Source organism: Strigops habroptila, chromosome 15, assembly GCF_004027225.2.
Source record: "Strigops habroptila isolate Jane chromosome 15, bStrHab1.2.pri, whole genome shotgun sequence".
Lineage (NCBI taxonomy): Eukaryota > Metazoa > Chordata > Aves > Psittaciformes > Psittacidae > Strigops > Strigops habroptila.
Genome location: NC_044291.2, coordinates 6,009,009 through 6,245,407, shown reverse-complemented (window position 1 = coordinate 6,245,407; position 236,399 = coordinate 6,009,009). Strand labels below are relative to the sequence as shown.

Here is a 236,399-nt window from a genome sequence, read left to right as displayed (position 1 = left end):
TGGCACACCAGTATGGTCCAAGTTGATGCACCAATGTGGCCCAGCCTGGATGTGCATGCCCGGTTACCATCCATGAGCCTGCAAACCTCGGTCACTGTCCCTTCAGGGTTCAGTCCCTACATCTACACAGCGCAGTCAACACACAGGTATGATTGGATGGGCCTTGGAGCAACCTGTCTCCAACCTTCCCTTGGAGACACGGAAAGGTGTCCCTGCCCGTGGCAGGGGGTTGGAACTGGATGAGCTTTAAGGTCCTTTCCAACACAAACCGGTCTGGGAGTCTATGATTTGGTCAACATACCCGTATGATTTGGTTACAACACCCGCACAGTTTGGTCTTTGCACCCGTGTTTGCTTGGTGCAGTTTACTCTCAGAACCTGTGAAGTTCATTAACCCACCCACACGGGAAGGCTTTGTGTCAGGAGAGCACTCCCAGAATTGCCAGAATACAAAAAATATGTTGATATGATCAAACTGGATGTTTGTAAGAAGTCAATTGTGCTTCTGCTGCTTCATCCCCATTCAAAAGTGGATGAAAAATGAATCAATTTCTGTTTATAGCTATAAAACAGTAGATGTTGCTGTGTTTTGCAGAAAAGCAAACAAATGCTTCCTTTTATGTACTTTGGTTTGTGTTTAAAAATCAGTTGTCTACAATAAAAAGGAAACTGTTTGATTTTGTGTTTTTAAAAGGGCTGGGGTTTTAATAAGAATGTAATGTGAGGCCATATTTGATTTGAAAGTACAGCTTTGAAAACAAGTGCTCAGAAAAGCAGCCGATGGCTAGCGGTGACTCAGGAGGATGGGGAACACTGCATTTCAAACACCCCTCAGTTCGTGCTACCCAGTGCTCTTGTTCACAGCTCAGAGAGAGCTGGGGGTGGTGGGGGAAAGGAATAACAAAAAACTGCAACAGATTTGGAGCTGTATGTTTTGTTTTAAACAGCAACTTTTAGTTATGACGATTCCGAGGAAGATTTCACAGACATCCATCAAATGTAATCCATGCAAAAACACCCACCTGGGCGTACAGAGAAAGTGGAACTACCACACTGAGGGGTGAATTTGTCTCACTGCGTCAGTGAAGATGCCCAAGATGTTCTGAAAACATCATCAGTGTGCAGGTAAGAACACTAAGGAAGGGAAGGGAGCGGCTCCATCTGTAGGGGTAACACCATTGCAGGGCATACGTGGGCTGTTGATGCTATTTTTTTCTCTCAGCAAATTGCCCAATAAGTCTCAAGATACAGGCTTAAGAAACTCAATATAGACTGTGTCTTTAAGCATATGTGCAGCCATTCTGATAAGTTACGTTGAAGGAATCTGGAGAAAAAACATTGGCTTTTTCCTTCAGAAATTGATAGCTGCTTCTCATTGAAGGTCAACACAAAAAGAACAGTGAAGAGTATCAAAGACTTACAGAATAATGTTACCTTCCTTTGTGGATCAGAGCTCATGGTCAGGGAACTTCAGGCTACAAGGATCTTTGAAGCTTTATTTGAGGAACCATAAGGAAATTGTCCTTTTCCTAGATGTTGCTGAAACCTGAAGTTTATCCACACAGCCCTGATTTCAACACAGAGAAAAATTGACCAGTTATGTCACTGCACTCATCTCACATAATTTAAGAGCTGTACTAATTAGCCTTAATGGCCATGACCAGCCTCAGCTGGGACTTCTCCCCACATCTGTGGGCCCAGAAGCTCTATTTAAGCTCAGCCCAGGGCAATTATTTCTTGATGAATTGTGGAAAATTGCTTGTTTCTGCCTCAGTTGCAGCCCTACATGCCTATGGAATCTTCGAGTCTGGCTTCAGGTTGTGGGCTGACTCCCTAACTCTGTCCTATTGTTACAGATATGCCTGGAGATCACTAGAGCTAATCCTGGCCTGCAGGTTTGTACCTCTGCTTAACCTTGGACCTGCCTCATTGCCATGCTGTTGCCTTAAGATCTGGACTTTTTGTTGAATCTAGCTATTATCTTTGGTCTGTCCTGCTTGTTTCCCTTGGATGCTCTGTGGTTGGGCACTGGTTGGAAATACCCCTTGGTCCTGTTCCCCTGGGGAGCAGCCCTGCTCTTGCTCCTCCTGGACAATAGTATTAACTGCTTAGCTAGTACATGAAGAGAGTTGACTTTTTTCCCCTTCTTGCCCCCATACTTCACCCTATGAATTCACCCCTGCCTTTAATACTTCCCCAAAAGCTACTATATTTGACTGTGGTATCAACATTTTCCTAACAATAGAAACATTTACCCTGCAAGTATTGTATTCTACTCTCTGCTTAGTGCTCTAAGCAGGTGTTTTGTTCTGGATGAGCTCATTCCAGTCCAGAAATCATCTTTCAGGTTTAAACCGCTTTCTGGAAAAACTAAAATTAAACTAATACGTTTGTTTTGAGAAAGGTTTGTGAAAGAACAGTAAAAACATGGTATGTTAACAGTTAATATTAAGGCTATAGAGGGAAAGAAAGAAAGTTCATGTTGCCAGTTAAGGAGCTGGTGCAGCAGAAAGGCTCATGCCTTCTCCTCTTTACAGGTATTCTTTCATTATGTTCTTTGGGTTTATTTTGCTGTGGAAATTGTACTTAGTTCTTGTGAAATGTGGTTCTTGGGGTGGGTTTTAGGAGGTCCTTGGTCTGACTATGGTTTCAGGGCAAAAGTGCACTGGAGGGATGGGGAGCTAACAGGGTGCTCTCCAGGCAGACAAGAAAGGAAGAAAAGGAGTGCTGGAATTGGTGAAAATCTGCAGAAATACTTACAAACTTTATGTAGATTTATCATCAGATTGATACTAGTGTAAAACTGAGATGCACAAATTGTGCTCCTGCTTCTCCTGCCTTGCAGAGATGCTCATAAGCAAATGAGACCGCAGTGTAATGCCTGCAGCATTATCCCTACAAAAACTCATTAATATTATGGAGCCTAACTGCTTCTGCAGCAATTGTAATCACTGAGCCCAGAGACTCAAACTCCAGATCTGAGGCAGACGCTTGCTTTTCAAGAAGCTTTATAAACCTACACCTCCCACTGATGAAAATGAGAACTGCAGGTGCTCAGAATCGTTCCTAAAGCCTTCCATTTTCTCTCCTGCAAGAAACTGAGTTGCAAGGATGTTAGCAGCAAACAGGCCTTTTGATTTTGTAATACCTCCCACTGTCACTTATGGAGCAGCATGTAGCAGTTATAGAAGGAAAACCAACTGTGTGATCATCCATGGGAAATACTGAAAAACTGCAGTGTCTCTGAAATAAAAAGGGATTTTATAAACTGGTGTGGACAGGAAAAATCTATTTCTTTCTACTTCGGTAGAAAAACTTAAGATGTGAGCAAAGAAAACTAATAGGGGTGAGAGATTCCCCCTCCCAAGATGCTATAAATATTTCTGGATGTGCTTTAATGTGAATCCCTAAAAATGAATGTGGGCATAACTGCGTGTGTTTCTATGTATGGCTATCAACATAAGGACAGTTTTGTACACTGATTTTGTCACCTCATGCAAATAGAACTCCCAGTTTAGTTGGCATAATTAGAAATAGACACTTGAGTGCTGGATTCTGGCCCTCATTCCTTGCCCTTGCCAAAAGAACATATCGAGTCCTCAGAGAAAAAAGAGGCAAAAACGTGGAATACCATCAGCTTACAATTCTCCTGGTTACCTGCAGACTGTTTCTGCTAACTCCAGGTAGAGCTGTGACTGTTCGGAATGTGTCACAGTGGGTCATGAAGTGGATGTTCCTAAAAAATGTCTATAAAGACAGGTAAGAATTTAAATTGCATGTTTGCAAGCAGAGTTCCACAAAGAATCTGGGCTAGGATTGTCACTGTCTGTACCAATAGAGAATACATTATACAGCTGGCAAACAGTGAAACAAATTAATTGAAACTAGCCTCTTATATTTACATGACTATGTAAAGCTGCCTATAGAGATAAAAAGAATTCAAGTATCTATTTTATGGGTACTTAAATGCTGCTATCTATACTACAGTATACAGGTAGTAACATCATTGATCTCTTGTGATACCAGTTGCTCACAAATGGAAAGTTAATCTCTAATGTTCCTATCGGTTGGAAAAACTATCTGAAAGAGAAGCAGCCTTTAACTTCTGAGTTTTAAATCTAGAGCTTTTCTTTGTAGAATAGCAGTGAAATATTTCCTCATCTTCAGTTCTGAAAGAGGAAATTTGCTGAACTGGTCTGCAAATCCCTCAAAAAGAGGTAAAAGATGGTAAATTTAGCGTCTGAGACACTGGGCCAGGTTTATCTTTAGAGTGGCTCCACAGAAGCCAAAATATACATAAGAGGAAAAAAGAAACTGAATGATACAGTCCATCAGGAAAGGGAATTGCACATGATGTGAGTTTAAATTAACACTTTTAAGAGCAACAAAGCTGAATTCTCTGTACTTTCTACATCCAGTGAGATGATACAAAATAGCTCCTGGAATATATTTTACCTTCTGAGGCTGAAAATCACTGATAGAAGCCGATTGGCAAAATGGGTGTAAAACCAGTATCTCAGTTTATATCCTGTGACCCTGTCTTACCAATTAGGAAATATTTGGAATAGCTTTCTAAAGCAATAGAACAAAGAGTGAGTGCAAATGTCCTTGAATGCACAGATCATTTTGCTTTGCAATGTTGTGTGTTGCTGCTTTCACATGTGTGAATGCAGCCTTCCTCCAGATAAAAGTGACAGGGAAAACAGTGGAATTGCAGTAATCAATATCAGCTGCTGAGAGCAGGTCTGGCGAAACCTCACCAGTTCTTTCAACAGATAAAGCCCCAAAAGCAGGAGGAAAAAGTTCTATAAAGCTCCATATGCATTTTTCTCCAAAGAGTTTGGGAGGTTTAAAGACATTATGGTGAGAACCAGTTATATCCTAGTGAAATGGATGAGTAATACCACCATCCTCACGGATTGCAGAGGAAATTGTGGGCACCGCAGTATCCTGGTGCTGTCACTGAGAAACGCTTGGATTTTTAGAAGCTATGTGGCTTCAAGGGCTGCATACCAAGTCTTTTCCAAAGCCAAAATTAAAACATACAACTGCACAGTCCAGTCATGTGCTGAGAACTAGAGATCTTTGGTTATCTGCCCACCTGATCTGGTCCCTGGAACAGATTCATATAGCCCAGTAAAACCTTGGCTATATAATGCAATCCAGCTCCTGAAAAGCATTCATATGGTATGTCCTCTTGTCTGCAAGAAATTTTATAACCTTGATGTAATCACATAAAGGTGTAATGCAGGTTGCCTTACAGTGATGATCCAACAACTCTGCTGATGACTCTGTTGCAGGCTAATTTCTAGGTCATTTCCTTACCTTGAACTTTTACTCTTTCATTCACTCCTGTTGCCAGTGAGACACAAGTTTTGCCTAGCGATTAGGTTATTAGTGATGATGTCTGTACTGTAGTACTGTTTTGAAGATTCCATGTGTACTTATGACATGTATTTACTACTGTTTACTGAAGAGCAAGTTGCTTAATAATTGAAAAGGAAATGTTCCTTGCAGGAAAAAACAGCTGTCAGAAGATGGGAGGTCAAGGTCTGTGGACCAATGCTCCATGGGCGCCAATGGTAAGTAAGTACTATCAGACACACAGTTCTATGACCAGTAATGAAAGAAAGGATCCTGGACCAGTTTTCTGCACTGTTACCTTCCATCTCTGCATGACTTTCAAACTGAACAGTGTGATTAACTGAATCTGGAACCTTCTGGATTCAGTCAAACCATCTTTGGTAGGTGGGATGTTTGTCTGGCACATAGAGGCATGTCTGAAGATCAGCCTTTGGATTGTAGGTTGATAAAGCAGCATGTGTCTTCACCTCCTACAGCCCTGCTCCTGACTTGTGTTGTGCATGCATGGGCCTAAATCCACGTCCAGATTTGTGTTCAGTGCAGCAGTGCATCTACATCTTGTACTGTAGGCTTTTTGTTCATCAATTCAGGCTGTTTATTGAATAATGTGTATATAGGACCTCACAGAGGGAAGACCAATCTTTGAGGGGAGCCTCTAGACTATGTCAGAATATAATATCTAACAGTAAAAACCTGCAGACTTCGTTATCACATCTCATTGACATGGTGCTTTGAAAATTTACAAATGTTACATACAGAATCCCAGACTGGTTTGGGTTGAATGGACCTTAAAGCTTCTCCAGTTCTCAACCCCCTGCCAGGGGCAGGGACACCTTCCACTAGAGCAGGTTGCTCCAAGCCCCTGTGTCCAACCTGGCCTTGAACACTGCCAGGGATGGGGCAGCCACAGCTTCTCTGGGCACCCTGTGCCAGCGCCTCAGCACCCTCACAGGGAAGAACTTCTTAGTATCTAATCTCAGTCTCCCCTCTGTCAGTTTAAAGCCATCACTCCTTGTCCTGTCCCTACAGGCCCTTGTTCAAAGCCCCTCTCCAGGTTTCCTGTAGCCCCTTTAGGCACTGGAGCTGCTCTAAGGTCTCCCCTTAAGGAGCCTTCTCTTCTCCAGGCTGAACAAGCCCAGCTCTCTCAGCCTATCTCTATAGGAGAGATGCTCCAACCCTTGGATCATCTTCCTGGCCTCCTCTGTATGTATGTGTGTATGCTCTGGGATGTTACTTAAGCTTTCAAGCTTAAGAGGAGAGCATTTCCTGTGTGCAGACAGCTGTGACTGGGTAAAGGACTGTGGGCATTAACACTTCCAGTCACTGATTAATACGGATGGTCATCTCCAGATTGATTATTGTAAAATCAGGATGGTATAAAAAGGCCCAAAGGAAAAATCAACATATGCTGCTGCGCTGAAAATGATTAATGCTGTGTATCACCAGGAACTGTGTTCAGCTTACAATACCTTAGCTAACAATCAATTCCGATGCCTTTAATCAAGTAGTCTTTATTACTGTGAATAATAAGACTATAAAGTAAATCATTTCAGGATGGATTCTCTGGAGTGGCCAAGAGCAGAAACGCATCATTACCCTTTCTGGGTTTAGTATAAGAAGAAATGACAGTCACAGCGTATGCCTGTACAGAGGCTGTGTGTACTGAATACCCTAAAATGAATTCACTTACAGAAACCAGGTGCTGCAGGAAAGGTTTTGCTGCAAACTCCCTCCCCTTTCCCCCCAAAGGATGGACCTGCTAGAAAAGTCATCTCAGCTTACAACACAGGGCCATGTTGTAAATGTCCCTGTTTGTTTTCTCCCAGGTTCTCATGGTAAGATGTGGACGCAGCAAATGCCCGGGGGCTCTGTTGGGTTTTTTCCCCCCCAATCTCCTCAGCGAGATGGTTACCAAAGATGCCCCTGGACTATTTAAAAAACAAAACAAAGAGCAGAAAACCTCACGCTGTTGGATGCCATCTGCTCCCCCCTCTTCAGCCGTTTATTACATTCCCCCTGCCCAGCCTCGGACAGATGGTGTCCATCCCCTCCCAGCCCTCTCGAGGGACCAGGGACCTCACTCCTGCTGCTGCTGGAGGGATGAGAAATGGAGATGTCGCAGGCTGGGGAGCCCTGAGAGGCGGCTCCGGGGGTGACCCCGAGCCTTGCGGGGCAGCCGGGTCCCCCAGCCTCGCCGGAGGAGCTGCCTGGGGCCGGGCAGGTGGTCATTGTCCCCGGCGGGAAGATGGAGGCGGCTGGCGGGGAGCGGTGATCGCCGCGGGCTGCGCCGTGAGTGCCGGCGGGGAGGGGAAGCGAAGGGAAGGAGCGGCGGGCCCCGGTCCGGCAGCGCCGCGGGGAGCGGGGCGGGCTGCGGGCTCCGCTGGCAGGGGAGGGTGGGAGCGGATTTGGGAGGTGGGGTTTGGAAACCTCCTCCACAGGCTGCTGCTTGCGATGACCCCGGGGGGAAGGAGGAGGAGGAGGCACGGGGGGATCGGCTCAGTGAATGAATGGGCGGCAGCGGCGGCGGCTCCCCTGCTCAATGGCTGCTGGGCTGATACGCGCCAGCCCCGCAGCCGGTGCCTCCCTCACCCTCCCGTGTTTTGTCTCAGGCTCGCCCCGCTCGGGGCTCCACAGACATGTTCAACCAGCAGCAGTTCCAGCAGCAGCTGCTGCAGCTCCAGCACCTCCTCCAGCAGCAGCAGCACCACCACCCTCCGGCGCAGCAGGGAGGCCGGTAAGCGCCGCTACGCGAGGCCGGGGATCTCGGGCCTGTCCCGGGGGAACCGCTTTCCTCCGCCTCCCTCCCCTCCGGTCCTCCTCGGCCCGCGGAAGCCGCGGCGGGGCTGCCCTCCCCTGCCCGGGGAAGGCGACAAAGGGAGGCGGGGGCCGGCGGACGGGGGCGTAGGCCTCGATCGGGGCAGAGCCGGGGGGCTGGAGGCCTGGAGCGGGTGCCCGGAGGGGAGGCGGTGTGGGGGGGTAGTGCCTGAAGGAGAGCGGAGGGGTGGGATATGGGTCCGCACACCCCGCCGAGGGTTCGGCCGCGGCCGCTCGGCGCTTCCTCCCGTGCCCCGGCGGTGCCGCTCCCGCCGCGGGGTCCCCCGAGGGCGCGTACAGTGACCCCGGGCAGAGCATGTTGTGTGTGGGGATGCTCTGGGGCCGGGTGTCTCCCCCACAGGGGGCCGGTGCCCCGGTGAAAACGTCTTATCCTACAGAAACACTTGTCTGCACCGAATGGAGCCACCCTGCATAGACGCACACACTTCGTTATTTTATTACTGAACTGAAGCTACTTATTTATTGTCTCTCTCTGGCTGGGTATCCTGGCCTGGGTGACATTAGTGAAGTTATTTCTGCGGTGGCACAGGTGCTGAGGATGTGACAGAGCGCTGAGGGGCAGGGAGGGGATGGAGAAAACCATGGTTGGTTTGTTAAAAGACAAATGATATCTGCCAGAAATAAAAAGGCAAGTAAGCAGGGTTTTCCCAAAAAATATAGGAGCTGCTGCCCCTGATGAGCTGAGATTTGTAGAAGGAACACAAATTCAGAAATGATGCATATATTTGCAGTTATTGTTATCTTTAAAGCCACATTCAAATCAGTGGGATGTGAATTTGAGGGGAAAAAAATAATTTGGTATTTAATCCGTTGTCATAATTATTATTATAAGGCATATATCTCAGGTAAATGTGGGAATCTTTCTGTTCTGCTGGAAATACAACCTCTAAATCATTTAACCATTAACATATGTCGTATACTGTAAACAAAGTTGCCCTTAAAATGCCAGTATGGGGCTGGCTGCTGATAGCATGGCTGCATCTTACACCTTTAAAAAGTATGATTTTTCTGGTATAAATAGCTCAGAGACTAGAACAATCTAAAACAGCAAACGTGAAGATGAGCTGCTGTAAATTCTGTTAAGAGGGTTGGGGTTTTTTAACCAGCGTGTCTATTTTGATCCATGTTTGTACCTCTTTACAGCCCTGACAGATTCAGCTGTGTCAGCAGTTGTGCTTAGAGGTGGGCCTGACCTTGCTATCGCCTGAAGAAGTGCCTGCCAGTTTCTTGAGACTTTTCGTGTCTGCTCCACCCTCCTTAGAAGTGGAGAGTCCTCCGCTCGCTTCTTCCTCCCTGTGTTTTAAATATCAAGGCCGTGCTTTATTTTCCCATGCGGTTCTTGCAGTTAGGGGGCACCATTTACAGTTATGACCTGTCTGGCTCTGCGTGGGAGGCATTGATTTTTGGAAGAATGTGCTTTAAGCTACTGAAAAAAACTCCCTGGTCTTCAGAACTTCTTTTCTGTTGTTGTGTTAAATGTAGCTGCTGATCTAGATCACTCGTTTCTCCTGACAAGTGCTGCATAATTCTGTAGAACTGCAGTCAGCTCCTGGGCTTTTTTTTGTGCTGCTTGAGAGGCTTTATGTGGGCTTGGTGCTAAAGGAGTTCTGTCTGACCTCAAATTCCTTGATAGACAATCTGTCAGCTTTGGAAATTCCAGGAGAGCGTGGAGGAAAGAGGATACAGGGCTGGTGTGTGGTATCTTTTCCTGCGTGTACATCAGCATTTCGGATGTTCTTTGCTCCTCCGTTTTACACTTGTTAGGTGCCTGGAATTGAAGGGTACAGTTTTTCCTGGGTTCTTATGATTAATGCTTCTTTTCCAGGGGTTTGCCACCACCGCAACAGCAACAGATGCTGAGCTTACGGGCAACAAACCAACCATCACTGCTCAATGCCAATCCTATGCTTCAGCGGGCCTTACTCATGCAGCAGATGCAAGGTACTGTCGTTATGGGAGACGCTTCCTTACTGGAGCTATTTAATCATCCTTCATGGACTGAAACCAGAGTGTGGCTATTTCTTGCTGAACCATTGCAGTCCCTGTATTTGGCAGTTCCATTTGTCATCTTTTGGGGTTTTTTGTCCATAGTCCACATCACAGAGGTTCTTCAGTTGTTGAAAATCCCGTGTGCCTGGCTGTTCACAACTGGGAATAGCACTAGAAGGTATCAGGTTAGATACTAACTATGTGCCTTCCCTCTTAGACTCACTCGAGCCAGTATTTTTTCATCAATGTATTTATATAAAATATTATTTGCTTCTCTTTCTTGGTAGGAAGGTTAAAACCATTTATTTTGTTGTCTGTTACATACACACTAACCTGGTTTGCAGTAGATGATTTTCTTTGTCCAAACTTTGTGCAGTACAAACAAATAAAGTATGTTATTGTGGAAAGTGGTTCAGGTTTCAGTTGTCCTGTGAAATTTGGATTCCCTGAAATGACTGTCATTGATGTGGTGGATAATATCACTGTTTTTCCATCACCGTGTTTCTGCAAGTGGATTTCTTTTTGCCAGATGTGATGTTTTCAAAATAGATGCATGAAGCTGCTTTTAATTGCTGTTAAAGATACCAGGAATGTGGCTGTTTTTACTTTCGCTCATGTCTTAGCCTGGCAGCCCTTTTCAACGCAGAAAATCAGTACCTGGGATAGTTTTAAAGTGCATAGTTGAGATTAATGCCTGCAGTTTTTATCTTGCCTGTGAATCATGCCCAGATGTGAAGACAATAGATTTATTCTGCATGTCGGTAACTCCCCTTTTGTTCTCTCTTGCCCATTTAAACGAGAGGGCTCTCTAGTGACTCCAGTGGCTCTCAACAGATCTCCCTCAGGTTGCAGGGAAACTGGTGGTGACAAAGGACACGGCATGCTCCGGAGGTTGAGAGATATATATATATTTGTGACACGAAAAAAGTCTGACTGCTGTCAGCCACACTCCTGTCAGATATGTTTGATGTTAGCACGGGTGCACCTTTTCCCTAAAGCAACATCTCTTACTGAGCCAAGGACCTGAGGCTAATTAGATACAAAAGCAGGATAAGGTCTGCTAATGAGCGCTCTGCCTGCACTTGTTCCCCTTTTCACCTCTGAGCTGTGACTTCTCATTCTACACCAGGTAGCCACAGGTAACATGTAATATTATGGTTGCAGTGTCCAGTGTGGCCCTTCTTAGGGTTCTGAATTTTTTTGGTCTCTCAGGTTTGGGTTACATGTAGAATATCTGATGCTGGAGTATTTCTGTACCTGGAAAACATCAGCATCAATAATTAATTGACTGTGTGGCTTCAGCGATGGGAATAGGAAAAGATAAATACTTCAAGTTGAAATGGATGTGTGGTTTTTTAAAGGTACTAAACAGAGAGCAGAATGATTTCTTGCCTTACAGATATTGTTTTTAAATACAGCTATGTCTTTTACAGTAAGATATTATTTATGGTAAGTAATAAAAGATTAGATTGCTTTTGAAGACAAACATAAGGGAGTACTTCCAATTGTGTTGCAGGCTTTAAGCAGTGTTGTTTCAGATTTTGGGTGCCTATCTCCAAACTTTACTGCCCTGTTTTGGCAGCGGCTAAAAAGGCAGAGGATGTATTAATTCAAGTGAGGGGATGGGGGTGAAATTGCAGTATAAATCCAGATTCCCAGAATAGTGGACAGCTTCTGGGGGTCTAACTGAGGTATCTGGGCAGTTCCATTCCCTCACCCCTGAAATGGGTAAGGCAAGGACTGCCTTCATAAGGAATTGTTGAGACTTAGTCTATGGATGCTGACAGAACCAACAGGAAGTAGAGCATTAGAATTGGAAATGACAGAATCTCGAGTGTCGGGGTTGAGGTTGACATGTTGAGCCTGCATGACAACGAGGTGGCAGAGAGGGCTGGGGAATCTTTCCTTTGAGGAGTCCAGTGTTGTTTTAAACGAAATGCTGTCACTGGCATATGTTAAACAGCATCCGTGTTATGGTGTGAGCTGCCAGCTGCACAAATGTGGGATGAATTTTCCTTTTCTACAGAGAATGCTAGTAAAACGAGACCTTGTTTGTGGCAAACACAAGCGCCAGTGTGCTCAGATCAAATAATTGCTCTAATGATCTTAGCCTGCAGTGACAATTATAACTCAATAGCCTGATACGTAGTAATGGTTGCTATCACATCAAATTGGTCTGCTGAAGAGCATAGAGCACCCATACAGTGCTCAGTGAAGTAAAGGGTCTTGGGTGGAGGAGCCCTTCTGCTCTCTACCTCCTGCTTGTGCAGGTGAAGGATTTTCTCCCCCTTTGCACCCTGCAGCAGGTGACATGCTGTGTGTTTGCATTTCTAGGAAACCTGCGTGGATTTAACATGACAGCGCCAGCACTGCAGCAGTTCTTCCCTCAGGCTACAAGACATTCCCTCCTGGGGCCACCACCTGTTGGGGTCTCCTTAAAGCCTCGCTTGGGCTTCCCCAACCTCCCCTTCCAGCGGCAGAACCGGACCTTTCGCAAGGTGGGCTTCCAGTTCCTAGCTGTTGAGGAGCTTTGTGCTCCTTTTGCACTTCCAGCGGTTGACTGTGTTGTAGGTGGAGAACAAAAGAGCAGGGAGAGAGCCTTACAATGAAAACAGCACTTTGCACCATGCTGCTGACGAAGAAATGCACAAATAAGTCCATCTTTAAGGTTCTTGTGGTCCGTATTTACATTTATGATGAGAAGGTTTCTTGTCACTTCTTGCCCAAGAGAGACAATTCCTCATAGCAGAACAGTTTACACCTAAGATGTAAAAGGATCCTTTAGAAGTGCCAGCTTCAAAGTAATTGCAGTAGAAGAAATCCTGGCTGAGTGCTTTGCTTTTCCCAGAGGCTACAGTTCTGCCCCATTAGCCTTCCAAAGCAGTTCATTGTTCCCAAATGACTTGCTCCTACCATGGGCATGTCACTACCCGTTTGGGCTGTTTTCCCTTTTTTTTTAAGGTCAGGATCATATTTGTTCTTGTGGATTTTGTAAAATCTAGGAGGTTTTTTTTGTAAAAGCCTTTCTCACTTTCCACCATTAAGACCTCTTTTGTGTCCTGGAAATGGTTCTTGGGTTAATTGACCAGTACTTCCCTCCTCTTAGATTAGCTTTTGCATAGTTGGTTCCATTCTGTCAAAAAGATGTGGTGGGTAAGGTAAACTTCCACTCTTGGACTGTCCTTTCTCAGGAGTCGAAAGGAAGGGGGATTATTTTGGACTTTTCTTTTTCCCTGCCCGTGCACCTCTTGCCAGAGCCCCTCTAAAGTGACCCAACTCTCTGCAAGCAGCTGGGTCTCCTACAGTTGCTACTTTTAAAGCATTGGAGAAATGTCATTGTAAACCATCTATTCCTTTCCACTCCTGTGTGCTGGAATTCCTGTTACTGCCCCCCAGTAAAACTCTGGTGCTTTGGGTGGCATTTTGGGTTTGAGGAAGGACTAAGAACTGGCAGTAACTCTCTGCCTGTTGCAGGACTTCCACAGGGTGCCTGACAGGAAGCGGGAGTTAGACCCTGGTTCTTCATCTCAATCACAAGGTGATGAGAAAATGGATATCCCAGAGGGGGTGCAGGCAGGGTCAGAGCGGAACAACTCCTCACCATCCACAGGTAAGGGGGAGCCTGTAGTGAAACAAATGCTTGTAGACATTATAAACTGCTCTGAGCTATTCCTGCAGCAAAGGCTGGAGATTACATTAGTCTTAATCATCTACATTTCTCTCTAACTGTAAATACTTAAACTGCCTGTGAGCCCCCTGCTCTCAGGATATATGTGCTTCATATATCCTTTTTACTTGGATATTTTGGGTGTTTATAACCTTGTTCCATATCTCTTGCATGGAAGCCTCTGAGAAGTCACTTTGACAGTGAGCCCCATTTAAGATGGGGTCGGGGGAAAACTTGCTTTGAAATTGAAGCTTCCACATTGCCTTACCCATGCTGAAATCCCCATCTCCTAGAGTCAAACACATGAAGCAAAACCAGTTGCAATCAACATGCTAAGGAAAAGATGAGTTGAAAGAGTACTTGTACTCCAGAACAGAATCTCTGGCACTGAATGTCTTAGTGTCGGATACAATACAGATGTGGGGATGTTATTTCTGGCTGAAGAGTGTCTAATCTAAAAATGCAGGTGTATGACGAGGTTGTGAGCAGTGTATGCAGTGGTGAAAATTACCTGATTAAATGAGTGCTGTCAGATAGATCTGCCACCTTGGCTTATATTAATGTTCCTATGACTGGGGCTCTTGTCACCTTAAGTATAGGACTAAACCCCACTTAGTAGACATAAATACAGATTTCTTTCTGGATGACACCTCATCCAGTGACATCTGCAATTAAACTCAAGTCTCTCAGGTCATTATCTAACCTTGTCACTACTATTCTCAAATTCAGAATAAGCAAGTGTATAGTATTTGCTCTAACAGGGCTTTGTTGGCATTGGCCATTCAGTTAGGGAACATGCTCAGGGTGGCATGTTCTGCTTTGCTAAGGAGATCTCCTTCTGTCTTCTTGCAGAGCCAAGAACTCCAATAGAATCTGTGTTGAACGCTGAGCCTGCAGCAAAGAGACTGAAGAGGTATTTATTGAATGGGGTATTGAAATAGTTACTGGGCTTAGAATTGTCTGATTTTATTTCCTAATGATTAGGGCTGTACTGTGCTGGCCTGATGTCTGGCATGTAGGAGGTATTTCAGATGCTCATGGACAATTCAATCTCAATATGCTTCTGAGATCCAGCATGTTGCAGGGTCTCTGCTGAGGGTGATCCAGCTTTGGGAATGAAAAATAAGAGCTGCAGCTCATGTAAATGTGCAACAAAGTGGAGTTTGCTCATGTGTTCTCCTGCCAGGATTCTTGTAAGAAGCAGAAAGGTTCTTTTCTATCCTGGTATATTTCTCTAAATTTTCTTCTCTAAATGTCAAAAGGCAAATGAGCAGCTGTGTATCAGCAGAGAGGAAAAGCCTTGGAATATATTCTGTTACAGTAGGTGTAGGAGAAGGTAGTTTATTTTGAGGAATGAGAAAGGGAAGGGAGTCAGTACTCCCTAGTATTGAAGCCTGTATCCATGAGCGTTGAATTCTGCATCCTTTCTGCAAAGATTCTTGCCAGTACCCCTGTCTGCTGGGTAAAAATAGACAAAGGCAATCCTATTGCCCGCCAGGGCTGCGCAGCGGGCAGCAGGCTGCCCGTCAGGCCCGGCCTGGCTCTCCTGCCTCCGCGGCGGGTGCAGGCAGGGACAGCCGGGGCTGCATTGCCATCTAGTGGGACGGCAGCTCCCGGTGCCATCTGCACAGCGCCGCACCTCTCCCGGAGCTGTCGCCGTTAGCTGGTGCGGAGGGAGAAGAGGAGGGAGTGAACACAGATTTCTGGAGGCATTGATTTGAGAATTCCTCAACATATGTTAATGACTATGAGTCAGGACTCCTGGGGCCTCTTATCTTCCCTGTTAACAATTCACTGTGTGCTTTTGGACAAGTTTCTTCACCTCTCTGTTTCCCATCTGCAGATTAGAAATTAATGGCTAGCTTTAGGGAGACTATTCCAGGATTACTTTGATGTTCAGATGTTACCTTGATCATGTAAAACATTAGAGAGTGATAAATATTATGTGAGCAGGGACTGTTGTCAATTATGGACTCTGATTAGCAAGAAAGTGAATCAATTCAATTAAAGCAAAGTTGAATGCATTTGCGCGTGTGCTTTGTTAATCTGTTTGCCAAAGCTAATTTAATTTTAATTACATTAATATTTAGTAGGGTATTAATCAAAGTCCTGTTCCATACACTGAAAAAGGACTCAAGCCTGAGGAATGACAGCTCTCTCTGCAGCAAGCCTGCTATTAGGAAAAGCCTTTCCTAAGCAGTAGTTAGGGACTGCCAGATTTGATGCATATATTGTGGCTGGTATTTACTTAGAATAGATCATTCCTTAGCTTTCTTTTAAGTGTTTTTGTTTATTTCCAATGAACAGTGATGGATCTCTGCAAAAAAAATAGCTTACTGTTCTCTATTGCCCTTCACAGATGAGAAGGGCATTCCCCCATCCATGTCACACCTTTTTGTTTCATGCTTCATTGTTCCGTTTCCCCTTGCCCAGGAATACCAGCCTCCTTCTTCATTTCAGGTTTTTCCCACTTCTGCCTTTTCTCCTATGTACCATCTGTATACCTGGACCAACATCCTCATTCCAGTGCAGAAAGCACTCATCATCTTCAAATCCTCCTTGAACGCCCGCTTCTAGCATGGCCTGACAAGTATCCATAGAATACCATTTCCTCCTTAGATCATGCTTGTGATGCCTTTTGCTCCCTTAGATTGCTCCTTAGATTTGCAGTTTAGACTGCAAACCCCTGCCCTGGAGTGCTGTCACCATCTGTGTGTGGTGTAGTGTTGAGCCTGCTGGCAGCACTTGACAAGTAATGTTAATGCCAGCCACTCTTGTTTTCTTCGTGGTTGCACTGCCCAAACCCTGCTGCATATTTATAGCTGTGTAACCCGGTTACATTGTCACTTATCAGTCCCATAAATTTGGGGGGGGGAGGGTGTTTGGATTGCTGGATGCAGTTTTACCTGCACAGTCTGCACTCTTGCTTGTGCAGAACATGCTGCTCTGTGTTGGCACCAGCGGCTGGAATATCAAGGCAGCCTCAGAGAGAAGACATTCAAGCCATGGTGAAAGGTGCTGATGGAAAAACAGGGGATGGAGAAAGATACTATAAAGTACACTTTGTGCCCTATGGAAGCCAACTGTTCGCTCTCAGCAGTCCCCTTAAGATCTTCTTTTCTCCTTAGCAGATCACCAGTACCAAATAAAACAAAGTCCTTTTGATTTGCATCTCGTACAGTTCCACTTCCCTCACAAGCAGAACTGTAGGGACTCTGGAATGAAACGTGACTGATACAAACAGAGCAGGCAGTGATGATGGAAACCCTGTAAGACATCACTGTGAACCCATTCAGTTTTGACAGGTCTCTGTTTCCCCTTGCACAGAGCAGCCTGGAATACTGTCTGGGTATTGCAGTTTCCCTGCATGTCAGACAGGAGTGAGCTCTTGAAGCTCTTGTGAAGAATATTTCCTCTGTGAACTTATTTCCCTGCAGGCCTCTGGCAGGAGAGGGCAATGATCAAAAAAATCCAAAGTTCCAAAGTGATCCAAAAAGTGGCAACTTTCTTGTCCAGATTGTTTGGCTGCTCCTTCTGAAGCTGTTCTAGAATGCCTCCCCTTCATTGTTTTATTTTGCCAAATCCTTGCCTGAAATACTACTCCCAGTAGCATCCTTATTTGGGGATTTAGTCTAGAGTGTGTGGTAGCTTAGACCCTAGCCTGTGCCTTGGGGTGTCTTCTGGATCTCTCTGTAACATGGTGAATAAGGTTATTTTCTTGATATCATTCAAGTGTGACTGAGGAGTCTGCATTAGAGGATACCACGGACAGCAGGGCAGCAGGAGAGTCCAGCTCCCGTGTCCAAGCTGATGGTAAGTTGCTGAGCACCATGACTTATACTTTTAGGGCACACCTTGATGGAACTGCATCTGTAGATTAGGTGGGTCTTGTTGGAAGTGTCCTTCCTCCAGTGGTGCAGGACGGGGAAAGGAGAAAACCTAGGAACCACATCCAAACATAGTCCTCTAAACCTGTTGCCTACCAAATGGAAATGATGGGAAGTTTCCCTCTTTAATAAGGAATTTTTTGTTTGAAAGGTTTGTGAACTGGGCTTATGGCCAGCAGTGCTGTGAGGAAAGCTCCCTGGCTTCATTCACCTGCTGCTTTGTTTCTTCTGTCATTGCTATTTTGATCTAAGGCAGCTAAAAAGACTCTCTCTTCCTAGGTACAGACAATGCAAAGGAGTACACAGGTGAAGATCTCTCTAAAGAGAGGAAATTCTCTGAGGAACCAAAGGCTCCTGAGGTGAGTAGACACCACTCTGTGCAGGGGTGGTGCAGAACATAAAACCTCCTTCTCCATCCCAGAGGAGCCCGTTGCCACTGGGAACCAGATGGCACCCACGTCTGGAGCTCTGGCTCCTGCTGTAAGCTGTTGTCCCTGGCAATAAGGCATAATATGTCTGTAATTAGTGCACAGTCTGCTCTGACTTGCTGCTTTTGTACCTCTGCTGGGCTGTACCTTACCCACTGCTGGCTGTTTGTGGTGCTGGGGTTTGTTAAGATTTCAGTATTCATCTGGAAAGATGGAAAGTTGAATTGAAAGAACCACTGAAAAATATATGTATTGAGAGCCATGGCTGAATACATCTTTTATGCTGCAGGAGAGCAGGTGTAAAAAGAAATGGGGTGAAAAGATGGGAGCTGCTGTGGGACTTGTCATTGCAGCAGGTGTGAGCAGATAGTGGGAGTCTGTGCTTTTCAAAGGCAGAGACAGAGGTGAAGCCAGCAAACCTGAGAATCTTTTGCATGAAATACATTGCCCACGTGTTAGATGTTAAACCAGGTCCTTATGCTGTGTAAATCTGTAAGCAAAAGTTGAACCTGTAGCGTAAATCAGACTTGATAGTCTTCCATAACTGGAGATACTTGTTGATGCGATCATATCTATCATCCTGCCCTTGTTTGAGTTTCTTACTCCATCAGGTATGGTGCTGAGTTGCCTTTAGTTCTGCAGTGGAGAAACATAAGCTGATTGTGCCCCTTACCAACACGTTGTTGTTGCTCTAATCTCCAGAGGCTGGGTCATACGGTATCTACAGAGGCTGTAGGAACAACCATCTGTACTAATAGGCCTGGTGCTATGACACAGGATTGCTGGTTTAGCAGTGTTGAGGAGGAGTGTGTACAAGACTCTCTCTGATCAGCCTCCTGTGGTTTCAAGCTTAAATACATTTTTGTTAGAGGTAGAAAGCTTGGGTCACATAAAAAAGCTGGTGTGATTTTTAGTGTCTTCCTCTGAGAGACTGGACTTCATCTTGACTCCTTCTTTTGGCAGGTGTTGAGCTCTGGAGGTTCGCTGAAAGTGACCATCCAGCAGAGCAGTGAGAGCAGAGCTATCAGTACAACAGCTCTGAAGCCAGGCCACTGGACCTGCGAGGTGGGCACAGCTGATCCCAACCCTGAATCCGTCCTTAAATTCTACTGTTACATCTGCAAGACCAACTGCTGCAGTCAGCAGGTACAAACCCACAGGTCTGACTGGGATATGGGTGGTCAAGAGAAGGGAATTACATGGCCTGCTGCTGTGGGGAGGTGCAGCAGGAGGCTTGTTAACAAGAGCTTATGCTTCAGGAATAAAGAACATAAAAAGTAAAGACAAGCATGCAGATAAAATAAACCTCTTCTGAAGAGCTGGCAAGCAACCTGCTCGAGAGCAAATGTGGGTGGATCCGCAGGCAGCCATGCTCTTAAGCTTTTGTACCACTTCATTGTTAAACAGCAGTCAAAAGAATGGAAAGCATAGCTCATGCCTATTATTTTCTGTATTTTGGATCCATATAAATGGATTTTTTTCTCCTAACCTCTCTCTCAGAATTTCCAATCCCACATGGCTGGAATTCAGCACCAGCAGCGACTTGGGGAGATCCAGCACATGAGCAATGTTTGTTTTGTTTCACTACTGCCCATGGTGAAGGAGCAGAAGGCACTAGCAGAAAAAGATGGGTAAGTGTTGGTTTGCACTAGAAAAGTCAGTCTGAATATGGACCTAAAATTCCTCACTGTGCCAGGGTGCCCTCCTGTTCTAGGTAAGGTACAAAATCCCTCTGGTTTCAGGAGCCTTCATCTCCTTCAGGCAACTTTCTTCCTGCTGAAGGATACCAGGGTTGACTTTGACCTGCTGTGTAGTTTTTAATACAGTAGATCCAGTTGGAGCCTTGTTTTAACTGGTGCCTTTCTGTCAGCATGAGATAAAGTAACCTATATAAGTGGGTGGGAAGGGGAGAAGATAAATCCGAGCCTGTAAAGATAGGAATGCTGAGGAAAACAATGCCAGGAACAGATTGCAAATTGCAGTATTCCATGGAGGTGTGACTTACAGATATATCTGTTCTCACTTTCAGAGAGGCCCAGCAGCGATGGTGTAACACTTGTCAGATACACTTCACAGGGGATCTAATCAAACATCGCAGGACCCAAGAACACAAGGTAACAACCATAGCATGGATTTAATCTGTGCACAGACCTTTCTTGGGGATTGAGTGGAAGTGTCTAGCATCTCCTGCTCCTCAGGCAGCAAAGGAAGAGCAATTGGAGTGGAGAGATGCATGTAAAGTTCTGCCAGTAACATCCTCGGTGCTGAAGGGCACTGCCATGCTACCTCCTGCCTCTGAACGCTGGCACTGTTGGAGCTTCCAGTCCTGGAGCTTCTTGCTGTGTCAGTATGGCCTGAAGCACCTCTAGTTTATATTTCTTGACTTTTCTCAATAAATATGGCCTCTCTCACCTAATCAATTGAATGGAGGAATTGGTGGGCAGTCTGTAATCTTGTGACTTACTGAATTGCCCTTCTTCCCTTAGCTGGCCAAACGCTCGCTTCGTCCCTTCTGCACTGTCTGCAGCCGCCACTTCAAGACCCCTCGCAAGTTTGTGGAGCATATGAAGTCCCCTGAGCACAAACAGAAAGCCAAAGAGGTAATACTGCCTGAACAGATACCTGTGGAGGACTGGAGGCAGCTACACTGTGAAGCAGGTTAACTTTCTGCTTCCCTCATACAGAAGGGATGAAAGGAAGACATGCAGTTCTTCCAACCCTCTTTTAGTTTTCATCTTTTGCTGGACTTCAAGTGTTAGAGCTTAAGGAAATTGAGTGGAAAAGGGACAAGGAGTTAGACGTGTCTAGAAGTGAGATAGATTTGTGCCTCTCTTGCAGTCCCTTCTACTCATCACATGCAGTCTGTTCAGAATCTGGGTTTTCCTTGGTTAAATGGAGAGTGCAGAGTTGATCTGATCTTTCTTTTCTGTATGTGGCAGGTGAGGCTAGGAGAGAAGGAGTTGGGCAGCCCAGAAGATTCAGAGGAGTTGATCACAGTGGATGCTGTTGGCTGTTTTGAAGATGATGATGATGAAGAGGAGGAGGAGGAGGGGGCAGCTGGTGAGGAGGAAGACCTTGATGTAGTGCTGATAGAGAATGAGGATTCTGCTGCAAAGCAGGTATGCCATTTGAAAGGAGAAGGAATGACCTGTCAGAATCTGCTGTGGGATCCTGTGACTTAGTTGGTGTTACCTGGTTGAGCTCCAGGTTTCAAGAGTCCAGTCAAGTTTGCACCCTGCAGCAGGAGGGTGAGGGCTCTGGGGTTCTTCCAGAGCACAGGAGGATGCAAAGGAGAATCGGGCACTACCTGTGGGATACAGGAGGGTGTTTCTGCTGTGCTCTACAGCTCCTACTGCCGTCTTCAAACATGACCTTGTCATTGAGGACCATAAGCAATGGTTTCTTAAGGGAAAGAATTTCTGACAAAGACACTGACATAGTCTCTTTGAATGGCCACACAGTACCTTGGTCTCGTAGCATTAACATATGTGTGGAGGTTTATCTTGATAAATATTTTCTCAGTAGATAGCAGTTACCAAGAAGGAGGTACATGGCTAAGCTACTTCAGGCTTGGAGTGCAAGGGGTGGTTTTAACCCTTGTAACAGAGTGGCCTGCTGACACTGGGGTTTGTATGTGGCCCTAACCAGATGCTGTGCAACTCTGCCTCTGGTATGTGAATCCTCTGTTTTGCTCCCAAGCTCATCAGCAAAGCCCAGGAAGGGAACTGGCAGAGATACAGTAGGCACTAATGTTCTTTTGGTTTCCAGACTGGGCTGAAGGAAGTGTCTTTGGAGGATTACGAAGGAAGCGAGAAGTATTGTCCAGACACAGCCTATGGTAAGCAAGCAGAGTTAAGTGCAAAGGCCCAAGAGCCTTCTCTGGCCACACACTGTATCTGTAAGAGAGGGTGATCTCTACCTACTGCTGTAACAACTTCTTGGGCCATGGTGCTTCAGCATATGGATTGGACTGGTGCAGGTCACTGCTGCCTGGAGAAAGAGCCAAACGTTGCTTTATTACTGTGTGATAAACCATAAGGATGTGATTGATGTTTGTCAGCAGCCTTTTGCTTTGAAGAAGAAAGGATGAGAGCCAGATTCCTTACTAAGGTAGGAAACGGACAAGTAAGGCAGGGGAAGAAAGTAGGTAGCAAATGAGAGATGCTCTGGAAAGATGGAGCCTGGAAGCGTATTGATTGGAATGCTTTCCAACAGAAATGCAGCTTGTATAGAGATACTGAGCAGTACTGACAGTATCGAGCTCTCTGCTAGAGCCCAAACTGTGCATGTTTCCTCTGCTTCAGAACCCCCACGCTCCACCTAGCACTTACTCAGACATGTTGCTGGACTGGTGGGCAGTGTTGCCTCCAGATGGCTGTCCCTGGTCCCCACCCTGCGAGCGATTCTGACTTCAAACCTCTAACGGCCACTGGTGTTGTGAGGAGGGCAGCTCTGCAGAGGCTGTTTTGTGCCCAAGGAGAGCTCTGTTTACACCAATCTTCCATATCGCTGTAACCTTCCACTATCGTGTGGCAGATGGAATAATGATTCATGCTGTGAATGTTCTCTGCGTGTTCCTCTTGCGCGCCTGCTGTCTTCTGCTTGGTTTGATCCCATTACATTAGATCACATGTTCTCTGTAGTTTTCCATTGTATTCTTTTTTTCCTTCCCCCTCCTCCTTTAATGCTCTGTGTAGTTTCTTTGCTCTGGCAGCCAGATTTCTCTCTGAATATCAACCACACAGCCATTCCATGGTAAGATGAGATATTCAGCAAGTCATCTTGCAACTCCCTGATTAACAGAAGCAAAGCTTTCCACTTTTCTTCCCCCTTCAACCCTTTCCCTTTTAACATGCTTTCATTATTTGAGTTCCATTCAATGTGATCTGTGATTTCCCTTCCCCTCCCGTTTCACAGGCCTGGATTTTCTGGTCCCCGTCGCAGGTTACCTCTGCAGGCTGTGTCACAAATTCTACCATAGCGACTCTGCTGCCCGGCTCGCACACTGCAAGTCCCTGATGCATTTTGAGAACTTTCAGGTTAGACCCTTTGGCGATTGCATGGCCTGGCATTTGTTACCCCCCGTGCGTGTCTCTTCAGCCAATTCACCACGTTAGCTGTCTTGTCTTCAGTTCATTTCCATCATCCTTGGTGTCCATCGTACCATAGCTTTCTCCTGGTGTGCTCTGTGTTTGTCTCCCATCACCCCTGTAGATCTGAAAGCAGTCCAGTCCCGCTTCCCAGCTACTGCTGCTGTCATCTTGTTGCCCATTTCTGGCTGGAAATCTTCCTCAGAGTGTCTGCTCTGTTTGCTGAACCTGTGGAGTCTATCGTTCAGTCGAGGCCTCTTTGTTAGACAGATTACAGGTGGGTTGAGATGGGGAAAGAACAAGAGAGAGAGGCTGTTCCTTGTAAAGCAAGCTGGTACATAATACATCTTTGCCTGTGATACTGCAGGAACAGCTCCGCTAGCCAAAATTGTGGGTGTGATTCATCCATGAAGGAGCCTGGTAAAATCAGATACTCACCTTAAGTGTCTGGAAATTTAACATTACAGACTCTTTGTGTGATGGAAGCTACCAGCAGTTGAGAGTCCATTTGGTCCCCAGGGTCAGCCTGCAAGAGGAATTGAGTCTGTCTGTCTGTCTGCTACCCTTTCCTAGAAACTCCTCAGCACAAAGCTCTGCCAACTGATGCTGTTCCTTTGCTTTACTGGCTCCACCTAAAGAAGCCATATTGCCCCTGGCTGCTTTTGTATCTAGAAGCTTTTCTTACTGAGCTGGCCTGGAATCTGCCTCCATCGTTCTGTCCTTGTTGACTTGCCAGGGGGTGAGGGGCCTTGTGGTGGGTTCACAGGGCTTGCACTGTCTCTGCCCTCTCCCATGACCACCGCCTGGGCCCTGGCTGTGCAGGAGAGCGGTGTTCCCTGACCCTGGCAAGGAGGGAGGCTCTCACACTGACTTTGTCCTCTGCCTGCACCCAAAACCTGCTCCAACAAAAGCCAATGTGCTTCCCTACCAGCTTTTGATAGTGTTTGAGAAACAGACAGACACCCCCCAAGCCCCTCAAACTTCATGTTTTTCTTCTAGTCTTCAGGCAGGTTAACTATTCTTAGCCAACAATCCCTGCCTCCAGCAAGGGGTGGGTGCTGCAGAAGCCAGCACTTAGAGCAGTAGATTTGGAATGGCAAATACCCGGAGAAGACCACAGCTGTTCTTTCATGGTTGCTCATCCTCTCCCACTCCTGCAGTAAGACATTTCAGGGAAGAAGGAATCGGCCTTGCAGTTTTCCTGGCTTATTTTAGATCAGCTTAGAGTGAAACTGCAGCAGCAGTGTGCTATGCCTCCCTTTTGGCCCACTTAGAGCTGAAATCAGATGCTCTTCAAATGGATGCCAGAGTGACCTGGAGGAATTATTTATGACAAAAGAGTCCAACCTTAAATACCTGCAGGCAGATAACTATTATTCTGGGTGCCTTGGGGCTGTCACAGTCTGAGTTAGATCATTGCTAGTTTCTGGGGTACCCTCATCTGAGAAGCAGAGGGTTTCAAAGCAGAGAATTGTCTGCTGGTGAAGCAGTTCCCAGCATCACTCTGGAAACAAGTTGGTGTGCTTGTACCTGGTTTAGTTTGGCTACAGCACGATGACTTGACTGATCTAATTCCAATACGTGATGATATCGTGCCTAACCCACTATTTGAGGACAGAGAAAGAATAAGCCTGATAAACTGAATTACAAAGTAAAGCTGCCTGTCTGATGTGTAATTCCACACTGCAGACGATGGTAGCACTGCTAAATTGTCAGGGCTGATGCTAGCACCAGTTCAAGGGACCCGTTAGCAGAAAGCTGAAAGTGAATTGATTGTGGAGGGAAGTGCTGAGGAAAAGATTATTGGTTTATTCTTCAGCTCATGCTCTGGGTCTTGAAGACCAGATTCCTGCTGCACGTGGGTAGCTATACAGAATTGCTGTCTTTCTGAAATCCAGTCTTGCAAATGGCTGTGGGCCATTTTAATCTCCTTACAGACCTCTACTGGTTCATCGTGACAGTGAGTGCAAATGAGCCATTTGATCGATGAAATGCTTCCCTTTCTTCTGTAGAGAACCTCGGTGCCCTGTAACAAGCAGATATGCTTGGTATCTTAATGTTCCTGTCACCAGTTTCACTGACTGCACAGATTGTATCAGAGAGTGAAAAAACCTTAAGCTTTCAACTTTAGTCTTGCTTTGGCTGATGAACATTAAATCACTTCACTGTAGCAGAGGGCAGTGCCTCATGTATCCAGGGTGCACATCCAGAGTTACATCCTGGCAGGAGCTGAAGCAAGAGCTGTCACTTCCACTGTTACATCTATAAAATCCTGAGTCTGACTAAGATTAACAGTTGCCAAAACATGATTTTTTTTTTTGTCTGGGGAGCCAGGGGTCTGCCATGCACTCGCTCAGCACTCAGTAATGTGAGAGGGATTGCACTTCTTAATATTGCCACTTTTCCTCACAGGAGCTGACCATTCTCTGCTCGAAAGCCTCAGCAGCCAGGCCAGGAGAGCTGCTGGGACAAGTCGTGCCCCTGCAGATTGTAGCTGCTGCTCACCACTGTTTTTGTACAGGTTTTCCTGGACCAGCTGCCACTTGCTGCAGTGACTGAGCTGGGTTTGTCTCTCATGTTGGTTTGTTTGTATTTGCAGAGATACAAGGCAGCGAGGCATCGTGCCACAGCTGCCTACCCCGAGGCTCCTTTGCATTCCCAGGGCTCCAGCTCCCAATTGCTGGATGATCCGAAACAGCCTCCTGCTCCAGCAGCAGATACCAGCAAGAAAATGAATGATGATCGTGGGATAGACAAAGGGGGCACAGAGCCATCAGCCCTGCAAGAACAAGCTCCAAGGTCTCTGGAGGGTAAGGGTGAGCTGGCCACCTCTGTAGCAGAGGGCAAAGGCCTGGCCAGTGTGACTGATGATGTGTGTGGAATCATGGTTGTAGACGAAGAGAACCTACAGGAAGAGAGCAAGTCCACTACCACTAGTGCCGACTGGCCGCTCCCTGAGGAGAACCGCGCCGCAGGGGAGTTGTTGGGATCCACCGGGTGTGAGGAGGAGGAAGCCAATGCAGCCAGGCAAAGGGAAGGCCCAGACGACTGCCAGGATCCGGGGAGCGGATGGGGTTTAGCACAGAATGAGGCAGAGGCAGAGCCTTCCTCCCTAGCCAAAGGTGAGACAGCCGGTCTTACCTCTGCTGGGTGCAGACGCTCTTCTAGGCGCAAACCCAGATAGAGTGGCCTTAAAGGGAGAGCCCTTCACATATGATATTTGCTGGAAATGTTTATTTTCTGAGTCTTTTAATAGAGCAAAAACCTTCAACTTTACTGCTGTTTTTATTTTAAGAATAAAAGAAGCCTGGCTTTAGCGTGTCTAATACAGGATGGTGTTGGTTATTTCTTGTACAGTTGGGACACAGCAATTGTGTGGAAGAACTGAGGCTTGGATTGTTGAACCTGGAAATGGGATTGTTACAGAGGACAAAGTTCATGAAGTAGATGGATGCAGACTTAGTAGTAAGAATTCTTTGTAGTTCCTCTCATTTCCCTTCCAGGCAGAGGAAACATTTATCTCTTGGGAGACTCTGTGCCCAATTCTGCTTCTCAGAACAGTTTCCTTTCAGAGATGCACACTCTCAGGCAAGCACTGTGTCCTGAGCTAGGCAAGAATGTGCATCTTGGTCCTCTGTTAATACTACAAGGCCTAATACAGTCTGTTCTCATAGTGGAGGCTCTCAGGAACAAATCTTATTTCAAACTGATTTTAATAAAACAGATTTCTTATAAATAACTTCTGTAACTTTCAAAACAAACTCCTTTAATTCTACAGAACAGTAAGAATTGTTTTGCAGCGCTGGCCCCAGGCCATCCTGACAAGGTTGCAGTTTCAGACCAGGATGCTCGTGCATGCTCTTGTCAAAATGTACAGGGAGCAGCCCAGGGGCAGATCTTGTCTCTGCTCTGCGCAGCTCATGCTGTGGTGGGGACTAACTGGGCTGCTCTGCTTCCATCACCCGAGCCCTTAATGGCAGCTTAAGGAGTTAGGCAGCTTCCAACTCTACCAGTCAAAACATCGTCCTGGTAGCTTGACTTATCTGTTGGGAAGGGGATAGAAGCATCTGGTGATGTGGGAACATCAGCCAATACTTTGGACATCCCAGTTAATGTGAATAATGGAGAAGCTGTAGTTTTAAGGCAGGAGCTGGCTTAGGGCTTCCCTCTCCAAGTCTGTCACCTGAGTTACACATAGGGGCAAGCCTGGAGTCAGGACAGCTCCTGCCTTCTGTGCTTTCTGAGGGAAGAGGCTAGGGCTGTAACACTCCGTGCCTGGATTTAATGGTCTAAAAGAGCAGAGATCATTTTTGCTCTTTGGGAAGAGGGGCCTGCTCACAACCAACCTGCATGGCATCAGGTTTCCTTACAACCAACTTTAACCAAGTGTCAGTGCCAGGCTTATGTTGGGGAGCAGAAAGAACCAGCTCTCCTCCATCCACCTGTGTGCTTCTGCACCTATCACACAGCTAAAGGAAAACAGAACATGGAGGTGAATGGCAGGACACAAGCACAGGAAGGAACAAGTTACAGGCACAAGGTACCTCTTCAAGTTCTAAGATTAAATCAGTGAGCAGTCCCCTCAGCAATACCATCTGAGTTTGTGGCCAGACACTAGTTGGGAGGCTGTGATCCCTGCACATCAGCTTCCATGTTCTGCTGCTCGCTCTGCTGCTGGAACTCCAGACGCGTCTGGCGGTTGGACTCCAGCAGCTCTTTCAAGCAGGCATGTAGATAATCGTTCTTCTCCTCCAGGTGATCCAAGCAGGAGTTGATCTGGTCCAGCATGGAGTTTATTGCTGCATATTCTAAAAAGGAAGGGAAATGAGAGACTGAACAATGTAAGTATATTGTCACCGCGGCCAGTGACGGCAGCAAGAGCTCTGCAAAACGCACCCACAGCATTCTGGCTCTGCCTAATCTGCCACCGGGTGGGTGAAGTAAAATGCAACTGCATCCTGTGTGTGTTGTGTTACCTTATCAAATAGGCAGCTGGAGGACTGGTACCACGGTCTGAGGCAACATACCTGGGCAGCCCAAACCCACTGCTGGTGTATGCAGCAGCCTCTGATCTCGCACATAAATAGCTGAGTGCTAGCGTGCAGCGATCCACACTGCAACAGCACCAAATAAATCCCAAGTGAGGCTTTTTAGCTGCCTTAGGGATCATCTTTCCTGATGGTGGAGACGTTCTGGCACTGTGGTGAAGCACTAACATCCTGTGAATTACCTGCGAGAGGCTCCCAGGCCTGGGATGCGCTTTGCAAGTGCCTGGCTGGGCTCAGACTGCCAACACAGCACAGCCATTGCTGTGGCAGGAGCAGGGATGAGCCCAAAGGTGCTGCCAGAGGCACTGCTGCTTCTGAAGTGTGGGGCACAGGGTTCAACTGCAGGATTTTCATGTACCATTAAGGCTTTGGGTACTTCAGATTAAAATCGAACTCAGCCAGTATGACCCTGACACTTGGTTCTCTGGGTACAGTTTCTTATTCACAGCACTTGTTTCAACTGCAGAAGTGTCAGCCTGGGTACAACGGCATTTCAGTGCTGTGTATTAGCACTGTTAATCAGATGAAGAGAGCTGTGCTGCTGTGTTGAAACACTTTTGGATTGCTCTGAGCAATATTCACACAATCCTAAAGAATAACAAAAAAGACTGAAAAAACAAGATAAACCTGTGCTGACAAGTTACTCGGGAGCCAGTCTCCTGTTCGTTTCTGAAGCCACACGGGCTGAACACATGCAGGGAGACGGGCATCGAGCTGTGACCCACAGGCTGACGTTTGTGAGGCTGGTGGGCTGCAGGGCAGGGAGGTGTGGGCTGGACAAACCCACACCTCACCGGCTGGGGCTGGCTCCTCTCCGCCTTGTCATCAGAGCCAAGGTGGCACACGCAGTGCCTGGCTGGAGCACTGCTTGGAGCCAAGGGAGAAAGCGAGGAGGAGGAGGAGGATGTGCTCGGGGCACCCTTGTTCTGTGGTGAGGGTCGAGCCGTGCTGGATTTCAGCCTCCCCAACCCAACCAAGTCACCCATCCTGCGGTTTCAAAACCGAAACACCCTCCTTCTCCTCAGCCACACGCACCCGCTAAAGCACGGGATAAACCGATCACAAGGAAAGCAAACGCACGCCCCAGGGCAGCGGGAGCTCACTGCCCCACCGCCGGGCGGGGGCCGGCCCAGCGCTGCTCCCAGCTGAGGCAGCAACACGTTACCGGAGCCCCTAGGGGGCCCTGGCCCCACGCCACCGCGGGCCGCCGCCACGCACCTTCCTCCCCGAAGCTGTCCCCGTCCCCGTCGTCGCCCACCGGGACCTGCGGCTCCGCGTTGGGCCCCGACATCCCGCCACCGGAACCGCCCGCACGGCGCGTCCGTGCGCCCGCAAGGGCCGCTAGCCAATGGGAAAGCTCGGCGCCGCTCGCGTCACGCAGGTCCGGCCGGCCGGCGCGGGGGTAAAGCCTGTGGTTAGCGCGCAGGGTGCGGCGCGGAAAGGGCGCGGGCGGGAGCGGCGGGCAGCGCTCGGCAGCGGGGCGGGCTCCGCGCTCCGCAGTCGTTGGTGTTTGCAGCCAAACTCCAAGCTGTCCCTTTGCCCCGTGGTGTCCGCAGTGGCATCCCCATCCCAGGGCTGCCCTAGACATAGCACGCACCAGCATTTCACGCATTTAGTGATAGGACAAGAGGAAACGGCCTCAAGCTGCACCAGGGGAGGTTTAGATGGAGATGAGGAACAATTCCTTCCCCAAAGGGTGCTCAGGCATTGGACCAGGCTGCCCAGGGCAGTGCTGGAGTCACCGTCCCTGCAAGTGTTCACACCCCGTGTAGACGAGGCCCTCAGTGCCATGGGTTAGTGGTGGCCTTGGCAGTGCTGGGCAACGGTTGGACTTGATGAGCTTAAAGGTCTTTCCCAACCCAGTTGATTCTATGACTATGATTTGGGCATGAAGCAAAGCTGCCCTCTGGGGCCATCATCAGCGCTTCGTTCCCAAGACAACTCCTGATCCATATGAACAAGGCTGTATCTCTGCCATGAGGGCTGTCCTGTGAGTGCTGAGGCCACAGCAGCAAGTGCTTTGCTGCTGAACTCCACAACCCAGCCGTGCCACCAGCTCTGCCTCATCCCCTCAGCAGCTTGAACCATGCTCAGGTCACCTCCACACCTCCTCTGCCCTGAAGGAGCAAGTGCAACGCGCTTTGTCCTTCCTTGTCTTTGGCCCAGTATCGCTCGTACCTCACTTGCCCTGAGGAGATCTAATTGCTGTGTGGGTTTTTTTCATCCCGATGTCACTGGGATGAAAATAACTTGCAATTAGAGCGCTAATTCAAGCAGCACTCAGGAGATAAACCCGGTTTGAGGACTCCGTTACTAAATGGGTATTTGGGACACAGAAGAAAAAGTTATGTCCTCATTTAACATCGCAGCCAGCTCTTCTCCTTTCTGTGGGGTAACCCTGCTGCACGCTGCAGTACTGGGCCCAAAATAGGGGAATTGGAAATTAATTAATAGACATAACCACGCTTTAATGAAAAGGATGATGACTTTCAGCGTGAAGGTTTGCGCTCGCACTGTGGTAACGCGCTGGTCAAAGGGAGAACATGCTCTCAGAGAACAGATTATATCCCATTCCCGCTTTAGGTGCCTTCTCGGCGAACCCGAGTTTTATAATCACAGCGCGGGAACGGCCATCCCTGCCCACCCCGTGGTGCGCTCAACACCGCGGTGGGCAGTCACCTCAGCGCGGCGCCGCCATGTCGGGGCGGAGCGGTCCCTTTAAGCCCTTCCCAGCGCCCGCCCGCGCCGTGCCGGGAAGATGGCGGCTGCCGGCAGGGCCTGGAAGGCCGCTGTGCTGCTGCCGCCCTGGTGGCTGCGGGCGCCGGGCCGGGCCTACGGAGCTGCGGCCGGAGCCGGCGGCGGCGGCGGCGGCGGGGGCCGCATGCTGCTGGGCGCTGCCTTCGCGCTGGGCGGCGGCGCCGGTCTCTACCTGGCGGCGCGGCAGCGCCTGCGGGAGCACTCGGCCGCTGAGGTAACGCGCCGCCGGGCCCCGCTCGCCGCTTGAGGCGGCTCCCCCCCACCCGCGGGCCGCGCTCTCCTTCCCTCCCCGCGGGGTTCCCCGGGCGCCTGCCCTGCTCTCGCCGCCGAGGCAGTGAGCCCCTGGAGGCAGGGCATCGGTGGGGCGCGGGGGGGTTTCTTCCCGCTCCGCGGACCAAGCAGCTCTTTTTGTTCCGTATAAAACCGTGTGAAGGAGGCCCCGGCAGCGTTCTCCTTGAGGGGCTGCGCGGAATTCCTGTCAGGAAGTGGAAGCTTGGTGGGGATATGAAGCAGCGTTGTCTGTCGGTGCTTTTTCGCAGCTCCCACAGAGGGTTGTGTGACCCAATAAATTGCAAATGAGAAGCACAGTGAGATGAAAGAGGGGAGACTAAGATGGGATATGGGGCAGAAGTTCTTCCCTGTGAGGGTGCTGAGGCGCTGGCACAGGGTGCCCAGAGAAGCTGTGGCTGCCCCATCCCTGGCAGTGTTCAAGGCCAGTTTGGGCACAGGGGCTTGGAGCAACCTGCTCTAGTGGAAGGTGTCCCTGCCCATGGCAGGGGGTTGGAACTGGATGAGCTTTAAGGTCCCTTCAACCCAAACCAGCCTGTTATTCTATGACTGCAGTTGTTTTATAATGTGTGAGTAGTGGTTGGTATGGCCTGTCAGTTGGCTGAAGTATAGTGCTGTTGGGAAACATCCTTCACTTGATGCCCCGCAGCATGTGCTGCCCTGGGTTCTCCCGCCTTGTCTCAGCTGTGCACAGGTTGGTTAATCCCAGGAACCTGAACTTGGGCAGTTCCATGCCTAGAATCAACAGCAAACTCTCCTTGTGCTCTTCCCACCCTGTGGCCTCAACAGAGGGATTTTTTTGGGGTAAAAATATGGATTAAAAATGCCTTTTTGGTTGTGATTTACATATGATTAAAATATTGTTGTGTTTTTCTTTAGTTTCACAGTTGTGTATAGAAGGGTAAACTGGATTTAACTTGGTGTATGGCTGTTTTTTTTCCCTGGCTGTGAGTAGGAGTTTCCAGCACATGTAGTTATTTAGAATAAACCCCAGGTATTTGATCCCATGGAAGGTGAATATTTATGATGCTATTTGAAGAAAGCATTTGTTGGTGAAGATATTTTCATGCTCAGATGTTGAAACTGAATGTCGGTGACTATGACTTAATGACAAAAATAAGATTTGAAAGAAGGTAATATTTATGGTTTTAGTAGCAAGTAGAAGCTTCTGGTCTCTTCTTTCCCCAGTTGCCTGCAGGGAGCCTGCAGCTCACTCTCTACCAGTATAAAACGTGTCCTTTCTGCAGCAAAGTCCGAGCTTTTCTTGATTATCATGGACTGCCCTATGAAATTGTGGAAGTGAACCCTATAATGAGGAAAGAGATCAAATTCTCTTCCTACAGAAAGGTGCCTATCCTGCTCGCCAATGCTGGAAGCCCTCTGGTAAGTCTTACTAAGTTGAAAGCTTGATTTCCCCACAAGAAGTGGTTTGGAGACTGACTGTGTCATGTCTCTCAGGTTAATCACGTGCAGTGTAATCTTTAGATCATCTTTTGTTCTCTTCAGAGCCTAAGACTTGCTTTTTGCTTCATGGCTTCCTATGCCATGGCCTTATTAAGTTTTTTGTTGCTCTTTCTTATGAGGGATGTTTGGCAGTGATTATCTAGCTTCTATCAACTCTTATGCAGGACACGTAATCTGTTCCAGTTGTAATAGGAATTGCTTGTATCTTGTGGGAAAAGAATGACATCTCAAGAATACGGAAGATTCAGATTGTCTCTTCGTTAATGTTGGTGTTGCTTTTCCTCCTTCGCTGCCAAGAGCCTAATCCAAACCCCACTAGGATTGCATGTACCCAGGCCTTGGGTCTTCTGTTGTCAGAATGAAAGACAAATTTGAAGTGATGCTGTGAAACAGTCACAGAAGAGATTTGCACATCGTGTGTCTTTAGGTGTGCAGGGACTTCTATGGACATGCATGGGGGGGGAAGGGGCTACAGTATTAACTTGGAGCCTCAGCATGCAGAGGGCAAGGTTTTGAAGACTTTCCTTTTCAATTTTGACAATTTCTTTTAAAAGTTTGGTTTAATTCTGTTTTTCAGCAATTGAATGACTCTTCAGTGATCATTAGTGCAATAAAGACCTATCTCATTTCCAAGTAAGAAGAAGGGGAGATGGGAGAAGAGCTGAATGCGAATGGCCCTTGAGAACTAGAGACTTAGAAGTTGGTCATAAGTGTCTTGCTGACCATGAGCTCTGGAGTTCTGTGTGTTTGACCCAGCTGAGCTGTGATAGTGTGGATGGTACCTGTTATGTTGTGATGTGTGTGCAGTAAACCAAAGCTTTTACCTGCCAGAACTACTTTTTCACCTTTACTTTTTTACCTTTTGTGCGAAAGCTATTTAAACGTGGACTAACATTAGTCCTGGAACTAAGCTCACAATTAGCCAGTTCTAATATCTAGAATGAAATGAAATTGCTGTGTCTGTGGCCTTTAGGTCGCTTGTGAATGACAGGAAGTTCTGTGCCTGCAAAGATTTCTATTCTGACCCAAAAGTATGCATGCTAATAATAGTTATTAGCAAGTAGCTGTTCCAGTCTCTTTTCAAAACTTATTTTATATAGAATTTGGAACCTTGTGGTCTTATTTTTAGAATAATGTATTTTAAAGTGTGTATTTTTCAAACTGTCCTTTGCTCTTGCTCAGTTTTGCAGCAGCCAAATCAGCACTAACTGTGTTTCTGTCCACAGGAGGAATAGCTTAGAGGAGATCGTGTCTTTTTACCCTCCTATGAAGACTGTGTCTGAGCAAGGCAAGGAGGTATTTGAGTATGGGAATAAATACTGGCTCATGCTGGATGAGAAGGAGACAAAGCGAATCTATCCTGTCAAAGAAGTGAGAGTGTAAGTGCCCTTAAGTTCCAGGAGGGGTCACAGCCTCCTCCATATGTGCTTCAGGGATGATGTGGAGGTAAAATCCCACTGGTAGTGACAAACCCTGTCACATGCAGTCAGTGTTTAAAACCTCAGTAGTTAGAGTGGTTCGCTGTGTTTCTTGTGTAACTTGAAGCAGTGCTGTTAGATGGCCTGGTTACCACCATCGTGGTCATGCTACCGTTCAGCTGCTTCCAGCTCCCTTCTTGGCCTTTCTTTTGCATCACAGGGGAATGCTATGGAGTGCTGGTTTCCCTTTCTGCTTTAGTTCTCATATTGGGAGGGGAAGCTCTTTATTTTAGTTGAGATTGGAGGATTCTTGCCAAACGTAACGATCCTGAGTGTGTTTCAGAGAGGTCACCAGAGCACAGGGCTGGGCAGGAGTTTTTCACACATGTGTCCTTGGCACAACCTCTGTCCAGTGCCTCTGTCATTCTGCCTCCTGTAGCCCTGAAATGTGTATCTCATTCACTGAAAAGCTTCTTTCTTTTGAATGCTTGCAGGGAGGAAATGAAGTGGAGAAAATGGGCAGATGATTGGCTTGTTCACCTCATCTCCCCCAACGTTTACCGTACCCCCAGAGAAGCCTTGGCATCTTTTGATTACATTGTCCGTGAGGGGAAGTTTGGCACCATGGAGGGTTTGTTTGCCAAGTACGTGGGGGCTGTTGCCATGTTCTTCGTTAGCAAGAGGCTGAAGAAGAGGTTGGTACCACTGAGCACCGAGTACGTAAGAGGAATAGCTTCTTAACCTCTGTAGCTGTGAACCCCAGATGTCCAAGAACAGAACCTCAGAGTTCTAAACCAATTTAATCCAGTGCGAGTAACAGTGTATTGCTTTAACTGGAGGTACTGAACCCCTCCACTCATCTAATCATGTAATCACCAGCTGCCCATTTCAGTCTTGCATACCTTCCTAATTGCCAGGCAAGGACCAGCCCCATGAGATGAGAGATGCTAAAAGGTTAAAGAAACAAACTAGTGTCTTCAAACTAGTTCTTGTTTTATCCAGACATCACCTTCGAGATGATGTCCGAGAAGACTTGTATGAAGCGGTTAATGAGTGGGTTAAAGCTGTTGGCAAACATCGACTGTTCATGGGTGGAAACCAGCCGAACCTTGCTGACTTGGTAAGGGGTTAATTCCTCCATTTGTTATTTGGTGTATTACACAGTTGCTCATCTATGTGAAAGAGTTAATACAAACACAGGCAGAGAAGGTGGGTTGGGTGAGATGCTCCTTGTCCTTTGTGCTGTAATACGATTCTCACATGAAGGGGACTTAGATTATGTAGGACCTTATTTGTTGTTTTCCTCCAGAGAAATGTTTCTTAAGGTGGAACTTGCGGTTCCCACTGCAGGCGGATGTTGCCGCTAACGTGGAAGCATATAAAAGCAGGTTACAAGCCAGGACACTGTTCTGGCTTGTGTATGCTGGTGAATAAAGCCTCACACCCGCACAGGTTTTACCAGACTCAGTGCTGCTGGGGTGCCCTTTGCGGGCAGCATTGTGAGCTGGAGCAGGATTTATCCCCTGCATCAGCTGTTCTCCTTAGAATCATTTCACACCAGGGCTTGATGCAGAGATGGGATGAACTTTTGCCCCATAACTGCATGTAGATCCTGACCTTTCCTTACTGTTCCTTCTGTTTCTACTGTTCCTTATGGAAAAACATGCATATTCCTAAATACCTTTCTGCCATTCTGTCTTCCCTGCTAATTGGAGTGGTGGAGTAGCTGGCAGGATGGGGAAAGAACGTTACTGGCCAGGCTATTGAGCCATTCTCCACCCCTGACTCTTCTGGTGGTGGTCTAATCTTTCTGCTCTGGCGCAGGCAGTGTACGGGGTCCTCCGAGTCATGGAAGGGCTGGAAGCCTTTGACGACATGATGGTTCACACCAAGATTCAGCCTTGGTACCAGCGCATGGAAGAAGTCATTCAAAATGCTGCAGTTGCAGTCTGATGCCAGCTGCAGCTGCCTTCCTGAAGTACTTGCATGGTTAAAAAAAATACTTCAGAAGGAACAGCGTTTATTTTTAAGGAGTTGAAAGGACTGGTCACACCTAAGGACTGACACGGAGGCACAGAGACCATCCCGCTTAGAATATCAAGTCACAGTGAGCAGGAGGGATCCAGCTGTGTATGCTTGAACGTGGTGTTTAGAAGGAGGGGAACAGACAAAGTGGATGCTGCTGGAAAGGAGAAGCTCTGAAGAATGCAGCAAATAAACTTCCTTTAGGTGAGAGCCATTCTTGGAGCTACTGTAAAAGCAAGGCTCTGCTAGGGAGTTACAGCCACAGTGGATGCGATGGGTCTGAGCAGCTTTTGCTTCAGGCTCTCTTATGCTACTCACCCTGAAGTATTTTCCTGACTGAGACACTGGATACTCATATTTAAGTGACAATTTTTCCTGCAATAGAATCTTGTAAGCCCAGTGCTGAGGAAACTGGAGGAATCCAGGGTACTGGGAGAGGCATTCTTCCCGTGACAGAATCACTGCTGCATTCACTCTTCCATGTAAACGGTTCTTTCGGTACTTGATGCTGTACAGTCTGCAAGGATAAAGGCTGGCTTTGATCTGTGCCTCTGGGATCTGCGAGTTCTTACTGTACCTGGAAAGCACACCCTACACAGCAATCACTGGTGCAGAGCTGGTACTCAAAAGATTAGAATTGCATGAAATTTGGGAAAATCAGTTTGTTCTTTTTCCGGAAAAAGAAAGATTAGGAGCAATCTGCCTTTGTAGGTGTTTCTGCTGTGCAAGAGTAGCAAAGGATTTGCTGTTGTACCAGTGGGGTTGGGAGCTGTCTCAGCAGGTAACGTGTAAGATGAAGTCTCCTGAGCTGTGCTGGGATGTTTGTCCTAGTGGGAGATTATTAGGGCAAGTGCTCCTTTACAGAGCCCAAGCCTTGAGTTTTGCCTTGGTACAGTCCTGTTTTCCCAGGAGAAAAGGGCAGGTTTGGGGAAGCTGGTTTGTTCTTTTGAGTGCAACTGCAGTTGGTCTGTAACACAGCTGGGGAGGGAGAGGCACCTTTATTGAGTGTAATAGCAAAGGTTGTGATCGGGGATGGGTTTGGGGCTTTCGTTGGGTTGTTTGTTGTATTTTTGTTAATTTTATTTGAATGTGAGACTAGTTACAAACCCAGCCACGGTCTGGCATAGGCAAAGATGCTGTTTACAGTAAAACCAGCTGGGTTGCTGCTCTGTGACTTGCTGTATCCTTGTTAAAGCTGTCCTCTACTGAAACCCGCATCCCACGGTTTTAACGCAACAGCGGGTGAACATGTTTTAACACAATTGCCTGAACCTGCTCCGCGCCCCTCTGTGGTGACTTGTCCACCCTCGGCGGCGGAGAGTGCCGGGGCCGAGGGGCCGAATCGCCGGGGGGCTGGTCCCGGGGGCTGGCCCCGGCGGAGCGCGGCGCTCGGCCCGTCCCCTCAGGCCGCTTCCCGTCGCTATGGCGACGGGGCCCGTTGTGGGGCGGGCCATTGTGACGCGTGCGGCGGCGGGCCTGGTCACGAGGAAGGTTTGAATCCCCCAATGGGGGAGCCGGGAGCGGCGGTGCGGCGGCGGACCCGGAAGTGCTGCTGTGGCGGCGGCGGCGGCGGCTGCACCTGCTGCGGGCTCGCTCCGCCCGGCCCGGCCCGCCCGCGGGGTTTCTATGGCAGCAGCAGCAGCGCCTCCCGCCGCCTCCCCGCCGCCGGCGACGACCTCCTGAGGCGGCAGCGGACCCCGCGCGGCGCTTCATGGTGAGGGGGCCGGTGGGGCGGGGCACGGCCGGGCACCCGGGGAGAGTCGCGTTGCCCGCTCTGTCGGTAGCGAGGAGTACCCCCCGCCTTAGGGGACCATCGGGCGACTGTGAATATATAACGGAAAACGTGCTTTGTACCGAGGCGGGCGTTGGGACGGGCTGCTAGGGAGTGGTGCCGCTCCTGTAGGCTTCCCAGCCGCTTTTTGGGGAGAGCCCTGCTCTGAGCTGGGAGCTGATCCTGCTTGGAGCGGGAGAGTGACCCCGGGATAGGGCCCGGCCAGCTCGAGGCAGCCAGAGATTGCGTGAAGAGTCTCTGGAGATGGCAGGAAAAGTTGCTTAAACTTCTGAAATAAACCCAGTTGCTGGGGAAAGCTGGTGACTGCATTTCTGTTTCATTTGTGGTTGTTAGATCTCAGGCAGAAGTTCTTCCCTGTGAGGGTGCTGAGGCGCTGGCACAGGGTGCCCAGAGAAGCTGTGGCTGCCCCATCCCTGGCAGTGTTCAAGGCCAGGTTGGACACAGGGGCTTGGAGCAACCTGCTCTAGTGGAAGGTGTCCCTGCCCATGGCAGGGGGTTGGAACTGGATGAGCTTTAAGGTCCCTTCCAACCCAAACCAGTCTGTGATTCAAAAGCTCTGCATGTTCTCAGTGCTGTAGCCCATGCACACATGTGGGCCTGGGGAGAGTTTAACTCTTCTCTTGAAAAAAAGAGGATTAAAATGCCCAGCAGTGCTTGGAGTTGTTCATGGCTAGAAGGTGGGGAATCTACCTCTCTTCCCCTCTGTAATCTTCATAACTCTGACGTGATATACAGGCATATTTTGTCTTAAACATCCTGCTTAAAATGAGATGCAGTAGTAATAGGTTTAGTCAGAGTAGTTTATTACGTGGATCTTAGCAAGCTGGTAAATTAATCAATGAGCTATAAAGAATGATCTAAATTATAGTCTGGCAGAAGTGTTGTACAAAATCCTGCTCTACCACATTAAGAAGTGTGAGTTGACTTGTAACGTTACGGAGGAGTGTTACCGTAAGGTTAGCTAACTAAGCCTGATATACCACCCCTCCAATAGCTGTACTCCATCACTCCCCAACAGGCATCAGTCCTTTGGAGATCCCTTCTCCTGCACTCCCATTTCTTCAAGCCCCCCCAGGCCATAAGATGCTCGTGCTGTAGCTGACTGCCAGTTCCATACACATGTATCTGCTGGGCATGAGTCTGTGTGGTGCTGGGTTTCCTTCAGCATGAGTGCTAATTTGGATGCATGTCTTCAGCCTGCACAACAGTATAAACCTAAACATCAACGTTTCTGTCCAGTGTTACAGAATTTGTTGGTGATGGCAGAACTTAGGGAGGGTGTGGGTTTGGGAGGGGATGTACATGTGCCCTAGAACTGTTCAAACCTATTTCCTTATTAAACTGGTTTAAAAGTGTAGTTAGAATTTGCGGGTTTGTAACTGTTTGAGCAAGACCATCAAGTAATTGTACAAAACATTTCCACTGTTTAAGCCAAGTTTCGTCATCACTATGTAAGGAATTGCAATCTCTGACCTTCCCTCATCCCATGCTTGTCAGAGGAAGCCAGGACACACCAACTGCTGTTGTTTGGGTCCATATACTCAGTGTATTTGAGCTTTAAATTGAAAAGAGGAGGATGTTCACAGTTTGACACCTTTTCTTATTAGTGGTCATTTTATTATTTCTATATCAGGTGTCCCTCATCCATCAACGATGAAATGACTTCAGTCTCTGCACAGAACGCACTGTCCAGAAGAGCCAAAAGCGTGAGAATAAGTGTAAGTAATTTACCTTATAAAAACCCTTTCTGCCAGAATCAGGGTAGTGCTGCTGCTGGATTTTTGTGGGATTTGCAATTGCATCATACCATTACCTCAACCGAAGCATCGAGCTCAAGGATGGTGGCTTTAATCTTGCATCTCTAGGCTTTTCCGTCTTGTGTTAGGTATTGCTTAAGGTTATGCTCTTTTTCTGAAGGTTAAAGAAATACTGTGATCCAAAAGCTTTTAAGCATTTGTTTAACTTCAAAAAGACACTTAAAACTCATATGAAAGAGTTTACAGGGTCAGGGTTCTAGGATGGAAGGATCTGATGGTTTCTTGTTGATTTTTGTGAAGTAAACTGTTAAATGATTGCTCCTCTTCTTCTCCCTTCGAATTTCTCTGCGTAATCAGATGGTGTTGGTTACTGGAACCTTGATTTGCTTGCTTGCTTGCTCAAAGACTTTGAACTCCAATGACTCTTACAGACACCTGCTGTCAATCCACCTGTATTTGGTCTTTAATAGCAATGTTCAAAGCAGAAAATACCAGAAGCAGATAAACTATTTGTGTTAATCCCAGCTTTTCAGCAAAATAGTGTGCAATTCAAAATGGCAGATGCTACTGAAAGAAAGCTCAAACCTTAACCAAGGCTGGCCATTGTTGCTTTCTGGCACAGAGGGAAGTGGTGTTATTTCCAGTTTCCTTATCCACAGGTTTCCTTCCATTGTCTTGCCCTTTCCCGTTTGTGGGAGAAGAGCCATGAAGAACCGTTCCTCATCTCCCCCTTTGCACGTCCATGTGGATGAAAACACCCCTGTCCATGTCCATATTAAAAAGGGTCAGAAAACCACACCTGCAAAATGCCAGGTAGGAGTGTTTAGCTGCCTGTTTGTAAGGGCTACAAAGAGGAAGGTGAACGGTCCTAGAAGCACCACACGATCTTCAAGGTCTGTTTTACTGTTGTGTTTGAAATGTAAGACTTGAATTTGTGTTCAGTGGTGGATTTTCAGTGACACATTTTGTATGTTTAAGGTGATTTAAGTATGATATGGAATACATACTTTTCATGTTCAAGCGTGTGATTGTGAGGGCTGTTGCTTCCAATGTGATGTAGTTTGGGGGATTTTTTTTCTTTTCCCTTTTATTTCTTGGATTTGAGTCTTGATAATGATTTTTCTTTGGCTTCATCCTTATTTTTGTAGGAAAGGTCTGGGGAAAGGTAATATCTAGGTGTTCCAAATATCATCTTGATTGTATTAAAATGAATGTGATTAGGGAAAAAAGAGTCTGGATTCAAATCATCTTCTGGCATTAAGCACCTTCATCGTCCGCTGCACTATGCAGCAAAGAACATCTCTTCATAGCCTCATCCACAGCAGGCTGAAGGCAGGACTGAAGTTGAGTTTCTAGTTATCCCCTCTCCTCTTTTGCAGTTGGATGTAAAGGTGATGCTCATTCTTCCTTAGGTGCAGCCATCCTGTTCTAAGTCCTCTATTAATTCTGTGTTTGTTGCTAATGGTGCATATCTTAATGAGGTAGGGCCTGACAGTGAAATCAATGACTCCTATTAATTAATTGCCTGTAGGGAATATTTAGAACATCAGATTTTTCTCTGAAGGTCAGAATTGTGCAAAACCACTTGAACTTCCCTTCAGTCAGAGCACTTCAAGTACAATACAAATGAATGTCCATCTATTAGTTGACTACAAAGCAGGAAAAACACTTCAGAGGCTTTTCAGAACCAATCACCGTGCACTGGTAGTGCTGTTATCACATGATATATCTGCTCTTCCGTGAGACAGGTTTGGAGTGGAAAAGGGATCTCTGAGGTTGTTCCTTCTTCACGTGAATGGGTTGTATTGTGATATTTTCTTGTGTATCTCCATACAGAGAAGACTTCCTCCCCCCTTGCCTCAGTCTCCCACCCTGGCCTGCTGGGTAAGGCTCTCATCACATCACAAGTGCAGGTATCCCAGGGATATCACAGGGCTGCTTCGTGATAGACAAGAACATACCCTCAGCTGGATGTGCGATAACCTTTCTTTCAGGCTGGTGTTAGCCTCCTCTGATGGCTGCTGGCTGGTCTTATGAGATGTATAATGCATAACACTGTGGTATTTTTGTATGAATCATCTTTCATTTGGCTTTGCAGCACTAAAAATTGTAAATGGTTCTTTAAAAGTCTGTGATTTATTTTATTTTCTCTTTTTTTTTCCAGCAAAAGCACAAGCAGAAAGTGAAGGGGGATACTGTGAATGTGTGTCGAAGTGTCCGGGTGAGAACAAAAGCCCCCTGGGTACCCCCAGGCAAAACATCTGTCCGGGAGTCCACCTGCAAATGGGAGGTATGTCTGAGTTTGCTCTTTAAAACAAACTTCCAGGTCTATCTGAGGTTGAAGAGAATTGATGTGTAGTGGGGGAGCTGGGCTGATCTGAAAGAAGGCTACTGTCTCCTACCACCCATTGAGTCTTCAATAAATCTTTTTCACTTTTTTAATGTTGAAAAATAGAAAATTAATTATTAGCCTGTGCCCATATCATGCCTTTCTGCCTCGAGAAGCCAGACAAATTTCTTGGTTTAATGTAGCTTTGCTAGTCCCCTTCAAGATCTCATCTGGGGGCACAACGAGGCACTACTGTTCTTAGTCTCTTCCAAAGCATGGAGTATTTGTGCAGTGTGTTTTCTTTCTTGTGGGTTGGCAGTTTTTCCTTTTGCATTCATGGCTTTTCCTAGACGAGAACTTGAACTTTCATTATTTTTTCTTCTTTTTCTGTTCTAGTCTTTCTGCATTCTTGACCTTTCCCTGATGGAAACGAAAGAGCTGTTTACAAGTTCTTTTTCTCTACCAGCCTTGTTGCAGTGGTACACCCTGCTCTCTGTGTTTGGCAGAGTTAGGGTTCGAATGCTGTTTATCACTTTCTGGTGTTTTCTCCCAGGGACCAGCTCACCGCCTAGAAGTTGCACCTCCAGATTCAGACAAAATGCCTTCGGTGATGCACCTGAGCGACCTCTCTGCAGATGAGGAGGATGTTGTTTGCTGCAGAATGAATGAATATGAAAAGAAGATAGATAGCCTCATAAATGCAGTGGGAATGATGAAGGAGGTGAGGAGGTGGAGGAGGCTGGAGTCAAGTCTTGGTGCAATAGAAGACTACCCAGGCCATTGGTAGCTTGTTTGAAGTTGTTTAGAAGAGCTGAACTATCCTACTGAGAAATTCACTAAGCCCTACTGTGAAACATTGTAAAACATTAGCCATGTATGAAGGTGTTGCTGTGCTTCAGTTTCCAAATGATCTCTTTTCTGCCGTAGCCCAAAGTCTGAAAACTGGTTATTCCAGAAGGTGAAGAATACAGTATGTTGCTGTCTTAGTGTCAAATAATCCACTTAACAAGATTGTTTCTTCTCATTCTGTTTAAAAATGTGCAACCCACTGATGTTGTGTTTTCCAGATAAGTAGCATCTTGTGTACTTGACACCACTTGAAAAACGGGTAGAAAATGTTCCCAGATGCATTATGATATGGGCAAACTGCATTTTTAACTTAGAGTTAACACTGAGGGTAACAAATCTTAAGTATTATTATTTTACTCAAAACTATGATGTTCAAATTAGCGAACAAGAACAGGATTTGAGTCACACAGATTCTTACATTAAGCATTCTCCATTTTATTTATGCTACAGAATTTAATGGAATTACTTGCATGACTGTAAAATAAAAATCCACTTTGATACTTTTAATAAGTTAACCAAGGAAAACCCAAGTGTGGTGCACTGGTTCAACCCCCCTCCGTGCTCTTTCACATCTTACAACTGTTCATAGCACTCTTAACTGCCAAATGGGGTACACGTGTCATTCACGGGGAGCAGTAGCCAACTTCTGAGCCCCATTCAAGTAGTACGTACACAACTCCAGTCACACTACCAGCAGTGACACTTTACTGCTACAGAACAAGTAGATGGAAACAAAATGCCAGGGACTCCTTAGGTTGATTTCACCCAGTTCCATGGATCTCCCAGAGCAACAATGGAACAATGGGAGCTATCTCCAGTGTGTTAACTGCCACCAGAGCTCCTTTTCTGCCACGTTTGAGGCCTTTCTCATGTCTCACGGCTGATGACAATTTTGTTGGCATGTGACTTAAAGCCAGGACACTTGCATCTCCCCAGTGTTTGTGGGATGGGAGCTACTTCAAGGCAATGACTCAATTATGCCCTTTGTGCACAGGAACAGCCTGGAAATATCTAGGGGGAGGGAAGGAAAAAACCCCAAGAAAAAGCCTGATCCTCTGTTGTTTGCAGCTCAGTAGCTGATTCACGGGTTTGAGACATGGATTCTGTGTATTGCTTTAAAAGCACCTCATTTGTCTTAAGTTCTATTTAAATATCTCCATCAGGCCAAGCTGCAGGAAAAGGAGGAACACAAGCAGTTGACAGAGCGTCTCTTGGAGGAGCAGAAAGAGCAACTAAATGAAGTCACACAAGAGCTGGTAGAAACAGAACATGAGAATACGCTGCTCAGGCGCAATATGGAGCGCATAAGGGAAGAGAAAGACCTGACTATGTAAGACAGCTCCGTTCTCCATTGTTACTCCAAGTAGTGGTATTTACAGGGCAATACCTCCTTTACTGCTAATGTTATTTGAGGTTGTAGTTTGTATGTTGGGTTGCAGTGCTACTCAAGAACTGATGTTCTCGGGAGTTTTTTGTCACCTTTTAGAAGGGGAACTTCAATGGCAATAGCTGCAGAGAAGGGCTATAGGATGATTATTGGAGTGGAAAAAACTACTCTTGAGAGGAACCTTTGTGGCCTACAGGAGGGTCATCCTAACTCTGCAATGAATATTTTTAAGGTTAAGAGATGCTGTTTGAATTGTGATGATATTGGTAGAACAACAAATGAATAAACACAAAACTGAAAACTAGAGGCTATAGCCCCTGAGAGGACTGAATTATGGGGTTTTTCTTAATCCAATCAACTGTATATCAATAGTGGCTGGTACAGCTGTCAAAGCTTCTTGTTTCTCTGATGGCTGAATTCTCATTACAGGCTAGAGAAAAAGTACCTGCAGCATGAGAAGGAGTGTTTGATGTCCAAGCTGAGCGAGGCAGAAAGGGATGCAGCAGCAGCAGCCAGGCAGATCCGTGCCCTGGAAAATACAATTGGGAGACTCAACATTGTAAGTGTTGTCTGTTTTTGTCCTTGCCTTTACTATGTTGTCCTGTTATATGGCTGTCTTAAAAATGTAATCTAACAATTGTTTCTCCTGATAAGTGGAGGGATTTAACATGCTTAAGGTGTTTGTTTTGTTTGGAAGTGGGGTATTTATTTGCAGCATCCAGTCACGTTCTGTGCACAGGGTGCTCGCTATTGCACTGCTCATACTTGTATCAGCTTCACACATTCCATGTGAACGATTTTCCTTTTTTTTATCTTCTGTAGGAGAAGCACATGAGCAGCTCAGACATTAATGCACTGACAAGGCAAAAAGAACTTCTGCTCCAGAAATTGACCACCTTTGAAGAAACCAACCAGACGCTACGACAGCTTCTCAAAGAGCAGCACAACAAGGAGGTGAGCAGTGCTGTGTGCTTGAGCTTGGCTGATTACAGGAGGCTATGTCATCTTGTGGGCTGAAATGGAATTTGAGAGCTTTGAATGCTTTTTCCCAGCCCTGCTGTTGTCTCTGTGTCATAAAGGATGGATAGGTCTTTTTGTATTTTTCTTGGGTTTTTATCCCTATAAGGCTGACTTTTCTGCTGTGAGGATGTTAGAGCATCTAAGTCTTTGACTGTACTAAAAGGTATAGGCACTACTGTGTTGCCAATTCTTTCTCTTCTGGATACAGCTGATTGTGCCAGTGTGAAATGTTACTGCTGCAGTTGCATTGGCTGACATCTGAGGACTAGATGTGACCTTAGCTAATGGGAGCTTAAGGATATTCAGAACCTTATTTTGTAGGTTCTAAGAGCAATAACAAAGAGATTGTAAACAATTCTGTCCTCCTTGTACAGAACAATTCTATATTGCTTGTAAGAGCTATACAGAAGTGAAATTGCTATTCTTTCTTTAGTTTATATTTTATATATTTTTTTATATTGGTGCTTCTGGATATCTGCTGAGAATTGCTGCTGCAACTGGGGACAAATGGTTGACTTGCCCAGTTCCATTTAAAGTAACTGTCTATAACTGACTTTTTAGTTAATAATCTTGTTAATAATACATAATTCTTATGTATTTCTTTTGTAGAAGGATGCTCAGAAGTTAATGGCGCGGCAAAAAATATTGCTGAAAAGGCTGGCTGACTCAGATGCAGAGAATGTGGTAAGCAAACAAGCTTTTTGGTTTTGAGGTCTTTGTTTTGTTTTTTTCATAGCCCTTGAAATATAGGGGCTTAAAATAGGGATAGCATAGGTGAAATCTTCATGAAGAGCACCATTAGGATTTACAGTATTCAGCTATATAGAAGTGGTAAATGCTCCATCCCTGGCTGTGTTCAGGGTCAGGTTGGACAGAGCCTTGGGTGACATAGTCTAGTGTGAGGTGTCCCTGCCCATGGCAGGGAGTTGGAACTGGGTGATCTTAAGGTCCTTTCCAACACAAACTGTTCTAGGATTCTGCTTACCTTTTCTTATAGTACTGAATGTACAAAGCAATAATTGTACTACATGTTTCTTTAAAAAGAAAACCCTGAGGGTGGGAGTTAAAAAAATACCTACTGCAAAAATAAATGCCCTTGGTGCTCAGGATAGAATTCTTCAGTTTCTGTATGTTTATCGTGTTATCTTCAGGGGTACCCAACAGATCAATACCTGGCTCTGAGCCTGGTGTCACCAGCAGAATTTTGGGGGTTTGGATCATGGGTTGGTTCACATGGCAACAGGCCTGTCTCAAAGGGGAAAAAGGATCTTTGCAACTTTGGGAGTTAGCTGGGTTCATTGAAAGAGCTTTAAGCTAGATTCGAAGGGGAATGGGATAAAACCAATGTTTGAGGAACAGCGTGCTAGTGAGGTGCTTTGCTCTGCCATCTCAGAAGAGGCAGGGCATGGAGATCCGTGTGGCACCAAAGACACAAGAGTTTGTGTTAGAAACCACAGAAGAGCCTGAAAATGGTCATGTAGGAATTAGGGTTTCTCCCCGCAAACAGGCAGCAGGATCAATAGTCCAACTGAAGCGCATCTACACCAATGCATGGGCAACACACAGGAGGAGCTGGAAGTCATTGTGCAGCAGGAAAACTATGACACAGTTGTCATCATGGAAACATGGACAACTGGAGTGCTGCAATGGATGGCTGTAACTCTTTAGAAGGGATAGGCAAGGAAGGAGAGGTGGTGGGGTGGATCTCTGTGTTTTGGTTTGGTTGTTTAGAGCTTAATGATGGTGATGATAGGGTTGAGTGAGAAAGAACAGCCAAAGCCCAGCTAGAACTTAATCTGGATACTGTCATGAAAAGCAATAAAAAGTGTTTCTATAAATACATTAGCAACAAAAGGAAGGCTAAGGAGAATCTCCATCCTTTATTGGATGCAGGGGGAAACCTAGTGACAAAGGATGCGGAAAAGGCTGAGGAACTTAGTGCCTTCTTTGCCTCAGTCTTTAATAGTAAGACCAGTTGTTCTCAGGGTACCCAGCCCCCTGAGCTGGAAGACAGGGATGAGGAGCAGAATGAAGCCCCATAATCTAAGGGGAAATGGTCATCTTTTGTCTGTACTCATCCCTGGTGAGGCTGCACCTTGAATTCTGTGTTCAGTTATGGGCCCCTCACTACAAGAGAGATACTGAGGTGCTGCAACATGTCCAAAGAAGAGCAATGAAGCTGGTGAAGGGCCTGGAGCACAAGTTTTATGAGGGGCAGCTGAGGGAACTGGAGTTGTTCAGCCTGGAGAAAAGAAGGCTCAGGGGAGACCTTATCACTCTCTACAACTACCTGAAAGGAGGTTGTAGTGAGGTGGGGGTCAGTCTCTTTCCCAAGAAACAAGCAATAGAACAAGAAGGAATGGCCTCAAGCTGCATCAGGGGAGGTTTAGACTGGATATTAGGAAAAGTTTCTTCACCAAAAGGGTCGTCAAGCATTAGAACAGGCTGCCCAGGGCAGTGGTGGTGTCACATCCTGGAGGTATTTGAAAGCTGTGTAGATATGGCCCTTAGAGTCATGGTTTAGCAGCTGACTTGGCAGTGCTGGGTTAATGGTTGGACTGGATCTTAAAGGTCTTCTCCAACCTAGACGATTCTATGGTTTTGTGAAAAGCACAAAGAGGGAAGCTTTCTGTATTTGCCTCTGTCACTGAATGAGTGACCTGGTGCCAGTTTTTGTTCATTTCCTTACCTGTAAACTGAGAGAAGAGTTCTTACATTGCCAGAAGCTATAAAATTTGCTGTGAGACAGGCAATGCCCTTTTTTATCTGTGGGATATATGATCCTGTCAGGTCCTGGACTGAGTGTTTTATGCCCTGTTACACAAGTGTTTGTACCCTTTCTGCTTGAGGAGAATGCAGCCTGTTTTTCTGTTGCTGTGGATACCAGAGAGTGCCATGAATCAGAGAGTCGAGGGAGGGAGACAGTTACACCTCTTTCCTCCACCTGCCAAACTAAATGTGTTTGTTACTTAACATCTAAGTGGTGGTTGTTTTCCCAGCAACTTCAGATGAAGCTTCAGGAGAAAGAAAAAGAAGTGGAGAGTCTTGCCAATCAGATACAGGCAGGAAAGGTAGTTTCCTTTTTCCATTTTCCTCTCCCTATTCCACCTTTGAGTTCTGTAGAACCACAGATAGTCCAAACTATGGATTTAGATTTGCAGAAAATTACTTTTTAAGGGATCAGATGACTGGCTTGCTTATAAAACTAGACAAACAGCTACCAATTTCTACACAGTTGTGGATTCCTTACTGTGCTGATAAGCCATCTATCACAAGGATGACTAGGTAGTATTCTCTTTGCTTGGGTTTATCACTGAGTTGCCTTTCTGTTTAAGGTCCTGTTGGTTCCTGATGTCACATTCCAGCCTGTTCCTCTGTTTCATAATTTAAAGGCGAACATAGCGGAAGAGATGCCACATGAAGGATGTTTTGCCCTAGAATAGATCTTCCAGGCCAGTCATTCACATCTGATTTAAAATAAATGGCTACTCATTTGTTCCCCATTTTGTTGGAGTAGAAGAGCTGTGAGGATCCATCTGAGGAAAGCGGAGGTGGCTGGAGACCCTTCAGTGAAGAAATCTGAGACTGTTAGGTTTTATAAAGTGTTCCTTCTATTAGCTTGGTGAGGAAAAGTCTGTGTCTTGTTGCTTCTTATTCAGGATCAGGCAAAGGCAGTAGAGGAACTCTCCAAATCTATGGAGGCTATGAAAGCCCATTTACAAGCGCAGTTGCGAGGCAAAGAAGCGGAGAACAACCGCCTGACTGTGCAGCTACGGGTATGTTTGCAATGGTCCCTGGGGATCATCTCTTCATTTACTCATAAACTGAATCGACTGTCAAGGGAAGTATTATCTTGTTCAAAGTCTTATTTAACGTATCTGTTGATGTTGTGATGATGTTATGATGAACATGTGTGTTAATGGTTTAGAGGAGCTTTAATTCTGTTAAGGTATAGAGCTGCATAAAGCAACATTATCATGTGGGAGCAATGCAATTAATAAAGACAGTGTTGTTGGGCAGATCAAAAGAATGGTAAACCAGTATTTATCTTGGTCAGGAAAGAAAAGAAGTATTCTAGAGAGTGGGTTATGAAAGAGGAAAGGAAGATTCTTGGAAGGAAAGCCAGACATGTCATGCTGACATGTCTTTCAATATCAGGACAGGATCGTGTAGGTGAAACCTGATTGCAAGAACCTCCAGGCTGAAAGTTGGGGGTTTATAACAAGCTCTCTCCACCAGTTCTAGGAAATTAGTTGCTGCTTTGGGTATGCAGGTGTAAGGGCATTATTCCATATGGTGTGTTTTCTTCCCTCTCTGCAGAATCTGGAGCGTGGTGAAGCTCAGCACAAGGCAGAGGTGGAACGTATCATGGAACAGCTGAAAGAAGTAAAGCAGAAGGCAGATCGTGACAAAGAGGCCCTGAAGAAAGCCCTCCGTGCACAGAAAGAGAGGGCAGAGCGGAGTGAAGAGTACGCAGAGCAACTGACTGCCCAGCTAACAGAAAAGGTACCTGATAATACAGGAGAAGAGACCTCATTTCAAATCATGCATCTAAATCTTTGACTTCTGGTAGCAGCCCTGGGGAGAGCCTTTGCTTTCAACTAATGAGATTTATTTCTGTCTTGATGCCTTGGCCCATTTATGCTAAGTTTAGAACAAAACCAGTTTTCTCAGCTGTCACTGTATTTGCTGCATGTCCTTAACTTAGGACTTGCCATAACTTAGATAATACTAAGCTAGCAGATCTGATTTTTCACCTGGTTCTTTAGAACCATCTGAAGGTTGACAAAAGCCAATAAAACAAAGCCCTGCTATTTTGGCTGAAAACTCTGGAGTTAGAGCAGAAAGGTAAAAAGACTTAGAGGCATAGTGGAATTTCCTGTTGAAAAACAACTGAAGGATATCAAAGAGAAGTAGAAAAGTTAGGACTGAGACAAATCAGAAGGGAACATGGATTTTACACTACTTGATTATGTTTTTCCTATCCCTTGTTTTTTGAATTCCAGGGACAAGAGCCACTAGTAGCATCTTAGCCATGCCTTATATTATCTGCATATCCCATATCCAATGACATATTTGTCACCCTTGTTCTGTTCTTCCTTTACTTCTTTTGGTTGATAGGACGGGTATGTTGCTGAGGCGCTGTCTACTCTGGAGACCTGGAGGAACCGCCACGACAAAGCAGTAAAGGACAGGAGTGACCTTGAACTGGAGATTGTTACACTGACCAGGTTAAAATAAAACTAGTGTAGAGTAACAAGCATGAATGGGGATGTGTTCTAAGTTCAAGGATGATTTAACTTTATTGACTAATACCATTAAATCGAATAATTTCATTGGATTGCCTGTAAATAGCCAAGCAAAACCAGCACTGCCTAAAGGCTAAAGCAGAGTTTGAGAAGAGAGAGAGCAAGAGAGTGATGTGGCTTCTGCTGCTGACTTGCCACAGCACAGGCAGACTTTTTAAGGGTTTGCTGACCCTTAAAACCCTGTTCCTTTGCAATTTTATAATGCTTTGAAAGAATTAAGGTTATTTTTCTTTTGAGATCTATTTGAGAAACTTGAAGGGATTAGAAGAGATAGGCAGTGTAGCTCATATCAATTTTGTTGTGAAGGTCAATAAATGTAGTGTTATTGCTGCACTACAGTTGCTGCTGCAGAAAAAACCAGGTAGTTATGAGACAAGAGAAAGGTAGCTCTTCACCCTGTGTATCTTGAAAGCAATGCATTTGAGTTCCAAGAGGACAATTCAAGTTAATTTCCAGCAGACTAAGAAGATTGAGGTAGTAGAACAGTATAAAAGATAGGTGTGCATACATGGAGGACAGGAAAAAATAGGATGAAAGGATAGGAAAAAGCCATGTTTCTGAAGCTAATGTTTAAGGATTAGGAGTCTTATTCTTTCTTCTCACTTAAGGATTGATTTTCTTTCTGTATGGCAGCCGTCTTGCAGACTTGCTGGAGGAGCAGGCAACTCGGGAGGACAAGGTGCGGAATGACAGAGATGTGGTGCCAGATAAAGTGCATCGACAGAATTCAGAGACCTCTGCTTTAAAAATGGAGAATGAAAGACTAAAGGTCAGTGATTCTGGGGGTTTGAAGCTGAAACGATAGGGAGGGAAAAAAGGGACACATTACAAGAAGTTACTTGGCCTCTGACGACAGAGTTAAATTGCACTCATTGCTCCCGTTCACTTTCAAACCAGTTTCTCCATAGCCTGAGTGTGATAGGACAAGTGTCCTGGGAAGAGACATAAAGGAAATGTACATTCTCTGAGGACTGGGTTTCTTCCCTGTTTTGGTTAGGAGGATCTCCAATCCAAGTACTGTTTCTTCCAGCTGGATTCTTACATCTTGTCTTTACATCTTCATCCTGCTGGCCAGATACCAACCAACTGTAGCTCATGCAGGGACAGTGGTAATTTCCAGAATAAAAGAAAGTGGCTGCCGTATTTCTTCTGTCTTCTCTTACCACTGGTGATCTTGTAGGTAACCTACATCATTTTCTTCTTGGAAAGCTAAGCATTGATTCAAATAAGGAGTAGCCCTAATCCAAGTAGCACAGCTCATTCAGGCAAATGGAAAGACTGCACATCCATCCCAAACCTCTCTGCTGATGAAAATTTGGCAATCCACTGAAGCCTGGAAAGTTTTGCCATCTTACGCTGACAAAAGCCTTTTTTTCTTAGTCTTCTAGACATTAGACAGCTTAGCATGGCAGTTAGTTCCAAGTGTGTTCTTTTTTCAGGCTAGTGTGGCCCCAATGGAGGAAAAGCTGAAGCAAGCACAGGCTGAAGTGCAGCAGCTCAGAATCTCTGTCAAAAACTACGAAGGGATGATTGAAAACTACAAATCACAGGTAGGCATCATACCAAAACCTGCAGCCCTTGCAGTGACATGTTTCCTCCCTTTACTGTTGTGGCTTATTCTGTAACACCTTAACCCTTTGCTCTTGGAGGACGTTGCAGTTTGATATGGGTTTGGTCCATTTGTCTCTATTAGCCTGACTTTTTCTCAGCTGGCAGCATCCAGACTGCCATGTGCTCTATGCCAAAGTGTGGGAGATTTGCCTTCCTCACTGTGTGCTGATGACTTGGTCATTAGGAAGAGCTGACTCCCATGACAGAGGTCTTTATTAATGAAAAACAAAAGACTGGTTTTAATATTTCACTTTCCCCAGCTCCTTTTCAAAAGGTAAAGAAAAACAGTGAGATGCTTTTTTTTCTGCCTCTTAGTGTGGCAAGTAGTGTTCCTTGGCTGCTTTTTTGGAGGGATTTTGGATATTGTGATTGTAGGAAGATGAGGCAAAAGGGGAAAACATTTGGTGGAAAGCCCAGATTATCCAGGTAGCAGAAAGTGAACTTCCAGATATAGTTCCGGGTGGTGGCTGGTGTGGTAAGAAACTTGTTGCTGATCCTTGAGCAGCGTACATGGCAGATAAATCATGTGTTGTTTTTTTCACTGTCCAGATATTAAAGACCCAAATGGAAGCAGAAGATGCAGCAGCAAAACTGGAGAAGTTTGGAAAAGAGAACAAGGCACTAAAGGAGGAAAAGAATAATGAGATGGATCTGGTAACTATTCCTCTAAAGACTGATATGTTGTGTACATTCATGGATCTTAATGTTCTGAATGTAGTGAAAAATGGCTGTGAAGAGGAAATAAAAGGCTTGAGTTTGCCTTTTCCACTAGCTTTTCTCAGGACTTGTTCATTCTGCAAAATGTATTGCATGTTTAGCAGCCTCTTCTTGACTATATGGTGTTCTTCAGAGGTGTTTAAATTGCTTCGTGTGTCCTTTGCTGCAGAAATAGTGGTTTAGAACAGTGGGCTGGCTAGGTCACACATTGTCTGATGTGGAACAGCTCTCCTCAAAAAAAGAGCTTGTACTTCTAGTAAAATTGAAGCCCATGATCCAAAATACTCATTCTCACTTCATCCATAGGGAATGCCAAATCCTAAGAGAAAGCCTTTTGGAGTAGGAGAAGACCTTAGGCTTCAAACTCCAACACTGGCCAGATACCCACACAGTGTTGCCATGGTCGCATTCTAACAATGCTTCACTGAATTGAGAAATGTTTTTAGTCTTGACCTTATGAACATTTGAAGATTCCTCATGTTCTCTTCTTCTCTTCTTTGATTATAGTCACACAAGCAGTTGCAGAGCAGGCTTGCTGAACTGGAAAAGCTGCCCGAGATCCTAAAGATGAAAGAAGCACAGATAGCAGAATATAGAGAGCAACTTCAGAATTATGAGAGGAAGAACGTCGACCTGTCTGTCCTAATTTCAGATCTTCGTCAGCAGGTAAGGGATGGCAGAAATAACCTGCAGCTCTGCAATCCAGAAGTCTGAGACCAAGACGAGTTTCCAATCGCAGGAAGGTTCAGTCTTCGTCTCTGTTCTCGTCTCTTTCTGAAAAGATTAAACGTGCACTGCAAAATAAAGGTGTGTGCCATGTCTTTGTGCAAGAAGTTAGCGGCATAGCTAGTGGCATTCCTGACTATTTGAAAGCTTCCTCATCCCCTGGTCTGCGCTTACTGCGACTTGAATAGCAGCAGTTTCAACACTTGCTAATGCCAACACTTGCTTCTGTTGCTTCCATCACCTTGTCAGCTTTCCCTCTTGTGCTTTTCTGCTGGTAGTGCTGTCCCAACCTTGTTTTCTCACCCTGATTTCAGGTTGTTTTCCCCATCCCTGTTTTTTGTCCCCAGGAGGACTCTCTAGGTATTGCAGGACAATTACAACAGGCATGACTTCTACAACCATGCCTCAAGACACAGCAGATGATCTCACAGTGTGACTGCTTTAGTCTGATTGGCTTGGAATGATAAACCTTCCTGGTATTTCAGGCTCTAACGTCTTTGTGGGCTGCTGTCATGTATATGGCTGCTTTTAATGTGTGTGCTTTGCTGTGCTTACAGGCGGCTGCTCTGCATGCAAGTGTTTACAGACCTGGCTGTTCATTTGCAGTATGGAAGAACTTTCTCATACCTTTCCAAACATTAACTGGAAGCACCAGCAAAATGGATGTTTAGTGCTTTGCTTTTCTATCTGCTTTTCCTTTTCTGGCATTCTCCAGAAATTATGACTTGAGCATGTTTCCTTCTGGCAGGCTGCATATACTTTAGGTGGTTGGTCATGTGTGTGTAGTGACTACTCTGTGAAGTAATTACTCACTGTAATTTTTAGATTGAGCTCCAGGGGGACAAAATGGAGATGACAAGGGAGAGGTGTCAGTCTGCCCAGGAGGACAAAAAGCAGCTCACCTTGAAGGTGGAAGAGCTGGAAAGGTTAGAAACATTAGGCTTTCTCGCTCTTTTAAGGTTCCATTTCCATCCTCTTCCTATTGTTTTCTTGCAGGCGATTGAACAGCTTCAGTCTTGTTCCAGTCCCCCATGTGCCTCCAGGATTCTGTGTGTTTGTTTATCCCACAAGGATCTGGAATCAGTAGTTGTCCACTGGAGAGTTATATGTTTTTGCAGCACGTGTTATGAATGTTGTTAGAAAGGATGATGTCTTACACAGCACACAAACCAGCTCCTTGTCCATTCTAGCCTGACTATTTTGAGGTTACTACATGTTCCAGTGATTTTACCCGTGTTTATTAATTCCTTTTAGTGACAATGTCTGGGAGAATGCAGGTTTGTGGGTACTCTCTCTGTCCTTCAATCTTTGGAATCCTGTATTTGAGAAATGGCGAACTGTGTCTTGGGGTTTTCACCTTTCAAGGAGAAATAGAATCTATTCGCAGACTAGTCAGGACCTGACAAAAAGGCAGACTAGAACACACTCCATTTGAAATGAATAGGTTTCCTTCCCTTATTATCTTAACCTAGAAAACTAGAGTCAACGAGTGCCCAGAACATAGAATTCCTTCAGGTCATAGCAAAGCGGGAGGAGTCGATCCACCAGTGCCAGCTGCGGTTAGACGAGAAGACCCGGGAGTGTAGCTCCTTGGCGCGTCAGCTGGAGATGGCCATTGAGGATGCCAAAAGACAAGTAAGCAACTTCTTGTGTTTGTGAATTCTCCCAAAACTCCTCAGCCTGTAAAAGGAGAAGAGCGAGAATGCTGGAATTACTCCTTAACCTGTGACCAAATTCATTAAAATCATCATGTTCAGTGAAATACAGATAATGTGCTGGTGCTGTTTGTCACCACTTAAACCATTGAAAAACCTGAACTCTCTGCTCCAGTTTGCTACACAAGAGCTGAAAGCACAAGACTGAGCTGCTGCTTATGTATGAGGATGTGTCCAGTTAAACTTTTTTGGGCTTTTGTGGGCAATGGGGTAGGAAAAATGGTTCTTCCATAGACAATCCTTTAACAGAGTTGTTCTGTTGGTACGTGTAGGTGGAACAAACCCGAGAACGAGCAACCTCTAGAGAGAGGTCAGCCCAGTCCAAGATGTTGGATTTGGAGACCCAGCTGAGTAGGAATAAGACAGAACTGAACCAATTGCGTCGGAGCAAAGATGATGTGAGTGACTTGCAAGGGATACTCTTGCTGTGCTGGTGGTGTCCTGGGCAGCAACTGGAGTCTGTAAACCAAGGTCCTATGGATATGCTGCAAGTCACACAGAGCTGTGTCTGAATGTGACATGCTGTTGTATGTGTCCTAGGCAGATGTGTGGAATGACATGTCTGTTAGGTCACTGATTCAAGAGCAGGGACTCTCATTTGCTTAGTACTTATAGCAATGATCTGAGTGAACTTGCTCTAAACTTCTGTAAGAAAAGAATCAGACCTCTGTATTCAAATAAGATTTGCATCAGGTATCATGGACAGATTTCAACTTCATTTACTGTGCTTGGTTTTCTGAGAGAGAATGCAACTTCTCTTCTAGAAGAAAGAAGGGGAATCTTTCATAATGTCCTATTTACTCTGCTGCTTGAGTTTTACTTGGAGTTGGGTTGGCACATGGATCAGGTCAAGTTGCTTTTCAGAGCAGAGTGTGTTTAATTCCCCATAACTATAGCTAATCAGTTTTAAAAGCCCAACTGATTAGCCACATTGTCTCCTGGTTTGATCAGTGGCTGCTGAATGGAGTTGGAAATGAGCAGAACAAATTATAAATATCATAGCACCATCTCTGGTAATGTCATCTCCTGCTGTGCTAATTCCTGCTGTCCTCAGCACTTTTGGGGAACAGCTTCAGTTTTCCTGGGATGAATGTTGCTGTCTTTCAGCCTGTGTTTTGTGCTTCTTTATGTAGGCAGAGCGCCGCTATGAAAGCCGTCTGCAGGACTTAAAGGATCGATTGGAGCAGTCGGAGAGCACCAACCGCAGCATGCAAAACTACGTCCAGTTCCTTAAGTCTTCCTATGCCAATGTTTTTGGAGACAGTGCCTTGCTGGGCTCCCTCAGCCACTCTCGTTCTTCCCCATGAGGGCAATGGTCTCCTTGCACCTCTGCCTTTAAGCACAAAAGGAGCCCTGCTTCAAAGCCATATGTTAGAAAATAGGTTGGCATTTCAGGGTTGCTGTCAGGAGACATTTTCCTCTTTTCCTTGCAGCATGAGATGATAAAATGATGGTGACATATATCCTAAGTGTAGGATATCAGCAATATAGAAGGTTGGCATCACACCATAAACTGTGCCCCACACCCAGATATTTTTGCACATGATGGAAAAAAGGTCATTTTCATCCTGCAAAGTCCTGATGGTTTCAGCTCTTTAAAGCCTGTCAGTGGTTTGTTGAGCGTGTTCATGTTTATAAGAGCTCCTTTTCTTTTCATGCTTCCTTTTTCATGCTGTTTCTCTGTTGGGGACATCATGTGGGGTTTTATGTTTGTGGGGGTTTTTTATATATTTTTTTAAACTATTGAACATTGTATTGCTGCATCGGGTGACAGGATGGTGGGAGAGGGTCCACCCACCAGAAGTGTGAAGCTGAAAATAACTTAAGTGCCTGAGCTCTACACTTCCAAGAGATTATTTCCTGAACAACCACAGTGTTTGTGAACAGTTTTATACCAGAAATAATGATTTGGGTTTGTTTTTTTTTACTCCCTGAGCCTTACCTTTTTTTCTGAGTGTGATGCTAATGTTGCTTTATTCCTCTCGCCCTCATTTCCTGATCCTGAATATCCCCAAGACTGAGCCAAAGGAAAGATTGCAGTTTAACCTCAGTGGCACTTCAGTGATGTGAATACCAGGCGAGTTCAGGGTGTGCATGAAATACTGATTTGCTCTTAAGCCAATTAAAGAGCAGCTTTGGATACTCAACTACTTTATCAACCTAGTCTGCATCTTCTCCTGGAAAATCAGGTCTTCGATATGTGGAGTCGCTAAACCTCCTGTGCTCTCTGGTGTCCTGTTCTTTCCAGTAAATGGTTCTTACGGGGGCAAAATTAAAAACTATGTTTAACTCCTTTTTTAAATCCTATTTATGTGCGATGTGGTCATTAGGCAGTATTTGCCATCAAGGTGGTCTAAGTTAAATCATTTTTTTGAGAGTTCTGTAATTGTGTGTGTATTTAACACTTCAAAAAATCTAAAGGTGCTATGGTAAAACAAACAATAAACTACATTCGAATTGGTAACGTTGGGGATTTCCTTGTCAGTGTGTTCTATTTTGGGTCTTCTGGCCCTCGTTGTGGAAAAACAGACGCGTCGCAGGGCTGTTGGTACAGGCAACGATGATCTGGCCCCTTTCCATGTTTCATAGATGCTGGCCTCTCCCTGCCTCAGCAACCCAGGATGTGAATGCTGCAGCAGGGGCTTACCTTCAGCCCTTCGTCCCGGGGCTCCTCCGCGAGAAAACACAAACTAAGGGCAAAACCCCCTCGCTGCCCCACACACGTCCCCACCACAGACCCCCCACCCCCCTGGAAGCGCTCTCCCCCGGGACTCGAACTCAGGTTCTTCAGCAGAGCGAGGAGGGCAGAGCCCCGCCTCGCCGCCAGGGGGCAGGCGCGGCCGTTACGTGCCGCTCCGGGAAGCGGAAGGGCGGGGTGAGACTGTTGCCGGTGGCTGCAGGACGGGGCCGCCATGCAGCCGGTGGTCGCGGTGCACCCGCGGCAGCTCCGCTGGGACACGCTAGCGGCTCTGCGCGCCTCCAGCAAGGGCCAGCTGCGGTACTGCCGGCACTGGCTGCAGGATGAGGTGAGGGATCGGTCTTGGCGGGGGGCTCCTGGCCGCGGCGGCTCCCGCTTTGCTCACGGAGGGTCTGTGGGCGGCTGAGGGGGGATCCGTGGCTCGGCCCAGGGGTGATATATCGGCTCCCTGTCAGGGCTTGAAGTATTTAAGTCGCCCCTGCGGTGTCTCTGCTGCTCGTCGTGTCAGGGCTGGGCCCCTCTGCTCCCCTCCAGCAGGTCGGGTACTGGCTCCCTCGGACTGTTTAAACCCTTTGTGCGGTTCAGGGAGGAGGTTCCAGCATGGCGGCCCTGCAAAAGTAGGGGAGCCTGGAAAAAGCGTTGGTAAGACAGCCCGAGAAATGGGTAAAGGATGTACTGAAGTGTCATAAAGCACTGGTGACTTGTGCACATCTTTTCAGTGTTGATCTTTCATTGCTTTCTTGATGTGCTTCACAGAATTCTTTGTGTTGGAAGGGACACTCATCCAGTTCCAACCCCCTGCCACGGGCAGGGGCACCTTCCACTAGAGCAGGTTGCTCCAAGCCCCTGTGTCCAACCTGGCCTTGAACACTGCCAGGGATGGGGCAGCCACAGCTTCTCTGGGCACCCTGTGCCAGCGCCTCAGCACCCTCACAGTTTTGCATTCACAGAAGCTGTTTTCCCTCTAGGATATCTTGGAAGGATGCCTGTCTCCTCTTGAGCTGTCCCCTTATTCCGGCTGGGTCCTAGACAGAGTGATTGGGCAATCAGACCAAGGAGCGGCTCCCTCTGGAAGTTCAACACCTGGAGAATCCACTCCTGTCACAAAACGGTCATCTCTGGAGATCACCTCTGCTGGCAAACAGGGCTCTTCAGCGCTCTCATCTGCAGCGCCAAGTGAAACAAAGGTAGCTCTGATTATAATCCATATGTGAGCAAAGCGGCTGATATAAATTGTCTGGTAAAGGTTGGTTTGTGCTCTGTAAATTTGTGAGGGGAAAATGTGCTTAGTTTCACCTAAGGATAACAAGTGATGATAAAATTGGTATTAACAAGATTTTCATTGAATAATGTTTCATAGGAGGCCAAAAGCAAACTCCCTTTTTCACTGTAACTAAGGAAAATTTAGTTGGAGCTCTGTAATTATACAGATTAGCAGCATGGTATTCATCCATTTGGAGGGATAGGGTGCTCTGGAGTCTCTGAATGACTTAGAGGTGTTACGGCTCTCTTACAAGGCAAAAGGGTAAGAAGCTGGGCAATAAGCAGTCGAGTTGGAGGTAATGAAGTTGATAAAGCACCTGGAAAGAAAACAAATAAGAAAACAAGTATCCGTTGCTATGCATTAAATGATGACTTCACCACATAGCAATGACACTGAGCAGCAAAGTTTTGCATCATCTCGGCCCCATTTAGACTTAAGAAATATATTGTGAGGAAAACATTTTAATGAAGCTGCAAGATCTGATAAGAGTTGTAAGAGTCTGAAGACTCCTCCTGAAGAATGATTCAAAGTATGAACCTGTCGTGACTTCTGACATTAACACCTTCACTGAGTGTTAATAGAACATGGGGAGCCCGTCAAGCCTTGCGTGTTGACACTTGGCCTTCGTGAATGTCCTATAGGCTCTTGGTATCTTTACTCCCAATTTTAATGATTGGGAAAACTACTTATCCCAACCTTGTGTACATGATGGAGGTTACTCCAGGTGGTGCAGCTGCACTCCTGGGGTATATAACCACTCTAAATGTGCACTGGTTGACTCCTTTGTCTCTCTACAAATAATACGCAGTTTAGGAGACTTGATTTATCTGGTTTCCTCCATGAGTTGCTGACACTGATTTTGTCTTGTACTGACCACACAGGGAAATGATGACCGTAGTCTGCTGGAAACGGATCAGGAATTCTTCCGAGCAGTTCTGCCATCCAAAGTTACAGAAGTTGAAGGCTGCATTCAGATGTATGAGGAGATGCACAGGCTGAAAGGAAAGGTAAAAAAAGAAAAGGGTGTGTGTGAATCCCAGGAGAGCTTCCTAACCACGAGTAGCAATGCTCTGGTTAAAGTTATCCTAAATGCTGGCCGACTTTGGCCAATTTAATGTGTATTTTCTTCTGTCTAAATTCCTGTGATCACTCTACTGTGGTTCTTGTGGCACCTCTGCAATCTGCAGGAGGGGCTGAGGCAGCGGCAGGAGCAGCAAGAGCAGATGGTGAGGGCAGTGTATGACCTGGCCAGTGAACAACTGAAGCGCTTTGATGAACTGAAGGAGCTAAAGCAGCATCAGGAATTCCAAGATTTGCGAGAAGTAATGGAGAAGAGGTGAGATTAGCTCTGGTAGCCTTAAAATGCTACTGCATGTAATCAAAGTGAGGATTAATTCTTGTGCCTGACAGTTCTGTGCTGGTCACTTGTGCTTGAAAATCTCACCTGCTGCTTTTCTTACCTTAACTATCGTGGTAGTGTTTGTTTTCCAGAGCAGATCTCTGGCTACTGTTGAGGTTTCATTGGTTAGAAAAAGACTGTATTTGTGACAGTCAAAGTTCCTCTAGCTTGTCTTATTTTAAAAACAACTTGCTGTGTGTTTGTTTGTATTCTGTGCATGTCTTGACTAGAGTTTTGCTGTCTTTGTGTATTGTAGCTCAAAGGAGGCTCAAGGGCAACAAGAGAAGTTGAAGGAAGAACACCGACACAGAGCAAAGGTCTGAGACTTTTTAAGACTTGTCTTTCATAAAAGATTGTGACTACTTGGTGGGAACTGGAAAGACCAATTTGTTTATATTTACATGCACCCCTGGAGTGGGAATGTATTTTCTGGTGCTGTCCTAGACACCTGGTGCATTGTTGTGGAAACGTGGTTAAAGGCACACATGTTGTAGGAGCAGGAAGGACCTGTAAAACTGGAGTTCATCAGGAAGGACCTGTAAAACTGGAGTTATTTAAGTATTTTGTGTCTCTTGTCTTTTTCTCCCCAGGTATTAAACCTCAAACTGCGTGAGGCAGAGCAGCAGAGGCAGCGTCAGGAGGAGCTGGAGCGTCAGCGTAAGGAAGAGGGCCAGGAAAGATTGCGTCGCCTTTATTCCATCCAGGAGGAAGTGCTGCAGCTTAACCAGCAGATTGATCCCAATTACAGACACAAAGACTTGCCAAGAATTGATCTTTCTACCTACAGTAATCGTGGCAACCAGATCTGTGGGCTGGTGTCAGGACTCATCCGCACCACAAGTGAGGTAAAGGTTCTAGAGTTGTTTCTAACTTTGGTTGTCATTCCTTCATAAAGCTTCCTGCTGTTGTCTTCAAAGGCAGCTTGTTATGGGGCTGCTGAATAAGATGTCACAGAAATGCTTTTAGATACTTGTCCTATAAAGCATCTAATTTAAAAGGAGAATTCTTTTCTATGGCACTTCAGTTGTTCTCTTGGAAATGGCTTATAAAAATGCATGAGGATTTCTACAGGAGAAAGATTCAGTGTTCAAATACTGTAAATTCTTGATGCTGTGAAGTTCCTTTTTGAGACAATCATGGAGCGGGATGGTTCATAAGTTGTTAAATACATGATGATTCTCCTGTACTTGTCAGCCTTTGTGCTGTAACTAGGTTTCCTTGAAAACTTGTTTCTCTAAAGGTGGGATACAAACATGGAAAAATAAAACAGGAGAAGCTAGTTCCAGCTTGTCACAGCTGGCTTGCTGCAGAGAAAGCTGTCCAAGTTCTGCATTGGGCTTCCCTTCTACTTGTCAAAGTGTGTTGTTAATTTTTGTTGTCCGAGATCTAGTCATGCACTAACATGTACAGATGTTATGACCAGTGTTATGTGCAGATAATGGAGAAAAAGGTATTTTCACTAAAGAGGATGAAATTGTAGTTGTCTAATGCTTCAGAGGCTCCTTGCTCTTGCTCTTGGTCTACAAATAGCAGAGCAAAGTTTGATGCTGTATCTACCTCCTCTGTTTCCTGACAGAAAGGTTTCCCTACTCAAGCTGATGTGGCCAATACTGAACGTGCACTGCAGGAGATGCGAGGGTTGATATCCAGCATGCAGCAAGAAATTGCTGCAGCTGTGGCAGAGAAAAGGAGGAGAGATGAAGAGGAAGCAAAACAAAAGCAGAAAGAGTTACTGAAAAAAGAGCAGATGAAGGCTCAGACTCCTGCCCCTGCACAGCAGGCGGGGGGAAAGCAGCAGAAGGAAGGTTGGTTAGGCTTTTTGTTTCCTGCTTTCCCTCCTTATGCACTCCTTTATAGTTAGTTTAAATGCTACTTTGGAATCTTACTGTTGTGACAACATACCTTCTCGTAGCCTTTACTTTTAACCCAACTAGCAAAATGGGTATTGGATCACTGGCAGCAAACATGTGAAATGAAATGGATGCAGCATAAATTGACTGTATTAACTGCAGCAAAACCTGCTTTCCTAGACAGTGTGCCATATGTTGGAATATTAAAGAATAACATGGTGCTAGTGTAGATGGGTTGTGCTTGATATGATAAAACATACGAGGACATGTCACTGAAATGGCTTCCTTCTTGAGAGCAAGTTAAAACCTGATATCCTGTATATATAAGCTACTAAGGTGAAGGAGGACTCCTGTATAGCTTGTAAACTTGTAGTCCATTTATGTTAAACAGTGACACTTTCTAAACTAAATTCTGGGAAAAACCACTCCTGCAGCTCTTAGGTCCTTGCATTTTCTTTTTTTAAGTTTTCTTAAGGTTTTCTAGAGGTTTGGGTCTTTCTTAGTCTTCTGCTATTAATTTCTATTTAATTATTACCAGGACTTCAAGTTAAGGCAGAAGAAAGTACCATGCAGTGGTACCAGCAGCTTCAAGATGCTGCTGAGCAGTGTGTTGCTGCTTTCAGTGGAATCAGCAACTGCAAAGACAACAATGAGGTATGAACAGATGATTAATACTGCTGAAGAGTGATTATCTTCATTTCTAGGGGGAATAGGACAGCTTTAATTAACAAATAATAAGAATTCTAACTGTAAACAGTCCGTTCATCCAAACTACCATAGTACTTTACTTGTCTGAAAAGGTTTTTAAAGTTGTTTGTTTGTTCTGCAGGTTAAGAAGATAAAAGCAGACTTGCAGAAAGCAGCCACGATCCCTGTGAGCCAGATCTCTAGAATAGCAGGTCAGAAAAACACCAAGAACCCAATCCAAGTGAAATGCCTTTTGCTTTTAGTAGGACACAACATACCTAATGTTTCTATAATCATCTCTACAACAGAAAGCTGCTATGTATAGAGTCCAAGTCTTTGCAGCACAGTGTTTGCTTATGTTTTGAAGGTTTGTTGCTTCCCTCAGAGGCATCTTGCTTCATCATGATTAAGTTTCTTTAATCAGATGTAGCAAACATGCAGTGTGAGGTGCCTTGCCCTTCAGGATGAAGGTCTAGTTTTTGTGAAGTTGATGTGGTCTGGTTCAGACTTGTCTGCTCTTTCCTAATCTGTCTCCATACATTCCTTATATATTTGCAGGCTCTCATCTAAGAGAGATATTTGACAAGATCAATAACCTGCTCTCTGGGAAGACTGTTCAGAGTGGAGGGAGATCTGTATCAGTGACTCAGCATCCACAGGGTCTTGATTTTGTTTATTACAAACTTGCAGAGAAATTTGTGGTGAGGAAATGTTCTCTTTCTTTATTGGGGTGGCAAAGGCAGAGCTGGTGCTTTGAGAGGTTTTTTTGGGACACTGTCTTCTGTTTTCAACTATTAAGAGCAAGATTACTAGGTGTTTAGCTTGCATGTATTAATGTTCATACTGATTAGAGAAAGCACCTTTTGGATTAAAAACAAGTGAGAACTCAGTTTCTCTTTCCCTCCCATCTCCATTTTCTCTCTCTTAGGAGAACTATTTTAAATCCCAAGCTTAAATGTAACATACTCTGAATTAGTTAGATACAGTGTTAGTGGAGAACATGTTGATAGTTTATTTATGATCTATATATATGCTCAAAACCTATATCTTGGCAGAATTGGGAGGAACAACAAAAAGAAAGGAAACATGGAAGCATTGGGATCCTTTAGTAGAGGCTAATTACACAAAAAAGAGGAATTTTTTTGTCTGCGAAATAGCTTGAAGGGTTTGGGGACTGATTTTCCATTCCCCTCTCCAGAATCAAGGAGAAGAAGAAGTAGCTTCTCACCGTGATGCAGCTTTCCCAATTGCTGTGGTGGCCTCAGGAATCTGGGAAATGTACCCTCGAGTTGGAGACCTCTTTTTAGCTCATCTGCATAAAAAGTGCCCCTATGCTGTGCCGTTTTACCCTGCATTGAAAGAAGGGACTTCTATGGAAGAGTATCAGAGGTAAATTTATTACTGGACTTTTTCAGATGAACCCTGCAAGGGTGAAGACCGTGTTTTTATGAGTGAACTCCACTTTTCCCCAGCTTGGACTACATGGGCACTGTGATGTGCTAGCATAGACTCTGGAGATTCACTCACAAGTGTGTGGCTCCCCTGACCCTGTTTCCTGAAGGATGGTGTGTCCTTCAGCTTTGGAAGTTAGCTTTTGCTGCTGCTTCCTCATCCTTCTCAAAGAACAGTTGATAGCCATAGCTTGATTTGAGATACCCAGTACAGAACCTAAATATTCTATATGGTATAAAGCAGTGGAACATGTGATACCGAGGGTCACGATCAGCTTTTGCACTAATTCTTGGGTGGTTTTGGCATATCCCTACTCTCAATACAGTTGACTTAAAGTAAGCTGAGAACTGCAGGGACTCAAGTGAATGTGTTTTGCTGTACTAATACAACTAATGCAACGTTTTCTCATACTTAGGATGCTTGGATATCAAGTTAAGGATTCTAAGGTGGAAGAACAAGATCATTTTCTTAAACGGATGTCAGGAATGATTCGTCTTTATGCTGCTATCATTCAACTCCGGTGGCCTTATGGAAACAAACAAGGGGTATGTGTGTATGGCGTTGTGATTAGAACCTCATTACTATGCCAAGAGTCTAATAAATGTATTGTAAACTTGATTTGTAGTGAAGGTGTGCTGAACTTAAACCAGCTCATAATATATCTGGAGGGAGACGGTCATAACCATAATCAACAAACCAATGCAGAATCATTTGGAATGTAGACATTTACTTTTTTTTCTTTGTATTTTCATAATGATCAAGTTTTATGTTAGGCTATTGTAAAATAGAACGAAGAAAGTAAATCAGGAAGCTGCCTGGTTTGATAATAGTGTTTTGCAAACACTTATCAAAGTGGTGGGTAGCTTGTAGCTTTTTTGTTGCTTTATAGGCACATCCTCATGGGCTACCCTATGGATGGCGCTGGCTTGCTCAGATGTTGAACATGGAGCCTCTGGCAGATGTGACAGCCACACTTCTCTATGATTTTCTGGAGGTAAGAGATGTGGACTGCTGGTAGTTGAAAGAACCTAAACTGGTGCCATTTTAGTTTCTGAAGGGATTGCTGAGGTGAGGTTCATTGTGATTTTTAACAGCAGATGTTTTCAATTTGTCATTCCTTCAGAAGGGAATGTGAATATTTCCATGTTCTTGCAAATACAGCTTTGGAGTGGAATGATTTAAAACTGAAAGTTTTTACACATGCAGCTTCTGTTGTTTTATTTGGTTCTGTTTAATGATTCTGGTATTTTAAAAGTAGTTGCATGGTCCTATAAGAATAAGGTCTGCTGAGCACTTGGCATCAGTTTGTACAATGCAATGAGGTCCTGTGGCTTTTCCACCTGAATTAGTTCATAAAACAGGATGGGTTTTTCAGGCTGAAAAGGACAGAGCCTGATGCATATTTATCCTATATTCTAGGATATGGGCCTGTGCTAGATAAGAGCCAAAGTTAAAGGTTGAAGCTGGGGAGACGCTGTTGAATACAAACAGCTTGTGTGCTTATCAAATGCCTTCTAATGGATTTTGTGAAAGTAGAAATGACAAAGTGCAGTGGGGATTCTGTTAGTAGCAGTGAAGGCTGAGGAACATTTGTCCTATAAACTGAAGAAAGCTTATGGATCCATACTGCAGTAATAAAAATGAGGAAATAACCACAGTATATCCTAGCAAATGGTATTAGGGAAGGGTGTTATTTTTGGAGGGAGACTGGAGTGAGAGGAAGAATAACGTAAGATTGGTATCAGTGGCCACCACTCAGTCAACAAGAAAAGAAGGTGACTGTGGCAGCATTAATGGCATTTAGAGGATTTGCTTGTTTTATTGTAGGTGTAGGTACATTTCTTTAAATGTCTGGTTGAAATATGAAGTGGTTGATGTTGAACAGGCTCACTGAAGGTGTCCTGCTAGTCTGAAATGCAATTCTGAACCTGATCTTTGTGGATTTCTGTACCACAGGTTTGTGGCAATGCTCTCATGAAACAGTATCAGGCTCAGTTCTGGAAAATGATGTTGCTTATCCGAGACGACTATTGCCCAAGGTATGATATCTGTGCTTAGGAAAGTGAAATAATCTTTGTTTTATACTTTGTTTTTGCTCTTAAGTGACTCCTCCATCTTTTCCAACCTCTGCCATTCACCCCATACCCACTCATAAATCAAACCCAACTTTCTAAGGAGATTTTGAAACATGCTGTCATTTCTGCAGAATTGAAGCAATTACCAGCTCTGGACAGATGGGCTCTTTAATGCGTTTCAAGCAGTTCTTGGAGGTAAAGCAGTGTTTTCTTCTTTAGTTTTCAAGTGTTTTGGTCGTGGGGTTTTTCTCCCTTTGTTTTATATCTGCATCATTTTGGTAATGAGATGGGTGCTGCTTGCAGCATTCCAGACAGTCCAGACCTGTCACTATGATGTAACCCCTCTCTGGTAGTTACTGAATTACCTTAATGATAGTGATGATGTCAAACATTTTGCTGCTTTCTTACCTCACATCTTATTTTTCTCAGAGAAAATGTGTTTTATTTATAAGTGAAGTTGTGGGAGCTTGGCTGCAGCAGGAGCAGGGGCACAGGCTGAGGAGGATTCTGCTGAGTCATTTCTGTAACAGCCGTTTTTTATCACTGGTTTGCTTGGTTTTATCTCTTGCCCTGATCAGATACATGTGGAAGGAGACACTTTGATCTGCTCTCTGTAGTATTTGTTGAGCATTTCTTCATCTTTTCTTTAAGAAAGCTTGCAAAACTGTAAAATACTTGGTTATTGAAATTGTTCTGTGAATACTGACTTAGATTATGACTTTAAAATATGAGAGCTTCAGAGCTCATACTTTCATTTCAAAATGAATTTTGGTGCTTTTTATTAGCAGTGCTTTGAATGTGTGCAGTGAGATCTGTCAAAATTCCTGAGAAGAGATGGTAAATTAAGATCCACGTTTCTTTGTTCTTTGTCTTTCTCCACCAGAAATGTCTACAGCAGAAGGAAATTCCATTACCAAAGGGCACTCTGCAGCCTTCCTTTTGGAGATCATAAAGCAGTTTATATTTATTTCCCCCTGGATGTCAGTTCTTTCAGACCTGGTTTCCTGTTTACATGTAAAGGCAGAATAAATATAATCTGTATATAGAGGAGTGAGGAGAAAATATTCCATCGACCTGATGATGTTTAATTCATCAAGATTTATGTTGGGCAGAACGAACTTGTGTTTAATTTGTTGCAAAAAAATTGGAAGTTCTTTGCTTTGGATTTTGACAAGTTTTTGTATGGTAAATTATGGAAAATTGAAGAGTCTTCCTTCATATGTTTAAACATGTGGAAGACGTTTTAAATAGAGTATCCTGATGACCTCTGGGCTTCAGAGATAAAAGAGACTGATTGAAGATTTGCACAGTGCTGTTCTGTTGATGGAAGTGAAAATACCTCACAGCCTTATGAACTCCTAATGGAGTAATCAACCTCAGAAAGTACTGCTAGAACTTCATTTTTGTATTTATTACATCTATCTTTTATAATTCAGTTTTGATTATGCTGATGTACTTGCATCCTGTTTGTCTTGACAACATCCTAAAACTACAGTGAGATTGTGAAGGTATTTGGCCTAGCAGCACTGACACCTCTCTTGAATGTAACTTCACCCCAACAGGCAATACTGATGATTTAAGAGAGGCAGATTTATGACTTTAAAAGGTTTGAATGTACAATAGTAACTTCATGGGGGAAGAGCAGAGTTCCTGAAACAACAGTAATTCTGTGTCTGTTATTCATCATCAGGTGGATGGAAGCTAATGATCCGTTTCCTTATTTTAAAAAGTGGAAAAATGGTGCATTCACTCTAGCACTTATGCTGATGTTCTACCATCATTTGTGGGGGATATGGCATGCTTGGGTTCCCTAAGGTACATTTTGTAAGGGCTCTCTATGTAAATGGATTTCTTCCTTATTAATAATATAATGGTATTTTTTATACTGTAATACTTTTGTACCAGTAGTTTATTGTAGAAATCTGTTTAAATGAATATTAAAGTTTGATTTTTCTTTTTAATCTGGAGTTGATGGGTTTTCTTTCCTATAGGGGAGGGATGTTTTTTTTCTATTGGAGAAAGATAGTCAAGAAAATCTACAGCTTGGTGAATGCAGGAGACAGCACGGGAGAGCAGAGTGATTGGTGACTTGTCTGATTTATGGTGCACTGACCTTGAGCTATTTGGTGGCCTCTAAGACGCGAAGATTTGTTTCTGAGTTCTACAAAGTAGTGTGTTATTTTCTGCAGCATATACTGTTGCAAGTTAAAATCATTCTTTTTACCAGATCAGATTTGTTACTCTTGGAGACACCACAATTTGAAATCAGAATTGAGGCCATATGAGAATCTGAAGTTGATTTTTATATAGCTCTTGAGATTTCTGAGAAAAGGCTGTAACGTGTACTTTGGAATTCAGGCCTTTAAACCCTTTAGCTTTAAAATTGACTGTGAAATAACTTAAATTTGTGTTTGGTTTATGTATTTCATAAACTGACTCTGGAATTCTTTAGACTAATGTTACTGGTGGTTATTCTGGGGTACTGGAACTCTCCTTCCAGTATCCTTTTACCAGATAACACTGAAGCAATACAACTTTCATTAGTCTACTTGAAAATATTCAGGTTTTTTATATCAAGTGGAGATGTTTTAGCTACATCTTGCAGACCTACGATTATGTTGGAGACTCACTTTGCCAAGATAGTAATTGGTACTGTCTGTTAGAAACAATTGTCTGCCTGTGCCAAAACACAAGGAGTGATTTGATGATGTGTATCTCGGGTACAATGACTTTCTTCTTTTTTGCTGACAGGTACTAGGGTTTTCCAACATTTATGTGGGGAATATAAGTACATATTTTTATAAGTAACCAACATGGTATCCTTTTCTGCCTCGGTAAAGGGAATCCAGAGACCTCCTATTTCAAAAACCCTGATAAAATCTAATTGAACAAGTGCACTTCAAAAGAATTATAATAAATCAATATTTATTTTTAGATGCAGCTTAAGGTTGCATCTGCTGCTTGAACTGATGGTTGACTTGTATTATGCTATTCTGGTTTATTGTTGTTTTAGCACTTTTCAGTGTTAGCCATTCAGTGCTGTGAAGGTGCAGTGCAAATAAGGTCTTGTGCACATATTCCTGGTATTTTCCTGTGCTATTCGTATCAAACAGGACAAAGGAGAGCATCTCAGCTGTGAAAATGCTGTGCATTCAGGGCGAGATGCGTTGAAATTGCCGTGAGTCATACTCTTCCTTGGAGACAATAGTTCCAGGCAGTCCCATGGGTTGTGATGCAATGGCACTGCGAGTGTGCTTTTGCCATTTAAGTACTTCTATTAAAGAAAGTGTTATTAGCTCAAAAATCACTCAAACCCACTCACGGCTTTGATCCCATCACATTCTTGCTGCCTTACCAGGCCTCTCTAATTTCTTATTTTTAACGAGATCAGAGTAAAACTCCTTTGCCATATCTATTTCGAACATCCAGTTTGTACTAAAGTCTCATTTTCCTTTGAATTTATGCACCAGCTTTTCAAAAATAGATTCCTCTTGACAAGCGTTTGCAGCATCTTGATGCTCTGTCCTTGACAGGCTTCTTTGTGACACTGCACTGTGCTTTGAAAGCCTTATTCTTAATAACATAAAACTAATGAGGCTGCTTCTTTGACTCTGGTCTGTTGATTTGAATTGTAAAACCTTTTCCCCGCACAGCCCGAGCCCTTGAGAGCCCAAACGTCCCCCGGCTGAGGAGAACGGGGCAGACACCGCTGCTGCCGCCGTGCACGGACCCTTTTAACTGGTTCCCAATGTAACCATGCACTTTATTCGTGTCCAGGGCTGGTCGCTGTAGGGCGACCCCTAAGACCCCGCACCTCGGCACCGCTGCGGGGCTCAAACACCCTTTGCCCACCCGGCCCCACCCTTCGGCTCTTTCCGGAACCTCTCGGTGCTTTCCGGCTCTCCTCGGCTCGCTCCGGCTCTCCCCGCATGCGCCGCTCCCTCAGTTCGCCAGCTCCCGATTAATCCCGAAGTCTTTCGGCTCTTTCCGCTGGCCGGGTAGCACCGTTCTGCGGCGCTGACGTCACCTCCGGGCCGCCTTATAAAAAGGCGGGCGCAGGCAGCGCGCCGCGTCCGTAGCGGAGGGCGCGGAGCCGGAGGAGGGGACGCTGCGCACCGACCGGGTGAGGCGGCGGGCGGGGGCAGCGCCGCGCACCGACCCGCTGAGGCGGCGTGGCGGGGGGGGGGCGCCCCGCTCGCCTTCATCTGGGTACATAGAGGCCCCCCCCGCACCCGTTCCGCCTTCCGCTGCGGCGGAGACAGGTGTATGGGTGCGCGCTCCTCTCAGCCGCGGGGCAGCCCGAGGCCGGCCCTGCCTCCCTCGTCTCGTTCTCCTGCCGTGAGGGGGGGGTGTTACCGCAGGCGGGCGGGCGCGGAGCCGGGCCGCGGCGGCGCCCGGGGTCTCTCCGGGAAGGGAAGGGAGAAAAGGGCGGGGGAGCGGCCCTGGGCGCGGCGCGGATAAAGGGCAGGCGGTGAGGGAGCGGCGGGATCCGCCCTGGGCAGCCTCGACCCGCGGCTGGAATTTCATTCAGCGCCCTGGGGAGGGGATAAACAGGCGGGTGAATAACAGTGACAGCGAATGTGTGTCCCTATGGGCAGAGCGAGGGGCCCTCGCCCCTTCCCTTTGCCCTTGCCCCGTGGGGGCTGCGGTAAAGCCCAGCCGCCCCCCTGAGGAGGAATCCCGGGAGGAGATGGCGGACCCGGAGCTGTGCGATAACTCGGCGGAGGGGATTCATTGCACAGCAATGGCTTCCCTCGGCAATTACCAGCCCTGTCCAAGGTCAGGAGATGCAGTGAAGAGTCTGGGTGAGGGGAGAGGAGAAAAGAGGGGCTGGGGATACCAGTGGTGGCTGGAGAACCCTTTCCTCAAGGAGCTAGGATGCCTCTAAAACGAGGAACATGTAAATAGCTTGCACAACAGAGTTGTCTGCCCAAGCAGGAAGACATTTAAAAGAAATCCTCCCAATCTGTGTTCCTTTCATATATGTCATTTTGGTATACAGGCAAGCACTACGGTTTCTTTCATGGAAGAATCAGGATTTCTTCCTCCCTTATTAACTTTTTTTTCCTTTTAATTTAACATAAAGTAATGTCAGACAATTGTTTCTCAATTAGTTGCCTGTATACACCTTACCTGCTTGCAATGATATAAATCTACACTGCTACATCATAAATATGTACCAACAGTGTAATCATTTGCCCTGATATTTAAGGAAAAGCATAAGCATTTATCACTGTATGTTTTTTCAGCACACATTAACTGTTTAGGATTTTTAGTAGCTATTTTACCATAAACCAGCTAAATGTTTCAGTCTAAAATGTACGTGACTCTTGAGCAGTCTTTCATCCATATTTAAATAGGTTCTGAAGAGCAGTTGTCGAATGAACAAGGAGATGGCGAATGAACAGAACACGTTAGGGGGGGGGAAGAATAAAAACCCAGAAATCCTACTCAGCCTGAAATGGTTCTGTATCTTTCTGGAAAACAGATAATCCATTTCCTTTTGGCATTTTGTTCTCAGCAAAGTGCCAGAAGATTCTGATGACTGTATTCACTGAAAGGCCTCGGTCAGGGATTCACGTTTGTTCAAAACAAATAATCAGATCCCACTGTGTGATTTTTATGCATTTACATGCAACTAGCAATGAGTTCTTCCATGAAATCTTCATTTGTCCTTACTTAGAAATCGTACAGAGAAAAGAAGGAACAAAAGATTGAAAATGAGATGCTTTCTGCTGCATTGTGTGCAGGATCTGTAACTGTGGTAATGGAATTGTTAAGCTGTGGAAAATACTTCAACCAAGAGAGCAGGTTACATTGTTCCCAAGAAATAATTTATTTCCATTCCTGTTGGGGAAGCAAAATACGTCTGTACTGGTTGGGTTGAAATAGAAATTGTATTTTAAGATCAGATTTAGATGTTATGCTTCTGTGGGATCTGTAATGGATGAAGTGAACAAACATATTTGGGTTTATTTTTTAATAACAAAAAAAGGTAATGACAGTAACAAAATGTTGAAAACTGGTTTTTAAGCATTTTTAACACTTTTTCTCTCCTGTATGATAGAAAGGCGGGAGAAGCATTAAATCTCTTGTGACGGGGTGGTCCCTTGTGGTGTGACATTGCTAATTCTCAACTATTACGTTTATAATTAACTTTAGCAAATTGATGCAAATGACTTAGTACCTTTGCTGCCTTATTTTTTGTCTACTGAATGTATTTATGGGATCGTAATTGTTCTGTTCATAAATACATTGCTTTTTGGGGGCAACTCATTGCTTCCTCTGCACTGGAGGAAATAATATGAATTCCTCCCTTTTTTTTCTGCTGTGTGTTAGTCTAGTGTGGGAGTTTGTTTTTTCCATCTGCCCCTGGAGTGTAGGCAGCAGAAGAATGGGGTGGAGCAGGCTGCAGATGCCGCTGATGGAGGTTGCCAAGCGGAGTCCAGCATTGTGCTCCTGTAGCTGACCATGGATCAAGCGGAGCGGCGCGCTGCCTCCTCGCTCCTGCAACTGATACGTGTTAAGCTATGCAAATGCCACGCCAGATATGCATTGGCTTCAGCAGGCACAAAGAGACATAACTGCAGTTGGCCCTGAGCTGCTGCAGGGATCGCAGTGCTCTCGTGGGGAAAACGTAAGGTTAGGGGAAGCAAGGGAGTGTTCAGCTAGAAATGGAGTGGGTAGATGCACTGAATAGCTGCATCATCAGCCATCTCAAAAATACCCTCTGTCACAAACTGCTACTTTCCCATTTTTTCCTGTGGTAGTTGAAAATAAACATCTTTAATAGATATTTATGTTCAAAACCCCCTCATTGAGTTTGTGTCTTTAAATTAAGCCACCACACTTGATTATGCCGTAGCAAGAAGCACCGTTTGCCAATTCCAGATAACTTTCTTTACTTTCTGTTTTGACCTTCAGGTTATGATAGGTTTTGCTTTGTTGGTTTTTTTAAACTAATTGGAAAGGTTAGTACATACCAAATGAATTCAGTTTTCCAGTTGGTATTTATAACCTTTTGCATGGGAAGGTCTGTCGTTCACATAACGATAATGCCAAATTGTACGTGGCAAGGAACCAAAAGGGAAGTATGAAACGTGTACTTTGACAGACTGTGGATATCAGGGGAAAAAGAAAAAACAAATTAAGCTGTGTCTTCATGCTAGTCATTAGTTGAATGTTATCTTGATTTCCCCCTCCCTTTTAGACTCTACATTCCTTCATCATGTTGTCATCGTTTCGTAAAGTCAAAGTCCAGGTATTTTTACATCATGCATGAAGTGTCATCGCCTTACTTTGCCTGTCTGTATTGCAGTGACCTGTTTGTAACAAAACCCCGTTTGTTTGAGGTTGTTCTGTATAGCAGGTGCTTCATTTGCACTTCAGTGTTGAGTCTGATCTGCCTTTCCTTAATACTTTGAATTTTCTAATTTCCATCTGTGGTGCATGATGCGTGACCATTTCCTATAGCTCAGTCTGATCAGGTTTTGATGTGGATTAATTTTTGCTTTAAAAACTACTTGAATGGTGTCTTTTTACTTAAAGCCTCTACAAGTCAACCATGAAAAGATTTACATTGGAGAACATTCCACATTTGCAGTTGGATTTAGTTCCTGTTCCATCCACTTGCATGAATTTATAATCCTTTGTATTCTTGTGGTGTTACCATTTATATTCTCTGTTGTTTTCCGTTCACTTGGTGGTAAAATAAATAGGATGTAGGGACCAGCCTTCAGCTGGGTAACACAAGCAACTAGATTTTATTTGGAAAGGATAGTAACGTAAATGTTTATACTGCAATTAATATTACAATGGAAAGATAACAAAAGAGGATTGGAAAATGCTGGGGTTAATTATATAAGATCACATTACCTGTAAACTCTGCATTCCTGCAATGCAGTCAAGGGAGTTTCTCTGGAGTCTCAGCAGAGTGCAGTCCTTGCCAGCTCTGCATAGTTTTATCAAAGGTCTGTGGTGATATTAAATGCAGAGCAAAGCCAAAGAAACCCTTGTACATAAAGGCACCGAATTCAGATAGGAAATTCAGCTGCTCCTATTTGAATAATACAGTTAAAATTTCAAGACTAAATGCCTAAAAAGAAACAGGTCTTTAATAGTCTCCCCTATTTGCAAAGTGCCTGGCTAAGGCTGTGCACAAACCCTCTAATCAGCCTAAATCACTGGCTTTGCAGCCTGCTTTACCTCAGACAGACTTTACCTTTCTTTCTAGTTTTAATGCTTTTTTCTTGTGTCCCTGTAACACCTACTTGAATTCTGGGGCTCGTTTGAATTTTACCTGTGCTACAGTCAGTCCGTATGAGCCTATGGCATTAAGCAGCGACTTCAACACATCTTGGGTTTTTGTACTGCAGCACTTGCCTCATTTCTCTGGTTTGGAATTTGCAGAGCTTGGAGGCTGTAGTGACCTTCCTTAACAGTAACCAGGGGTATTTGGAGGCAGAGTTCTGCTGCACATAGTCCACCCTTAAAATGTCTTCATTTTATAGATTTAAATTCATAACAAGCCAAAGCACTGGGCATTAATTTTGTCTAGATAGTGTTTTAAGTCTCTAGTATAAGGTATACAATTTGACATCCTTCAGTTACTTCTTTGTAACACTGTGTGCTCATGCACTTCCCTTCGCAGGACCCAGCCCTGCACATGCTTTCCAGAAGGATTCTCTTTTATTTCCCTGCAGTACCAGGATATAACTAACATAACACTAAACTAGGCAGTTGTGGTGCTTTTGTGTTCAAAACGTAGGTAGTGTTTTGCTTCTTCCTGAGCATTTTGAGGAATCTGAATGGGAGAAATGAACATTGGGAAAAAACGTACGTTATTTTTTTCCCCCTTTCTGTCCCTTCCTTTTGAAGGTTATTTTTCACATCCAGCATTAGAATTCAGTTCTTTTTGCTTAAAGAAGAAAGCTCAGCAATTCATTCCCATTCCCCAGCAGGGAGCAGCCAATATCAGTTAAATGTTCTTTTGACTTATGATGTTTAATATTGATGAACACAAACAATTGCATCAAGCTGCTTGTGTGCATACGTGGGAAGGAGGGAGTGCTTGGTAGGGAAAGTACTCCTCTTGCAGCCTATGACTAGGGTCATATGTGCTGAATGTATGTAACCCATCAGGACTTTGCTTAAGGGGAAGTCATTATTTTACTACATCTTTATATACTGATCCCTGACTGCTTTTCAGGCAAAGGAGTTGAATTCTTGAAGCTTCATCTAATTGGTTTTAAAAATACGCTAAAATCTTGCATACAGCATCGAGTGTATTTTACATTCGAGGTTTTAAATCCCTGAAAACATGTTTTGGTGGGGGAAATGCTGACAGCTCCTGTGCGTGTCTGCCCTGGTGGCACTGCTGTAATTCCTGTTTAACCCACCTCTATACCGCTGTTCCCCAACTTGAATGGTGTTGCTGACATCATGGCTGTTGCACTGCGGTGGCTATAAATACCTGCACTTGTATATTCCCATGCATATTTGAGTGTAATTTGTAGCGTCTGGGGAAGGCTGATTATTTTAGATTGAAAGATAAGAGTAGTAAGTTTGTTCTATTTTGTTTTGGGTTTTTTTTTTTTTGTCTTAAATTTACTACTTTTTGTTGCTTTTTTTCTTCTTTTTTTCCAGAAGAAATACCACCACGATGGTACAGTCTTAAGGAGCATTTCTGCTTATTTTTTCAGTTAGACCTAAGCTGACAAGTGCCTTTCTAAAGTTAGTCTTCCAGCACAGAAGTACGGCGCTGAATGCCTTCGGGACAGTTCAGATGGGCTGCTTTGGGGACGTCTTTGCGATGACGCCTGCCTTGGCTGCCTGGAAGGCTGGTGCTATTCCTCCTGCCGGGAAGGTTCCCCCTTGCCTGACCTTATCAGCCGGCGCAGGCAGCGCTGGGAGGGGCCGGAGGCAGCAGCGATGTGGGGAATGTCTCTGCGCACAGTGCCGGTTATCTGGGGTCGGGGCTGGGCACTTGAGCACAGCCCAATGTAAGCTGTTATTTTTTGCGTTAAAAACAGAAAGTGCAACTTCTTGTTGGCAGCTCTCCTGCTAGGGGTGAAGAGGTGTTCCATAGGTGCCTTCAAATGATGCAGTTGAACCAAGAAGGTTTAGAAACATCTTAGAGAACTGCTTTATATTCAAGGGGGGGTGTGCTGCAGTTGGAGCGTGAAACCATCGGAGGTAGACTGCATCGTTCTGCAGCATCGGTGACTTTTGAGTTCAGAGCTCCCCAGTGAGTGCTGATCATGCTCTGGCAGAGCACAGACTTGCTGACGTCAGCTGATCTGCTGCAGGAAAGAACAGTCTATTATTGCTAGACCAAAGCACTTCTTTTACAATTGACTAGCTCGACTTACTGGAGCTACAAAAGGAGCCTTTCTTTTAACGAATTCCAGCAAAAAGATGAGCCAGATTGCATGACTCGTGTGGTGAGAGGCAAACCAGCCACCAGGCTGCATTACAGCAGGTCTCCTATTTGGATTTGAAAGATGGAGGAATAATTTAAATTGTAATTTAAATAGTGTAACTATTTACATAGTTTAATAATGTAAATAATGATTTAAAATCACTTGGGCTGTGGATATTATTTCTAATACTGAAATACAAGTTGACAACAAAAGACTGGACAGTGTTCCAAAGACTAACTAGGATTTCATTTTCTCCTGGTAATATAACCAGGATAAGCAGTGAGACAGGCCACAGTCCTGCAGTACATTTGGACTCACTGCCACTTTGTTATTCCTGAACACAATTCAGTTTAAAAGAAGCACTGCTGGAATTCAAACACAGTGTGACAGCGCAGGAAAGGAAGTTTTTTAGCAATAACTTGCTGTCGTGGAGGGAAAATGCTGTTTGAAAGAGCGCTTGAAACCACAGCTGCTTTCTCAGGGAAACAGATCTGTTACTGAGCTCAAGTTGTGTTCAGGGGTTTGATCTTTTAATACTCAGATAACACTAATCAGGTGGAGCCTCTCATACCATTGCCAGATGAAACCTGGACTTCATTTCTATCACACAGCCTACACAGACAGGGTTGTTTTTTTTTCCTTGCCCTCTGTTGACAATAATGAATGAAATGCCCAGGCCTGGAAGGGAAAGCAAAGCTGACTTTACTTTCCTTCTTTAAACTGCCGCAATGCAGTTGGGGCTCAGAGTTCATGGGCGCAGCGATTGCTGCTGAAATGGCTGCCCTCTTGCAGGGTGGGACTCTTGGAAGAGAGCTCAGGAATGTGTGAATTCGCCCCCATATGTTCCTTTCTATCAGCTGGTCCCTTTGCAAGCGCTTGGAAGCCAAACAGAAAACATGGTCATATAGATTGCTTTCCAACCTGTGGTGTTTCTCATACAATTATGCAAGATGCATGTCTAAGTAAAGCATGTGACTAACTAATGATTAAATAACATTTTAATATTTAACAATGTATTTTAAGAGGTTGCCCGTGTCTTTTAGTATGCAGTAGTAGTCTCTGTTTCTTCCCTATCTTTGATAGGATTGATGAGAAGTACATTTAGCTTGATGCTTATAGCATTTATAATAAAAGCAGTAAGTGAGCTATGCATGTAAACACTTGTACATCAAGACATTAATTACAGAATTGTCCAAGCACAGAGTGTTGCAGCAGCTTCTTGATATGCAGAGTGAGCTGTCAAATAAGTGGGTAAATACCCAATCTGATGAGAATTATGATACTATTTTTTTACTTTGTGTTACCTTTCTGGTCTAATGCACAGGTCTCTTATTGAAAAATTGCTTTTTGGAAGTTTAAGAACTGAAAATTTAAGGTTATCCCACTCTTAATAGAAAGGAAATAACGCAGAACAGTCAGTTCTTTGCTGTCTGTGGTAACAATAACAGGGTTTAGTATGTAAAGTGAGGTATAAGGATTTTTGGTTGAAGCGGTCGGAGCAGGATCACTTCTTAATGAAATGTTCCTTGGCTGACTTGTCTAAGGTCAGATTTATGAGGCATCATGAGCCTCTGTATTGGCTTTTGAAAAGTTAATTCAGGGAGTGGCAGGATGGGTTTGTAATGTTTTAATTGAGAGAACAGAGAGGAAAACCATCAGGCACATGGACGTGTGTGTATATGTATGATATGGATAGATATATGTGCACCACTTAGCTGCTGTTTAAAAACCCAGTAATATTCTTACTTTAGCTTATCTATATTGACTATTTTAAATGTTTCCAGATTGTACGTAAACATAAGACATAAACATAGACATAAACCTTTTATGTCTATACATCTACATATATATATGCACAGGAACACATTTGTATTACACTTGCATGCTACTGTTTGAGATGACATGGCCTTTATATGACTGCAGCCATATTTTTCCAGAAGAAGTAGATGTTAAATGTCTTTGTAAATATTCCTTTCCCATTATTTTCTGCTGGAAGTGTGCTTTTACTTACGTGTATAATATTTGTGTTGTATGCACATACCTGCACACACAGAGTAAGACTGTAAGTAAAGCACAAGCACGTTTAAAAAAGGCAGGCTTTCCTTTCCTGGATCTCCTCCTACCTTTCCATTGTTTTAAAATACAAACAAAATGTATTTTTTTTGGCTTTCAGAAAATGGATCCAAGTGGTGTAAAAGTGCTGGAAACAGCAGAAGATATCCAAGAAAGGCGTCAACAAGTTTTGGACCGTTACCACAGGTTCAAGGAACTATCTTCTCTAAGGCGCCAAAAACTTGAAGATTCCTATCGATTCCAGTTTTTCCAGCGTGATGCAGATGAGCTTGAAAAATGGATCCAAGAGAAACTGCAGATAGCATCTGATGAAAATTACAAAGACCCAAGCAATTTACAGGCAAGTCCTGCTGCCATCTTACGTTTCCTGTACTATAAACTTTAGGGTGTACCAGATCAGCTGGGATAGAACAAACACGTAAATGTAACTTGATCTGAGAGTGGTGAAGAGAGATGGATGCAAATACCCACGGCCTCACAAAGTGTTCTTCAAAAGCCTGGCTTCTTTGCTGATATAATTAGAGTATTTCTAGTAATGGTTAGATGCTGAATCAGCATAGGAAAACTTACTTAATCTAACATAGTATAAAACCAGCTTTGCTTAACCCTAGAATTTGTTGGACGCTTTGTGAATAAACGTGAATGAACTCTTACTGCTTCCACAAAGAAGATGTAAAAAATAAACTAATCAGGGTGGAACTAGCTGGGGTCTGACCACTGTGGTTTACAAGAGCAAACACAATGAAATAACTAAAATTGGGATGTTTGAATCCATCCGTGAAATACATGATACAGCGATGATTTCTGCTGTGCTATTTTGTTGGTTGGTTGGTGGTACTGAATATGTGTAAAATACACTAAAAATACTTGATGCTGGGAAATGTGGAGGAGGACCATGCACCAAATCTGTCCTGTTCTTTGATGTTTCACTTGTAGGGTAAGCTGCAGAAGCACCAAGCCTTTGAAGCTGAGGTGCAGGCCAATTCAGGGGCCATCGTTAAACTGGATGAGACTGGAAATCAGATGATAAATGAAGGCCATTTTGCATCTGAAACCATAAGGGTGAGTTTTTAAACTTTTTTCCTTTTTTTTGCCTCTTATAGCCTTTTCCTTAAACACTTTGTGTGCAGATTATACAGATAACTCTATATTCTAAAACACTACAGGTGTTTGGTTAGAGAAATCACAAGAGAATTTGTATTTGTAAAGCTGACAGATACTTTTCTCTTTCATGAGCACCCAGCTCATATCTTTTCTTGGATCCAGTTCTGAGATGAACTGTCTGCATCTGGAGCCCAGGAACTTGGACTGGAAAATCATCAGTAATTCAAAGATATGTTGAAAGTCACAAGGCAAATAATTAATTATTCTTGTGGTTCTTTCCAAGATGAAAGAAGATCAAGAAGCAGCAGATTCACAAGGCCTGGTGTCAAGGATGTTGACTACTCATTTTTTGCTTATATAGAGCATTTTCATCTTCTGCAATAGCAATTCCAAGTAACACAAGTAACTATACCAGTAAACTTCAGACATGTAATTTCTATGTGCTCTGGCTCACATCACATCTCAGTGATCTTTACTTTTTGGTTAAGTTGTCCTGCCCATACGTTTGAGTCTCTTTGAATTTGTGTTCCACGGCTTTTCCTGTGAGCTCCAAGTACAGTGCTCTGTCTGCTCTATTTATTTGGCAGCAAACATCTCTTTGGAGAGCAGCTTCCTTGATAACAAGCACTAAGCTTGCTTCAAATCCTTTGCTGAGATAGACTGTTGTGTTTTAATTTCTCTCTAAATCTCCCAAACTGTGTGATACAATGACAAATGTAGTTCTCAAATCTTTGCTGCTGCACTCAATAGGTTTGCATTTGACAGTATTCGAGTGATTATCAATGTTTTAAAAAGTCTGAGCAAACTGTAAGTTTTAGGTAATGACTTGATAGTCATCTTTTACTCCTTCTCCTATGTATTTTCATTTTCCTCTGGTTATATTAGTGTTTTCTCTGTTACTCCCCCATGACCTTGGGCGATGTGGTCTAGTGTGAGGCGGCTGTGCCCATGGCAGGGGGGGTTGTAACTGGATGATCTTAAGGTCCTTTCCAACCTAAACCATTCTATGTGTGCACACGCATACATGTGTATACCCCTGCCAGTAAACACTCCTTTTCGGCATACCAGCTGCTTCTTCTAGGACTCATTTCATTAAATCTGCTGTTTCTGGACCTCACTTGTTTCCATGTCAGTTTTGGCTGTGTTTTTCTTTAGTGGAAGGAAATTGTTTAAAGCTTTTTCCTTTACGAGATTTAGATGTGAGCTGTTACAGCTTTTCAAAAGGAGAGCTCTTGTGATGTGATTATCAAACTTACATGTTCATCATTTCATTATGACTGAGAAAAGATGGTAACCAAGAAAAACAGATGTTATTTTTAATACATTAATAAACCCCCCTAAGGTAATGCTTATTTTATATGATCACAATGAGATTTCTAATCTTTACTACAAGTAGGAAAAAAAAAATGCTTTGCAGTTGGATGATGCTAAATAATAGTGTGTTTAGCTGCAGTGAAAGTTGTTTGTGTTGTGTTTGGAGTGGTAATTTGCCTTTTAATGGTTCAGTCTTTCACGCCGTACCGGACTGCGCAGCGCCCAATAGTAACAGCTACTCAAGTTGGGTCCCACATCCGAGTAGGTGAAACTTCTGGCTGTGCAGTGCAACTTCTTTCTGCAGTGTCTCCTTTCTCCCTTGGTTGATGATTTGCACTATCCTCTCGGGCAGTGCTAGGAAACAGAGTAGTGTGAGCTCTTTCCTCTCTGGAAACCTACCTAACTGAGCGGATGAAACGGGTATCCGCCCATGCTCGATGTTCAGAAGCTTCTCTAGCATGACTTTCAAGTTTCAGATCTCGATGAGCAAAGCGTTATAGGTGATGGGTGGAGCAGATACTTTCCTGTTTTGCAAGTTGTGTGTCTGTGTGGGAGTGTGGGTTTTCTTTTAATTGTCTATAAAACTTACGGTTGCTCCCAACAGTTTTGAAAGGCAGAGGTGCAGCCAGAGATAGACTCAATATTAAAGCTGGTAATTGCTCCTAGTATTTCAATATTATGTTACTTAATAATGTTGGCTAAATATTAAGTGATTAGTGCTAAGAGAAAAAGTTAAAATACTCTAAAGTGGCACAAGTTTGACTGGAAACAAAATGTGTCATCTTAAATAAAAACAAATTTGAAAATGAAGACAAGATTCACTTCTTGGGAGTTGATTCCATGTAGAAGACTGAACGTTTGAAGGGGACAGCAGCAGATTTTTGGTCTGACTTCACACCAGCATAGAATTTAAATGAAATTTGATCTCAAAATGTTTACCTTGTAGTTATGTAAATGTAACTATTTGATAGCTTCATTAATTATTAACAAGTGTGTGAATATGCAGTAATTTCTAGTTTAGTGCTGTTATATCACTTTACATTATTAAAAAACTAATGACTGGAGATGAAATTGTTACGAGGTTTGTGCACCCTATGTCTAAAGTAAGGATTAGCATGTACTGCTCCAGGAAAAAATCCATCATCTGTTAAGGTCAGGAAGGAAATAAATCTGATCTTCTCTGATACAGGATTTTAATAACAACATCCTATTGTTCTAGACTCGGCTGCAGGAGCTGCATCGACTATGGGAACTGCTGTTGGAAAAGATGAGAGAGAAGGGAGTCAAATTGTTGCAAGCACAGAAGCTGGTGCAATACTTACGTGAATGTGAAGATGTCTTGGATTGGATCAATGACAAGGTATATTGTTACTTGCCTTTGCTGTGTTCCTGGTGGGAAATTTGGTGTGTTTGTGTGGAATTTGTCTATTGCTGTGTAGTTCCTGGAGTTGGGGTAGTCACAGAGAGCTTTTAAAAGCACCTATGCATTTGATTTAGCTTATTCATATTGCATAAGCAGCACAGTGCAAGCTGCTGTGCGTTCTTTTGCAGCCACAAAACAAGGTACTGGACTAAGAGGAAGCCTGCATGAAGGAGAGCATAGTTAAACACAAATTCTTTGCTTTGAGGAGACCTTAATATTTTTCATTGTAATCAAGTTCAGGTTTCCTGTAAGGGAAATCTACAACATGTAAAAGCAAATGTGTTTTATAAATGTTCTAAATGATCAGTTCTAAGAAGTAGCCAGCCCAACCAGCAAGCAGTGTGTATATAATTACTTAATGGCTGGAATATCTTTAGAGATACACATTGTAAGGCCATTAGCTGCAGGAGAACTGTTGGCTCTTGATTCTTTGAACTCTGAGGGAACAGACCACAAACCACACTATCAAGAAAAAAAAAAGCCACAAAATGATCATAGGGGTTTTCTTAATGATGGTTTGTTGTTTTGTGTCACTGTGGGTTCAAACTGTAACCGCTGCGTAACTGTTACTGAATATGAGGGTGCAGTTTTCATCTTGGAAGCAAATGCCAATAAACAGTCTAAAAATGTAACCAAGTTCTAGTCACTGTGTACTCCACAATAACATGGGCAATTACTTTGCATTTTAAAAAGTATGTTTTTTTCTGTGTGTATTTTCTTTCAGTAATTTAGGTTGTTTTAGTAGAGATGGTCATGCACAGAACAGAAAACTTAGGATAGAAGAATTGATTATATTCAATAACTTGAAAAATGAGGAAGAACAAGCAAGATATAAAAATAATACCTGCAGTGATCTTGCATGTTTGCTGCAGTAATGGACAGATGTTGGGGGGAGGAGTGGAGCTTAATAGAGGCAACTTTGTAGTTTTAAAAGCACCTTTAAATGCACTGATTTTAACTGTCTTTGACCTACTCAAAATTAGAACAGTTTCCTTCCTCATTTCAGTAGTGATTTCCCATAGGATATACTGACATTTGTTTTTTTTTTTCCTCGATGTTCTAGGAAGCAATAGTGACCTCAGAAGAACTTGGGCAGGATTTAGAGCATGTTGAGGTTTTGCAGAAGAAGTTTGAAGAGTTCCAGACAGACCTTGCAGCTCATGAGGAAAGAGTAAATGAAGTGAACCAGTTTGCTGGCAAACTTATCCAGGTAAACATTAACGTGTGTTGAAAATCTCTTTTGGCAAGTCTGGTGTAACACAATAAGCTTTGTCTGCAACTTCCTCTTTGTTCCCTCTGGTTTGGTAGCTGATCTTTAAGCTTTGCCCTACATGTGCCTAGATACTTGGCCATCTTAATGGTGGTCATTTGATTCACTTGTTCTTCTGCTGAACAGTTTTAACTGCCCCAGCTGAGAATGGTCCTGAAAAGTGGACAATAGTGATTAGTAAAAGAAATTGTATTTGGGGTTAAATGCGTTTTCCTTGGACAGCCAGGATTAATGTATCTTCTCTTCTGGTGTGTTACCTGGGCTTGATCAAGGATGGAGACAGTGCAGGAAGTACTGCATACCAGGAAAAAAAAGAGGTAGTGTTTACAGTTCTCTTCCTATTGACTAATTAGTACATAGGGAACTACTACAAGAGCATTGAATGTTTACACAGTGAGGGTTGAGGGAAGCTATTGAATTGAGTGATCATCTGTTATGAACAGTAATGATCAATTGATCTCTTGAAAACAGTGGTGTCTCAGGGTTTTGTCGATGATGTAAACCCACAGAACATGGGAAAAGAGCATTTTTCCTTTACTGACTAGGAACAACACCCTGAAGAGGAACTGATAAAGTCCAAACAGGATGAAGTAAATGCAAGCTGGCAGCGTCTCAAGGGGCTTGCCCTTCAGAGGCAAGGAAAACTCTTTGGGGCAGCTGAAGTTCAGCGCTTTAACAGGTATGGTTTTGGCTGCATCTGCTGAAGTGATGTAACATTTGTGTGGATGTTTAATGAGGCATTCAGCTCCGTCCAGTAGCATGAGAAGGGCTACTGTTGTCTGTTACGGTTTTGCTTTATTATTCCTTATGACTTGTTGAATGAGGACATTGTTGCTCTAGAATTGCCTTAGAATAGTCATTCTGATTTAGCTTTTCAACACTTGGCAGTTCTGCTTCCCTTTCCTCTGAGGGCTTTTCCCCCCAATTCTGTCCTAGATGAGCCTTAAAAGGGATGTTTTTTCTTGTCAGTTGGATGTCAGTCCAATTGCTCTTTGAGGTCTTTGAACAGTGTCTTGCTATCCTCATCCCTATCTGCAGCATTTTGAGATTTGCTGTAATTAAGTTGAAGGAGGGTCCAGAGTGGGAAATGGGCCTACTCGGTTATAGTGCTCAATAGTGCTCAGAATTCCTTGTTTGCATCTGGTGACACCATCTGAGGAATGGCTGCCAGTACACTTCAAGGGGGTTTGAGATTCTTAAAGTCCATATTTTCAACGGATGGTTGTGGTGTCTCATGGTTTCTATGCCAGTACTCCTGGCATATGTACAGGAAAACATCCTGCTTTCTTCCCTTTTCCGTACAAGATAGACTGTTTTCAATCTGTGCTTTGTTTTGAAGGGATGTGGATGAAACAATCAGCTGGATTAAGGAGAAAGGGCAGTTGATGGCCTCAGATGATTTTGGCAGAGACCTTGCCAGTGTGCAGGCGTTATTGCGTAAGCATGAAGGCCTGGAGAGAGATCTTGCAGCTCTTGAAGATAAGGTACCCATGCAAGATGCATTTTTACCTACAATTTATATGAAGTAACCTGCTTGTAAAAGGCTAGAAGCTTACTCACTGTCTGTGACCTGGTTTAGGTTAAGGCCCTTTGTGCAGAAGCTGACCGTCTGCAGCAGTCCCACCCAATAAATGCCTCTCAAATTCAAGTGAAGCGGGAGGAGCTGATTGCCAACTGGGAACAGATCCGAACTCTGGCAGCAGAGAGGCACGCTCGCCTTAATGACTCCTACAGGTAGGAACACTGTCATGCTGAAATGACCTTTCTTCCTCATTTAGATTTGACGGAGTGCTCTTGGGAAGAGAAGAAAGGGATGCCATTTCCAACATTTTGAGCTGATTCTGGTGTTTTCAGAAGCAGTTTTGTTCACCAAATTCCATTTTACAATAGTAAAAGAAATAGATGATAAATACTTAGAGTTTTTGGTCATTCTCTGGATGTAGATTAATTATGAAAACAGACACCTTGATGTTTTAGGATGTTTGATTCTTTTTTTATGCCCCCATCTGAGTTGGTGTCTGCCATTTGAAGTACGTTATCGGACTCTATTTTAGGTTTTGTGGCTTTGTTTTAATGCACGTTACAAATCTGTTCACTATGAAGTCGTGAAGATTAAAGTAGAGTATATTTTTTGATCTATTGTCCTAGGTGAAATCAAGTACCTGTTTCTGTGACAGTTGCTTTGTTGCTGTGGGATTTGTCTCCATCCAGTTTTGTTTCTATACAAGCCTGGCTGTCTGTGAAACGTAATCCTTTAGATCACTATTGAGAAGCCATACTAAAAACAAACTTAACCTAATACGGTGGTCACTTTCCATCCTGCTTGGTTTTGTTTTTCTGCTGTTTATTCCTTCCCATGATGCAAGATTTATGGTGGTGGAGACTCATATAATAATCATTTTTCCTTTGCCTTCCTTGTCATAATCTCTTCACGTCAATTAACAGCAAATGTAAAAGGGAAACAAACTGATCACTTTTGCTGATAAGCACGTGCCAAACAGCTTAAAGGCATGCTGAAAGGAATTTGAGAATACATTTGCTTGTTGTTTTAAGGCTGAGGCATGTGCAGTTGAAACTTTCTGTCAGCCTGCCCCCCACACTGTGTTATGGTTGTGACAGAAGCAGTCCGTGGGCTACCTTGAAACGCTCTGCTTGAGAACTACCTTTTGATTTCTGTTGTCTTCAACATACAGCCTTGTAGTCACGAATATTCCTTTTACTTTGATAAGTTATATGTAAAACATGTCTTTGAGAAATTGATTTTGAACCTACCTTTTTCCTGACTTTAAAAGGCTTCTTTTTTTGATTGAGAGCATATTTAGTTACTTAATATTCTGACTGTGTGTTGGTATTATCTTGTTTTGTTGCTACCTGAGGAACAGCTTTTTATGTTTGTAACCCCCTCCTGTGGGGTAAGGATGGAGAAACTCTGCAAACAAATTATTGCCAACCATTTTTCATTCTGCTTTCCTAAGGCTGCAGCGCTTTCTTGCGGACTTCCGAGACCTCACCAGCTGGGTGACTGAGATGAAGGCTCTGATAAATGCTGATGAACTTGCCAATGACGTAGCTGGAGCAGAAGCCCTTCTAGATAGACATCAGGAACACAAGGTACAATGATTATACAGCCAAATCCAGTCAGCAACCTTCAGCAGCTGATCTGTATGTCTGTCACAGTCTCTGAGTCAGAACTGCTGATGCTGTATCACCAGAATCCTTTGATCAGGCAACTAACACAGTATGAGATGGCTGTCCTGATTTAATGTTTTTACTTTGTTTCTCAATAGTAGATACACACTAATAAGTAAGTATCTAAGAATGCTTTTGATAATTATTTATAAAAAGTTAGACCTGATAGCAGTAATTTGGACTAATGACTGATTTAGTTCTCCATCACGAGGAATTGCTATAAGTAAGCAGAAAGAATGCAGCTTAAAACTAACCTTTAGTTTCATTTCAACACATGAATTTATTCTTATCTGCACTGTAAGGTAATACATTTCATTCTAGTTTTCATATTAAGTGTAATGTATTTAAAGATAGCTGAAGGTTTTTCATTCAGGTGTCCAGACAGTTGTCTCTGTGTTATTTTCAATAGCTGTTTCCGTATTCTGACACTATATTCCAAGATATATATTGGTAACAGCTTATTCATGTCCCCTTTCATAGGGAGAAATTGATGCCCATGAAGACAGCTTCAAATCTGCTGATGAGTCTGGCCAGGCTTTGCTTGCTGCTGGACACTATGCTTCTGATGAGGTTAAAGAAAAGGTAAGTTGAGAGTAAGAGCTCCTGGAGGAATTTTGTGTTTCTTCTACGTCCCTTAATTTAAAAGTGAATTTCTTGTTAAGATCGTAAGCTGCAAAGTATCATCCCTCTACATTATAGGGCTTTTTTCATGTATTTAAGTAATGTGCTTTTCATTCTCAAATTGACATCTTATGCCTATCTATTAGTTGGAAGTATTAAGACTATTAGTACTATCTGTTAGGAACTATTAATATATCTTTTCTCCAAAAGAAAAATGGGTTATCTGCTTATCTAGGTTTAGGAGTACTGTCAGAAGCTGCAGTAAATATTTAGTATTTCTAAATTTTGGGTTTCAAACTAATGGAGCCTCTCATGAAGTCTGCATATCGAGACACTGGTCAGTCAGTTGAAATGCTGTGAAAGCGGGCCAAAGAGATTTTGGAGGCTGAAAGAGTGGGATGGTTTGCTGAAGAGTTTGTCTTACAAATAGGTCTGGAGTCAAAATTAGTTGTCCATTAGATATCTTTCTGTAGATTTAATTTGGAAGAGGAGAGGTTTCTGACTGAAGTCAGAAGGCTGTAACCACTAATCAAGCTTGATAAACCTCACATCCTATGTGAGGATGATGATGTCAGTAACAGGAGGTCATTTTCAGTCGAGTGTTAAACCACTTTTTTAGAGTCACAACTTGATTTTACATTGTGATGGAAATGAACCAAACTGTTAAATAAAACTATTTTATATTCCTCTTCCCAATCCATTAGCTGACCATCCTCTCGGATGAAAGATCTGCCTTGTTAGAACTATGGGAGCTTCGCAGGCAACAGTACGAGCAGTGCATGGACCTGCAGCTTTTCTACAGAGATACTGAACAAGTTGACAACTGGATGAGCAAACAAGAAGTGAGTGCACATCTTTGAACTCTCCAGATGCAGTTGATTTTCATTTCAAGGCTGCGTCTGTAGACTTAAACAATTGGTATTTATGAGCGGCAGTGACTGCCACTAAACATGCACTAGGGAGCAGGGTGCTGTGCAGTTATTTATCTGACTGCCCAAGTTGCTACAATGACTCGTTTCCATCTAATGCTTAAATTATTAGTGGTGACAGTTTGGCTTGAGATTGCTTTTGATGTGTGTTAACTCTTGTAAAATGCTGGTTGAATAAGAAGCTAAAAATAATTATTCAGAACCTGTTAGAGGCATACAGAGAACACCATCCCAGTATATCATCCTTTACTTCTCAACATCACCATCCCTACCTGAGTTGACTTAGAGCAACTGAGCATGGAAACATAAAAATGTATTTGTTTCCTGACTTCAGGCATTTCTGCTGAATGAAGACCTTGGTGATTCTCTGGATAGTGTGGAAGCTCTTCTAAAGAAGCATGAAGACTTTGAGAAATCCCTAAGTGCCCAAGAGGAGAAAATCACAGTAAGACATTTACATTAGGTGATCACTAAATGGGCAAGAAATAAAACAAGTGAATTTGTTGACTGGGGAGGAGGCGCTGCTGGAGAATGACAGAGGATGGGGTTTGCTCTGCAGAATGATCCGCTGTTGTGTGGGATGTATTATCTCTAAGTTATGTGTAGTGTCTCTAAAATGGAAAATGGTGGAAAAGACAGGATAGGGCTTGACTGCTGCCTCGGAGAGCTGAGTAACCCAGTGCTTGCATATCATGCCAGCACACGTGTGGATGGAGATCTGTCAAAATCCGCACTCTTCCACATGTAAGGTGATGGTACACATACAGAAGGGTGTAACAATGCTATCTTAATGGGGTTTTGTTAGTTTTACTGTGATAAACCTTTGAGAATTAATCTACTAACTAATCTTGCACTAACAATTTCTATTACACCAAGTAAATGGAAACCCATTTTCTCTTTAGGCCTTAGACGAGTTTGCTACTAAATTGATTCAGAACAACCATTATGCCATGGATGATGTTGCTACACGCAGAGATGCTGTAAGTATCTAAACCAGATTTGGATGGTAGACTTCAGATCATGGTTTTCTTTATTATTCTAAATGGTATGACTGCAGTAGAGCAGAACTCTCTCCAAAGCACAATACAGTGGTGGTTCTTACAAGCTTGAAGGATTTAAAAACCTTTAAACCTTCTGTTTCAGCTGCTGAGCCGCCGAAATGCCCTTCATGAAAGAGCCATGTACCGCCGTGCTCAGCTGGCAGATTCCTTCCATCTGCAGCAGTTTTTCCGAGACTCTGATGAGCTGAAGAGTTGGGTTAATGAAAAAATGAAAACTGCAACAGATGAGGCATACAAGGTAAACACAGAGACGAATGTTAGAGTCATTTTAAGGCGATACCAGGCTTAATGTAATCAGCCTAATGATGTGAAGCACTGTCAGCCAAAATGCTGCTGATAGTAGGCAGTATTAATGGCAGCAAGAGGAGCTGTGATTTCTCCCTGACCCAAGGGAGATTTTCCCATCATGCTGTAATCATGCTTATTGAACAGTTTAAGTGTTCTGATTTAGGCATATTTTTGGCACCAAATCCTCTGGCAATTATCTTGGCATGTATATGAATGTACTCCTAATTTTAAAAATTCTTCAGAGACTTACAGATACTAATTTTGGGCTGAAAGGTTCTTTTTCTTTCTTCATCTGTAGGATCCATCAAACTTGCAAGGTAAAGTTCAGAAACATCAGGCTTTTGAAGCAGAGCTTTCTGCTAATCAGAGTCGTATCGATGCGCTGGAGAAGGCTGGTCAGAAGTTGATAGATGTCAATCACTACGCATCTGATGAAGTGGCAGCTCGCATGAATGAAGTCATCAGCTTGTGGAAGAAACTTCTGGAGGCCACTGAACTCAAAGGTACAGCTTGCTCAGAAGAATATGGCTAATTCTTTTCTAGGGAGTTTAGCTGGGAGAAGACAGGAAGGGAGTTAAATGAAGTGGAAACCTTAAGTCATTTTTTTCCTCTTGCCATTCTGTCTCGGTCAGGTATAAAGCTGCGTGAAGCCAATCAACAGCAGCAGTTTAATCGCAATGTGGAAGACATTGAGCTGTGGCTGTATGAAGTAGAGGGACACTTGGCTTCTGATGATTATGGAAAAGATCTTACTAATGTGCAGAATCTTCAGAAGAAACATGCTCTGCTAGAGGCAGATGTTGCTGCCCATCAGGTAGGGGAAACCATTCTTCTTCCTGCCCTTTCAGATCTGCTCACTCAGAAGTATTCACTCCAGAGACCTTAGCAGGTCTGTATAGTCATATTTTTTGTAGCTTTGGGGTTTACAGTTTGTTTATCAGAAATAATTTTGAACTGAAACATAAATCATATGTCTCCAAGGACAATATCTTCGTGACTTCGACAAAAATAAGCTTTTGAAAAAGGAAAATGATTCCATACTGTGAGCTGCTGACAGCATAGCGTTGTTTTGTGCTGTGAATACCAGCTTAAAATGATGTGCTGTGCTTTGCGTAGGAAATAATTCTCCCTTAGACTCTCCATTTGCAAACAGCATATTCTTGTTCAGTTTGTTTTCCTGTAGCTCTAAGAAATGGAAGGGGAGGGAGAACAGATCAGTTTTCAAATATAGCACTTTACAGCAAATGGTTCCTTCATTTGCAGGTGATCTTTAGGGGAATTAAATCCATAGCAAGAAAATCAACAAAATCTGGCTTTCCACAGCTGGAATTACTAACAATTGCTAACAATTGAAAAATGGTTTGTGTAGAGTAGCACATCTGTAAGGTTAATGTAACTTCAAGAATCTTTATTTTATGAAATTGGCAGATTAAAACCAATTGCATTTACATAAGATATTGAATATTATCCAGGGTATAATTATCACCAAAATGATTGCGCTAGCAGCGTACAGCTGAAGTTCTCTTCTTCTGTCGCAAGATAACTTACTAAGACTTGAAAATGTTTGCAGTTGCTGCAGCCATTTTAGAGAAATCCTGACATAATGCTATTGCTGGGTTAATTTTAGGATCGTATAGATGGCATTACCATCCAGGCACGCCAGTTCCAGGATGCTGGCCACTTTGATGCTGACAATATCAAGAAGAAACAAGAAGCTTTAGTAGCTCGTTATGAAGCTCTGAAGGATCCTATGGTAGCTCGAAAGCAGAAACTTGCAGATTCTCTTCGCCTGCAACAGCTCTTCCGTGACATTGAGGATGAAGAGACCTGGATTAGGGAAAAAGAACCTATTGCAGCTTCAACAAACCGAGGTTGGTCCATCCTGGTATCTCTAGAATTAATGTCAGAATTGCTCTGTTATAATCTTGTCTCTTTATGGAAGACTCCCTGGAAATTTCTGGAATGTTTAGTGTAATTACCATTGTCTGGAGTTCCATATTTGCCATCACCCATAGTTCTTTAACTGTTACGTTACTTCTACAATTCCAATAGGTAACAGTTTTCATTGTGCTCTGTCTTCATTGTGATAGTATTTACTCGGCAAGTTGTCTAACACTCGTTGCAGCTGCCTTGAAATTTTTGTTTAGTTTCATGATCCTGAATGAGCTGATGAACTATTTTCTGTGTTTCAGGCAAAGACTTAATTGGTGTCCAGAATCTGCTAAAGAAGCACCAGGCTTTGCAGGCAGAAATTGCAGGCCATGAGCCCCGCATTAAAGCAGTCACACAGAAAGGAAATGCTATGGTTGAAGAGGGTATGTCGCGATGGTTTTAACTCCTCCTCTTTCAGAAATCCAAAAGTCTTTATGCTGGACTTTGGTCCTGTACAGTTAAGGATCACTGCCTGTTTTTATCCAGATATTTGCTGGCAGGATGAACTTCTGGTCATTCTTCAACCTGAAAATAGATTCCTTGATGGGAACCTGTCATGATTTTCACAGATGTCCATCTTGTGACAGGCACATATGACCCCTGTGTTCAACACCTTTGTGCCTATGATACTTAGTCTCCATTTTAAATCTATTAAAGGCTTGTATCAGAGATACATAATCATGATGTGAGACAGAATCCTTCACAAAGACAGTAAGAGTTACTCCTGCTTTTAAATAAGCAGGCATCTTTATTTCTGAGTGTTCTTAACACCAGAATACTCAAAAAAAAAACAACAACCCTCCCTGATTCCAGGATTCAGAATGCAATTCTGAAATAAGATTTGTGTGCTGCCAAAACTCTGCCTCTGGAAAAAGGTGACCTTTTGTGTTGTATCGCTGAGAAGAACTATTGTAATGTGGCTTGTTTGGTTCAGAATGATTCAAATGTTCCTAGTACAGCTTGATTGACAGGTACAGTGTTTTCCAGTCTAAAGTGAAAGGACAAGCTGAGTTGTGCTTTCATTATTCTAGGCAGAATAGGCTATGTAGGTTTAAATGGGTCTAATATCTGTGACTTCCAAGAAGTACAGGTAGTCTTTTAGTGTGTACTATTTATGTCTCCATAATTCCTTCAGTTCCCTCTCCTTCTGTTACGTAGGGCATTTTGCAGCCGAGGATGTGAAAATCAAACTGAATGAACTAAACCAAAAGTGGGACTCTCTGAAAGCTAAAGCATCTCAGCGTCGACAAGACCTAGAGGATTCCCTGCAAGCTCAGCAGTACTTTGCTGATGCTAATGAGGCAGAATCCTGGATGAGGGAAAAGGAGCCCATTGTAGGCAGTACAGACTATGGAAAAGATGAAGACTCTGCTGAGGTATTTGAGATTATTGTTTGAATCTATTTTGCATAAACACAATGAGGATTTGTCCAATGGTAAAAATAAAATAGAGCTCTGCTGATTTCGGGATTCAAACCAAAAATGGCAGAAAACTCCTGCATCAAGCTGAATTTTGGCTCTGAATCAAAAGATGACAGTTTTCCCTGTGTTTTAGTTGTTATTGCACATGAAATTTTGCTGTTCAGTATATTAAATCAATTGTGAGGAAACTTTACATTCACTTTGCATCCACTCTTCTATAGGGTGCTTTTTTTTTTTGCTTGTTTTTGGTAAAATATAATGAGACTAATATCAGCAAATTCCTCATGTGATGTTGTGTTTCAGCATGAGTCTGGTTTTTAGTAGTTCATTGCTCTGGAAGTAATTTTTTGTCTAGAGCTATTTTACTAGTACCATTCTGCAGTCAAACACGACATCCCAGACACTGCTGGCTGACATTTCATCAAAACGAAGTGCAGTTTAAAGGCATACTTTCAAACTTCACACTATTTCCAGTGTGATATGTGGTATTCCTGGTCAGAACAAAAGAATGTTTCTGAGATAAGGTGTAGAGCAAAAGCACCACAAGCATTTGGAGCACTATCTAGCCTGTGAATAAATAGAAGTGGTTATTCTCATGAGAGTCACAAGACTGGCAGCTCTGAAAAACCCACATTCTCTGTGTATGGAGCCAAAGTATATATTTTAAGCAGAGTGGTATTTGTAAAATGGTGTACATGTTGTTTTTGTCGTTCACTTTCAGGCTCTTCTGAAGAAACATGAAGCTTTGATGTCTGATCTTTCTGCTTACGGCAGTAGCATACAGGCGTTAAGGGAACAGGCCCAGTCATGCAGGGTAAGGAAAGATGCTAATCATGTTGCTAAAATTCTTGGGTCAGCAAAAGGTAAAGACAAAGCCTAATAACAGTTGTTGGTTTTGAGAACCTATTGCAGACTGTACTTGATTTTCTCAAAAGAATTAGTGGTCTGTTTTTATAATTGTAACAGACAGCTGTGTTGCTTTGGAAGAAGACAGTGTAATGTGGTGATTTTCAAGGTTTGAGCCCAGACAGCACCTCAGCTAAGTCTATCTGCATTTGTTTCAACAAGAATAATTTTAAGGCATTACAGTAGCTTTAAGTAAGGCTGTTAGGACAACTACATTGATTGTAATAAACATGGAACAACTCATTTTTCTTGTGCTCCTTCTTTGTTAGCAACAAGTTGCTCCCACAGATGATGAAACTGGAAAAGAGCTTGTTCTGGCACTCTATGATTACCAAGAGAAGAGTCCCCGGGAGGTGACTATGAAAAAGGGAGATATCCTCACCTTACTCAACAGCACCAACAAGGTACACTTTTGCCTTCTGGTATTCAGTGAGCTGCTTGGCTCACTTGGGGTTGTGTGTTCTGTGGAGCGTGTTTTGGGGTTCTTTTGGGTTTGTCTTATTAAAAAGAACATTCAAAGAAGTTAAAGAATTTGCATGTTTAGTCTCTGCTCCCTTTCAGCACCTTAGCATACTTCTTCAGCTCATTCTCATGACTCCTCTATAGCTTCCAAGTCAGATAAACAACGTCTGCTCTAGGGCATGCATCTATCAGAAAACTTATTTTCCTACTGTTGAGGAATTTTTGACCAAACACAAGAGGAGACATGAAAGTAACACCTGCATGTCTTCAAGAAACTGTTTGTTTGAAATGATCTCCATAAAAAGAGCAAACTATTGGGAGCATCACTGGTTTAGTGGTCGTTTTGGGTTTTTTTAATTTCCAGGACTGGTGGAAGGTGGAAGTTAATGACCGTCAGGGATTTGTACCAGCTGCCTATGTGAAAAAGCTGGATCCTGCCCAGTCTGCATCCCGAGAGAATCTCCTGGAAGAGCAGGGCAGCATAGCATTGCGACAGGAGCAAATTGACAACCAGTAAGATCTAACTGATGAGATATGACACCTGTTCAGCATTTGCTGGCTTGGCCTTTGCCTCGCATATGCCAGAAGCTGAGGTTGCTGCCTCTTACACTAGGGAGTAATTAATTGGAGCAAAACAAGGGGCTCCTTTGCCAGGGCACCATATTCAGTCATTTTATTCTTATTCTAAATTTTCTTGTTGCTTTTCCCATTTTTTAACTGTAAAACTCATGACACTAGAGCTCAACTTGCTGTCTGACTTCAGTATTTTGTGTTCCTTTTGTTGTACTTAACAACTTAAACTTGTTTGTGAGTTATATCTGTCCTAAGCAGCTCTCGTATTTGTAAATGTCACTTCTTAATGTTTGATCTGTTTTGAAAAGCTTTCTTAAATTTGGTTTCATGAAGTACAGTACCCTCCCTATACAGGGCTGCCTCTGGAGGTGACCTCCTCAGGAGCTGTGACTTCTTTGGTGCTAGCTTGTTACTTGTGTTCCTGAAATGTTGTGCCATTACGGGCTAAAAAGTGTCCCCCTCCTTTTTGAGGAACATGCCATTGCAAATAGGGAAAACTGTGTGGCTGCTTGGTAATGCCCTCCTAAAGCGCATGGTAGTTAGAGATTAGTACAAGCAAGGGCTGTGGGTGATAGCTGTGAGCTACTGGCTCATCTTATCAAGCCACTTGGAAGCCAAAGCTGAAAGTTTTACACATACTCCCATCTGTTTGCACTGCTATGCTGTCATTCTACGTGAGAATTTCTTCCCACTTACTTGTTTTGAGTCACCAGTTATTACAGTGACATACAATAATAACTACCTTTAACTCTAGAATTAAAAAGAAAAAAGCTTGTACCAATGAGAAGAAAGGATGCTGGAAAACTGACACATTACTCAAGATTTTAATAATGTGTAGTTTTCTCTATGGATTTTCATTCTGCCTTTAAGAACTACAACAGGGTTTCCTTATTTTAGAGCCAAGGAGAGGGGGCCACTCTTTTAGTCTACAACCACATGGCACAATGGTCAGGAAATGAGGAGACCTTATAGAGAGAGTTGCACTGTACTGCTGAGGTTTCCTTATGTGAATTGTACTCCTGGTCTGATTTGCTTTGTTTGCTTCTGAATGACACCTAATTTTCTCCATTTAAATGTGAACTCTTAACCATCTCCTACCACAGACAACCCATGGATGGAGCTGCTGCTTTCATTATTTTTGTTAATCTGACTAATTTTTTGCATGCATTTGCTGTGCTCCCTCTGTCTGTGCAGGACTCTTATAACTAAGGAAGTCGGCAGTGTATCTCTGCGTATGAAACAGGTCGAAGAACTGTGAGTAGGATTAGCCCTTTCTAAACCATGCTGTCTCCATACTGTCACTGTTCATTTTCTCTCTGTTCATTTGTTTCTTTGGGAAAGCTGCTCCACAGAGACATGAAGGAAGCAATTTCTGTCATGTGAATTGTTTTTAGTGTAGATGAGTGTCATGGTACATGTTTCATGTGTTCTTTATAGCCAGCCACCCAGCCAGCTGCTTATCTTGTTGGTCACCTCTGTGCTGCTAAATGGGTTGATGTTGTTTTCCATTATGCTGATTTTGCTTACCAAATGAGGCTTTGGTGGTATCTGGACTGTTCTCTTTAAAAAAACCATCTCTTTTCTGAGGTGCAGACAGAAGTATTAGTTTGTTTATATATATAATATATATACATAAAGTGTTTCATCACGTATGAATATATTAGAGCTTGGAAAGGGCAGAGTTATCCTAGTTTATTGTATAAAGTAACATTCATGCTGAGTAATCCAAGAGCATTAGTTTGTTTATATAGGATGATTGGGTTTTATTATAACAGTAATTTAATTTTCAAACTTGTGCTCATGTTTCCTGGAAAAATACCAAGTTTGTGTTATGAGTCTTGGAAGTTGCTGGGAGATCCAAAGCAGTAGTGTTCATCGGCTGTGCCTGGCAGCCTTTTCATAGGGAATGTGTTTCTTGAGAATCAGAAGGGAAAGTATTATGTTAATCTCTGAAGTTGTTGCAAAGCAGCTTTGAGGTAAGGTGAGCTCCTAAAGGAATTTTGCCCCAGATCCTCTATGAGCTTCACAAGTATTTAATACCTAAAATTGTATGCTGAGGCAAACATCTGCAGTTGGGGCAGGCTTCAAAACAGGGTTTTCCTCAAGTCAGGAGGAACCTGACTTGAGGAATTAGGTTATTCAAACCTAATACGAAAGATTCTTAGTTCTTTTCTATCTGGTCTTAAACCAGGGTGGACAGGAGACCACAAAGCCTCTGTTTCCATGGAAAGACTTAGAGTTGATGAGTTTTATGTGTAGACCTTACAGCCCAGAGTATCAAGGATTTTCTTCAACAGACTTTGTCGTCTCTGAGTTTCTGGTTAGGAAAATGCTACATCATTGAACTCTTCAAGCTGGGAAGTGTAATTCCTCAATGTTTGCCTGTGTGCTCCAAGGTGGGAAATGAAAACATTGTAGGGCTGCCCTTTCCCCACTTGAGACTCCTGCAGGTATCTCAGCAGTGTCTTCCATTATTTGATGTAATAACATCAAAATGAATATCTTCATGCCTTAATGATGAGAATCAATTGCTGCTGTTGATCACTGTAGTAGACCAATGTGAAATCTGATGGAGGATATAAAAACCCATCCAGATGCAGCTAGAATATCTCGTCTTCCAGAAGACTTAAAATAGGGTAACAGTAAGAATAGGTGTTAAGGGTGTGGCTTTTCTGAATGCAGGTTCTTTAAAAACAAGCATTATGCATTGCTGAAGAGATCTGTAATTCAGTACCAATGACTAAAGCTTCTGTTGGCTTTTATTCAGCAACAGCTGGGGAAAGGCCTTGTAGGATCCTCTGTGTTTAGTTGGTTGCCAGGAATCAAATAGGAGTCGTTGGTTTTCTTGTGGTTTTAAAACATTGACTGGTCTTTTAAGGTTTATTTGCCTGTTCAAGCCAATTTAAACATTTTAGAGGTTTTACTTTGCAGTTATTATAATGTAAATGAGGAGTAATTTCACTGATGATGTTGGGAATTCCACAGGTATAAAAACAGTGTGTGTGAAATGAGTTTCATGGTTTTCCCAGTTTAATATAGTTGTGTTAAAAAAACAACCAACCACCTTTTCTAAAATATTCAGCAGCTTTTGCAATGAATAATTGCAGAGGCTAGGTGAAACATTTATGTCCAAAAGCTGGGAGGTTAGTGGATTTGATAGCAAATTTGATGTACTATAGGAAAATACCTCTTAGAAAGTAAGACCCTATGGAGCCATTCCTGCACTGCAGTGCTGCTGTAGCTTGAGAGCCTACCCTGACCTCAGCTGTGATTTGGATTTGCTTTCGCCCAGTGAAGTGTTGCATGTGGAAGATCTCATTTTGGTGTGCACATCCATGTAGAGGAGAGACATGTACAGTTTACATCCACCTAACTATGTACAAGTAGATCATTCTGTACAAGAACAGTGTGTAGACTGCAGGGATTTCCCACAGCTCTGGTGAGACCAGTACTTGGTAAATTACTGTGATTCTGCTCACTTTAATCTGCCCCCACTTTCCTTCTCTGCTTGTTCCAGGTATCACTCTCTTCTTGAGCTGGGAGAAAAACGGAAAGGCATGCTGGAAAAAAGCTGCAAAAAATTCATGCTTTTCCGTGAAGCCAATGAGCTTCAACAGTGGATCAATGAGAAGGAAGCTGCCCTCACAAATGAGGAAGTGGGTGCTGATCTGGAGCAGGTGGAGGTGCTACAGAAGAAGTTTGACGATTTCCAGAAGGTATGTTGTAATGCATAATGTATGTGTTGGTTTTGGCCTTTCCCTTCAGGTTTTCTGATCATATATCTGTGATAATTTTTCATAGTTGAGAAGGAAACATAACTTCGGTTGGATATAAAAAGGTATATATGCATTTTCTTATTTTATTTTGGGAGCATAAAGAGAATTCAACATTCAGAAGTCTTCAGTTTGGTTACAGTCTCCAAGTTGTTACATGCTTCCCACCTCCCAAAGGACTGAAAGTTCTCTTTCAGAACATTCAAATACAGAATCTTCCAAGCTTTGGAGGAATTTCATTTTGTGTAAAGCATAACCTTCAGTTAAGTCTTCCTTTTTGTTGAAAGGAAAGATGCATTTGGTTTCCATCTGTTCAAGTTTTTCCCAAGATAAGAAAAACATAATTCTCCACTTGAAAATGCTTGTAGGCTTTCAGCTTGCCTTTTTTTTCCTCCCAATGTTTGCAATGCCAGTTGGGGGTTTATTTATTGTTTTATTTATTTGTTTTATTTGCATGAGATCGGAAAGAATTGCTTGGGCAGATGTATTTATTCTCCCCTTTGATAAGATACTGAGCACTGAAATGCAAAGATGCCTGACCTTACACATTGGAAAAGACAGTGATGAGACAGTTACCATGTTTACAGCTTGAAAGTTAGCTAACTTTCTCGAGCTAACAACTCGAGCCAACCTAGTATTGTAGGCAGAAAGATGATAGCAGTTATGGATTTGGGTTCTTTTAAAATAAGCTAATGGTTGAAATTAAAATGTCTCACTTATTAAAATTTAAATGCAAGTTCTCTATTACTACTACTATATTTAACTAAGTTCCCTTTCTGCTTTATAGAAAGCTCTGTATCAGTCTGTTTGGCTGGAAGCGTTTAAGTGTCATAGTAAAATGACTTTTGAATTTGGCTTTTAGTTAATTCATGCAGTAATAGGGATGATAGCTTTTGATCTTCATGGTGGTGGTAATGTTATATACATGGCAGTTTAAAACTTATTCCAGTTCTGATTGATTCGTTAAGTTTGTGTATGGAAAACTCTGGCAGCGAGTTTCTTTAATGTGTTGATGCTCGGTGCTGGCAGACATGGTTTCGTGGTGCGGGTTTTCATGCATTATATATTCAGTGGTGACTGTCAAGGTCAAGCCTGCTGAATTCCTGCTGTTTATAAACCATGTACTTTTTAGCACCCCTGCTGTGCCAACTTGTTCCACATGTTTTGCTTGTGTGAATGTTAATGCTCTGATATTTTACTCTTCTGTGCAGGATTTAAAAGCTAACGAGTCACGTCTGAAGGACATCAACAAGGTTGCGAATGACCTGGAGTCAGAAGGGTTGATGGCTGATGAAGTGCAAGCAGTACAGCAACAGGTCCACTTTTTCTCTGCCTTAGTCTAATCCTCTTGAGAAGCACAAGACTTTCTTCCTTTTGTTGTTTTCTGCTTTGTGTGTCATTGCATGATTCTAGCTGTTCATTTTTGCTCTCTGGTCTGATAATACTGGTATTCTAACCAGAGATACTTAAAGCCTGCTGTGTAGTGTGGCTATCACAAGGGTACTCTTTAAACTGTTTGTTTTCAAATAGTGCTATAACAAATTGCACCACTTAGAGTTTTTTATTCTTCTTTTAGGAATGAAAAGTCTTTAAAATAATACTAAAAGTCATGGAGAATCCATGCATTAGCTTTGCTTCATGGAAATTGAAATTTCAGCCTTTATTTCTTAGCAGGAAAAGTGGTGCAATGGGCACAAAATAAAATAGAGCTCAACTTACAGTGGAGGGGTTTTGTTGGGTTTTCTGTTTTGGTTTGGTTTTGGGTTTTGGTTTTTTTTTAGTAACCTGTCTTTTTGCCACCTTTTCACATACTTGTGCGATTATAAATAATTACTGTTTATTTGCTGAGCTCTTAAGATGTTGTGCTGCAGTAGGTGGTTGAGTACTCAAACTCATTTCTGCTACACATTTAGTTGTGCAAGTGCTATTTGGCTTAATGACATGCTGGTAACCAATTTGTAGAAGGGTGGAAGCATGTCTCCTGCTGTCTTCCCTTTCTCAAAAACATTTCTTTCCATTAGAAATAACAAGTTGTTTCTGTTTGTCCTTTTTCCTTTGCAGGAGGTGTATGGTATGCCCAGGGTAAGTGTTAATTTCTGAGATGGTGTGGCAATTAGAACAAGTTTGGGATGTACAAGTAGAAGTTCAGCCATAATTGTAGCTCATTTCCATGAAGGAACTCAATAATGACTTTGAGAGGACATAAAAAGATTGTCTTATCTTTGATCCCTGTATTTCCTGAGTGTCTTACTCCACATCACAAATCAATGCAGGGCAGGATAACCCAAAATGATGCAAATACTCAATTGTAAAAATAGATTTACTTTGTTAAAACGTGGAGAACTTAAAAAATATCAGAATATACTAAAAATCTTTGAGATTTTGCTTCCTATTTAAAGCTATTTCTTCACATTTTCAAACAGGATGAAACTGATTCTAAGACAGCCTCTCCTTGGAAGGTAGGTGTCATTATTTAGTAGCACGCGAGAGGGAAGTAAAACAAAAAGTACAGCACATCATGTTTTTTAGACCATACCCCTTCTCATAGGCCCTTTTTTCCTCTTTTTTCTTTTTTTTTCTTAATTCCCTCCCCTGTTTTTTCTAAGGCTGTTGACAAAGTGATTTTATGGTGGCCTAGTATCTACAAGTGTTTGAATTGGGGTTGATTTAGGGTTAGTGACTTTGATTTCACTTTGCTTGCTTACTTCAACAAGCGTGTTAGAAAAATTTGAGTATTCAGCAGGAGTTCACCTTCATATACCTGCACACAGATTCTCTCACTATATAAAGATATCATATAGGTACTACTCTTTGTTTCAAAAATAAAAGCCATCTAGGAAAAGTCAAGTGACTGTCAGCTCTCCAGTTGCAGGTATGAGAATAACTGAAATAGGTTTCCAGCAGAATTGCTCTAACCATAGAAATTGCCCATAGTCCATTTTTTGCCTCTGCTGCAGAGCTCCATTTGGTTTTGAGCTTGTATTATAAGACTGATTTCAGTTTTTATACCAACATTTTTAGGTATTACATGGCCACTAGATGCGCAATAGTCCCTGCTTGCTTAGCGTGAGTTCTTTCTTTATGTAGTGAGCAGAAAGAAATGTTTTTATTCCTGAAAGTCAAAGCCATTTATATCAATATTCCTTTCGTAAGGAATATGTTGTACGTGTACAGCAGTATCTTTGTCTTCATTATTCATCTCTAGCTCATTTTCTATGATAGCTAGAAGCTTTTCTTCATTCATTAGTGGCCTGCAATAGAATAGCTGTCACCTGCTGATGCACAAAAATGTCTTCAGTATTTTTGACACTCTCCAACATTGTGCTTTTCTGTAGTATTTCATTCCCATGTTTCGTGTCTTACATCACCCTCTTAGACTTAAAGCTGCTTGTACATCTTTTAAGCTGTGTGAATGTGGGGAAAACCAGATAAGTGCAATATTTTGACAGCACTGTAGAAAATGCAGCCATGTCAGCAAGAATTGGTGATTTTCTTAATTATTTTTTTTTCTTGCACAGAGTGTATGTGTGTACATTGAATCCCAAGAATCTCATAGTAACTTAGCAAACTAAGTTTTTCTCTGTGTATATCTGCAAGGGGATGAATTTTGGAAGTAATCCATCACTGTCAGAAAAGTAGATTGTGTGTTGGAGGGAACTGGTTGTCATTTTTCTGATAAGCCTTCACCAGTTTTGATTATGTTCTAGAAATATCTGAATTAACTGTTAAGCTGATTTTTGTCAAAAACTCAGCCAAGAGTCAAACCATGTGGGTGGTGATTTTTTTTTTTTTTCCTTTCCCCATGACTAAGAGTTTGGGGTTTAATTCACTCACTGAATGTTGCCTTTAAATTTTCCTCTTCCTTGTCCATATTAAGACTATCAATTTACACTAACAACATAGTAATCAATTGTAAATTTCTAACTATTCATACTCTGATCTATATAATACATTTGGTATTGCAACCAATTATTCTTAGTTGCTTTTGTAACTTACTTTATTGATTTTCCTATGGTTTGCTTCTCTTTCGTCTTAAACAACATAAAGTATTCAACAGTTTTAACTGAAAGCTTTAAAATTTAGGGTGTTTGTTTCTTCCTCAATTTGTAGACTTATATTTTACAAAGTCTGTTTTGACCTAGGCCAAGTCATTACGGATTTTTAAGTTTTCTTTCAGTCTGATTTTGGCTCCAATTGGTTAGAGTTGACTTTAATGCTGCATTTTATGTTTGCCTTTCCATACAGTCTGCGCGTTTGATGGTACACACAGTGGCAACCTTTAACTCGATCAAGGTAATAATGGAGCTTTTTCTGAGCTGATTTAAAAGCTGAGAACGTTTTTTACCCTCCCTTTCCATAGTCTTTTATTACTCTTTATAAGCCCTTTTGAATCAACTTATTGAAAGAAGCATTGACATAGACAGCATTTGCTTCTCAGGTTACATCAGTATCTTACATACATAAAATCATTTGGTTTTACATCTCGGAGGAAACCCTTAAACATATTTTATTTAACTAGGCTACTTGAATTTGTGCATTCTTCTGGAATTGAGGAGAATATAGTAACATTGACCTATAGTGAAACGCCAGTCTTGGTATCTTCTTGATAGCAAGGTGAAAGGCCAATCTTGACTATCTTATTGCCTGCTTGATGAAGTTTATGTACTGTAGAAGAAGGAAGCATAGCTGTTTTAGGAAATCTTCCAGCATTGCTATCAGTATTCTCAGTAGACCCCTGAAATAAAGCCTCTAAGAGTGGAGATGAAGGAGGGGTCGTCGGCATGTTTGCACCTATCAGGAGAAGGAAGAAGGTGCAGATAAGCACAATGAACAAAATGTTCCTGGTTACTGAGGTTTTGTCTGAAATCATAAAGCTCCAGTGAGTCCAGCACAAGAGTTTGTGTGAACAAACCTCATGCTATAAACTAAAATGCTATAAACCCCTGGTGTGCATTGTCCGTGAGGTCGGTTTGTTTTGCAGGAACTGAATGAACGCTGGAGAGCTCTGCAGCAGTTGGCAGAGGAGCGGAGCCAGCTGCTGGGCAGTGCCCATGAGGTGCAGAGGTTCCACAGGTGAGCTGCTTGTGTCGTGTTTGGTCTTAACAGACAAAGCATTGCACAGAAATAAGAGGTTTAAAACATGGTGCCAACACTGGGCGCGTCAGGGATGTCTCTTGGCAGGAGGGAGAGAGGGGCGGCTGTGAGGGATGAGAGGAGATCATGAGGGGAGAGCAGGGGCAGCCATGAGAGGTGAGGGGAGATCGTGAGGGGACAGGACAGGAGAGGAGGCTGTGAGGCGTGAGGGGAAAGCAGGGGCAGCCATGAGGGAAGATCATGAGGGGAGAGGTGGGGTGGCCATGAGGCGTGAGGGGAGATTGTGAGGGGACATGAGAGGCGGCCATGAGGTGTGAGGGGAGAGCAGGGGCGGCCATGAGGGAAGATCATGAGGGGAGAGGTGGGGTGGCCATGAGGGGTGAGGGGAGAGCAGGAGTGGCCATGAGGGGAGAGGGGCAGGAGAGACAGCCATGAGGGATGAGGGGAGATCGTGAGGGGACAGGAGGGGCAGCCATGAGAGGTGAGGGGAGATCATGAGGGATGAGCAGGGGCGGCCATGAGGGAAGATCATGAGGGGAGTGGTGGGGCGGTTGTGAGGGGAGATCATGAGGTGAGAGCAGGGGCAGCCATGGGCCATGAGGGGTGGCCATGAGGGGAGATCTTGAGGGAAGATGAGGGGTGGCTATGAGGGATAGGGGCAGCAGCTATTTAGTGTGGGCCACTGTGAGGGAGCAGATGAGGGGTGGCTGTGGCTGGAGATCATGAGAGGCAGCCATGAGGGGAGATCAGTTTGCCCTTCGTGGCATGGTTTAGTGGTGGGCTTCACAGTCCTTGGGGTAATGATGATCTTAAAGGTCTTTTTCAACCTAGGTGATTCTGTGGTGGGACCTACACTAACCAAATCATACATAACCCCCAGCTTGTTCAGTGGAAGTTCGACCACCAGTGGTCCAACAAGAATTCTTTATATTCTTCCTAGAAAAAAGATAGACTTGTTAACCTGAAAGCATGGAAGTGCTGTGGGCTTGGGAGGTCTGGACTACTGCCCTGTTTCACCAAAGTTCACTTGTGTCATCTTGTGAAATAATTTAATAGAGCCATTAACTGCATGAGCTTCTCTGGTTCTCTGCATGGTATCAGATTCCTAGTATGACCTCCAGTTTAATTCGCTTTTTGCTTTCCCTTCACTCAAATCAGAGATGCTGATGAAACAAAAGAATGGATAGAGGAGAAGAATCAAGCATTAAATACAGATAACTATGGACATGACTTGGCCAGTGTGCAGGCTCTGCAGCGCAAGCATGAAGGCTTCGAGAGAGACTTGGCAGCTCTTGGAGACAAGGTGGGATTGTGAGGAGGACAAAGTCAAAAGCTTGCTTCTTGTCTAGAAGAAATGCTTGAACCATAGAAAATTTTCTTTTTGTCTTCATTGTGTTTATTTCCCTTTCTCTGCTTCTAGGTGAATTCTCTTGGCGAAACTGCCCAGCGTCTGATACAGTCACATCCAGAATCTGCTGAAGATCTCCAAGAAAAATGTACTGAGTTGAATCAGGCTTGGAATAGTCTGGGAAAACGTGCTGACCAGCGCAAAGAGAAGCTTGGAGATTCTCATGACCTGCAGCGATTCCTCAGTGACTTCAGGTAAAGATGCTATTCCCCTTCTCCCCTAGTTTGTCTGTCTGGTGTGTTATTAGCGAAGTATATATGGCTTATTGTTCTACAGGAGTATTTCGGATGGGGGGGGGGGTGTCCAGAAAGGACTGTTTTCCCTGTTCTGACTTATTTCCATGGATGGAAGGAAAAATTTTCTATTAATATGTGTTTGCAGGGACCTTATGTCTTGGATCAATGGAATCCGGGGCCTGGTCTCCTCAGACGAACTTGCGAAGGATGTGACTGGAGCTGAAGCTTTGCTGGAAAGGCACCAGGTACGTGCAAGATAAGTGTATATCAAACATCAACAAATGTTTCTTTTTCTGATGCTTTCCATTTAGAGTTCCAAGAATAGAATAGTTCCAACTCTGCCATCTGTGTATTTGGTAACGCATCTCCGTACCTTTCAGGAACACCGCACTGAAATCGATGCAAGGGCTGGCACTTTCCAGGCATTTGAACAGTTTGGACAACAGCTTCTGGCTCATGGGCACTATGCCAGCCCAGAGATCAAGGAGAAACTGGATACTCTAGATCAAGAACGGACAGACCTAGAGAAGGCCTGGGTCCAGCGCAGAATGATGCTAGACCAGTGCCTGGAACTACAGGTACTCTGCTGCACTTTGAAAAGAAAAATAATTCCTCCTTTCAGAAGAAAATGTATTCTTTCATAGTGGTGAGCAGTGCTGCTGGTCTGCCTTTCTCATGCTTTGGAGTTTTTTCTCCCTAGTTGTTCCATCGGGACTGTGAACAAGCTGAAAACTGGATGGCTGCAAGAGAGGCTTTCCTCAATACAGAAGATAAAGGAGACTCCTTAGACAGTGTGGAAGCACTCATCAAGAAACACGAAGATTTTGATAAGGCAATCAACGTCCAGGTGAGGAGTGTAGCTGAAAAAAGGGGAAAACAGTTGAGTTTTTCTTATGCAGTTTATTAGCAAAAGAAGTGCTACCGTTTGTGGCTTCTAAAATGCAGTTCTAAATATTCAGCCATTTCGGATCTGCTGCAGAAGTTTAGAAGCAGCTGATGCAGATGGAAATGTTTCACTGCCTACAGACAGTGTAGGAGTAGTGGCAGGTATTTGTGTAAATCTATCTTTAAAGAAGAAATTAAAGCCTTGTTCTGTTCCAGACCCTGCCCACCACTTGACTTTAAGGAACCACAGTTCTAATTTATGGCTTCTGTTTTTAATAGGAAGAGAAAATTGCTGTCTTACAATCTTTTGCCGACCAGTTGATCTCTGCTGATCATTATGCAAAAGGAGTCATTGCTAACAGACGCAATGAGGTTCTGGACAGGTCAGTATTGTCCTGTTAGATGGGATGCAGATAATCACTGAAAGGGAATGCTCTTCACCAACATTTTTGTAGCTGTATGTGCAGCCCTAGTTCCTCATTCAAGATACGTATGTAATTGCATACAGGTGGCTTCGTCTGAAAGCTCAAATGATTGAAAAGAGGTCAAAGCTAGGAGAATCTCAGACACTCCAGCAGTTCAGTCGTGATGTGGATGAAATAGAAGCTTGGATCAGTGAAAAGCTCCAGACTGCAAGTGATGAGTCATATAAGGATCCCACAAATATCCAGGTGAATATGATTCTCAGCTGAAAAATCAAAGTATTATTTTGAACTTTGCAAAGCAATACTCTGAAAAAATTTGCTCAGAAGTTCTTGTTCAGTGATAACAGAATAATAGACCATGTTGGACATGGTGTCTGTTTAACAGGGAGAAAATGGAAGTTACATTATGCATGAAAGCAGACCCAGAATAGAACTCACTTGGTAATTATTGATGCATGTAATTAATAAGATATGGGGTATCTGCAGCAGCAAGTTTCCTGAAGAAACCCTGGAGCTATTCTGTCTCTTTCCCAGCATCTAGATAATAAGGAAATGGAGTTTTGGGGTCTGTGAAGTCTCATTTATTTCTCAGTATGAAGGAATAATTAATTAAAAGTTACCTCTGATGTTCTAATACTGGTTTATGAAGTAGTATGAGTGCACTGAACTACTTCTCTCAATCTGTTTTATAGCTTTCCAAACTGCTGGTAAGTAGTTTGGACTAGCCCTGGTATGTGAATTTGTTTTCTTTGTATAGCTTATGTGTGAGCGCAAGGTCTGGTTGCAGTCTGTCGCTCCATCCATCAGTTCATGCAATCTCTTTGTTTTCTGTTAGCTCTTGACCTCCATCCAGGTACAGCTCTTGGTCTCCATGTCACGGGTGTGGCTTTTTCTTAATGCCTATTCAGCATCATTTATTTCTGTATTCATTTTGCAGGTGTTCTGCATGATCTGTTGAATTTGTGGTGCTTTAGTGGTGTCATTTGGGGCTTTTAGCAGTTAGCCCATAGAGAAAAAAGGGGTTTCTGTCCTCCTTTTTCAGAAATTTGCCTATTGGGCCCATCATCCTCCTGTCTGAATCTTCAGCAGTGATGATTTGACACATGGCATAATGCCAGCTCTGTTAGCTTGCCTTTGTAGAATCAAATGCTCAAGATGGGGGATTCAATAAAATGATAGACAGCAGTAGCATTAGAAGGGAATGGTATAGAAGGAACGCTCCAGAAAAAGATACGTACCAGCTGGAAAGCTGACAGGACTTGTAGGAATCCAAGAAGTGGAGTAAAATGAGGATACATGGAAGGAGAAAACAGAACAAAGAGCAGGGAAGCTAACGAGTAAGAAAGGAAAGAATCATCATTTGCCACTTTAGGCCGTAGTACATTATTACTTTTTCTTAGTTGAAAAAACTGATAATTTTATATTAAACCAAAAAGGCTTGTCTGGGATTTGTTTGTCATGGTAATTATGTGGAGATATGCAATTGGCAGCTTTTTAATTGAGTTTTACATGTTGGTAAATCTTGCTTTGAAGGGTGTCTTTATAAAATCTCAGCATTCAGGATTATCAGTTCCCAAACTAAAGCAGTTCATGCAGAATTTCTCACGCTGGCGCTATAGTATTTTCCATCTTTTATTTTTAAGCTAACATTTCCTTTCATTCCATTCTCTCAGGGCATTGTATCCCCGTGTCCAATGTTACTAGCATTTCCAGTTAATACTTGTAAATTCTGTCTTGGCATTTTTGTGCTATTGTTATCTTCCTGGTGGGTGGATAGATCATGTATATATGAGAGAGAACTGCATACTTCCTCCCACACCAAGGCTCCTGTTGTTCTCATGGTGTTCTCAACTCGGCAGAGAAAAAATGAACAAATAATTCAGTTATTTTTATAGAGGTTTTTGGTTATTAAGTCATTATTTTAATATATAATGTGGCCATGGCTGACTTGGATTAATATCAAAACTGTACAGAAAGCAGACAGGCTGCAGCAGTGATCTATCTTCATTACCTATAGATAACCCATGGCAGAGGGGTTGGAACTAGATGATCTTAAGGTCCTTTCCAACCCTAACTATTCTATGATAAGGAAGAGAAACAGAAATTTGTGGAATAACTATAGGAGTAGAAGGGATGATGGACTGTGCTTCTGCTTAGGGTATGTACAGTTGCTGCTTTTCAAGGGTGATGGCACTGAAAATGGGAAAAGTTCACTCCAGTAACACCTAAGTGTAATGCCAGGAACGTTGCCTGGGCATCTGTAAAATGCAGATGGATGTTGTCAGAGTTGTGTATCAGCTCACTGGCAGTTTTGCTAGGTCAAAGCTTGGTGGTTACTCATACCAACGAGAGTTACTATTTGAGTGAGCAGTTAGTATTCTTACTGAGAGAGAGAATTTCCTTAGATCAGGCTATGTACAAACCTCTTTATGTCAACATCTCTTGTGCTGCCCTCTCAACCCATGAGAACAATTTAGGAGCCCTTTGTCCAGTCTCCAACAGATCTGTTTTTGTCTAACTCAGAGCAAGCACCAGAAGCACCAAGCCTTTGAAGCTGAGCTCCACGCCAATGCAGATCGGATCCGTGGAGTCATTGATATGGGGAACTCGTTGATCGAAAGAGGAGCATGTGCTGGCAGTGAGGATGCTGTGAAGGTAGATACAAGTCTTAGAAAACTTGCTTAGTTTTTGCTTTGAGAAGTGTTTGAGTAATTGGGGATAATTGGCCCTCAAAACCAAATCTTGTTTTACAGAAGCTTTTCTATTTCAACTCTTCAGTAGAAATCAGGGTAATCATTCTACTTCGTTCTCAAGAGTGAGAAGTTTTCTGATCCAATGATGAGGATGTAAAAGTTGAACTGAATTATAGCCAGGCAGCACAAAACAGTGACTGTGTCATTTGCCTGACTGGAGTCAGCAGCCAAACTTGCACATTATTCTGGTTTTGCATTCATCAGAACTGATGTTTTCAGTTTGCAGCATTTACCTTTTCCATGTTCTTACAGGCACGTCTAGCTGCCCTGGCTGACCAGTGGCAGTTCCTGGTCCAGAAATCAGCAGAGAAGAGTCAGAAATTGAAAGAAGCCAATAAGCAACAGAATTTCAATACTGGAATCAAGGACTTTGATTTCTGGCTTTCAGAGGTAACTGGGATTGGGATTATTTACTTGCAAGTCTGGTTTTTCTAACTTTTCTAACTTTTGATTCCCTTTGATGTTAGATTTTGTGGAGCACAGTCCACCTTTGAGCAAGTCTAGATCTATTTTGAAAGAATTTTTATTGGGACTAAAAATCTTGTGGGTGTTCTTGTGTTGTTATTTATAAACAGTAAGGTGAGAAGAAGCATATTTAAGAAGCTTAGAATCTGTTAGAAATTAAACAGGTGATGAGGGAAAGGTTTATCCACACCGTAGAAAATTGAGAAGAGAATAAATTTACACAGTTTAAAAGACATTATAATTTCAAGGGTTTTGTGAAAACACAACTTGTTCTCCATCCCCTTTTTCCTTCCCCACCTGCAGGTGGAGGCTTTGTTGGCATCTGAAGATTACGGAAAGGACTTGGCATCAGTTAACAACCTTCTGAAGAAACACCAGTTACTGGAAGCTGATATATCTGCTCATGAGGTATTGCTTTCTCTTTTAGTTTTGGAAGATACATCACAGCAATCAGCAAATTCTACAGATACCACTTCAGTACAGGCTGTGGTCATACACTTCTTGAAACGTGTTTTCTTAATAAAAACTGTGCCTCTGCCCAGCAGTCACATTTATGACTTTTACACTGACAGAAGGAACACAGAAATGAGATCCAAGCAATTCACACACCTTTCCACCCCTGTTTTCAGGATCGGCTGAAGGACCTGAACAGCCAGGCTGACAGTTTGATGACCAGCAGTGCTTTTGATACATCCCAAGTCAAGGATAAGCGCGAGACCATTAATGGGCGCTTTCAGAGGATCAAGAGCATGGCAGCTGCCCGCCGAGCAAAGCTGAACGAGTCCCACCGCTTGCACCAGTTCTTCCGGGATATGGATGATGAGGAGTCCTGGATCAAGTATGTATTTCAGAAGTTCTAGGCTCTGGCATGGGGCACGTGCTTACTGCCACCTTGCTAACAACATTTGTAGTGTGGTTTTATATCTTGCCTGTTCCACAAGAATGTGTCTCTACAAGAAATCACCTTTGCCCCCCATTCAAGGAAAGCTGTATTCAGCATGGCTTCAGCACTGATTTGGGTGGGACTTCTTGTCTATGTTTTGCTTTGGTCAAACCCTGAGAAGGAAAGCCCTGTAATAGAAAAAGTAATGCTGTTTAGACCTGGTCCAGGTAATTGAAATATGATTCTAGTCTTTTTGGGAAAGCTCCTACCAAAAACTCAAGTCTTATTTTTTCAGCTTGAAGTATTTGTGTTAGCCAGATCTCTGTGCTGTGCAGAGCAACATCTCCTGATCTGCAGTCATTTTCTTTTCCTCTTGTAACATTTGACCTATAGAAGTAATTTCTAATTTTTATCTTTCTTCTTTCTCCTCTGAATTTAGAGAGAAGAAACTATTGGTGAGCTCAGAGGACTATGGCAGAGACCTGACCGGTGTGCAGAACCTGAGGAAGAAACACAAGCGCTTAGAAGCAGAATTAGCTGCCCATGAACCTGCTATCCAGGTAAATGCCTCTCTCCCTGACAGATTTACCTATAAGTGGCATCTTTCTTGCTTGTGACAAATATGAAAACCAGGAAGAGGTTTGCTGGAATCCAGATAGAATGCGTAAAAAGAGAGGAAGTGATGTTCCATTAACTGTGTGTTTCTCTGCTTTTGCAGGGTGTTCTAGACACTGGTAAGAAGCTTTCAGATGATAACACAATTGGAAAGGAGGAGATACAGCAGAGACTGGCTCAGTTTGTGGATCACTGGAAAGAGTTAAAGCAGTTGGCAGCTGCAAGGTGTGTGAGATGTTTTTGTGCTATTCAGTGTGAGTTAGAACAGTTACATGGACTTGTAATAACTGGATTTACTGGGTTTGGGATATGGATCATTAGTTACAATGTAATAGCACATATTACTGATGACAGACTCTAAAAGACTGTTGAAATGAGTTTTAGTGATAATGTTCTTCAGTAGAAACATGAGTCTTTTTCTCAGGTATGCTGTGTTCAGCCTTTTATTGCACCAGTTGGAAGACATAGAGTTGAAATTAATTGGCTTTCATGCACTACCAGGATGTTTTTCTGGACAGAAGCTCTTGGGGAGAAAGTGATGCATTTTAGTTCTTCAGTAGCTGCAGCTTTGTGGCCTAGTGAATATTTAGAGGCGTAGGCATTGCCGTCTGCTGCTGGAGAGGTGAAGTGTGAATGACTGTGTGTTTTAGGATTCAGTGTCTTTTTACCTTTCCCCATACAGGGGCCAGCGTCTGGAGGAGTCTCTGGAGTACCAGCAGTTTGTAGCAAATGTTGAGGAAGAAGAAGCCTGGATCAATGAGAAAATGACCCTGGTAGCCAGCGAGGATTATGGAGACACACTTGCTGCTATCCAGGTATGGAGAAAGTTATCAGCTCTTTGTTGTTCTTACTGCATTATTGTCAGTTAGAGCTTAATGCATCTTTTCTAAGTGTCTTTCCAATTCAGAGGTTATTGTTGGTTCCTTTTGAAGGTGTAAAAAATGCGAATTAACTTCATAAAAGTATCCCAAGTATGTTATTTCCTGTAGAAATGACTTGCAGTTTGGTGCAGCTTTGCATCTTGACTGCTGATGGGCAGTCCTGGTTAAATCAAACGGCTGAAGTTGTATGGGAAGTCAGTATCCTTTTGTGCACAGAAAACCAGCAAGTTGTGCTAACCAGCCAAGATGAATAGTTTCTGTCAGAAGAAGTTTATGCTAGCTGATATATAACAATAAATGAGCTTTCGTAAAAATGATTTTTTAATAAGTGTTGAGAAAGGATTGTAAGAAGTGTCTGTGCCTCTTGTTTGCAGGGCTTGCTCAAAAAGCACGAAGCGTTCGAGACGGATTTCACTGTCCACAAAGACAGGGTGAACGATGTTTGTGCTAATGGAGAGGATCTCATTAAAAAGGTGAGCATAAACTGGTAAAGAAAAACCTTCAAAGGCTACCAGGGACATTTTCATGTCAAAATTGTCCTACTCTTCTCTGAGGACTCATTTGTCATCTCTTCGAAAAGTACTCTTACTCATTTTTTGCAGCTGAATAAGCTGTAGGTGTAAACTGCTTTCAAAGCTATTTCTTGGACATAATCTTTCATCAAAGCTGAAGTCCTTGCTCTGTCACCCAGTTACTGGATGACTTGAATGACCTTAACATCATAGGGGATACATTTGTTTTTTCCTCCTGTCATGTAGAATAATCACCATGTGGAGAACATTACAGCCAAGATGAAGGGCCTCAGAGGCAAGGTGTCAGATCTGGAGAAAGCAGCAGCTCAGAGGAAAGCCAAATTGGATGAGAACTCTGCCTTCCTGCAGTTCAACTGGAAAGCAGATGTAGTGGAGTCATGGATAGGTATGTCCTATGTGGGAGCACAGTAGTCTGGCACAAAGAAACCAAAACACTCCTTCATTTCAAGAGACATCAAATAGTTTCTCACTTGCTGTTGTAACAAGCAGACCTAAACCCAAAGTAATCAGCAGTGCTGTATTGATTTATGCTTTGGAGGTAACCTGATTGGGAATAGAGGGAATGTTTGAGATAGAGACCTGACATTTTTACTAAATTTGATTAATTTTCCAGGTGAGAAGGAAAACAGTCTGAAGACAGATGATTATGGACGTGACCTCTCTTCTGTGCAGACACTACTCACCAAACAGGTTAGTGCTGATGCTGCTCCCACCCTGTAAGTGATGGGAGAGAACAGGAGAACTCTTCTACAATACACACAAATCTAGTACTTACATTTGAAATACATGCAGGATATTAGAATGGTTAAATAAAACGCAATCTGAAATATTATTCTTCTAATGCTTCAGGAAACTTTTGATGCTGGACTTCAGGCTTTCCAGCAGGAGGGAATTGCAAACATCACTGCTCTGAAAGACCAGCTACTAGCAGCCAAACACATCCAGTCAAAGGCCATTGAGGCTCGGCACGCTTCCCTGATGAAACGCTGGAACCAGTTACTTGCCAATTCTGCTGCCAGGAAAAAGAAACTCTTGGAGGCTCAGGAGCATTTCAGAAAGGTGAGTGGCCGACCATGAGGCTACAAACATCTAATTGTTCTCTTTGAAACAAATACACCACACTTGCAACTTGTGTAGCGTTTCCATTTGTAGCTAATGATTATACAATCCTGGGGACTTACCATAAGAATTTTTTAGGTGCTTGCAAGAAGTAAGGAGTAAAGACTGTCACTGTTGCATGTTAATTCCAGATCCACTCGTACAGAACATTCGCATTACTGTGTAACTGAACAGCTGGATTGTTTTCTCTCTCCAAGGTTGAGGATCTGTTCCTGACTTTTGCGAAGAAGGCATCTGCCTTCAACAGTTGGTTTGAGAATGCTGAAGAGGACCTGACAGATCCTGTGCGCTGCAACTCGCTGGAAGAAATCAAAGCACTGCGGGAAGCTCACGATGCTTTCCGCTCTTCACTTAGCTCTGCCCAGGCTGACTTCAACCAGCTGGCAGAGCTCGATCGCCAGATCAAGAGCTTCCGTGTAGCCTCCAACCCATACACTTGGTTTACTATGGAGGCTCTTGAAGAAACCTGGAGGAACCTGCAGAAAATTATCAAGGCAAGTCAGAGAAAGGACTCTTTTCATAGTTTACAACATTTCAGGTCTTCCCTGGAAGCTATCCTCCAGGTCAGCACAAGAGTTTGTCTCCACAGCTGGAAATACCTTGGAATTTGTGAACAAAGAAAGATTTCCATTAGCTGTAAACTTGTGCTGTTGTCAGTTGGTTTCACGATCTTCCATTTGTGGTCTTTCAAAGACGAAGCAGATGTGCCTCATTTCCTAGTTGTAAAATGAGTTTAACATCCATACTGTGCAGAAAAATGGTTCCAATTCTGAAGACTCAAGTAGGAACATTCCGTGTTGTAATCTCAGATGGTTCTCTTTAGATATCCAGGACACTCCTGGAGCACTCAGTCTTGTTTTGAGCTGCAGCTCTTAGCTTTTTCTTTTTATTACAGGACGAGGACAATCATGTTATTTCTCTCTTTGAAATCACTGTTGTTCATTTTTCAGGAGCGTGAATTGGAGCTGCAGAAGGAACAGAGAAGGCAGGAAGAAAACGACAAATTGCGCCAGGAATTTGCTCAGCATGCTAATGCTTTCCATCAGTGGATTCAGGAGACCAGGTATAGTTTGTCTTTCCAGGAGCTGCCCTTAGAGATTCCGCAGCTAATATTTGTATCCATCTTTTTGTTCTCAGTTGTAAATGTCTCTTGCTGAAAAACAGCTATTCAGGGATGTTTGTTTCCTGCAGTTGAGATTTGAGGGAGGTTGTGTTAGCCGCAGGGAAGAGGAAAGCCCTGAAACACCAATGTTTCTGCTTCTGAATTCATTTTCCTGCAGTAATTCCAGTTATCCAGGACATCACTCTTCTCCAGTTATTCCTGAAGTAGTCTGCAGCACAGTTGGATGGGTGGGGAATAAATAGCTCAAAGCAGCCTGTGTGAAGTGCCAGTGGTGGTTCTGTCAGTGCTGTTTTTGTGTTGAATAGTACATTAGAAACCTCATGCGAATTGCAGTAGAGAAAGAAGCTGTGAAAAAAGCTTAAGGCTGCTTTGTGATCACTTGCCCAGGGTGCTGTCTAGTAATACCCTTGCCTAGGGAGAGGAAGTAAAGATTTAACAACTGTGTTAGAAACAAAACAGTCTCAAGGGCGAGAATAGCAGTGAACTGAAGAGCACGTTTCTAGTAAACAGCAGTAACGGTGCTTAGACAGAGCCATGGGCCAGTTCTGACACACTCTGGTTGTGTTCAGAGGAGGTGAGTTCTGTTTCCATGTAATCCTGTGATCCTCTGTCTCTCTGTTTACAAACAGTTCTGTGTCTTCATGAAATAATGAAATACAAACATGATTTTTAACTTGTTGATGTTTGCTTCCCACCCAAACCTCTGTCCCTCTCTTACTGTCTTGTCTCTGTCCTGCTGCCTGATGTTTGGATCTTCACATTCTACAGGACTTACCTGCTAGATGGGTTAGTATTGAATTTTATATCTTTAAATGTTTGATGGTGTGTTCTGCTCCGTCTGTGTGCTTCCTTCTGTCATTACATTGCTTGTGAAAGCTGTGCTGAAACCCTTTTATTTGAAAAGAGCAATCTGTGGCTGAGGTGCACAGACACAGGAAACGAGATTTTAGGGTAGATTTAGTATAAAGCAGTAGAAATGTGATGATTTCCTACTCAAAAGCAAAAGAAATTACTAATGGGCAGCCACTGGCATACCGTAGAAGTCACAACTTTTGTTCTTTCGGTCTCTGAGGGCTTGTACAAGAAAAGCCTCTCAATCTAATGAGGTGTGTGAGGAGATGGGCTAGTCTACCTTCGGAGAAGAGCTGACGCTCCTAGTTTTCCAGCATTCAGAGGCTTTCTTAGTGAAATAAACTTTTCCATTACGACTGTTCTCAGAACAATTAAAACTCCAAAGTATTGACTGGTTTTGGTGAGGAGAAGGGAAGATTCCTATGAAGAAGCTTTACTGAAATTATGTATCCTAAAACTCTGTAGTATGCAAACAGGAACTGCCCATTTTTTAATCCCCCAAAGATTAAATAACGCCCCAAAGATTAAATCCTTGATAGGAGAAATCAAACCCAACGTGAACCCATGAACGTGCCTGGCTTTGATGGCAGTTTGATGCTGGCAGTTTTAAGTCCACTTTGTGTCCAGGGGAATAGTTCCTGAGGAGTCAAGTAGTGGAAAGGAAATAAGACCTTTAAATGTCTTTGGACTGCCAAACCCTCTGAGAGTGAGTCTGTCCATTTAAATTTCCTCAGTATTAAAAGCACAATGGCAGCTTTGTAGCAAGACATCATGTAAAATGCCAACAAATGGTGTCTGGGCCTGGAGCAGGGGCCTGTGTGTCAGCCCTGTGTAGGGTGAGAGAGCCTTTCACATGGAGAGAGATGGCTTTTCATAATAAAAGGGTGGAATCTTTGCAGATAACTGCTGCTTATGTGCTCTGAAATGATCCCAGTGTCTTGTGTTCTACCAGATAAAAATAATTTAGCCCATTTTTGTTGTACAGTTTAATGGAACCGAGCAGATTTTCCTGGAACGGATGCTGAATTCCCTGCTCCTTTGTGAAGAACTGTTGTAGATTAGTTCTGGTATCCAAGAAAGAGCCAACAGAAAGGAGCCATTTACTAAAAGACGTAGGGTCAGAGTTTGAGATCACCATGCCAGGCTCTTTTGTTGAACACATTACCAGAAGGCTGCTGATATGCTAGGCTGACTCTGTCCTTAATTCTGCCTCAATAGATTAAAACCACAGATTTAGCTCAAAGAGGCATTGGCTGTGCTTAGCCTTCCTTGGCAAGAGGGAAGGCAGAGCCTCAGAGGAGTTTCAAGATGAGTGTTGCTGTGTGTACATCTCCACTGCCCAGAGCAGAGGTCAGGAAGAGTAAATGCCTTTAAGAACCTGTAGAGGAGTTAACTGCAGGGCTTCAACTTGTCTCTTAGTGAGACTTACTCTTCTGTGACTTACACAAAAATAACAACGGATTATTTTTGTGTGTGTGTAACCAGCATTTGAGTAATTTCCTTTCCTAAAGCACTTGCTTGTGTTTGCTGCAAGGTGGTGCTGGCTTGGAGTGTGGCTCCGCTGCAGTGGCCGTGTTTCGGTGTGTTCTTTCCTTTGCTCTTTCTCCCTTCTTTTTAGGAATTTACCTGGTTTCTTTTCTTTGACTAGCATAGCATATCGTCGTGTCATTCGTGTCTATCAGTATGAAGTTGGGGATGATCTATCCGGAAGGTTTTTTCCTCTTATTTTCTTACCTCACTTTGGTTTTCAAACGCACTCTTTAATTCCAAGGCTCGCTTCCCTTCCAACTAACCTTCACGGCTTAGAGGTGCTTAGAGGTTTGTTTCCCTCTTGACTCTCTCCATGGGTGGTTCCCAGCTTCCTGCTCAGGGTTCTGGGCGTGTGCTTCATCTCTTTAGATGTGCATTGAACCTGAGCTTAACCCTGTGGTGAGAAACCCCCAGATATTTGGTACATTTTCATTGCTACAGAGTGATTCAGCACTTGAAATCCCCCTCTCAAGAAGCTCAAAGGTGTATGGAAGGATAAACCTCAGTGGGGATGAAAACCCTGGGGTTAATGGCTTAAATAGCAGCTACTTAAGTTTTAGGAACTTAAATACCAGAGTCAAAGGAGACAGTGCCCAGGCTTGCTGTCCATGCACAGGTCATTCAGTATGAACTCTCCCTGCACGTTGGAAGGACAGGGATTGTAAAACCGCTGCTGCTTCAAGGATGCTTAGGATCTTGGGGGGGTGGAAAGCAGCATCCAGAGATTTTCTGTAGCCATTCCATATGTAGCAGATCTTGCAGACCATCACCACAGTGTGATCTTCATCTGCTGGTGCCGGGGCTGCAGTGTGTCTAGAAGTTCAGTGTGGAAGTCAGCCATAGGAGAGTGCCCATGCCTCAATTTCTCTGGATGCACCACAGGAGGGGTGGGAAGGGCAACTGTCCCCCAGCCCCTGCCGGATAGGAGAGGTCTGTGGCTTCCTGCAGCGCTTCTGCCATACTAGGATTACTTTTAAACCAAACCAGTAGTTTTCAACATCTTTTTCCCCCATTTTATCCCCATGTAACACCCCTCTGTAGAACCCCTGTACCCCACTGGCAAGCACAGCCCATCTCCAGGGACTCACCTGTAGTTGGTGTGTGTGTGTGTGTGTGCTGGGCACGGGGGAGCGGGGTGGGACTGCACCAAGTTCCTAATTCCATTAGGTCCAGTAAAGCGGGTGCTTTGCATCTGGCATGAAGTGTGGCTGCTGATGGTGTTGCCTTTAAATGGGGCTAGAAATTAACTATGCAGAGATAAAACTCAAACACATGTCGGTCTGAAACAGGATGAGTCAGAACAAAACACAAAACCAGTGTTTAAATATCTATAGGAGAACACCACTGCTGTCAGGATCTTTATTTTCAAGGAAGGACTGTTAATTTCAAGCCCCACCTGCCATTTTTTCTGGGATAAGTGCGTTCTCTCACTGAGGTTCTGTGTTTAGGTCGTGCATGGTGGAGGAATCGGGAACACTGGAATCACAATTGGAAGCTACTAAAGTAAGTGATGCTCACTTACTGCTAAAACATGTGAAGCTGGGGTGGGACTGGAAATGAGTGGCATTCCATGGTAAAATCCTAAGTAACTGCTCACATTCCAAATACAGAAGGGACCTTTGGGATCATCTATTCGCGTACCTGATGTCTGGTCACAACCACAAAACAACATTGATATCATCTTCCTTTTTGTTCTTTTTTATTAACGAGCAGGGTAGGGGCTGGGAGGATCCAGCTTTTCCAGCACATTTCCCAGTCAGAGGGTTTTGGCTCAAGAAGTGGTTTGTAAACCCTGTTGCTTTCCAATAGTGTGCACAAAGAGGAACGTTGTTTTGAGTAGTATTTTACAAATCCCATATTTTACAATCCTTATATATGTATATGTAATCCCAGCAGAAAAAGAATAGAGCCCTCCCTTCCCTGCCAGCCTGTGTTCTAACCTTTGAAGGGATTTTTTTTGTGCTACTTGATCTTAATCCTCTTCCTTCCCAACAGCGCAAGCACCAGGAGATCCGAGCTATGAGAAGCCAACTGAAGAAGATTGAGGACCTTGGAGCAGCCATGGAAGAGGCACTGATCTTGGACAACAAATACACAGAACACAGCACCGTGGGGCTGGCCCAGCAATGGGACCAGCTTGACCAGCTGGGCATGAGAATGCAGCACAACCTGGAACAGCAGATCCAGGCTCGGTACTGCCTGGCTCATGCGTGTGTTGGGCTTGGGTGGGGATAGAAGATGTGAGACATCTGCTCATGCCTAAAAACAAACCTTGTATGGTCTATGCTATAGAGCTTGTAAATCCCCACCACCTCCTGGCTCTCCTTAGGGGGATGAAGTTAGGAGTTTTGGAAATAGTCCCTGTTGGCCATTAGCAACAACAGGATCTTAGAGGAATTGATTGATTCTGTTGGAGCGTGGTGCTGTAATGTACGGTTTGCTCCTTGTCCTCACCTTCTGATGCAGCCGCTGGCTTGGGGCAGGAGGACACCAGCAGAGTTCTGCAGTTCAGGAGCTCTTCACCAGTTTTGCTTCTTCCTTTTCAGAAACACGACCGGAGTCACAGAGGAGGCCCTGAAGGAGTTCAGCATGATGTTCAAGTGAGTACACGGGAGCGCTCACGAGAGGCTTCTGGCCCGTGGGTGGCTCCTGTTCACGGGGTTCTCTGACTGAGCTGTTTGCAGCTCCTTTGTTGTCTGCCCCGGTTTGTGCTGCGCTGCTCTGATGGCTGCCAGATGGTGAGAGCCTCCAGAGATACCAGCACGGAGCCTCTCCTGGGCACGGAGGCAGGAACCAGGAGTGCCAGTGAATTCCAGCTGGGAATACAGCCATTTTTGGATGCTCTTTAAGCAAAGCAAAGAATTTGTGCTTACTTTTCATGCATGTGAGATAGAACTATTGATAATCCAAGCTCATGTGTCCAGAACAGTGGATTAGTTGTAATCTGTTCTGGTTTTCAGCCCACTTTATAGCTTTTGGTACTCAACAACTGACACTTAAAAATGTGAACTTTGCTTTTATGTTTTTAGGCACTTTGACAAGGACAAATCTGGACGACTCAACCACCAGGAGTTTAAGTCTTGCTTGCGCTCTCTCGGCTACGACCTGCCTATGGTTGAGGAAGGAGAGCCAGACCCAGAGTTTGAGGCTATTCTTGACACTGTTGATCCCAACAGGTAAATGTGGGTTGGACCTTTTCATACTGCAAAACACTGTCTCAGGATCCTTTGGGAGGTTGGCTGGAAGCTCTCTCAGGCTGAGCACTGTGCTCGCTTCCCTTGTGGAGAGGCTACAGTTGCTTTCACAACAATTCATGTAGAAGAGACTTTATGAAGATAGGACTGATATTTGTGAAGAGACCTACTGTAGAAAATGATGTGGTGTTGATGCTCCCCTGTGTTAAGGCTCCTCCCAGAAAAGCCAAGGCTCCTCAGGCGGGTCCAGAAGTGCTGTGCTTGGGGCACTGATGGGCAGCAGGGCTCACGCTGTGTTTCCCTGGCAGGGATGGACACGTCTCACTGCAGGAGTACATGGCCTTCATGATCAGCAGGGAAACGGAGAACGTGAAATCCAGCGAGGAGATCGAGAGCGCTTTCCGCGCCCTCAGCTCGGAGGGGAAGCCCTATGTGACCAAGGAGGAGCTCTACCAAGTACGTGCTGGCTGTGGCCCAGCGGGGAGGGATGATGGAGGGGTTGTGTTTGTAAGTTGTTAAGAAAGATGGGCACCAATTGCTTGGAGGTTCGAGTCACTGGGGTTGTGTTAGCTCTGAACCTGCCCAGGTGCCCTCTGCAGCAAAAGCAGGGGTGATGGTGACGGCCTTTACCTGCTTTCCTGGCTCTGTAGAGGAACAGGAAAAGCTTTAACTGCCAAAGAACTACTGAGGTTGAGTAAAATGAGAGCTGCTGTAGGCCTGCGAGGGTGTTCACTGTCCTCACAGACTGCTACTTTCTTTTCATCACTGTGGAGACTAGAGGGAGATGTTTCTCCAGACAGTGATGCAAAGGAGAAACTTCAGGCTAAGCTTAGTCAATAGAAACGTCTCCTCCCTCTCACTGCCCTGCCAGGACAGCAGGTTTTTCCTGTCTGAACCCACCACCTGGCAGAGAAACAAAGAGGTTGCACTACTTCCTCGTATCGGTGACCTGCTCTGTCTTCTCTTTGGTGGGAAGTGCAGGTCAGACCTTCCAGCCCTCAGCCAACTGTGCCAACAGCCAGTGCTTTTCCATGCCGGGTGTAGTTCCACACCCCGAGCCCCATGCCCCTAGGAACAGGCAGGCTCCGTGACCACCCCGTCCACAGCCCCAGCGCCTATTTCCACCTCCACCATGTCTTTGTCTTTCAGAACCTGACCCGGGAACAAGCCGATTACTGCATCTCTCACATGAAGCCCTACATGGACGGCAAAGGCAGAGAACTTCCTTCTGCCTACGACTACATAGAATTTACACGTTCACTCTTTGTGAATTGATCTGAAACCCCCCCCCCACTAGTACCAAAAGATGCGAAGGACACGCTCACGTTTGCTGACTGTAGCTCTGCATGTGTCTCTCTCTCTCTCTTTGTGCTCTACAATAATCAATGTTACTTTATGATGTAACCTTAAACTGCTTAGCTTAAAACTCTTAGGGAAAACAAAACATGGTGCAGTGTGCTTCAATAAAAGTTACTGGTCGAACCACAGCAGCTTGTGTTTAATGATTAAAGAAGAGTTTTAACTGGTGTATGGATGAAACTCCCACTGTTGTAGTTCAGTGTTTTTCAGGCCAATGCTATGGAAGAGGTGAGTGGAAAACTTCTGGAGGCAGAGGAGGACCAGGCTTCTCGCAGGTGGCTGTGTTGCCACCTCAGTCCGTGCTCTCACTCGCCAGCTGCTCCAGATGTGTCACTTCCCTGGGTCGCTGCTCGGTGAAGTCTGAACTGAGCTGCCAGACTTTGACGGCTCCGGTGGCGTCCCCTGCGGCCAGGAGTTGAGTTTGCTTCGTGTTAAATTCCAAACAGTACACGGGGTGTTCACCTGCAGCCTGCTTCATGGATACAGCCGGCTTCTGCGAGCTCCTCTCGAAGTCGAAGAGGTGCACCTCTCCTGCAAAACACAGTTATTGCAGCTTCACAGCAGCGGCCTCTGTATTTAACAGCAGAGTATTTACTCAGGCTGGAGCTCAGAGTTGTTCTCTTTAACCCATTTCCCTTCCCTCTGATGGTGTCTGGTCTGTGACAGGCACCTGACATCACCGTGGGACAGTGCGGATTTGTTCTGCTGTCAGAGACCTGAAACCTAGGCGGCCAAGTGCTGCCATATCCCTGTTCCTTAACCCACAACTGTTGGGGCAATTTGCTAAGGAAAAAATTCCTGTTTAAATCCTTTGCTCTAGAAGCAAATATGAAAACAAAGGAAGACGGAAGTAAGTTGTATCCAGGGTGATCTTGCCACGTTACACCCCTGTGAGCAGCTGGGGCAGCAGAGATACCATCAAAAGTGAAAATTAACTGTGACCGATGTAGTCTTGGCTAGAGTTAGAACTTACCCACTGCACTGGTTACACAGCACAAACATGGTCACTGCTGTCTGCTCGTGGGAAGTGTCATCACTACAACTGACTTGTACTAATTAATACCCAGCATGATCCCTATTTCCTGTCTAAGAGCAGGCTCCTGCAGGTACTTGCCTTCACCCGATGCAGCTGCGAAGACGAGTGGTCGCACCGGAGACCAGCGTACACAGAACAGGTATTTCTTCGATAACTGAAGAGAAACAAGGGGTTGTGTCTGCAACATGGAGTGCAGGTGAACCTGTCCATCAGTCCCACAGCTCAGAAAGAGGTTCCTGGGGGAGGGAGGAACAAGAAACAACTTACTTTGCTTTATTGCTAAAGATATAGAACAACGATCAGTTGAGGAGCATGACTGCTATTGCTATTGGCTGCTATTGCTGCTTTGCCTAAAGCAGTGATTCCCAACCCCTACCCTGGGCTGTGGAGATGCAGCTTTGTCACTGCCCTCAATTAAGTAATGAGGGTTTGTGTGGCCCAGAGGCCTGAGAACTGCTGAGCCAGGGATGGGCTTTGCTGGAGTCACGTTTGTCTCCTGCAAATGAGATGCAAACCAGGGCTGTCAGCACATTTCATAGAAACATGGTGTGGGGCCTCTTCCATGGGTGGTGGGTAAACTGCAGGCAGAGATGGGAGAGTCCAATTCGCATTCAGACAGCTACTAGTAAGATTTGTGATGAGCAGATCACTTAGAAGAAAACTGGAGAGGGACTTTTGATGAGAGCATGTAGGGACAGGACAAGGGGTAATGGCTTTAAATTGGGAGGGGAGACTTGTATTAAGTATTTGGAAGAAATTCTTTGCTGCTGGGAACACACTCCCACCCCCTGGGGCTATTTGAAAAGTGGGTGTTTAGAGCCAGGCAGTAACTGTGCCCGAGTGCAGCCGAGGTGTCAGCGCCCAGCACTTGCCTGTGGAAGGGGGAGCAGCTCACGGAGTACACGGGGCCGCCGTGCGGGGAGAAGGCGAGTTCCGCCGGCGCCCGCAGCGGCACGGAACTGCCTGTCCGATGCAGAGCTGGTGTCACTGCGGCCGTGCAGCACTTCAGGGAGTAACCACCTTCCACACCCACCACGAACACCCGGGGATCGAAGTGGGAGAAAGACAGCGAGGTCACACCGACCGCTGCCTCTCCACAGGCGACCTGGGAGAAGAAAAGACAAAGCTGCTGAGAGCTGGGCCTCCAGTGAACATGGGTGCAGCTGGAGCAGCATGAACCAGCCAGCCAGGGACCCAGTGAGCAGCACAGCTGGCACCAGCCACCACATCTGTAGCACTGCTCAGCCTTTAACCTCTGCAGAACCCTCCTATGAAGGGATTCACGTCATTTAATGTAATTACAAGCATGTTCCCTTCTCCATCCCAGCAGCTTCTCTTTAGAGCATGGCAAAACCGCCTCTTGCCAGTCTTCCAAGGAGTGATTCCAGTATGGGAAAGGAGGTGGGGATCAAGGGTTAGTGCTTATGTTCAAGAGGGGCTTTTCCTGGCTCTTCTCACGTGGGAGATGAGCTCTGCCACATGGGCTCTAGCATTAGGAGTGGTTTTGCCAGATGAGCCCTCCTTGAACTGCTGAACTCACCTTCTTCAGCCACGAGCTGCGAGGGACCTGCTGTGCCACCACGGCGAAGCCTTCAGCCAGGACCAGCCGCCCGTCTCGCTCCTCCCTCCACACCAAGATCTTCCCGTCCGTCGACACGCTCAGCAGCCGGGAGTGGTTTCTGTGCTTGGCATCAGGCAACCAGTTCACCTGTTCCAAACACCAGGAGCTCAGGATGAGGGGGACCAGCACAACGGCCCAGCCCCTGCTCAGTGGTGCCCTGAACCCCCCCAGGATGACACAGGAGCAGAGCCCAGCAGCAGCCGGTGATCCTGGTACGAACCCAGCTGCTGCTGGGAGCTGGAACGCAGACATAGGTGCTAGGAGAGAAATGTGTTCAGGGCTGCACAAGGTATTGCAGCATCTGTGGTTCATCTGCCCTCGCTTTTGAGACCTGGTGTTTACAGCTCTCTCACCCAGCCATGAACAGCATTTTCCTGACTTTCAGATATGAAAATAACGCAGCTTGTCCAGTCACAGCACCCCAGGGGACAAAAAGCACCAGGAAGCCAAACTCTGCCACCCATAAAGCATGTAGCTTTAAGCTCCCAACTAAGCATCAGCAACACTTTGCTACTTACATTTTGAAACCATAAGTATTGTTGGCTGCATCTGCATCAATAAACAGCTGCAGCACAGCAACAGGCCAACTCCTTGTTAATCCTGAACAGGGAGAAGTTCTTTTTTACAGTGTCACGTTCAGCAAATGCCTGTTTCAGTAGCTGGGTTTGGGGGAAATAGCCAACCAAAAGAGAATGTAACCACTGAAACGTAGCAGCCTAGATGTGAACAGGAACTGAAGGGGTGAAATAGTCACGGCACTGCTCGTCTGCCCCAGCCGTGTCTGCTGAGGGTGTTCTCTGTTACCTGATAGACTGGATCAGTGTGTGTGTCATCTGTCATCCCCGTCCTCCAGATCACCGGGTCCTCTGTTCTGCTGGTGTCCCACACCACCAGCTCCCCGCTGAAGAGGCCGCCTGAAAGGACAAAGATGAAACACCTGAGAACAAAGGCACTAATGAAACTGAGAGAGAGGAAGGAAATGATTCAAGCTGAAGGCAATGAGGGTGCATTAGATAGAGTCTAAGGTCAGAGCAACCCACCGGCTATCAGCGAAGGCTGGGAGGGGTGGAAAGCCAGGCACATGACAGAACTGGGAACATCCACCACCAGGTCAGGGTGCTTTGGGTTCAACCCTCTTCTGTCCAGATTCCAGGTACAAACGTAGGATTTTTCCGTGCTCCAGTCCCCACCATCCAACCTGAAGAAGAGAAAGCTGTGTCTTGCCTTGTCTGCTCCACAGGGGATCCAGTCCAGCAGAGCTCTGGTGTCCCCTCTGGGCTGCTTTGTGGCTTGAAGGAAAACTGAGTTGAGGGGATCATGAGGTGATGGAACTTCTCTGCAGGCTTGTATATATACAGTACTTTTCAGTGTACTTACAGAACAAGGTGCCAGCAAGTAAATCTTGGATACGATTCACTATTCCAAGACCTACTGAACATCTAAATAATCTAAAGATCACTGCTGTGAGTATTTGGGAATTGAAATCTAAGGAGACTGAACTGCTGCTGATTTGCAAACTGGCTGAGTTGCAAACCACATCTCCTCTAAAGGAGCACTCAAAGATCCAGGGCCTGGGAATACACTGTGAGAGAGTACCTTACTTGGAGGGCTGACAGGGGCTGAGAAGACTTACTGAGCCTTGGCTGGCCTGAGAGAAGCAGCGTGATTTGAAGCCCAGGTGCCTCCAAAGAACATTGAGCCTGATTTCTACTGCCTTTACTCGATGCTTTTAATTCTTATATTGAAAGAGATACAAACAAATAAAAGGAGCAATTTTCATCCAATGGGTAGTTGAGCTGTGAAGCTCCGTATTAAAGGATGTTGTAGATACTACAAGTTTACACAGATTCACAGAGCCTGTAGGAGTTCAGGGAAGGGAATTCTACTGAGGGTAACCACAGACACAGAAACCACATTCTCATCTGAAAACAGCTGTAGCCTGGGAGAGCAGAAGGAGCAAGTAATATACAGGTTTGCCCTGTTTTACTCTTCCCTACGCATTCCCCCATGGATACCCTTTTTACTGGGGCTTTTAATCTAAGAAATGGTGGTGGAATGAAAACAGAATAAGGGCAGCAGCGAGGCACAGAAGGGAGAAGCTGCTGCAGATATTCACTGGATTAGATTCATGTTTTTCCAACCCTCATCTCAGAAATCCTGAAGTGTTTGTTAGCACATGTCTGTGGCACCCAGCGCACGCGTGAACGGGTGCCAGGCTCATCCGGGGTGCTCAGAGACCACGACAACAAGAGGATCTTCAGTGAAGATAAGCACGTACTTCCAAACTCACCTACACAGATTTGCAAGTGCATCTGCTCTTTACATTTTCTTTCCAACCAGAATCTATCTAGAAACAAACCAGTAAGAATATGTGTATCCATTCTGGGGGCACGGGGAAGGTAGAAGAAATAAAAGCTGTCATTTAAGATTTTGTTTCTTTGAATATGAATTATTTAACTTGCATAAGGTGTGTGTATATATATGTATATATACAGTTTATTACTGCAGAGAAAGTGAACACAGCTAACACTCAGGCCAGCCTGAGGTGCCAGATCAGCCTCAGCTGCACTCAACCCCATCAGGTACTCACCGGCCATATGAACATGCAACAACGGATCCGGTTGCATTCCACGAGACGCTGGTAACCTGCAGGTTTTGATCCTGAGCCTCTGGGTATGACAACGTATGCAAACACAACACCTGGAAGAGATCAAATTCAAGCACTGAAGCAGAGAAATGAGACCCGTGCACACCCCTGCATATGATCATGAGGTTACAGCATTGGCTTCCCCTCTGCGCAAGTAACACAGACACATGTGGAAAAGTTGCTGAATTCCTACTGGGGAAAAAAAGCCCCACACAACACCTGACCCTCCCAAACAAACTGTCACCTCATAACTACCTCTCACACATGTCCGGGGATTCAGGACAGCTCTGGAAGGCTGTGCCATAAGGCTTTACGACAGCCCCCCAGGTATGAGTCTAGCACTTGCTTCACAAGCGATGGTTTGAAAACGATGGTACCAGTACGTACTGACTGATACAAATTGCTTCCACTTGAGCACCGTACACTAAACAAATATAATCTAAGCAGGAAGAGCTGCCAAATCACTGGTTGCAACTGTTTCTAGATACCTGCTAGCCTGGCATGCTCTAAAGGGGCTGTTGGAAGCTGGGGATAAGCCTATACCAACTGCAGGCTTCGTTCTCACAAAGCTACTGCAACACGGTCACCAGCAGGAAGAACAGTTTTACCAGGTATAGGCCCAGCCACAAGCAAGGGAGAAAGGTGGGAAGAAAACCCACCAGTAATGTCTAATTATTAGAATCTGGCAAGAACAGTCACAGCTGTAAGAAATAGAGGTAACGAGTTAGAGCCAATGCAATCAGCTCTGCTTGGATAATGACAAGGATCTGAATTCTGTCAACTTACTGTTTCATTCTGATCTTTCCAGTTCACTTCAAAGCCATCAAAGGCACGGCTTTCCCAGTTTTTATTTAGCTCTTTGATAACAGTGTCCTCCACTTTCTGAAGGAATGACAGAAGGCCAGTGTAATCTACTTGGACTTCTTGCTGGAAGTCATGGAGAGCATCTTTACTCTGTTCCGTCTGCACACTGGCATCTCGGCTGGTGTGAGACTGTGCTGCAGATTCTACTGTTGAAATTTTCCTAGTCTGGCAGCTTTTCTGGTGAAAGAAGACAGAGAGTCTATAATACACAAAACATTCAAAGCAGCTTCCCCTTTTTGTCATTTCAGAGACCTCCAAGCACATCTGCACACCTCTGGTTCATGGCTAACAGGAGGGCGCCTGTGTAACTGTCTGGGTGTTGGTGATGCATTTGTGACCTTCACATGATCTGATCTGAGGCAGGGATACCTGAATGCCGGTCAAATTTGGGCCACGTGCTCTACAGCATAGAATGGGGAGGGTGAGAGAAAGCAAAAGGGATGCAAGCCTCCAGAAGAAATGGCAAACATGATGACGAGCACAGTGTTATCAGCTCTCAAGGTACCAATTTTGTGGCTGCTGCACCCGTATTTTTTTGCCAATTTATATAAAGGGCCTAAATTAGTACAATGCTGCAAAGGGGCAGGGATGTGAATGCCCTGAGGGGAAGGTTTCCCCCCGCGCCGAGCTGGAGCAGCAGAACCTGCGGGGAGGGGGGGGTTCACCGAGGGGATAAGTCGGGGCAAGGCCGCCCCTTCAGCAGTACCGGGGCGGGGGGAAGGAGCAGCTGCCCCCGGCCCGGCCGCTCCGGCCGGTATAAGAGCGGGGTCCGAGGCCGCTCGGGGGTCTCACCGCCTCGCAGCGGGCGCTCCGGGCGCTCCTCCACAGCGACTGCACCTCAGCGCCGGGCGCGGAACTGTCCGTGAACATGGCGGCGAGAGGGGGCCGCGACCCAGCGCGCTCCCACCGCCCGCCCTGCGGTTACCATGGAAACGGGTGAGGCGCGCCGGGGTGACGTCACTCCAAGCGACAGGGCGGCCGGCGGGAGGGCGGGTGCCATGTTGGGGACGGGCAGTGAGGGTTGTGCTGGGCGGGCAGGGCTCCATGTGGGGAACGGGGTGGCACCGGCGGGCGCCTCAGCCGCCACGTTGTTAATGCCGTAGGTCAGGCCGGGGGTTCTCCTTCTCTTTTCCTTTTCAGCCACCCCAGCCGTGCCTTCGCTGAGCCCCGGCTGGCACTGCCGAGGGCACAAGTGTCAGCGCAGGCGGGAGGGCGCGGGGCTTGCCAGCAGTTAAGATGGAGCCGGGGGGGGGGCGGGGAGAGGGGCGACAAAGCCGAGCGCGGGGAGCGGCCGCGGGGCGGAGGGGAGAGGAGATGAGGTAGCTGCGGTGTGAGCAGCAGCCTGGCGTTCAGCGGCGCAAAGGTCCTGCCGCGCCCAGCGGTGCGAGCTGTGGCCCCTGGGTGTGCTCTGGAGCCGTGGGTGTCGGTCGCGGGGTGGGGCTCGGAAGCAGGCCTGGGGCTCCACTGCGGAGCCGCCCGCCCTCCGGAGGAGGAATTGTTAGTAATGGTAGAAACAGAGGGTTCAGCGCGCCGCTTTGGTTAGCGTGTACAGCGGGTGCTTGCTGAGGAAACGGGCTGGGGGAGTCAAACTGTGTGTGTAAAGCCTGGTGTGTATTGAGTTCCTTTTTACGTTTGTTGGGTTGGAGGAGGGAATTATGGCGAGTTGTAGTGTTTAACCTCGCTGCGAGCTCGCTGCACGCCAGCAGGGTTGCCAGAGCTGGGCAGCTCTCCTCCCAGGAGCTGGGAGTTGTAGGTATCTGGGTACAACATCTGCCCGTGGGTGCGGGTACAGCCGGACTACGGGTGTGCTGCTTGTGTCTGCAGAAACGTTTACTGGTGTCACAGCCTCCTTAAGTAATTATTCCTAATGGGTATGACTGTGCTTAAGGGTTTTTTCTAATTGTAACTCCACTGGGACAACAACGATGAACACACGGGCTAAATTTAGCCCTCGCATAAGCAGGCACAGATGCGCTAAGTTCGGCAGCGTTACTGCTGCTGTTGCTGGGAAGGAGTTTGGCCTCTATGTAAAAACCGGGATTACAGGATACAGAGTAGGCGCTTGTGGGAACAGACATAGTGCTGCTTTAGCACATGTGAATCCAATGTCAGAGCTGAGCGCAGTGGTTTTAAGGAATCTGAAGTACTTCACGAATAACTGTGAAATAAGAGCCCCTAAAACTCATGATAAAGAGCTATTACAGCCATTTTACAGATAGTGAAACTGAAGCACAAAGGTTAAGTGGTACCTCCTTCAGAAGCAAAGAAAAAAGGTCCTGATGGAACTGAAGCCTCCAGATCTCGATCCTGTGATTCTGCCCCTGGTTTGCGTGGACCTTGACAATGTTCCGTAGCACGGCTAAGAACAGAAATGTCAGGATGCGAATTACAACACTCAAAGCATACTCTGCTGTCCTTTGTACCAATTTTAACCCAAGTGAAACATCTCAAAAGCCAGAGCTCTAGGACTCTAGATTTTCAATCAAGTGTCTGTAGCCCTGGGTTTGAGACAACTTTACCGTCTTTATTTCTTATTCAGTTTTCTCTTTCCACCTTCTTTTATACATCCATTTACAAAGCAGCTTTAAAAGAGTGTTGGAAACAATGCACTGGTTTTGTGACAGCAGGATTCCAGCCCCTTCTCTGGAGAAAATAGTTGATGTTCTGCCTCAGTGTATTCATTCAGGAACTCAACCGCTGTATCATAAACCAGTGCTCTGCTGCTATTGTTGGCGAAATCCTAGTACAGCACTTACTGGGAAATGCCTATTTTTTTATGATATCAGCTTGAAGACATAAAGCAGTGACGAGATAATCTATCCCTTAATGAGAGAAATAAATGTATTTTCCATTCAAATTCAACAGCCCTATTAAAAGTCCATAAAGCGACTGTTGTTGAATGAGTTTTTCTTCTGCAAATAAATGCAGGAGGTAAATTCTAATCTGAATTTACTTTGTGTTAACTAACTGATACTAAATACTTGAGCCCAATAGTAGAGTGGGTTTTTCGAGAGGATTTTAATGTTTAAGATTTATCATCTATAAATAGATGATCTTAAGTCATCACTAAATTATCTTTAATTGGTATGATTAGAACTGCCAGGGAATATTACTGTTTGCTAGGAGAGTAAATATTACAAGCGTGAATTTATATACAGTCTGCATCATAAAAATGCTAAGCACAAACAGCAATTGAAAAACTTTAAATAACTTGACAGAGGGAATTTAAGGAGAAATGTTGGTGGAGTTTCGAGATGGCAAAGAGATAAGAAAACTGGAATTGAATATGTGAAACAGACCAAAACTAAATCAACATTTTCTTTCAGCAGTAATATGCAAAGTTACTGCAAATGTAGTGCAAGTTCCCCATAATGTGGTGCATGTCTGGACTTCTTCCCTGAGGATGAGAAAGGAGCAAAGAGCTCTGAGAAATGAGCAAACTGCTCCAAAAAAAGACTGTTCTAAGTAACTGCATTTTAATCCTCCGTTATTCCAATCTCTCTGATTTTCTGGGCTTTCAATATATCAACAGTATTTCAATAAATCATATCTTGCATTTTCTTTTTGGCATGGCAGTATCAGGTAAGTAGATATCTTTGTTTTGTCATAGTAACACTACATTGGAAATAAGGTAAAATCAGGGCTAATCAGGGAAGGTTGTTACAAGCCTGAGGCTATTAAGTCCCTCTAAAGTGGCTGTTAGTGCAGTGCTGATCTGTGCCTTTTCTTCCTTGTGTTTCACGAGACAAAGTATTAATCAGTTTTCACTTTCACATAATGGAGCAAATCAGCATCAGAAAACAAACAAGAACACGAGAAGAAAGAGGTAAAGAGAAAGCAGTGTGGGAAGCAGCACTGGGGAGAAAGTACCAGAAACAGGCCAGATACAACCCTGCAAGCACAGGCTGGGACTTTGATTTCTAGGACCTGAAGCAAAACAAATATTCTAAGCTACAGCTCAGTGAAAATTCACCCACTAGTGGGTGCAGCAGCTGCCCTCTGTTTGTGATAAATGAAACAACCCAGTTCTGTTGAGGCTGCAGACAGGCAAAACAGCAGTCTCTATCCCAAAATAGAGAGACATAACTGAGCCTTCCCCTTTTACACCTTCCCTTCCATTCCTGCCACCCCAAACAAGATGCAAGTAAGGATGAAGAAAACAACATGCAGAGTTCAAACAAGAATGGAGTGTCCAGCCATAAGAAAAAGCTCTTGGGGGCTTAGATTTGCAGTGTGGGGCTTAAAATGGGATCAAAGGCATTGATGGTTGTCTTCAGAGGGACAGAACTTTTTACATATTCTCCTTATTAAAACCAGCCAAACAACAGAACTCTTCAGAAAATAAAACAAGTTTGTATCAAAGAATCATCACCCCAGAACCTACCTGTCTGCCTAACTGGTGTAAGACTAGTATAACCATCAAGATCCAATTCTGTTCCCCCAGTTCATGTCAAACCTGTGCACCACTGTATTGCCTAGAATGACAAATCGGGTTTGGCTGACGTCTGGGTAGTTAGCTGCACTGCCTTTGAATCAACCCAAGTATGCAATATAGAGTTTGAACTCCTTTATGCTGGCATTTTGTGCTTGTTATTTGGGACTAGTCAATATCTGATTGGTTACTCCCATACTCTTTAGTTTTGAACTAGGTCTTGACTGTCATTTGCTTGAGAGTGAGGGTTTTTGCTCTACCCATCTAGAAGTTGGTCTCACTGAGGCATGGAGGCTTGCATTAAATGGAAATATCCCTAAAGAAAAAGAATTGAGATATTACACAGAAGAAAAATTACTGGGAAGCCCCTTCCATCTGCAGCATTGTTTAAAAGGACATCTTTAGTTTCATCAGTAGTCTGGTGTAGCTCATTCTTGAAAGCTTTTAGCAACAGTTGCACCCCATTGCGCTACCATAGGTGGTTATTTTGGAGTTCAAATGCAAGAGCAAGAAGTAATGAGTTGACTGGAGCCTGCTTATCTGTAGCCTTACCTGTGATGCTCATCTCATATTTGGAATTACACCACGTGTTTATTTTACCCTTGCTAGTGCTCTGCAAGGTGGAGAAGGAAAAGCCCTTTCTAACAGGGAAAACTCCAGGTGGAAGGGTGAGATCACTTGCTGAATCATGCTGGGAATTTATGACAGAAGAAAGAACAGGACCCAAGTTCCTAAATTGCAGAGTGATGTTTCAGCTGTATCTGAGATATATTTTGTGGATGCACTGCTAATGTACACGTGCTGTTTCTTTTTGTCAGAGATTTGTGATTTTTAAACCATCAGGTATTTGCACATTCACTAAAATGAAAGGAAGAAAGGTCACTGCAGCTGTTCAAAGTTGAGAACACAGCTCTATGTAGCCTACTAGATGTTCAGTAGCTTAATGAATGTTCAGGTCCTTGTGTGGACTCAGTGTGAATCCTTCAGTGCCATTTGTAAAGGGCTTGTGCATTTGCTCTAATTTCTGATGAGCTCTTCCATGTCCCCCATCCCAAAAGTCCCTCCAAATGCTGTGCCCTATTCGCTTTGAAAACTACTTTCAATTTAGGCAGAAAACATGTTGTGTCTTTTCTGAACTTCTGTTACGCCTAGAGAAAGAATCCATATCCATTAAGGTCCTAGATCTGTTATGCTTTGTAGAATTAGAGTGGAGGTTCCTTATTTAAATATTATGGGTGTGATTTCTTGCACTGTACAGGCATTGCCTATCCCATATTCATTAGTAATAAGACAAAGATTTTAGTCAAGGGTAACCCAAATGGGAAGGAGCACAGGGAAAGCTTGCTTTGTGGCAGGTGGCAGCAGGCTACCACCACAGAGGTGCAAGGACACCATGCTGGTGGGCTTTTGAACAGCAAGCAAGAGCTGGCACAGCACCAAGTGCTGTGGCATATCAGAGGAGGCATCTATGAAAGGCTCTGGATCCCAATTCCTGGCTGTCGTGGCGCTCCGAACTCAGTGGCAGCTGGGAGCCTCTGCCTTGGACAGAGGCTTGATGCTGTCAATAAAGTGACTGGCAGTGTCTCTCTCTCTCCAGCAGCCTCTAGTTCCTGCTGAGATGATACCAGCATGCACACCAGCTAATCTCAGAAATAAAAGTACAATCTGGCATGCCACTCTTAAAAGGTAGCTGACCCTTTGCACTGCTGACAACATGGAAGAAAACAATGAGATCTCTTAAATTAATCCCATATTCAGTAACTATGTATGACTAAAAATTACTTATCTGTTCTGTACATCACTTCCTCAACTCATACCGTGCCCGCGGTACCTCAAACAGTTGTTGGAATTTTAATTGACATGTATAAAGCAGCTGGCTGTCTCAAAAAGCATTGGCCAGGTATTACTCATCTCAATAGAACTGGTTATCCTTTGCAGAAGTGTCCAAAATAGGACATTGAGAAATAAGTAGTTCCATTCCACTCAGTACCATCAGGCTTGTACTTACGTCAAACAAGCAGAATGTGCGTGATAGTTCTTGATGGCTTTTCAGAAATCTATATATTTCATTTCAAGCATGCTACTTTAATTTCTTCCACATTAGTTCTATGAATGATCAGTACATACATCATAGCTTTACTGGGGTCTGGATATGTAATTGAAGAGTGGAGAACAAAATAATGTTCCTACCATGTTAGCTAACACAGTAAGAAAGACAGATCTGCGAGGACTCCCTTTATTCCCCTCCATTTAGAGTTTGCATATTGCTGTTTAGCCAGACCAGCAAAAGCATCTTACACTTGGTATGAAAGCCACTTCTGAAATGGCAAATCAAACCATCCCATTTTGATTGCTCTCTTATCCCAAGTATAACAAGGAGCCCGAAGGATCCTGGAGCACATTATACAAACACACACAGAGATAACTTTACAAAATTATGCGCTGCAGAAAGATTATCATCTTCTCCCAAGCACATGAAGATTAAGGGAAGCAGAATCTCTTGTACAGACAAATTGGATATGTCAGTGTGAGTGTTTCAACTGCTCACTGGCAGAAAATGCCAAGTGATTTGTAATGATCACTTTTTATCGCCTCTGTAAGGTGGCACCTTTATCTTTCACAATGACAAGGTAGTAGTCTGGTGCTCAGAAATAACAGAATGAACCACCAATATAGCCAGCTTGCGTAACTTCTTCTAGTAGTGTGTATGTGGGGTTCCCAACACGAGTACGGTTGCCAGTCTGACTTAAACAAAAAAAGGAGGAGTGAAAACGTGACAAAACCAGGCTTAAGAAGGCATGAATGTGGCTCTCTGGGGAGAAGTGTAAAAGACAACTGCACCAATTACATGCTGGTTTTGGAACTCCATGTAGCCTAAGTCTATTGAAATATATATTTGTAAGCGGGAGTGGTGGGGAGGAGGGAGGATGCACTGGAATGAGGCCTGGAGCTGAAACGCTGTGGTAAAGGCAGGAGGAGGAGGGAGAGCTGCAAACTGGCTGCGATCCTCACATTGAAAAATAGGGTCCGGAAACATTTTAATGCCAAATGATGTGACACCTTTCTTTCCTGTTTTGCTTTTGTCCTTAGTTTTCCATGTAAATTGATAGAAGCTTTTTCCTATTTACGCTACCAATCGTGGAAGTTGGATTGAGTAAAGGCATTTTTATTCTGCTCTATTCTGGCCTGACAAACTCCTGCTTATGCAACAACTTATAACTTTAATAACACCAGTATAACTGCATTGGTACTGGGGGGGGGGGGAAAGCCCTAACGGATTTCTTAGCATCAATAAGGCCTGAGAGAACTCGCTGCAGTGCTGGGATGTGACAGGAGGCAATTTATAAGGAATTAACTCTGACAGTCACTTTATACAGCTGATTTTCAAAGATCCAGGCACTAAAGATGTGTTAATGAGGGTACTGAGGCTTCATAATTAATTATATTAGCATCTCTTTGTTACCCTCTACAACAGTAGTGCCTGGTTGACATTTCAATAGGAGTCTGGTACTATTCTTTGTTATTATTATCCAGGAGTACAGTTATACCTTAGCTCCCAGAGGGCAATGTTGCATGTAAATGCCTCTGTGAATTGCAAGGGCCTTTGGATCTCAGTAAAAGCCCTTGAAGCAGACCCTGCTGGAAACTGAATGGATGTCAGTAAAATTTCTCTACTCTGGAGTCTCTCTTCAGATATGGACTCTCCTCCCCTTTCATTTCTCCCTTCCCTTCCCTCCCCCCTTTCTTTCCACTGTGCTGGTCCTTCTCACAAGGCTTAAGAACAGCAATATCCAGCACTTACTGAATGTTCAGTTCCTCTAAAGGAAGGAAATAGTGACCTGAACGAAACAGTGAACAAAGTAACATGAAAATAGACAATATTTTCACATGCTTGAATTTTCAATAAAAGCAGTGTTGCCAGAAGGAGTCCCACAAGTGGTGAGTCAGATAATAGATGTACGACTGTGGTGGGAGGGAAATGGTCTCTACTTGGTTTTATACCATCCCCACCCCCCTTTGCAAAGGCAGATGAAATTATTTTCCAGTCATACCACTGTGAAAACAAACATGGAATTTAAAGGTTATTTCCTTTGTGTACTTCTGAGACATGTCATTTTTGAATCCTAAAGGGGAAGGCTGACTTTTTGGCAATGATCTCAAATCCTACTCTGAAAACTTTTACAGTGTCACCTGAGGTGGCAGAGCTGCTGTTTGTGTATTGATATATTCCATTTGCTTGTGTTAACTTAAAACTTACCAAGAAAACAACAAAATTGCTGTTTTTTTCCCACCAGTTACAACTGCAACCATGTCATGGTTAGGTCTGGGCACAGTCTGACAAACACCTTTTCTAAGTAAGCAAGGCTTAAATGTGTTCCTTACCCTTTCCTTGTTCATTCCTGCCTTCAAGGGACCCTCTTTCTTTGTGTCATTGTTGTGCATCTGCACCAGGGCAGCAGATCTGAGCACTAGTCTGAGTTAAAAATAAATAGGGTTTATGGGGACTACTTCTAATTGAAATCAGCTTCCTGATTCGATTTAACATGAGGTGAAAAAAACCCCAACCCTGCACTGGCACAACTCAGGGACAGTGTGAAGGGGAAGAGGGGAGGAATGTGTGGTGGGGAATGCGTAAGTAGGAACTTCTACTGAAACATAGTTTGTCAAACTATGTCCTGAAAGACTTTACGTTCTTCCAAACCAGAACCACCTTTGTGTTGAGACAGCACCTTGCACAAAGGGATCACACTCTCAGAACTCTCAGGATTCCCAGAGCTATTGTAATACCAAAAAATAATAAGTGTTCCTACAGACTGACACAATTAAACAAATTCCACTCACAGATCTTCATTGTTGGCAACTCGTGCAGCATTTTCTGTAGCTGAAGTTGGAGACTAAGTATTCCTGAGTTCTGTTTAGCCTCTAATGAGGAATAAGTCTGAGTAACTCTGGCATTCGGTTAACCTACCAATAAAAGAATTGCTTTCCTCACAGAGCTTTTAATATTTAACTGGATTTTTTTAATGAGCTTTGTCATTCTCAGATGAAAGGAATAATGTGTACAATGTATTATTATAGCAAAACCAGAATATAATAGATCCCTGCATATTTTCCTCTTTGTTTCACCTTTTCTGTCACTATACTCCTACTCAAGACACACTCTGCAAATGTTTGAGCAATGCCAACTTGAAGCTACAGAATTGTAAATAACATACTGGCTCTTCACTGTTTATTTTAATCTGATATTTTCTGGATAGAAACAGGTTGCTCTCCCTGAGTTCAAGTATCAATAGTGCTCTACATAACAAGGGAAGTTTTTAATGATTCCCACAGAAGTAGCTGCCACTTGGTAACAAGACAATGGATGGAATACACATAGTGTAAAACTGCACTCCACTGCTATTCCTGAGGGACCAAATCTTCAAGTGTTACTCAACTTTGTTTAGGATTCAGCAAGTTTTCCTGCTGGAGGACTGAATAACAGTTTTGGGAATTGGCCAGAGTTAAAATCCTGGAAAGCAAACGTTTATAAATCTCGTAGAAATGCTGCTCCCATGAGTGAAGAGGGAGAGGATCATCTGAAAGTTGCCTTGTAAGAGAACCCACAGAAGCACAAAGTAGAGTTTTCCCTAGTCCTCAGCAGTGCTCTACCCTCAATGTTTATCCTAAAACTTCAATTCAGCATTCATTTAAATTTATAATACTGTAACCTTCCTGAATTTCTATCCATATCTCTTGTGTCTCATTAGAAAGATTCTGTTTAGCACCAGAGCTTCTGCCCTAGCTGTGAGCAAATTACAGCCTTTCTTTAGACCGAGCACTACTGAATAGACAGTACCTACTTCCCCTGTGAATTAAGTCAGGGCCTTCTACATAAAAATTTCATTGGCAGGGCTATTCCAAAATAACTCCCAGTATAAATACTGTAGTATTCCAGTTTGAAAGTGTCTTTATTTGTGATCGATCATTCTAGCTAGGAATACTTCTTTTAATTAGTCAGTTTTCCCAAGAACTTCTGGTTAGAGCTTCCATTAGGCAGGTATGTAGTAAATACATCAGGTATGTAGTAAAATAAAGCCTCAAATGTAAACACTAACATACATCATTTAATGACCAGATGATTCCAAATACTTACCTTGTTTTTCAGGCGGTTTCCGTGAAGCTGTAGCTGTATTAAGCTTGGTTCAAGTCTTCCATTGCCTCAATGCAAGCTTTAATACTGACTTGCAAAACTAATAACTTTGTATCTGTGTGGATAGCTTTTGAACATCCACTCCTGTGAATGCACCATGGAAATCTAAATATCTGCTCTTGTAACACCCTGCAGGTGTTGCAGATAGTGGAGAGACACGTTTGCATGTGCCAATACATGTTTTCAAACAAAACTTCTGTACATTTCAGATCCTATCTTTGGATTGTGAACTCCTCAGGCAAGAGGAGACATTCACATCTGGAAGTGGTAGCAGCACACCTGGACAAGCTGATATTTAAACATTTTTGCTTTTAGAAACCACAGTTCAGTAGTTCTGGATTTGTAACAGCATCTATCCATGTGTGTGTTGGCACAGTGGATGAGTAGTTAACAGCCACAGGGCTCCATCTAAGCCAAGGAACAGGGCAACATCAGTGTCTGAGAAATAAAATCTGAATGAAAGTCAAAGAGGACAGGAAACTCCTCCAGTCCAATGTCTCTTTGGGCAGGGATTCTTAATTCCATAATGCAGAATGTAACTTAATTTTCCAATAAACAACTTCCCCTAATATTCTGAAGGCACAGATCAGTTTGGTTCCCTACAAAATTTACAATTCTACACCTTAGGTGAAAAATAGGAGAAAAACATTCTTAAGCACCCACCCATCTGAAAACCTCATGTCTCATATCCCAGTGTCTTGGGTTTCATTGAATTTAAGAGTTTTAAGAATCTTCTGACTGCACCTTTGTCTCTAGTATTTGGGAATGAGCACAAGTGTTATACAACCATCCGGTTCTTCGCAGATGACAAGCAAGTGCTCTGGTAAGCTAAAAATGTTGGTATAGGATAAAGTAAAAGTCAGGTTTAGCAACTGTGTCTAATGGGAACTTTATTAAAGGAAAAAAAAACCCCAAATCCTAATAGAATCACTGGATTTATTCAACTCCGTACTATTAGTCACTGCCTGTTGTTTGTTACTGAACCACCATCCTGCTTCAAAGGCAGTTATTAGCCCAGAAGTATTTTCATCCGAGGGTTTAAACTGCAACAACTGTAGAAGGACACGTGGAAGATTATTCCGTCATTATCTAACCACTCAGTTCCAATGTGAGTGCTCGACTGAGAAGTTCTGTGACCAGTGGAGATGGATAAACAGTTGGAGGGGAGGTATTTGACTGTTTAATATATGTGCCAAACTGTCTTTCGAGGGTCATGGAGACTCAGCAATTCCTGGGGGCTGTCAAACTGATTACACGCAGCAAAGCAGCCGCTGTGGCTCTGCCTGCTGCTTAGAGTAAGCCCCGACATGCCAGTCAGACTTTACTATCAAGTACAAGCTTATGTGTGCTCGAGATGTTGTGCAGCCTTCAGCTCACGGGTGTACTCAGACATTTAAAAGCTTTCACATAGGCTAAAAAATTCGGTCTTTCACGCCAAGGGGGAATCTTTGTTGCTAATACAGAGCCTAAGTCTGCAAGTTCTTTGTGGAAGAGCAGGCTCCCAGCTTAGATGTACAATTGTTAAGCAGTTGGTTGCATTTCAGCAGTGGTAAAATGATCCTTGGTTTATATTTCTCTACAATAATTTCTGTACAGGCTGTAAGATTCATTGGGATGGAAGGCTATAAAAATGGAAGTTGCCATTAATTATATTGACTTGCATGATTTGATGTGTGCCCGTTTCGCAGTGCAGAAATACTTAGAAGGAAATGTACTCTTCTTCCTTTTGCATGCATCATTGCATTGTATTTGAGAGGATTTAGCACATTTTCTGATTTCACTTGCCAAATTGGGGGGTTATGTTTAAAATATACAACCAGCTTGACGTTACAGAAACTAAGGATTATTGCCAATTATGTCTCTGTCTTGTAGTAACGTACCTAACAAAGGAAAGAAGTCTTGGGGAATCTGAACTTTTACATCAAGGAGTAAATATGAGATGATCTTTATAAAGCAGCTCTGTTTATTCAATTCTTGAGAAAAACATGCAGTAACTGCTACACTCTATGTAAATTGTAAGGCCATTAATCATAATCAGCTGCTGCCAAGTGCCCCACATATCCCAAGTATATATAAAGGAAAACTAACATACGTTTTCTTCACTTGTCTGACAAAGTCATTGCCTTTGTCAGCCATCAGAAGGCTGCAAGGATCTAACACTCTTATGTGTCAATGTCAGAGTGCTCACGCACCAAGCCTGAAAGATGCCACAGACAGTATGGTTTTGTAACTTGAACTGTGCAACCCGAAGTGCAAACCAAAGCACTACCTTCTGAAGCACAGAATACTAGCTCTAGTACAGAGGGAAAAGAGCTATTTGTGATACAAACAGCATAGCTACTTGGATAGTATTGTCTGGGAAAAAATGTTACTGTTCTATTATATCTGATGTAATCAGAGCTGAGAAAGGTCTTACAAGAAGACAAGGACATCATCTTCTCTAAATAGAGTCACACCCCCCCTGTATCATAGGATTATAACTGTACATTTTAACCATTATTCAAGAACTAAAACTGCCTTAGAGGTTAGCTACAGATAATGAAAAACCTAAGAAAGAAGTGGAGGGAGGTAACTGAATATTTATCAATTAAACCTCTAAGTCTGGGGTTTTCTTAATAGTATCAGGGATATTAAACACAGTTACATATTAGGTCTAAGCATCACATGGCATTTCTGAAAATCTTGTTTAACAGCAAGTAACTCATGTAACAACAAGGCTTTATACCAACCAGCTAACATTTTCCTTCCTTTGTAATGCAACCACATGGGGCTTGGGATGCCTACACAGAGTAACAGTTTGAGACCGAGTTGAGAGTTGCTTCTTCACAAACATTTGAGTTCTATTCCTCCTGAGTGTACATGTTAACAATACAGCAAGAACAAATAGTAAATCACTTCATCTCTCCTCCATCCTTCCTCGGGCTCAACAACTACTCTAACTCAATTGCTGGTTTACTTCATTTTTCTATAAAGCAAGGAGAGCACAGAGAGGTCATCATTCTATGAATTGTTGTCACATTCCTCGAGCCAAGCCCCAGCAGCATGGAAGCACCTGTTGTTTTGAGACCTTTTATGACATGTACCCAGAAGTTAGGCCGCAGTGTAACTGTGTAAGTGAGGCTCTCTTGACAAGAGGAAAGGACAGGCTGTTAAAGCAATAGTACCTGGTCAGCTGGAGTGAAAGGATGTACAATCAGAGAAGATGCACTGATGTTGACATAGCTTTTCTAAGAGGAAGAGTTAGGACAAAAGGCTTATTAGGAAGCTGGGACCAGCACATCACCAGCACTGAATGAAGAAAGCAAGCAAAAAGGAAAGTAACAGTGAAAGAACACTACTTCCTCCAAAAAAAATGAAGTCTTTGCCTTCTCTTTTCACATGGAAGCCTACGTTTGTATTTTGTGTCTCAAGTTTAAATCTCTCTTGAAAGCATTTATTTAAATATTCATATATACATAATTAATATCTACTCTTTTCTTGTTAATAGCTAGTTTTAGGGTACAATGAACAGATCATGGAAATGTTTTTAATAGAGCAATTAAAATTGATTATTTGACTTTCCTGAATCACCTTAATAATGTACTTCAGGAATACTCAGTCATTAATAGACTAAACAAGGGATTCTAGTAGGGAGCAGTCAGATGCTGCTTGGATCATCTTCCTGCTTGGAACTAACTTTCAAACTTATGGCCCATACTTTCAAATTATAGACTTTTAAAGGCTAATTTAGAGAAAGACAATATAATAGTAAATTACAGGTGAAAAAAAGAAGAAAAAAAGATCACAGAGATACGACTGCATTGTAGAGAGACTCAAGGGAAATAGAAGGAAGAAAACCAAGCCACACACTTGAACTTACCTTGTCTGAATTTGAAGATACCTGTATTAATTGATCTTTGAGATGCAGACAGAATATGTTGCCTCACTGTGATAGGCTTTTGGAAGGCCTTGAGACATCCTTCTTGGGAAGCATTTTATAATCTTGCATTTATAAAGTTATGATGCTTTGCTTACCTTTGTGCCCAGCAGTTAAAGAGAGCTCATTGCTGTATGTGAAAGCAGAGGACTAAGGGATGGCAACTCCTCTTTCCTGCTGTGTGCATGGGGAAGCTCAATACAAATTGTGGACATGCACCAGCCGTTGTAGGTGGCAGTGGAAGCAAGGACATAGCTGGCAGGAAGTGACAGCTGAGAATACAAAAGAAAAAGCCATTGGGATTTGGAAGCAACAGGTGGCAGCGGGAATCAGAAGACTATAGTTAAGATCTTTGAGGAAGCAGAAGCTAATCCTGGCCTTGTTGAGTAAGTCCATTGGAAGGGCAACTTGAAGAGACAAAAAAGGAAACAAGCAGGGAGAATATGGTAATACTGTGTGACTGGAAAGCAGACACAAAAGTCAAGTTCCTACTTCACCAAAGTTCTACTTGTTTCTTAGCCTGATCTGTATCATAATACTCATCAGTGAATGACACGCTGTGTATTTTTATAGAATAGAGTGGCTCAGCTGTTACTTTAAGAGCAAAGCACAGCTAGCTGTAGCTGTGAAGCTGCAATGAGCTCTCTTCCATGACAGGTGGACAGGAAAGGGACAAAAAGGGTTATTTAAAGTCTGCTTGCTCTTGGTGCAGTGGCAGGTGTGCTGGCAGGCAGTTGGGCTCTATGACCTTCTAGAGCTGTGCTCCCACAATAGCGGCATGTGACTGACAGGGCCTCTGTGCTCTTAAAACGTAACGTCTGAACTAACTGCTTTGGGTCGTCAGGGAGGACGGGGGATCGCCATGTCCCTGTGCAAACGCGACCTCACCTCACTCTGCCTCTCGAGGGGCTGGTGCTGAGGGGCCCCCTCAGGCAGCAGCGCAACCGCTGCCGTCAGCAGCCATTTCGGGATCCCCTATTTGGAGATCGCTTGTCCCAAACGCCCCCTTTTCTCCCTCCATCGATTGCCGTCCCTGTCCCCTTCTCCTCACAGGGCTGCTCTGAGGAGAGGCGCGCGAGCACCGAGCAGCGGCGCGCATGCGCCTCGCGCCATCCCCCCGTCCCGTCCCCGTGCGCCATGCACACCTGCGGGCGCCCCCGCCCTTCTCCCGCCTCTCGCGCCGTCCTCTGTGTCTCCGCGCCGAGCCCCGCCCCTCCCGCTCCCTCCGAGGCCGCCCGGCGCAGCCAATGCGCGCCCGGCATGGGGTGGTCGACGGGGGCGGAGCCAAAGAGCGGAGCCTCCGCGGCTGCGCGCCTGCCGCCCGCGGAGAGGAGGCGGTGCTCACGCCTGCGCGGAGCGGCGCGCTCAGCCTCACTCTCGGAGGGGAGCGCAGCGCGCCTGCGCATCTTGCCGCCCGCTGCCTAGCACCCCGTAGGGGGGCTTGGTGCGCCTGCGCGCTGCGGCCGCCGTACTCCCCCCCCCGCCTCTCCCCTCCCCTCCAGTGCCCCGGAGGGGGGGTTGCTGCGCATGCGCGCCGCGCTGCCCGCCCCTCGCCAGCAGCAGCAGGAGGAGGCGGCGGTGGTGGTGGTGCTGGCTGTGGAGAGCGTGAGGCAGAGCGAGCGCCGCTGCCGCCCCCTGCTCTCTGGGAGCCCCAGGTCCGGGCGGAGGAGGCCGGAGCGCCCCGGCGGCGGCGGAGGGAGCCAGAGCGGCGGTGGCAGCAGCAGCAGGAGGAGTCTGTGCCCGGCCCCCCTCCCCTCCCCCCCGCTCAGTCCCGTTACAGCCCCCCTCCCTCCGCGCTCCGCTCCGCAGCCACCAACATGTCGGCGCCGGCGGCCAAAGTCAGTAAGAAGGAGCTGAACTCCAACCACGATGGGGCCGACGAGACCTCAGGTGAGGCCGCGCCGGGGGCGGGAAGGGAATGGCGGCAGCCGCCGCGGCCTCCGCCTCGCACCGCGCCGCACCGACCGCCATTTTCCCCAGCCACACGGGCCGCGGCCGGGCCGGAGGCGGGAAGAGCGCGGGGTCGGCCGGGCGGATGTGCAGGCCCCAGCAGCGGCAGGAGGAGGCCATGTTAGCGCCCTTTTGTCTCTGCTCCCCGGCCCGGCCTCCTTCCCCACGGGCGCAGGCGGGGCCGGGCGGGGGGCGCTGCGGCCTTGGCGGAGCAGCGGGACCCCCCCCCGCTCCCCCTCCCGGAGCAGCATCCGCGGAGCCTCATTGTGCTCCGCCGCCGCCGCCATGATGCTTCGCCGCCTCCTGGTCTCGGCGCCGCCGCGGCCGCGTGGTGCTGCCCCGCCGCGCGGGGATGGAGCGGGGCCTGCCCGCCCGGGGAGCCACGCGGTGCTCGGGCGGCGATGGAGCCGCCCGCGCCGGCCCCCACGTGCGATCGCGGCAGCTCTGGGATTTTTAAAGGTCGCCGCGCCGTGGGTTTTCCTCCCGGCGGCCGCCGCCGCGGGAAGGGCGCAGCGCTCTCCTTCCTCCTTCCATCAAACCCGCCGTCGCTCCCTGCGGTGTGGCGCCCGCTGCCAGCGCCGGTCACACACGTGCTTTCCGTCCGCGGCCGCCTCTCCGCCGTGGGCAGGGGGGGAGCAGCGCGTCCACTGGAGCGAACTGTCCCCTAACGCGGGCTGAGCCGCGCGGGATACTTACCGGGGGAGGAGTGAGCGTGCTGCACCGCTCCCGCGACTTCCCGCGGCCGGTCATTCATCTCCCAGCGCGGTAGGTAAACAGTGCTCCTGAAAAGCGGGGCTCTACCAGGCTCTGTGGAGGGGACGTTCCGGTGAGAAAATCCCGGTAAACGGTGGCTTTGAAGGGTTTTTTGCTGGTAACCGTCCTTTCGAACGTTTCTTGTCAGCTTTTAGAAGGCGGTGTGTTCCCGTTCTATTGATTTTTCTGGCCTCTCTAAATTATTTAACGTTCTTTCAAATGGGTTTGTTTTAGCAGATATGGCTTAAGGCTTTTTAATGAAATTGTTATTTATGTGTCGTGATCGACTTCTCATTGAAGCTGAGTTGTAAAGCCATGTAGGGGAATGTGAACTGGGATTTCTAAGGGTGAACTCTCTCCGAGTGCTGTTTCATCCAACTTTTCTGTGCTTCAGCTGTAGCGCGCCCTGGAAGTAGCTGAAGCTTTAAGTGCTTGTATCACTTATGACATTTAGTAGAAATATCCGTGTAATTCAGAAGTAGATTATTAGAAAAGGCCTTAAGCAAAACCCCGGGTGATTTGTTAGACTCGAATGAAGGGATTTTGATGCATTTTCATTTGTTTTTTCAGAAAAAGAGCAACAGGAAGCAATCGAACACATTGATGAAGTACAGAATGAAATAGACAGGTAAAGATGAACAAAGTTTTACAGTGTTTTAGTAGAAATTGAAGTGTAACTTTCAAAAGTCAAAGTATTTAGTAAAGAAAGCTACTCGATGGTAGTTCTCACTGTGTTTAAATTCTGCCAAGATACGCTTGTGTGGTGACTTGATTAGATGTGAGAGGTGTTTGTGTGTGATAAAAGAACTGAACAAGAATCCTGAGGTCTTGTTTCATTGGGGATATTTTAAAAGGTAGATCTTGAGCTTAAAACTTAAAATTAATTGTGATGGTTTTGATACTAGAAATTTATTTTCTTTGGGTTTTCAAGTTCATGTGTATGCTCTTTTGCAAAAGTGTTTTTATGTTTGTAAGTGGAACCAAAAGTGTGTTTGAAAAGTTAGCTTTTATTATACTTTTAAAAACTTATGTATTCATTTGCTTAGAAAATGTCCCCAAAACATTAGTTCCATGTGCCAAAACTCTCTGTGGGTTCAGTGTTGGTATTTGCCTGGATCTTATCTCCATGCATGCTGTTCTACAAAGACTGCAGGTGATCACTGAGGCTTTGGCCACGTGAAGCTGTTGCATTATTGAGGCTCTTTTTTTGAGCCAAACCCAATTAAACATTGCACCTTCAGATGTTACTTGTGTGGGTGCAGAATTGCTTTGCTGGAGCTTGCTTGCTTGTCCAAAACTTATAAAGAGCAGGTGATAGTGTTGTGTGTTTGACCTATCTTTGTCTTTTGCAATCAAAATGTGTAAGAGGTAAAATACTACTTTGCTTTGCATGAATAAGGGTCTGTCCCTCATATCATGCTGCAGAACATAGGATGTATTAAGAATGTTTCATTAAGATCAGTGAGATTGCTTCTGGTAGTGTGTTTCTGAATAGTCCTTATGGGCTTAGGGCCTCTCTTTTTTTGTTTTAGATGCCTCATCTGTTGAATATGGCAGACTAGTCTAATCAAACCTAGTTGTTTTTTAGCTAACTATTGACAATGTGGCTTTAAATTTCAGTTCTGGCTCTTGTGGTTAATGTGGCTCTTTCTCTTACAGACTGAATGAACAAGCCAGTGAGGAAATTTTGAAAGTAGAACAGAAATACAACAAACTCCGCCAACCATTCTTCCAGAAGAGGTCAGAATTGATCGCCAAAATCCCAAACTTCTGGGTAACAACATTTGTCAACCACCCACAAGGTATCTTCTTAAAAACCCTCTTTTTCTGTAAATTCAGTGTGTTCTTGCTGGTGATGTGAGTGTCTTTCAGCTCTCGAGGCTCTTCTAGAATTCTTGCTGGGCATACTTTTCAACAGAAGCCTGTTTCGTATGAAAACACTTCCTCCTTGTCCTAGAGTACATTTTATAAGCTTTTTATTTCTTGCACTTGTTGATCAAAGGAGCATCTTGGTCACTAAAATCCTGTTGTGGTTTTCTTTTTGCGTTTCAAATGACAAGTTTCCTGGGTTTTGGGTTTTTGTTTTGTGTGGTTTTTTTTTTGTTTGGGGTTTTTTTTGGGGGTTGGTTTTTTTGTTTGTTTTTTTTTCTAGTTAATTGGGCCCTTAAAAAAAAACTAAAAATAGATCTAGTTTTAGTGGTTTTGTTAATTTTTAAATTGGAGGTGAGCTCCTGACAATAAACTGAGTGTTTCTACAAAACGTTTGTAGACTGCTTGTAGGTTGGTGAGTGACATGTGAAAATCTATTTGAGAGAAGGGTAGATGTATGCAGAGAGCTCTTCTTGCTTCTTAAAATTGAACTACAACAAGGAAATATCATGGTTTGACCTCAGCAAATATAAATCACATAAATGCCAATAGTCTGTTGGCTGGTAACCTGAAAACAGTGGGCTGCAAGAAGTTGGCTTGGACAGATGTGCTGTGTTTCAAATCTTTCTTACTATCAATTCCCTGTATTTCACCTACATGATATCCATGATACATCTTTTATACCTTTGTTAATGTGGGATTCCTAATTCTGTCTTTAGTATCTGCACTGCTGGGAGAAGAAGATGAGGAAGCACTGCATTATTTGACCAGAGTTGAGGTGACAGAATTTGAAGACATCAAATCAGGTTACAGAATAGATTTTGTAAGTACTTTAAAGAATGCCTTCATTTGTGATTTTTCTGCTGGTTTTTATGTACTTGCATATTGGGTTATAGTTTGGAACTTAATCTCTTTAGTCACCCAGTTAATACTAGGTTGTGCCAAGTACCGGGACTTGGCACGTGTATTCACATGATGTGGGTTCTAACTCTTTGCTTTCAACTCCACAGTATTTTGATGAGAATCCATACTTCGAAAATAAAGTTCTCTCCAAAGAGTTTCACCTCAATGAAAGTGGAGACCCTTCTTCAAAATCAACTGAGATCAAATGGAAATCTGGGAAGGTATGTATCTGGGAGAGAGGATTGCTGCTCTGTGTGATACCATCACTTCAAGTATGTTCTTTTTACTAGTTTTGTATTGAAGATGCCTTGTCCTCCCTTTCTTCCTCTCTCAATCCCATTTTCACTTCTCTACATCCATAGTTCCTGCCTATCTTGCAGGGTTTGGAATTACCCCATTGACGTGGAGATCTGTTGTGAATTCTCTTGCTCAGCTGAGCAGTGAAAGTACAAGCATGACCAGATGGAGAGATTAACAACTGCATTAGCTTGTCTCTCTCTGGCATGAATCTAGACGTGTTTCGTTGTTTGCTTAAGATAACTATTAAATAAGGAATTCCAAGCTAGCAGGGTTATGAGGGGTCAGATAGTGGTATGTGATTTGATTTTATTCTCTTTATTTCCTCAACTTCATTTCCAGACACTGCATCTTTGTAGAAGTTGCTGCCACACAATAATGTGGCTGTATCTTTCATCCAGACAGTTTTCACGTGTGATTAATTTGCTGTAGTTAGTTTCTGTAACAGTTATGAGCACTTTCATGTTATTCTGAAAATTGTGAACTGAATATTTAAAAGCAGAACTGAGGGTTGCAGTTAAGTTGCTGCTTGTTTTGTCACCCCCAGACTGAGAAGAAAACTAAAGCTTTTTTCGTTGAGAACTAGAACTTTGCCTCTTGTACAAGAACTTACAGCCCAGTACAAACTGGCTGAATGATCTTTACAACATACTACCAAATCAGTGTGAATTCTGATATCCTCCTTCATTAAACAGTCTAAACCTATAAATGTTGTGATTCTATCAAGAAAATGAATACTAGAAGTTTGGAGTTAGCACATGATCAAAGAAAGAGTGGATTTAAATAGCAGATAGGAATTTCTATCTTAACAAAAAGATTGTTGCAAACTCACTAAACTTCTGGGGTGAGGTGGGAGATACAGGACCCACGTATGTTCTTCTGACCATGTGTTTTAGTGGTTTGTGTGGGGCTTTTTTGTCTCTTTTCACTTACTACAAAGAATGGCCTGAAGACTTCAAAGCACGAAATCTTAGGGTAAGAAGGCTGGGCAGTTCTTTAAGCTCTGTCTTTAACTTGAGATAGAGGTGTGGAGACTGAGTGTTTCTTAAATCATGTAGTAGTCACAGCGTTTAGCCATTGTGAGATCTTTAAAGAAGTTCAGCATGTCATTAAACACTTGTCAGGCTTGTGCTTCCCTATGATAGAGGAACATAAATCAAATGCAAGATCTTGTGAATTTTCAGTATTTCTGTGGAGGCCATTGAAAGGAACAGGCGGTTTTACTGTTTTCTCATGTTCATGAAAAATGTAGTGTCTTTTTCTGTGAGTTGTTTGGGTTCCAGATGTTTCTTAATGACTTTTTCCTGAAAGAGGGAATAGTAAGTGACTTCTTGTGGCTGTTTACGCAAGTACCTTTCTAAATGATGTTATTTAAAAGTAAAAATCAAGCCATGTAAAGACCACTTTTTTATGGAACTTCTTGACTTTCTTTTCAGGATCTGACAAAACGGTCAAGCCAGACACAGAACAAAGCCAGTAGGAAGAGGCAGCATGAAGAGCCAGAAAGCTTTTTCACCTGGTTCACCGATCACTCTGATGCAGGGGCTGATGAGTTAGGAGAAGTCATCAAGGATGACATCTGGCCAAATCCTTTGCAGTACTACTTGGTAAGTACAGCACAGAGCTGTTGATCCATACCCGTAATAGCACCGTGTAAGTGAATTTGATCACTGTAGTTAATGGTGCATACGTGTCTTTAAGGTTCCTGATATGGATGATGAGGAAGGGGAGGGAGAGGAGGATGATGATGATGATGAAGAGGAAGAAGGATTAGAGGATATTGACGAAGAAGGAGATGAAGATGAGGGGGAGGAAGATGAAGACGATGATGAGGGAGAGGAAGGAGAGGTGAGTAATCTTACCCCTTACACCTTCTAGCTCTGGTGTTTGAGAATCTAAAGCAGCTTATGGGGGATCTTGTCAGAATACTGAGCCCTTGTGACAAAGGTAAAAGTTTTTCTTTGTACAATTGCTGACAAGGAGTTTAGAGGGGAAAAGTAGAACTACTACTACATTAACTTGTGGAGTGGTTTCAGTGTAATAAGTATGTTTGTGCATATGACAGTGAAAATAAGTTGGTTTAGGAAATTTGTAAGGGAGGTGCTTTAGAAGAACTAGCATATGAGCATAACAAAATTCTTAGTGAACATTCTAGCAAGGCTTTACTTGTAAATAGCTTTTGTTGGTGCATCCAGTTCTGTCATCCTCCCACCTTTGGTTTATTTCTGCTTATGGGCAGCTTAGCAAAGGCTCTCTGTCAGGCTCAGGAATTAGAAATTTCCTTCAGTAGCAAGTGGTATTCCAGGGACAGCATTCAGGGGGTTGATAACTTCAAGTTTAGAAGGTCTTTGTTTCTCGTAATTGGGTGTGGTGTCTCTGAGTTTCAGCAGCCAAAAAACTCCTCACATTGAGACAGGAGGATTGTTGTGGGCACCAGACTGCTGGGTTATTATTTAACCTGGAATTTAGCATCTGAAAGTGCTATATTTAACCTGAAATTTAGCACTAATATATCTAAAATATATTACTCTTCAGAGTCTAAAACTGGGGGAGGGGGAAGACCTCTTCACTTTGTAAGTCTTAAACTTACGTGTTTGTAGTGATTCTAAGTCACAGTTTTCCAGACCCGGTGTCTCTTTCACTGGGACATCCAGTTATTAACTTATTTCTGTGTAGGTGGGTGCTCATGGCAAGTGTTACTACTCCTTAGTGAAGAGGAAAGGAGTGATCATCAGACAGTATGCTATGAGTAACACTGTAGGACTGTAGTCTGTAGGGTAGTAAACCAGTTGTGGTTACTGCGTTTGAAAGTTCGTGCTCTCTGAAGTTTAGTGACTAGATTTGTTTAATTGTTGCTTATCTTTCAACAGGAGGATGAAGGAGAAGATGACTAATTGAACACTGATGGATTCCAAACCCCCTTTTTACCTTTTTAATTTTAATCCAGTCCCTGGGAGCAAGTTGCTGTCTTTTTTTTCTTGTGCTCAGTCGCCTTGTTCTCTTGAGGTCTCTTTTTCTCTCCTCTACACCATGGTTCACACTTTATTTTTGGGGGAAATACCTTGAGCAGAATACAGTGGAAAAGAATCTACCAGTTTCTGTTTCAAGTTCATTTTTATCCCTTTCTGTCTCAAAACTAAAAAAAAAAACTGTTTATGGAATCAACACACCATGTTCTGTGGGAAAAAAGAAAACCTTCTGCTCCCTTCACTCTGCTGGAAGCTGAAGAGTGCTAGGCCCCTGTGTAGTAGTGCATAGAATCTAGCTTTTTTCCTTCTTTCTCTGTATATTGGGCTCAGAGATTACACTGTGTCTCTATGTGAATATGGACAGTTAGCATTTACCAACATGTATCTGTCTACTTTCTCTTGTTTAAAAAAAAGAAAAAGCTAAAAAAAAATAATAAATAAAATAAAAAACTGGGGTTCTAGAAGGTGAGCTGGGTGGGTTTCAGATGTTGGGGTGGGTTACGTGGGCATTTTGACAACATGGCTTCTTCTCCTTTGGCATGTTTAATTGTGATGTTTAACAAACATCCTTGCAGTTTAAGATGACACTTTTAAAATAAAATCTTCTCCTAATGATGACTTTGAGCCCTGCCACTTGATGGAGAATCAGCAGAACCTGTAGGATCTTATTTGGAATTGACATTTCTCTATTGTAATTTTGTTCTTGTTTATTTTTAAATTCTTTTTTTTTTCTTTTTTTTTTTTTTTTTTGTTTCACTGGAAAGGAAAGAAAGATGCTCAGTTTTAAACGTTAAAGTGTACAAGTTGCTTTGTTACAATAAAACTAAATGTGTACACAAAGGGACTGGTTGGTCTTCACTGAAAGAAACAGTTCTAATCCTCTGTTTTGAACTTGTTTGTAGTTTCTTGTTTCTTGGCATTTTGGGGGGCATTTGGTCAGTATTGATGTAGTTCAATGCAACCTTGTGGTTGTGTGAACTGATGATCAGGTCATTTAGTTGCCACTGTTTGAATCCTTGTGAAATGTTTCATTTGATAGTTCCTGCTGCACACTCCAGTTCTTGAATTGCCAAACTCTGTAAGACAGGGCTGCAGGGGCATATGCCTTGTGTGAAGACAGAGGTTTATAGCTGTGTTTCGCAAGAGGGAAAACCACTTGATTATTAGCTATTTGAAGTAGTAACTTGCAGTACTGTATCTCGAGTAAATCAGTTTGCATAAAGATACCATGCAAGCTCAGAATAAAAAGACCAAGGGGTCTTACAATAAGATTCGGGTGTTTTTGTAAATTTTCTCAGTTGAAAATAAATCTTAAGTGTAAACTAATTTTGGGGCTATTTCAAAGAGCAAGATTCTTAGCAAAGCTTGTTTAAAAAAAGTTGCTACTTGACTGCTTTCTTTCCTTGGTAGCAGCATGTATATATGCTTTAGATCTACTGTACTCTTCCTCATGTTAAGAGACTGCATTTAAGTAGCTTGTAACAATTTCACATAGAGGTTGTTGGTACTGATATTCCACAAAGTGTAATGAAAGTTGTTTTAACATGCTGTGCTTTTGAAATATTTAAAAGAAAATGTTGTATCAGCTAATCTAAAATTCAAACAGCTAGTTCTCTTTGGATGTGTAGAAAAGACTGTCTTCTGGGAAGACTTGCTGTTATATTCTCTGATTCCTTTTCCTCACAGAATTTGCTATCGTCAAATTCAGCATTTTTGATGCTTGAGAATACACTTAGAACAAAATCAATCTCTGTTTCAGACATGCCCGGATAATGTGTGGGGGAAACATTCTGTAAGTGTCTGGTCCAGCTTGAATTTAATCCAGTTATCAGAGACAATAAAACATCCAGTCTGCATGTGAGCAATGCAAAAATAAGGCAACCATTTACTTTAGTCCATCTCAACAAAAGCTTCTGCCCTGATCCTGCTTGCAGGGTAAAGATGATTATTAATCAGTAATGGTTTCTTACCGTCTAGAGAGAGAAGGAACCAAACCTATGAACTCTCTGAAGTTTTAATTCTTTGATTCTTTTTTGTTGTAAGGTTGGAAACCGTTTGCTGTTGTGGTAGAGGGTCGATGTGCTATTTCTTGCCATGATGCCTCGTTACTTAATCGTTATATAGTCCTAACTGTAGTTCTTCAAGGAAAATCATCTTTTCCAGGTCTTTTTCATGCTTTAGGAAAAATACTGTACCATTGTTACACTCCTGTTGGTTATGAGCAGAAAACCTCTAAAAACTGTTTTGAAAGTAATCAAAGCTTCAGGTTCTGTAAAGTGAAAGCCATGAACAAGAAATGAGAAGTCTGGATAATTAAATGCTACTACTGGGATTTTTCTTTTCTTCTCAGATTGCCTAAATCTTTAGGATTTACAGGTTGCCAAAACACTTGCTACTGTACTGATAATACTGAATTGCCTGAGAAACTTAAGGTTTTACTCCTGACAATGGCTACAGAGTAAACTAATGTGCTAAAAGAATAAACCATTATTTAAGTGTAATTTTTTTCTAGCACTGGAAGACACGAGTAGGGATTAACACATTTCTCTGCAATGCTGAAGAAATACTACAGATGGCCATCATGTGCTCTGACTGTTCACTTAATGTCTAATTTGGCTGAATGTGTAATGGGTGTCCATTTTTACTTCATTTAATTTGTATATGCATATTAAGAGCATTTAAAGACTTTCACCTTGGATAAAAGTGGGAGATTCATTCTTATTACATGTCTGTATCTTATTAATTCCCCACTTCTCTTTTTGCTCCTCACATCCAGTTAATGCTGCCAACTGAAATCTGTTACAGGTGGAAGCTGAATTCAGCCTTTCTGGCCTGAATTTCCAGGGTTAGACTATAGAGTTGGCAGCAGTTTAATAAAGATTGAAGCTACTGTTCTGGGGCTGTATGACTTGAATGACTCAAAAGGTTATTTTTGTTTGAAGTTTAATTGCTATAATCTGGAATCTTTTGTCTGTAATTTCTAGTGTCAAAGGAAAGCAAATACATCCATGTGTGTAAATACAGTTAGAAAGGTTTGGGTTTTTTTTAAACAGATGATCTGTGTGCTTATTCATACTTGTCAAGATAGTTTTTGTCCCTGTAAACAAGCATTATCTGAATGGATTGCTCAGTCATTTATGCCATCATTTGAATCTGTAAGCTTCTCTTTGTACCACACTAAGCCAGGTGCACAACGATAGTACTTTGTTTATTGGATACTGTTCCTGAATTTTGAAGCCATGATTTTTTTCTTTTAAAGAGACTGAAATCAATGAAATAATTTCTCTGATGTACCTTCAAGATATCCTTCTGTTTGAAGGAATTAAAGTACATTTAACTGTTACTCGATGTTACCATTTCTAAGAGTCTTTTTCAAAAGAATCTGTTATCAGTCCCAAACTCAGCATCGTCTTTCACAGGTCAGGCTGATAGCGATCACTTCTTTAGAGATACCAGGTGCCCAGTGTGATAAGTGACGGGAGGTCACAACTGACTCGAACACGATGCTTGCTTCCTCTGGGGATCAGATTTATGCTTAATCTCTTGCCCTCCCTCTCCTGCATTAAAAATGGAAACTTCTAAGACTTTTTATCATCACATTCTCAGAGTGAATGTACTCCAGTGGAGGGAGTCCTGTAAGCCCTACCTCCTGCTGCCTTGGCTACTCAGCTGGTGAGACTCCTGAGTCCCCACGCTCCTACAGGGAGGGTTTCTGCAGCACCCAACATGGGCTGTAGCACTGCTCCCTCCAGGAGGGGTATTCCCTCGCTGGGAAGGAGTGTAAAAGTTGGCCAAAGCAAAAGGCAAAGGGCTCTGGGAAGCGAGGGCATCCTTTCCCAACATGTCTGCCTCCAGTCTGCTGGAGAGATGGTTGTGTCCTTGTTCCTGAGACTCAGTCCATACCTACCAGCTTTGACTTTCCAGTACTTTCACTGAATGTACAGTCTAATCAAAATAATTTCTTAAACACTAAACAGAGCCTGGGCTATGTTACAAATAGCAATAGCTTCCAGAGGGTTTATATTAATCTAATGCACTTGCTTTATTAACAACAGGAGCATGATCAAAGGTTTTATAGAGGTTTAAGGCTTTATTAATTCAACTCAGTTAAGACAGATTTAAATTTCTGCTGATTTCCTTTTACTAATTGTTAGTTGCAGATCGTTTACAAAACACTCATACTAGAAAAAACTATTCTAATTAAATAAAAGGAAAACATTTCTGTTTATTAGTATCTTTCTAAACTTGTATGTGGGAATCCGGGTGCCTTCTGACTCAAAGCTGTGCTTTGCTCCAGGACCAAAAAAGCATATTAGTGCAATAATATAACATTATGTAAAATTGCTGAGGAGGGATCTTACAAGTGGGTGGTCTTTACCATCTGAAAGCAATAAGTATTTTGCACTTGTTTTAATCACTACGACATACTGCATATCGGTTCTGCAAGACAGCATAGTGGTTTTTCACTTGTGATAGCTGAGGGATTACTGCCAGCCTTGCCAATGTATTTGGGTTATTTTTTCACTCCAGTATTCAGCTGAAACACCAGATACTACACGTAAAGGGGCAGTTAGGCAAAAACCAGTAGCGGCAACAGGGAATGCCCCCTTTCCAGGGGAGCATACCATCTAGAGAAGAGCTGCAAGTTTGCTTGCTCCGCTACCAACAGACACCAGTTATGAATCAATTTGGAGAACTCAAATTGAAAACGACCCGATATACTTAGTACAGCACAGCAAGCTGCACCCAGCCACAGGGATTTTTCCTCACAGCACCTAGAGGTGTCTGGAACCGAGCAGAGCCTGAGTTAAGGAGACCTGTCACTGTGTACTGTCCCCGTACCGTCCCTTTGGCGCGAACCCACCATTTCTGTGCCTACACAGGACGCTGACCCCCTAAAGCCTCTCCTTCCCCGGCAGCGCGACGCGGAGGGGTTGATGTCCACGCCGGGCAGCGGGAGGTACCTCAGTCTCCTCAGCGTCCGGCCCGTCGCGCCTGGCTCCTTCCCGCCGCCATCCCGCGCCAGGTCCCGGCTGCGCATTTCCCCTCAGGGCGGGTGAAGGCAGCGGGGACGACCTCCTGCCAGCGAGGCGTGTGGGGAAGGGAGGCTCCCCGCTCCCTGAGGGCCGCCCGCCGGCTGCTCTCCCGGGCCCGCACCCCGCGAGAGGGCGCTGGCCGGCGGCGCGCCGCGCCCCGGCAAGGCTGGAGTTTGAAAAAGTGCCGGTTGCTGGCGGTGCCGTGCGGAGCAATGGCGGCGGAGACCCCGCAGGTGAGCGCCGCGCCGAGGGCAAGGAGGCGCGACCCATGGCGGGTGCCCTGAGGTGAGGGGACTCCCCCCTCCTGGGCGGCCGTCTCCGTCCTCCTGGGGTTCCCTCCACCTTTCGGGGGTCTCCTCCATCCTCCCGCCGGAAAGCGCAGCTCTCTGCCTCGCCGGAAGCCCCCCGGCCCCGGTGAGGGAGGTGGCGGCGGGAGCGCGGCTTCTCACTGTCTCCTCAGCTGGTCGTAGTGGCCTCGCTCCGGGGAGGAGGGAGAGGTCGTGCGAAGCGGGTGGGATCCCCTAAAAACGTCCCTCCCCGCCTCAGGGAAATGGGGTTCGGGCCAAGTTGGTGCCCGCTGAGGGAATCGCCGTCTCGGCATCGAGGAGGTGTGGGTCAGCGGGGCGCTGCCGGGGCTGGCAGCGGGGAGCCGGGGGAGGGCAGCCAGCCCCCGTGCTGCGAAAAACATCCAGTTCTGGAATAAGCTCGGCGGAGTTGCGGAGGTGCCCTGCCCTCTTCCCTTGAGGCGTTTGAAGCTTAGTCTGGGAAAGACGGGATGGAAAGAGCAGCACAAAAGACCGGGTTCTCCCCGTCTCGCTGCTCTCCGCCCTTGCACAGATTGGAGTTGGGAAGGGGACTGAATGGCTCCAGACAGGATTGCAAGTGCCTTTTGTTAATGCTTGCAGTGGTTTTTTTCTTGTAAAGAGTGAATGTGGCTAGCATGAGTGTGTCTGACGGAGGCCTCTTCCCTACAGCACAAAATTGCCATGAAAGATGTGATTTTCAACGCCCTGATGAACACATGTGGTCTGCAGGGAGGACAGCTTCCTCATTTGAACAGTTTCTGGGCTGTTGATCAGCTCATTCAACCAAACTGTAAATCAGTTTCTGTGTTAGTGGTGAAACTGTAAGAGCCAGGTCTGCTCTGGGCTTTGTGCAGGTGAAGCTCCTTGCCAAACTGGGCATAACAACTGAGGGGATGAGATCTTCCCAGGCTGCAATCCCAAGGACTAAGTGCAGCTTTGATACTGCTCATATTTTTGCCAGTTAGGAAGCAGTCTAGGCACTTCAGTACAAGGAGCCTAGCGGAAGCCCTGGGTGAGTTGTGGCAGCCTGACTACAAGTACCAAAAGTGAGTTTATTTGAGCTTGCTTGGGTATGTCTCTGCAAGCTGTAAATGTGTTTTGGGATTGTGTTGGAGATGTATCCTGAAGGACTGAGCTTCCTAGGGAAGCCAAGAACAGCTGCAGCATGGGCTGGGGCAGTATCCGGATACCTCACTGAAATTCCTGAGTCAGAATGCAAAATGGATCAACCCAAATGCAAATTCGGCTTTCCCATCCTCCTCAAAAAGTCCTTGCCCATGGCGGGGGGGTTGGAACTAGGTGAGCTTAAGGTCCTTTCCAACCTAAACCATTTTGTGATTCTATGAAACTATACCATGCTTACATTCAAATATACTTAGAAAATTAGCATGGTGCATCAACCAGTATTCATACTAGCTTTTGGCAGAGAGTGATGTGGAGGAAAATTGACCCAAGAACTGCCCAGACTGTCCCTGTTCTCTGAGTCAATACCCAGGTCTCTGTATTCAGCTCTCTTTATTGGTATTACATGTGTACCACTACTCATTCCATTGCTTGGAGCAGATCCAGGGAGTGGATTGCTTACACCCATTTGCATAGTTTGGATAGAAAATAAATCTGTATGCTTTTTCTAATTATTTAAATGAGAATTGCAACCAACAGACTCCTTTTAGTCGCTTGCTACAGACTGGATAAAGAGCCTACTGATTTTTCAACTTAGAGCTAGTAAAGGTTGCCTGTGACTCAGGAACTCCATGATTCAAGTTCTTCCTCACAAAACTTTGGATGTTTTTCAAAGCTCTGGCTTATAGTTCCTGGCTTTACTAATTGGGCGAGAACTTCCTGGACTCAGGATGTTAATCTGAACCTTTTTGTTTTGTTACCAATCTGAACAACTCCTGTTTTGGCTATTGTGTATCTCTTGCAGACCCAACTTGGTTCTAGGCCAACTTTAAAATAGATGTTGGTTTTTTCCTTCTTCTTCTTTAACTGTTTTGCTGTTAAACTGAAATCAGCAAAACCTGATTGAAGATGTTTGGTTGGGTCTTTGATTAAATAATCGTTTCTGTGTGAGTGGCTTAAGCTTTGGATGCACAGCACACTTGTGAAGTGCAGTAATGTACACGAGTAACACAAAACCAGTGTGGTTTATTGTTGGAAATGTGGTCAACCGACTAAGGAGTGTGAAAGCAAGTTGGGATTCCTGAGTTCTGTCTTTAGTCACTGACATGCTGTGTGGCATGGAGTCAGTGTAGTGGAGCTTGCCTGTGCATCCATTGCTTTTGCATTTAAGCAGGGAGTATGCTGAATCATTAACGTTAGGTGATTAATATATGTATTGCTTTGAGTGCCTTAAAGGCACTCTTCCTGTTGAAGAGAGAAACAGAATGTCTTGCTTGGATCTGTTACAGCTTTAAGTAGCATCCTCATGGATAAAGCTTTCACAGCTCTGGTCTGAGTCGGATGTTTATGTGGCCAGTGAGATACACCTCTGCTGCTACTGCCTGTACTGTGTATGTCCAGAGCCTGCAGACAGAGCATCTCTGTCCAGAGCTGATGATGAGGCATATATCACTAGAAGGAGCAGTGTTAAAAATGGTGTAGAACAAGCTTGAATGCTACTAATGCAAGTCAAAATAATCCATGTTTCAAAGTGGCCTTACTGCCTGTAAATCACAGAATAGAGACTGAGACAGCAGTCTGCTCGCCTTTGCAGAGACAGCAGAAAGTTAAGCTTACTCTGTTGCTTGTTCATTTGTAGAAGCAGCTGTAGGTTTTACGTTGGTCTTCTTCAGGGCTAACAGCCAAGAGTTAATGCTAATGGAAGTAAGGCTTGTGACATGCCTAGAAAGCTCTAATGGGTTAGTTGAGATGTGTCTTTGAGCAGTCAGCATCAAGACACATCCAGGTAAAAATCTGTATCTACTACATCATGCTAATAAAAGCGAATGGTGATCAGAGCAAGAGCAAATACTGGCTGTGCTTTGATACCTGAAGAGCAAAGATGGGTGTAGATATTAAATAACAAGGAAACAAGATGAAGGTTTTTCTCTAGTATGGTTTAAAATGAAATTAAGGCATGTTAAGGTCAAAGTTGTGTTCTGTCCTCCGCAATTTAAATGTAGGTCTGGTCTTGTTGGAAATTTGCTGGAAAGGTTGGCTTAACAATTTGTGTGAACCAGTTTCTAACTGAAATGGAGTGGAATGTTATGAGGGTATCGTTATATCATAAAAATGGTTGAACCGTGTTATCTCTGAAATCCTATTGCCTTGATTGCAGGGCAGCTGTCTCTTGCAGCTGGGCAATGGTATGAACTTAATGGATCCAGGCTTCCAGCAAAAACTGGAGGGTGAGAAGGAATTGCTTCGCCGTGCTATACAGAAAGAACTGAAGATTAAAGAGGGAGCAGAAAACCTGCGCAAAGCGACGACAGACAGAAAGAATCTTGTTCATATAGAGCATGTGCTGAAATCTTCCAACCGAAAACTGGAGCAACTGCATTGGGAACTTCAGGAGCTTAATGCAAGGATTGTAATAACAGACAAAGAGGAGAGTAAGATAGGTAGGTCTTGGGTCATGATTGACAGGAAAATCTGTTATAGTGCTTCAGTATTTATATATATTGAATTGTTGTATTTTTCTGTTGAGAGCTCAAAAGTAGTGGGAGTTTATTCTGTTGGTATTGAGCTGATGAAATGATTTGTGCAGTAAAAAGTTGAGTATGGGGCAATAGAAGTGAAAGAAGGCAACATAAGAGATCTATGTAAGGAGAAGACCAGCTGAGTGCTGGACGCAGGCAACATTCAGGCATAGGCTGCAGGCGGAATTGAAGAGATTTGAAGAGTTTCTGGGCAGTTGATCAGCCAAGTATCTGACAGGATGAGTGAGTACAAGAAGTTCAAAGAGTGCTTGTTAGGATGGGTTTATTGATAAACTAAGAAATATTGATCTTCATTTGAAAGAGTGTTTTGCAGTCAGTTTTGTAGACGAGACCTTTTTGTACTTTCTTTTATAGCCTAACCTTATTTTATAGAGTCACCCGTCAATAACCCAGTGAAATGACACAAGATAAGATGGCTAATGGTATTGATTGTATTGTTTGTGCAGATGGATCAGTGTCTCCAGATCCTTGTCTCTGGGAAAGAAACCCAGACCCCATGGCAAGGAAGGTTGAAGCTCTGAAAAAGCAGCTGCATGTTGAAATGAAAGTGAAACAAGGAGCCGAGAACATGATCCAAATGTATTCAACATCCAAGGTAAGCAGCAATAAACAACCACTTGAGAACACAGATTCCTGGATTGAAATTTGTATTCGAAGTCCATACACAAAACCTCTCTCTGATAGTTGGTGTGTGGAAGAAATGAATTTGCAGAGATTGCTTGGCCAAATCCTAGTTCTGCATTTTGGTGCTCAGCATAGTGAGAGCATGTCATGTTGCTGCACAGGACAACCAATACTGCAACTGTGCATTAGACTTACTGCAACATGGTACAGATTTCAAGAATTTAGCAGGAATCAAAAAGGGATCGAATGGTGCATGTTTCATCTGCCAACAACTTAATCCAATCTATAATTACTGGATGTTAGGAAGAGGCTTTTTAGAAAGTGTAGTTTGTTCCACTTTGGCTAGTGATGTGGTTGCCTGTGCCTTTTTCGGAAGCATCTGGTGGTGATCACTGTGAGAGGTGAGTTATTAGGACAGACAGTCTGGCAGGTTTGATCCTTTTGGCAGTTCTTACAAGGGAGATGCTGCTGGTGCTTCTGCTCTTCAATGATGCTTAGTGGTATTAATAGAATTGGGAATCACGTTGGTTTAACGTAGCCATGTAAATCCTTCTGTAGTCTCAGTGGAAAGTGGTAGGTACCTAAGAGAGTGAGCAGCTCGTGTTTTTGTTCTCAAACAGATGAATGGCCCTTTGGAAGTATCTATCTCTTCCCACCAGCTACAAACTCTACATTACTACTTTGGTCTAGATGCTTAACTTAGCAGTCTGAATGCCAACGCAGAGATGTTAATGCATCTGTCCTCAGTGCTCATACTGACTCCAGATTAGAGGCAGATTTGAGCCGAAGTATCTCATAGGAAGTGGCGTGGTACTGTTCCAAGCCTAGGAAGGTAGCAAGGATGGTATAACAGGTACCTTCTGTCACTGACCTGAGGAAAGAAAGCTAGAAAAAGCATTGGTATTGTACACTGATGCTTTGATATCACTAGGCTGTTTAGGGTAGAGCACAGTATATAGTATCATTCTATGTGAGAAAAAATGTCAGAAAAAATGTTTACTGGTTTCACATTCATCCCACTGTCTGAGTTTGGTATAACTGTATTTAAAAGACAGGATAATTAAAAATAAAATCCAAGCTTATTATGAAGCTTCATTCATCCAGACCAGCAGTGTAGAGGGTTGTGATACATTTATTTGTTAAAAACCTCTGTTCACAAAACACTGTAAGCACAGTTAACCAGTGAATCACAAGTCTCAGTGGTTGCAAGTTTGGTATTAACTGGACATCACCTTGACCTGTCCTTTCCCTCTACAAATGGAGATAGTGATCTTAAAGTCCTTGATCCTCAGAGGTGTCTCCTTTACATAACCGCTTATGTATGCTGTTTCAGAATCATTTATGACCCTTCTTGTAGGTACCACCTCATCCTTGTATGTGAACACATCATTGTAATCCATTCTTGATGAGCATGGTTCCCTCTCTGCCTATGCTTTCTTTTTGGCAGGAGCGGAAGCTGCTGGCTACAGCTCAGCAGATGCTTCAGGACAGCAAGACAAAGATTGAAATAATCCGTATGCACATTGGGAAAGTATCTCAGTCAGCAGGAGCGATGGAAGATACAGTGGATCCAGCAGGTAGGGTGTTTTAAGTAACTACTACAGCCCAGAACAGATGCAGCCAAAGCCTTAAGATCCACAGTGCTCAGTCAGTTCTCATCCTTGCTATATTTTATCTCCCAAACGGGCAGTGAGGATGGGGAGCACCATCAGTGCTTTGGAGCTGCGTATTGAGGAGCTGAGACATCACCTGCGCATTGAAGCTGCTGTAGCTGAGGGGGCCAAAAATGTGCTGAAGATCTTGGGAGGGAGTCGGGTACAGGACCGCAAGTTTTTTGCTGAGGTAAGCACTTATTCACGCTTTCTTGAGAGGGTAGTTTCAAGCTTCAGCATTAGTGATTTTAGCATGAATGAGTAGAGGTAACTGACAGTTATTAATCTGGTATTTCCTGTCTCTCTGAGGACAAACTGGGATCTCTTTCCCTTCTAGGCATAACATTCCTTCAGAAGTGACACTGATGGGGTGATCAGGATCTATAGGAAAATATTTAATCTTGTTCCTTCATTAGTAAGATGTTATCTGGTCTTTTTTGGAAGCTTACTCTAGTAGTTCATAAAGGATTAATAGTACCTCAACTGGAGCTGTACGTTGCCTGCTTTCTGTTCTGCTTCATATTGCCAGGCTCAGGGACGTTTGCAGGAGTCCTCTCAGAAGATTGACCTTCTGCGCTTGTCCTTGGAACGTCAGCTTAGTGAGCTTTCTCCTGATCATCCAAAAAGAGCACTCATCAAGCAGGAACTAGTAAATACTTCCTCCCTGGGAGCTCAGCATGGCAGCATCCAACCAACTTCAGTTGTCAAACCTACAGCCCTTACAGGTATGTAAGTCCTGCATGGCATGTCGTCGTGAGGAGGATAGAGGGGAAAAATGAGTTGCATTTCTTCTCATTGTTGTAACGCCTTTTGTTACATGGGGATTTGGTTTTCTAGGAACTGAATTTATGCCTTCTAGGCCAGGCAGAGCTTTTCGATCATATGGATTTGCAGTCTATTAATCTGGGGTAGATTGGAGCTATTAACCAAGAAATCATGAATCTGAGAAATTCTCGGATGCTTGTGATGACAAGGCTGACTGGAATTATTTTATCTTTTACATTTCACAAACGTGGGATGAATGTGAAGATATAATCGTAATAATATTCTTTACTCTCCTAAAATTCCTCAGGAACATTGGAAGTGAGACTGATGGGGTGTCAGGATCTATTGGAAAATGTTCCAGGACGTTCCAGAATGACTAGTTCTTCTCCCATCTGTGGCAGCCCAAGTGATTTGAGATCCCTTTCCCGAGCACGAGTTGGCCTGGGAATCCATAGCCGTAGTGTTGCAGGGAAGTACCTGCGGAATGAAGAGCCATGTAGTGAGTATGGGGTTCCCTCTTGAATCGAGTGGCATATGGGGGCTTCTCATCATGGTGTTGGTTAGCCTGGTATGAGTGTAATTATAAGATACCTGTTTTCTACAAAGCTAAGAGACAGAATTAATTGCATTATACCTGGTCCTCCTAGTACTCTCCTGGAAATGACATTTGTTTGGAATATTGGCCTTCAGCATGAGAGTTTTTCTGTGGTAAAAGATTATAATCCGTGTTTTCTCCTTTGTTCAGATGAGGTCCTTGCTGTTCTCAAAGTGGACAATAAAGTGGTTGGCCAAACAAACTGGGGACCAGTTAAGAACCAGGCATGGGACCAGAGCTTTGTCATTGAGCTGGACCGGGTAAGTCTGCCCCACATTCCCTGTGGTGTTTGTTTTTCCATTTTACCTTACCTGATTTGCTTGTTTAGCTGCCATTCCACTCGAGTGAACTCTGCATTGCTGCTGTCCCCATGTGCTTTTCTGCACCAGTTATCTTAGTGTTCCCCTGAAGGCAGCACATCTCTGGCAGAGGTTCAGCCTGAGGAGCATCTTTTGTCCTCTCCTTATCTGAGCAGTTTTATTTCACTTACCAGCAAAGTGGCTCTCACAGGGATTTCCGAAATGGGGAGCCATGACAACCTTCTGCAGAGGGTCTGTAGTTAAGATGTAAAAACATCAGAGAAAGCAGGGAACAGAAGTATTAAAGAAGTTTGTTATGCATACTGTTTATTTTACTGATTTTATTTCAGTATAAAGTATGTATAGAGAGTATGTAACTCTCTTCTTTTTCTTTCTGTCCCCCACCACTCACCCATCCCACCAGTCTCGTGAACTAGAGATTGCCATTTACTGGAGAGACTGGAGAGAACTTTGTGCAGTGAAGTTTTTACGTTTGGATGATTTCCTTGATAACGAACGTCACGGGATGTGCCTCCCCCTGGAACCCCAAGGAATGCTTTTTGCAGAGGTATTAATGCAAGCTTTGTTTCTTTTTCGGAGGATTCTGCTTCGGGTGCTTGCCCTGAAAGCAGTTGTTTGACCCAGGATACAAGGGGTGGAAGGAGCAATAATCTAGAAGGGTAGAATGACACCTGAAATGCTCTTGCATCAATCTCTGTTATAAGAATAAGGAACATCATGATATAATAGATGTACATATGCCATAGCCTGGAGTGAGTCCTCAGCTGCTCCACTCCAATTATATGTGTGTGTGCTGAGAAATCTGTTGGTTTTTATTTGCTTTTGTTGTGAGTCATTGGTGACACTTTAATTAAACATATGATTTAATGGTCAGAATTGAATCACAGACACTGTAGAATCAGAGATCCACATTCCCTCTGGGTATGCTTATTTTATCGTCTTTCTGAGGTTAATAGTTTCAAGTACCATCAATGAAGAGATCATCCAGGTAATCCCTTAAAAGCCACAGTACTTTCTCCTTTGTGTTGTAGTAGAAGTTCCTGTGGTTATTTTTCCAAAAGCAGGATCTTGACCTCATGTACCAAAGAAGGCAGGAGAGGAGGCAAATTTGAGTTTTGTGATTTGGTTTTGTGGGGATTGTTTTTGGTGTTTTGGTTTTTACTTCTCTGCCATGGACTACTACTTTTTTTTGCCCTACAAATGGATGCATTCCTTATGCATGGCTTTACAAATTAGATTAATGATGTTTTGGGATATGAATTGGTCTGGGGTTTTTCTGCATTTCAGGTGCAGAAAATTCCAGCATCTAAAACTGTTGCTGAAGTAACAGATGTTTAGAGGGTGAAGCTAGAATAACACAGTCTGGAGTCTATGCGATTTACTCCTAACTTACCAAACGGATATGAATGGAGAATCTGATGAGAGAGCAGGCATTTGTGAAGGTTTGTGTTCACAGTGTAAATGAAAAATCCTGACAAATCCCCTTTGCTTCTCTGCCAGGTGATGTTCTGTAATCCTGTCATTGAGAGAAAGCCAAAACTGCGGCGACAGAAACGCATCTTCCCCAAACAGAAAGGTAAGCTGCTGGAGACCTGACTGCTTACTGTGTAGGGTGTGTAGGTGAGAGCAGGGGTTTGCATAAGCGGGCTGCTGTGCCCTCCTATCCCACTAAGTTTGTAAGACACTAAAATGCTTGCTAATTCCTGTAAGTAGGTGGGCTTTATTAGCATGGGAAAGTCACAAAACGTGCAGGCAGCCTGGCTGCAGCCTGGTGTGTAATGTGATAATTGTTGTGGTGTTTCTATTCACAATTAACATTGTGAGGAAGATATAATTACTAGTTACTTAACAGCCTCCTTAGCAAGATCAGGGACTCAGGCTGTACTAATTTAACCAGTGATGCTGTTACTGATGAACAGAGTTTGGAAGGTTTTCAGGAAAACTCTGAATTATAGAAAACTGTGGCATGAACAGGCTACTGATTGTCTGTCAAGTCTTTAGAGCTGGCATCTCAGATTAGTAGTTCAGGGCCTGGAATAACTTGCATACTTTCTTCTTTGTCTGCACATTCTTCATTGTGAAACTGAGGAAGGTAAGACTTTTACATACCAAGAACTCCTGGCAGTGGGGATAAATGAGATTTTTATATTTACATTCTTCAGGAAGTAGTGAAAATCAGGAAAACATCCCAAATGTTTTACTCTTTTCAAGACATTTTCAGAAACCCTCTGTTAGCAAGCTGCATGATTAAAACGCAGTGTTGAAATAGAAGAAAACCTGACTTAAAATAAGTTTTTAATGTTTTATGCAATTTCTAATTGAGGATTGTTATGATATTCTATAAAGCTGAACTTAGGTGAAATAGTAGAGCTCTTTCATCATCATTATTAATCTTTCTTCCCAGGGGAAAAAAGCCCATTCTCCCTGAGGTGGGCTCCCTTTTTGAATAACCCATGGGTGTTTGGGTGAAAACAATAATTTAGCAGTACATGAGATTGTAATTTGTGTGTTGTTAAATCACTGGTGTTTTGACTCTGACTCCTCCAGGGAAAGAATTTCTCCGAGCTCCTCAAATGAACATAAATGTTGCTGCTTGGGGTCGCCTGATGATGAGTTTCCTCCCTCCATGTAGTTCTATGGGCACTCTGAGTCCCCCACTCCATGATCCCATTCCCACAGACTTCTCTCCAGTTCCCCCACAAAGTCATGTTGATCCAATGTCCAAATTGAGTAGGTAAGTCATGTTCTGAGTGTTGCTGGATCGCACTCTGAAATGGGTGTAGATAGATCTTAACATTTGGTTGTACCTCACTAAGTTGGAGGAAGATATTGATGAGAAAAATGTATCTGAGGATCTTAATTCAGGATTTTAAGTGTTGCGTGAAATGATGTAGTTTTAGTGGGGTGTTCAATACCCTGTGGTTAGCTCTGAGTTCTTGGTAGCAGTTGGCCTGGTTTCCAGAATCGCTCTCCTAATAAGCAGTGTGTTTCAGAGCTAGTGGGACTCCAGCAGCTTTCTTTTCCTCTGCAGTGAGATCTGTGGGCAAGTGCTGATAAATAAACACTGATAATACAAAAAAACCCCACCCCAAAACAAACCCACAAAACCAACAAAACTAAAATAACAGCAAAAAAAAACCAAAAAAAGAAAAAAACCAAAACCCAAACTTAACCAAAAACATTTCCAAAAGTTATTTCATAAACACAGAAAGGTGTACTGGGTTTGTGCTGTAAAGGAAAGAAAATTCCACTCATTAAGTATCTTCACCAGTAGAGTAACTGAACTCTATGCAAGGTCACAATGTGATTGTTGTGGTAAAAAAGCACTCTTCTTTCATGAGGTTATACGTACCCCAACTACTAGCACAATGGAGTGCTCAGAAGGTACATAGCATAGAAGGTACATAGTCTCTAAAAGAGACTATTCCTGCTGATTCACAAGACACAGAGAAGCTGAAAAAGAAAAAAATCAACTATTGTGTTACTGTTAAAAATCAAGACTTCCTTTAAATTCTTTATCATAGTGACTTATTTTTACACCTCTCTTTCATTAATTTTTATAGCATTAGAAAGCTATTGTTGGGTTGTGAGTCTAACCATCACCAATTTAATAGCTCTTTTTCATTCATTTAGGAGAGCATCTCTTGATATTTCACAGACTTGTGGTGCGAATCAGGGAGTCCTGTTCTCCAGTGTATGGGCTGAATTAATATAGAAAAGGTGTGTGTGTACAATGTTCTGTTCTAAAGCAATCTCCTTCAATTTTGTCTTACAGATGTAGTGACTTTCCTGTGGCTAAGCTCACGTTTGCTGATGAAGCACCACCCAAGCCTCCACGCCTGTTCCAGATGGCCAACTCCAAAGAATCAACCCCATCTCCTGCAGATTCTCCGGTAATCATCAGAGCTAACAGGGAGACCTTTTGGGGGTTGGTCTTCTTTCAAGGCCCCGTTCTTATTTGTTTCTTACTGGAGAAATCAACTATACTTTAGACGGGCATCTCCTCATCAGCTGGCTGATCTCCAGGGGTTCAGAATCCAGTGAGCTGTTCTGACATGGAATCTTAACAAAGTAAAATTGGGTGTTCAGGGCAAGAGTGCAGAACAGATGACTGAGTAGAGAGAGTGGAGAAGGAAGGTCAGCAGGCTTTTAGGACCAGATGAAGTTGTTTGTCATTAGAGAAACTGGGCAAAACCAAGAAGAGCTCTACTTTTCTGACAAGAAGGAGCAGGAAAGTTGTTTTGAGTAGTATAATGGTTAATGACCTGTGTTCTACCACATCTTACCCTTTCTTATTTGGCTTTGCTGATAGAGGAAGCTGCATTCTTTGATCATTGTGACTCTTTCTGGGACAGGAAATGTCTTTTTTCTAGAAAGGAAATGTTTTATCCCAGACCTTTAAAAGCATTTATTTAAAAGGGTTTGAGTCTATCAAAAGAATACTGTACATGTTATGTTTGACTATAGACAATCTGTTTTCATGCTGCTTTCCTCCAAGGGAATGGAGGGATGACCAACTGCAAGAGCTTGCCTGTGGTTATGCTGGTTCATGACAGAGGAGAAAATCTGGATGTGGATGTTCAGGTCTGACTTGATGATTCCAGATTCTGATGTTTTCTTTCTGTTCCTAGCGTCTGAAGAGGCTGCATGTTGAAGAGAAGTCCTGCAGCTCTGCTGTAACAGTCCCAGCATCTCCAAGGTAACTGTGGGCAGCATGGGCTGTCTTGGGTCACAGATTAAAGAGGCACTGGGCTGAAATTTTTGAGCATGCAGTCTAAAATTCAGCTCAAAGCATACTTTGGTTTCTCAGCAGCAGCCTCGTAGTGCTGAGTGTAGACAATACCATGAAAAGTCTGCTCTGAACCTGTCCAAATGTGACTCATCTGCTTGTTAACCCCAGCACTTAGCCTAGTGATAGACTGTACACTACAGTGTAATAGATTATTTGAGGAGAAGTAAAGTCACTTATCTGTCTTCAAGTGCTTCCTTGTTTGAAGTTTTATGGTGTAGTATATTTAAATGTGTCTGTGTTCTAAGGAATAAATTTCAGAAACACTTTTGCTATCTCTCACACTTCTGTTTCTGTTGATACACAAGATACACTGTCTTTCATTACATAGGGAGGCATAAACCAGTAAGTTGTTTATAGTCTATGGCAGCTATATATACATAATTTGTATGTAACAAGGATACATAGCAGTAAATATACCAAAACCAGGATAAGTAAAAAAAAAAAAACCAAACCAAACCTATTGTTGAACAAATACTGGCCAAAAAAGCACAAATATCAAAATCTGTCTAAGCTGATCCTGCAGTTCAGATCATAGAATTATCTTCATAATTTCGTCATCACTTTTGAGGGGTCCCATCTGCAAAACCATGTCAGGCACCTGCCTACCTTCTCTCTGATAAGGCTTAGGAGGGAGTTGAGTCCTTCATAGGTAGATACTTTGCTCTTTGTTTCACTGACTGGAGGCATCTGGAGTGTTTGCTGCCTTTTAAAGATGATTCTGGACTCAAGTGTTTAGGATGTGAGTTGTTTGTTGGGGTTGGTTTTAATTATTTCCAAGCAATTCTGCAGCCTGAGTTTCCCTGGTAACACCTTGAGGCTGACACAACATTCTACAGCATCTCTTTGTTCAGCTACTTTTCTTTCTAGCAACATCTTGTGTCTGTTGTCTCACCATGTTTCATTTCCAATTCTTGAGAGAGAACTCTTTTCCTTATGCCCTTGTCCTTCCAGCACTTGATATACGTGTTCATGTCTGATTAACACAATTGCTGTTGAGCCTGCTGAAAGGAGTGAAGGCAAAATTGAATTTTACTACTTCAAGGATGGGGGTGGAGCGGAACTAATCCTGTTATGGGAAGTAACAGAGCAAGCGTTGGAGAGTCAGAATTGTTGCTCCTGTTGCCAGCAGAGATTAAAGGCAGACTGCTGCCACTGAGAGCAGTTTCCTTGTGGTTACCTGCTACTTTTTTCAGTGGCAGAACAGCAGCAGGCCTAAGTTTTCAGGATTTCATCTTAGGTGAGGAGTGGTTGACACAGCTGTTTGCTTTCCCTTTTGCTATACAGAGCTTCTTCCCCTAACAGAAATACGTACTCCTTAGTTATCTGTTTGTGCATCTTTTGGGTATTGTCTCAGCAATTCTTCGTTTGTCTGCAGGAAAAGGACAGTTCAGCTTGAGGATTTTCACTGCATTGCTATGTTGGGACGTGGCCACTTTGGGAAGGTAGTATAGAAGCGTACATATCGTGGAAGAGGGCAGAGGGGCTGTGGCTCTGAAGATGGGCCGTTGCCTTAGAGTCCAAATGGAAATGTTGCAGTACAGAAGAGATTTGTTGCAACACAGATGTACAAAACAAACCCAGCCTGACCACACAAGCAGCTGATAACTTGTTAACAGTAAAAACTCCCGGAGGTTTGTGGGTTCAAAGCCTGGAGAAAACCATCCTGGGAGTGTTAAGTCATTTCATAAAGCACACCAGTACCATTCCTTTCTTTTTTGTAGTGGTCACTACTGGAACAGCTCCATTCCCCAAAACTCTGTGCATAGTTGCTTGCTGTGAGACTTCTGAGGTGCTCATGAAGCACTGCACCAGCTGTGCTACCACTGTTTGTGAAAAGAATATAACTTACACTGACATCCTTCTAGACTGCTGCAGCACAAGGAGCAGGAAAAGGCACTCAATTTTTGGAGTTACTTGAGCGTGGTGTTGAGAATAACTCCCATTGACACAAACTATTTCTATCCACTCCAGACAGTCAAAGTGATCCAATAAGAAAATAACGGATTTGTTTAAAGTAGAGCTTTTATGTTGTCTTTCAGGTATTGCTGGCCCAATACAAGGCAACTGGGAAGCTGTATGCTATCAAAGCCTTGAAGAAAAAAGATATTATTAGGAGAGATGAAATTGATAGGTGAGCTTTGTTTAGAGATGGTACTATTGCCAGAGGGTATTTTAACACACCTATAATCAAATGTTAGTAGGTATGATGTGTACTGGTCATGGCACTATTAAGGTTAAATATGACCTTAAGGCTTGAGTAACTAAAATCAGGAGTAAGGAAATTTTTAACAGTGCTGCTTTCTGCCTTCTGGTGGAATAACACCTGAAGAACACTGTAAGACTGAAGATTTGGAAGTATGTAAGATAAATATCATATTAGCCCTCACTTTTTATTTCTCTGACTTAAGCTGTAATGATTTTCTTCTTCATCCTGTCTTTCTCAGAACAGGCTTTTCTGCCACGTTTTAACACTGATGTTTTCATTCTTTGAATCCTGGCAGCTTGAACTGTGAGAAGCGAATATTTGAAGTGGTCAATTCTTCTGGTCATCCATTCCTGGTGAACATGTTTGCATGTTTCCAGACACCTCATCATGCTTGTTTCGTGATGGAATATACTCCGGGTGGTGATCTTATGATGCGCATCCATGAAGATGTCTTCCCCGAGCATGTGGCACAGTGAGTTAGAATTAGTCTAGTTTCCAGGCACTATACATCTTGAACTTGATTCTCATATATATTTCCTGGTAACTGTTTCTCTCTTTTAGGTTTTATACAGCCTGTGTAGTCCTGGGGCTCCAGTTCTTGCATGAGAAGAAAATTGTTTATAGGTAAAGCAGTAAAAATTCACATATAAGTCCAGCAACTTGAAAGTTGATTTTTCCTGTAGCTTCATGTCTGGAGCTCACTATCTTTCTGGGGTCTCTAATCTTTCTGTCTGTCTTTATTTTCCCCATCGCCTGCTACTGTCAGCATGTTCATCGTGTTTAGAGTAAAGAAAGTCATCTAGAAGCTATTCATCTGACATGTTACAGGTGATTAATCCTCTCTGACATGTCAATACATTCTGGGGGGCACGATAAGTCACTGCTTTCTTTTTTACTGTCATAGTCAAGTAACGTGTCATGCTCTTGTGGGTTGCTCTTTTCCAGATGAATAAGCCCCACCTAGCTCCAAGCTGCTTTGTGACCCTTTCATTAAAAGGAAAATATCAATAAAATTAAGGGCAATCTTCCAAAGAATACATGATTTAAACCAAATGTAGACTTTGCTCAATTTAAATTTGATTTTATTAACATCTAGCTTCCACCTCTTGCACAAAAAAAGATGTTGGATGAAAATCCTAGGACTTCATTCACCATTTTCTTTCCTCTCCTTTACCTTCAGGGACCTGAAATTGGATAATCTGCTTTTAGATGCTGAAGGATTTGTGAAGATTGCAGATTTTGGATTGTGTAAGGAAGGTGAGTGACTTTGGTGAAGCTGAAATTGAACCATCAGAACGAGTTTAGAGGCTGGGCTTTAGTAATGTGTTTGCAAATAGAGATATTGAGGTGGTTGTGTGTAACTTGTATTGATCCCCACCTTAAAAACAAAACCCACTGAAACCAACACCTGAAAAACCCAACAAACCAAACAACAAAACACCCTCACCTGTCTGGCCGTGATGAACTTGGAAAGAGAACTTTGTCCTTTAATCTTCTGGAAACTTACAAAGGAGTTTAAAACGTGTGTGTTTGTTCAAAGGAGCCAGAATACGGGATGCTACAAAATGTGTACTTGAGTAAATGAGCAATAGAATCTGCAGGGAGTTGCCTTCTTTTTTCTGTTTGTTTAAGCATTGTCTGTATATTTCTTATTTGGAGTTGTCAGGGGCCTCAGGTTTCATACCTCCTATTAGTGTTTACTGACATTAAAGAGAACCCTTGCCTGGTTAACAACATTAGATTTTCAGTGATAAGCTGTGGCTTCCAGCAGGTGAGGCTGCATGTGAGCCATTTGTGTGCTGGATTTTACAAGTGTTCTTTTCCTACAGGAATAGGTTTTGGAGACCGCACAAACACCTTCTGTGGCACCCCTGAATTTCTGGCTCCAGAAGTCCTTACAGACCTCTCGTACACTCGGGCAGTAGACTGGTGGGGATTGGGTGTGCTCATTTATGAGATGCTTGTTGGTGAGGTAAGACCTTTCTTTAAGAGGATCTCCCTAAACAGTCTTGGGGCAATAGCACCCAACCACCTGAGATAACATTTTGCTGAATGTAGTCAACTGTTAGTGCTAAAATTACATTTTACTCATTCATAGTGCTTGCCAAACACTAATTAATCCATACAGTTGTATGCTGTTCTCATCTCTGTTTAATAGAGAGGAATGGGTGCTATGTGGATTAAATAATCAAGCGTTCCAATTGCAGTCACCATTCCCTGGAGACGATGAGGAGGAAGTCTTTGACAGCATTGTCAATGATGAAGTCCGGTATCCACGATTCCTTTCGTCGGAGGCACTTTCTATAATCCGGAAGGTAACGGGCTTGATGAGTCTCTGGGAGCCGGAGGAATTTGCATTTATTGTGGAAGTGGATCCAGAGGGACTCTGTTAGGACTGGATAACATTCGTGCCTGTAATCTGGAGCTGCCTACACAGACTAAGGAAACATTTAACATTTACACATATTTTTCCTTTCCTTCCCTTTACATAAAGGTAATTCTTCTGTCTAAGGATGACTAAGCAGACTTCTTACTGAGGGCTGTTGCTGCCAAGTCTGACATGGAAAAGTGTTGATTCAAGAGCAGGAATGTCAGAGTCATTCAGTAGAAATGGCTTGATTCAGTTTTTGAATGTGACCCAGTAGTCAGAGGTGCACAATTAAGATGAGATGCTTCATGCAGTTTATAGCAGGTATCTTACTGATGTGGGTAAGTTGTTTACAAGGAGCTAGGTCTGAGCTATTACTAGCAGATTATGACCTTGCTGCAAAGTGGGAATGAGAAGATACTGAGGGGTCAGTCCATCTCCTTTCTTTTGTTTTTCTCTGGAACATGATTTCTGTCCAGTTTAATTTTGAACTGATATTTCCTGCAGCTTCTTCGGAAATGTCCAGAGCGTAGACTGGGAGCAGGGGAAAAAGATGCAGAAGAGATTAAAATCCAGGCCTTTTTTAAGGTAGGAACTCACTTTATCCCTCCTCCTCATCTCTTGTGCTTGAGCTGAGAGTGATGTGCTTTCTGTTGGTATGGAGGCATATTTCCTATTAGTCATCAGTGAGATCTCCGTGGTAGCGTCTGTTGCACCTCAGTGCTCTATTCCAGAATGTTTCATGTTTGAAATGACATCCCCCAAGAGTGTTTTCTGGGATCTAAAAGCTCCCAGCACTAGTTTATTTCTGATTGTAATGCTTCTAGGTACAAATACACCTATCTTTTGAGCCATCAACAACATCTCATTTCATAAATAATTTTAATGTCAATTTGGCCTTCTCACTTCCTTCTCTTACAGGGAATTGACTGGGATGCCTTGTTCGCCAGGAGTCTGAAGCCACCTTTTGTGCCTACTTTAAGAGATCCAACTGACATTAGCAACTTTGATGAAGAGTTTACATCACAAAAGCCCATCCTTACTCCTCCAGAGGAGGTTGCTCTCCTAACCCGTAAGGAGCAGACTGTATTCAAGGACTTTGACTTTGTCTCCAGACACCTTTTAGATGTTTGACTCCTGAGCTATAAAAAACATGAACAGATTGTTACCACCTTGAGAGAGCAAACAGAGGACTTGGCACAAGCAATGGAAAAGTCAACAGAATTCCTAGGTCTGGTGGTAGTGCTGATGACCCCGGGATGAGAGTGCCGCACAAGCTGAGTTAACCTACTGTGGTTTTTTCAGCCTCATTTGTTGGGGGGATACTGGATGTCAGTTGTTTTTAAGAAGCAATTAGAGTTCGACTGGATATATCTTCTGCTGCCATTGAATATAGATGGAAATGTCGAATTTATGATGGACTTAATGAAATCAAATAATCTCTGCAACCCAGGTTACTCTTTGCAAAAAGCCTAAGTAGCATGGCTTTTTCAAGTTGCATAGTAGCAGAGGGAATGGCCACTTCTCAACTATGGTCTAGAAAAGGTATAAAGATATACAGCATTCCCTCTTTGTAATGATTTTAAGTTCATTGCCACTCATAATTATGTGTATGCTGGAGAAGGAATGGATTTTAACACAACCAAGGCAATGATGTTTGGGTTTGACAATAATCCAAGTGATTTATCTTAAGGAAAACAAGTGTCTCTCTACTTTGAGGATGCTAAATCTCAACTGTTGTTTTTAATGATATGAAGAAGCCACAGCTTTGCACATGCTATTCTTGAAAATAAAGAAACCTTTCCTTATAATGAAATTTCAGGTTTTCATCTCCTTTGTGTTAGCCGGATGTTTCAGGTCAGGGCTAACCATATTCTGCCCAACAGGCAGGCCTTTATTTTTCTCTGTAAATGTTAATGGTATTATTATCTTCCTTCCTTCCTTCTCTCTCAAGTTGTCTGTGTACATGTTGCATGGTGTCATCCACTGTCACAGACAAATGATTGCACTCAAATTGTCTCTCCACAGATGTTATCAATATGTATCCTGTATCTTTTGGTGGGATAGTTACATAATGACAGTGTTAATACTGGAAAATCAGTAAGTTAAAGGTGATTTCTTTTGCCTGGTAACGTGTTGTAATTATACTTGGTAAGATACATTTTTTTTCCTCTTAAATTCATAATATTAGCTTGTTGGGCAAAAAAAAAAAAGCACAAGGGTATCTAGAAATGAAGCATCATATTGATGACAAATAGGGATACACAGCTATTACTCTTTCAGTTTGTCTCCAGCAGAGGTAGACAGAAGTTGAAGCAATGCAATTGTGCCGTGTCTGGAGATAAGGGTGCAGATAGTGAGTCGTCACTATTACATCAAGGCTGGTCAAGAATTCAGAGAGGTAAGAGCTTTGTTTGTGCAAAATAGATAACTCTTACTGAATCTAGAATTCATCTTTTCAGAGCCAAGTATAACTGCATCTGAAAATCGCCATGTCCAAATATCCTTCTGCCTTGCAGAATAATGGCCCTTTAGCAGGGTATGCATTTTCCTTCCCCTTGTTTGAACAGTACTGCCTGGCTTGCTGTTGGCCCTTAAGTGTGTTTTGTGACTTTTCCTAAGGTCAAAGCCTTTGTAAAGTGATCAGTAAAGTGGATTGTTAGCACAGGTGAAACCTAGAACTTGGGTTTAAAGAGAGACATACAACCAAAAAAGGGATATTTAATCTTTTAATTTATATAGTACAGTAAAAAAAACCCCATTAAATTACCATCCTGGTGCATTTTAAAAAGAATTACCAAGTGGAGCAAAACTGTGTTTTGAGCTGTAGTATCTGCTGAGAAACTTTCATTTGACTGATACCTGAAGAACCAGGAGTTGCAATGTGGCAGGTGAGCCACGCTGACGCAAACAAACTGCAGACTCTTCTCTGGATGATCTGCCACTGTTATGAAAACAATTCTTAGTGTTCTGATATCCCTCTATTAGGAGTTTCTACCCTGAACAAATCAGACTGGAAACAGATCACAAACACTGGAGTTGGTAAAAAAAAGGGATGCTTCTGCTGTTGTTAAACTGCTTTTGGACTATCATAATGTGATAGTGATTACACTGTCCTTCCATGAGTGCTCAGCAACTTTAAACCCTGAGTGCATCTTACCTGAGTGCTCTTGAGTTGGTGTCAATTTCTGAGCCAAGGCAATTAAGGCACAAAATAATTTTAATGTAAGGTTTCTTTTGGTGCTTTTGTTTGTTTTTTTGGTTTTGGTTTGTTGGGGTTTTTCTTACAGAAAAGGCTCAGGACTAAATTTCACACCAGAGCCTTTTCTGCTTTTAAAGCTAAAATTCTTCATACTATGCTTCCTTTAGTTCATTATGAAAGTCTGACCTTTTATTCCACTGGAACACAAGTAAGTTTGCTGCTGTCCTAGAAAGCTCTCAGCACTCCCTCATCTCAGTGAAACACACAAGACCTAGAATCTTTCCTCTTGCACTAAAACTTGGTATTCTTTTAATAAAATCTTACTAGTATGTTGAGGTAGTAGTACTGCCAACAGTGTTACTTGAGCTAGGCAAGAAATACCCACCTCTGCTATGGGTTCTCTCCCCACAAGCTACAGTAAAGGCCTGAGCATGAAGTTATCTGCAGAAATAATTCTGTAGTAAGTATGTGTGGTATCATTCTTTGCTGACTTGATTTAAAATAGTCTGTGAATTGTTAGCAGCACCATTAGCTTAGAGAAAAAACCCTTAGGAAGCTGGTCAGGGCATCACAAAATACAGGCTAATTATCTCATAAGCTGAATTTGGTGTCTTGCAGCTGTTTCTCATGCACATTAACACTAATAAAGCCTCAGATCTTTGTAAAAAAAGCATTAAGTTGAGGCATGTGGTCAAAATCAAATTTGCCTTTGACTGTCCAAATATTGACTCAAGTATTTCTATTACGTGCCTGACACTACTGACAAAAGGCACTGCAGTTCTCACAGTGAGAACTAGGCTGAAGAAAGGCCACAGGAATTGTATTGATTCTGGCTGGTTTTGTCTGTAATTGCTGTTCCCTGGCAGCAAAAGGAGAGGGAAACTTTGGAGAAGTGAATGTGGATGATCACCCTGATCATTTGTCTCTTCTGGGGAGATGTGGATGCAGTTTCAAAAGGAAGTAAATTTAGAGAGAGACCTTTGCTCCATCCAGAACTCAGCTCTGCTGGCCTTCGCAGAACCAGTGTCTCACCTTTAACAGTGTTATTCACATGTGGAAAAAAAAAAATAACCCTGACTTATCCTTGAAGTGTAATTTGCAGGATGAACAGGTTCTGGAATAAGCTGCATAGTTCATGATGTACTAAAGTTCCATGTAAGGCAAGAGCAGCAATTGCATTAGCAAAGCTTTACCCAACAGATGTGTTGGCGCTGTACCAGGTAGGTGCTGCTGTGACTAGACAGGCTCATTGTTCCTGTGAAAATAGATCTTCTCCCATGCAGTGAGGTGGCATGAACAGAAGAATCTCCAGAGATTGAGGATCACCCCTTGATCAAAGGGATTCTCCAACTCGGAGTGTCGCAGGTAGGAGATGCGATGATGTGACATAAATTCCCAGGTGGTGGTGTTGCATGAGATCAGATAGAGGTGTGAAATGAGCAGCAGCACGACAACAATGCTGAATATGACTATCAGGAGAAAAGATGTGAGGAGGAAAATGTGATTCAGCCACTCCCAGGACTGTTCAAAGTAGAGGCCTGACCTGTCAATTCAAAGAGCAATAAATTTGTGATTAAAAATGTAGAACTAGTTCCGTAAGCCAAGCAAACTTGATGGAACATGCAAGTTTGTTCACAACTACTGAACTTCTGATAATCATGTTCTACAGAGAGTTAATATATTACTAACTCTTAAGAGACTGCACCAATAGTGACTTAGTATCTAAGAAGTTTAAAAGATACCGGTTCCCCTGACAGCTGAGACAATCGTCTTTGGTTAACTCCTCTCCTGAACAGGCTGAAACCCTGTTGGTGTTTCCAGTACTTGGATTTGTAAACCAAGGTCTTATTACAGTAATTGAAACAAAATCAGCTTTTGTACTGCTGTGAATTCTGGTAATTAAAGATGAACAATGAAACCTAAATTATCAGATTCTGCTCAACTACTGATGAGCTGTGTTGTCCCTTGGCAGATTAGGGGGCTCCAGGATGCAAAAGAGGGTGAAGATCCAAAGCTAACAGTTACTGCTTTGCTCTACATAACCCCTTCAGTGGGACTGTAGCAGCATCAGAACATTTAGTCATCTCAGAGGTCAGAGGGCTTTCTCTAGGCCTTACCAAGCAACCTGACCTCCCCACAGCAGCACGACAAGCTGCACGCTCAGGAAGACTATGAAGAAGGGGTGATTCTTTTCTCCTATGCAGTTCTCAATCCAGGGGCAGTGATGGTCGTAGCGCCGCACACAGTGCTGGCACAGCTGGCAGTGCTTGGCTCGCATCGGCTGCTGCAAAACACAAACCAACAAAAAGAGAAGAAACCCGCTAGCAGTAGTCTGCTAGTGTGGTAGAAGAGAACATGATGCAAAACTCCCTTCCTCCACAGCAGCACTGTCCCAAAAGCACTCTTTTTTGAGATAACAGTACAACATACATTGCTAAAAGACAACTAAAGGGGAATGTGGTCTTCCTGGTACAGATCCAAATGAATGAGTTCCAAATCAAATTATTCTCCCACACTACTTCTAGCTATACATTTTGGTTTTTTATCTACCTATTTATAGGAAGTTTAGTGTGTAAGGGAGGGAGATAGAGCCAATCAGTCTATTCAGGACTGATGTGAAAAGCTAGGACGACTACTATTGAATAAAGTGGGCAGGGATGGGATGTTTTTACGGGAAGTGACTCTGCTTCACTCACACAGGAAAGTGGCTCAAGTGCCAGGAATAGAGAAGATGAAAGATAGGGCTGAGAAAAGTGTCCTCCTAGGATTTGTTCCCCAAAGTGTATATACGTTTTGCCAGCTTTTCCTCTTGTGATAACCTTACTTCTCCTCGTAGATATTCTTCAGGAATTTATGGAACCTAGGATAATGGTTGATTTTATTACACTGATAACTCTGAAAACAGGCCTTTCTAGGCTTTAGGCAAACTATTTTAAGAGCTAATTTAACTGCTCTAATTTTTCCTTCATGCTGTCTTTTACAACTCAGACTAGTGTTCTGTTGGGTTTAGGCCTCCAAATGATAGAGATACCAACAGTTTTTGTATGTCGTGCTTGGCTGCCTTTCTCTCTACCACAGTACCTTCAAAATAACCTTTTTGACAATACTGTAAGGTCCGACTGATGTGCCAGTAAGAATGTAGCAAAAGAAGATCCTTGTTTCTGTAAGCCAGCAGGGAATTGTTTCAGCCCTGGAAAACCAGCAGACATGCCAATGTCTGTCACTACATTTAGCTACACAATTCCTTTGGATCACTTCAATTCAGGACTGGATTGGAATTCAATTTGCTTGTTTGTTTTTTCTGTGAGTTTTTCAGCAGAAGGGTCACCCTTTGATAGAATTAAGCAGATCTGCCATGCCTCCAAACCGCTGAGCAGTGAGCGGCAATGATAGGGCAGAAAACCACCAGCAACAGCAGCTTAACAAAGAGGTTGCCAAAAAATGTAAGCTTGGAAATTGCCCATCCCATCCTCTTTTAGCATGTTACAAATGCCTGCCTTCCCCATGAACGCCTACCTTCACCATGCAGTAACCACAACGTCGCAGCTTAATATTACTTGGAACCAGGGGTATCTCTACACTTTGTTCCTCACTCTTGTCTGCCTACAAAAAAAAGAGAAATGAGTGACTAAGGAGGTTTTTGTGTGCTGCTGTTGTGGCACGACAGAGCTGTCTGTACCCTTTTAGTTAGTAGTTACACAGTGCTTGTTATCTCTGTCATTGAGAAGGTTAAACAGAGTAATTCCTTCAAATCCCTACAGGAGCTGCAGACAGTTAAGGTACAGCAAGAGAAAACGGGCTACTGTAACCATCAAAAGAATGTTTTCAGAGAGGCAGAAATAACTGTGGGCAAGATACCACACCGATCCCAAGGCTACGCTTTGGGACAAAAATAAACAAGGTTAGACTTCACTTCCAATCACAATAATGGTATCTTTTCAGTATAAGCAGTGCTACTTATTCTTACCACAGCCAACATGTACTTTAATGATGAAGGATTAAAACTCACAATGCTTTTGTCCTACACAATTTGTAGGCAGTTAACCTGAAGCAGACGATCTGTTACTGAAACTTTGCATGTCTATTTAATTTCACTGTAACTTGTTTGTACATGTCCTTTGAGAGGGCAACAAATCTATAAACAGTTCAATACAGCTGCAGAGAGCACTTTCTTCCAAGCTTGCCATTTGGTTTTTTGCACTTGTACCACTTAGCAGTAGTCAGCACAAAACAGGTCATGTATACATTCCATAGGGTACTGCAGCCTCTGATGTGAAAGAGGACTTAAAAGTGCATTTAGAACAGGAACGTGGTGTAAAAGACACATGTAGAGTCTATGAACCCTACTGCTGTTACAGAATATGATTTGGAGACTGTCCATCCTGATCTCCAGTGGTCTGTGTACGTTTCCTTTATGCCAAATGCAACAGAAACAGTTTCAGATTGCTCTTATCTAACAGAATGAGGAAAAGAAAGAAAAGCCTATAGATTTTATAGCCTCACCACTTTCTTCCATTCATGAAGTGCTATGCTATACCTTTTCTTCCTCTTCAGCCTTAACAAAACCCGGATCCATGAGAGACACCTTGAAGTACAGCAAGATCGAGCACAAAACCAGCAAGACGAAGATCAGTGGCTGCAGCAGCTCCCCGCGCTCCTCTTGCTTTCGCAGATCTGAAAGGTACCGCAGAAAAGGAGAGCAGTGCTTCCTTGTGAAGCATTCAGGGGTTTTCTCTCTGCCCTTAACAAAGGGTTCCCGCACCTACGGGAGGAGCAATGGGGAAGGCTGGTAACGGTAGGGGCTCCCGAGCGCCCCACGAGTCCCCCGCTGCCCTCAAGGCCCCCCCGAGGGTCTAGAGGCCGAGGCAGGGCGGAGAACAGCCGCGTTCCGCCGGCGCAGCCTGGGCCGCAGCCGCCTCTCTTCAGGGTCTGACCCAGCCCTCGGCCGCCCCCTCCCTGTGTCGGGCAGCGCCCCGGGCCGGGGTGCGGGAGGGCCGCGGCGGCCCCGCCTCACCTGTGCGGTGCAGGAACAGCCCCAGCATCAACCCACCGCTAAGGGCCGTGTGTGCCGCCCTCACCCACAGCCGGCCGCTCCCCATGGCGCCCGCCGGCCCGGAAGGGCGGGCGGCTCCCGAGGGCGGTGCCTGCGGCCGGCACGGCCCGACGGCCCGTGGCTCCGCTGCGGAGCGGGCGTTGTTGTCCTCCCGGCGCGGACCGGGGCTGTCCTAGGAGGTGGCCTGGCTCGCCCGCTGAGGAGGGCTGAGGGCCGGGCCGGCTGCCGGCACCTCAGGCTTGGCTCCTCCCGAATGGGAACCGGGGTCTCTTTCCACCCCCTTGCATTTGCAGACTGGCTGTAGCCCGCCGGCCGCTTTTCTTCCCTTCACACCGCCCTGCATGCTGGCCCTCCACCTCGGGAGCCTTTCCTTCAGCCCCCTTCCCGCTTGTCCTCCCACCCTGAATCCCGGGCTCTGCACGGCCCCTCGGCCTCTAGCCGGCTCTTATGTCCGTGGGGAGCACAGGACAGGGGCCCTTGAAGGCAGCGTCGCTGGTTAAACTCCCCTGCACCTCACAGTTACACCCGAGGCAAATACTGCTCAATGTAGATAGGAGCAATAGAAGGGGTGTCGCAGAGGTGTGCTGCTCGAAGGCGAGGGTTCAAGGTGCTGTCTGGGTGAACTTTGGTCATGCCAATTTATTTCATGTGTTGATTTCTATCCCCTAGGAAGAAATGCAGAGGTCCTGCCTGGCTGAACGCATTTAGACAGCGCTATTAATGTAAATGGAGCTTGTAAAATGTCTGACCTAACTTCAGTAGGAGGCCACTGGGGTGCGAGTTGATCTAAACTCCCATGTCTGCAGACTCCCCCGACAGCAGCAAAGGGAATGGTCCTTCTCATCTGAAAGCAGTTGAATTGCACCCCAGATGTGGGGGTTTTAATCTCTTGCTAACAATAAGGAAAGCCAAGGTGACCAGCTTAAATGTACATGTTTACACTTTGAGTGTCTGTCTATTTAGGGGAGATGAATCTCATCACAGGCCTGTAAAAGTTCTGACATAATTTTTTTCTCTTTAAACTCTCCAGTTTTAACACAGATATATCTTACTGCATTTGTTACCTTCTTTCCCAGTAAAAATTTTGAAACAAAAATCACATTCTTTGCACATTTATCCTCCAGCACTTAAAACCTGTCAGATTCCTTAGTATTGTCCGACCACAGGAGGGGTATTCTTGATTTGGTCTCTTTGAGTCAGTGGCCACCTGCTGATTCCAGGAAAGCACCTGGCTTAAAATGGTTTACCTGAGACAGCTGTGTTGAAATGTTAATGAAAATGTAGTTTACATTTCCAACAATCATTCAAATCCTTTTCCTTTCTTTTTTTATTCTAGGTAAATGCAAAACATACAAAAACCCTCCCTCAGACACTTCACAGACTGCATCAGTGCTTGTCAAACCTCAGTTTGTATGTGAGATGGCCCTGCTACTCTCTGCTTGCTTTAAATATCCTGAAAACCTTTCTCTTCCTCGAGTTGCAAATCAAGCCTTGCAGAACAGTAGGAAGCTCAGAACAGCAACATCAGGCTCTGTCTACAAACAGAAAGAGAAGGTGGGTAGTGTCTTTCCGTTCTTTGCAGAGAGGTGTAAATTTTAAAGCTTAGTGAAGGCAATTTGAGTAGTAACAATATTACTCACTTGAAAGTAGAAACATTCTTAATGTTCTAGAAAAATCTGTCCTACGGAATGTGTTCTCTCTCTCTCTTTGTGATTAAAATAATTTGATGCATGTTAGATTTCTTTCTTACAGCTTTGAAGCCTGTCTTAGAGAGATCAGAGCTTATCTCCATCTCAAGGGTTTCAAGCTAAATGACTAGTTGAAATTAGGCTTAACTCAGAAAGTCTCTACTAGTGAGTTTGAGTGGAGAATCTGGATTCTTGTGGCATTCCAGCTAGGAATTTTATGCTGCTGGAAGCTGGAGGTATCTCTCTGTACTCTTAGAACGTGGTACCTTTTCAGTTTCCCAGAGGCAGTTCAGTTTCACATGATTCCTCCTTCAGCCAGCCACAGTCTGATCCTTTAGAGAGTTTACAGTGACCATTGAATTAACTGGTAGTTGAACCCTTGCAGGACCAGTGTCTTAAGAAGAAAGTCACAGCAGCCTTAAAGGAGATTGATTGTTTTAAGCTGGAGTCTTAAGTACTCAGCTTCTGCCCACTTACAAAGCTTAGGCTGTGGAATGCAAGCCGCAGATCCGTTATGGAGTTCAGAGCAATCTGTACAGGCAAATATTGTTCTGATTTTTTTTCTCCTCTCCCATAATTTCATAACAATACTCCCTTCCTCCACGCCTCCTTTCTATGGACAAACAGTATTGTATCCTTTGGAGTGATGAAAGGGAAAGCCACTGAACTGCATCATCAACACATGGCAGTTCATTTTCAATTAAATATATGACAGCAAATGGAGCAGTAATGTACCTAAATGAACCACATTCATAGACCAAAGGAAGAAGACATTGTTAAGCACTAGGTTTAATACACAGCGGGTATCCAATGGATACAACAGAAAAGTTAATTCATTCAGAATTGTAAGGAAGCAACAGTTGTGCATTATTATTTTTTTGCTTGGTTTCACCATGTACAAACATTTGAACCAGGCCTCTCAACATCAGGCAGGTCAATGGACAGAGTAAAAGCAGACGCTTGCTCATTATAACTGAGGTTATTTTCTTGAAGCAAAACAAGGAAATACACATTTGGTTAGCTTAAAAACTTTTTTTTAAAAACAAGAGAAGAATTACAGAGAGAATCAGTGACAATTAGATGAAATCAAAACATAGTCTGCTAGAGAAGTGTTTCAGTTCAGCAGGAAATCTCCCTCATTCCTTCTTTTAAGTGCTGTTTTCTCATCCAGCCCCTATGTTGGTTTTCCTCTATTCCTGATAACTATTACCCTCTGTGCTTCTTACACATGGCTCTTGTAGAGACCAGCTGTTCCCCTACTTTTAATTCTCTTTTTCCAGCACAAGGTCCCCTCTAACACCTGAGCTGTGGCAGGCTCCTCCCTAAACAGTCTCATGTCTTTTCTGTGGAGCAATGCCTGAATGCAGAGCCCCTATAGCTCTCCTCCTATGGGTAATTATTGCCTTCAAGTGATGAGAGGGGACTAGGCTCACAACTCCAAGACTTTTCTTCCCACTCATCTTTCACAGAGACCAGACTGCCTGCAGCAGAAGCCCAACCAAAGGGATAAGCTGGATAGGACTGTGCTCAACAGATCATTTCATCCAGTAGGTGTAGGGTAATAGCAGCCCTCATGCAGATGGGGCAGATGAATGATCTGCAATGTTTACTAATTGCCACAAGAATCAGTGCTAAAAGTTTCTTGGCTTGGACTAAGTAAGAAAGTCTGGTGCTGCTGGGTGCTAAATATCATATAAGTAGATGCCAATCCTTGTAAGCAATTCCTCCCACAGATCCAGTAAAATGGAAGCACTTGTGGAAGGTTGCCCACTAACTTGCTTGTTTATCTATTGCACACAGGGTGTCAGGTGTCTGCCATTTTCTCTGCATGATCTGTAGCTGTTGTCCTGTTCAGCCTCTTATTCATGTTCTCACTACTACGTTAACGTTCAAAAGCATGGCAAGCAGAGCACAAACACAACTCAGTAGCTCTCTGCAGAGAGTGTGCTATCAAAGGAACCCTCTACCTTGGCTGTATGTAGTTTCTATCCTGGCTGGAGGATGCCTTCATGGATCAGTGGCCCAAGTCAGTAACTTGGCCAAGTCAAGCAAAGCTGGAAGGCCTGAGAGGCTTCTCTACGAGTCAAACATTTCAGGGTATGCAAGTTCCGCTTTTACATTAGACCTTCATAAAAAATCAGCCACTTTGCCCTCCCCTCCTTGGCAGAATATTGGTGAGATGGCTGCAGATAATTACCCTCTTCTATCCTGAGCAATTAACACCTCTTTGCCTCCAAAAAGTGCTTTTGGATCATGGTACATGCATTATGCCCAGGGTGCAAGAGCTCCTGTGCTTTCAGTAAGGAAAATGGAGGTACAAACTAGTTCTAAACTTCCAATTCCAGGAATTCCTGGATTATGCTCAGGTATTCTGAGGATACCTTTCTCTCTTTTGCTGCTTACTGAAAGGGAAATGTTATTTTTCAGCTCACAAAGTCCACGGAAGCTTGTAGCCAAAGGTCATGTTACTCTACCAGGGATGCTGTTTCATTTCAAATGCTGTCTCAGGCATTTACCTTGCTGGTGGCCTGACTCAAAATCTTATGTGTAGCTGGCTGTTGCACAGCAGTTAGAGCTCCCCTTTCCCCCTGGGATCAGTGCACACTCAGAGAGCTAAGCTTTTCTATCAGCCTGACCTGACTCCATTAATCTCCACGGGTTTTGTCAAGTGATTCAAGACTTTAATGGTAGGAGCTTTCACTATACAGGCGTTAGAAAGGAGGGAGGCTTAGTGGGTGGCACTGTCACATGAAACAACTTCAGAAGGTCAGCAGCACTAAATGGAGAATTAAAGGAGCAAAGCCTGACTCCCCTCTTAGTTTTGCATCTAGAAGGAAGATTAGCAAATGTTACACAGAAAACAGACCTTGAAATAAGCTTCCCTGTCTCAAAGCTCATAGGGACACATATTCTTGGGGAACAGGAATGAGAGAGAGGAAAATACATTTCATTCAAACAACTGCAAAAAAAAAAGTATAATTTGTCAAGTTTTGCAAACCATATGAAAACAATTCAAAAGTGACACAAAAATATATATAAGTTTGAAAAATACTTAAAAGAAAAAAGTACAGATCTCACAATACCAAAACAAATGACGTATGGTTAAAAAGACATTGAATAACACCATATTGGCAGAAAAAGTAAACCTGTCCAGGGCAGCTGTGTTGTGTCATTTAAAGTGTCAGTTTGTGTATCTAGGATCTGTCTATAACGTGCTCAGCAATGACAACATCAACTCTGAGCATTAGAAGAACCTCATAGCAGCGAGTCAAATCTGAGAGCAACGTATACAAGGGAAGAGAGCAGCGAAGGTTACTGTGCTGAGGCCTGAAATGTCAGAACACGTGTGGCTGTGGCCTCCTCTTACTGCACCAGACATGGAGTCTGTCCTGAATCCTTCCTAAGGGAAGATTTGTGAGAGAACTGTGGCAAGCAGAGGGCTCTAGGCAAGGACTGCCCTTTGTTGAGTGTGTTATTGAGTGCCCAGCTGCAAGACAAGCCTCAGCCTGTGGTTTCTTGAGCCTTTAGAGATCCAGAGCCTCCCAGGTGAAGACCACCTCAGCAGGACTCTCCTCTCACCTACACCATATCAGTTGGGGTAATGCTGCTGATGGGAGTGGGACTGTGTGGGTAAGTGACAGAGTCAGGTAAGGATAAAGCCTTCTGCTTCCCAGAAGAGGGGGGATATGTTGGGGTGGAACAAGAGGTGCTATTTCATGGGATTGCTCTCCATAGGGTGCCTGGAGACTCTCCAGTCTCTGGAGGGTTGTTTGGCACCTCCAATTACAGCCTCTGTGCTGCAGTAAGCTTCCTACAAAGGGAGATTACTTGCACAGATGCTAACTGAGGGAGAGCAGAGCAGCTCCAGTACATTACTAGGACTGGCACAAGTGGTTCAGGCTGCTCTGGACTAAGGCCTAGTAGATCTTATGCAGAGGGGAAGTACTCTCTCTGGCATTCTTAGCCCTTCCCCATAAAACAGAACACAAGTAAAAAGGTGGTGAAGGATCTGAATAAAGATGTGTAGCCCTTTGTGAACAAACCTTGTTCCTTCTTGGAGAGGCTCCCTTAGAGAGAAAAGCTCTGTGTAGCCAAGGACATGTAACTGGTTTTACTGGCCTTGAGGCTAGCTGGGCTGGCAGATCCCACTGCACTGCCAGAGGGGACAAACCAGATCTCTTGACTTTAATGGGAATGTCTTACTTCTGAATGACCCACGTACAGTTAGCAATACTTCCATTAATGTGAGTCTTCTATAAAAACCCTTAAGGGAGTGAATTGACTTGAAAGTTCTTTCATCTTCATTTCCTCCATTTACAACTGGCACTAAAAAGGTTGGTTCTTTTGCTCTAACTCTCTGGTATTGTGCCCCCCAACATCTCTGACCAAATAAGTAACTCATTGCTGCCTGTAGCCCCACTGAGCAGCCAACGCTGATTCAGGACTGGTGTTCTTGCAGACATTACAGGACCTCATGCAATACAGCAAAAGGGAATTTTCTAAAAAGTGGGAAATAAAAATGTCACACTAGTGATCACACAAGTAGGTCTTCAAGCTCATGGTCATTTGAGGCTCTCTGTGTGGTCTAAAATAAAAAGGTTAAAAGATACATAGTGTAGTTGTCTTTGTTTTTTGTTTTCTTTTTATACAGAAATCATACACACAGAACTTCAACCTGAAACTTCATAACAAAAAAAAAAGTCCACTAATTTAAGGAAAGCGTTTTGTTGTGCAAAAAGTCCCCCCCCCCCCTTCCCTGTTCACCTTCATCTACTGAGGGTCTCACACACACACATGAAGTTTTCCTTCCAACAGGCGCGTTGGTAAGAAAGAGTCCTCTCTATATACAGTGAATTAGAGAGAAGCTGGATACAGTGCTGGCACGAGGCGGTAAGAGGACTGCCTCTATCTGGAAGTGTCCATGTTCTCCTCCTTAAAGTTACTGCAGTGCTCTATAACTTTCCTATGGATAAAACAAGGACAGGGAGAGAGGGTTTAGTTTAAAGCTTATTGCAGACAGTTGTGGGACAGCAGTGTAAGAACTGTCCCACAACTCCATCTCTATGTAATGTGTATTATTTGCAGCAGGCAGCTGCTTCTGAGCTACGCATCACCCAACATCTGTGCCAAACCCAGTGTACTCCACAACAGCAGCTCAGAGCGCCCAGTTTCTCCCTTTGGAATTTCAATGGCCAGATCCATGAGTGATTCTGGAGACAGGGAGCACACACAAGTATGGTGAGTAGTGATGGCTGGAGGCTATTTGTGTAAGAGATTCAATTAGCTGTGGGGCTCCCCTGTCCAACAAGCCACCTCTATAACAAATTTGCCTGGCACCCATCAGCTCTGAACAATCTGCATGTATTGCCCACCTACAAACACCTCTTTAGTTTTCTGTTATCATCCTTCTTTCTCTGCTCCTGTGTTCACTTCTTACCCCTCATACACATCAGTACAGGCTGTTGTTTGGTAGCCTTACTTGATGTGAAACAATAAAAACTAAAGCTGAAGTGAATGTTTGATGGTAGCACATTGGTTTCCTACCGGGCCATTTCCTTGGTCTCTTGCCGTGCTGAGGCCATTTTAATCATGTCCTTCAGAAGGGGGATCCCACCTTCTTTGATCAGCAGTGGGCAGTACTTGTCAGCTGCAGAGAAAAGAATAAAACAGGTCATTGTGAACCTTCACAAGAGTGGTATAAAGGGTGGCAGGAGGGAAAGGGGAAGCTTGTGGCCTGAGAAGCCACACAACTTTTCTTTATTATGGAGCTAGCCTGCTAGGGCTGCAAAACAACAGACATAAAATGGCTGAGAATGTAAGAGCATGGCCAGAAGGAATTTCCTACACACTAAGTCTCATTGTTTCTTGTTTGGCTTTGTGCTGCCTGGACATTCCTGCATCATTCAAAGACTGTTCTCTCTACTGACATCACTAAAGTGGGAAGACTTTTTCTAACAAGCTCAGATCCACAGTCTCAGCTCTTCCAGTGCAGTAGATGTGATTTCAAAAGGGGAACTTACGGTAGACAGAGACCAGGTTATACAGTGCCCAGGTAGCCCAGTGCTGGCTGACTGGGGAGATCCCTTGTGGAAGAAGTCGAAGGATTGGTTCAAATGACCTGCACAGAAATATTGCAGAAGTGGTTAGAAATACCAAGAGCTGCTTCTTTCAGCACCTCTGCTACTTCAAGCAACACAAACTTGGTGTTCACAGATACCATAGCAGTAAATCCACTGGCATGTGAAAGATTCTGGCATTGAAGGTGAGGGCTGTGTCACACGGCAATACTGGCTGGCTTACAGGCCCTACTGCTTTAGCATAAACATGCTGCCTGGATAAACAGCTGCAATGAATGCAAGAACTAATTTCCATCCTTTGTCAGTTATTTCCTCACAACAGCTGAAGCCCAATAGCACTGATCTTTCTGTAGAGGGGCACGCAATGGTTGCTGTGGTTTTTCTGACCGCAATAATGCGTTGATACTGTAGAGCAGACACTGGAATGCCATTTGTTCTGGATCCCTGCCAGGCACTAAAGGGAATACAGAGTACCTGATACCCTTTTATAGCAGGACTTCAGAGGATTCTACCAGTTGCATTAACCCTTGGAGGGATTTCTGGGAACTGTGTCTAAATATCCCCCACAGTGAAAGTAGAGCAATCCGTGTGACTTTCAGAAGCAAACAGACTTAAGGAGGCACAAATGACAACAGTCTAGTAGGAAAATGCTCAAGCAGTCACGGACAGAGCACAGGTTTCCTGAGCTATGCAGATTTCACCAGAAACATGCAGGAGAAACTCTTTTGGGCTCCCACACTTCCCCTATAGGAAGTGCCAGGCCAGATGTCTTAGTTTCAGCAGCCTCTGTAACACGTTTCAAAGGAAGGTGTAAAACCCTCACTACAGAATATGTCCCTGAGGATGTTTCTCCTTTATTCTAAACAGAGCCTCCCTGCTGGGTTGTACCTCTTCTCTCCTCTCTGTTGGTGCTTGCTTCCTGTGACAAGCATGGCTCCTGGGGGAGCAGGCCAAACTTTGCTATTCCTCACCTGTAATTGATATTTCTCCTGGAGTTGATATCCCAGCTCTGGATTGCTGCCCACATCCTCTTTACAACTTCCTCTCGCTGGGGCTCACATATACCCCAAGCCTCTGGACCATCAAACATGATATGGGAGAGCACACCACAGGCATTATAGGATACCTCAATCCCGTCTGCTTTGCTTTCCAGCAAGTTACTGCCAAGGAAGAAGAGATCACTCAGAGGTGCTGACACACCAAAGGTTTAAAAGTCTCCAGGTGACCCAGGAGCAGAGCTCCAGAGCATTCACCCTGCTCCAGCCCAGCAGTTCATTAGCCAGGCACTCACCTGAACACACTGATGAACTGGGAGGTCATGAGCTGCGGGCGGAGCTCCTTCACCTCTGCTACATTGCCCAGGAGACCCAGCATGTTGCGATGCAGTTCCTGCTTCTCTGGGAACTCCTAGGCAAGCAAAGCACAGGATTATACAAAAGCAGAGTTATAGTGGTGCTGAGAACAAGCAACCTGGGAGAAAGATTGTACAGCATGGCTAGAAAGGACTGAGTACCTTTAGGGAGTCATTGCTAAGAGCAATGGCTCTTAGCAGATGCCAAAGTGGATCTCTAGTGTTAAAGATGCATGTGAAATGAGAGGTTCAAGGCCAGGGCCTGCTATTCATTGCTGCTCTACTTGAGGGGGACTGCACACAAGATGGGGAAAGAGGAAGATGTGCTGAATGTAAATTTCTCTGCTGTTCTTCTGGTTGTGTGGATAGATGTGAGAAGAAAACATGCAAGCTTTTTCTTTTCTGATTATGCAATATAGGAAGTACTGCTTATAGATTAGCAGAGCCAGGGATCCTGCCTAGGCACCTGCATCTCCACTGCTGATGTCAGCATGCCTCTGGAAGGAACGAGATGTACTCACTTTCAAGCACTCCAAGAACAGTTTCATGCCGCTGTAGTTAAGGAACATCTCACAGTTATCGGGGGTCTCATCAGTGATGTTCCAGAGGGCACTCCAGGAGAACTCCATCACCTGATCACACTACAGAGCAGAAGAGAAAGGAACAGAAACAGAGCTTTGCTGATGTCGGTGCCTAGTGCAAACCAACACCGTGTGTTTCCTTTCTGGTATCACCCTAGATGGCTCCAAAGGTAAGAAAACCTTGTTATTCACTTTCAACTTATCAGCAAGTGGGTTTTTGTTTAATATTTCTTGCCTCCTTGTCACATTCTCCTGCCCTCACCCTGGGACAGAAATTCTGCAGCATCAGCTGCTTTTTGAGCTGAGATGTCTTGTGTTTGTTAGTGAAGCTGAGCTGGCACTTTGGGCTGATCTCCATGCCTAAGTCAGACTGCAAATACTCTATGTATATGTTTTTGGGGAAACACTCACCGTTTTATCAGCCAACTTCTTCTGAATCAACTTCAGCATTGTCTGTGGGCAGAGGAAGGGGAAGAGTGAGAAACAGTTCCAGAATCACAGAGCTAAAATTAACTGCTGTAGTACTGCAGGGCTGGCTACAGCCAATTTGCAGGCATGTGCAATTTTGATCCTTTCTAGAGATCCTTGGTATCTCTTTCTCTAAACCAGTGGGATTGGGTTATGTTAAATGTTACAGCTATTCTCAGAGCTGAACTATGTCACAGTCCCAGAGTTACTGAATTTGCAGTCAAGTCAGTTTTGATCTGTATGACAAAGTCTGGAATGTGGTATAACTGTAGCAAGGCAGTGGCCTCTGCAGCTCTTTGAAAAGGTGTGAGGGAGATGGGTTGGCATGAGTTGGGAAGCTGATACAAACTCAGGGAGATGCAGAAGGAGCTAGTCAGAAGGAATCATTTTCATTCTGGAAATGATATGATGTGATAAAGAGGTCAGGTCTAAGGTTATACTGCTTCCCTGCTCTCATAGATTGCTTGTCTCTGAGAAGATCACATCCAGTGCTGGTAGACAAGTAGGGACAGGCCAGGAAAGGTTATCACTGGTAGGACACTAGTTTCCTCCTGTGATACTGCAAGGCTGGATCACTGGCTGGATGCATTTGGTGGACTGCTGCAAGGGAATTGTGCTAGCCTGCGTTAAGGATAAGTAGACACCGTGGGACCATACCAACCATGACAAACCCCATCTTGCCCACAGCTTCTTTATGGTCGTTGTCCACCTGGCAGACCAGAGCGTTACAGAGGTGCACAGCGATGCGTTGGATGGACTCATCCTGCCGGCTCTGGTTGAGGATGTTCAGCAGCAGCTCGTTGACTCGGCGGTACTGGAACTCCAGCTCCTCAGGAATGCTGAAGTTGCACAGGGTCAGGCAGCAGTTCCGCTGTACCTGGGTCAGAAGGAAGCAAATGCTGGGCCAAGTGGCTATGAAAACACGGACCCCATCACCTCATGCGTCCTTGCTGCTTGGTACTGAAGCCATCTTCTTGCTTGACTACAACCACTAAAATTTCTGCTACCCTCCTGCCTAGCACTGTGCTTCAGCTGTGCTGTTGGGACCCTCTTCTCACTCTAGTCTCACAGGGCCACACAATTGCCCAATGCCCATCACTTCCAAGCCAGTTTCTTGCTGCCTGTGAGCTGTCCTTGCAGCAGTCCCCTTTCTGCAGCCCAGTGGCATTATACTGTCAGCTAGCTTCCAATACAGTGTACCGGGATAATGCTTCTTTCTGTTGGCTCAACATCCCCAATGCCTTCATCCTTTTCAACCCCCAGACAGAGCTGGATGTCTATGCTGTGTGTCATATACACCCTTTAAACATCTTTATCATATGCTAAGATGGAGCCTTGCTATCAGCACTTTCCTTCCCTTCTTCTGGAGAAGATCACATGGCAAGGGGGTTGGAACTAGATGATCTTTAAGATCACTTCCAACCCAAACCATTCTATGAATCTATGATAAGGAGCACCATGCCTGTAATGCTTATCACTGCGAGAAGGCAAGAAGCAGATCTGGGCAATAGCTTCTCTGGTGTCTGCTTTGGCTTACATCCTGGAGGCTTAGAAGACCCAGATGCTAACACCAGAAAATAATCCCAGATCCTAATACAGGAAAGGGGTTTATGGGAGCTGAAGGAGACTGGGCTGCTCTTACTGTGACTTCCTGGTAGGACTCCATGCCATTCAGCACCACCTGGATGACCTGGCGCCGCAGCTTTACGCTCTGCTCCATGCGGTACTCGGAGTTGGTCAAGTAGAACAGCGCCGCGCTGCCTGTCACCTGGATGTTCTTGTCATCCTTGTGGCACTTGAGGGCTGTGATCACCAGCTGCAGAGAAGCAACATGAAGCTTCAGTGCCACTGACTTGCTGCTGTGTCTTGGAGTGACTGTTACAAGCCTGCAAGGAATGCGTGGCCCAGGCATTGGAGGAATATGCTTGTGAATTGAAGGTACCCAGTTCCACTGCGTGACTGAAACTTTCTCCAGAATGGCCTGATATGGTGTCCCAGGGTAAAGAAAAGACTGGGACTGCAAAACTTCCCTTGTTATAGTGAGGTAAATGCTAGCACAGGGCTTACCTGAAGGGCTCGCAGCAGCTGGCTGCAGCGTTCGATACGGGCTATGTCAAAAAGCAGGTTGATGGCCCGGGAAGTGATTTCTGGCCGGTGTTCAGTGTAAGCCTCAATTGCATTCAGGACTTGCTCTTCATTCTTGTCTCCACTCACCTGGAAGGAACAAAAAGAATCAGGGAAGAAATTATGAAGGAGTAAAACCAACATGAGAAGGCAACTCTGAAAGGTCGAAGGGTACAACTTCCCTCTGCCCTGGGCCCAGGATGAGAGCAAAGGGGTTGAATCGCTTCTCAGCCCAAGAGAAAAAGAAATGGGACCTTTGGGGCAGGAAGATGCTATTCACAAGTAAGACTCCTATTGTCTTAAATGCTTTTATTGTAGTCACAAACATCCTGGCCTTTCAAGCAGGATGATTCTTCCATGCTCTTAAGAGGTGTGTTTTTTAACCCTTGTAAAAACCATGTGGTGTACAGGTCTTGCCTTATTAAGTACCTACTGAAAGGTCAGAGCTCAGTTGTCACACACGAGACCTGAAGAACTCCACTCTATTGGCAGCCAGTAATTTTCATGGTCTTTCAACTTCTACCAAGCTGCTACTGCCTGTATTCTTGTGGCTTCATTACCTTGTAGGCTGGAATATGCGTCAGGCGGCAGAGAGATGTTTCAAAAAGGCCCAAGAACTGGAGTGGTCGTTTCAGCCCCCGGAAGGGAGCAATGCTGCTCTTTGCTGGCTCAATGCTGAGGGGGAAAAATAGAGATCACTCATGTTAGTACCATTTTGCTTCAGAAGTCTCCTGCCACAGAGACAGCTATCAGCTCTGCAGTCACTCTGTACCGCTTCATAACCAGAGTGATAATAGCTACACCAGCCAGCTGCTCCTAAACGTAACACTAGACAATCATTCCAGATGATTGAGTGAAGGGCTAAATGTGTTGAACACGAACAGCAGTAAGAATTCATGCAGACAGAATGCAGCTTTCTCAGATAGAAATAGTCACTAGCTGGGGTGAACATTTCCTCTTACAAAAGGGCTGTGGATTTCACTAATACAAACTGGACTGCATGTCATACACAGACTGGTTTGGGTTGGAAGGGACCATGTACCTCACTGACCAAGAGCCAGTATTTTTTTCACCAGCTCTGCTGGGAAGGAGCCTGTACTGTCCCACTTGTTTGCTTTTGTTCAGTAAATGTCTGGGGAATAGGCAGGCAGAGTTCTTGGCTGATCTGCAAGACCAGACCTCCTGGTATGCCTCTACTGAGGTGCACCAGGATCTTCAAAAGTTGATCTGCTCGGTATCCAGGCCAAATCTGAAAATATACCTTTAGATTCTGAGTGCCTAAAACACTCAGAAGTCTGATGTAATGACTCAGTGTAGAAATGTTTTGCCTCAGACGAGTCTGAATTTCAAGTGAGGGTAAGAATGTTTTGTGTAGAAAATGTGTATAAAAGGCTTTGGGTTACTTTCAGGAAAAATACAAACTACTGCAAGAGATCCCTGGAAGAATGTGTGTGGAAAAGAACTGAAATACTTCTTCAGATATGCATGGCAGGAAGGTAGGATGAATTCTTTATTACTCTTAGAAGTCCTTACATGTGTCACATACAGGAATCATAGCTGCTTCCCATACCTTTACTGTCAGGGGAAACTAGCAAGAGTTGTATCCTGCTTTTTAGTATTAACTAGACCTCCAGAATATAGAAAACTCGAGGGAACTGTTCTTAATTCATCTTTAATTGATCTATCCACCCAAGCAGTCCTCAGTAATTGCTGTTTCTTTACCTTGTCTGGCCCATCTTCTCCTCCATGCTTGGGATAGTGCAGTTCTCCAGCATGGTGTGCCCTGAGATATCGAGCGACGTGAGGTTTACCAAGTTTTCCACAAACAGGTTTAGAACCCGCCGGGTCAGCTTGAATTTGTAATAACTGGACAGATGGTCTCGGGAGATATCCAAGTGCCTGCAAATGACAGCATTTCAGAGCCTGGAAAGCATTAGCTGGGGTTTCTGCCTCTCTACCAGAGGAAGATGACAAGCCAAGTGTGAGTAGTATTGTTTTTATTTATCTTTTATTATTATTGTTTCCTTCCCAAGATACAGGAATGTGGCTCTGTAGGATCTGGCAAGAGGATCTGACCCTGTGCCTAACTGAAGCACAGAGATATCTGGTAGAGGCCTACTTAGACTAGAGCACAATGAATCATCCGGCCACACATCACAAAGGAAATTGCTCCAGGCTCAGGAACTGACTTTACCAAACTCCATCACAGCAGCCACCTGAGCATTTCTGCCTGGCGACTATAAAGCATTAGAGGATCTTTGCATCCTCAGAAACATTGCCTCATCCCACAAATTGTTACACGGTTTTTGTCTGCTTCCCCAATCTTATATTTTTCCCACCCCAGGCTATTACACTGCCCTGATTTTATTCAGCTATTTAAATGCTTACGCTTTGGGGAAACCCTGATGCCAGTGGGACAGACTGACCAGCCACCATGTGCAGGTCCTTACAGGACAGGGGCTGCCAAGCAGTACCTAAGCCCCTTGGGAGAGGCTTTTTTAAACTGCCTAAGACAGGAGCCAACACCCTGCTCACAAACCTCTTTTCTACTTGTTATAAATGAAGTTTCATTGCAAGTCACTTGGAGTTAAAGTTCTGGGATTTATAAAATGTTATCCAGGATGCTCCCTGAGATTCAGGTCATGTGTTAACGTGGTACCCCTAGTGTCTGCAGTCAGTAGAGACGATACTAAAGCCACTGCAGAGCATCTTTTGTGTGAATACTATGACCCTTCTGTTTGGCTTGGAAAGTCCTGGCTCCCTTTCCTAACACCACTGTGCAATTGAACAGCAATCGTCTCGGCTCTGTTTCAGGAAGTCCTTTCACTGCCAACACTGTCGGGTCAGGAGTGCCTATTTATTTACACTGCTTGTTCCCTGGTTGCACCATCCAGGCAGTGTGCTTCCCCAGGGCACGGTGAGCAGTCTGAGCTCTGAGTTTTTCTAGGTTTACCTCAGAGTTAGGCTTAAATTTTGCATATTCCTGTTTGAGAAGTGGTTTGGAGGACTGAGTTTCTCAGTGTGATTATTGCTATAGCAGTTTATGTACACATCAGTAGTAATTTTTTTGCCATCTCTCAGGTATTCAGCTGTTGGGTTTTATTTGACTGGGGGGTGGTTGGTTTAGTTTATTAATTTTTGCTGTGAGAGGTTTTTTTTGGGGGGTGGTGCTTGTGTTGGTTTTTGTTTTTCCAAGAGGGAATTTCTGCTGATAGCCTTTTGCAAGCAAAATGCAGGTTGGCTTTAGACACGTCAGATATAGGTAGTGAGCCACTGAGTGAGCCTGTTCACAGGAGAGTTTATAACTTGAAACCAGCAGTGGGTGGTTTAGGCTCAAGTTTAGGCTCTCTGTTAGCACCTAAATGAGCTTTCCCTATCAGTGGGAAAAGGATAAACAGGGAAGAACAGATGTGCTGACCTGAGCTTGCGAAGCTGTGCGATCACTTGGATGTGCTCCTCTGAAAGGTCCATGTTGTAAAGCACTAAGGAAACCAGACTGTCCTTCCACTGGGTCAGAAATCCCACATCATTCAGCTGGATCCCAGAGAGATCAAGGGCTGCAAGGGAGGCCAAAGGCCGAAGCAACGTCTCCACATTAACCCCCTCAATCAAGCGGCCCAGGTTCAGGAAGCGCAAGCGGCTGAAGCCTTCAAAAGTAAAGTCCTTCACCAAGACCTGGCGAGTGGGGTTCACCAAACAGTCATCTTCACAGCCTCCAGGGTTCTCCTCCTCATAGAAGATATTACAGCAGCCAAAGAGGCTAAGGGAGATAAGTGTGTGGCTGAAGCTCACCAAGGTTTGTAGGCTCTTGGCTGTCAGCTTCTCACAGTTAGTCAGGTAAAGCTCAACAAGATCCTGGAAGATGGGAAATCAAAGTTAGAACTATTTCACTGCAGTGTGCCCACCCTGTTTGCTACAACACCTCCCACTGGGAGAGCCTGACACTACCTATCACCAAACTTGACCAGTATTCCTATCCCATTCCCTTCAGTGGCTCTGGGAGCTGAGAAGGGAGAAGCTGAGAGTTTCCCAAATAAAATTTGGAGATTGAAGGATGGAGTCTTGGGAATCTCTGGGATTCTAGCTGACGCCCTTGCAGCAATGCTGCCATGCAAAGTGGCAGCTGGAGGCTGTCAGTGCAATACCTGCTTCCTGATGGCCTCCAGGTCCTGGTCCTGCACAATCTGTTCCCGCAAGTGGATCCGAGCTAGCCTGGTGCTCCGGGGATCTGAGAACAGGGTGAAGAAGCTTTCGTGGGGTTCAAAGATGCTGTCTGTCTTCACCAGCTCCACGTACCTGTATCGGGGCAATGGTGTTAGCACAGCACAACGCAAAGGCTCAGCCTCAGCTCTAGCACCTTCCCTGGTTACAAGAAAATGAGAGCAAGTGTGTAAGCACACACAGACTCCCTCTGGATCATCACCCTTTGGGGCAATGGGAGCTGGCCTAATACCTCTTCTTGCACAGAACTTATGATCCTTAGGAAAATCTCAGGCACACTCACATGTGTGAGTGATCAGACTGGATTCTGGCAAGCACAGATTCCAGAGGTTTTCCCCCATAGCTGTTTAAAGGTAGTAATTTGGTATTTTTTAATTTTTCAGAACATTAGCTGGCCAAAGTTCTCTGCCAGACTTTGAGGACAGGAGTTCAGCCAAGAGAGACTACAACAGCCAAATTATATGAATCCCTGGAAATAGGTTGCTTTGTAAAGCTATGGGAGCAGCAGCCTTAAAATTTAACATCTGTTAGCACTTTGCACTCATTTCTTTGGTTTGAGAGAGCTGTAATGCTTCAGTGGTGGGAAATGGGAAGGCTCCTTTGTTGCTTACTGATGTTCTTGGAAGGAGCAGTAACTGTTTCACTCTGTGGTGACTTCCACAGAAACTAGAATGTTATACAGCAGTACAATAACCCTGGGGACACTTCCTCCTCAACTTAATGCAAATCCTTATTTCCAATATGAGCATCAATTGGAAAAAAACCCCAGCCCTATGAATTCTTCCTCATTTTTTAACCCTTCCCCATCATTCTTCAGAGAACTACACTTCCCCCTTCCCTTTGGGCTCCTTCCCAAACCAGCTTCTGGGCTGAAACATACTCATTGACAAGCTTGTCACAAATCTCGCTCGGCAAGAAAATGTCAGGATGGAGCCGGAGAGTTTCGTTGTCCAGGAGGTAGCAGAGAGTCCCCTCCAAGTTGCGAAGGCAGTAATCAGTGCACAGGGCCATCAGTGACTCGGGGCTGTCGGATGCCATCTTGAGAGAAATTATGGGAAGGGGAAGAGCAGAAGGAAGCTTTTTGAGTCAGGAGATCCTTTCCTCAAATGAAGTTCCAGGATGAATTTACAGGGACATCAGGACAGCTGTGAACAGAGGGGAGAAAAAGATGCATTCAGAAAGGCACGTTGGCAGGTGTCCTGCAAAGCTGTTGTACCAGCAGGATGTTGATAGTTGTATTTACAAGCCCATCACTTGCTGACCTCAAAAGAACGTGCTGCATTTTGTCCTCACTCGCAATATGCCCTTAATTCCTTGGTATTCCCACCCCAGGGGACACTGTGGGAATGAGTTAACACAAGCCATGTTTGGAAATGAGGCTACACAGCAAGAAAATGTTTCCTTATTGCAGGGGTTATCTGGCTGACAAGGCCCTCTGAAAGGGAAGTGGAAGAAACCACATTGCTTGGTTTCCTTCTGAGTGGGTTGGATAAACCAGAAGAAAATCTACTGTTGGGATGACCCCAACAAAAGTATGGCCCCATATCTTGTGCCTGTAATTGTTGGCCACCATTCAAAGTCAAACTTCATGTTCAAGCTGAATGTTTCTCTCAAGCCAGAAGCTTCATGCAAGCCCTTGAACTAGACCATGAAGTGGATTAGAAGCCAAAGGAAAACATGCAGACTGGTTTGGCTTCTCCTTGTAATGTAAAGCAAGGTTTAATCACATGCTGGACATCTACACATCCAGCAAACTGGGACACGCTCACCCAAACCATTCCAAATCTGTCACAAAAAAGTATGAGTGACTAACCTGGAAAAGACACTTTTGCCCTTTAGTACAGGATAAAGAAGGATGGGAAAGGAGACAACTGGGGAAGCTATTCCTGTCTATTTTCTCATTTGAAGTAAGCAGCCTCACTCAGTGGCACTGAAGAAGGGCTTGCTGGAGCCTGGGAGGTGTTTAGCAGAAGTGACTGACAACCAAAGCCATTTCAGTTCCAAGGGGTCAAATCATATTAGAAGCAATCCTAATGGGAATTCTTCTATATATTTCCATGGACATGCAAAATTTGGGTTGAAATGTGTATTTTTAATGTAAAACCTGTGTCTTATCAATTGTACATCCCCAAACTTGTCTGCTCTTTCCTTCATTCCTGCAGTATCAGCACAAGACAGAAGAGTTTAATTCCCTTTCCTCACCTTAGTCCATCTCCCCAGAGACAGCGGGGTGGATCAGGCACCTTCCCTCCTCACTTTCAGATGCTCTGTTCAGCACTGCCTGGTGATGACACCTGAACAAAGGATCAGTCAAGGCTGTGAATGAGGTAACCTTTGGAATTCAGGCACCAAAAGCATTCTCTGTGTGACAGGAACACAGCTCTGACTGAGCCTGCCTGGCAGCCCGGGCTCCCAGCCTCCTGGTCCCTCCCTGCAGAAAGGATTTCCATGCAAACATGAAGGCAGCACAAGTTGGAAATCAAAGCTCTTTTCTTCTTTCCTACTGTTTCATTAATTCTTTTTCTGAGGGCGTGCTTCAATGTCAGGGAGAAAGATCTGGCCAAGGAATTAACCCAGCATAGAAAGGAGCCCGATGCTGAACTTGAATTGTCTTTTGGCTTTACCTGAATTTGATCTATAGTTTCTCCTTCCTATAAGCGTTTTTGGGAACTCTATTTGCAGGCAACTGGCAGGTTCATGTTCCAGTCCCAAACTCCTTCTGACCCACTCTGTTCTGACCTACAGCTTTCAACAGCCTTTCCAGTGGGGATCTCAGGTTCTCTTCTTGTTTTGGCTCAAGAGGGAAATGGTCTCCAAGCAAAAGCAGATGCTGAGCTAAAAAACCCCAAAACAGCAACCACAAAAAGTGTACTTAACATCCTGATCAGAGATAGTCTGAAGGGTGTAACCTGCTCTGCTGGGCCAGAGTCCGGAGCTGGGGTCACAACAACGTAAAACTGTGACTTCTCAAGGGTGCCTTAATAGCTTGGAGACCTTTGAGATTCATGTGGTACAAACAACAAAATAGAGTTAAACGTTTGGTCTTCAACTTTGAAAAAGAAGGAAATCCCTAATCCAGCACCCTCTCCTGGTAGTTAAGTCAGGGAGAAGTCAAGGATGAAGTGAGCATTGTCTCACAGGCTGTGAGGTCCTGACTATGGGAACACAGGTGGGAGGAAGTTGTCCTGTAATCTGTGCTGTGTCTGTGTTGGAGATGAATCTGCTTCATCTCCAGAATGAGTCCCTCGCAGATTTTGCCTAGAGCTTGCTTGAGAGAATCTTTCCAGAAAGGCAAGATCAACAGGAAGATCTGAACGAGCCGGGAAACGTGTTCTGCTATCCCTACCAGTTCCCTGTGCCATCAGACAGGAGGTCCCTGCAGCCACTGTTCTTCTACTGTTTACTACTGACGGCCAGAGAACTCAAAAACAAATTCCCATTGACAATCTATTATCACGTGCAGCTGGAAACAGCCAGTGCTTGGGACTTGTCCAAGCAGCTTAAAGCACCAAAGGGCAAGGACTGCCTTCCTGTGGCTCTGACAATTCTCCATTCCCTCTCTGCTGAGTCCAGCACAATGTAGCTGGTTGATCCCAGCCCTGGAGAAATCAGCTGCCCTTTAACTTCTGAGCTTCCCATGACCCACCAACAAAATCCCATGTGGAAGGTGGGTATAAAGAAAAGTGGTTAAAGCATCCCAGTAAAATAACATCAAAGAAAAGCATTCATCCTCGTGATCTATTACGGACATCTGAGCAGTACCCAGAGCTCTTGTTGTGACCTTTTGCACGGGGCATGGTACAAGCCAACCTCTCCCTCCTCAGTCAGACTCAAGACATGACACATAGGCAGAGGGAGAGGGAAGTAAGTGTCAATAGCTGCCCTGATCAATAGTGTCTCTAGTTATAAGCTCAGCATGTTGATAAAAACAAATGAACTAGAGATGCTGACAAATTAACATTTGCCTAATCGTTATTCTCAGGCAATAGATCAGCACACTGCCAGCCCCGCACACTGTCACCAGCACTTTCAACGATGGGCAAGGAGCTGTCAAGTGCACGTGTGGTTTTGAAGGGTCAAGGACAGAACTGTGAAAGATGCTGAAAATTCAAGTGCAAGAATCAAAAAGTGACCAGAACTACAGCTGCCAGTATTTTTTCCAATTTATTTCTCCAATAGATTTGCCTCCATCTTTATGCATGAAGGAATTGAGTCCCGCAGAGATGCAGGAGATATAAAAGCTGTAGACCCAACTAGCTCTTGCTGTGGAGTATGAATACCCTCCCATCATCTACAGACCCAAAGGAAGCTGCAGTACATGCAGCTTCACTCTTCCACCACCAGCCTTCCAGGTCTAGCCAGCAAATCTGGCAAATACTGCTCATTTGTAGGCTCCATCCTCATTGTTATGGCACTTCAAGCTGCGTTGGCACGAGAGCCTTGGGACTGCTCCTGGGGCTGCCCATGCCAGTATCCTCTACCTTGGACTTCAGACTTATCTTCTCTCCCAGTCTCTCTCCAGGCAGCTGCCCAAAGCCAAGCCTGACTCACCATGGCTCCGCGCCAACAACATAACGTTTGTGCTGCTGCTGCTACAAAAATGATTGCAAAGCGACTTTTCCAGCATCAGGGATTTGTCCAAGGAGAGGGCAAACAATATTGCACCGGCGTGAAGTGACTGCAATGACTTTAGAATAACAAATATGATGTAAATGCAGAATCTGGCACAGGTTACATCTCGAAGGAAAACTGCACTGTCATTTTAGCTGGCGTCTTGCAGCTGTAAATCACGGAGATTTTATTAATTGAGGGGTCATCCCAGCTTGTGTGGGGAAATACCATCCCTGCCTTACAGCAGCGAAACTGAAGCAGGGGTAGGCTGAACTATTCCATGGCCCAGCAAAGCCTGTGATTCCCGAAACTGTCAGCCTGCCAGGACTGACATTGTAAATGAGACGACTCATGCTAGCTGAGAAACATGTTGATCTTTGTACCTGCCTGCAGTAAAGATGCTCCTTCGGCTCACTGAATCACAGCACGGGTTCTCTTTCCAAAAGGTCACCTGCCCAGGAGGATACCCCGGGAGCCCCCGGGTTCCCACTCCCTGCGTGCAACGGGCTCTGACAGCCCTGCGAGCCCCTTTCCCAGCCCAAACCTCCCTCGTTCCCCACGATCGGGGCGCCGCGGGGCCACCTTGCCTTCCCGAGGCTCTCGGAGGTCACCTCTCCCGGCAGCGCCGGGGCTCCTCCCGGACGAGCTACCGCGGCTCAGGGCCCGGTTGCCCCCGGCAGTCCCCCGGAGGGATCGGAAGCGCCTCCGGGAGGACACCGGCGGGAGCGGCGGTTCCGCGTGGGGCCTCGCCGTGCAGGCCCGGTGCCCCCGGGCAGGGCGAGCGCCGCGGGTCGGGCTGAGGAGGGGGATCCCGGCACTCACCTGGCGCCAGGCCCCCGCCCGGCGCGGCCGATGGGGGGCGGCGGGAGCCGCGGCTGGTCCCGGCGCCGCTCCCCGGGGCGGGCAGGGGGGGGTCCGCGTCCTCCTGGGGCCCGCTCCCCCCGCCGCGGCCTCCGCTGTCAACAAACCCCGGCGTCACTTCCGCCAGCCGGAGCGGGACGGGGTGGGGGGGGCCGAACCGTCCGTACCGGAAGCGCCGCCGCTTTCCCCTCCCGGAAACCGCGGCCAGCCCGGAACGCTCGGGCCGAGCCCGCCGGTGCCCGGCCAGCGCCGGCTCTGCCTTCACGCACCGTGACCTCACGGAGCGCGACGGTGGGGACGTCACGGCAGCGGCACGCACGGCGGTGACATCACCGCGCCGCTGCATGGCGTAAGCGCGGGGCCGTCACCACACGGGTGCCCGCGGGACGGCGGCGGCCGCCGGGGCTCCCCGGTCCCCGCTGCCCCGTGGGGCTGAGGCCACCCGGGGGTTCCGAGGGCGCGAAGCGGCCCGCGGGCACCAGGCTTTGACCGAGGGACCGCCACCGGGGTTCCCTCAGCGCCTGCCCGCGGGGTCGTTTCCGGGGCTGACACCGCAGGGAGGGGACCCCAGCGCTGCCCGCCGGGGGAACCGGGGCCGCCCGGGGCGAGGGGAGCCGCGGGCACGACCGCGGGGCGGGGCTCAGGGCTCACGGGCACGCCCCGGCCCCAGATGGGCGGGACCCACCGTGGCGCGGTGGGGGGGGGTCGGAGGCGGGGTCTGTCTCGGTCCCACCCACACCCCCCCCCGCGGGCAGGGTTTCCAGCCGGAGCGCTTATGCGGCGCGCGGGGCAGGGGCGCGGGGGCCGCCATGTCGCGGTTGCACCGGAGCAGGTCGGTGTCGGGGCCCGGCCCGTGCCGGGGCTGCGGCGGGAGGGCGCTGCGGGGTCGGTCGGTGGGTGTTTTGTGGGAGGGGGTGCCGGTAACACGCGTTATAACGGCCGCGGCTCCGCTCCCCTCAGGATCGCGGACTTCCAGGAGGTGCTCGGCGAACCCACGGTGGCGCTGGCCAAGCTCCGCGACCTGTGCTTCAGCGGTGAGCGGCCCCGGCCGGGGGAGGAGGGCGAGGGCACGGCCCGTAGCCCTTGGTGGGGGGGTCCCTCCGGTGGTGGGCCGGGGTTGGGGCCGTCCCCGCGGGGCTCGGAACGGCGTGTCAGGCCGCGGGGTGCCCGGCGGGTGATGGTCCCCTCAGCTACCGCGAGGTAACCCGCTTCTGTTGCCGCTGTGAAGCGGCGGGGGTTGCAAACCGGGGCTGGCGGGTGTGTTTTCAAGCCCAAGCTCCAGTCAGGCCGCAGCGGTCCCCACCCGGCCTCTGAGCGCAGCCACAGACTTCCAGGCAAACCCTTCCTTCCCCCTCATGAGCCGCTTGTGGCTGTCGTTGCTCCTGGCCATCACCTGCACGTCCCCGGCTTTGTGCTCCCCACACCCGCGGGAACCCTCCCAGCCCCGTGGGAGGCACCGGCACTTTGGCACCGGCTAAAGCCCCGTCGCGTCCCTGTGAAAACTTCTTGCCCCCCGGGGAGGAAAAGCGCTGCCCTGCCTGTTTGTGTGGTGACATTAGCAAACCGCTGTGAGGAGACCAGGGTTAATGTAGTTGTTTCTCTGCCTGCTGTTCCACAGGAATTCCCTTTGATGGTGGGCTGCGCTGCCTGTGCTGGAAGGTGGGTTTTGCTCGGGGTGCTTCTGTTTCTTGTGGGTGGGCCTTTGGGTTGCTTAAGTGCACATACTATTTTGTTGGCGCTTAAAATTGTAAACAAAACAAAACGATCTGGAGCTTAAAAGCCACTCAAAATCAAGAGTAATTTGTGCAGATCAGTACTGGCACACTCACAGTAGCATTTACTGACACTGGGCAGCCGTCACTTCGGCTGATAGAAAGTGGTTGTCTGCTCTTTGCATGAGAACAGCTCTCAGTCTTAAGCCCCATTTTGGTCAGGTTAGCTATTGATCAACCCTACAAATAGGTCTGTGTTGAAAACCAGTTCCTGAAATATTCCTGACTGTTTCCTGGCAAAGGAGTGGGCTTTCTGGAGAAAGCTCCCAATGTTTTCAAAGAGCCAGTTGTAGCCACTGTGTTTGGTTTGCTCATCCTTCAGGTATAACAGCTCATCCTCCAAATACTGATTTGTGTGTGTCTGTCTGTCTTCTGTACAGATACTCCTGAACTACCTCCCTTTAGAGAAAGCCTTATGGAGCTCTTTGCTGAAGAAACAGAGGTGAGGACATCAGTGCTTGCCCCTTTGTTTCTAATGATATCTGCAGAGAAGAATGGTTCCTTAAATAATTAAGTACCTTCATAAAATGAATTGTGCTTGTGTGGAATGTACTGTTCTGTAGACTGATGGCTGGATTGACCTCTTCAGCTAAACTCAGCTGAAGAGAAAGTCAAATGCCCTCTGGCTGAGCAGAGTGGTACAGAGAGATCTGTTTGAACTGAGTCGGGTGCTTCGGTGACGTAACCTTCTGCTTCATTGCAACTTCCTCTTTTCTTCCTAAAGGGATCTGTATTCCCAGTTCCTCAAGGAAATGATTATCCAGCCTGGGATCGCCAAAGCCAACCTGGGTGTTTCAAGGGAAGATGTGACCTTAGAAGATCATGTAAGTGGAGTTAAGCCTTTGTGTTGCAGAAAATTATGCAGAATTATAAACAGTTGTTCTGGATTCTGGACCCCTGGGCTGGTTTTGGCTCTGTTCTCAACTGTTTTGCCCTGCTAAAAACAGGAGAGGCTGTTCCTAAGTACCAGCCTGGCACCTGTGTCTTAGTGGCCTTCTGTGTGAATTACTGGCAGAGCACCAATGGTTCTGAAGAGAGCTGTTTTCAGCTATGCATATCCCTTCCAGCCGCCTCTGGGGCTAGCTGCTCTAGGGTCTGCTAGGCAGACGCTCACAAGAGCAAAGAGACACTCTCCTGGGAAGTCAGGTCCATGGTGGACTCAGAGGAGGCTAATCTGAACAGAGGATATAAAAGAGATGGGAGAGTCAAGTTGAACTGTGGCATGGAAGGCAGGAGACTCACTCATTTCTAGTTCTGCTGGCTGGCTTTTTCTTTAGTGGACCATTTCCTGCATCTCTTGGCTTTTTCCTTCTCTGAAAATTCAATGAGTGTGTGTGTTGGGGGAGGGAATGAGGTGACTGATCAGAAGAGACTGTAAAATGATCCAACTGCTTCCATGACCAGTCTTGAACATTAACTTCTCTGCTAGCGTGCAGTCATCTGTGTGGCTGTGAGCTCTGGAGGCCTTGGTGCTGTAAAACTAATGTGTCTGTAAAACTCCTCACACTGGCAGGTTACAGTGATCTTTGAATCTTCTTGGTTAGTTGTTAACTTTGCTTCTCGTATTGGAAAACTGGTCAGACACAGGACAGGTTGGTCATAGTAGTATGTATTTCCTTTTTCCTGGGCATGATGGTGATGCTTAATCAGCCTGCTTGGAACCGAGATAGAGGGATACTTGTAACTAATAACCCCAATCCCCAAGTACTGGGTGGGTAACTCTTAGCCTAAGTACAAAGATCATCTCCTGCAATGGGGAATCTTGTTGACATGGGGCAAGGAACCTGATTTGGGAACAAAGTCATTAAGAGACAGATGAAAGGGATTGGAAATGTTGGCTTCTGCCTCTGTAAGCGAACCTGCATGCTCGCTTGTTTCAGAAGCTCTGATCCACTCTCTGCAAACTGTGTGAAGAACATTAAACATAGCTCCTGAAAAAGGTAAACTTGATGTGCTAGGAGTGTGCTGGTACTAGATGGCAGAGGGACAGCAGAAATGTTAAATCAGTGTGTATTTACTGAGGATTTGGATACATGTGAAACGTGCTTGTTCTGTTTCTGTTATTTGTTTCTTCAGCCCCTCAATCCAAATCCAGACAGCCGATGGAATACTTACTTCAAGGATAACGAAGTGCTTCTCCAGATAGACAAAGATGTCAGGTGTGTGAGGAACAATGACTCAGATCTCTGAACCGCAGTGGTTTAGGTTAACACCTTGTACTTTGAAAATGAAGTTTAGTATTAAACTGAGCCTCCTACTCATACTTCCTTTGCTTATGCCTGATTTCCTTCTGTGTCCATCCTAGGAGGCTGTACCCTGACATGGCATTCTTCCAGCGCCCAACAGACTACCCCTGCCTTTTAATCCTGGACCCCCAGAATGAGTTTGAGACGCTGCGCAAGCGGGTGGAGCAGACAACGCTCAAGTCACAGACGGTGGCACGGAACCGCAGCGGGGTCACAAATGTGAGAGCTGGGGGGGCTGCCCATGGCACAGGGCACCTTAGTTGATAAGGGAAGGGTGTTTCTTGGGCTTTTCTTCTGTTTCTCTCTCTGCTTGTGCAGTGGAATTAAGCAAATACCCCAGCAGGTACTGCATGGCCAGACAGCTTTGTAGAGCCAGTTGACGTGCCAAACAGTTAGTAGGCAATTATAAGTGTATTTAATTTTAAAGATTATTTTTTCCTGACTTCTGGAGGAAGTTGGAGTTGCAGGAAAATTGAAGTATATGCTTGACGTGTGCCTTTCTGTATGGGAACAAAACACTGAAGGGGTAATTTATTGGAGTTGAATCTGCTGAAATGTTTGTTGTCTCTTCCGTCTTTCCTGAGCCTTACAGCACAAGTGCCACATGGTGCTGGGGAAGGTGGCTTGTTACCACAACAGATCTATGCTTTTCCTCATACTGCTAACAAAGAAGTGGAACTGCTGTGGTTTCTTACTGCCTGGGATCAGGTGGTGCAATGATTCAGGGGAACTGTCTGCTGCTGCACAGACTGCTCTGTTCTTCAGGGGTACCCAGCACTAGGATTTCACTGCTTTGGTGCTTCCCAAGTTGCTTGTCTTGGTTTATGTGAACACCTGCCTGTTCGGTATAAGCTGCCCAAATCTTGTGGGGGCCAATGTGTATTAAAAGCCACATGCACAAAACTATCTGTGCCAGCTGGTTATCCCGAATCAGCCCTGGTCTTGCCTTGCTTTTCAGGTGAGCTCCCCTCTTAAAACAACACCTAACGCTCTGAGTGAGTATGAAGTTCTGCCCAACGGCTGTGAAGCTCACTGGGAAGTGGTGGAGCGAATCCTGTTCATCTATGCCAAGCTGAACCCTGGGATAGCATATGTGCAAGGGATGAATGAAATCGTGGGGCCTCTCTACTACACCTTTGCTACAGATCCTAATAGCGAATGGAAAGGTGAGAGACTTTTGGCTGCTCAGTAATGGCTGTTGTACTGTGTGCTCTCTGCATGAAGAACTGCTTTGGGAATGAGACTGTCCTTAAACAACTGATAAGAATAGAATGGGAGTACTTTGCCTGTTGCTTTCTACTTCACAGGAGCTCTGAGGGCTTTGCTGATAGTGGGGAGAGCAGATAATATTTGTGGGCAAAGATAACTGGTTTGTGACCTGATGTCATGAAGACCTTGTGTTGCACACAGGGTCTGTGTCTGCAGGGGCTCTGTAGACCCTTCTAGTTGGGGAAGGAAAAGAAATATCTTGTCCCAAACCAAGCAAGCCAAGATCTTGTGGGATTTGCTACTTGAATCCAGTACAGCAAACCAGATCATGGAGCAAGAATATTTCTGTGTATGTTTGTCAGTGCTGCTTGCTCTATTCCCATGTGATTTTATGGCTTTTTTAATTCATTCTTTTTCCAGAACATGCTGAAGCAGACACATTTTTCTGCTTTACCAATCTAATGGCTGAAATTCGGGACAATTTCATTAAGAGCCTGGATGATTCTCAGTGTGGTATTACCTACAAAATGGAGAAGGTCTACTCCACCCTGAAAGAAAAAGATGTGGAGCTGTATTTGAAACTGGTGAGGAGCTAAGTGTTTCTCTGAGTCTGGGTTGGAATGTGAGGCGTGGAGCTTAATAGTGCATTTAAATGTCAACCAATTTTGTTAAACTGTTACTATGCTTGAATAGAAGGGCTGAGGGAGTTTATGAAGGGCTTTGCCGATAAGGCATAGAGACCCTTATCTAGGAGCTGAAACAACCTCTCCTTGGAGTGAGGCTAGAGCGAGCTGACACAGCCAGGCTTTCCTCCCCTGCCTGACTGAAAGCAAACAATAGCTGTTGCAAAGCTGCCAGCTGTGAGTCCAGAGTGACTTGGCCGTGATCCCTGGTCACTGGGTTGAGGTGTTGCTGCAGTCTTCACTCTCCTCTAGTTAATAGACAAAACATGAGTTTTGCTGTAGAGTTCAAACAAAACAGCCCTTGCTCCATGCACATACTTCCATTGCCATTGACTGCCCTGACAGCACTAACTTAAACTGCAGGGGGATCATTCCAGAAGTAAAGTGAAATCCAGCAAGCTGGACCCTCTCACCCACCTAATTCTATCATTCTCCTTCATCCAAAGGTCCCTGAGTGCCTTGGTGTGAGATTTGTAGAACATGTAGAAGGCAGCTTTTGCTGAAAACATCTTCAGGTCTTATTGTCCATTTGGTGTGAAAGTCCAAGGAGAATTTCGAAGGGAAAGCTGTTCTTGTTACTCCAACCTTCACTAAATCACACTGAGACCTGTTTTGCCTGTAGAAAAAACAAGTTATATTTCTCTTATAGTTCAAAAGATGCTTTGTCAACACAGTGACATGACCCACAGTGTTGACCGATTCAGTGGGGAGAAAATAAACTCCTACTATTTGGCTGGCAGGAAGTGGCCTTGGCCATGCAGCTGGTCCTTAAGAATATCAGCAGGATCCTGAACTCGTTTGACCTTGACTAAACTTACAGTCCCTTGCATTTAACAGCAGAAAACAAGAAACCTTCAGGCTGGAAGTGTTTACAGTGTGCTTTACTGACCATCGGTGTGAACTCTGTTCCATCTTTGTTTCTTTTTGTGAATAGTAAACCTTTTGCTAAATACAGGGCTTCTGGGAAGGAGAGGAAATCCTGACAAAACAGTGCTCTGCTAGAGGAGGAGGGCTGTGGCTTTGCAGATAAAATGCTGTTCAAATGGGAATTACTTGGCAGGTTTAACGGAACTAACACAACTGGTGCCTTTAGGAAGAAAAGCTTCCTCTGCTTCATGCTGTGGTCAGAGGAGCATTTTCTGGCTTGGCTGTAGACATGGAGCATGGCTGCATTGAAAATATCTCTGTCTAGCATGAATATGAGCCTTCAAAGGCGGCACTGGGTTTGTTGATGCTGTAGTATGAGTCGGCAGCTTAGAACAATACCAGGGTGGAGATGGGGATGGAAACACGGGGTGCATCTCTTACTTGTAGGGGACTGGCCAAGAGCACGTATTCATTCTTTGCCTGGTGCATGTCTGACAGCAAGAACAGAACATCAAACCCCAGTTCTTTGCCTTCCGCTGGCTGACGCTGCTCTTGTCCCAAGAGTTCCTGCTGCCGGATGTCATCCGCATCTGGGACTCCCTCTTCGCTGACGACAAGCGCTTCGATTTTCTTCTGCTCGTCTGTTGTGCCATGTTGACGTAAGTACATCGATAGCATTCCTCTTCTCTTCCCCTCCTTTACCTAAATCCATGGATCCAGGAGTCTTCTGTAGCCATGTGTTAAGGCATCTGGTGAATAGGTGATAGTCACTGTTCACAATGGTGAACAGTGTTTTCAAAAGCCTCTATAAGGGCACAGTGTGGTCTGTCCTTAAAGTTCCTTTGTAGAGTCAGAAGTAGCTGAAATTATTTCTATCTTTTAGACTAATCCGGGATCAGTTGCTGGAAGGAGACTTCACTCTGAACATGAGGCTGCTACAGGTAAGGATTAAATACAATGGGCACAGGGGGCAATTTAGAGGGTAAAATAGCACTGTGAGGGAGGGTGTGCCTGGCTGAAGTACTGGATTTCTGATGTTTGCATGCAGAAAAGTCTTAAGGAATCTCACAGCATGCTCATTACTGGAAGTGGAATCCTTTGCTTGTGCATGCATTCTATCCTACAGAGAAATTATCACAGACTAGAGGTTTCTAATGTTCCTTTGGCTTGCAAAAAAATGGAAGCAAAGACGTGAAACTACGTGACAGTGTTAAATTTGTTGGCCAGAGGCTTTTGTTTAGTTCTGAGATCTGTGGGAGCCCAAGGTTGAAAACACCTGCACTGCACAGTAGGAGATCTTTGTTTCTGCCAGTTCCTGCTTTGGGCTGTGCAAGATACTGGCTTTGATAAGGCTTTCTGGCGCGAAGATAGCCCTTGTAGCAGGCCAGCTTGCTGTACCCTTGGAGGACAAATTAAAAGGAAAACAAACAAAACCTTCTTGAAGGGTACTGAGGCTTGATCAGTTACAAAACAGGGAACTATTAGCTGCTAAGGGAGTAACAACGTGGCATTATATGTTATAATAGGCCAAAAATGCTCTTGCCAAGGTTTGTCCTACTTAAGTGAAACAATGTGTACCAGGAATGCTGGGTAGTCACTTAATATCACTTTGTTTCTTTGACATAGGATTATCCTATCTCTGATGTTCATCTGATTTTGAAGAAGGCAAAAGAACTTCAAGATTCCAAATAGTCCATGAGCCTAACAAAAGGTGTCAGAAAAACTGTGTGGCAGCAGCTCCCAGGAGATGCCCCCATGCAGCGTGGAGCATTAAAGCTCCTCGTGGTCTCTGCAGGACTTCAGGTTTCATGTTTGGGCTACTGGCCATCTTGAAGACTTCCTACTACTCTATTTATTAGGTCAAGGACTGATACTTCCCCATCTACTTGGGTCCTGCACTCCAGATTTTTTTCTGTGCTGCCAAAAGCAGTTCTTTGTATCTTTTTAATGACTTTAAGTTTGAGGAGAAAGAAATCACCTGTCTGCGTATTCCTGAAGGGATGGACTCCTGTGTCATGGCTGTAACACATGGAGTAACTCCTGATTGGGAAGGGACAGGCAGAGTCCAGTGAATTTTGGTGGGTGAGTATAGAAGGATCTTCCTCCTGTGAATAGAATGTATTCCAATGAAGTCACACCTCCTGCCATTCAAGTAGCTTCTGGATTCTTCTCCGTCGTGTCTGTGCTTGGCCATCCCTGGGGTGTGTAAAGAAGAAGATTCCATCAGGTTTTGGCAATTGTCATCTGACGTCCTGCAGTTCGGACCCCTTTGCCTGGGAACGGGACCTTGATGAGCTGACATGGGAGGATGTGATTACAGCTGGTGGCTTTGTGCACTGCAACGGCCTGAATCCAGAACCGCCTTATCAACAAGGTCTCCTTGACAGCCAGACTGTGGTGGTTTTAATCAATGAGTCAAGTGTAGTTTGAACTCAAGCCTTATTATGCACAGCCTTAGAGCAGGAGCGTGTTGCTGCAGGGAGGCCTCATGCTGCTTTCCTGGCTCTGAACTGGAGCATATCCAGCTACAATCAGGATTCTGAAACACAAGAAACGGGCATCTAGACGCGTGCAATGAAGACAGATGTATTTAGAGGCTTCTAGGGGCATGGCACTGGGGTGTTCTGCCTCAGTGGCTTGCATAATATTACCCTGCATAAGCTCTGGTCACAGTAACCTTGATGTTGTCTCACAGTATGCCTTGCCAGGAAGAGTCATGGTACGGGTCTGAGCTACAAGTAAGAGTGCTTTCCTGGTGTAATCCAGCAGGCATACAGGCATCACACAAGGTCCTGCTGGAGTCACAGTCCTGAGCTGGACACGGATCCCTCCTGAGAGGGAAACTGCTGCATTTCCAATGCAGTGGAGCAGGTGAACAGCAACTGAGACAAACCACAGAGAGAGCTGCTAAGCTGTGGCAGTGTCGAGCTGATCAGGAACTCTAATCCTCGGAGAGAGGAAATGCCAGCACCCGCGTGCCTGGGTCGTGCAGAAGCTCTTGAGTGAACACTAATCCAGCGTGCTTTCCCCTTCCTTTCCATGCTGTGCTGCCTCACCTCTGCATAGCTGTTTGACACTGCAGTTTTTGGTATTTATGGGTATTGATTTGTTAAAGGTCAGTCTTTGTAAGATCTGCTTAAGCTGCTGATGGCCTAGAATTGCCCTAGCAGGAGGGATGCTGTCAGCCTGCAGCTTTTTTACTGGTGTTATTTCCTTCACTGAAGGCCAGTTCTTTACAGGCTCCTGTAATTGTCATGAAGGTGTGTGGGGAGGCTGGGGGACAGGTTGATGCATGTACCTCTGTTCTTACTGGCAATCCTAAGCAAGCTCTGCCTCTTCAGGAGACGCTTGAGTATCCCTGTTGCAGCCCAGTGTTGCTGCTGTGGTGGAACAAAAGCAACTGAAGACTTAAAACAATCTGTAATTAATACCTATGGCTAACACTACCCCTGTCTGCTGCACTCCTTTCTAGAGGGTAGAGTTTTCCTCCGAGAAATATGGAACCAATAGACCAGCACAGCTGTGTGATGAAGCATCCTGTCTCCTCTAACCACTGGTTGGATCTTCCTCCTGCCTTGTATTACTGAGCTATTCCAGAAGGTCTCTTGGCACTAGAGAGGCCATTAGTCAGACTTCACGTGGCCAAAGAGCGAGGTGATGGGCACAAATGTAGAATGAAAAGGTCAAACTCTTAGGCAAAATTCGACCCCCTCCAAACACTTCTGCCTCAGAACTGCTCCAAATGTGCTGTTGCTTTCTCACATTGTGTTTCTGCACATACAAGCTCTGTTCTCACCTCCCCGAATACCTGGGCTGTCCATTTCAGGTCCTCCTGGCAAGGACAGGGGTACCTTACACTGTATTTTCTCGCTAACAGGATCATTCCTGAGGGTTCCTGCTCTGAATAACTAGAAGTCTCCTTAAAGTAACCTGAGAAGGCAGCAGACAAATCAGGATTAAAGCATTATTTGGAGATGAACTTCTTGTTTTCAGAGCAATGTTTGGGCCCTGAGGTTAACCCCAAGGAAGACACTGGGAAGGTGTAAATGTAGGTGGCTGGCTGGTGGTGTGCTGTCTTCTCCCTTTCTAGGTGGTGAAGACCTTAGGGGTGATGGTAAATGCTTTTAAGAGGAGTCTGCAGTGGTTTAATGGGATGTGATGAGAGCTTTGGCTGCTGGAAAGGTTCTTTTTGGATAAATTCTCTGGCTTTATCCAGACTATGGCTGCTGCTTGAGGACTGACTTGGGGAGAACTTGTAACAACAAAGTAACAACTTTGGTACACCCAGAGAGGCTGGATCTCACATGAAAAGTTGTTTTATATTCCTCTGTGTCCCCTCCTGTGTGGTAAGACTGTTGAAAGGAGCTGTACTTTTCAATGACTTGGGACATCCATTTCCTTATTCCAAGACTTTCTCCTTTCTTTAAGAGCAAAACCAGATTTTCTGAGTGGAGAAAACAAAGTCTGAACTTGTTACCAGCTTTTGCATCTCCTCATGAGTTTCCTTGGCTTCATTCCTCAAAGGCTGTTGGTGATGTTTTGCTGTTGTTGAGGTCGGGTGGTATTTATCTACCGGTTCCTTGCTTTTGTGGCCAAGTAACAACTGCTCCACCCTTGAGATGTTTCCACCTCTGATTCATTTCAATCCTGATCTGCTGCAGGAGCAGGGGGTTGGCTGAAGCAGCAGTTCTTTGGGATGGGAGGTGTCAAGTCTGTGGTGCTTTGGGGCTCCCTTGTTTTATAGGGGCCTAAACAGGATGCTTAAATAGCTCCTGTGCTGTGTTCCTCACAGGCAGCACTGCCGCCAGGCAGGGGAAGGGAACCCATCTTCACCTGGGTGGAAAAACAGGGCACTGTGGGATGTGGGGAGGGATGAGCCCTCCCTGGAGGAAGAGTTCTGCTCTGCCTGCACCCGCTGCAATCCAGGCTTTGGGAAACTGCGGCTTTGCCAGTGAGGTAGAAACAACAGGATGCTGGAGATCAAGTTGTTGATGGTGGTCACTCGGAACACTGATTCGAGTTTGCATTACGTGACCAAATTATGCTTTGGCAGAGAGTGGAATGAAGGCCTCCAGCTGCTTTGGGGTGTTTGGGAAAGCACTTCCCTGAATGAGGGGTCAGTGACTGTTGCAGCTGTTTGGAGCACTCTTCCACAATGCCCTTTCCCTGAAAGAAAGGACCAAGTAACACTTTCTTTTTTACCTTGTCTGGAAAGAATGGCCAGAGCAGGGTGTAGAGAACACTTCCTCCAGCTCTATAAACCTCCATCTTTTATGCTTCTTTTTTAAACGCTATTTTAGAACGCTTCCTTTAACCAAGCGGGTGACTTCGTGCCGGCATCTCCTGCTGGTCCTGCTGAGCTCGGGGTTCGCGCTGCTGCAGGCGAGGACGCTGCAGCGGGGCCGGGGGCTGCCGGAGCCGGGGCCTCCCCGCTGACCGCCCGCTCTTTGTCCTTGGAGCCCCGCTCTCGGCTCCGGTTCGACGTTGTTCTCCCCTTGTCCGAATCAAGCGGTTTCCCCGCCCGCCGCTGCCGCTTCTATCGCCGCCGGTGAGTCCCGGGGTCGCGGTGTCCCCGCCGGCAGCGCCGCGGCGGCCTTAAAGGGGCGATGATCCGGCGCGGCGCGATGCGCTCCCCGGGAAAGCCACGGCCCCTTTAAGCGGCGGCTTCGTGGCGCAGGGGCGGCCATGCTGCGGAGCCGGTGGCTGCTGCCCGGGGCCGCGCTTGCGGTGGGCGCGGGGCTGGGAGCGACCCTCACCCGCCGCCGGGCCGAGGGCGATGCGGCGGAGGGGCTGCTGGGCCGCCTGCCCGTGGTGCCCGCGGTGGCGGCGGCCGGGCCGCCCGCGCTGCCGGGCTCGGCGCCGGTCGAGCTGACCAAGTACGGGCTGCCCGGGCTGGCGCAGCTGCGGAGCCGCGAGTCCTACGTGTTGTGCTACGACCCGCGGAGCCGCAGCGCGCTCTGGGTCATCGAGCAGCTCAACCGGGAGACCCTCAGCGGCGCCTCGGAGCGCGCCGGGTGCGAGTTCCAGGAGGACGACTCGGTGCACGAGTACCACCGCGCCACCAACGCCGACTACCGCGGCAGCGGCTTCGACCGCGGGCACCTGGCGGCCGCCGCCAACCACAAGTGGAGCCAGAAAGCGATGCGGGACACGTTCTACCTCAGCAACATCGCCCCGCAGGTAGGACCCGCCGCGGGGAGGCTCGTCCCGCCCCGGTGCGGCAGCCGGAGCGGCCCGAGGTCAAGGGCAGACATTGCTCTCTTCCGGCTGCGTCTCGCCCTTCCCTGTGGCGCGGTGCAGGCAGAGGGGGTTGTCCTGGTTGTGTCTGGCTCCAGAGTGGCCAAAGTCACTCGGCGCTGCCGTATTTCCCGCTCAACACCCCCGATCCTGCAGGCGCCCCTGCCCGCTTCTCTCGGGCCATGAGTTCAGCGCAGCTCAGTGGCAGGAGCAAAGTTAAACAGGCAGAAAGATGCTTGGAAAAAGGTGGGGCTGAGGCGAGTGGGTTCTGGTCCTGGGTGTGCAAACCAGAACCTCACCGTGCGCAGCTTCCAAAGGGGAAGTGGTAGTGGAGATCTCTTCTGGAAAGTGCTTGGGGTGCTGAGGTGTGTTATGGAAAAGCGGGTGTTAGTACTCTGATCAGCAAGGAAGTTCCCCAGTTACTGACTGCTGCCCGTGTTACCTGGCTGTGTCTGTAGGATCCTCATTTGAACCAGAATGCCTGGAATAACCTTGAGAAGTACAGCAGGAGCTTGGCGAGGAACAACAAGAACGTCTATGTCTGCACAGGGCCCCTTTTCCTGCCCAGGTAAGCACGAGGGCTGAGCTGGGATGTGTCATGCTGGGCAAGGATGGGAGGCTGAGGGAGGGATGCAGCCTCTCAGCTGCTCCCAAAGGCCCTGCTCAGCAGGTACTTGTAGAATCAGTTCATGTATTTCCCACATAGTTGATTATTTCATGAGTAAAGGTGGGTTTCTTGAGCTACAACATAACCAAGTTGCTTCTGTTTGCAGTCCTTAATAATCCAAGTAGTAGATTATTATATGAACAAAGGAGACTTGCAGATTAAAGCTTCAAGGTTTTATTTTATAGGGTATTTCTCCATTTAACAGCATGACTTTATTTGCAAAGATCTTCATGCAGTGCTAAAGAGCAGCTCTCTCATGCTGAGATCTCTTCAGCAGCAGGAAGCAACTTGGGCTATTAAAGAGAGAAAGCAGGGAAGGGATTTGGGCAGAGCAGACTTCACACAGCTCAGCCTCACCGTGTGTCATAGCCTCTGTTTCAGCTGTGTTTTTACACCCCTACTGCAGAGTAGGATGCTCCCTGCCCCACTGTGGGGTGGGGGCTCACTTTGGGGGTTGGGGGGGAGCTGAAGGGGTGGATGTGGAACCAGACTAGGAGGTAACGTGGAATGTTGCTGTTGATGCAGGATGGAGGCTGATGGGAAGATGTACGTCAAGTACCAAGTGATTGGGAAGAACAACGTGGCTGTTCCCACCCACTTCTTCAAGGTGCTCATCTTGGAAAAGGAGAGTGGGGAGATTGAGTTGCGCTCGTACGTGATGCCCAACAGCCCTGTGGATGACAAAATCCCCCTGGAACGGTTCCTGGTCCCCATTGAGAGCATTGAACGAGCCTCAGGGCTCCTCTTTGTCCCAAACATCTTGAAGAGAACAAGTAACTTGAAAGCCATCACGGCTGGAAGCAAGCGTTGAACCCCAGCTAAGTACATCCAGGTATCCCTGGGGAAGGGACTGACAGCAGTCATATGCAGTCTTACACACACAGGAATAATAGTTCCTTGTGCAGTTTTATATGTGGGAAATGAGAATGAAACCAACGTTCCCTTTACCCTTTCCCTGCTTCCGTGTAACAAACGTGCACATGCAGCTGGTCTCAAGGGCAGGTCCTGCAGCAGGGCCCTAGATTGCCCCTGAGCTGCAGTGCAGAGGTTACTCCCGTGATTGCTCCCTTTGTGTGTGGCACATCAAGACACAAAGGGAAGTTACTTAATTGCTGCTATTTAGCAGGGAAAGACGGGAGCAAGACGGGTGCAGGGGAGGAAAGGGGAGGTTCCTGCCTTTCTGTGGCCAAAGGATTGTATGATTGTTTTCATTCAAAAGATGTTTTTAGCAGTAAAGCTCTGAACACCCACAGTATTGGTGGTTTCTTATCTGCTCTCACCAAAAGTCTAGTATCTCAGCAGGAGGAGAGGAGGACACAGCCAACTTTTCCAGCTGCTTTCCTGTTTGAGCTCCCTGTAGGCAGAGCTTAAGGCATCACAGATGGAGCCAAACTGTAATGAGCTGTGCTGACATGCTTTAGCACTGAGGTCCAACTGAAGCTCCAGCCCTTCCTGCTGTTGGATGGATGAAGCCTTGAGCTGAAGGAGGGGCAGGGGGAAGTCAAGCTGAGACAGGAACAGCTTCTTGGCATAAGGGTTAAGTTTTGCCTTCCTTTAAGCCTTGAGGCCACGGGGCTCCAGAGGCACCGAGCATGCAGGATCTCTGGACACTGAGTGCCCATCCTCTGCACCAAGACACTCACACACGGACTTCAAGGCAGCTGAGGTTCCTACTGCTTTATTCCCCACCCCAGATGTCTGAAGGGTTGAGATCCTGCTGCCAGGCTCGTCCCAGCTGCTGAGGGGCAGCCACCAGCCCTTGGCAGGACCATACAGGCAGAAGGGCGCAGACTTGCTGCTCCCAACAGCAGCCAGAGGCTTGGTCGAGCAGCGCCTCCAGCTTTAGCCACCATGTCTTGGCCCCACCAGGCTCTTGGAGTGATGTGCCCAGCACCCCGTGTCTGACCAGCCACTTCCCCAGGCGCTCCTCAGCTGCCAGCAGGGTCTGTGGTTTTCCTGCCCTCAGCTGTCACTGGTGTCTTCACAGCCTCATCGATGTGGGGCCTCAGCGCAGACAGGGAGATGAGCAGAGCTTCCTGGAACAGACCCGGGTGTGAGCCGGGAGCGCTGCTCTCTGAGGAGCACCAGGCAAGCCACTCACTGCTGAGGTGTCACTGTGGGGAACGACGCCTGGGCCATGTGTGTCACTGCTCTGTGCACGCAGGCACGGCGCCCCACCACACCACTGGCACCTGCCCTACCTCTGTCCGGATGGTTCTGCTGCCCTGGCTGGGACACGTGTTCAGGTAGAAGTCAAACAGGACACTCGGGTCAGTGACCTCCAGGTTTGGGTCCACGTCAACTCCAGCTTCCAAACCCTCGAGACCTCCAAACACAACAAGGGCATGTCTAGGGGAGAGCAGAGGGACAGGGTGAGAGGGGAGAGTGGCTCTTACCTCTGCACCAAGGCAGATGCTTTGAGTCCATTAAGAATTGGCTTCACATAAATAGTTCTCTTAACTCAATCTCCAAGAAGCAGACTCATTTTTTCTGCTCATGTGGGTCCATGTTTGAGCCTGTGCTGCTGAAGCAGGGAGCTGTGTCCCTTGATGCTGATTCCCAATGCAACTGCCTCCCTAACAAAGCCCCACAGCACTGCACCAATGTCACAGTCCCTTCTACCAACTCTAGAGAAACAGGGAAGGAATTGGCCTTGGGTACTTCCCCCAGCTTCTGCAATGCAAAGGAACATGTCTTGGTGTAAAAGGGGAGCAGCAGAGCACAGGAGGCAGCCTGCAGGTGAGTCTTGCATTGTATCTAGGAGCATTCCTACCTGGGAGAACACCAAGGCCACAGTGCAGCTCTGCTGCCTGCCCCAGGCCTTGCTGCGGGCTTGAGTGGGGCCAAGAGAGCAGGACACAAACCTGAAGGAAGGGAGAGTGGCCTCGTCCACAGAGCTGCCCCGCTCTGAGGTCCCAATAGAGAGATCGTAGCCTTCCTTGAACGGGCACTCCGAAAACACAGCACCTAGGAAACAAACACAATATGGGGCTACTTATGTGGTTCCCTTTCCTGTGCTGTGTGCTTTCTGGACAGGCTGGAACACTCTGTGGGTGAGTGGTAACTGCAGAAGGAATTGCTTTTCAGTGCCAGCACTGCATCAGGAGGCAAAAGAATGATTCCTCTTCCTGACATAGTTCCCTTGCTGCAGGAATGTCTGGCACCCTTCTCAACTGCAGCACCTTTCCTCAAAGCTCAAACAGGTGCCAGGAACCATTCCTTCACTAACAGCTTATGATTTTCCTTGGAGCTCTATCCAACCAGAAGACAGGAAAAGGATTTGGAGCTCAAATGTCACTGCTGGCTTTGATGTGAATGAGTGGGAGGTAGTTACTGTGGAAATGGAGATGCACTGGCTGGAGATGGAGAGCACTACTGCTGCAACGTGGGCATCTGGAGCAATGGTGAGTGGAGGCACAGGACAGCCTGGTGGGTGACTGGGGGGATTCATGCCCCTGGCTTTAGCCTTTGCATTTGAGAGGACTGAGAACAGAGAATCCCTGCAGGTACTCACTCAGGCAGGAGGCAAGGCGGACGCTGTAACCCCAGTACAAGCCCGACACTGTCCGGGGGTGCTGCGAGGACACCACGGTGCCTTTCCGCACTTTAGCTTCTGAAAGGGAAGCAAAGAGATCAACACCCCAATGAGAGCTGGATTCGAGCAGCCACATACAGTAGTTTCTCCTGGAGCAGGGCACTGACTTGGTGTATAACAACGAACCACCCTTTTGAGTGCATTCTGCAAGTATATTTGGGCTGTTTATTATTGGTCTGATAGTTCTTTCCAGCTCACTAGGGGAGGGATGGTAAGGGGGTTATTAAAATTGTGTGTGGAGCAAAGGAATGTGCAGAGATGGTGGGTATCTTCACACATCAGTAATATGAAGCTGTCACGTGGCAGGGTCCAACTCCTGCATGACTGAGGCTCACAGATGCTGTTGGAGCAGTGGATTACCTGGCTTCTGGGGTTCCTCCAGGCGCACGGTGACTCGCAGACCAGGGTTCAGCTGTCTGTCGATCTGCACCTCCTGCAGCGACAGTCACCATCAGCAAGAGACATTTCTAGAACTGGGGAAGGTGTGAAAGGAAGGGAAGCCTCTGAGGAAGGTCTCTTCTGGCCTGGGCTGGAACGAGGAGCTCTGTGGTCAGGGCCGGTGTGGTTCGTGCAGTGCAGAGCAGGCTCAGGGTGCCTTAGTCAGCAGTCTGAGACCTATTTTGCTGCTCAAACATTCAAATCCAGCAGTGAAGCAACAACATGCTGCAATGGGCAGGCCTGCCACAGCTTGGGAAGCTACAAACATTGACAAGCCAGAAGGGACAAGATAGCAACAACCATTTAACCCTGTGCCAGCCCGCTATGGCCTTCAGAAACCCAGCAGCACCCACCCTGCCTGCTTCAAATCTGCCGAGAGAGAGGGGAAATGGTTCTGGGCTCTGTGGGTTACAGACATACCTTCCTCATCCCACAGTTAACAAAAGAGCCTCTGCCTGGCTTGGTTGGCCGATCCAACACAACACCTTCCCGGTACTCTGAGTCCTCATCCACCCGCATGTGGTGGGGGCTGTCCAGGGGGTTGAGCAGCCCTAGAACAGCACAGAGGAAAGCAAGTGCTAAGGAGAGGATGCAAAGAGCTGTGTAAGTACAGCTGCTCTGCTGCCCTTTCCCTCTCTGGTCCAGCACACCACAGCTTGCACTCTGGAAGTGGGGAAAAGCTACACAATTCTGTGCATTCCGTGCAAAGCGAGCAAGAGCTCAGGAAATGGAAGCCAACAGCTTGGGACAGACACAACTGAATCATTACCTGCAAACTGCAGATCCTCGTGTTTTGGAAAAAAGGATTTCCTCAGGTACCTGTTTGTCAGAGGAGGTTGAAATGTAAAACCCATTTTTATTGAATCCAAGCCTCAATTCTAGTCCTGTTCTGGCTTAAAGGAGCTGACTACAGAGAAAAGCTCTCTAGTCAGAGCTCCCTCATGTCCCAAATGTAACCTCTAATGTATCATATAGGTTGTAGCCTGCATTCACTGCCCTTTTAGTCAAACTCCTGAACCAGACATGAAGCAATGAGCTCCTGTGTTCCTGCAGAATTACACAATATAAACAGAATTTGCCTCTTGCACGAGATACGGCAGTCAGTTGTGGTGCATGGTCTGACTTACTGAGGGCACTCCAAGTACTGCAGGATCCGAGCCAGCTGCACACAAGCCTTGCCTCTCTTCCCAATTCCTTCAAAATCCCCTTCCACACTCCTGTAAGAGAAAGAAAGCAGCTTGTGAACTCAATGCGAGACTGGTCAGGTCTCCAGAAGATGAAGCCTTGCTCCTTAATCCGAAAATAGCAGCGCACCCCTTATGAAAGGGCTGCTTGAGATGTAGAGACTGTTACCACATCATATTTGGAACTCTCTCTGTAAGCCACGTATCTCTCTCAGTTTTGTTTTTGATCTTTGTGTATTGACACAAAACCCTTCCTGCAGAACAAGATCTTACTTCACATCTTCTCCGTGCTCGTCGAACACTACGATCTCATCCACGCAGAAGATGGCGCAGGCCCGAGCAATCTGCCCAGCAAGGTACGTCCGCAGCTCCAGGGACTGAGCATTGTTCAGGATGGAGCCCGGCAGGGCCACGCTCAGTGTGTAGTGCCGCCCTGGGAGCAGAGATCAGAGAGTGATCAGAGGAGAGCCACAGCGTGACAGCCCCATGTGGTGTTTTATTTGCTGCGGTGGTGAGAAATAGCAACCCCTGTTTCTTAACCACAGGTTTTCTCTTAATAAAGGTCTCTCACTGCATTGTGTTCATGCCTGGTTTGCTTGTGGATTGATCTATATCAGATCTGTGCAGTTGTCACCTTTCCTATATGTAAAGTTGACTGACTTAACCACCACCTTCTCCCAGCTCTTCCAGCCCATAGGGTCACAGCAGCATCACCTCTGTCTTCCCGCTGCTCCTCTCGCTTCTCGGCTTGTTTCTGCTCCAGCTCCCGCATCCGCTGCTTTTCCAGCTTCTTCAGCAGCTTCATTTCCTTCCATTTTTTCTTCTCGGCTTTCCCTGGAACGGAGAAACATCATCTCGCTTCAAGCAAAGAGCCGTGACCGCCGGGGGAGACACGAGAGCCACGGAGCGCTCGGGGCCGGCTCCTCCTGGTCCGAGGGATTCCCCCGCCGTCCGTCCGCCCGCAGCCCCCACGCGGTGCCGGGCTTACTCTCCTGCTTCCAGCGCCGCCAGTTCACCTTCCTGTCCACAGCCTGCGGGACACCGACCGTCACCGCCGGGCTCCCCTCAGGGGCCGCCCGCGGTAACCGGGGCAACGCCGCGGCTCCCCCCGCGCCTACCTGCGGGCCTTTGGGCCGCTTGGCCTCGCCGCTGCTGTCCGCCATCTTCTCACCTCCCTCCCCGGCCACGCCCCCCGCCGCGGTGGTGATTGGCTGGAGGGCGCCAGTGCCCGCCCACTGCGGGGAGGGAGCCAATGGGCGGGCGGGGGCAGTGTTTAAGCCGCGGGCGCGGGCAGCGAGCCGGGCAGTGGCTGTCCCGTGGGGCGGGAGCAGGGGTGGCCGGGGGGGGACGCCATGGGCAGGCTCTGCGGGGAGGCGGGGGGTGGTTGTAACATCTGGGCACCCACATCTGGCTGTCTTTGCACAAGCACTACGTGCAAAGGATGGGGAGATGGACCCTGCCCCTCGAGGGGTGTGCCATGGCTTAGAGCAAGAGCCCACGCGTGTGGGGGTGTTGCAATTAATCTTTGTGTATCTAATCTAATCTAATCTCACAGTTTATCTGGTTTAGTGATTGTAGCGCTCTCAGTGTTTGGCATGTATATGGGTGCATAAAGGGCCTTCAGCAGCACCCTACCCACCCAGGCACTGCGGATGGGATGGGGTGCATCACCCCATCTCCTGCTGGTGAAGGCAGGTGGGTGTTTGCTCTGGCTCCCAGGGGATCGGGGCCACCAGCTGCACCCCAACACAAACCCCATGGAGCTGCTACCTGTTGGCTGCACCAGGTGAGCAGCCACCACCACAGGGTGCAATGTGGATGTTGCACGCGTGACGGCAGCTCTCCAGGAAGGCTGCGTCAGCCCCGTGATGATTGCAGAGACATTGACTCTTCAATAATTGCAGCAATTCCACTTTAATAATTTAACCGCTACAAATACTTATTGCACAGTCTGTTGCGTGATTGATGATGCTGCTTTACATCGTTATCCAGGTGGAAATCGAGAATGATGCAAGAATGACCTTGCAAAATGCTGCTCACGTTACCCCACCACCCATGAGGTGGTGGGTGGGAGGCTGCAGGGGTCACCAGCAACAGGAGCAGCCTGAGGCCACTGTACCTGTCCTCCCTGGCCACTGTGTGCGGTTGTCAAAGGCCTGAAGGTTTTGCTTTGCAGCCTGGATGATGCTGCCGAGCCCTGACAAAGAGCCAGGAGTAGTTTGGGGGTGCTCAGGGAAGGTTTGGCAATAGCCAGGCTATTTATGAAAGCCTGTTTCCCTGGAAGTAACCAGTGACCCTTCTGTGGTCACCTTCCCCAGAGATGCACAGAAAAGAATAATGGGGAAATTGTCAATTCTGGGAAAGAGCATTTCACTGGGTTTCTAATTTTCAGGATCATAGGAATCAACCTACTGATGAGTGCTGATACTGCACGGTCCCGTGGGAACGTGGTGCTGGTGGAAATGCTGCCCTGTGCCCTGGGGTACATGCTAAGGCCCCAGCATGGCCTTAAAGGTAGGTCCTGAGATGCCTTTTCATAATACGGTGGTGGGAAAGCCCCCAGGAGCCATCCTTACCTTGCATCCTGCAGGATGCATCCCAGAACTGGCTAGCAAAGTCTTCAAACATAAGAAAAATGTCGGATACTCGCTTCTTGAAGGAGCAGTGCAATCATTTCACAGTGACAGAAAGTGTCCCCCAGGGCCTGGGCCTGGCAAACCTCTTGCCATTTGTCTGGCAGAGAACGGGGACAATAAGAACGTACCAAAGTGGAGCCAAGCAAAGTAAGAGGAAGGAAGAGCAGTCGGGGCAGGTGAGGACCAAGGAGAGCCTGGTTCTCTCTCCAGCACACTCAGGGACTGGTTTTCTCCTGTTTCCATTTTTGCAATATGTCATTTGCTGCCTTCAGTGTAGCTTCCTCCTAAACAAATACCACAAGTTCAGTCAGTGGCTTCCAGCCAAATCCCCTTTCCCGTCACTGCAGTCATCATTCTTATAAAAACCCCTTTCTCATTTTGGAACATTGCAAATGCTCCATGTTCAGTAGGAGACAGGCACAGCCACCTCTGGCGCAGGCATAGCCTCTGGGCACTTAAACAGGCACCCAGAAGACTGTCTTGACCAAGAAAGGTAGGATGCTGCCCCAGCTCAGCCTGCATGTCTGCAGCAGGGGGTCAGCCCCACTGTGATGCTGTGCCCAGGCTCTAATACTCAAGGCACTTTGTATTTCTTCTTGGCATTTACATCATTAAACCACCTCTGATTAGTACTCCTACCCTCTCCTTCATTTGTGCTGCCACACATCTCACCTTTGCAAAGCAGAACCGGATGAAATGGCTGTAGTTATTCTTGTGGGCCCCACAGTAGAAAGCAGAGAGTGGAATAGCAGCAAGCCCCTGGGAAAGGGAAACATGGAGCTGAGGTTACTCCTTTTGGGCTCGTGTGCAGCCTGCCATGCCCCAGTTTATCCACTGCAGACATCCCCTGCCATGAGCTGCCAGAGCTGGCAGTGGTGGTGTGCTGTGCTTCCAGCAAGGAGGGTGCAAACACAGCGGAAGGGGCCGGATGCATTTACCTTGTTCTTGACCATCCACTTGGCAAATCTGGAGTCGTAGGGCTCATCAGAGTTGGGGACATCAGGGACATCAGATTCTGTAGGAGAAGCACAGCAGCACAAAGGTTGGGGCTACTGCCAGGTGCCTCAGCCAAGCCCCAAACCCACAGCTTCTGCGAGCTTGGATGGGGAATGTGCTGTTGTCCATCTGTGCTTTGGTGGTGGTTTATGCAGGTTCTTGTCCCTGCTAAAGGTACCGCTCCGAGCTGGACCCCGTTCTCAGTCCTGCCTGACTAAAACTGCAGGTGACTCACTGAAGTTGGAGATGTCTGCCAACAAGAAGTAGGTGCCCTCAGGGATGATGGGTTTCATCCCCGCAGCATCCAGGCTCTGGACCAGCCAGTCTCTCTTCTTCTGCAGCTCCTTGGGCAGTTGGGCAAAGTAGCTGTCTGGTTTCCCATAGAGCATGAACTCCCTCTGGAAAACCTGAGCCACAGCCTCCTGTAAGGAGAGAGGAGTGGGAAGATGATCAAGACTTGCTTGGGAACCAGAGTCTATGCTCCAATGAAATTCACAGGTGATTAGGGAGCTCTCTGCCTCCAGCACCTCCAAATGGCCAGATGTGTCAGTGCAAAATAAGGAATATACCCCAGGTGGGCTGTGCTCTCCCCTTCCTCCCAGACATGGGGCAACTGCAAGGAGAGAGGAAGGAACCTTTCCAGGGCACCATGCACCACCTCTCTGTGCCTTTCAGCTGTGGCAGAAGGACCCTCTCTCACCCTGGCTTCAGAGGTCTGGGAATTGCAGGGAGCCACCTTACCTGGGCAATTGTGGCACAGTGGTACACTGAGTTTTGGTGCATGGTACGGATGTGCTGCAGCAGCCTGTTGGGTCCCACAGCCCAGCCTACCTGCAGCCAGGAGAGGAGGAAGAAGGTAGTAAGTCTCTGAGTACCTGCTCAGGCTCCTCTTTATTTGCTTGCCCTGGCTTCATTGTATTTTCCAGCCAGGGCGATCATCAAGCAGCTTTAGTACTTTCAAGACCCTGAGGCTCAAAGCTGTGGCAGCAGTGCTCCTAGTGCCATGCTATGGCAATGGGACCCATGCCCTGCAGCAAAGGGACAGGGATGGGGACACAATGAGGTACTGCATGGGAGAGCTCACCTTCCATCCAGTGGCACTGAAGGTCTTCCCAGCACTCCCAATGATCACTGTGCGGTCCCACATCCCTGGCAAGCTGGCTGGCAACGAAACAAGAGAGAAAGCCCGACGGCAGGGCTGAGCATGCTTGCTTCTGAGCTGCATTAATGACAGGGTGAGAGCTCTTTAACCACCGTAACCATGGTGGCCTCTGGCCACAGCACATCTTTCACCTGGATGAGCCTCAAAACACAGCCCAAGCAGACAGCCAGGCTTCTCAAGAGCAGCTCTTTGTAATTAAGTGTGTTGACACACATGTACCCAGCCCCAGGGCTTCCCAGAGATGCCAAGCACCATCACCCTGCAACAAGGTGATTGCATGTTACTGCAACAGGAAGAACAGGCCTCTGAAATCATGTTGAAATGGATGTCCCAAAACTAGAGATGCTCAGAAAAATGTGGGTTCACAAAGTATGGGGAAAACTTCAGTTTCACTGGAGCCAAAGGGCTCTTTGCTCTAGATCTCATGCTGTGAAGGTAGCTCTCTTTCTTCTGACTAGCTCTGGAAGTCAGGGCTCCAGTTTAAGGCCTGGTTTGGAGGTTGAGACTGAAGTGCAGCAAAATACCTCTAATGGGGATACACGCCCATCATGTGCCTGCAGGCAGCCCATGTCATTTCCAGGGGACCCCAGCTAAATCACCAGCTCCTTCCCCAAAGATGCTGTACCCAGAGAAGACGCCAGGCTCAGCCAAGCCATGCTCCGTACCGATGCGGATGTGCTCCTTCCCATCATAGACCAGCCACTCGTACACCTCATCACTGATGCACAGGACATCGTGCTTCACACACAGGTCTGCAATGAGCTCCAGCTCTCCTTGGCTGAACACCTGCAGCAGGCAGGGAATGGAGCAGGGATGCAGCAGAAGCATTTCTGAGCCCCTGCCTGTCCCTGGCTTCTCCCAAGCCTGCATCATCTCCCAATCCAGGATGGGCAGGAGCTGGCTGCAATGGTCTAACAGGGCAAAGCCACTGCTGGCACAAAAGACCAGGCTTAAACACACTAAAATAGTGAGTGCAGCGTGTGGGGCTCCCACAACACCCATTTCCCTTGTGTCAAGGAAGGTCGAGTCACTGCTACACTGCAAATGTAGCTGGGTGAGCTGTAGCACCCCAGCAGCTTTCAGGGCCAGCCACAGCAAGGCCAGAGGTGTTACCTTGCCCAGAGGGTTGTTGGGTGAGTTCAGGACAATGGCTTTTGTCCGTTCATTGAATTTAGAAGCCAGTTCAGCTGAGTCCAGCTTCCAGTCTGCACTAGACATCATTTTTCCATCTTCTGGAGCTTTCTAGAGAAAACAGAGGGGAATATTGGCTTTGCTTTGCTACCTCTGCACTTTGCTTACCACTCACCTCTTGCTCGCTTTACTATGACTCTTCCCTCCTCAGCTTTGCTCCATCCCACTCACCGGTCTCAGTGGGATAAACACTGGTGTCCCACCAGCCATTGTCACCATTGGCTCATAGCAGTCAAAGAAGGGCTCAATGATTATCACCTGGAAGAAAGGGATGTGTCAGTGCCCAGACCTTCCCTGACGGGTACAGAGCAATGGGAGATACAGGAAATATTAATCTGAGAATTACTGTAATGAAGAATCTGCATTGCCTGTGGGTGGTGTCAGGGAAGGACACCCCTACTCAGGGCAAAAGGGTTATTTTGCCTTATGCAGAAATGAGACAGTGCCCTGCAGCGGGTAATTCTTTCCTTTAGAAGCTCAGGTACAGGAGAATGGGGATAAACCCATTTCTGCTTTGGACAAGGACAATGAAAACGAGTCTGAAGCTGCTGGCAGACCCACGGCCAGGAAGGGCTCTCCTGAGGGATGGTTGCTGGTGCAACAAGCCGAAATCGTGGGTTACCTCATCGCCTTCATCAACAAAAGCCTGGAAGCAGCAGAAAAGGGCCTGGTATGCCCCCACAGTCACCATCACATCGGTCATAGGATCCAGGTCCTGTCCAAGCAGCTTCCCATAAAACTGGGCTAGGATCTTCACCAGAGGTGGGTGTCCCTGTGGGGAGAGAAGATCGGTGAGACTTGGGTTGCAGAAGCCTCCTAAAACACGGAAGAGCCCTTGGAAGGGGCCTGGGCAGCCAAGCACCCTGTGACTGAGTGTGCAGGGCATCTTCCATCCCGGCTGCTTCAAACACCCTGCTAAATCAGGGTGTTACAGCCCTGGGTGCAGGGGGCCTGGGCTGGGGCTGGATGCATGTTTTGCCTCATGTGGTTTGCTACGTTTACTGCTGCCTGATGAGCCCTGAAGCAGGCAAGGCTAAGAGGGAGTGAGGGGGTATTGCTGAGGAGGGGGTCTGTCCACGCACGAAGGCCCGGGTGTACTGGTGCAGCATGTAGTTCTCCCTGCTGAGGGCTGTCTCTAACGCCTCCTTCAGAAAGTCCGGTGGGGGGAAGTCAGGGAAGCCCTGGCCCAGGTTCACCCTGGAGTAGGTGGCAGCCAGTTTTACAAACTCCACCCTGGAGAGAAAAAGGGAGAGAAAGACAAGTATTTATAGAGGGTCCAGGCAGCGTGCTGGCACTGGCTCTACTTGCCAGAATCCCTTTGGAAGTGAGCAAGGTTGGTGTCTCTCCTGCAGAGCCATCCTGCTGCTCACAGGTGGACAGGATCAAGCACAGGTCATTTCAGACCTATTTCAGTTAAACTGAGGGTGAAGTACTATTGCAATGGGGAGTGGTTTTAATCTATTCTTGAAGGAAACAGCCATTGTGCTGTCTGGGTGTGTGGTTGCAGCTGAAGCCACACACCACTTCTGATGAGACCAGACCATCCAGGGCAGGATTCAGAGGTTTTCAAGCTCATGCCAGTTGTGCAAAATATAGCAGCTAGACACCACGAAGGCCTCTGCAGAGGGAAAGGCAGCCCGAACTCGGCACTTGTCTCAAACAGAAGCCAGCTCATTGGCAGTGTGTAGTTTGAAACCAGGCACAGCAGGACTTTGAGGAAAGGTCATTTAAATCTGTCTTCAAGCACGTGGCCTTCCCAATGCCGTATTGTGCCTGGCAGGCTGGGAACCACATTTCAGCATCCCTTCACTTGCCTGTCTGCTTGCAGTGCCCTAGGATGGGCTTGAAGCAGATGCCAGGCTGCAGCCAGTGTGCTGCAACCACTTGGCTCAGATTTGGTGCTGCTGGGATCATTTGGCTGGACGGGTTGGATGGAGTGCAATGCACTACAAGGTGCTCCCAACTGCCCTCCTGCAGGATGCTGCAGCACACCTGATGTGGCATAAAGTGTGAGCAGTAGCTACAGAACTGAGCCTGGGATGAACTTGCTTCCTGAACAAATGCAAAGCAGCCAAGGGAGACTGCTGCTCTGTGCTGTGTGGCTGCAGTGGATCCTGTCTGCTGTTAAGCTGCCTAAAACCACATCTACCATCAGGGTAACCCAAATAGTCTCTTAACTCACCAGATATTCTTATCCACTCCCTCCAGCCTCCGAGATTGCACTGGTCTTGACATTTTTGCCTGCAAAGAGAGACAAAGAAAGAGAGTTTGAAGCTTTTACTAAGGGCAATGGGGCCATATGAAGGGGACGTGGCCTCCTCAGGTAGGTTTTTCCCAACAGAAGGTGTGCCCTTTAGTTTTGCTTCATGGGTTGCTGCTGACTGACCTTAGAGCAGTAATGCTGCTGCAGTGGGTTCTGGAAATGGCTTCACACACTGTTTATGAAAGATCAAACACACAAGAGCTGGCAGAGGAGGAGGTTTCATTGACAAGTTTCAACAAGAATTGAGAAAACAGATGAACAAAAGAAGTGTGTGCACACTCACTGAGGAGCTGGAAATGCCTGAAACCTCATTTTCACTTGGGTCAGATGAGCTCAGCCATACTGTAACTGCCAGGCCAATGACCCCAGACCTCAGGCTTTCCATAGCTTCTCTTGTCTTACTGTCTACAGGCCACAAATATCCCCTTTTCCTACAAGAGCATACTTTTTTTATTCCATACTGCTCTACAGAGTAGCAGAAATATTTACTCCTTGTTCTGTTGGAGTGCTTGGTGATGGGATTTGCTCCAGACCCTAAACAATGTGCTGGTTTTTGCACCTAAAGTTCATAGCAAAACCAGGCAGCAAGTGGGTACAGGCAAGAGACGAGCACAGCACAGTGTCAGTCTGAGGTACAGAGACACCAAGGTACCATTTGCCTGACTGGTACCTAATTTCCACATGCATCATGGCTGGGAGGTGAGAAGAAGGACAGTAGGAAACATTGAGAGCAAAATCCTCCTTCCAGTTGGATAAGCTGGAAGTGGGAGAAAGTCAGTGGTGCTTGATGAGGAATTTATTATGAGGATGATGAAAAGAGGCAGAGGCAGAATTTAATAACTCAACAGTGCAGGGAAAAAGTAACCAGACAGCAAAGGGACTGGAAATGAGAATCAAATGATGCTCAATGCACCAAGAAAAGCCAGCAGGGGGATGCAAGGAGGATGGCTCTGAAGCAATGAGCCAAGAAAACAATCATCACCACTGGCAAGTAAAATACATTTGAATAAGAATAAGGAGGGCATGTGAAAGCAGCTGGATGTGAGGTGTAGAGCTGAGATGTGAGGGGAAGGGGTCTACGTTCTGCTGTGTCAGGGTGGTGGTGGGGATACCAGGTCAGCCCCTCCCCAGGCTCGGCTGTAGCAGTAATTCTTCACTTACCTGCTCACCTTTGCTGTTCCCAGAGGGCTGCACCAGAATTTGAGACGTGTCCCAACAATGTCTTGTGTTGAGGTCTTTAGATTTTTACACAGTGTCAGCCCTCACAAAGGATCTTTGCAAATACCTTGCTGAGGAGCCCCGTGTTTCAGAGGGCACTGGGTGGACTCTGCGCTACCCCGTGGTGACAGGCAAGCAGCCAATGGCGAGCAGAAGTCGCTGCCTCCCCAGGTCTAGGAAAGCCCCACTTCTCTTCCCAGTTCCCTGCTTTGCTCTTTTTGCACAACTCATGGATATTATGGTCAGCAAGACCCAGTGCCTGAGCTGATTCTGGTGGGAGTAGAAGGATTCATGGCTCGGAAAGTAAAACTTTCAATTTAAACAAAAAGGTGAAATATTAACTGCTCCAGCACTGCTGTCTTGTGGTGGGACTGCTGCTGGTCACAGTTCAGAGGACAGCATTAGCAAGTGTGATGGTGTCAGTGCAAAGAGGGTGCCTAAGCCTAAAAATTCCCAGTTTTGAAGAAAGGCCTTGTCTGCTCCAGCCCTTTCAGGAAGGAAAATGATAAATACTTTCTTCTTTTGATGTCTGCCCCATCCCATCACCAGCCTGCGTGATGCTGCTAAAAGTGGCTGCCCATCAGGCTGGAGAGCAACAGTCTTGGCGTCACACAGCCCCCAAATCTGTTTCAGCCTGTTCTGCTCCCCAAACCAAACAGTGTGTTTCTCCAGCTCCAATTTGCCTGACAGCCAGACATGATAGGGGAGGGAAAATGTAGAAGACTTAGGGGCCACAACTTTCCACCACTGATTCCTCCTGCATGTGGTTTCCTGGCTCTGCATGTTTGTATCTCCAAGAGGGATACTGTTATTTCTCAAGTACTTTGCAACCCAAGGTGCTTTAGTAGAAGAGACTGTGAGACAAGGCAACCCCACAAACAGTGAGCTTTCTTATGTATGAAGGATATTCTCCTGCTTATAGATGTTGCCTTTAAACAGTCTACCTGGCAATAAGCAGGTACAGAGATTGCACAAGTGTGGCTTTTCCTGACGTGCCCTGTCTGCCATCACTGCCAAGACTAGCTCCTGGGCAGTGAGCTCCCCTGGGCTCCACACCACTGCAGCCCGAGCCAGGGACCAGGCTGCCAGCCAGCAAAAGTCCTGTTGGGCATTCAATACCTCACTGAAGTACGAGCTATATCCAGCGCTGCTCTTCCTCTCCAGCAAGAAGTGACGCAGGGACGGTCCCGCTCTCCTGAGCATGCCACGGCTCCTGCTGTCTCACTCCTGCGGGCACGGACCTGCACGGACCCCAGACACCAAGGAGAAGGGTGAGACAAGCACTCCACAGCTGCAGGGGTAAAGCAAACACTCTGTGTACCTCGGGATGAAGCAGGTCCAGCACATTTTATGGACAAACAGGAAGCCACAGTGTAATATTGCTCACGACTGTGAAATATCCACCTTGTCTCTGTGTCCCTTGTCAGGGATGGGCACTGAGATGTGGGGGAACACTGCTTTGGGATGCAAAGTACTAGAATAAGGAGGCTAACCCTGCAGGTGACAAAACGAAAGTGTGGCAGTAAAAAGGGCTTCCGCAGACTACATAAAGCTACAGAGCTGGTGTAAGAGCTGTGCTCAAGGCTCCTGCAAAAAGCTAGAGGCAGCACCAGGGTCAGGGTGCTGCTGCCAGTGGGAGCAGCCAACCAGGGTGAGCACAGAGGACTCTGCCTCACCTACCCAAGCCTGGAAAACGTTTTGGAGGGGGTCAGCTACACAAAAAGCCTGGGAAAGGCTCAGAGAGCCACTCATCTGGTTGGGCATTTCAGGCTGTGCTGTACATACGCTCCCTTCAAGGGATCTGGGGAACCTCCACCCTGGCGGGTGCACAGGACGGAGCACACTAAGGATTTAGGAGGGGACAGCTGAAAGGTCACCGCAGGGACTGGGCACTCCCCCCCTCCTGCCCTCCAGCCCGCAGGCACAAGCCGTTTCCTCTGCCCTGGTGCTCCCCAAGCACCTCCACGGTGCTGACCAGCCTTGCTGCTCGCAGGTGCACCCAAAAGGCTTTGGGGACAAGGGTCCCCCTGAACCCATCACTCCACGGGGAGGTACGCCACAGCAGGAGTACGGATGAATGCAACAGCCAGCAAATGCACACGCGTAGGTGCAAGGCAGCTCCCAGAGGGATGGTGGGGGGTAAAACCAACTTACATCAATCAAGCTGGGCCACGCTGCCTGACGCTGTGGAAGTCTGGCACAACCGCCCAGGCTCCCTTTCCACACATGCTGCCCTCTCCCTGCCTCTGAAATGCTTCATCTGCAGCTGGGACTTCCTGGGAGGAGTCGGAGAGGCTGCAGGAAGGTAGGAGTCGAGCTACAACACTCCGATAGGAAAACTCGTACCGGGGAAAAGTAGATCTTGGGTCGCTCTCTGAATCACCAGGGTGAGGGAGAAGAGGGCTTTTGGGAGCAGATCCCTTCCTCCTAGAGGCTTGGAGCCGGAGCTGCCAGAGGATTTTGGCTGCTTGAGAAAATATTCCAGGATATTGTTCAGACGGAAGCTCATACCGGTGTAATTATAGTGGGATAACTTTTGCGGTATAGCTGTAATTGCTTTGGCATGGCAATGACAGAGAATTTCCCTTTGAGTGAAGCCTTCAGTCATTTTGAAGAATGAATTTTTAAGTCAGTTAAACACTGTCAAAAATTCCACCCTGCAGGCTTAATATTGTTAGAGAAGAGAATGGCTCACTGGTACAGAAGGTGAAGGCATCCAGCATAACATTCATCCGAGGATAATGACTTACTGTCATGGTACAACATAAAGCAGGATCCTGCAGCATTGTCCGCCCCCTGGGCTGTGGGTGAGCAGGGATACAGACTGCACCCCCAGAATGGGATTTCAGTGCACGGTTGAGGAGCTGAATTCTCCATCAGTCACGAGAGGTGACAATTGCTGCAGTGAGGTGTAGAGAGCAAATTGTCCTCTTTCAGCTTCCTTCTTCCTTTTGTGACAAGGCTTTATATGCAGTGATGAATCAGGTCATGTAGGTCTCCTGAGTGAATAA

General features: G+C 45.1%; 15 protein-coding genes and 1 long non-coding RNA gene across 39 annotated transcripts; 10 read left to right on the top strand and 6 right to left on the bottom strand.

Annotated features, from left to right (window-relative positions):
• The first annotated feature begins 7,398 nt into the window (after positions 1 to 7,398).
• On the top strand, positions 7,399 to 26,999 carry CIZ1 (CDKN1A interacting zinc finger protein 1). The gene is made up of 16 exons (XM_030507406.1): positions 7,399 to 7,653; positions 7,974 to 8,098; positions 10,025 to 10,140; positions 12,523 to 12,686; positions 13,663 to 13,798; positions 14,708 to 14,768; positions 17,589 to 17,668; positions 18,022 to 18,101; positions 19,134 to 19,316; positions 19,671 to 19,801; positions 20,200 to 20,284; positions 20,657 to 20,770; positions 21,110 to 21,289; positions 21,939 to 22,008; positions 23,088 to 23,209; positions 25,860 to 26,999. Exons 1-16 carry the CDS (start codon positions 7,399 to 7,401, stop codon positions 26,442 to 26,444), a joined length of 2,487 nt encoding a protein of 828 aa, XP_030363266.1. The 3' UTR covers positions 26,445 to 26,999.
• On the bottom strand, positions 26,527 to 29,645 carry C15H9orf16 (chromosome 15 C9orf16 homolog). Its single transcript, XM_030507203.1, has 2 exons — positions 29,527 to 29,645; positions 26,527 to 28,068 (listed from the first exon to the last, which is right to left on the bottom strand). Exons 1-2 carry the CDS (start codon positions 29,597 to 29,599, stop codon positions 27,875 to 27,877), a joined length of 267 nt encoding a protein of 88 aa, XP_030363063.1. The 5' UTR covers positions 29,600 to 29,645; the 3' UTR covers positions 26,527 to 27,874.
• Positions 29,646 to 31,034: 1,389 nt separating this feature from the next.
• On the top strand, positions 31,035 to 36,808 carry PTGES2 (prostaglandin E synthase 2). The gene is made up of 7 exons (XM_030507213.1): positions 31,035 to 31,279; positions 32,542 to 32,736; positions 33,395 to 33,450; positions 34,044 to 34,196; positions 34,730 to 34,930; positions 35,238 to 35,355; positions 36,060 to 36,808. Exons 1-7 carry the CDS (start codon positions 31,067 to 31,069, stop codon positions 36,186 to 36,188), a joined length of 1,065 nt encoding a protein of 354 aa, XP_030363073.1. The 5' UTR covers positions 31,035 to 31,066; the 3' UTR covers positions 36,189 to 36,808.
• A 991-nt stretch (positions 36,809 to 37,799) lies between these two features.
• ODF2 (outer dense fiber of sperm tails 2) lies at positions 37,800 to 57,940 on the top strand. 4 transcript variants are annotated; one of them, XM_030507133.1, is made up of 21 exons: positions 37,806 to 37,974; positions 39,686 to 39,770; positions 40,469 to 40,622; positions 41,974 to 42,099; positions 42,692 to 42,859; positions 44,151 to 44,317; positions 44,804 to 44,933; positions 45,197 to 45,328; positions 46,004 to 46,078; positions 48,394 to 48,465; positions 49,054 to 49,170; positions 49,715 to 49,900; positions 50,516 to 50,625; positions 51,337 to 51,472; positions 52,143 to 52,253; positions 52,864 to 52,968; positions 53,539 to 53,697; positions 54,583 to 54,683; positions 55,230 to 55,392; positions 55,745 to 55,870; positions 56,606 to 57,940. In XM_030507133.1, the coding sequence occupies exons 3-21, from the start codon at positions 40,515 to 40,517 to the stop codon at positions 56,777 to 56,779; spliced, it is 2,466 nt and encodes an 821-aa protein (XP_030362993.1). In that variant the 5' UTR covers positions 37,806 to 37,974; positions 39,686 to 39,770; positions 40,469 to 40,514; the 3' UTR covers positions 56,780 to 57,940. The 4 variants fall into 4 exon arrangements, with proteins under 4 accessions (XP_030362994.1, XP_030362993.1, XP_030362991.1 ...); XM_030507134.1 differs by lacking the exon at positions 40,469 to 40,622 and having other exon boundaries at positions 37,800 to 37,974; XM_030507131.1 differs by lacking the exons at positions 37,806 to 37,974; positions 39,686 to 39,770 and having other exon boundaries at positions 39,788 to 40,622.
• Positions 57,941 to 58,370: 430 nt separating this feature from the next.
• On the top strand, positions 58,371 to 68,858 carry GLE1 (GLE1 RNA export mediator). The gene is made up of 16 exons (XM_030507130.1): positions 58,371 to 58,498; positions 59,139 to 59,357; positions 60,316 to 60,441; positions 60,622 to 60,770; positions 61,090 to 61,150; positions 61,424 to 61,678; positions 62,410 to 62,638; positions 63,222 to 63,337; positions 63,513 to 63,582; positions 63,929 to 64,071; positions 64,569 to 64,759; positions 65,238 to 65,367; positions 65,712 to 65,816; positions 66,779 to 66,861; positions 67,029 to 67,092; positions 67,781 to 68,858. The coding sequence occupies exons 1-16, from the start codon at positions 58,385 to 58,387 to the stop codon at positions 67,847 to 67,849; spliced, it is 2,124 nt and encodes a 707-aa protein (XP_030362990.1). The 5' UTR covers positions 58,371 to 58,384; the 3' UTR covers positions 67,850 to 68,858.
• A 2,058-nt stretch (positions 68,859 to 70,916) lies between these two features.
• SPTAN1 (spectrin alpha, non-erythrocytic 1) lies at positions 70,917 to 123,140 on the top strand. Of its 10 annotated transcripts, none has more exons than XM_030507117.1 (58): positions 70,917 to 71,020; positions 79,492 to 79,731; positions 80,328 to 80,453; positions 83,029 to 83,169; positions 84,296 to 84,442; positions 85,048 to 85,181; positions 85,842 to 85,986; positions 86,082 to 86,236; positions 87,478 to 87,613; positions 88,172 to 88,273; positions 89,017 to 89,154; positions 89,576 to 89,686; positions 90,144 to 90,221; positions 90,385 to 90,540; positions 90,889 to 91,093; positions 91,223 to 91,404; positions 92,218 to 92,461; positions 92,783 to 92,905; positions 93,681 to 93,898; positions 94,665 to 94,757; positions 95,119 to 95,253; positions 95,676 to 95,824; positions 97,079 to 97,138; positions 99,402 to 99,600; positions 100,869 to 100,973; positions 101,719 to 101,739; positions 102,081 to 102,116; positions 103,903 to 103,950; positions 104,639 to 104,730; positions 105,910 to 106,054; positions 106,172 to 106,353; positions 106,541 to 106,640; positions 106,776 to 106,973; positions 107,096 to 107,242; positions 107,560 to 107,663; positions 107,789 to 107,951; positions 108,398 to 108,412; positions 110,229 to 110,360; positions 110,711 to 110,848; positions 111,227 to 111,331; positions 111,553 to 111,761; positions 112,246 to 112,366; positions 112,525 to 112,646; positions 113,104 to 113,236; positions 113,677 to 113,775; positions 114,061 to 114,220; positions 114,449 to 114,525; positions 114,685 to 114,894; positions 115,152 to 115,448; positions 115,905 to 116,017; positions 116,846 to 116,863; positions 118,578 to 118,640; positions 119,908 to 119,962; positions 120,455 to 120,651; positions 121,006 to 121,059; positions 121,489 to 121,635; positions 121,962 to 122,109; positions 122,803 to 123,140. In XM_030507117.1, the coding sequence occupies exons 2-58, from the start codon at positions 79,495 to 79,497 to the stop codon at positions 122,926 to 122,928; spliced, it is 7,494 nt and encodes a 2,497-aa protein (XP_030362977.1). In that variant the 5' UTR covers positions 70,917 to 71,020; positions 79,492 to 79,494; the 3' UTR covers positions 122,929 to 123,140. The 10 variants fall into 10 exon arrangements, with proteins under 10 accessions (XP_030362977.1, XP_030362981.1, XP_030362980.1 ...); XM_030507118.1 differs by having other exon boundaries at positions 70,939 to 71,058; positions 79,491 to 79,731; XM_030507119.1 differs by lacking the exon at positions 70,917 to 71,020 and adding an exon at positions 77,105 to 77,377.
• WDR34 (WD repeat domain 34) lies at positions 123,124 to 130,111 on the bottom strand. 2 transcript variants are annotated; one of them, XM_030507127.1, is made up of 9 exons: positions 129,973 to 130,111; positions 129,103 to 129,357; positions 128,260 to 128,369; positions 126,710 to 126,867; positions 126,474 to 126,583; positions 125,589 to 125,756; positions 124,921 to 125,153; positions 124,127 to 124,284; positions 123,124 to 123,543 (listed from the first exon to the last, which is right to left on the bottom strand). In XM_030507127.1, the coding sequence occupies exons 1-9, from the start codon at positions 130,048 to 130,050 to the stop codon at positions 123,305 to 123,307; spliced, it is 1,509 nt and encodes a 502-aa protein (XP_030362987.1). In that variant the 5' UTR covers positions 130,051 to 130,111; the 3' UTR covers positions 123,124 to 123,304. The 2 variants fall into 2 exon arrangements, with proteins under 2 accessions (XP_030362987.1, XP_030362988.1); XM_030507128.1 differs by having other exon boundaries at positions 124,921 to 125,155; positions 125,594 to 125,756.
• Positions 130,112 to 145,150: 15,039 nt separating this feature from the next.
• Positions 145,151 to 153,302, top strand: SET (SET nuclear proto-oncogene). The gene is made up of 8 exons (XM_030507116.1): positions 145,151 to 145,611; positions 146,995 to 147,052; positions 148,084 to 148,226; positions 149,013 to 149,116; positions 149,304 to 149,417; positions 150,930 to 151,100; positions 151,195 to 151,341; positions 152,364 to 153,302. Exons 1-8 carry the CDS (start codon positions 145,539 to 145,541, stop codon positions 152,385 to 152,387), a joined length of 834 nt encoding a protein of 277 aa, XP_030362976.1. The 5' UTR covers positions 145,151 to 145,538; the 3' UTR covers positions 152,388 to 153,302.
• Positions 153,303 to 157,672: 4,370 nt separating this feature from the next.
• Positions 157,673 to 176,603, top strand: PKN3 (protein kinase N3). 2 transcript variants are annotated; one of them, XM_030506701.1, is made up of 22 exons: positions 157,673 to 157,731; positions 161,084 to 161,366; positions 161,912 to 162,060; positions 163,537 to 163,666; positions 163,780 to 163,931; positions 164,271 to 164,466; positions 164,814 to 165,005; positions 165,252 to 165,361; positions 165,825 to 165,968; positions 166,922 to 166,997; positions 167,969 to 168,155; positions 169,203 to 169,314; positions 170,053 to 170,120; positions 171,589 to 171,655; positions 172,253 to 172,344; positions 172,715 to 172,891; positions 172,981 to 173,043; positions 173,600 to 173,676; positions 174,249 to 174,391; positions 174,627 to 174,734; positions 175,295 to 175,375; positions 175,709 to 176,603. In XM_030506701.1, the coding sequence occupies exons 1-22, from the start codon at positions 157,711 to 157,713 to the stop codon at positions 175,919 to 175,921; spliced, it is 2,841 nt and encodes a 946-aa protein (XP_030362561.1). In that variant the 5' UTR covers positions 157,673 to 157,710; the 3' UTR covers positions 175,922 to 176,603. The 2 variants fall into 2 exon arrangements, with proteins under 2 accessions (XP_030362561.1, XP_030362560.1); XM_030506700.1 differs by having other exon boundaries at positions 169,197 to 169,314.
• Positions 176,604 to 178,926: 2,323 nt separating this feature from the next.
• ZDHHC12 (zinc finger DHHC-type palmitoyltransferase 12) lies at positions 178,927 to 183,250 on the bottom strand. Its single transcript, XM_030506709.1, has 5 exons — positions 183,004 to 183,250; positions 182,527 to 182,663; positions 181,506 to 181,592; positions 180,107 to 180,273; positions 178,927 to 179,532 (listed from the first exon to the last, which is right to left on the bottom strand). The coding sequence occupies exons 1-5, from the start codon at positions 183,086 to 183,088 to the stop codon at positions 179,226 to 179,228; spliced, it is 783 nt and encodes a 260-aa protein (XP_030362569.1). The 5' UTR covers positions 183,089 to 183,250; the 3' UTR covers positions 178,927 to 179,225.
• Positions 183,251 to 184,058: 808 nt separating this feature from the next.
• On the bottom strand, positions 184,059 to 205,312 carry ZER1 (zyg-11 related cell cycle regulator). 4 transcript variants are annotated; one of them, XR_003994429.1, is made up of 17 exons: positions 201,755 to 201,842; positions 200,433 to 200,697; positions 199,477 to 199,627; positions 198,750 to 199,186; positions 197,054 to 197,230; positions 195,892 to 196,006; positions 195,275 to 195,421; positions 194,850 to 195,023; positions 193,869 to 194,084; positions 193,151 to 193,192; positions 192,680 to 192,799; positions 192,099 to 192,214; positions 191,779 to 191,967; positions 190,751 to 190,848; positions 190,275 to 190,377; positions 189,495 to 189,693; positions 184,059 to 184,577 (listed from the first exon to the last, which is right to left on the bottom strand). XR_003994429.1 is itself a non-coding variant. In XM_030506703.1 (16 exons), exons 2-16 carry the CDS (start codon positions 200,588 to 200,590, stop codon positions 189,636 to 189,638), a joined length of 2,301 nt encoding a protein of 766 aa, XP_030362563.1. In that variant the 5' UTR covers positions 200,591 to 200,697; positions 204,986 to 205,312; the 3' UTR covers positions 185,504 to 189,635. The 4 variants fall into 4 exon arrangements, 2 of the variants coding, with proteins under 2 accessions (XP_030362563.1, XP_030362562.1); XR_003994428.1 differs by lacking the exon at positions 184,059 to 184,577 and adding an exon at positions 185,502 to 187,689; XM_030506703.1 differs by lacking the exons at positions 184,059 to 184,577; positions 201,755 to 201,842 and adding an exon at positions 204,986 to 205,312 and having other exon boundaries at positions 185,504 to 189,693.
• LOC115616915 lies at positions 197,179 to 204,582 on the top strand. The gene is made up of 2 exons (XR_003994433.1): positions 197,179 to 197,312; positions 201,715 to 204,582. It is a non-coding gene; the product is annotated as an uncharacterized LOC115616915 (long non-coding RNA).
• Positions 205,313 to 205,748: 436 nt separating the features above from the next.
• TBC1D13 (TBC1 domain family member 13) lies at positions 205,749 to 216,417 on the top strand. Of its 2 annotated transcripts, XM_030506704.1 has the most exons (12): positions 205,749 to 205,856; positions 205,985 to 206,058; positions 206,643 to 206,683; positions 207,177 to 207,238; positions 207,521 to 207,620; positions 208,873 to 208,955; positions 209,102 to 209,261; positions 210,001 to 210,208; positions 210,672 to 210,835; positions 212,300 to 212,460; positions 212,685 to 212,742; positions 213,428 to 216,417. In XM_030506704.1, the coding sequence occupies exons 1-12, from the start codon at positions 205,834 to 205,836 to the stop codon at positions 213,491 to 213,493; spliced, it is 1,200 nt and encodes a 399-aa protein (XP_030362564.1). In that variant the 5' UTR covers positions 205,749 to 205,833; the 3' UTR covers positions 213,494 to 216,417. The 2 variants fall into 2 exon arrangements, with proteins under 2 accessions (XP_030362564.1, XP_030362565.1); XM_030506705.1 differs by lacking the exons at positions 212,685 to 212,742; positions 213,428 to 216,417 and having other exon boundaries at positions 212,249 to 212,330.
• Positions 216,418 to 216,512: 95 nt separating this feature from the next.
• ENDOG (endonuclease G) lies at positions 216,513 to 219,957 on the top strand. Its single transcript, XM_030506708.1, has 3 exons — positions 216,513 to 217,981; positions 218,497 to 218,606; positions 219,231 to 219,957. The coding sequence occupies exons 1-3, from the start codon at positions 217,487 to 217,489 to the stop codon at positions 219,514 to 219,516; spliced, it is 891 nt and encodes a 296-aa protein (XP_030362568.1). The 5' UTR covers positions 216,513 to 217,486; the 3' UTR covers positions 219,517 to 219,957.
• A 399-nt stretch (positions 219,958 to 220,356) lies between these two features.
• Positions 220,357 to 225,098, bottom strand: SPOUT1 (SPOUT domain containing methyltransferase 1). 3 transcript variants are annotated; one of them, XM_030506706.1, is made up of 12 exons: positions 225,041 to 225,097; positions 224,911 to 224,953; positions 224,637 to 224,756; positions 224,196 to 224,355; positions 223,866 to 223,955; positions 223,508 to 223,557; positions 223,159 to 223,289; positions 222,661 to 222,733; positions 222,220 to 222,318; positions 221,570 to 221,672; positions 220,907 to 221,054; positions 220,357 to 220,741 (listed from the first exon to the last, which is right to left on the bottom strand). In XM_030506706.1, the coding sequence occupies exons 1-12, from the start codon at positions 225,083 to 225,085 to the stop codon at positions 220,634 to 220,636; spliced, it is 1,170 nt and encodes a 389-aa protein (XP_030362566.1). In that variant the 5' UTR covers positions 225,086 to 225,097; the 3' UTR covers positions 220,357 to 220,633. The 3 variants fall into 3 exon arrangements, 2 of the variants coding, with proteins under 2 accessions (XP_030362566.1, XP_030362567.1); XR_003994431.1 differs by having other exon boundaries at positions 222,661 to 222,773; positions 224,196 to 224,756; positions 225,041 to 225,098; XM_030506707.1 differs by lacking the exons at positions 220,357 to 220,741; positions 220,907 to 221,054 and adding an exon at positions 221,064 to 221,378.
• A 719-nt stretch (positions 225,099 to 225,817) lies between these two features.
• KYAT1 (kynurenine aminotransferase 1) lies at positions 225,818 to 235,659 on the bottom strand. Of its 4 annotated transcripts, XM_030507341.1 has the most exons (14): positions 235,543 to 235,659; positions 234,508 to 234,629; positions 232,090 to 232,148; positions 230,990 to 231,140; positions 230,530 to 230,679; positions 230,079 to 230,165; positions 229,830 to 229,958; positions 229,382 to 229,502; positions 228,639 to 228,715; positions 228,296 to 228,385; positions 227,790 to 227,976; positions 227,497 to 227,573; positions 227,231 to 227,317; positions 225,818 to 226,842 (listed from the first exon to the last, which is right to left on the bottom strand). In XM_030507341.1, exons 2-14 carry the CDS (start codon positions 234,589 to 234,591, stop codon positions 226,774 to 226,776), a joined length of 1,368 nt encoding a protein of 455 aa, XP_030363201.1. In that variant the 5' UTR covers positions 234,592 to 234,629; positions 235,543 to 235,659; the 3' UTR covers positions 225,818 to 226,773. The 4 variants fall into 4 exon arrangements, with proteins under 4 accessions (XP_030363201.1, XP_030363203.1, XP_030363202.1 ...); XM_030507343.1 differs by lacking the exons at positions 234,508 to 234,629; positions 235,543 to 235,659 and adding an exon at positions 233,332 to 233,461; XM_030507342.1 differs by lacking the exons at positions 234,508 to 234,629; positions 235,543 to 235,659 and adding an exon at positions 232,294 to 233,045.
• Between the last annotated feature and the right edge of the window lie 740 nt (positions 235,660 to 236,399).

Excerpts from the sequence above, each read along its gene's own strand:
- PTGES2 (XM_030507213.1), top strand. The coding sequence starts at position 31,067 with ATGGCGGCTGCCGGCAGGGCCTGGAAGGCCGCTGTGCTGCTGCCGCCC. Across the intron at positions 32,737-33,394 it reads CCAATGCTGGAAGCCCTCTG|CAATTGAATGACTCTTCAGT; the intron begins GTAAGTCTTACT and ends TCTGTTTTTCAG. Across the intron at positions 34,931-35,237 it reads AGCAAGAGGCTGAAGAAGAG|ACATCACCTTCGAGATGATG; the intron begins GTTGGTACCACT and ends TGTTTTATCCAG.
- KYAT1 (XM_030507341.1), bottom strand. The coding sequence starts at position 234,591 with ATGCTCAGGAGAGCGGGACCGTCCCTGCGTCACTTCTTGCTGGAGAGG. Across the intron at positions 230,166-230,529 it reads TTGTTGATGAAGGCGATGAG|GTGATAATCATTGAGCCCTT; the intron begins GTAACCCACGAT and ends CCTTTCTTCCAG. Across the intron at positions 228,386-228,638 it reads TCAGTGCCACTGGATGGAAG|GTAGGCTGGGCTGTGGGACC; the intron begins GTGAGCTCTCCC and ends TCCTGGCTGCAG.
- ZER1 (XM_030506703.1), bottom strand. The coding sequence starts at position 200,590 with ATGGCATCCGACAGCCCCGAGTCACTGATGGCCCTGTGCACTGATTAC. Across the intron at positions 199,187-199,476 it reads TGGAGGCCATCAGGAAGCAG|GATCTTGTTGAGCTTTACCT; the intron begins GTATTGCACTGA and ends CCCATCTTCCAG. Across the intron at positions 190,378-190,750 it reads TAACCTGGTCTCTGTCTACC|CTGACAAGTACTGCCCACTG; the intron begins GTAAGTTCCCCT and ends TTTTCTCTGCAG.
- C15H9orf16 (XM_030507203.1), bottom strand. The coding sequence starts at position 29,599 with ATGTCGGGGCCCAACGCGGAGCCGCAGGTCCCGGTGGGCGACGACGGG. Across the intron at positions 28,069-29,526 it reads GGACAGCTTCGGGGAGGAAG|AATATGCAGCAATAAACTCC; the intron begins GTGCGTGGCGGC and ends CTTCCTTTTTAG.
- SPOUT1 (XM_030506706.1), bottom strand. The coding sequence starts at position 225,085 with ATGGCGGACAGCAGCGGCGAGGCCAAGCGGCCCAAAGGCCCGCAG. Across the intron at positions 223,956-224,195 it reads GAGCACGGAGAAGATGTGAA|GAGTGTGGAAGGGGATTTTG; the intron begins GTAAGATCTTGT and ends TTTCTCTTACAG. Across the intron at positions 221,055-221,569 it reads GCCACTCTCCCTTCCTTCAG|ACATGCCCTTGTTGTGTTTG; the intron begins GTTTGTGTCCTG and ends GCTCTCCCCTAG.
- CIZ1 (XM_030507406.1), top strand. The coding sequence starts at position 7,399 with ATGGTGTCCATCCCCTCCCAGCCCTCTCGAGGGACCAGGGACCTCACT. Across the intron at positions 19,317-19,670 it reads CCAACTGCTGCAGTCAGCAG|AATTTCCAATCCCACATGGC; the intron begins GTACAAACCCAC and ends CCTCTCTCTCAG. Across the intron at positions 20,285-20,656 it reads GCAGGACCCAAGAACACAAG|CTGGCCAAACGCTCGCTTCG; the intron begins GTAACAACCATA and ends TTCTTCCCTTAG.
- SPTAN1 (XM_030507117.1), top strand. The coding sequence starts at position 79,495 with ATGGATCCAAGTGGTGTAAAAGTGCTGGAAACAGCAGAAGATATCCAA. Across the intron at positions 114,221-114,448 it reads TGTAGTGGAGTCATGGATAG|GTGAGAAGGAAAACAGTCTG; the intron begins GTATGTCCTATG and ends TTAATTTTCCAG. Across the intron at positions 114,526-114,684 it reads AGACACTACTCACCAAACAG|GAAACTTTTGATGCTGGACT; the intron begins GTTAGTGCTGAT and ends CTAATGCTTCAG.
- ODF2 (XM_030507131.1), top strand. The coding sequence starts at position 40,371 with ATGCTACTGAAAGAAAGCTCAAACCTTAACCAAGGCTGGCCATTGTTG. Across the intron at positions 49,901-50,515 it reads CTGCCCAGCTAACAGAAAAG|GACGGGTATGTTGCTGAGGC; the intron begins GTACCTGATAAT and ends TTTGGTTGATAG. Across the intron at positions 51,473-52,142 it reads TGGAGAATGAAAGACTAAAG|GCTAGTGTGGCCCCAATGGA; the intron begins GTCAGTGATTCT and ends TTCTTTTTTCAG.
- WDR34 (XM_030507127.1), bottom strand. The coding sequence starts at position 130,050 with ATGTTCACGGACAGTTCCGCGCCCGGCGCTGAGGTGCAGTCGCTGTGG. Across the intron at positions 126,868-128,259 it reads GTTGCATGTTCATATGGCCG|GTTGGATGGTGGGGACTGGA; the intron begins GTGAGTACCTGA and ends TCTCTTCTTCAG. Across the intron at positions 125,757-126,473 it reads ACACTGATCCAGTCTATCAG|GTGAACTGGTTGCCTGATGC; the intron begins GTAACAGAGAAC and ends TGTTTGGAACAG.
- GLE1 (XM_030507130.1), top strand. The coding sequence starts at position 58,385 with ATGCAGCCGGTGGTCGCGGTGCACCCGCGGCAGCTCCGCTGGGACACG. Across the intron at positions 59,358-60,315 it reads CAGCGCCAAGTGAAACAAAG|GGAAATGATGACCGTAGTCT; the intron begins GTAGCTCTGATT and ends CTGACCACACAG. Across the intron at positions 65,817-66,778 it reads TTCTCTATGATTTTCTGGAG|GTTTGTGGCAATGCTCTCAT; the intron begins GTAAGAGATGTG and ends TCTGTACCACAG.
- SET (XM_030507116.1), top strand. The coding sequence starts at position 145,539 with ATGTCGGCGCCGGCGGCCAAAGTCAGTAAGAAGGAGCTGAACTCCAAC. Across the intron at positions 148,227-149,012 it reads ATTTGTCAACCACCCACAAG|TATCTGCACTGCTGGGAGAA; the intron begins GTATCTTCTTAA and ends TTCTGTCTTTAG. Across the intron at positions 151,101-151,194 it reads ATCCTTTGCAGTACTACTTG|GTTCCTGATATGGATGATGA; the intron begins GTAAGTACAGCA and ends CGTGTCTTTAAG.
- ZDHHC12 (XM_030506709.1), bottom strand. The coding sequence starts at position 183,088 with ATGGGGAGCGGCCGGCTGTGGGTGAGGGCGGCACACACGGCCCTTAGC. Across the intron at positions 181,593-182,526 it reads AGGCTGAAGAGGAAGAAAAG|GCAGACAAGAGTGAGGAACA; the intron begins GTATAGCATAGC and ends TTTTTTTTGTAG. Across the intron at positions 179,533-180,106 it reads TGGGGAGGTCAGGTTGCTTG|GTCAGGCCTCTACTTTGAAC; the intron begins GTAAGGCCTAGA and ends TTGAATTGACAG.
- TBC1D13 (XM_030506704.1), top strand. The coding sequence starts at position 205,834 with ATGTCGCGGTTGCACCGGAGCAG. Across the intron at positions 207,239-207,520 it reads TCTTTGCTGAAGAAACAGAG|GGATCTGTATTCCCAGTTCC; the intron begins GTGAGGACATCA and ends TTCTTCCTAAAG. Across the intron at positions 207,621-208,872 it reads ATGTGACCTTAGAAGATCAT|CCCCTCAATCCAAATCCAGA; the intron begins GTAAGTGGAGTT and ends TTGTTTCTTCAG.
- ENDOG (XM_030506708.1), top strand. The coding sequence starts at position 217,487 with ATGCTGCGGAGCCGGTGGCTGCTGCCCGGGGCCGCGCTTGCGGTGGGC. Across the intron at positions 217,982-218,496 it reads TCAGCAACATCGCCCCGCAG|GATCCTCATTTGAACCAGAA; the intron begins GTAGGACCCGCC and ends CTGTGTCTGTAG. Across the intron at positions 218,607-219,230 it reads GGGCCCCTTTTCCTGCCCAG|GATGGAGGCTGATGGGAAGA; the intron begins GTAAGCACGAGG and ends CTGTTGATGCAG.
- PKN3 (XM_030506700.1), top strand. The coding sequence starts at position 157,711 with ATGGCGGCGGAGACCCCGCAG. Across the intron at positions 164,467-164,813 it reads CAAACCTACAGCCCTTACAG|GAACATTGGAAGTGAGACTG; the intron begins GTATGTAAGTCC and ends AAAATTCCTCAG. Across the intron at positions 171,656-172,252 it reads GACGTGGCCACTTTGGGAAG|GTATTGCTGGCCCAATACAA; the intron begins GTAGTATAGAAG and ends GTTGTCTTTCAG.